Source organism: Cnephaeus nilssonii (genome assembly GCF_951640355.1).
Source record: "Cnephaeus nilssonii genome assembly, chromosome: 7".
NCBI lineage: Eukaryota > Metazoa > Chordata > Mammalia > Chiroptera > Vespertilionidae > Cnephaeus > Cnephaeus nilssonii.
Window position 1 is genome coordinate 18,242,260 of NC_137078.1, and position 288,358 is coordinate 18,530,617.

The window sequence follows — 288,358 nt, forward strand, 5'->3', positions numbered from 1 at the left end:
CTGGTAATGTTTGCATGTGTTTCCTGAAAGCCTCACTGAAATATGTCCAGCAGCTAACAAAGGGGAAAGGGTTAGTCGTCATCAATGATATGGGGAAAGGTGCTAAATGACTCTGGCAAATGGCACAGTAAGTGGAAGGTGTGGGGTGCAGTGTGGGGCAATAACACAGAACATGAATGAATCCACAGGACACTGCTCCTCCCTTGGAGTAATAGGGAATCCGGAAACAATCGTTTCTCTGCCTCAACCTTATTAACTGCTGCAGAAGACCTCTGCCCTTAGAGCTCAGTTATTCTTCAGTTCTAACCCCGCAATTTATAACTTGAGTTTTCAGGAGTAATCTGTCGGATAATGTAGAAGAATGGAATACCCATGTAGAAAAATGGAATTCCCATGCCTACCCATAAAATGTTTGTCTTACAGTTAGAGAAGACTTACCCCAAGACCCTGGATAGAGAGAAATCATAGTTTCTTCTTGATAGTATAGGCCCCTGGGTGCCATGGAGGAAATATAGATACAGCACTCACAATACCTCACACATCATTCCTTATATAAGGAAGCAGCCACTTCAGCTCAATAGATCTATTAGTTTCTCCAAATTCAATATCTGTAACTATGCCCTCACTTAAGGCCAACTTGCTTATAAATTAGTAGTATCATTAATTTAGAGGACTAGCTAAGAGAATGTAAATGACAATCTATCATTACTTTTAGAGGAAATGTTACTCAAACTCCAAATGTTATGGTTACTGTAGACATTTCATATCTAGAGAATAAATAACACATTAAATGCTTATAGTATAGTCATTTGACCTACTTACCAGTAATAGGACCAGCTATTACATAGGCGAATGTCTTAAGTTTTTTGATCATTTTAATGAAGTCAACTTAGTCAATAACCTAACCACATTTTCCATCTAACATATAGAATATGAATAGAAAGGTATGCAAATGAATTCCTATTTCTTATGAGCTAAATATTTGAAAAGAAACAAAAGCATTTTCTCAATATTTTTTGAAATGCTCATGCTGTTAAAATTGAAGCCTATAACTTTAATGCTTCATCCTGTAGGTTTGTTTCTGAGCTATTACCATAATTTGCTATCATGTTTTGGGGGAACTTGTCAAGTTCAAATTTTTTTCTTTTTCCCATATCTGCAAAATATGCACACATTTGAATTATGACTTTCCTACAGGAACTAACAGCTGTATGTGCAAATCATGCATATAAATCAATTACCAAGGCCTATGTACTATAAATGCACCCATTAATTAAGCAATGTCAGATGCTATGAACCATGAAGTTCATTACATCTTTAGCATTCAAAACCAAGGTTTATTTGAAGAAGAAATACTAAGTTTACCTAATAGTTAATGAAATTAAGCCGGGTTGTTGCCAACATTCTTATTTTATGCCTAATTCAGTGTTTAAATGTTTATGAATAAAACACTAACTGCTGAAAGCAGATATGTTGAAATGTAATTACTGGTAAGTTATAACGCACTTGAGGACTCATTATACCAGACTTGGGATTTTTAAGATCACCAGAGTAACACACTCTCCCAAAACACAGTTTTTATGGGCTAAAATCTGGAAAGACATAAATGCTGTTGAATTTGTCCTGGCTGAGTGGAAATTTTGATGATCGTGGTGGTATGATTTATGAGTATAACATTTTCCAGTCATTACGTGGTTGCATTTTAGCATTGTGACGTGATTTGCATATATGAATATCCTTGCAAATTAGCTTCTGATGACTGCTGCATCTGCCTGGATAAAGAAGCTCTTATCTTAAAATCAATGCAGCTGCTAACTACAAAAAAAGAAAGAAAAAAAAAGGAAACCTGCTTGGAACAGAAATGTTCAGTCCTGTTTCCCTTTGAAATCTATAGTCAGTGATTTGACACACATGGGTTCAATTTCAGGGATAAATACATGCTTGCAATGACTAGGTTTACACATCTGTAGACATTTTAACATCCCTTAAATTGTCTGCCTCACAAAGACTTCCTGGATGGTTCAGAGGAGCCTGACACCTTTTCCCACACCCCTTCGTCTGGACTTGGAAATCCCATGGCTCTTTTTCTGTCTGCCCCCAATATATTTCCTCTTCTGGGTCTCTGACATATAAACTATACTTACTTATGACCTAAAGTATACTAACTTGTGTTAACATATACATGTGTGTGTTTTCTATATTCCTACACATATAATACATATATTTCTATGTTAGCTAACTCCAACTCTACGAACTCTGTTTACCTCTATGAGTTAAATCTGTCATTAAATGTACTTCAAAGTGTAGAAATAAATGTGTTAAAGATTTCATCACTTTTTAACTTCATCCCTTTTAGGGTTTCTGTAAATGGGATCACACTTATTTTAGGATTATCTGTTTTATTTTATTAATTTTTAATTAAATTTATTGGTATGACATTGGTTAATAAAATTATATAGGTTTTAGGTATACAGTCTGTTCTCTGTATCCATGAGTCTCCATTTTGCTCATTACTTCATTTTGTTCATTAGATTCCATATATAAAGTGAAATAATATGGTACTTGTCTTTTTTTCTGACTGCCTTTTTTCACTTAACATAATACTCTCCATGTTCATCCATGCTGTCACAAAAGGTAAGATTTCTTTCATTTTTATAGCCAAGTAGTATTCTATTGTGTAAGAATCACTCTTATTTTTAATATGAGAATTTTTAAAACTACTTTAAAAAATGTTGGAGCATGTTTGATTCTTTTTTACTCCAGAGAGAAATAATCACTTCCATTGCAATTCCTATTTCCTCTGTTACCAGATCTTCCCCTTAGGAGAATTAAAATAAGTCACAGTTTCTGTATTTTTTGAATTAATAAAGAAATCAGTTTATAATAAAGGTAGTAAAATGCATTCTCTCCTAACAGACTTAGAATTCTTAAAGTTGAGTTGAATTGTATCAGTCCATCTTTAGACCAGTTATCTAATTAGAAAGCAGATCTCAGGTCATCCTGTTTGCATGATTAATCCTGATCCAACAGTACCATCAGTTCTATTATTTTCTCCCATTTAGTGTCAGCCCAATCATCATAGAGTCCCTTCACCGAAATGCTGAACCTTTGACAAGTCTGGAATGTAATCCAAGTGAGCAGATAGGCAAAACAGGGGAATGAAACCAGAAAAGTAGAAAACAAACAAACAAACAAAAACAAAAAACTACTACAGCAATGCATCACAGGTTGACCACTAAGGACTGGTGATTTATACTCCAGTACCTAGTAAAAAGACTTTTAATGTGTCTCACAACTGCCTGCATGGGAAATAAAAAAGGGAGCATTTATCTCTTATGTCCCATCTGCTGTTCAAGGGTGTCACTTGGATTTTAACTCTCTACATCTCTAGGTTTCACTTGCAGGAATACCTAGCTGGTTCCTGTGGAGGTCCTTCACCATGGCACAAAAAAGACCCGAGGAAGGGTGTGAGAGATATGTGGCAATGGCTGACCGCGAGGCCCTATTCCACTGCCCCTGCACAGAGTTGGTTGAAGCCTGTATAGAACTGGTCAGCTCTCCAGTGATTGCAGTAAGAGCTAAGGTTGAGGGGATATTGAAATGGTACATGAAAGCTATCAGATATAGTGCACCTTTTGCTCACTGAGATCAACTCATAACCTTCATAAAGTTTAATCAATCATAGACTCCCTATGAAACGGAGGCCTACTATAATCTCTTCAAAGTCTCAATACAGACAAAGTTGGTGGGAATAACTATAGTTCTTGCTGCTGCAGCTGGTCCTGACACCATAATATTCACCATCTCCCTCCACCACTGTTCCTGCTAATTTTCTCTCACCATTGGTCAGCATTTCAATTGGCCTAGGTTTCTTCTTAGTGGGATGACCCAGATATTAAATAATTAGGATCTATATGCTAATAATTTCATTCCATCTGTAAAATTCAGACCCTCTTACCCAGTAAATCATAAGGTTGTGGAAATGGAAAACACGCATTTCATAAAAGAGTCACTGGAAATGATGGTGAGAGGACCTTTCATCTTGGTTCCCATTGGCTTATTTTTTTTTAAGGATTCCAAAATTATTCAGAAAAACTTGTTAATTCTACAATCTGAAATTATAGTTGCCCTTATATGTTTCAAATGATACATAGGGTTACTTCATAACCCTATGTTTCATGTTCTACCTGTACCTCACCACAATGCATATATATGAAAATCTTAATATCGGATTGACTGATATTCCAGGAGTTACCAGCACACGTTTACCATGAGCAAAGGGACTGATATTCACATCTGGCTGATGAATCACTCAACTCCAAAATCACACCCAAAGTTTTGTTTTCTAGACCAATTCAGATTCCCATTCTTTTACCCTGGGTGTCTCCAGAAGATGAGTCTGAAAATGATAGAGCAGGTAGTTTGGGGGACAGTGGGATTCCAGGAATCAGGAATTTAGGGCATGAAGAATAAAATGGGAAATTACTAAAAAACAAGACAAGAATGCATGATCAAGCTGGCCATCATTAATGGCAATTATACTTCATCCACTAGTATCTTCTAAAGGGGCTTACCGAGTGTGACACAGAACAGTCTACTTAGGTTCAAACACACATAGGAAGCATTTAACCACAGGAGCCTATTCCCCTCTTAGTCAAGGGTGGCTTAAAGGATGTTAACTTCCCCATACTGCTGGGTTAATCATTGATTACTATATGCAGTTTCCTGTGGGCATCCTCAGCAATGACATTTAAGAAATCTCAAGGCAGGAAACCAAATTTTGTATCATGGACCTGAGGCAAAGCTAGACTTGCATGAAGCTTCACAACTCTTGCACAAAACTGGTTATCACAGCAGTGGCTAGAGTAAGAGGTAGTGTCAAGAGGATTCTTAATTCATGCACAAAAGATGTCAAAATCATCGCTACTCTCCATCACACTTCCACCTTTAGGTACACGGATGTTCATGACCATGTCTATCTTCTTAAAATATGTTGTTACTAATGCCTTCCTCTAGGCCAAACTGTTTATTTTTTAATAGATATATTCTTCCATTAAATAAATTATATTTATTGGCCCAGGTTCTTCAAGATTTGTTAGTATCTTTCAAATAGTACTTAAAGATTAGTGTCAAGATTTAAATGTTCCTTTAAAAGTGATATTATTGAAATGATATAATCTTTACATGAATTAACTCAGTTTTGTTGGTGTTGTGTTCCTTTTATAGAAGAACTAAAGGCCTGGTGCACGAATTCATGCACAGATGGGGTCTACCAGCACCTTCCCCCGCCCCCCAGATCAGGGCCAATTGGGCTGGGCCAGCTGGGGGGAGGGGACGCGGGATGTTGGCAGGCTGGCCCTGCCCCTTATTGGGGTCAGGGCTGGCGGGGGGAGGGGCTATTGGCTGCCCCGCCCCCAATTAGGATGATGAACTCCTTTAGCTTTTTCTTGTCTGTGAAGCTCTTTATCTGGCCTTCAATTCTAAATGAGCTTTGCTGGGTAGAGAAGAGCATGGCAAAAAATATTCAAAATGATGAAGAGCAAGGACCTGCAGCCAGAGTGGCCTTCTTTTTGAAAGGACACGGCTGCTCCAGGGGCCGAGAGTTCAGTCTCCATGAAACCTGGGTCAGAATTTGCATTGGGATAGTGGAATTGCTGAGGCCTATTTAAGAGTCACCAAGGCTGCGAGAGTGATCTCAGAACAGTTAAAAACACATTCCTGAAGGGATTCTATGGGCTCTCTCTCTTCAAAAAGCCCATGTGAGTCTGTGCTACACCAACAGCGTTGCTTTAAGACTGAAGCCTCCACCTGCAAGCCCACCTGCCTCCAGGAGCTGGCGGGAGGTTGAAAGTGGCCGCTTAGAGGAGGCTGGTGCCAAGCGACCTGGTAGGTGTCAGTGGTTCGGCCATCTGAGCCCGGGGAGCAGGCAGACAGGCTCTGACATCACCACCTCGCGGAGGATTTATGGCATCACCAGTGGCTTCAGAGCCTGTTGCTATTTTGTTTTATTTTTGTCTCCTTTTTCCTTTAAACCTCTCCAGGTTGCGTGCGTTTGAGAGAGGAGCAGCCTTTGCAGCCTCCTCGGCAGAGAGCACCCCTTCAATCTGGGTTCACACGCAGCCGGACAGAATCCTGTTTACAAACACGCGTGGGTCTTGCATGATTTGTGCTATTACCGATAAAGAGGGTTTTAGATTCTGGCACATGTTTCCTGCTTATCCACAAGGGCAGGAGGCCAAGCGCAGCCACAGGCACAGCCAGAGTTCTTCACTCACTCACAGGCCTCCATCCAAGGGCAGCAATGCAGGCGCTTCACACAGGGAGGGTCGGGCAGCAAACCCAGAACACAGCCATTGTGGTCCTGCTTTTCCCAGAGCTTCTGGCTCAGTCCCTATCTTCCCGCTCGGGGTCTGTAGCATCTTCCTCTTGAGTCAGATTCAGGCGCCTGAGGGACATGATGTTTATCACACGCTGTTTCTCCGTGTGGGTGGTCAGCACAGGGGTTCCTGAATCAGGCTTCCTTCAGCATTGTGATGGGGGGCTGGGGGGGGGGGGGGAGCATGAAGGTGTGAATACAACCTGTGCAGACTCCTCGCTGAGTGCCTTCTCTATACCTTCTGTATACCTGGTGGGCATCTCCCCTCAGAAAGGGTGCCGACAGCTCAGTCCCGTGCTCCCAGTGTCCACTACCAGCAGGTGTGTGTGTGTGGGGGGGGGGGGGGGGGGGAGGCGATTGGGGCGGGGCCAGCCAGGGGGAGGTGTGAGGGGGGTGATCAGCCAGGATCAGGCTGGTTGGCTGCCGCAGTGCATGTCATAGCCACCAGTCATTCTGGTCATTCTGGTCATTCTGCCATAATAGTTGCTGGGCTTTTTATATAGATAGATAATCTCAAATTTAGAAAAGTAACATATCAAGTAAGTGGGTCCTAAATTCCACATTCAAGTGTTATTAGTCCAGTTTGTTATGTGAGAAAGTGTGGAGTTTGATCATAATTCTAATCCAGTCTATTAGTGAGAGAGCATTGATTATAAAATTTGAATAAAAGCCAACTTTTCCAAAGTATTTTATTTCCTGTAAGCAAAAATATCCAGGAAATATAAGACTGTTACTATTTCAGGAACATAACCTTTTATATGAAGACTAGAGGCCCAGTGCATGAAATTCATGCACTCGGGGAGGGGGGAGTTCCCTCAGCCCGGCCTGCGCCCTCTCACAGTCTGGGATCCCTCAGGGCGTGTCTGACTGATAGCTTAGGCCATCAGTCAGACATCCTTAGCATTGCCACAGAGGTGGGAAAGGCTCCTGCCACACTGCTGTGCTCGCCAGCCATGAGCCCGGCCTCTGGCTGAGCGGTGCTCCCCCTGTGGTAGCGCACTGACCACCAGGGGGCAGCTCCTGCATTTGAGCATCTGCCCCCTGGTGGTCAGTGTGTGTCATAGCAACCGGTTGTTCCACCATTTGGTCAATTTGCATATTAGCCTCTTATGCCTGTAGGATGGGGCTGAAACTGGCTCTCCAACATCGCCCGAGGGGTCCCAGATTGCAAGAGGATGCAGGCCAGGCTGAGGGTCCCCACTGGTGCACGACTGTGGCTGAGGAGGGATGCAGGAGGTTGGCCAGCCAGGGAGGGACTGTGGGAGGGCTCCAGGGCATGTCCGGCCCATCTCTCTCAGTCCAATTGGCCAGCCCCCAGCAGCAAGCTAACCTAGCAGTTGGAGCATTTTCCCCCTGGTGGTCAGTGCACATCATAGCGAACTGTTGAGCGGCCTTAGCATATCACTAGCACATTACGCTTTGATTGGTTGAACAGATGACTGGATACTTAGCATATTAGGCTTTTATTATATAGGATACTCAAACACATGTAAATCTTCTATGCATAATGGCAATTGGATAAGTGTCCATTACAATCTATAAAGGAACAACTTACTATAAATTCTTCCATATTGAAGATACATGTCAGACATGAAAATAAAAACTGTATGAAATCAGCTACATTACATGCAAAACATTATTAAATCTGCAACTAAAGCTTAGAGGATTCAGAAACTTAAGATTGTTTAAAATATTCACACCAATCATCCTCTCTTCAACTATTTGCATGTATTGAAGTTTAAAATAATTTCATTTTCTTAACTAGAAACAACTTCTAAATTCTTTAAACTAAACTGCTTTAATAATATTAACATGTATAGAGCCTTTTAACAATCAAATTTTAGGTTTATATCACCAACTAGTTGTGGTTATAGAATTAATATTTCCAGGTATTTACTAAATATTGGAGAAAGTATCACTGAATACCTGCAGTTTTATATTATAATAATTAGAATTATTTCTTGTTCATTTTAAAAGAATAATTGAAAATAAATTTAGAAGCAATGGTCAACATTTCTCAATATCCTAAGTGTTATTTAGAAGCTGAGCTTAATGATTCCTTGGTAAATATTATTCTTGGTCTTATGCCAATCAGTCTGTCATATTGTTTTGTTTGAACTACTATCCTACTTTCCCTCTTATATCTATATTTTTCTATAAGAACTATATTTTTAGAGATCTTGACTTTTCTAATAACTTAAAATGTTTATACACATGCTATTATTTTACTAGGATAATATCCAGAATTCTTTTACTGCTCTTCTTCTATAATACATGCAAATATTTTTCTTTTTAAAATGATGAAGAAAGCCTATATTTATTGTTTGGAAGTATATTATCTTATAATACCAATATGTACTCATAATTTGGTCATCTTCTTAAAAGCTTAACATTATCCAATTTCAAAATGTCTTACCTGCAAAAGACATATATGCACCCCTATGTTCATTGCATCATTACATACTTACAATAGCCAAGGTCTGGAAACAGCCCAAGTAGATGAGTAAATAAAAAAGCCGTGGTACATGTACACAATAGAATACTACTCAGAGGTAAAAATAAATAAATAAATAAATAAATAAATATGGGAATCTTACAATTTGCAACATCATGGATGGACCTGGAGATTATTATTCTAAGTGAAATAAGATCTCACGTATATGTGGAATCTAAAGATTGAAATAAACTGGCAAACAAAATAGAAATAGAGACATGGACGCATGGAACAGAATGACAGCTGTCAGAGGTGAGGGGTTTTTGGGGCTGAATGAAAGAAGGTGAAAGGATTAAGCAAAAATATATATATCAGTGTGGTGATAGCCAGAGGGAAAGGGGGGGTTGGGGATAGTGGAAGTGGGCAAAGGGGGAGGGGAAAAGGGGATGAAAAGAGACTTTGCTTGGGGCTATGAACACATGATGCAATGTACAGGTGATGCTTTGTTGAGCTGTACCCTTGAAACCTGTATAGTCTCATGAACCAATTTCACCCCCCAAAATTTGATATAATTAAAAATATAATAATAAGTATGTATGTTTTACCTGCAGTGCACATCACTGTGCAGGTAAATGTCTGGCCCCTATCAGATAACACTGTGAAATGTGAGGCATGGAGAATCAACACAAGATATTTCTCTGGCTGCTATTTTCGCCAAAAGTAATAAATAGTATTTTTCTCTCACCCAGGCATTTTGTAGTTTTCTGTCAGTAATCTATATATAAAATAATAGTGGCAAACTAATCTGTTAGATTGTACATAGGATAAAATGTCATACACTTCAGAGTTTCTGGTTTAAAAGGGCTCATCAATAGACTTGACATAACTGAAGAAAGAATCAATGAATTGGAAGATAAGTCCATAAAAAGTACCATATTAAAACACAATGATAAAAAAAGAGTTAAAGAATTTAAAATAAAGACTGAAACATCCAAGGTCTATGAGAGGGTATTGCAAGCTCTAACACGTCTATAATTAGAATCCTTAAAAAGGAAGAAGGGAGAGAGAACAGAGCAGAAAAAATATTTGAGGAAATAATGCTAAAGAATTTCTAAAAATAACCAAAGACAAAAAACTATGGAAACCAAGATGCGCAGAGAACTCCAAGCAGGCTTAGTATCAAAGATTGACATACTAGAAAGCATTGTATACATTGACAGAGCTTTTAAATGGTAGGCCACTCTACAAAATTATTTGCTTGAGCCATTTAACAAGGGAAATTCCACAGCTTATTATTTTTTTTTCTTTCTCTTTTTTACAGATTTTATATCTAGAGTATGCCCAGCTGGTAGTGTTCTCAGAGCCAGCCAGATATTAGAAGCAGTCCCAAAGACTTCAGCTTTCAAAATTAAGTCTCTTTTATTTACCTGTCTGATAAATGATACTGCCCACACTTGTTTATCTGGTGTTCTCAAATTCAAAGTCTCTGCTTCAGATTCATCCATCTCAGAGGACAAACGCTTGTTACCATTTTGTTAATTATATAGAGTGAGGTTAGACATCTGGAGTTCTGTTTCATATAAAAGCTTTCAGCCTCCACTATCAAAGGTATATTCATTTTATAATAATTCCAGAATTTGCAACATTATTCAGTCTGATTCTGGGCTTCTCTTTCTGGTGGGTTAAATTTTATCTTTCTATTCATTGCTCAGTAAGTTGCCATTCAACCATTTCATCTATATTTTACCAAATTTTGTTTTTATTATTTACTCTCTTATTTATTTATTTTTGTTTAGACCTTTAAATAAATATTTGCTTTTATTTTGTGGAATTATTATAGATAGCTGTGGTAAATACTTAGGTTTAACTCCTTCATATTTATGCAGAGCCTTCCATCACTACCCACTCTTCATTACATTGCTATATGTAATCTCACATTTGGCTCCAATTATTATTAAATGATTGTTTGTATCACACATCTTCAAAGCCAGCAATTATTCTGACCGGTGCATTGTTTATTTTGGTTGTATATATTTTACTGTGTCCACTAGTTATCATAATTATTTTTATAAATAGTAACTTTCTCATTTAGTGTTCTATATTTTGTTAAACTTTCACTTTTGTAAGCAATTATTTTGAGACAGGATGTACCCTTGCATGTAAAAGATTGCCTTTCTGTCACATTTACATATTGATGACATTTCTTTAAGTATAAAAATCTCTATGTCTAATGCTTTCTCACAGAATAATAAAGACAGATTTCAATATCACTTAATGTTAAAGAGGAGAAGCCTAAGCCAACTTGAATTTCTTCTATTTTTTTGCATCCTGATTTTTCTTCTTAATCACATGTTTTGTCCCTTTAAATTTAAGACGTTTTCCAGGATATGGCTAGGTCTTCATCTCTATTATGTTGAATATTGTACAAGCCCCGAAAATATGGAAATGTGAGATGTGGTCAGCCCAGAGATTTTTTCCCCTGAATTATTATTATTATTAGCATTATTTAAATGTTTTTCTCTTTTATTCTCCCTCTTAGCTGTTTCCAGTGAGATCCCTGTGTTGGAATAGCAATTAGTGGCTTGGGCTCTTCTATGAGGTGGAGAAGAAACTCAAAAATGACTGACCCTGGACACAATTTTACCCTCAACACTTGAGGCTTTTTTTTTTTTTTTGTAGAAAGTTCTTTCCTTCCTGCCTCACCCCCATTATATTTTTGTCAGCATGTGTTACTACTTGAGCAAGTGTCAATGTTGATACAGACCTTTTCCCATGTAAATTTAAGTTCATCTTGATGCCCGTTTCTAAAGAAAACCTAAAACAAATTATTTACCTGACAAATATTTAGTGAATCTCAAGTGGGTTCAAATAGTTCACAGATAAAGGAAAAGAGATATTTATCACAATTTTAAACCATTTGAGATAATTATATTTCAGGAAGCAGTTCTGTTCATCCTGGTAAACACAGAAAACTAAAAATTTAAAATTTGTAAGGTTCTCAATTCAGGGATGCATTTCGGTTGAACCCAAATAGCTTAGTCCATTGCAGGTTTCTATCCACAGTGCCAAAAGTCAGTGAAAAGGCAAAGAAAATCTCAGAGGGGCTTAACTAGCTTCCAAAAAAGTTACCTATAAGGAGATCCAGAGACTTTTAGTGATTAATAATCAGATTATTAAAATGACCCAGAACATGTAAGCGATTTAAGCCATTAGCAGACATAAACTTCTAATGCCGTAGTTATCCTAGAAACTTCTTCTAAAATAGTGAATAAATGATTGCAGTATTGCAATTGTTAGATTATGTTTCCAGTTCAGAAACAATTATATTGAAAAGTTTCTTGAAATCAACATTTGGCAAAAAATGTAATCCATTAATCATAGCAGGCTACAAATTGTATTAATGGCAAAACATTGAGATGTTTAACCAGGTGACTTACATGAGGAGGAATTAAGTTTCTGACTGCTAGTAGAATGCCATGATCTGTCACAGTTGACTTAGTGCTTGTGATGCTATAAATCTGAAAGAAACAGACTTAACATTACCTGGAACCTGCTTCTGAAATCTTCCTTACCTAAGCCATACTATAGAACATAATGATGTAAATCCTCCACAATTAACATCATTAGCATTGTTTTTTTGTTAATCCTCAACTAAGGATATGTTTTTATTGATTTAAGAGATAGGGGAGCCCAGCTGGCGTGGTTCAGTGGTTGAGCGTCAACCTATGAACCCAGGAGGCCAGGGTTCCATTCCAGTCAGAGCATATGCCTGGGTTGTGGGCTCAATCCCCAGTGTGAGGTGTGCAGGAGGTAGCTGATCAATGATTCTCTCTCATCATTGATGTTTCTATCTCTCTCTTCCTCTCCTTTCCTATCTGAAATCAATATAAATATATATCCTATATAATAAGAGCGTAATATGCAAATCGACTGAACGGCGGAACAACCAGTGGGCTGGGGGTGGGGCTGGTGAGCAGGCAGTGCCAGGCCAGCCAAGGCACATGCCAGCGGGCAGAGGGAGGGAATGGCGATGGGGGGGGGTGGGGAACGGCACTTTCCCCTGATTGGCCAGTCTGGTCCCCTCCCACAGAGGGAAACCAGACTGCAGCTTAGGCTCGCTTCCCATGCCTAAGCCATCAGGAGGACATCCCCTGAGGACTCCTGGCCTGTGAGAGGGTGCAGGCTGGGCTGAGGGATCCCCTCCAGTGCACAAATTTCAATGCTCTAGGCCTCTAGTGTGTGTGTGTGTGTGTGTGTGTGTGTGTGTGTGTGTGTGTGTGTGTGTTTGGCTAATATGCAAAGTGTCCCCTCAGGAGTTTGACCAGGAGACCAGGAGTTCTATCGCTTGCTATGATGTTGTACTGACCACCAGGGGGCGACGTGGAACGAAGGAAGACCCAGGCCAGCAGCTGGAAGACCCTGATAGTCCCTGATCGCCAGCCAGGCATAGGAACCCTACCCATGCAATAAATTCTTGCACTGGGCCTCTAGTATATATATAAAAGAGAGATCGGGAAAGAAAAAGGGAGAGAGAAAGAGAGAGAAACATCGATGTGAAAGAGGAACATTAACCTTTTGCACTCGGATGTTGAGTGTGACTCGACACGGTTAGCATCGGTAGTAGGAATCGAGAAAAAAGCAAGCAAGTGCAAAGGGTTAATTGGGTGCTCCCTGTATGTGCCCCATCTGGAGATGGAACCCTCAAACTGTCTGTGCCCTGACGGGGAATTCAACCCTCTATGTGCCCTGACTGGGAATTCAACCTGCTACCATTCAGTGCACAGGATGACACTTCAACCAACTGAACCACACCAGTTAGGGTGATTATTAACATTTTCAGAAGGCAATCTCAGGAGCTCTTTATAAATTTGTAATACATTTTAAATTGCAACATGATAAGGTGATTGGCTCTTTTTTTTTTTTTGCCATACAAAGCTTAATGAATAATGAAGGTTTTTGTTTGTTTTGCATTTTAACAGTAGTTAACCATTCATGTAATGCTTCCCATATTTACCCTAAATGATTAATATCTGCTTAAGATACGAGTTCTATTTTCTAGTCAATCGATTCTGTCAGTGTTTCAAAGAAGATTTCAGAGGTTTAGTATATCAAAGGAAAATACTTCAAGTGTTAAAGTAAAACATATTTGTAATGAAAACATATATTGTAAATAATAACTTAAATTCAAAATTAAGTTTGTTTCTCATTTACATAAAATTTATATATTTCCTCTGGATGAATGCCGTTTTCAGTCCAACCAGGGGCCTTTTAACCAATGATTAGACTCTCATATTTAGTGAACTGAACTTCCTCTTTTAGAATAGGTATTGGATGGGGGTGGGGGGGGGTGCTTAGCTATCAGCAGATGGCATAATCAAAGAAGCAGTAAATGTCCTAGCATCAGCACATCTTGTGTCATCTTAATTGCCTGTTTCTAGGTCTGCCATAATGAAGTATCACAGACTGGGCAGTTTAAACAGCAGGAAGGTATTTCCCCACTATTCAGGAGGCCCAAATCAAGGTGTGGACATCATTGGCTTCTTCTGAAGGCTACGATAGAGAATCTGCTCCATCCCTCTCTCCTAACTCTGGTGGTTTCTGGCAATACTGGGCACTCCTCATCTTGTGGAAGCATCTTCACATACTATTCTCCTTGTTTATGTGTCTCCATATGTCTCCTTTTCATACAGGCATCAGTCCTATTGGAGTAGGGGTCCATCCTACTACAGTACAAACCCATCGTAACTAATTACATCTTCAGTGACCCTATTTCCAAACAAGGTCACATTCTAAGGTACTAGAAGTTAGGACTTCAACATATAAATTTAGGGGACACAGTTCAACATAGAGCACTACCAAACTCTCAATCCCTGTGAACTTAGGCAGATTACTTCATTCTAAGTCTCAGTTTCCTTATTGGAAAATATAGTAAAAGTAATACCATTAGATTTAACTATGCTATACACACATAAGACATCTAAATACATTTCTGTTATTATTAATAGTAGTTGTCTAGTATATCTTGTCTATAATTTGATTTCCATGTAGTCACATGTTTCATTTAACCTTAACTTTTTGTCTATGCAAGAAAATCTATGAAAACTTTTTAAAAAAAGGAAATACTACTATCCAAGTATATTTTTAAAAAAGCATTTGTTAATGTGCAGTTGCAAAAGCATTCTAGATATCCTGATGCATCTTTATATAGTACCTTGGTTATTTAGTAGTATTCTACAAAAAAAACCCCAAAACATTCTAGATATCCTGATACATCCTATATAATAAAAAGCTAATATACAAATTGACCGAATGGTGGAACGACCAGTAGCTATGATGCACACTGACCACCAGAGGGCAGATGCTCAATGCAGGAGCTGCCCCCTGGTGGTCAGTGTGCTCCCACTGGGGAAGCACTGTTTGGCCAGAAGCTCTGAGCAGGGCTCACAGCTGACGAGTGCAGCTGCAGTGGCAGGAGCCTCTCCTGCTTCCGTGGCAGTCAGACATCCCCCAAGGGCTCCCAGACAGAGAGAGGTGCAGGCCGGGCTGAGGAACACCCCCGAGTGCACAACTTTCGTGTACTGGGCCTCTAGTTTTTATATAGTTATCTTCATTATTTAGTAGTAAAATATCATGTATGATATACATTCAGAATTCACAACTGCTTAAAAGTAACAGAGTAACAAGACTGATACTTATAATTTTCCCATTGCATATTTAATATGAGGAAATGTACATAGTAAATATTAAAGTTCAAAAAATGAGGTCAAATACAATTTTGGGTTTACCCTGTCAAACAGATATATACTTTCTATATTTTAAAACATGTTAAATATTTTGCAACATTTCCTGAAAATTTCATACCAATAAGAATTAAGTTACTTAACAGAAGTAGTTATACTACTGTATTATGAGAAGCCTCATTAGTTTTTCTTCGATAATTAGCTATAACTACACCAAAAATTATTTAGCTATAATAAAACAAAGGGTCTCAGGAAAGTTAGTACTCATGAATACTTATTGTGAGTAAATTGAATTGAAAAAGCCTTGATTAAGCAATACACACCCAATTTCACATAAAAATGCTGATTTCTCCCTAAAGAACAATATAGTCTCCATTAAAATGGGAACATTTCATATGAATATAAAATTAATTTTAAAATGTATTTCTATTATGCCCCTGACTAGAATAAAAAGCATATACTATCTCACACATATTCAAATTCAGGTGAATTAATATTGCTGTCATACATCAATAATCAAATTGTCAAATCTTAGTTAAAAAAGTTTACTAAATACAATAGGACCAATTTAAAGACTTCTCTTCCCTTATCACAGTCTTAGAATTTTTTCATATTATAATTGGATATATACAGGGGTGGCCAAAAGTAGGTTTATAGCCCTGGCCAGTGTGGCTCAGTTGGTTGGAGCATCTTCCCATACACCAAAAGGTTTCAGTTTCAATTCCTGATCAGTGCACGTACCTAGGTTGCAGATTCGATCCCCTGGTCAGGGCGCTTACAGGAGGCAACTGATCACATCAATGTTTTTTTTTTCTCTCTCTCCTCCATGCTCTCTCTCTAAAAATCAATAAAAGCATCTCCTCTGGTGAGGATTAAAAAAAAAAAAAAGGTTTACAATTGTGAATACACAAAGCACAGAGTTAATAAAGCTATTGTAATAATAATATCCTGCATTTTTCATATGAACCTCTTTTCCCATACAAACAACAGTAAACCTACTTTTGCCCTGCCCTGAATTGTTAAGATTCATAATATTTTTAAAGGAAACTTGGCTAAAAAGAATGAAATGGAAAGCAAAGAGGGCAAAAGAAAAAGAAATGTGAAATAGCATGAGAGTAACTGGAGCACATGCTTCCCAGTATTCATACCGATAGGCTGGAGAAAGGCCTTCTCAATGTGCGCTCTAAGCACACTTTGGCATATGTATTTCAACACTAGCATCTTTTTTAGTATGAGCCTTGAGGGAAGTTTGTGGATAAATTTCAGAACTAATTTTTATTACACTTTCACAGGATATACTGCATGGTGATGAGACACATGTAAGCAAATAGTGAAAAGGAATTGTGTGATATAAGTATATGGTGCATCTTTCTTCCCTAGATCCCTAATCCAAGTACTCCATCCAGTAATAGTGGTTATGGATATGGACTGGTCCTTTGCCCCACCATTAATAATACTCTAGCTCCTCTGCTACCTATAGGTAATGAATTCCTCTCTATGCACAAGGTAATCTGAAGATCAAGCTTAACTCTCCAAGATCAAGCCATATTCAACTTAAAGTCAGCTTACTTAAACCTGTGATTAACCAGTTATACCGTCAATTTGAATCTAATCAAAACCAATCTAATCTTGGTCATGCTGTGAGTTCAGGAAAGAGAGCAAAAAGACAAAGGAAAGACACGCAACATTATTTGATTGATCTTGATATTTTCTTGTCTGATGTCAAATTTACCAGACAATTACATTAGGCTGTTTTCTGTTTTGTTATATTCATGGGATCAGCCTCCAAGAAAACATTTCCATCTAGGCCTCACACATCAGTTAACGACCAATATAATTTAACTGCTATAATTTATAAATGCTATTCAACAAACATATGTTTTATTTTTCATATGTCATTACTTTTCAAATAGATTATGACTATTTATCTTGTCATACATATATTTTTAGTTCCATACCACAGTTCTTGTGTACAGAAAATTGTGACTTTAAGTGGTTCACCAAAAAATGGTCATACTTATAAATATTAGTTGTTGATTTTCTATTAAGTATTGCAGGGGAATCCAACCAGGTTTAGGCCAGGATTATTAAGTGAAGTTGAACCTGTTCAATATTTCTAATTATTCTAAACTAGAAGTAGATTTGAAGTAATTCTTCTATTTTAAAATATTTTTCTTCAAAAGAACCAAGATTAACATAATTGGAAACGGTGACATGCTAAGTCCCCAAGATGGGCAGCAAAGTGACTGGTTGTCATTTTGCCCGGCCTTTGTTCCTAAAATAGATATGTGTGTTTTTCCATCATGAAAATTATGGCTTTCTTGTTAAAGCTTTATGCATACAACCGGAATTAAAGAAATGTGGCCTGAGATGTTGGAATAAAATAATTTCTGTTTATTTGCCATAAACCAGCATTCCTTGCTTCACTTAAAGGAGATCTGTTGAAAAAGAAAATAGACTCAAATGATTTTCAGATGTGAATGGATTTCTATGTAGTCACCTGGTCTAGGAAACAATCATACTTTCTTTATAATCTATTTAATGTTACAAAGTCCCCATGTTAATCATGCTTCAATGGTCATAGCCTTCCAGACCATTCTTCAGGATTTTCCTTGCTCAGATCAATGGAATCAATACTATTAACTTCTTGCAATGTTGTAGGTGCTAAATGAATCCTTTCTTGGAGGAGAAATGTTATCAATGTGCTATGAAAGGAAATGTGAGCTTAATGGAATCCCAGAGTGGGAAAGGAACTCAAGGATCATTTACTCTACTCCACTGAAATGTGTTGTGGAATCCCCCCTCCATAATATTTGACAAGTCCTCATGAGGCTTGGACAAGAAAACTTTTAATGACATCACTTATGTTCATGTGTAAGGAATAGAAGTATTATTTCGCTCTCATGCTCTATGGCATTTTCCATGTCTTAGTCAGTGGAATCCACCATAGTCAGTGGAACTCAGCCCTGACAGCTTGGAAAGAGGCCTAGATAGAGCTAAAAAATTGGGGAACTTTTCTCCCTATAAGACTCTAAGTACAACCAGTTTCCTAAAAGTGTAGAATTTCTTAATTAAGAAATATCAATTTATATAGATTCTGTCTTATCTACTTGGTATAATTTGAGCAGGTCAGAGAAGGCTACCATGGCCTCAGAATCATCATTCTATTCAAATTGCAAAGCTCAACATTCCATCATAAAGAACCTTTCATTTTGTTAAACTGTAGCCTTTAATTTTTCTGTAAAAAAATAATTATGGAAAGGTTTAGTTTATAAAGTTGATTATATATATATATATATATATATATATATATATATATATATATATATACACTAGAGGCCTGGTGCATGAAAATTCATGACCTGGAGGGGGGTCCCTCAGCCCAGCCTGCCCCCTCTCACAGTCCTGGAGCCCTCATTGGCGGGAGGTGACCCGGCGATCAGGGGAAGGCAACACCCATCACACCTCAGCTGCTGCCACTGCTGGCAGCGCAAGCCTCTGCCGGCCCTGGTTACCTGGTTACCTGAGCCTCGGGCGGCCCTGGGTGGCTGGGCAGCCACCATCCAAGGCTTGCCTGTATGTCTCTCTTACAGAAATGACTGACCAATATATAAACAATCAGAACAACAACAATAATAAACTAAAGAAAGGGGAGAAGATGAACTTGGAGAGAGAAGGTACCTATCTAAAACATAGTGAATAGCAAATGGCAACTTCAGAACTTCAGGGCAAGCCTGGTCTACATCCACTCTGAGCTACCAGATGGCCTTTTACAAGTCCTTCCCTTGTACTCTGGTTATTATAAACTAATAGGCCAAATCAGATTGTCAGTAGCTGTTGCTTAATTTTTCTTACCACTCTGTGGAGCCATATAACATAATCCATAATAACTTTAGACAGTGGCAGGTGGAATATGTAATTCCTACTAATCACAGAGTCCCAGACATTGCTATTACCTGGACCCAGTCTCTACAGTCTGTCAGATAGCAAGCTTTTATTAAGTCCCTGCCATGTGCCAGGAACCAGGTAGAGATCAGGTCAGGTTCCTGAAAGACAGCGAAGGACCCTGCCCTCATAAAGCTTAAACCCTAGAGATAAAGAGGGATATTCAGTAAGGCACAGAAAGCCTATCCCAAGGACCACATTCTGTCTCTCCCCCGACAAGAATGAGGAGGAGTGTTACCTGGAAGAGGTACTCGAGAGCCACAAGAGTACTCCAGGTACAGGGAACACCATGCCATGGCCTGAGGCAGGAAAGGCAAAGATGCTTACAGGGAAGAAGAGAAACCAGGAGGACTAGAACAGAGTGACTGGGTGTTCCAAGGGCTGACGCTAGACACACACATCATGCAAAGTTTTGTATAGCAGGGATTTGAGATGTGAGCTTCAGTGTGAAATAATAGCCATTAAATGACTGTAAACTATCTGGTGACTGTATTAGAATTATTGTCTTTTACTTTAAGTATACTTCTGGATACAATTTTCAAATTGAATTGAATAATGTAAGATAGGAGGTGGAGGCAGGTACAAAAGATTGGATTAGTTGCCAAAAAGGATATTAGTGACCTAATCAAAGAGTGATATTAAGAATAAAATGAACACATTTGTACATTATGATACAGAGAAGGATAAATGATATGAGGATGAAGCCAAGGATTATGAATATTGGGTGTAAGGTGAAGCCATATAATTACTAGGGAAGAGAAGGAGCTGCTTTGACTAGGAGGTGGGGAAAACTATGAATAATCATATGGACACTGGTTCAAGAGGAATTGTGTGGACATTTGAATCTGAGAGGTCTTTGGTGCAGAAGTGAGATCTGAGCCCCAAATTAACATTTGGGAAAAGGTACATGGATGGTATTTGAAGCCTCTGGAAAGCCACTAGAAAGCTCCCTCAGGGAGTAAATACAGGACAGTAAAAGAGGAGTCCATTGAATCAAGCCTTGTGAATGTCAACAGCAGAGATTATAGAGGAAAAAAGCAAAAACAGAAGAACAACCACGAATACCTGACATTAAGGTAATTTAGAACCTAACTCTTCCATATGTGGTAAGTGGTTATCTATTTAGAATATTATGGAGAGATTAAATTGAAGACTAAAAGGATGTCTATTGATTTAGTGACATGGAGGTCATTGGTGAACTTGGCAAGCTATGTGTAATTAATTGGCAGATATATAAAAACTTCAAATCCCAAAGGAATGATCATTTTGTCCTCAAACTCTTTTGACAGATAGAAAAGAAATAGGTTTAGAGCATTTAAGTAAGTCTCCCAAAGTCACACAGCCATCTCATAGCAGAACATGAGCTAGGTCCTCTCCCACCATTCTTCCCAGTACATTTTGGTCACTGATATATTTTTAATCCTGCAGTATCAACTGAAAGTTTTAATTAAAATAAACCTACGATTATTCAAAACAGTAATAATGGAGTTCAATTATTTAGAACAACATAACTTTTTTTCCTAAATATTAATAGGATTTATTAAATGAAGATATTTCAGTTTCAAGAACTCAAGAAGTTTTCTACGTCAAAGGGCCCACCAAAGATGACCAGAAGTGTCCAGGCTGGATAGAGTATGAGGCGTGTGAAAGACATCTTTTATGTTGACATTTAAGAAAAGCTACCAAATGGCTCAGTTAAAAATTACAAACAAACATCCTGTAAAACGTCATGTCAAAACAAAAAGCTCCACACACCATCTCACAGTGGTTTATCAGAAAGTATTTGGAAATGGTTACATGCCATTGCTTTTTTTCATTTTGGTAAGATGAAAACAACAACACAATTTTTTGTGTGTGTTAACAATGTACTCTCTCAGACTAAGACCTTGTATTCCAACTTGAAGCCTAGGGCAACATTTTTATAGCTGAATTATAAATCTCTGAAAATAGAGATTTATAATGGAAATTCTACAAACCCATACCTAATAGATCTCTACTACCTGGAGACTCTCTAATGAAAGGCAAGCTCTAAGACTTTCTCCCAGAAAACTTTGCTAATAAGATTAAATGATGAAAGGGTGTCCAGACAAAATATTTAAGACATAACCTTTTTTTTTTTTTAACCAGCCCATTACAGTGGGTCCTATACACTGAAAAACATAAACAAAGGAATCTGTTACAGCTGGATAGAAGAATTTAAGATATAATTTTTTTTGAGGAAATGATGGGTTATTAAGGTATGGACTATAATATCATCGTCAATCTATAAAACTTTTACAACCTAGTCTTATTTGCACAGAGATTACATCCCCAAAGCTCAGTGCCAAAGACACATGTTAATAAGCTCACAACTTTTAATTAAGCAATATGTAATAGTAGATTCCCATTAAGCTGTGATTTGTGGGCTAGTTCATTACAGTGGGCCCCAACCGCCAGACACATATTCAATACGAATCAAGCAGTCTGCATATTATTCAGCTTAATGTGAGCTTACCAGTAATGTTTTATTGCCAGTTCAGGAGAGTGGTTCATAGAAAGTATTTTTCCCCAAAAGACTAGGACAGAGATCAAAGCCTAATGACCCCATGGTGCTTGTTTAATGAAATGACTCATCTGCATTGTTTATTTGCATAACACAATAATTACTCATAGAGTTAATTATCATACATATGATTATCTGACCTGAGGGGTTAGAGTTTTTATTGTCATAAACCCGTAGAGGGCAGCCCTGGTAGTTGGTTTGGGTAGTTGGGAACAAGATTAAATTCCCTTTCATTTCAGTTCGTTTGGGAAAGAAAGTGTTATGAAATTAATGGTCTAAGGAGAATTGGTTAAGTGCAAAGAAAATGAGGCTAAATCTTTCCTCCATAAGGTAAATTCTCCAGGAAGTAAAGTGTTAATTCTAAAAACTAAAGACAAGGAAAAATAATGGGAGAATATGATCTCATAATTGAGAACATTTTTGGTGTAGAGAGGGGGACCAGATAGAGGAAAAAACTGTATTTGACTGCATACACAATAAAAACTCTCTACATAAAATATAATCACCAATACCTTTAAAAAATGAATAGGGTATAATATCTAAAGTAGAAATATTTGAATTAATCATTTAATCAATAACCCAACTACTCATTTAATAAATATTTATTCAACACTAGTGTGCCATTTTATCTCCTACATTTATACATTAATATACATAAATTATTATTTATTTATTTAATACACGCATAGATATATATTTGATATGTGTATTAATACAGACAAAAATGCTTTACCAAATATCCAATACTTTTTAAAATACTTTTATTAATTTTTTTAAAGAGAGAGTAAGGGCCCTAACCAGTTTGGCTCAGTGGATAGAGTGTCGGGCTGCGGACTCAAGGGTTGCAGGTTCGATTCCAGCCAAGGGCATGTACCTCGAGCACATACCCAGTGGGGAATGTGCAAGAGGCAGCTGATCGATGTTTCTAACTCTCTACCCCTCTCCCTTCCTCTCTGTAAAAAAATCAATAAAATATATTAAAAAATAATAATAATGAAAAAATAAAGAGAGAGTAAGGGAGAAGGAAAGGGAGAGAGAGAGAGAAACATCAATCCATTTCCACCTTCATGGCCTCCACTAAGGATGGAGCCCACAACCCAGGCATGTGCCCTGACCAAGAATCAAACTGTGACCTCCTGTTGCATGGGTATACACTCAACCACTGAGCCACACCAGCCAGGCTCATTTTTTTCCTATTGATTATGCAGTCCTAATCTTAGAAATTCTCATTACAGACCTCTGAGTGTATGGGATGATGCCCAACCAACTGACCCACACCAACCAGGGCCCAAACATCAAATTCTTAGACTTGTTTTGTGCTTATTTTAGGTTTTTTATTCAATTAAATGTATTTGTCTACTTATATCTATTTCAGTAAAGTATTTTGAAATTAATGCTTCTGTCTGTTTGTTTTGCTTCAGTTGCTGTTTATTGAGATACAGGTAGGCTCTGTAGCAACAGGCCTAGAGGTGGCTGCAGTAGTGGGGAAAATGAATGTGAGGGTGTTTGTCTGCAACAGCTGAGTGGAGTGCAGGCACAGAAGTGCACAGTGCAGGACAGATGGGAGTGTGGGAAGCTGAGGGGATTGGAGAAGCAAGTGGAGGGCAGAGCCAGAATCTCGGCGAACTGGAACCACTGGCCTCTCTAGCTGGCTCTCTCCTGACCCCAGGCCAGGCTTGGGAGTTCATTGAGGGTTCATTTCTACAGGAACTGAAGGGAGTGCACAAAGGAGAAGCAGGAGCTTTGCCCTCTATGCTAAGCTCTGGAGCCTCCAGTCCTACACCCCTGCCTCTCTTGCTTAGGTGGGGCCATCAGATGGGCAGCCTGGCTCTGGGTTACCTAACCTGAGCAGGACTTTAAAAAGGCCATGCTTTACAGAGGCATTAATCTTCTTCACTGGTGTCCCAGCCCACCAGTGCCACACTGTAGCCCCAAGTGCACTCTACCCTCATTGCTGGCCTAAGGGATGGGTTGCGAGCGGGGGGATGAGACAGGGTTGAATGAGGGGCTCTGAGGCCCATCACTGCACAGGCACTACGGAATCGTGTTGGGGAAGCCAGAGCCAGATGCCGCTGGGTCAGCACGATGACCACATCTCCCTTCTTGAAGAAGCCTCGGTCCTTGCCAACATTCATGGCCAAGTTCACCCGGAGGTCCACGGGGCCAAGTTCTCAGCCCAGGCCTCCTGCACTGGGTCCTTATACACACAGGGAAGATGCCACGGTACAGGTGAGCCTGGAGAGCTGTCTGATGATTATGGGTCACAGAAATGAGGGGGGCACTGGTGAATACCTGGTCACCTGGTGAGCAGACCTGCCAGGCTTGGTGAGGACAATTATGGCCCCATTTGGGGTACTTGAAGAAGGCCCACACAGCGCCCAAGGCAGCGGCTTCTGTGGGGAATGGGCGCCAGGCGGCAGAGTTCCTCAAATAATTGCAGGTGCTGCATGCGCACAGCCTCCGGGGTTAGTCCCCCATGTCCGTCTCTTCAGACAGCATGATGCAGTCGGCTCCATCCAGGACCACATTGGCCACATCACTGCCCTCATCCCCAGTGGGACCCGCTGTTCTCCAGCACCTGCGCGACACAGATGACAAGCTCCCCAGCTTGGATGCACCACCCGATCATCATCTTTTGAGCAACTAAAGACCTTCTCTGTAGGAATCGCAATGCCTAGACCACCACTGAGCTACCATGATCCCATCACTGACTTCCAGAATCTCATCAAACCTCCGAATCCCCTCGTGGTTCTTGATGTTGCTGATTACCTTGATGTTCTTTCCTTTTCTTCCAGAACCTTTCTGACTTTGTGGACATCGGATGCCCGTGGATGAAAGACCAACACCCTATCTGCATCCTGCGCCACCCCCAAATTCAGATCTTGGATGTTCTTTTCTGACAGGCAGGCATGTCCACAGCAGCCCCAGGAGGTTCACACCCTTCTTGATGCCCCAAGAGCCACCATTCTCCACCCCTGTCACCAAGAAGTCAGCACCTTTTTCCTTCACCTGCAGGGTCATAAGTCCACCATCCACGAAGAACAGATCTTGCTGCCCACTTCCACCACCTTGCAAATGTCCTTGGAGTCCACCCACACGGTGTTTCCTCACACTTTCATGAATGCCTTATCTAGCATGATCCTGAGAGTGGCCCCGTTTTTCAGCTCCTCTTCCGGGGTCCTGCTGCCCTTGATGAGCCCAGTTCAGATCTCGGGTCCTTTAGGGTCCAGGGTCACAGCAACAGGCCAGTAGAGAACGGGATCAAGAGTAAAGCTTTCTGAGGCCATGCATGTTCTTGATGGTCTCTGCCTGGTACTTGTGAGTTACAGGAAAAAAGTTCAGATGAGCCACATTTATTGCAGACTTAATCATCTCCTTCAACATCTCCACTGATCGGGAAGCCGGGCCAGAAGATGCCAGGGTTCCGAGCTGTGATGGACGGTGAGTCAATGTCAGGGCCTCACCTGTGCTCCAGAAACGCGTCAGCCCTGGCCACAGGCAGCTGCTGGGTCTGAATGAAGGCAATCAGCACGTCACTGTGGGGCTTCCAAGTGGCTCCTCCCTGGTGGTCCAGTCAGGCTGCTGCAGAGAGAGAGGTTTGGAGGCTCCCAGGGCAGTGGTGTTGCTCCTGTGCCAAAATAAATGCTGTTTTAAAATCCATTTTAGCCGAAACCAGTTTGGCTCAGTGGATAGAGCATCGGCCTGCGGACTCAAGGGTCCCAGGTTCGATTCCGGTCAAGGGCATGTACCTTGGTTGCGGGCACATCCCCAGTAGGGGGTGTGCAAGAGGCGGCTGATCGATGTTTCTCTCTCATCGATGTTTCTGGCTCTCTGTCCCTCTCTCTTCCTCTCTGTAAAAAATCAATAAAATATATATATTTTTTAAAAATCCATTTTAAATTATGTTTGCCCAGGTTTCTTTCGCTATTTTTTTCTCCCTTGTGTATTAACGATATACTGGAATACGTTGGAGACATTTGTTTGTTGGGTGGAAAAAGATATATTCAGGCTTTTAGCCCATTTTTCAAATGAATTATTTGTGTTTTTGCTATTAAATTTTATGAGTTTTTAATACATAGTTGGGATATTAATCCCTTATCGGATATATGGCTTGCAAATGTTTTCTCCCATTTTATAGGTTGTCTTTTATTTAGTTGATGCCTTTCTTTGCTGTGCAGATGGTTTTAGGTTTGATGTTGATCACTGATTGTTTTGTTTGTGCTTTCGGTGTCATTTCTAAAATATCACTGCCAAGGTCAATTTGAAGGAGCTTCTTCTCTGTGTTTTCTGCTGGTACTTTTATGATATTTGGTCTTGTGTTTAAGGCTTTGGTCTATTTCAAGTTAATTTGTATGAACAATGTAAAATAGGGATCTGATTTCATTTTCTGCTCTTGTTTCTCCAACACCATTTGTTGAAGACTCTCCTTTTCCAGTTAGGTGCTCTTGGCTCTCTTATCAAATACTAGAGGCCTGGTACATGAATTTGTGCACAGGGTGTTGGCCAGCCATCCCTGCTCCCAATCAGGGTGGGGCCAGCCAGGGGGAGGGGCTGCAGATGGTTGGTGGGGCTGATCAGGGCCCCGATCTGGCTGGTTGGCTGCCACAGTGTTTCACAGTGACCGGTCATTCTGGTTGTTCTTATCATTCCGGCCATTCCCGTGTTCTGGTTACTTGGCTTTTATATATAGATTATTTAACTGTGTATGTGGGAGTTTAATTCTGGACTCTCTAATCTTTCCCATTGGTCTGGTCTATGTGTCTATTTTTATGCCAGTAATATACAGAGTATATACCTATTTTTACCAGCATATTTTATATTTTTGGGTTTACTGTTATTAATTACTGTTTTTTTGTTTCAGCTTGAAGATCTCTGTTGAGTATTTCTTGTAAGGCAGGTCTAGTGGCGATGAACTCTCTTGGCTTTTATTTGGGAAAGTGTTTATCTCCTCTAAATTTATGAAGAACAACTTTGCCAGGTAAAATATTCTTGACTGACCTTTTTTTTCCATTCAGCACTTTGAATATACTTTTCCACTCTCTTCTAATCTGCAAGGTTTTTGCTGAGAAATCTGCTAGTTACCTCATGGTAGTTCCCTTATATGTGTGGAATTTTCTTGTCTTGATGCTTTTGAAATTCTCTTTGATTTTAGACATTTTTTATATAATGCATTTTAGAGAAGATGTCTTTGGGTTGAATGGGACTAAGAGCTTTATGAATTTGGATATTCAAATATTTTTCCAGATTTGGAAAGTTCTCAGCCATTAACTCTTTAAATAAGCTTTCTGTCCCTTTCTCCTTCTCTTCTTCTTTCTTGGACTACAATATGCATAGATATTTTCACTTGATGGTAAATAAAAATTCACATGAGCTTTCTTTATTCTTTTTTATTATTTTTTTCTTTGTTCTCTTCAGACTGGATACTTTCAAATGACCCGTCTTTCACATCTCAAATTCTTTTTTCTGCTTGATAAAGTCTGTAGTTGGCACTCTCTGTTTTTCTTTTTCTTTTATTTTAGTCATTGTATTCTTCAACATAAAGATTTTCTATTTAGTTCCTTTAATAATTTCTATATCTCTGTCAATCTTGCTATTTTGTTCATATATCATTTTTCTGATTCTATTAAAGTGTCTTTCTGTTTTCTAACAGGTCAATGAGCTTCCCCAAAACAACTATTTTGATCTTTTATCAGACAAATTGTAGATCTCTATTTCTTTGGGGTCCATTGTTAAAAAAATTATTTTGTTTTTGGTGATATTATGATTCCTTGATTTTTTATGTTCCTCAGTCTTGAGTTGCTATCTTTGCATTTGAAGAAGCAGTCATCTACTGCATCCAATGTTTATGCATTAACTTCAGTAGAAAAACACCTTCTGTCAATCCTGCCAAGAATTACCAGGCTTTCTAAACTTTCTATGAATATGCCTGCTCCACATTTCTTCTTCCCTCTTATTGGTGAACGTTCTTAAGAATGTATGATTCTACTTGATCCTGCAAAGTCAGGCCAGGTTCTGACAGCCTGCTGTTTGCTTTCCGTAGGATGGAGTTAAATGCTCAAGTTTGTGTTCTTCCTCCCAATCATACAGTCAGGCTGGCTTTGTGCATATGCTCACTAGCTGTCTGCAAATATTTGCTCTGTCTACTCTTTGGAGAACAAATGGGGTTCTGACCATGAAGTGGTGGTAGTGGGGGTGGGTGAGACAAAAGGAGTATTGGGCATGCCCATGGGCCAGTTGGAGAAGTCCACAGGTGAGGTATCCCCAGCGGTTCATGGGCAGAATTCTTCATATAGACTACAAAGCAATTAGGATCTGTGTGCTTTTAATTACCTTTAAGCCCTGCTGCTGTTCTCCCCACCCTTCTTTGCCTTTTAGTTGTGCAGCACACCTCAGTATTTTGGCTGGGGCAAGAAGGAAGTAAGGCTCATTGGCACAGTTGTGCACAGCTAGAGAAGCTGGGCACTCACTTGCAAACTCCTTTTCCTGTGGAGAAAATCACTGGCCAAGAGAGTTTCTCCTGGCACTTAGCTGTGCTTCAGGTAAAGTGAAATGTTCCTCTTACCCTCCTAAATGTGTCTAATCTTGGATTTTATTTTTAATCCAACAGTGTGTGGACTTCAGGACTTTCACAAGGTATTCTTCCCTATATTTGATTATAAAATGTTGTGTTATTTGGGGTAAATATGGTAGAAAAGTCTTATCCCACATTTTTGTTGATGTTACTTTTCTAAATCCTCCCAACACAACTTATTGAATCAGCCTTTCCTTACCAAAATATTTGAATGGATAATAAATTCTATCAATAATTTTTTTTTTATTTTTTCTTACTAATATCATGCACTGTACTAATATATTTTAACATGGGGAGTCATTGCTCAATGATTTAGCAAACCCTATTTAGGAACAGGATATTTTTCTTAATTTAGTTCTCTGCAAAACTTGCTAATATTTTCTTCAGGTCTGTAATTATTGTGTATGTGTTTCTGTGTGTGTGTGTGTGTGTGTGTGTGTGTGTGTGTGTGTATGGATAGATATATACACATTATAATTATTGGTTATCAATCAGTCTTATCCTCTCTAATAAAATGGTAATATGCAAATTAACCATCACTCCGCTACATAAGCCACGCCCACCACCCAAGCCACGCCCACCAGCCAATCAGGGCGAGTATGCAAATTAACCCCAATCCAAGATGGCTACAGCCACAGAGAGCAAGGTTTCCCAGGTAACAGAGGAAGCCAAGCTTTCCATAGCCGTTGCAGGCCTAAGCCTCCACTCAAGCTACAAAGTTTCAGTTATAGAAGGTAAACAAATTCAAACAAATGGCGGCAGAATGGAGCTTGAGAGAGCAGGCCAGGGTTGCCGGCAGTAACAGGGGAAGCAAAGCTTTCCGCACACACTGGCCGGGCCCACCCGCTTAAGGCTACAAAGTTTCAATTGTAGAAGGTGAATTAACTGCCAAAGAAAATGGCTGCCGCCCCAGAGGTAGCAGCAGGCTTGGCTCCGCTCCAGGCTACAAAGTTTCAATTGTAGAAGGAAAATAAATCCCAGATACCAGGGCCTCTGCTTGGGTTGCCAGGGGGCGTGGCCGGCCTGCAAACCACCAAAGGCCCCTCGCTCAGGCCACCCCATGCCCCAAGGGAACCCCACCCTGATCCGGGACACCCTTCAGGGCAAACCAGCTGCCCCCCACCCCTGTACCAGGCCTCTATCTTATATAATAAAAGAGTAATATGCAGATTGATCATCACTGTAACACACAATTCAGCTTCCCCCATGTGGTCAAAGACCCTGCCCCCATGTGGACACAAGATGGCCACTACAAGATGGCCAGCAGGACAGGGCAGTTGGGAGGGACCAAGCCTTCAAGGGAGGGCAGTTGGAGGTGATCAACCCTGCAGGAGAGGGCAGTTAGGGGTGACCAGGCAGGCAGAAGAGAGAAACTGGGGGCAAACAGGCTGGCGGAGCAGTTAAGCATCAACCAGGCTGGCAGCGGAGTGGTTAGGGGGTGATCGGGCTGGCAGGCAGAAGCGGTTAGGGACAATCAGGAAGGCAGGCAGGCAAGCAGTTGGGAGCCAGCAGTCCTGGATTGTGAGAGGGATGTCCGACTGCCCGTTTAGGCCCGATCCTGGTGGGATCGGGCCTAAACGGGCAGTCGGACATCCCTCCAGGAGTCCCAGATTGGAGAGGGTACAGGCTGGGCTGAGGGACAACCCCCCGCTGTGCACAAATTTTGTGCACTGGGTTTCTAGTATATACATATATAGCTTCAGAGACTTAAAATCTTTAGCAACTCATATTTCTTCAGTTATCTAGAATCCTATATAATAAAAGGCTAATATGCAAATAGACCGAATGGTGGAACCACTGAACAACCGGTTGCTATGACGTGCACTGACCGCTGGGGGTGCACGCGGAACATGGTGGGCATTGGCAGCAAGTGGTGGAGCGTGGAACATGGTGAGTGTCTGCTGCAGCAGTATGGTGGAAGAGGTGAACGGGGGCGCCAGACCAAGGTGGGGTGCCAGTGGCTGTCATCAGGCAAGCCTTTGGTGGTTATTGAAAATTCTTTGCTCCTGTGCACAGCGGTCCTGCCTGGTGCTCACACCTGCTGCCAGTGCCCAATGCCGGCCCCAATTGCCCCTCAGGGCTTCTCCACCTCCCCCTGCTCCTGAGGGGTGATCGGGGCAGCAGCTGCAGCTTGCACCCCCTGTTAAAACTGGCCCCAATTGCTCAATGCCGTCAGTGTGTGGGAGCTGCAGTGGTGGGATCAGGACTGCCAGCAGACAGGGGAACTGGGGCCGCATCAGGAGGGACCGGGGCGGCGGGGGGGCACCAAAGAGGATGGGCTGAGACCCACCCCTGTGCCCACTGCAGCCTCGCAGCCAATAGTTCCTTTCAAGATGCACAAATTTGTGCACTGGGCCCCTAGTAATTTAATAACATAGGATTCATCAGTTTCTTAATAATTTTACTTAAATCAACCACAAATCCATCTCCTCTAACTGATTTTCTGAAAGATATTTTGCAAAATACTTTAAAAATGTTTTTCAAGTTTATTAATTTAGGAATTAAATCTCTCTAAAATAAATTTGATACTTTAATTATTTATCCCATTAAAATATTTGTATTATCTCCACAGAGCTATGTACATTAAACTCATAAATTTTAACTTCTTTTTTATTCCTGTGGTTATGTTACACTTATCTGATTCCTAATGTTGTGTGTCTGCAACTTTTACTTTTCTTTTTCAATCTCACCAGAAGAGAAAACTAATATTGAACTTTATCATTTTTAAAAAGTATTAATATTAACTTCTGTTTCTATTTTCTGAATGACTTTCAGCTTTGGCAGGTTTATACTTTCTGTCATATTTTTTCTAGCTTCTAGATTTTATTTCTTTTAATAATAAAAGTATTTTTATCTGAAAGAACTTTGGCCATATCTCATAAGTTCTAATATATAGTATTCTAATTGACTCATTACCATTAATTAGTTAATAACTTGTGATTATGCTGTTTACTTCCACTTTGACCCAGAAGTAATTTTAAAATTTCCTCGATATGTATCCTTTTGATATAAACTTTCATAAGTTTTATTGTTCTCATGCATTATTGTCTGTATATATATTATACAACTTCTATTGTGTATGATTTTGTGATTTCTTTTGGTTTAGAATCCTAATATATGATATATCCTATTTTTTTCACTTTGCTTTTTACGTTTTTATATTTTAACTTTTTATTTTATTGTTGACGCTATTACAGGTGTCCCATTTCCCTACCTTTGCCCACCTCCACCCAGCACCCGTCCCTCCCTTCTCTCTGGCCATCACCACACTGTTATGTGTCTATAGGTTAGACATATATGTTCTTTGATGAATCCCTTCACCTTTTATCCAGTCCCTTCCTTCCCCTCCCCTCTGACAGCTGTCATTCTGTTCCACATATCATGACTCTGTTTCTATTTTGTTCAACACTTTAGTTTCTTCATTCGATTCCACATGTAAGTAAGATCATATGGTATTTGCCTTTCTCTAACTAGCTTATTTCACTTAGCATAATAATCTCCAGGTCTAAAAGGTAAGATTTCCTTCTTTGTTATGGCCGCATATCATTCAATTGTGTAAATGTATCATATATTTTTTTATCTACTCATCGACTGATGGGCACTTGGACTGTTTCCAGATCTTAGCTAGTAAATAATGCTGCTATGAACATAGGGGTGCATATATTCTTTATGATTGGCATTTTGGGATTCTTAGGAAATATTCCCAGAAGTTAGATCACTGGGTCAAATTGCAGTTCCATTTTTAATTTTTTGAGGAAACTCCATACTGTTTTACATAGTGGTTGCAGAGTCGGCATTCCCACCAGCAGTGTAATAGAGTTCCCTTTTCTCTACATCCTCACGAACACATGTTGTTTGTTGCTTTATTGATGGTAGCCATTCTGGCAGGTGGGCAGTGATATCTCATTGTGGTTTTAATTTGTATCTCTCGCTGATTTGTGACGTTGAGCTTTCTTTCATATGTCTATTGGCCATATGTATATCCTCTTTGGAGAACTGTCTATTCACGTCTTTTGCCCATTTTTTCATTGGATTATTTGTCTTACTGGTTGGTGAGTTGTATAAGTTCTTTATATATTTTGAAAATTAACCCCTTACCAGATGTATCACTGGTGAATATGTTCTGAAAGGTTCAAGTCAGTGGCGCACAGGCGGGCTATATGGCCATCTCAGATAGCGGCTTAAAATTTTGAATTTATTTAAAGAAAAGGGGTTGGGAGTTGGGGATATTCAAAGGGAAGGAATACATAGCACTTAGCATAATAATCTCCAGGTCCAAAAAGTCAGCTTATGCTGAGCTAAAGGGTATTGGATCTGGGCTGCTTTAGCTCACTGGGAAGTCAGAGAAAAGGGGGCCTTGGAGACAGGTTCAGGAGGTTAACTCAGGACGAGCTACCGCTGCCCATTGCTCCCCTGGTTGCACGTCTCCAGGGGTCTCTGAGAGGTTGGGAGATACATGCCTGTGTGGGAATGGCACAGGTGTGCTCCTAGGAGGGAGAGCACGCGCTGGGTGCTTTGTCCTGAGCATATTTATATTTTTCTTGCAGGTGGAAATCTTAGGGGAAGTCTCAGGGGAGGGTCTTAATTGAATATTAATTAGCTTTCCAGATTTGCTCTTTCAGGGTTTGGTTCTCCACTGATTGGTCAGTGCCAGGTGAGAGGGTCATTAGTCAATGTTGCTGGTACTGAGGCAGCCAAGATGCCACTTGTTTGTTTTTGCTGCCTTTCTAGGCCAAGAGCTAAAATACAACTGAGGCCTAGATATCTTTATGGAGGAAAAGGTCAGGGGGGTCTAAACTTCCTGATCAGTATATGCTAGAGGAGTACAGGTTACCCTGGGGGCGAGGTTCTTGTTTTGCCCCTTTCTAGGCATCCAGGGCTTTCTGCCCTGGTGATTTTCTGTACCTGGCCAATCATCCTTGATCTGGGCAGAGGGGGGGCGTCTAATATATTCTCCCATACAGTGGGTTCCCTTTGCATTTTGTTGATGGTTTCCTTTGTTGTGCAGAAGCTTTTTTAGTTTGATATACTAGTAGTCCCATTTGTTTTTTTCTCTTGTCCTAGGAGATATAGCTGCAAAAATATTGCTATGAGATATGTCTGAGATTGTACTGCCTATGTCCTTGTCTAGGATGTTTATGATTTTGCAACTTACATTTAAGTCTGTTATCCATTTTGAATTTATTCTTGTATATGGTATATTGTAGTAGTCTAGATTAAATTTTTTTCATGTACATGTCTTTACACCATTGTATGCTTTTGCCTTCTTTGTCAAATATTAATTGACCATAAAGGCATGGGTTGAATTCTGGACTCTCTATTCTGTTCCATTGATCTATATGACTGTTCTTGTGCTAGTACCAGGCTGTTTTTATTACAATGACCTTGTAGTATAGTTTAATATCAGTTATTGTGATATGATATATTCTTATATGTATATCATGAGCAAAGAAAAATGTATTATGTTGACATTGACAAAATTATTCTGATTTATAATATTATTCATGATATATATATTAGTCAATACCTGAAATTTTTTCATAATTACATCTAATGCATTTTTAAAATACAGATTTCCAGGAAACACCCATGCCCTCCTAATTCACAGTATCTAAGAATTTGTTTCAGGATTATTTATTAAAATCTGCTTCCTGATTCAATGAAGTTGGGGTTTTATGGTTTGTTTGTTTTTAATTTTGTTTTTGTTTGTTTCTTCCTTCTACTTTACCTGTACAGATATTTTTCTAGGGAGAATATTTGGTGAGCAAATGCTTTCAAAAGCCTCTTCATGGGTTGCTGCTCCAGCTGCTGTGCCAGTGGGAAAGCCTAATGCTGTGATAAATAAAAAAGGTTAAATTGACCTGCATAAGAAATAACATAAGATTCAGGGGCTGTGAAACTACAAAAAAATTCATCAGATTTAGAGAAGTCTCTAATGTGAGGTTGTGAGATTCAGTTTTTAAAAAGAGGAGTCAGTATTAGCTTCAATGAGAAGGTGCCATTTGAGCAATGACAAGAGGCAAAAGAGTTAACCATGTAGACTGCTGAGGAAATTTAACAGTGTGGATATCAGCTTAAACAGAAAGCCTGGAATGATAATTTAGGCTGAAAGAACAGGTATGTTTGGGAAATATGAAAAATTCAGGATGATAGAGCATAGCAAATAAAGGCAAGAGTGTGTGTAAATGAGACCAGAAGAGGTAATGACTGGGGGATTAAGTGTGACTTGAGGTCACCTTTATGCTGACCTAATGGAGAGTTATGCACTCCCACCTGTGACCATGTAACTTACGTTGACCATAAAAGTGGAAGGGACATGTTTAATGTCCTTCTGGAAGCTTTAAAAGCCCATCATTCTGCCTTCTATTTCTTTTCCTCTTATTGCTATGAACTTGATCAATCTGGACACAGAGTGAGAATGATGACAATGCTATGCAGTCCCCCTGGGTACCTATGATGTGTATACACTGAGTGGCCAGATTATTATGACCACCTGACGTTTGTAGGCAAATTAGCCATACACTGCATTGTATGGGATATGGAAGCCAAAGGCCTGTTTGAACACCTTTGCTGTCTGCAGTTACCAAGATAAAACGTCTCTAATTCGCACAGGAACACAAGGATTGGACAGTCGAGCATTGGAAAAAAGTCATGTGGTCCAATGAATCACGTTTCCAGTGGCATCATGCAGATGGCAGAGTGAGAATTTTGCAGAAACAGCATGAAAGCATGCACCCCACATGCATGAGTACAACCCTTCAAGCTGGTGGGGGCAGTGTTATGGTTTGGGGCATGTTTTCCTGGCATGATTTGGGCCCTTTAATTTGTGTGGAACAACATCTGAATAGCACAACATACCTAAGTATCGTTGATCAAGTTCATCCTATCATGTTGATGGCATATCTCAATGGAGATGGCTTCTTCCAAGACAATGCACCATGCCACGGTGCTTGTATTGTGCAGGAGTGGTTTCAAGAACATGAGGGAGACTTTACCTTGCTTAGATGGCCCCCACAATCACCAGATCTCCATCCAATTGAGCATTTGTGGGACGAAGTTAAAAAAGCCACCAGGCAGCTGGTTCCACAACCATCAAATCTCACAGAACTGGACAGTGCTATTCATCAGGCATGGTGTCAGATTCCTCGCATCACCTTTCAACATCTCGTGGAGTCAATGCCAAGAAGAATCGCCGCAGTATTGAAGGCAAAAGGTGGCCCAACGAAGTGCTGATGGGGTGGTCCTAACAATCTGGCCACTCAATGTATAATAGCAGGTGCAAGAAATAACCTTTTTTTTTAAACTAGCAATTGTTGCCAGCAATCACTTGAAAAATATCTAATGAGCATGTGTTAGATACTACTGGCTACATTTGACAAGTACTACAAAGAGATGAGCTTAAAAAGAATTTGCTGGTTAGCAAACAGAAATGAAAGGGGAGTGAAAAAATGTGGAGATTTGTAAGACTGGAATAGGCAACTGCTTTTCCCCACCTACCAGTATAAAATAAACTCGAGAGGGTCTTAAAGCAAAGAAAGCCCTTTGGCAAGGATCAAATCAATGGTAAGCCCTTCACTCCCATCGTCCTACCTCTGGGTGGATTATGATAGTACTCAGTTAATTTAGCAGAAAATGGTTCAGGAAAATCATGTAGCTTTCCCACAGTGCTTAATAAGTTCAGGGCACCTGCAATTAGTCACTGTCTAAAACTTTTGAAGTTCCATCGGAACATGGAACTGACTGGAATCAAATAAACTAAAAACTCAAAAGTTTTTGAGACAGTTGTGCTATCAAAAAGAGCCAGTAACCTAAATAAAAGTAACCGTGATTGTTTAAGACTTCAAATAACCTGAGGCCCCAAGGATCAGGAAGCAGTTTGACAAAGCTGCTCAGACTCCAGAGGACATATCCTCTGAAGCTCACTTCAGATGTAGCTACAGAGGATAATCTCAGAGGAAGGAGCTCCCAGAAGGTGGAGCCAAGAGTCATAGAGAAGAGTAAACTGGGGGAACTTACTCCATGAAGCAGAATTGAAGACTAATCACTAATTAGTCCTTAAAACCAAAGAAAAAAGACATTCCCAACTATCTGTGGGGTTTCAGTATGGCTCAGGGATTGCCATGTCTCTTTTTGAACCAGAGTATATACTGTGGCCTCATCTCTGTACAACCATCATATACCTGGTACAGAACTTAATAACTTTACTTTTGTGGTTATATATATTTCTCAACTGAGTAGAGCTATATTCACACCTAATATAGAGACTACCTGGTATCACCTCTTCCTATTGTGCATCATCACTCATCTTAATGTATTATTATGAATATTTTCAGATATACTCAAAATTAGAAAAAGTAGTACTAATAAACTCTCACACACCTATTATCTAGGTCCAATATTTTCTTAATATTGTGCTTTATTCGCATTCTCCCCTTTTGCCAGCAAATCTTTCTTAGTAGTATGCAATTTAATCATAGTTTGTCTTTGATTCATTTATGAGCTACATTGATTAATGGAGCCTGATGTTGGCATGAGAATCAAAAATAAATCAATAGAACAGCAACACATTCTAGGAAAACTACATAACCTATAAGTGCTTATCCTATCTAATAAAGAGGGAATATGCTAATTGACCATCGAGCCCTCACAAAGATGGTGGCGCCCACAGGCAATAAGGAGGTAATATGCTAATTGACTGCCGCACCCTCAAAGATGGCAGCGCCCACAGCTACAAGATAGCGGTGCCCAGTCCCCTCAGCCCTGCTGGGGCAGCAGGCACACTGTGCGCCTGCCTCCAGAGTCCCCCAGACCCCTCAGTCCCCCAGCCACCCAGGGCCGGCCCAAGGCACAGGCAAGCCTTGGATGTCGGCTGCTCAGCTGACGCCCAAGGTGCAGGCAAGCCTCAGATGGTGGTTGCACAGCCGCCCATGGCCGGCCCGAGGCGCAGGCAAGCTTAGAATGGCAGCTGCCCAGCTGCCCAGGGCTGGCCGAGGCTCAGGTAACCAGGGCCAGCCGAGGCTTGTGCTGCTGGCAGTGGCAACAGCAGAGGTGTGATGGGGCGTTGCCTTCCCCTGATTATTGGGTTGCCTCCCGCCCTTGAGGGCTCCAGGACTGTGAGAGGGGGCAGGCGGAGCTGAGGGACACCCCTCCAGTGCATGAATTTTCATGCATCAGGCCTCTAGTTATATAATAAAAGTGACATTTAAAAATATAAGAGAAATTCTATAGTATTAAATATAAATGTTAAGAAAACATAGAAATAACTTTACAGATTAAATTACATAAAAATTTAAAGTTCTATTGCAAAATATATATTAAAGCAAACTAAACAACTTGCAAGCTTGGTATTTTTAGTGACAAGAAATATTACATATTTTCTCTGAACTTAATATATAAAGAGCTATGAAAGATAAATAAGAACATGTGAGTTTCAATAGTAAAACCATACATTTTCATTAATCATGCAAAACAAATAATATTTATAATGAAATAATTTTACATTTTTAGTGAGAAGTTATTTTTACTTTTAATATTTATTATTAGCAGTAGTCTGTAGAAAGAGGTTATTTCAAATACCATATATGGATGAAATGGAAATTTGTATAATATTACTGAAATAAAATTAGTATCTTATATAATAAAAGCCCAGTGACCTAAATGGCGGAATGACCAGAATGACCAGAGGCCAGAACTACCATGGCCCCTCACCCCAGCCGGCTGCCCCCAGCAAGAAGTTAGGGGTGATCAGTCAGGCAGAGGCGGTTAGGGATGATCAGGTAGGCAGGTGAGTGGTTAAGGGTGATCAGGGAGGCAGCGGCAGTTAGGGAAGATCAGGCAGTCATGCAGAGGGGTTAGGGGTGATCAGGCAGGCAGGCAGAGTAGTTAGCAGTGATCAGGCAGGCAGGCGAGCAATCAGGGGCCAGTGGTCCCAGATTGTGAGAGGGATGTCCAACTGCCGGTTTAGGCGCAATCCCCAGGATTGGGCCTAAACCGGCAGTCGGACATCCCCCAAGGAGTCCCAGATTTTGAGAGGGTGCAGGCCAGGCTGAGGGACACCTCCCGTGCACGAATTTTGTGCACCAGGCATCCTATCTAATAATAGACAAATATGTAAATTGACCATACCTCCGACACACCCACAAGCCACGCCCACAAGCCACGCCCGCCATCCAATCATAGTGAGTATGCAAATTAACCCGAACCAAGATGGCTACAGCCACAGAGAGCAAGGTTTCCTAGGTAACAGAGCAAGCCAAGCTTTCTGCCAGCTGTTGCAGGCCTAAGCCTCCACTCAAGCTACAAAGTTTCCATTATAGAAGGTAAACAAATTCAAACAAATGGCGGCAGAATGGAGCTTGAGAGAGCAGTCCAGGGTTGCTACCAGCAACAGAGGAAGCAAAGCTTTCCACATACCCTGGCCGGGCCCACCTGCTTAAGGCAACAAAGTTTCAATTATAACCCCAACACAAATGGCTGCCAGCCTCGGAGGGAGCCCCAGGCTTGGCTCTGCTCCAGGCTACAAAGTTTCAATTGTAGAAGGAAAATAAATTCCAGATACCAGGGCCTCTGCTTGTGTTGCCAGGGGGCGTGGCCCGCCTGCAAACCACCACAGACCCCTCGCTCGGGCTGCCCCACGCCCCAAGGGAACCCCACCCTGATCCGGGACACCCTTCAGGGCAAACCAGCTGGCCCCCACCCCTGTACCAGGCCTCTATCCTATCTAATAAAAGAGTACTATGCAGATTGATCATCACTGCAACACACAATATAGCTGCCCCCATGTGGTCAAAGATCCTGCCCCCATGTGGACACAAGATGGCCACCACAAAATGGCCAGCAGGGGAGGGCAGTTGGGAGGCACCCGGCCTGCAAGGGAGGGCAGTTGTGAGGGACCAGGCCTGCAAGGGAGGGCAGTTGGAGGTGATCAACCCTGCAGGAGAGGGCAGTTAGGGGTAACCAGGCTGGCAGAAGAGGGAAGTTGGGGGCAAACAGGCTGGCAGCAGAGTGGTTAGGGGGTGATCAGGCTGGCAGGCAGAAGTGGTTAGGGGCAATCAGGAAGGCAGGCAGGCAAGCAGTTGGGAGCCAGCAGTCCTGGATTGTGAGGAGTCCCAGATTGGAGAGGGTACAGGCTGGGCTGAGGGACAACCCCCTCCGTGCACGAATTTTGTGCACCTGGCCTTTAGTCTAGTATATTATAATTAAAAATGACCTATCCATTGATTTACTAATCTTACTTGCAGAAATTTATTTTTCTTTTCTTTCATCCATCTATCATTTCTTCTTTCCTTCTTTCACAAATTAATTTGTTTAGCCAACCTCAGTAGCTAGCACAGTCCCTTCATCATCTGTTATCCTCACAACAACCCCCTGAGGTGTTCATTTATAAGACCCATATGAGAGGTTGATTGGAACTACTTTTGGTACCTCATGAAGGGGAATGTTAAGAAACCATGCTACATAGTCACATCAAGCATAGAATTAGTTGGATCACTAAGCAGGGCAACCAAGGCCATTTAAAGGAAAATTGAACTGAAAGTATATAGTCAGCTTCAGAAGGAACCTTTATTGAATTAGGTGATCATAATCTGCCTTTTTGAGCTCAGCTGATATTCTTGAAGCTCCCTTCCAAGCAGATCTCACATCCCATGTAGCCACCTTATAACCAGGTGAACCCCATTGTGATATAGACTTTCTTAGGACTAAGTGGACAGAATGCCTCAGATAATCAGATATACAGATATTCTTCCCAATCATGCAATTCTGAAACCACCTATATGCACTAAGTCACTGGATTAGCACAAACTATTTTACATCTCTCAATGAGTTTGAGTAATGTGACTAAGGTCACATAGTAAGTTATAGAGCAGGATATCAACCTCTTAACCACTGTACTGCACTATTTCTTTCATTTATTCATTCATTCATCCATTCATTTGTCATATAATTACTGAGTTCCTATTATGACCTAGATGTTAGAGAGATTGTTATTAAAGAATACATGCCATTTTAGAAACCCTGCTCTTCCCAGGGTTTCAGCAGAGTAAGTAAATAAAAAAAGAGAGGGGCCTCTAAATTCCAGTCTATCCTAGTGCTGCAAATGTCCTCATTGTTTGATATCAGGCAGATCCTTCATTCAACAGATCTCTGTGTTCATACCACAAGATCAATATCTTACTGTATAAAACAAATATTTGGTGTAATTTAAAGCATTTCAGACATTGATAGAATAAGTGAAAATTTAATACAGTTGCCCCACCTTATCCATAGGGCAAATATTTCAATACCCCTAGATGCTTGAAACCATGGATAGTACTGAACTCTATATATAATGTTTTTCCTATTCATACATAGCTATGATAAAGTTTAATTTATAAATTAGGTGGGAATGTAGACTGGTGCAGCCACTATGGAAAACAGTTTGGAGTTTCCTCAAAAAATTAAAAATGGAACTGCCATTTGACCCAGAGATCCAGCTTCTGGAAATATATCCTAAGAATACCAAAGCACCAGTTTGAAAGAATATATGCACCCCTATGTTTATAGCAATGTTATTTACAATAGCCATAACTAGAAACAGTCCAAGTGCCCAGCAGTAGCTGAGTGGATATAAAAACTGTTGTACATTTATATAATTGCATAATATGTGGCTGTAAAAAAAAACGGCATCTTACCTTTTGTGACAGCATGAATTGACCTGGAGATTATTATGCTAAGTGAAATAACCTAGTCAGATAAAGACAAGCATCATATGATTTCACTTATATGTGGATCTAATGAACAAAATAAACTGACTAATAAAATAGAAACAGAGGCATGGATACATGGATACATGGAACAGACTGATAGAGGTCAGAGGGGAGGGGTACTGGATGAAAGAGGATGAATGGATTAAGCAAAAAGTTATATATATATATCATAGAGAGGCAGATAGCAGTGTGGTAAAGGCCAGAGGGAGGCAGGGCAGGGTTGGGTGGAGGTAAGAAAAGATAGGGAAAATGGAAAAATGAGGAATACACACACACACACACACACACACACACACACACACACACACACACACACACTAGAGGCCTGATGCATGAAATTTGTGCAAGGGTAGGCCTTTCTTCCCCCGGCTGCTGGCACCAGCTTCCTTCTGGCATCTGGGACCGGGCTTCCCTTGCACCCCGGCTTCATCTGGAAGGACGTCCGGTCTCATTAGCATATTACTAGTATTCTCAAATAATAATTGTGATGAGTTTTTCCAGCTAACAGTTCATGAACAACTTGGGAAGTGCTTGCTGTGCATTGCTTTGGCATGTACATTAACTGAAGACTTTCTCTTTTTACTCTTTTTTATATGTAAAATGTGCATGTGTGTGTGTGTGTGTGCATGTGCACATGTGTGAATACTTAGTGATTAGAATAAACCAATTTGAAGACATCTTGAATAAGCACTTTTAAAATGGAAATGCCATAATGCCATCAAGGATTTTTCCTCTGCTTATCCAACCATTATCAGTTGATTTATTTAATGAAACTGAGGACCAAGAAAGACTGAATATACAGCTTTCAATAGAACGCTCTCATGCTGTGGTTGTTGAAGTGATAAGTAATTTGCTTTTAATGCTAGTGCATACCACTTAGCATCATACTTAACTCAAGGATGAAAATCACTCATTTTTCATCCACTTGCTCAACTGACACTGAGTATGATCTATGTATTGTCACTGAGTTTAATACAAAGAACATTTAACAGATCTCACTTTTAAATTTATGACAAACATTTAAAATTTTAATTCCTTTTTATTTATATTTTTATTCCTTAGCAAAATTTAACTTCAAATGGATAATATATTTAGGCAATAAGAACACAGTACATACTAATAAGAACGATCTACTAAAAAGATTCTTTTAAGATATAGTTTTCAATTATAACCATTTTGTATTGTGTATTATTTCTGTATAATAAAATAAAGATATGAATGTCACAAGTAAATTGCTAGCTGTTATGTAAAGCAAAGCTTGTTTTACTAGTTATATTTTTTTAAAACAATTAATAGCACTATAAATTATACTCAATATATGGAGAAAAACTGATGACTGAATTCACAGATATATATAAACTCCAAGAAACCTGTCTTGAATTTTGAAATAACACTTTATATAAATATGTGTATATTGCTAAGGGGATATACTGGTAACTCTATGTTAGAGCTCTGTTTTGTAGACCATCTATTTATAAAAGCTTCCCCATCTCTCCTTACCCATGGAATTATTATTTCGAGTTCATGAAGGGCCACAGAAAGTGAGAGAAAATGATCATAATAAAAGTTTCTCTTTTTCCTTTGCTTAATCCAGTGGTTCTCAATCTTCTTAATGCCACGACCCTTTAATATAGTTCCTCATGTTGTCATGACCCCCAACCATAAAATTATTTTCGTTGCTACTTCATAACTGTAATTTTGCTACTGTTATGAATCGTAATGTAAATATCTGTGTTTTCCGATGGTCTTATGCTCTACAGCAGCGGTTCTCAACCTGTGGGTCGACTCACAGGTTGAGAACCGCTAGCAGGGTCGTAAAATTACAGTTATGAAGTAGCAATGAAAATAATTTTATGGTTGGGGGTCATGACAACATGAGAAACTATATTAAAGGTCGTGGCATTAAAAAGATTGAGAACCAATGGATCTCTTTACCTTTTGTACCCAGCCCACCAACCCCACTTCCCTTTGACAGCTGTCAGTCTGTTCTCTGTATCTGTGAGTATGTTTCTATTTTGTTCATTAGTTTATTTTGTTCATGAGATTCCACATATAAGTTGGGTCATACAGTTATTTTTCTTTGTCTGACTGGTTTATTTCACTTAGCATTATACTCTTCAGGTCCATCCATGCCACTGTGAAAGGTAAGATTTCCTTTTTCTTGGCTGAGTAGTATTTCATTGTGTAAATGTACCACAACTTTTTTTATCCACTCATCTACTGATGGGCACTTGGACTGCTTCCAAATCTCAGACAACAGCATAGCGATTACCAGAGGGAAAGAGGGTGGGGGGAGGTAGAAAAGGGTAAATGGGGGATAAATGGTGATGGAAGGTGACTTGGGCTGATGAACACACAATATAATATGCAGATAATATATTATAGAATTATATACCTGGAACCTACATAATTTTATTAACCAATGTCACCCAGTAATAAACAATATAAAAATATAGATGCAAAACCAATTATCTGTAAATGTAATCAAATTTTTAAAATACTGGGTTATTAAAAAAAAGAATACAAAGTTCCTTTTTTCTTTATTTATTTTTCTATTAAGAAACTAATCAAGGAACTGTTGGACATTGAAATTGGGTCTCAGAAGAACTGTTGGTCCAGAAAGAAACTCACTACACACTGATTCATTTGCCTGTCACCATAAACATTATTGCTTGTCTCATTTTCGGTTCTTATAAGTGTATTTCTAATAGCACATGATCTCACTCATCTAGGGGAAATAATGAACAACATAGACTGATGAACAAGAACAGACCCAGAGACAAGGAGGCATGGATCAGACTGTCGGGCCTCAGTGGGAGGGTAGGGAAGGGTGGGGGTAAAGGGGGAAATCAACCAAAGGACTTGCGTGCAGGCATATGAGCCTGACCAGCGGTAAAGGACAACAGGGGGGTGGGGGCATGTGTGGGGAGGGGTGTGGGATGGGAATGGGGGGACGAGGACAAATATGTGATACCTTAATCAATAAAGAAATTTAAAAAAAATAAAAATAAATAAAATAAATAAAAATAAAGATAAATAAATAAATAAATAAATAAGAAACTAATCATACATGTGCATCCAAAAATCTAAATTAAGTAAGTTATTTTAATACCAATGCAAATGGAGTGTTTACTTCAAACGTAAGACAATGCCAAGATCTTATTTCAACATTGGAGTGAATTATATCACTGAGCCCATGAACATTTGAGTGTTCCTTTTCAACAAGAAAAGTTAATTTTTGGAAAGCATGTTAGTAAATCTCTACACACCACATATATATCTGATATTTTGAAAGTGTGATACTAACGCATATGTTGAATCTATTATTTGATACTTAATGCTCAGTAAGGTTGATTCAATAGCAAGGAAAATAAATATAAGACAACAAGAGCAACAAAAAATTCTATAGACTTGCATTTTAAAATTCTGAACAACTCATGCTGTGCAACAATGTAGTAGGAGATTCCTTGGATTAGGAAATATATTGTAGTCATGGGCATCTTTCAGGGGCCAGAAAATATTGCTTTTCTTAATTATACCCATCCTTCGACTGGAGCCACTAATTCCTAAGGGAAAAACACACAAAAAAGAAAAGTATCAATTGATTGCTGATCTCTATATTGTTCATTCAATTCACTGTCTTATAGCACATTAAATAAAAAGTTAAATAAATGTGGCCATAAGTTTATTGTTTAATTCAACAAAAAAGTATTAAGCATTTACTAGTTCAAAGTATAGTGTTAAAGGATGAAAGAGGGGAGCAGTAAAGAAAATAGACAAAAATTCCTGCCCTCAGGGATCTTAAATTTCAGGGAAGTACAAAAAAACCCCAAAAGATCCATGCACAGGTAACACATGGTCTAATGGGGAAGGTAAACCATGGACTAAAATACACATCTATTGAGTGAAAGTGGAGGTAAGTACCTAGGAATCAGTTATGAGTAATAATGGTTGCAAAACCAGAAGTGTGAACAGAAAGAAGTCAGTGACACTCAAATGTAGACCTGAAGGAAGAGTCTATTTGCATGAGGTGTTGTAGTCACAATAATTAAAACTCCTAAAACATGTCCAGAATATTTATGAGTTTCTGTAAAGTTGAGATTTGTTGACAGGGATATTAATGTATGTTGATCTGCTTTCAGTAATAGCCATAGAGGATGAAAAATACAGACATGTATACATATACTAAATTATGCCAATAGAGGGAACACCTAGTGTAATTCTTAACGTGTCTTATGTTAGACTGAAGATATCATAATACCTAGACAATGATTAAATCTGGGGATTGAAAAATCACCAGGATCAAATGTATCCCTATGTTTCCTAATTATAGGTATAAATTTGACCCCTCTAATAAGCATTGCTTTCTGTTTGATGGAAGTGGCTGCACTGAAGAAAATCAGGTCCCTAGATATCCACTGTTTGTTTTTCTCTGTAATGAGGACAAAACATTCTTAATGATTCAGGATTTATTATGACCCATCAACACTCTGAGTTTCGTTGTCCATTTGTGGTCATAAATCCCACTCTAAATCTTCAACTGGAAGGGAGTAAAGAGAAAAATGGATAATATAAGAACTGAAAAGGCAGATGAGCTACTTTGACCCTTTAGAAAAAGTTGAGGTGGATGCAAGGAGTCTAAGTCTGAGCCAGTCAGTTTGGGGTTAGGTGTTGTTTTCTTAGAATGTAAAATATGTACTTTGCTTAACAACTCATTTAAATAACTTCATTTCCTTATTATATAACTTTTTCATATTTTTTCTTGAAGTTTCTTCTAAAGAAGAAAAAGTGAAAATTTCCAGGTAAATGGAGAAGGGATTTATTTAGATTTGGTTATATGATCTTTTGGCCATTCTCCTTATTCCTCCTGAATAAAAGAGTACCACTGGGATGGGAATTGGGGGGGGTGGGGGTTGAGGACAAATATGTGATACCTTAATCAATAAAGTAATGTAAAAAAATAAATAAAAAATAAATATTTAAAAAAGTGAAAAATGGCATCCTATCTCTCTTCAAATTCCACAGTAGCCAAGCAACTCTTTATAAGTTAACAAAAATTAGAAGGATTTTATGTTGTCTGAAAACATATTTAGGATAATAATGATTTATAGCTATTGTTTCTAATACATACAGAAATCAGTGAGCAGAAAATACCTTTTAATTTTAATGGATTCGTCTCATGTCTTTTGTTTAAACATCAAAGGAGTCTTCCAGTGTCCTGTCCATTTCACTATATGCTCCTGAATAGCTGTGACCACTTCATTGGGGATAAACTTTAATCCACTGATATCACCAAACATCTGAAAAATAGCATATTATCTTACCATGCTTCAGAGAAATATTTAAGTAGAATGTATTTTTTGCCTATTTTTTGATTGAAAAAAATTACATATTGAAAACCCCCTAAAATGTCATATTGTTAAGCTAATTCTATAGTTTAACAGAAGCTTACAATTTGGGTTTTGTGGTTTGGCTTCATTTCCTTTCTTTGCTTTGCTTTGCTTTCCTTTTCTTCTTTTCTTTTCTTTTCTTCTTTCTTTCTTTCTTTCTTTCTTTCTTTCTTTCTTTCTTTCTTTCTTTCTTTCTTTCTTTCTTTCCTTTTGGGAGTTTAAGGCTTCCTATTTTATTTATTTATTTTACTTTTTTATATTTTTTTCTTTATTGATTAAGCCATTACCTATGTGTCCTTATCCCCCCATCTCCCCCCCCCACTCGTGCCCTCAACCCCCTAGTGCCTATGTTCATTGGTTAGGCTTATATGCATGCATACAAGTCCTTTGGTTGATCTATCCCCCTTCCCCTACCCTCCCTACCTTCCCTCTGAGGTTTGATGGTCTGATCGATGCTTCTCTGCCTCTGTTCATCAGTTTATGTTGTCCATTATATTCCACAAATGAGTGAGATCATGTGATATTTATCTTTCTCTGACTGACTTATTTCGCTTAGCATAATGCTCTCCAGGTCCATCCATGCTGTTGCAAATGGTAGGAGTTCCTTCCTTTTTATAGCAGCGTAGTATTCCATTGTGTAGATGTACCAAAGTTTTTTAATCCATTCATCTGCTAATGGGCACTTAGGCTGTTTCCAAATCTTACCTATTGTAAATTGTGCTGGTATGAACATAGGGGTGCATGTATCCTTTCTGATTGGTGTTTCTAATTTCTTGGGATATATTCCTAGAAGTGGAATCACTGGGTCAAATGGGAATTCTATTTTTAATTTTTTGAGGAAACTCCATACTGTTCTCCACAGTGGCTGCACCAGTCTGTATTCTCACCAGCAGTGCATGAGGGTTCCTTTTTCTCCACATCCTCACCAGCACTTGTCATTTGTTGATTTGTTGATGATAGCCATTCTGACAGGTGTGAGATGGTACATGTCGTTTTGATTTGCATCTCTTGGATGATTAGTGAGTTTGAGCATGTTTTTGTATGTCTCTTGGCCTTCTGTAGGTCCTCTTTCAAAAAATATGTATTGAGGTCCATTGCCCATTTTTTTTTATTGAATTGTTTATCTTCCTTTTGTTAAGTTGTATGAGTTCCCTGTAAATGTTGGAGATTAAACCTTTATCGGAGATAACATTGGTAAATATGTTCTCCCATGCAGTGGGCTTTCTTGTTTTTTTTTTTGTTTTTTTTTTTTTTATGGTTTCTTTTGCTTTTCAGAAGCTTTTTATTTTGATGTAGTCCCATTTGTTTATTTTCGCTTTAGTTTTCATTGCCCTAGGAGCTGTATCGGTGAAGATATTGCTTCGGCATATGTCTGAGATTTTGCTACCTGTGGATTCCTCTAAGATTTTTATGGTTTCCCATCTTATATTTAAGTCCTTTATCCATTTTGAGTTTATTTTTTAGTATGGTGTAAGTTGGTGGTCTAGTTTTATTTTTTTTTACTTAAAAAAACTTATTTAAATCATTTTTTACTTTTTAATTACAGTTGACATACAATATTATATTAGTTTAGGTGTATGACCCAGTGATCAGACATTATATAGCTTACTAAATAATCATCATACCCATCTGAAACCATACATAGTTATTAGAATATTATTGACTATATTCCGTGTGCTATACTTTACCTCCCCATGATTATTCTATAACAACCAATTTGTACTTATTAATCCCTTTACCTTATTTACCCATCCCCCAAATCACCTCCCATCTGGCAACTGTCTAAATGTCCTCTGTATCTTTGAGTCTGTTTCTGTTCTGCTTATTTATTTTGTTTTTTATTAAAATGTTGATAGATATATGTTTATCACCATTTTATTGTTCATATTTTTATCTTCTTTTTTCTTCTTAAAGAAGACCCTTCAACATTTCATGTAATCCTGGTTTGGTGGTGATGAACTCATTTAGTTTTGTGTGTGTGTGTGTGTGTGAAGCTTTTTATTTATCATTTGATTCTAAATAATAGTTTTCCTTGGTAGAGTAATCTTGGTTGCAGGTCCTTGGTTTTAATCACTTTGAATATTTCTTGCCAGTCCCTTCTGACCTGCCAAGTTTCTGTTGAGAAATCAGGTAGCACTCTTATGGGAGCTCCTTTGTAGGTAACTGCTTTTCTCTTACTACTTTTAAGATCGTCTCGTTGTCTTTAACTTTCTCATTTTAATTATGATGTATCAAAGTGTGGGCCTCTTTGAGTTCATCTTGTTTGGGATTCTCTACACTTCCTGGACTTCTTTGTTCATTGCCTTTACCATGTTAGGAAAGTTTTTTATTATTATTTTTTCAAATAAGTTTTCAATTTCTTGTGCTCTTTTTCTTCTCCTTTTGGCACCCCATGATGCAAATATTGATACACTGGAAGTTGTCCCAAAGGCTCTTTACATCATCCTCATCTTTTGGGATTCTTTTTTTTCTTTTTGCTCTTCTGATTGGGTGTTTTTTGCTACTTTATATACCAAATCACTGTTTTGATTCTCAGCTTTATCTACTCTATTGTTGAATCTTTGTAAACTATTCTTCATTTTAGTTACCATAGTCTTTATTTCTGACTGATTCTTTTTTAGAGTTTCCATGTCCTTTTTAATGCTGTTGAGATTCTCACTAAGTTCATTGAGCATCCTTACAACCAGTGTTTTGAAGTCGGCATTTAGTAGATTGGTGTCTCCATTTTGTTAAGGTTTCTTTTCTGGAGTTTTGTCTTATTCTTTCATTTGGAACATGTTTCTTTGTCTCATCATGTTGGCTGCCTCTCTGTGTTTGTTTTTATGTGTTATGTAGAGTTGCTATATCTCCCAGGCTTCGTAGAGTGGCTTTATGTAGTAGGTGTTCTTCTAGGGTTCAGTGGCACAGCCTCCCTACTCACCCAAACTGGGTACTCCAGGTGGGCACCCCTGTGTAGGCTGCATACACTCTGCTGATCAGTAGTTAAACCTTGATTGATATTGACACATCCATGAGAGGGATTTACTCCCAGGCCAATCAGCTGCAAGGACTGGCTATGACTACCATGTCTGCTTCTGGTACCTTTCAAGCTGCTGCCCCAACAAAAGGGAGTGAGTTTGAGTTAGTCTGTGCATGGGCCCTTTAAAAGGAACTGCCTGTGACTCCAGCAGTCTCTGTGTCCCTCAGACACAATCCCTGCTTGTTTGTATAGCCAGAAGTTATGAGGACTTCTCTTCCTGCCACTGGAACCCAGGGCTGGGTCCCTGATGTGGGGCTTGGACCCCTCATTCCTCAGGGGGGATCTCTGCAGCTGAGAAATGTCTCCCAATTTTTATCTGCCACACATGGGTATTGGGCCAGTTCATTTCACATCCCCGCACCTCCTACTAGACTCAATGTGGCTCCTTCTTTAAATCCCTAGTTGTAGGACTTCCATTCACTAGGTTTCAGGTGGTTTAGAATGATGATTGTTCTGTAGTTTAGTGTATTTTTTTAATTTTGTAAAATTAATTTTAGAGAAAGGCTGAGAGAGAGAGAGAGAAAAACAAAACAAAACAAAAAATCAATGTGAGAAACATCTATCGGCTGCCTCCCATACACACCCTGATGATATCAAATCCGCAACCTGGATATGTGCCCTGACAGGGAATCAAACCCTCCAACTGTTGGTGTACTGGACGACGCTCCAACTAACTGAGACACACCAGCCAGGATTACTTATAATTTTGATGTGGTTGTGGGAGGAGGTGAGTACCGCATTTACCTATGCTGCCATCTTGATCAGAACCTGGTTTCATTTCTGATTTTCATAATAATTTTAACACACACCAAAATATAAGTAAAATTTTGTATAATATTTACTAATATATAGAACACAGGGTTATTAGCAGTTAAGACACATTTATAAATTAATCACCCTAATCTATAAATCAAAAATATTCCAAACTCAAGTACAACACTGGGAGTTTCTTTTTTGCCTTTAATAACTTTTGTGTGCTGAAATGGATAGGGGGAAAAATACAGTTGAGGGAAAACACAGGACAAAATTCCTTTTAGTAGGAACTCATTGTCCCTAGAGAAGCTTTCTGTATATACAAGACTAATTATCTTTGAGCACGACTAGCAATCATGCCAACATCCTGTTTCCCTTGTCACACACAGTTTGGGTTTATTTCTGGGATGTTTATAATAATCATCAATTTCACTGACTTCATATGTCTCTTCTACATCTTGAAGGTATCTAACATTCCCAAGCAGGCTGTTGAAGAATTGTTTTCCGCAGAACTCTTGGCCTCTTGAACAGGAGACTATTCTGATGAGAAAGGCAGGGCGGCATGTCTACGTCTACATTGGCAAACTGAATGCATTTCTCTGGATAGCATAGAGAATATCTGCTTATCAGACAAGCTCTTCTTTTGGTTACAGAAGCCATTTTATCTTTCTAGAGCTACTTTTCCAACTCCCAATGGAGCTATAAATCATATATCCAGCCAATCAGAAAGCCTCTCTCTAGGGGTAGGCAAATGGGTAGCAAGTACAGATTGGGATACTAGGAAAAGAAAATGTTCTTCCAAATGCTAGGAATAATAAAAGCCTGGATCTCTGCTACCTAATGGAAAAAAAAAAAACATATGCAAGAAGCCAACATAAATGAAAACAGAAGAGGGAGGGAAAGAAGGAGAGAGGGGAGGGAGGGAAGGAGGGAAACAGAGATATTTGAATCAATTCCTTTTAACTGAATTCAGCCATTTCATTGAAATATCTATTGTAATGTAAATTAATAGATACATTTTGTGATTACATAGAAATAGGTTATATGTCTGATACATACAACTAAATAACACTGAGAAAAATAGGTATCTTTGGACACCTTAATTTTTCCTGTCTTGTTGAATCTATCTTGCCTGGCCTTCTTAGAGTCCTCTTCCCCCACTGGAACCTAAAATTTTGTGGTCTTTATCTATCATTTGCTTCCCTGTCATTCTTCATAACCATCTCTTATATTTATTCTTTATTATATACTAGAAGCCAGGTGCACGAAATTCGTGCACGGCGGGGGGGTTGTCCCTCAGCCCAGCCTGTACCCTCTCCAATCTGGGACTCCTGGAGGGATGTCCGACTGCCCTTTCGGGCAGTCGGACATCCCTCTCACAATCCAGGACTGCTGGCTCCCAACTGCTTGCCTGCCTGCCTTCCTGATTGCCCCTAACCGCTTCTGCCTGCCAGCCTGATCACCCCCTAACCACTCTGCTGCCAGCCTGGTTGATGCTTAACTGCTCCCCTGCCAGCCTGTTTGCCCCCAACTTCCCTCCTCAGCCAACCTGGTCACCCCTAACTGCCCTCTCCTGCAGGGTTGATCACCTCCAACTGCCCTCCCTTGCAAGCCTGGTCCCTCACAACTGCCCTCGCTTGCAGGCCGGGTGCCTCCCAACTGCCCTCTCCTGCTGGCCATCTTGCAGTGGCCATCTTGTGTCCACATGGGGGCAGGATCTTTGACCACATGGGGCAGCTATATTGTGTGTTGCAGTGATGATCAATCTGTATATTACTCTTTTATTAGATAGGATAGAGGCCTGGTGCACGGGTGGGGGCCAGCTGGTTTGCCCTGAAGGGTGTCACAGATAAGGGTGGGGGTTCCCTTGGGGTGTGGGGCGGCCTGAGTGAGGGGCCTGTGGTGGTTTGCAGGCTGGCCACACCCCCTGGCAACCCAAGGGGAGGCCCTGGTATCTGGAATTTATTTTCCTTCTACAATTGAAACTTTGTAGCCTGGGGCGGAGCCAAGCCTGCTGCTCCCTCAGGGGTGGCAGCCATTTATGTGGCAGTTAATTCACCTTCTACAATTGAAACTTTGTAGCCTTAAGCAGGTGAGCCCAGCCAGGGTGTGCGGAAAGCTTTGCTTCCCCTGTTGCCGCCGACAACCCTAGCTTGCTCTCTCAAGCTCCATTCTGCCGCCATTTGTTTGAATTTGTTTACCTTCTATAATTGAAACTTTGTAGCTTGAGTGGAGGCTTAGGCCTGCAACGGCTATGGAAAGCTTGGCTTCCTCTGTTACCTAGGAAACCTTGCTCTCTGTGGCTGTAGCCATCTTGGATTGGGGTTAATTTGCATACTTGCCCTGATTGGCTGGTGGGTGTGGCTTGGCTGGTGGGCGTGGCTTATGTAGCGGAGTGATGGTTAATTTGCATATTACCATTTTATTAGAGAGGATCTTTTTTGAACTTACCTGCATATGATCTTTTAAATTTTGTTAGGAAATAGTCTGTGCCATAATAGCATTTATTTAATTGCCTTCTTTTATTTCCTATCAAGACTATCTAAAATGTAAGTCAGAGTCACAATTCTCGAACTTTGCCCATGCCTCTTGAGATACCTTCCCTTTTAGATCATCATGTCGTGAGCTATGCCAATTGTTCTCAGAACTTCTGAAATAAACATTCTTAATATCAAATTGGGTAGCACTCAGCCTTCGACAGAATTAGGAATTTCAAAAAACAAGGTCTCTGTCTCCTAGGTGTCCTGTCATTTCGTCTTCCTTTGTTGTTGAGAATTAGATTCAGAGTAACAACTTCGATCACCATTTTATCTTCTAGGAAATGAATTACTGGGATATCTCTATACGCTGTAGTATGTCTTCATTAATGAGTTCATCAAAGAGTCCACAGTGTGTGGGTAGATAAGGGATGTGGGAGCAGAACTGGTAATATTCGCTGGGCTTGTTACCTGGAAGCATTTCTCTACCCTGCTGCACAACAGCAGTGCCATGAACCAACAGTAAGTAGCTTCTGAGTCACATTGAATCTCTAATTTTCACATGCAATTTTAACTATGTCCCTTGTCCTCATCACAGCTGCCACTGTAAAGTATCAAAAATGTACTCCTATAAAATGACCTGCATGCATGTATGAATACACATCAAATTAACAAAAATATTTTGCTCTGGTATGTTTGGGGAGGAGGAAATACACTATCACTATCCTTAGTTATAATTGCTAAAGAAACTTATTTGTTGTCACTTCTGAGTTAATTGTTGTACAAGACAGTTCACTTTTAATTACTATAATGTGATCATAAAGTGATCTTAGAATACTTTTAATTGTTATCAATGTATGTAGAGTCATTCATTCCAAATAATTTCTGCTAGAAAATAAGCAAATAATATTATAATTATAATTTTATTTTATGGGTTGCTTTGATTATTGGGAAGAATATTGCTAAAAATAAATGTTAAAACAACTAAAATTCCATGACATACTTGTACATAAAAATGTGTCACATCAATGTACACCAAAAAAGGCCTAATAATGTATCATTTTTCAAGGACAAAAAATGACAATGAACTATGATATCCAGGTGGTCTCATATTTCAAACATAGCTCTATCCTATTAAGTTAAAGTGAGCACAATCTGTGTGGCTGTAGGCAAAGAAATGATCAAATGTTGGGCAACCTTTCCATTCACTGCAACTGTGGCTATATATTTGTTCACATTTTTGGAGGGCAATTTGGAGATTATCCTCCTTACCATATTTATAATATATATTTATATATATACATATATCATGTAAGTAGATAGCAAATATACACAGACATATCTATCCTTTTTAATTTTCACATCCTTTGACCTAGTAATTTTACTGTCAGAATCTAGCTTTTAGAAATAAAATGGAACATCAATGAAAATGGCTGAGTAAGAAACGAAATTCTACCCTTTCATAAAATCAACACAAAAATGGGCAGAAACTCTCACAACCTCTCTGGAGGAACACTAATTCTGGCAAACTATGTGGCCGAGGCTGAAGCCACTGAGGACTTGACTAGCCGCTCAGGCCTCCGTCCCCGGGAGTTAGATATTATGATTGTGAAGGAATGGAGTGCACGTCTGGACACATCTCTGTGCCTTTTACAGGCAGTGGGAAGGCAGAAGACCCTGCAGAGGCAGACAAGGCTCCTTCAGACCACGTGGAGTTGGTATTCAACAGGGAGGCCCACTGCCATGGCGACAGCAGCAGGCTGAGTTCCCTCTATCCTGTGCTTGAAGCAGGCCTGGCTCTCTTTAGAGTCAAGAAGTCTCTGGATTTCTTATCAATTGTGTGGCTAAAACAGGCCTGATGTAAGCGATAGCAAATTCTTTGCTAATAAGGGCAGATATCTCCACAAGTGTCTAACTGGAAAAATGAAGCTGACTTTATTTACAATCTAGCTGGTGAAATGGGTCATACCCAGCTGCCAGAAATACAGATCGATAAAACTCCAGTGAGAGGACATTATAAACATGGCGAGGACAACTAAGAGGAGGAATAATAAAATAGATACAATATTCCAGATAAATTTGTTTTACTTTGCCAACTGTTAAGGACGGGTGTATGCATAACACTAATTCACTGCCGCAGCACAGCAATATTTGGAGGCCTAGTTAAACCCATCATGGCTCTGGAATGAAATGTACTTCTCTCCCCATGAAAATCAGATTCCTGCACCCAAAATACAGCAATCTGAACTGGGGGTAAAGAGTATGTTAAAATTAGATCACAACTATAAATTTCAAAAATAGAACTAGAAAGAAATGACGCTCTGTGTAAGTAATAGTTGAATCAACATTATTTTAGAGAAAGAATGTTTTGCATTTTGAAAAAGTATAGAACAAATGTTAATTTTTCCTCAATCAGTTAAGTAATGACCGACATTAGTGATTTAGTGATGATGGCTGCTGGTAGTGGTGGCCGTGTTGATCATCACAGCTGCAAAGATTACAAGTCACAGAACACAGTCCTGTCATTTCTTGCAAAAGTATACTTACTTGGTTGTGAAATATTCATAGTTCTTAAGATTAAATATCTGAATATTGTTTCTGAAGGAGCAGCTGTCACCTTAAATCTAAAGTCTAGTTTGTTTACTGACTGTATTTTATATCTTTTAGAAAATGACACAAAATGGCAATAAAATCATAGTAAGTATTCTGCAGGGGAATATAAATGCCCTTTGGTTACAGTGTACATATCTTTATACATAATTCCAGTTTATTTTCTTTGGAATTATGTTAAATATGTAAAAAGCTTTTTCTCATAAAAGGTAAAATGCTAGATGTTTCCTTGTTGCAATTTAGCATTAGTGTCAAGATTGCTTCAGAAAATAAGCTCCTGCTACTATTTCAGTCTTTTAAGTGTCATTCAGCATTCTATATATGATTTTGTATAAAATAAACTTACATGATTTTATGTCAGTGTTTAAGAAAATGTGATATTAAAATAATTTATTGGGTACAAGTATGTAAGACTGACTGACATTAAGCAACTGGGTTTTACACTGTTTTATCATATAATCATTAAATAATTTTGGGAGGTAATTATGGAAGAATTTTTTCCATAAGCTAAAAAAGAGAAGTTAATACTCTTGTATCTATGGATTTTTACAGAGAAGAAATCAATACATTGGTAGGTAGTTTTTAGATTAATATTGACACAATTATAAAAGGGATCCAAATATTTTCATGATATTTTTATATGTAATTATAAGGAAAAAATTATATTAAGGATTTTGTCTCATTTTTCTTTTTCATGAGTGAATTCTCTGACTTTTTAAGAAATCAGTCTTAGGCAGTCTTGTCAAATGGAGTCCAGATAAAAATCACTGATCAGCACTATCACGGCACATTTTGAAAGTGCTTAGCTCAAGCACAGACTTTTGGATGCATGGGTTTAAAATATATTTATAATGCAAAACCTCAAAAACTTTCCAACTTTGTGGTAACAAAATTCATAAATAAAGAGAACCACAAAAATATTTTTCCACATTTAGAAGGTCACCCTTCAAGACATAGTTTCCAAAATCCAATCCTATCAAAGGTAAAAATATACAGAATCAAAAGGTAGACATATTTTTATTCAAGGTAAAACATTTAACCTTTATTAACTGTGCAAAAGAGATTGAATTTTTTACCTCTATAATGTTTTACCTCTAGAAATCTTAGACATTTAAATCTAAGTTTTAATTAATATTTTAGTTAATAAATAGGCTTTTTTAAAAAAAACTGCCTTTTTTATACTCAATACACCTTCTAAAACATTTGCTATGGTTTGGAATCTTAATAATTTTTTCTCCAACATAGCATATGTATATGTGTTGTTTCTGGTAAATATATGAATACAATACTAGAACAAATATTTTCTGTGACTTTCATAAGTTTCAATTATTCAGAGTGTCAAAAGATGCTGAGGATTATTAAGTATTTTCAAAAATATGTATTTAATCATCCTTTTTCTTATACACACAAATTAAAAAATCTGAGATCTGTGAAAAAGGAGGATTACTAATAAATGATTGTCTCAAATTATGAGTACAAATGCATTTTAGAGACATTTAATATTTTAAAAGATTGGATAAGAGCAATTATATTAGAAAAGATCTATAGAATTTCAAACATGTTTCTAAAAATCACACCTCAAAATATAATAGACTCAAAACAGTTCTTCATGATTTTCTAAGGAAGTCAAAGATAGTTATACTAAAATTATTTACCAACAGTTCATATTTGACCTTATGACTGAAATAGTTTTAAAAAAATAAATTACTACATTTCTTGAAAACCTATGGAATCTTTTGTATTTATTTTAAAATTATAATGTACTAACAATAACAAAAAAACCTGTGGTATTTTTCCTTTAAGTTAACATTAATATATATATAAATGATGAGTCAAGCCTGAGCAGAGAATTACATGACTTACTTCTTTTGAAAGACAAAACATTTCATGGCAAGTTACATTGACCATTTATTATGGACAAATAAAGTAACTTATTTTAAAACATACACTTGAAAATAATGATTTTTCAAGTAGTTTTTAAAAGGAGATAAATTCATATATATATATTTAAATTATTAGTAAGTGCATCTATTTAAATATTTTCATGATATGAGAATGTCTTATAAGTGACATTATATTCTAATGCTATTCTGATAATTCAATTCATCTTTGCTTTGCATTCTGTTTTTTTAAGGTACTGCTTATAACAACAGGATGTACATTTCAGATATAACAAAATGATGACCCTCTACAGTTCACTAAAATAGCCTGTCAATCTTAGTGAAAGGAAAATTGGATAGAACCTTATGTTTAAAAATCAATAAAAGTGTCAACTGCTAAGTTTGAATTTGAAAACCAGAAATAAAGACATTACCGTACTTGATATTTTAGCAATATTTTATGCAGAGCCGTAACTATTGCTATTACTACCTCATTTTAATATATATTTTCAATATTGTCATGTAAGCAAAGTGCCAGAAGACTTACTGCATCTTTTCTGCAGGTGCAGGAATTGTAAAGTGTTCTACATTTGGGGAATGAAAACATGACTTTCTTTCATTTGCATAAATGAATTAAGTTTACTCTTTTCTTTGGGTCAGCCTAAATCTATGTGCTATGAGAAACACAGGATGTCTTTGCCTCTTCCCATATGTAATGACTTTCATTCAAAAAATTGAAAGAATAAATTTCCCCCTGAAAATGTAAGCTATCATGAACAATTTATATATATTTAATAAATATTTTCTATAGATTTCAATTTTTCTGAATTTAACTATTGATTTCTCTTTCACGTTATTCTCTCGTGCTCTCTCTTCTCTCTCTCTCTTTTTCTCTCTCTCGCTCGCGCACACACACACACACACACACACACACCTTAAACTGGTCATTGTAGCAGATGGATATAAAAATTTCCAAATACACTAGAATATCTTTTTGGAAAGATATTAAAATAGATGATTTAACAATGAAAACTGGCAGCTATTTGTATGAAGTTTTTCCCTGCAAACCATGACTTCCCTGTCCCCATTTATTCAAAGCTTCGTACAGATTTGCAATATACAGTCAGCAGCATCTGCTGTCTTCTCATTGAGGGTAACGAGGCGAGGTCCAGTCTCTCCACACCTGCTCTTTGCACTGTGTGGTCACTCAAGTCCATGAGCAGAAGAGACATCCAGAGCTGAGTAAAACCCCGCTATGATAACATTGCGTTTCCCTTTTTCAGTTTTGCCTTTCTTCTCCTGCTGCTTTCTATCAGCAGAGCACTTAACAACCTCTAATTGGTTAAGCTGTTATTTAGGCAAATTTTCATCTTCTCATTTTGCAGACAAGGAATCAGGCTTCCTGCTGTGTATCTCCTGGCCCTGGGTAAGGAGCTCTGCAGATGGGAGATTCAAAGTAGGTGAGCCCGTCCTCCTGAGGCTGAGAGCTGCCTGGAGCCGCGCAGCAGGGCCTCGCAAGCCTCCGAGATCGCTGAGTTCCTGACTCCCACTTCTCCGCTCAGACCACCAGGCGACACTGCCTCTAATGACAAAAACCCTTTTCCCATTCCACCCAACTAATGCTCCAAGGACTTTCTTAATTGCGACGGATACCCTGGGATTGAGAAGCTTATTTGTGACTTGATGAATCTGCACTAGTCTTGCCTAGGTTTCTAGGTTTTGTGGCACTAAAAACTTTAGAGTAACTTTGTACTTTCAAAAAAAAAAGAAGAAAAAAGAAAACCCTCAAGACATCCTACCTACTGAATAGAAACAAAGCATTGTTCTGCGGAGAAACTATGTAATGGCTGATCTCAGAGACCTACAAATAGAATTAGGAAGATGTGCTCAGGACTGACTGACCAATGTCCATTTCTGACAAACGTGGGGGTTTTATCTTTTACTGTAAGCAAGGGCCATGCCATCTTGGGTCACAAACCTGGATGGGAGAAAATGGCGAACAGAAACCCAGAGGAAAGATTGTTTGTAATACAACTTCTATTTCAGACTCACGAAATGTGACATTTTTAGTGCAAAAATTATTCTATTCCAAAAGCATGCCTTTCCACAAAAATCAAAACTTGAAGATAATTTGTTGAAACTCAAACGGCTAGAGTTTTATTGAGCAAACAAGAAAAGGTTAATATATGACCTATATTTCGTAGTAAAGTAAGGAGAGGCTTAGAAATCACTCTCGTCACAAGTTAAGTGCAAAAGGAACTTAATAACCTGCTACCCTATTTAATGAAAGCCCACCATAAAACCTTTGAGACGAGAGTTCAATTTATAAGAGTGAAGCAAAATTGTATTCATTTATTTTAGTCGTTTTTGCCATGTGTATTTTGTAAATAAATTGGGCCCAGACACAGCTGCCTGTTTCTTTCCATATCAGCATATGTAATCACAACGTGGCATGGCCCTTACAGGTAAGTGCACGTGTGGCTAAGTCATTTCCTAGGTGTGGGTCCCCTGGATTCACACGACGTGGGCATTCATGACAAGGATATCATGGTGACTAATTACCCATCACAGAGTACACTTTGTCATCCAGAATTTCAATGCAGTTAATAGATTTCCTTGAGCATCATCAATGTGCCCAGCACAGAAATAGGGAATTCAAGGATAGAAGTTAACTTTAATCCAAGTAGTTGACTAGTTATAAACCATCTTTAACAGTCTAATAGATGATTGTTTATTTTTAATCCAGAAAGTAGGATCTACCTAGGTGTTGCTATTTGAAAGTTCTTTACAATGCGTACATCTTTGAGAAAGATAATACATGAATTTCATTTCTCACTGAGCTTGTAAAAGACCAGTCTCAAATCACTTCCAATTTCAGGGTTTATAGCTTAAAAACCAATAATGGGCCTGGCAGTACCAGTTAGGGGTTAGAAGAGATATAAAGAAAAGTAGGAAGATCATTGATTAGCCAGACAGGTGGCTGAGAGAAAAACCCAATCCTCAATATGCTCTGGTATTATTTCATGATGCCTGCCCTCTAAGAGACACAATTCAATGCTGGGAACAAGTTAAGAAAGGATAGACAGGAAACTCTAAGACATGCGCTAAGTGTTAGAGAAGGTGCAATGGGGATAGCTTGGTTCAAAAATGAATTTCGTAGAGCAGAAAGCAGGCCACATAAACGTGAGAAAGGACTGGGGCAGTGTAGATGGCAGACGCAGCGGTGAGCAGGACCCAGTGCATTAGCTGGGACCTGAAAGAGGGGGAGGCTGGGTAAGTATTTGCTAGAATACCAGTTAGGCAGAGGCTCAGAAGTCCCAGGTGCGCTTCCACCGTTACTGAAAACAGGCAGTGTAAGTCAGATGGGTCAATACTGCCTACTGCCCCGCCACTCAATCCTCGCAGACCCGAGCTTACTTTATTTTCAGCATAGTGTTACTATTAGTATTAGAAAAAAAAATGTTTACAAGTTAAAAGAATTTTGCATGATCCATATTACTTTATAATCTTTATTGTACTGTTTTTAGGAAAGCTAAAATAACTTTGCAGATATTATCTCATTAATTTGCCCCAAATCCCTACAAGGCAGGTAGTATAAATATTCATAACCCAGTTTTACGCATAAGGATGGAGGCAGAGTAGTGGGAAATGACTAAGCCAAGGTTCTGAAGCAAATGCAGTAGTGAGTGATTTAAAAAGCCCTGTTGATTGTTCTGCTCATGAGAGCAGGGCACCCCCCCCACCTGGGCTTCCAGCTCAGGCCCCACTGCAGAAGGGCTGACCCCCCTGGCATCCTGGCTTCTTGACTTATTTCAGCACATAGGGGCACACATATTTAAGCACATGCCTGTGCAAATTTAAAAAAAAAAAAAGTGATGGCAGTTTTGCTCCACAAGGAAGTTTCTAAAGCAAATGCTGCTGAAGTCTGAAAAGGATTATATACAAAAGTACCAACAGCAGCCGTGACCCAAGCCCCCAAGGAATGACATCAGATGCAGTCACAATCTGCCTGCCCGCCGCTTCACTACAGTATATGCAATTCCCTCTGATAGCCTGCCTCAGCACAGGAGAGAGGAGTTGAACTGATGGGAAGATTGATTGTAAGCCCATCTGTGCTTTACTGAATAGAGTGTCTGTGAATTCCTGAAGTACCCAAACACTGTTGCACAACGGTGCAGTAGAAAGAAGCACCTTATTTGCAAGACTGAGTAAGAAACAATTAGAAACTTCTTTCAAGGTTATATTCAAAAGGGATTTTTATGAAGACACACTTTTATCAATTTTATACAAAAACAACAATGACAAAAGTCCATAGGGGAAATGTGGTAGGAGCAGAAATATTTTTATGCTGCAAGTTCTTACCAACTAATATTGTGCCACTTTGCATGTCAGCAAGACCAGGGAACCGAAATTCAATATGTATTTGAATTTTCCTTCTCCTCTACCCTCAATTTCAACCAAATATTGTGGAATAACAATCTTTCAGACTCCATGACTCAACAACACTGATACTAATGGGACCATGTCTATGATTTTGACGTGCCTTGCAGTTTGGATTCTGAGAACATGGTGTAATGTGAGAGATGTTTTCCCCCAGTCAGTAAATTTACCTAAAAACTCTAACTTTTTAGGAAGAAACATAACTTCAAGATCTTTGCCAAGTGCTAATTTAAAAGGCTTTTAAATATTTAGAGATGGGGCTTTTTATTTTTTTTTAAGATTTTTGTTATAGAAAGAAAGAGAAAGAAATGCCACTATCTCATTTATTTTGTGTGAGATCACTTAAGCAAAGGGCTGTGCACTTGGCCGAGGCATTGAAGTGTCCATGACCTCAGAGAACCCTTTTCACAAACCTGCTGATGTTTGCAAGTGTTACCCGAGTCAAAGTTTTCACAGGCAGAATTCTGAATTATTTCACTTGTCTCCTGCCTCTCTCTCATACAACGATGTGCACAATCATTGTTGTTCCTTATGCCGCTCCTTTGTTTCTGTAGGAAACACAGAAACACATCTTCAGGGCCACTATGGTACTAGCAACATTCATTACAATATGTTTTCCAAGTAATTTGAAACCTTGAAATAAAGTATAAACACACACAAACACAAACGTACATTTGTGCACTACAACATACTCAGCATTTACGTTAAACATTTTCATCTATACATACCTCAATAATAGCACCACCGGGGAGTCTTAGAAAATGGCGATAGAGTTCTTGGAAGCCACTGGGATAAACGGTGTATATAGACACATGAGAAATAATGTCTCCTGGACCAAGTGCAGATGCCGAAATTGTACTTAGGTGTAGGAGGTCACAGCTGGAGATGCCGGACTGGACACCAGGCTTTTCCAGACATAATCATGCACTGCCACCTAGTGAGACACCCCCCGGCCCCCCGGACCCAGAAAAGATGAGAAAAAAAAATTAATTAACTTCTGGCAAGAGCATAAGCAATTTTAAATGATTTTACAATAAATCTGAAACTCTGCCATCTGCAGTGCCTGCACTCCATTCCATGCATATTTTTATGACATATATCTAAATAGTGAAGATAGAGAAATCCCCGGTGTGTGCTCCATAAAGTTAATTCTACATAGATGAATCTGTAATTGGTTCCCATATTAACCCAAAGTAGGAAGATCAAGCAGGCTGTGACAATGACAATGTTGATTTAAAAAAAAATGCTTCTGAATGGTTTTATGAATGGATGTTTGTGCATTCCCATCCAAAATAAATTTTTCCTTTTTTTTTCCTTACTGACATTGTGCTAGGTGCTAAGTCTCTTTATTTTACCGTGTATCCTCAAAAGCGTGTACACGGTAAATAAAGATACATTACACTAAAGTTCCCGGGGAAGGAATTGTGCATATGTTATGTATATATCTATTTTTCCTTCGTAGCAACCTGGCAACCACAACTTTTGTTATACTTTACTGGACTTTATTTTCTAGTAGGATTTCTCAAATAACAATGCCATTATCTAATACAATGTACCCTGTGGGGCCTTCATTAATGTAAGCTGAATTATGAATGAATTGAAAAGACACTGTCGTATTGATGGTTTAAAATATTGGTGATGAAAATTAGGCTATCCTGCTCTAAAATTTGTTTGAGACTGATAAACATTCTGGTCTCTAAATATCTTCGTTATCTCTTACTATAATTGCTGAGCTATATTGGTTCTTTCTATTTCCAATTTCTGTAGTTAAAGATACCAGCAGGCTCAGAAATAGAAAGAGGAAAGTATTCAGTGGATTTCTTTCCTCACGAGCTCTTTCTGAGGCAGAAAGCCCTTGTCTGTTGTTGCACAAAGCCTGTATCAAACATGTTCTCCAAAGTTAACTCCTCCTAAAATGATTTACAAATAGTTTTAAACCTCAGAAATGTGGAAAGATTTAATAATATGAAAGTAAGTTCTGGCCAATTACTGTTTAATTCAAGTCTATAATTGACAAATTCCCAAGACTCTAGCTAGCAATTTTTTTCTTTGAAAATAAAAAGGCAAGATTAAAATCGGGATGAACAGGTAAAGAAGTAGTAAATATCCTGAAATGGCTTGAATTAGAGAAAAGATCAAGGTTTGATACAATAAGAAACCGAAGTTACCTGAGGACCATTCTATGTTAGGGTTTCGAGAAAATATAAACATGCTTCGGGAACTAACTATCTAGCAGGAATTCACAGTCTCTACCAGCATACAATCAACTTAAAACAGTGTGATAGTGGTGAATGCATAGAGGAAACTTACTGAGGAGGTAAGGTTTGATCTGGGTCTCAAAACCTTACTGAGATTTCTTTCTTTCCTTTTCTGTTTCTAAATGACTTATTTATTTTAGCTATTTTATTTATTTATTTATTTATTTATTTCCATTCAATTTTATTTTGTATTGATTTCAGATGTACAGCTTAATGGTTAGAAAGTCATATACTTTACATAGTAGTCCTCTTTTTATTTCCAGTATCCCAACTGGCACCTTAAATAGTTATCTCAATATTATTGACTATATTCCCTTTCCTTTAGTTACATCCCCTGACTATTTTGTAGCTACCAATTTGTGCTTCTTAATTCCTTCACCTCTTTCACCCAGTCCCCAAATTCTTTCCCATTTGGCAACCACCAGTTCATTCTCTATAAGTCTGTTTCAATTTTGTTTGTTCATTTATTTTGCTTTTTAGGTTCCATGTATAAGTGAAATCATATGGCACTTGTCTTTCTCTGACTAACTTATTTCACTGAGCATAATACCCTCTAGGTCCATCCATACTGTCACATATGGTAAGATGTCACTCTTTTTTATGGCCTAGTGCAGTGGTTGGCAAACTGCGGCTCGCGAGCCACATGCGGCTCGCGAGCCGCAGTTTGCCGCTCTGTTGACTAATGAGTTTGCCGACCACTGTCATAAACTACCCTTTACCTCTTTGCACACAATATGCCACAATTGCCTAATCCTCACAGCTTCCAACTACACGGTAACATTTAGTCTAGCAGTGGTCGGCAAACTCATTAGTCAACAGAGCGGCAAACCGCGGCTCGCGAGCTGCATGTGGCTCGCGAGCCGCAGTTTGCCGACTACTGGCCTAGTGATATTTCATTGTATACAGTATATGTACCACCGCTTAGCAGGATTTGAATAGGTAAGAAAAGTGTCAAGTGCTTCTGGCAAAGGAGCAGTGCTCATCCAGCACTGAGACATGAAAGTGCCCAGCAGCTCAAGGGCCACTGAAGGGTCAGGGGATGGGAGTGTAGGAGAGATGTGAGGACCAGCATGTGAGGCTGAAAACACCGTCTGGTACTGGGAAGATGCTGCATGCTGTGCTAAGGTATTCTGAATGTAATTCATAAAGGGGAGAAGCTGCTGGAAGATGTTGAGCAGAGAGAGGCTAGGTTTGATTTGTACTCCTGAGTAATGCAGAGAAGACCGTGTGAAGAGTAGACCAGAAGTTTGAGAGATTAGAGATCATCTCACCAAAGGTAGATGGAGAAAGCCTGCATTTGGGCAGTGGGGGTTGAATTGGAGATGGAGTCGATAATTGTTTTTTCCTAAGGTAGAATCATTAGAGTTTGGTTGCTAGCTAGGTATGAGCTATAAGTGAAAGAGACACCTGAAGGGTGACAACAGCATGAGATACCTCTGGCTAGTGAGGCCACAAAAATGGGACCATCGCAAGTAGGCAGGGCAGGTGTGAGGAGGGACAGTAATCAATTCAGCATTGAATAAATCTGAAGGAGAGACTCACTGAACTATGTCAAAACTGTGGTAGCAACTTTGGGGACATTAATCAATTTATATAATTATTTCTCTATCTACATGATAGTCTAGTGAGGATGTTAAATGACACCACACATTCCCAGGTGAAATGAGGAGGTAGATGATGACAAGAGGCTTTTCAGGCCCTCAAGAAGTCTGTGCACTGAGGCAGGATCAGAACTGAGGCCTGCTAGCTCCCCAGCCTGCATACACAGCTCCAGGCCAGGTATTACATTTGTCTCTTCTCTCCTTTGCAGTCAGCTCATTCACTGATGCCTCCCAGCCTCTGGATGTAAAAGGACAAACTTCAGGCAAAATGGAGAAAGAGGGATGAGGAGAGAACAAGCATGCTGTGTCCTGGAGAACCGCGAAGGACTGGGAGGCACGAGTTAGGCGGGAGCCTCGACAGGCAGGTGCCTCTCAGCCTTGGAAATGCAATATACAACCAACCCAGTGGCACCCTTGGACGCCACTCACATGTTGAAAGGACTATGAAGATGTATTTATTTGTCTGCAAAGCTGCAACTCTTGTTTTGGAAGCTGATTTCTTTTAAAAGGTAAGTGTCCTTGAAATTTTGGCAGTAAACTGTGCAAAGTAGATTTTAAAAAATAATTATTATTCACTTTGATATGTACTTCCTGCTTCCTCTCCTTTTTAACCATCTCCAATCCTGGGAAATAAAGGAGTGAATTGCCTCCAGCCCAGAGACAAATTTGACTGATTTCAGGAAAGAAGGGGTGGTTGGTCCAGAAAGGACATTTACACTATTTAGGGCAGTGTACACACACACACACACACACACACACACACACATTAATATTCTTTATTTAATGTTACAATTCCGTCAGGTTGGTATTATTATTCCCATTTTATAGATAAGGAAACTAAGGTTCATAGATGCTAAGTAACTTGCCCAAAGACACAGTCATATGATGATATTTACTAACTCATAATCCTTACTCCTCCAGCTTAGATTGCCCTACTCTAGGCTCTCTCCCCACTTCACTTAACCTCCCCCGTCGGGATTTTGAAATAAGCAATCAGAGTAGTCCTCTTTACCCCATCCTGCTGTGTGTGTGTGTGTGTGTGTGTGTGTGTGTGTGTGTGTTTGTGTGTGTGTGTGTGTATGTGTGTGTTTTGTATCCAGGCTGCCCTGAGGAAGTGTCCACATTCTCTGCATGTTCATAGTCTAGTTTTAACAACAGTAGGCCTCTTCTGAGATAACTTTGCAGCCCAGCTCTGTCCGTGGGAAGGCTCCTTCATTACAGGGTTATGAATTAGCAAGCCCACTTGGCTGCAGATCTAGAGTCCCATCTAACAAACAGCTTGATCAGGAATGAGGCTGACACTTCTATTTCTTTTGGTCAGGTTACTGTGTTTCCTTAATTTTCTCAGTTAGGGAAAAGAGGTATATGACATAGTGGTCCCCTGAGGTCCCGACAGGAGCCAGGCAGCTCTGATACTCGAACCCAGGTTGATCCAACTGTAATGCCTATGGGGTTTCAATTACATCACATTGCAAAATGTTTGATCATACAGTACACTGTTATCACTGTGCGGTAGCATGAATGCAGGATGGGAATGGGTCTGAACATGATTCTGAATGCTGAACTTGCCCGTGAGGTAAGTGGTCATGTGGAAGAATCGGAGGGAAGATTCTTTTATCCTGGGTCTGAGCAGGAACTTTGCGAACATTCTTCTTAACTCAAAAGGGGTGCAGTGTAGTTTGTCACAGAATACAGAAATAGAGGCAGCTTCAGAATTACCACAGCTTTTACTAATATCCCATGGAAGGTTCTCAAAGTTCTTTGAATTAAAGATTAATTAGAAAAATACTGGAATATGTTCCTTTCCCCTTTTGGGGATCGATCATAAAGTTCTAATACTAAAGCAATTGTGGTCATTTCCAGCATTTCTAGCTGGCAGCTATTGAGAAAGTTGTGATAATCAAACACCTGTCAACAATGAGGCTTGTGGGTCAAATTAAGTCCTATTATTTTGCTGTATGAATATACTACACCTCCTTTTGGAAAAGAAGGTAGAACCCAACAGAAGTGAGGGAGAATGACCCATAAAACCTCACAGAAATAGTTAAGAATATGAACCAGATGCTCACACAGAAAAGAATATTTTCAGTTACCTCCTAATATATTGAACATTCTCCCATTGGCCATGAACACACTCTACCCTACGGGTAATTGCTTTATATTCTGACTTACAACCAAAGACAGCCTGAAGCAATTGGGGATGCTTTGCATTGAAACCTTCTTAAAATCCTCCCTAGAGTTAAGAAAGTAGGACAAGGTAAAAAAAAAGAACATGGATATTTTATAACAGGAACTAAGCGGGAAGAGATGCAGATCAGAGTATGGACGTGAACGAAATGAATGGTGAAGAAATCACGATTAGATTTTTCTTAGGTCTTTAGGATTATTTCTGAATAATCTATATTCTTTTGGCTTTTAACTCTATTTCTTTAAACCTAGCTGTTGAGTAACAAGGTGCTCAGCAAAATGACCTGTGATATTTGATCACCAATGTAACACATGTAATACTTTCCATTTAATTTTACTTCAGGTCATAAAGGCAATTGAAATAGAGGAACGGGAAGATTTGTTAAGGCATATACCAGACAATTAGACAGTCTCAAATAGAGTAAGTGAAGGATAAAAAGAAGGAAGCAGGATGTGATTTGTATATAAACTGCATTTTCTATAGATGCTTTTGTTTCTAGTGAGTAATGGTTAAACTATTTGGCAGCCTAAATAATATCCATGGAAAATTTTAGTTCACTCAGTATTTCTGCAGTGATGGGCCAGAAGACAGCTACTGTGCCGTATAATATCTGAAGTTAGCTCCATAAGTTAACTCTCCTGTCATCTGAAATCTCTTTCATTAGATCAATCAAATATGTCCCTTCATTTCCAGGAGAGCCCAGAGTGAGTTAATAAATCTATGGAGACAAGGGAGTCGAGAAACTACACATATAGGACACATCTGAGGGGCTTACACTGGCTTTGATCTGGAGGCACAAAAGCTTAGAAGAACCCACAGAATGCCAGACCACATATAGTTATTCTTAAATGAAATTCATCGTTCAACAGAAAAACAAGTTAAGGGCAGTAATTCAATGGTAGATGAAACAGGCCAGAACAGGTTCAAATGCTGCATAGTTCACAACAGAGCTTAATTAAAACAGGACTATGAGGCTGTTAATTGCATTATAATAGTTCAGCATGAAATTAGGTCTGATGTGAATGTCCTTTCAGTGCATTTGTTTATGTTATTATAATTACACAGTGGTACATAGATTTACTGCATAGATACAATTTTAACAGCTCATGGATGGATTTCTTTTCTTTTCTCTCTCGAATTTGCACTCTATTTACGAGTTGGAAAGTTGGCAAGAGGGAACCAGGGTCAGGAAATTAGGTCATACTGGATGATCCAGCTGTTCTCCTGTGTATTTGAAGCTTAAAACTCCAAATAAGTTGTGCCTTGATGATTGTGATTTTATTCACCACTTTTTTAGGAGAGAACATGTCATTAAAAAAACTGGGTCTCAGTTAAATGGGCATCTTACCCATAAATGCTATATCTTGTTAGAGAAAGCAATATGTACCTTCAGAATTAATGAGTGCAAATGTGTGACTAAGATTGTGCAGTTCCACAATATCTTATACTTCAGTGTACATAAAATGTCAAAATTTCAGAGATTGTATCTAGTAAAAATACCATGGTAATTTCTGTTCACAGGATGGAAGGACATAGAAAGTGTTAGTTTTTCAGATGGTAAAAACGGATGCTCTTCCTTGATCCACTTTACAGACAAAGACATACCTGGTTCACATAAGAATCTAACCTATGACCTTGACTTCAACACTGAAACCTTGGATAACATCAGAAGTTTGAGAAGCATATACATGTTTGGTGATGTTTTTACTTTTCATGCAGATTATCTATATCAGCAAATTTACATATTCTTCATTTTTTGTGTTGCTTTGAAATAAAAGAGCAAAAAATTAATGGAAGATTACTTAAAAATAAATTAGGTCAGCAAAATGATTATGCCTTGATGGTCCTTTCTTTAACATAACCATTGGAGTATAGAACAAGCACTTGAATAAATTTGAACCAATCTAGAGAAAGGTAATAAATTATGTTACATTGCCAGAAAGCCTTACTTCTAAACAAAATTATATGTGTTTAACTTAGATAGAAATTATGCAATTGGGAAAAGCTAATGTATATGTATATGTGTTTGTATACACGTTGTATAGTAAGTTTTGATATTGTGAACATCTTTAATTTTGGTAATCTCAACATCTTACATCTTGTATCTATTAGCAGAAAGATGTGCTTTTTATACACTACTGCAAAATTCTTAAGAAACACACTAGGAGACCAAAAAAACTTCAACTTTTGATTATGAAAATTTCAATTCTCTTGGAGATAGAAATAAATACAGATTATTTCATGAGAGTAGAAAATCACAGAGCTCAGCAGTATACCCACAGTTTTGTGTATAAAAGTATTCAAATATTAATAATAGTATTAATGCAACTATATGTGAAAAAGCTATAGACTTGTTTCTAGAATGAGTATGAGCACAGAGCAAAATCCCTCAGCTACTCATGCCCTCTCACTGTGCATATGAAAAACAGGTTACCAGTATGAAGAGTTGATGACCAGGGTGAACACACCCCACCACAGACCTGAAATTAGGAACTGAGAGGAGAATCAAAGGATGACAGAAAGGACAAAGGCAAGGAAAAAGGCAAGACTTCTTGGCACTGGCCATCCACTTCTCTTTGAGATAATCCTACAGATTATAAATATGTTGTTTAAATAGTCATGATGTCATAGCCAGCAGTACTTTCCACTCCCATACTTCACTCTATTAATATAGAATGAACACTTTTAAATTTTAAAGTCTGGTTATATAAAATAAAATGTATACAACATGTCCAGCGAATTGCACAATATACCCAGATCTTTAAATTTAAAAAGAGACTCTTTTGCCCAGCAGGTATGGCTCAGTGGTTGAGCTGTCACCAATGAACCAGGTGGTCATGGTTCGATTCCCCTTTAGGGCACATGTCCGGGTTGTGGGCTGCAACCCCAGTAGGGGGCATGCAGAAAGTAGCCAATCAATGATTCTCCTTCATCATTGATGTTTCTATCTCTCTCTCTCCCTCTCCCTTTCTCTCTGAAATCAATAAAAATATATTTTTAAAATAAAAAATAAATACAATATATTAAAAAGAGACTCTTTTCCTTCTTCTGAATTTCATAAAGAAGGAAACCATAAAGTTTGGAAGTTATTTATCAGTTTGCTCCAATGTTTTAGTTCCTAGTTTGACAGAACCAAAGAAAAATAATTCAGTTGACTTAGTTAAGACAACCAGTTTTAGTCCAATTGCCAGCAATGTGGCATATAGACCTGGCTAAAGTTTTCTCAAATCCATTAAAGCTACTAAGCCACTAAATCATTGGTAATGTGGACTTCAGATGTCTATTAACATGAAGATTACTTGCCTTTTCTTTTTACAATCATTATTCATCCAGCACCTCTACATCTGCTTAGATGTGAAAGGCATTGAAGCAGAAGGTACTTCCTCTCTGTCAGGGAATTATTCATCTGAAAGGATGGTCACCACCAGGCTGGAGACAAAAACTGGGTCCTTAGCCCATCTTCTGGTCTGATTTTCTCTAATGATAGAAAAATACCACCGTGTGAAGCAAACAGAAAATGGGGGGGAAGGGTTGTCTTCATGTGTATGTAAGTGTGTGTGTTTTACCTTATTTTTAGGATAAAAAACAACAACGGTATTTAGTTGTCCAAATATTTTTGTGTAACTAACATGAACAAAAATATATAAATTATAATTTATTTAAACATTCAAAACTAAGTAATATAAATTGGCCGGAAATCGAGGAGGGAGAATTGGAAGCAATAATTGTGAACTTACTAAACACCAAGCTTCTACAGGAGGTTGTGCAGTGGCTATTGCATGAATCCTCCCCAGCCATCCACCGGCTCACTCCCTTCCTTCAAGGTGCTACTCAAATGTCACTTTATCAATGGGGTCTTTACTGAACCCCAATATGAAATACTACCTCCACCCTCAACCCCCCTATCTGCCTTATTTTCATCATACTGTAAGTGTTACTACCAAGCACACTATAATTTCTTGTTGATGTCTGTCTTTAAGCTTCACAAGGAGAGGGAATAGAGAGACTGGCTCATTAGAGGCACTGAATATACTTTGTTAAAAAAAATAATAAATGAAGTATGTGATTTAAATGGATTGAATATTTAAGGCAATCTTTTGTTGTTGTTGTTTTGTTTTGTTGTTTTTTTGTCATGCCTATCCTTGAAGCTGCTGAAATTGGTTCATTTATGCCAACTGCAAAATTGATAAGCAGGACAATTGCTCTTTTATGTCAGTTTTCTAATAGTAGTACTAAGGTCATTCCTTCAGAAGTATCAGTGAGGTGAATTCTCTACCAACTTTCTGTAATGCGAGTTTTAACCCCCTATTTCTTAATTTAGTGAGTTTGTTCAGCTGCTGTCTTACCACATCACCCACCTATTCCACCCACAAACCAAAGATGGCCTATGTCATAACTCTCCTAAAATAATACACCTTTGCACACATATCAAACTTTTACTCCAGAGCTACCATGCATTATGTGATGATTAATTGCCTCATTAAACAGCCCTACAAGTAAGAAAGTATTATTTTGATTTTATGGATAGTAACTCTGAAACAAAGGGAATAAAAACCACATTCCTACCTTTATAGGAATACTGAAGAGACAGAAAAGATGAACTAAGTCTATCTTCATGCAAATCAGATTGTATTTAATTTAAATGTTCCCCTGACAGGAACAGGAAGTGTTTTCTCATTATTTTTCATAACTATAAAAGAAATCAATATGTGTAATTTGTGCTTTAAAAATAAATCCTTTTTTATTATTCAAAACCATTTTTTAATCACTCATTCAAACTAGATGTCTTGATATATACAGGGGAAAAATATATATATGTAAATATATATATGTTACTTGCTTCCATGAAACTTATACAAATGCAAATAACTATAATTTAAAATAGTAAGTTTTAAATGCCCTATGAGAGATTTAAAAAATTTAAGGCATTTGAGGAGGGATAAATTATATTTGTAAATAATGAAAATACGTGACTCATGTTGGAAATCACTGTTCAGGGCTGGGACTTAGAAGAAGGGAGAGAAAAAATACCACACAGGTGAAGATACATAATTTTAATTAAAAATAAAAAGAATGGGGCAATTTGGCATTCACTTTAGTGACTTTTTGAGATTCAGAGGATATTGTCGGTTTCCAATTTCATTGTCATACTTGAACATTAGATCTCATGCTTTATTTGAATGTAGTTCTCTCTTTGAGCATGGAATTTCCAGAGAAGAATATAAAGGGAGTAAATTAATATACAGGAAATTGATCACAGCAGTAACTATTTTGGGAAATATTAATTAAGAATAGAATTATAAATAAACATATTTGGGACTTTTTATGTAAAAACCTTTGTTTAAAGCACAGTTCATTCATTCAACCATCTACTCAAACCTATGTACTAAAATCCTTCTTTGTACCAAAGGAATATGGAGACACAGAATTGAACCACAGAAACAAAGTCCTTGCTCTACTTAAGCTGGCATTAATGTCTGAATAAAGTGAAGTTATGAGTCATGTATCTAACAGGAAGAATCCTATCTAATAAAAGAGTAATATGCAAATTAACCATCACTCTGCTATACCCACAAGCCACACCCACCAGCCAATCAGGACCGTGTATGCAAATTAACCCAACCAAGATGGCTGCAGCCACAGACAGAGCAGGAGGCTTGGGTTTCCCCAGTAATGGAGGAAGCCAAGCTTTCTATACACCCTGGCCGGCCTAGGCCTCCACTCAAGGCTACAAAGTTTCAATTATAGAAGATAAATAAATCCCAGATACCAGGGCCTCCACTTGGGTAGCCAGGGGGGGCGTGGCTAGCCTGTAAACCACCACAGGACCCTCACCTCAGGACACCCTTCAGGGCAAACCAGCCAGCCCCCACCAGAGCACCAGGCCTCTATCCTATCTAATAAAAGAGTAATATGCAAATTGACCATCACTTCAACACACAAGATGGCTGCCCCCATGTGGTCAAAGATGGCTGCCCCATGTGGACACAAGATGGCCACCACAAGATGGCCAGCAGGGGAGGGCAGTTGGGAGGGAACAGGCCTGCAAGGGAGGGCAGTTGTGGGCAATCAGGCCAGCAGGGGAGGGGAGTTGGGAGGGACCAGGCCTGTAAGAAAGGGCAGTTGGGGGCGATCAAGCCTGCAGGGGAGGGCAGTTAGGGGTGATCAGGCCGGCAGAGGAGGGAAGTTAGGGGCAACCAGGCCTGCAGGGGAGGGCGGTTAGGGGCAAACAGCTGGCAGTGGAACAGTCAGGCATCAATCAGGCTGGCAGGGGAGTAGTTAGGGGGCCATCAGGCTGGCAGGCAGAAGGGGTTAGGGGCAATCAGGAAGGCAGGCAGGCGAGCAGTTAGGAGCCAGCAGTCCTGGATTGTGAGAGGGATGTCCGACTGTCTGTTTAGGCCCGATCCTACTGCCTAAACTGGCAGTTGGACATCCCTCTAGGTGTCCCAGATTGGAGAGGGTGCAGGCTGGGCTGAGGTTCACACCTGTGCCCCCGTGCATGAATTTTGTGCACTGGGCCTCTAGTCCTATATAATAAAGATGTAATATGCAAATGGTCGTTACATCGTGAAACGTAATGACCGTCCATGTAACGACCAGATTGCATAATGACCGGATTGCAGATCAGCAGGAGGGTGGGGCAGCGAGCTACAAGTGGGTGACAGAGAGCTACAGGAGGGTGTAGGGCAGCAAACTATGAGGGAGGGTGCAGGGGAAGCTACTGGAGGGCGGGGCAGTGGGCAGAGAGCTATTAGACGGCAGCAGCAAGCTATTGGTGAGCGACTGGTTCACGGATTTGTGCGCAGGGCTACTAGTAGCATAATAAGAAGAGGAAACAGCAAGAATTTCGAGGGAGTACATTTGCCTTATGTTAAAAAAAAAAAAGCAAAGAGGCCAAAAAACTGAAGCCAAATGAACAAGGCAATAAATATGAGGTAAGACAAGAGCAAAGAGACTGGTGGGGAGAGGGGAGAAGAGAGGAACCTGAGCATATAGGTAGGTGTAGTTCATTGAGTAGTATAGCTTCTCTTATGAACGAACTAGGAAATAATTGGACATTTTTTAACAAAGTAACATATATGACATTATTAAAAGAATATCTCTGGCCCTGACTGGTTTGGCTCAGTGGATAGAGCATTGGCCTGCAGACTGAGGGGTCCTGGGTTCAATTCTGGTGAAGGGCATGTACCTTGGTTGCGGGAATATCCCCAGTGGCAGGTGTGCAGGAGGCAGCTGATCGATGTTTCTCTCTCATCGATGTTTCTAATCTCTATCCCTCTCACTTCCTCTCTGTAAAAAATCAATAAAATATATTTTACAAAAAAGAATATCTCTGGCTGATATTGAGGGATAAACTGGGGATGAAGACAACTTTATGAATTCAATTGTGTCTCCCTAAAAGGTATAAAGTCTAAACTCTCAGTACCTATGAATATAACCTTATTTGGGAGTAGAGTTTTTGAGTTAATTAGTTAAGATGAGGTCGATAGGGTGGACCCTGATCCAATATTTCTGTGTCTGTATTAGAAGGGAAAATTTGCCACTGAGACACAGATATACGCACAAGGAAATTCCCTGTAAACATAAAGGCAGAAATTGGGGTGATGCATCTATAAGCCAAGGAATATCAATGATTGTCAACAAACCACCCGAAATATGAGCATATTCTTCCTCATTACCATCATTAGGAATCAACCTTGTCAACATCTTGACCTTGACTTTTGAGGTGCAAGGATTATAAGACAGCCAGTTTCTAATGTGTAAGCCACACTGTTTGTGGCACTTTGTGATGGTTAGGATCCCATAAAACTAACACAGTCAATGACCCACTTTATAATTATAATTGAATTCACTCCTCATTACAAACTTGGGTGGTTATCATTATCACAAGTAAGAAGGGTCAAGTAGATTATCTAAGATGAGAGTTACTTACTAAACTATAGAGCCAAAATATGGCCATAAGGCCATCTGACCCCAGAATCCAGGCTACTGAACTCCGTTGCCACTGCCTTTCTAAAAGGCACAGTTTAAAATTGTAAAGTAAGCAGCAAATATTGCCAAAGTACCCATTTCAATAGAACGAGGAAATTATATTCACTTTAAAACATAAATATACATTACCCAGCTTTATCTGTGCTTTTTATGATTAAGGCTGTGCTGTGGAGAACAAGTGTTTGGAGAGGATTTGGTTGTAAAGAAATATCTCATATATTTGTTTTTCCCTTAGGAAGAATACTGCCCTGGGGAAAAAAAGAACAACTATATTATACCTGCCTCAGTCACTAATAAACTCTGGGCTTCAGTTTCTTCATCCATAAAATGAGGAACTTGGATTAAAAAAATTTCTAAGACATTTTCTAGGTCATGTATTTTGTCCTCTATTTTGTTTGTCTTATGTTTTTAAACTTTCTTTAAAGGTAAATAATATATTCAACAATAATATCACACTGATTAAGATATAGAGCATTTCAAGCTACCCAAAATTTTTCTTGTACCTCATACCAGTCACAACCTACCACCAATTCCTGCCACTTCTGCAGGAATTTTCTTGTGGAAAATACAGGCATTATAGAAGAGTAAGATAAAACCTGGTTTAGTATTTACAACCTGAGGAAGAAGAGTAATTGGGGAATCAGTTGATCCCCTGGAAATACTTTAAGCTAAAAGGCTGTGCATGATGTGCATGAGGCAAGTCATTGTCTCAGTCACAGCTCTAGGAATGGCTGCGCAGGGTTCTTCAAATAGACAGCTGCACTTGATATTTTGAATTTTTATTTTTTCAGGTGATTTTAATTTGAAGCCCACCTTGTGACACATACAGTTTAAGGAGTACAATGACTGATAGATAAATAAGTCAATGAGTGTCTATACACAGAAAACAATAGGAAACACTGGATTCAGGATTATAAAATAACCTTATACCTAAGTTTACTTTGGGTAACTGTAATTGTGCTGTCATAGAAATTTATAAAGACTTTGTGTCCATATGTGTTTTCTGCGCATGTATACATTTTTTGGGTAGTAGATATTAGAGTGTAGATGAGGATGACAAAGAGGAATAGTTAAAGGAGAAAGATATGAAATAAATTGATAAGAATTTACTATTAGAGGCATTATTTAAAGTAATTATCATTACAATTATTAACCAAGGGATAACGATAAGAAGAAAAAGGAAAAGGTAAAGTGATTCTGAAGAATATCAAGCCAATTACTTATATATAAGGTAAGAATTCTGAATATAATCATATGATATGTCTTCAGACATGACATATATAATGGAAAAAATACCCCAAGAGGAAAATAAAAATGGCATTAGAATATGATCATTGAAAACAAGTACCTGTGGGTTGAAAATCATAAATGTGTTTTTCAATAAGGGAAGGATACAAGGCAGGCTAAAAAGGGCAAAGTTCAAAATTTTGGAACTACTCATTATCAAAAAAGATTTCTCAAGAGCTGGAAAAGAGAAAGACAGATGCAGAAAGCACAAAAGTTAGAGAAAAAAATGAGCATTTAGAGAGAGAGATGAGGTGGAAGAGCTCAGGAAAGGCTGTCAAAAAAACACATTGTGAAACACATGATGGATCAGTTCTATTATTTAACTCTCCCAAAGATGTAACAATGCAGAGATATGCTAACCTCCGTAGTCAGCATTAATTTACAGTGGGAGAAATAATTAGAATCTCACTTTTTCTGAAGAATAGAGTGAAAATGTAAACAATGCTTCCCTCCAGGCAAGTGCTTTATCAAGTTGACAGGTGCATTTGAATTTCCATGGGTGGGGGATATAATAGGTTATTTATGTGTCATTTTAATAGAAAGACCCAACCATCAAGATGGACAGCAGACTTTATCAGTACTGCTGTTTGCAACTAATCCACCAATTTAGTACCCCATGAAAATACCTGCAACAAAACCTGTCCATTTTTCTTTTACACTCCATTATGGAAAAATCAATATAGGCGCTATTCATCGCAAATCTGCTTGGCGGGTGCCTGAGCCACAGAATCGGAAAAAACCTGACAGTTCAGCACTGTGTGTGGCAGAGCCTATTGCTTATAGTTTTATTCCACCACTTCCTGCCATCCACAATGATCAGAGAGGCCTGAATATTCTAGGATCTAATACATGTTGGGCACACACCCTGAATCTGATTACTTTAAGGTGAACTTCATCTGGAGTTAGTTTTAGAGCAAACATAGGAACTAGTTGACTTTCAAATTTGACAGATTTAACTGCTCTGTTTTTAATATTCAAGCAGTGAATAATAATTGTTAAATTTAAAATAATAATTCAGTCAAGCAACCCATGATACAATAACAATATCTCACTATTCAACCAGTGTTATCAGAGACAATGGTCTATCTATTTTCCAGGAAAATTGTTTTTGTGTGTCCTTCAAAAGAGCTCCATCAGGTTTATATTCAAAATCATATGTTCAGTAGGAAGAATTCTACTACATCCCACAGTTTATTACTGTCAGCTACCTATATACAGGAGACTAATTATCAAAGTGTTAAAGCTTCAACACATCTTCCATGGAAACATTTTTTTTTTCATGGAAACATTTTAAAGGCACACTGTTTATTTGGCTCCTCTTTGTTTCCCTCCAAACCATCAACATTACATATTTGCCCAATAATTTATAGATCAATGAATGTTTAATGAAGCAAGGATTTATACACTTATTTTTTGCTATTGGATATGTTAGCAAAAGCTGAACATTATAGAAAAATGCAAAAAAATACATAAATGTTTCTTATACAGCAATATTTTAATTTACCTAAATTTAGGGCAATTGAGTATATTTCATGGAGTTCTGTACTAAATCCTTTAGACTGGCTCACAGGTCTAAAGGATTTTACAAGACTTTCTTTCAACCACAAGTACCCTTTATACATTATTTTCTTCTCCAACTAGCCATAGGAATTCTGTTGTCAGAAACCCATAACCCTTACCAATAAGAGGTTCAAGGACTGCTCATGATGCTTGCTAATTAAGTGATAATTATTAATTCCTTTTTGAAATCATAATTTTGTGTCCTTCTGACCTAAAAGTTGGAATTTCACAAATTCTCAACTCATAATATTTCTATATTAGCAACTTCCCTTGTTTTAATGAGTTTCTAAAAACCAAGTTACTATATTTTATCAGTGCCTTTCTTTTAATCCTAAAATAACTATGTATCTGAAGACATTATCAGAAATAATCTGATGCTATTTCCTAGTATTTGTTGTCTCAATGAAATAATATTTATTGAACATTTTATTATATTCCAAACACATGTTCAAAGCATATTGTGTGAATAAGGACAGAGTCCACAAAAGGAAAACAATTTCAAAATGTATGTTTTATTTTCATGATGTTTTATTTGGAGGCAAAATAAGCAACCTCACATTTTTTTTAAAAAAAGACCTGTCCCATAGACTGGGTTGCCTGTGTGATGTGGAAGAAAGTGATGTGGAGTATGATACTGAGTCTCCTTGGTCACATTTCATACAGGCGAAGCAGCGGTGCCAACAGGTCAGAAAAATTTATCAGTGCACTTATTTTATTGGCCTCAATTCTAGGGACTATTTGCTTCCAACAGTTCCTCAGGTGATAATAAAACTGATTCATTTGGAGGCAAATAAATTCTCTGATATAAACAAATTCTTTAAGAAGTGACATTACCTCTGAAACTCTTTGATATGTAGATATGCCTCACATCATATGGGCACACATATTTCCTCAGGGTTACATATACACTGCAAAACCATACCAAACAATTGAGCAATTAATTGTAACTGCTATTCTTTGTTCAATGATTGTTTTATGTGTTTAATTTTTGTTTTATACTACTGGCTAGTAAGCACATTTAGTACATACTTTATATGTCTTTACATCCTCCAAGGTATTTATTGTAGTGTTGGTTAGAACAATGGCCCACTAAATGCAAGACTCACTGTCAAGGATATTTGACCCTAGCAGTATATAGTTCTGTGATGTCTTATTAGTAGTATTTTAGTTTCATTGTCCTCTTGTAATGACCTGCAGAATTCCTTCATTAATAAGCCAAAACTGCACATTCAAAACACAGCTTCCAGTCATATCAACTAGGTGATCAACGTAACCCTGAAGAATTCACCGGTAACTGAAAAGACATCAGGAAAGAGCAAGTGAGGACATACAGGAGCAAGTAGAAGCTTTATCAACTCTCAACAAATCATATCTGATTTGCATTCATTTTGCAGTCATGATTACTAATAGCACTGCTCAAACATTGCTGTGTTATGAGATACCTCACTCTGGATTTTCTAAATAATTTCAATCCCTGCCTTTTCTGTCATGTGACTGATCAATACTGTCTGGGCACAGGTGATATGATAATTTGTTGTAGCTACTGTTTTATTATGATGACTATTGGAAAGGATGTGTTCCTAAAACAAAATGAATCATTTTCATTGAACCATTTCGACACAATATAGAGGAAAGAACATTAATTGCACCAGGATCAGAATGAGCAAAGTTTGAATGCCTTTTCAGTGCTTTACATTAAGCTGCCTGAGCTTCGATTTCTCCATTAGGAAAGTGAGAATTATATTCTACTTTTCATGGTTTTACAAAGATGAAATATGGTAAAGCAAGTAAAATTATGTTGATTTTTTAAATTATTGTTATTATTTTAAAACAATTTATTATTTTTGTTAGCAAATAGATAATTATACTTAACTAATTTAGCAAGTTAACATGTTATTACTAAGCCACAGGCTTTTGAAAACATAAACATTTAATGATGACACTTCAGTTGGAATTTTTTTGCAGAGTAATTTAGAATAAGTTTTAAAAAAGTGATATTTATGATCTAATTTTTTTCTCCATAGGCCTCCACCAAAACAGTGTCCAGGTATTGACATTGATGTGGAATCTCTTTTTAGTGGATTTTGGATCTCCTGCCCCCAAAGCAGGAAAATCAAACATGGAAATAAAATACACATTAATGCATATTTCTCCTAAATATATATCTCATGACTGAATGTTTCTTATGAGTTAAGTTTCATATTTTTAGTTGCATGTAGAACTCTGGTTTCCCTTTGTTGGAGGCTGTGTGTTGGGCTTGCATTTGTACACCAAGGGTCACAATGCACTTCTACAATGCAAAGGCCCATCTAGTCTCATAAGGCTCCTCCTTCAGTGGCATGGAAGAATGGTAGAAACTTTTCAGTAAAACTTTGCATTAATATCTTATTTCACCAATTGTGTGATAGGTTCCCAAAGGAGGTAAAAGCATCATATCTTCTAGGTTTCAGGACTTTGGCGAATAGGTGAAATAATAAATGATGAGGCCATCTTTGATGATTCCTTTAAACTTAGCCCCTTCCCTCTTTATTATTTTTTAAATATATTTTTATTGATTTCAGAGAGGAATGGAGAGAGAGAGATAGAAACATCAATGACTAGAGAGAATCATTGATTGGCTGCTTCTTGCACACCCTACACTGGGGATGGAGCCCATAACCCAAGCATGTGCCCTGACTGGGAATCGAACCATGACCTCCTGGTTTATAGGTCAACATTCAACCATTGGGTCATTCCAGCTGGGCTGCCCTTTTTCGCTTTAAAAGTTATTTGATTTGTGACTGCACACCCACACATTTAAATGGAAACAATGAGAAGAAATGCTGCATTTAAGGACTACATATTATTATTGTGTTTTTCTTAATACACATAAATTCATATTAAAAGTAAGAGTACACTTTTGTCTTGGAGAAATCATTTAATTAAACCAGCCTATATAATAAAAGGGTAATATGCAAATCGACTGAATGGCAGAATGACCAGTTGCTATGATGCGCACTGACCACCAGGGGGAAGACACTCAACGCATGAGCTGCCCCATGGTGGTCAGTGCGCTCCTACAGTGGGAGAGCTGCTCAGCCACAAGCTAGACTGATGGCTGGCAAGTGCAGCAGCAGTGGCGGGAGCCTCTCCCACCTCAGCTGCAGAGCTAAGGATGTCAGACTGCGGCTTAGGCCCACTTGCTGCAAGCCGTCAGTCAGACATCCTCCGAGGGCTCCTGGACTGCGAGAGGGCACAGGCTGGGCTGAGGAACCCCCTCCCCCAGTGCATGAATGTCATGCACCGGGCCTCTAGCTACTTAATGAAAGAGAAAATTATGATTCCATTTGGAATATAGGCCTCTGAAAACATGTGGGGCAACTGCTGAGCCTAACAATATAAACTATTGTCTTCATTGTGTAGAGTTGCATTTCCCAGACAACTTCCTTTGGAAATAATCATATTTTATTTTTGTGAGTTTCATGGCAGTGAGATACTACACTGTATGTAGAGTAGAGGAGATATACACAAAACGTTAAAATATATTAAAAATAAAACTAATAATTTATTTCTATTAACCAGGACCATAAGGGGATTAGGGAGGGGAAACAGAGTATGATTTGTCTTCATGTTACGTAGGGATAGATAAAAGTCTCTGTATTAGCTTACACTGATCTTTAAAACTATTAGAAAAAAACACATAGGCTCAAGAAATTGACTAGAATAGTCTTGGTTGTAGTTCCTTGCTTTTTATCACTTTAAATATTTCATGCCAGTCCTTTATGGCCTACAAATTTTCAGTTGAGAAATCAGCTGACAGTCTTATGGGAGCTTCCTTTTAGGTAACTGTCTTTCTCTTGCTGCTTTTAAAATTCTCTATTTGCCTTTAATTTGTATGCAAAAGATTTTGTATGTGTCTTGGTGTGGGCCTCTTTTGGTTCATCTTGTCTGGAACTCTCTGTACTTCTTGGACTTTCATGTCTATTTCCTTCATCAGGTTAGGGAAGTTTTCTGTCATTATTTCTTCAAATACATTTTCAATTCCATGGTCTCCCTCATCTCCTTCTGGCACCCCTATGATGTGACTGTTGGTATGTTTTAAGTTGTACCAGAGGCACCTTAAACTATCCTCTTTTTAAGTTCTTTTTTTTCTTTTTTGCCATTCTGATTGGGCATTTACTGCTATTTTACTTCCATATCACTGATTTTATACTCTGCTTCATCTAATCTACTGCTGATTCTTTCTAATGTATTCCTCATTTCAGTTATTGTATTCTTTATTTCTCGCTAGTTCTTTTTTATGTTCTTTATCTCCTTTTTTACGTTTCCTGCCTCTTTGTTAAAGTTCTCATTGAGTTGACCTATTCTTCCCCTAAGTTAACTGAGCATCCTTATAATCAATGTTTTGAACTCTGCATCTGGTAGATTGCTTGTCTCCATTTAACTTAGATCTTTTTCTGGAGTTTAGTTCTGTTCTTTCATTTGGGACATGTTTCTGTGTATCCTCATTTTGAGTGCCTCCCTATGTTTGTTTCTATGTATTAGGTAGAGCTGCTAGGAGTCCTGTTGGACCCAGTAGCGCAGCCTTCCTGATCAATTGAGCCATGTGCTCCAGTTGTTTGCCTTTTGTCAGTTGTGTGTGCCCTCTTATTACAGTTGAGCCTTGGTTGCTGTTGGTACATCAATGGCAGAGATTGACCCTCAGGCTAATTGGCTGTGAGAACTGGCTCTGACTATAATGGAGGAGTTATTGTGCAGAGGCTGACCCTACAGAGTCAGATTCACTTTAGCTTAGCTCTGGTGCTTAGGGAGTTTGTCCTTTGGATGTGTCACTTGTGGAGGTAGTAGCATGGTGCTCTGGTGTGGGCTGATGCTAGCCGCCAGTTGTGTTGGTTCTGGAGCCTCTTTGGAGGGACTCTGGTGCAGGCCAAGGTCAGCTGCTGCCTTTGCTCTGCCTGGGGTCACCAAGCATCAGCTACAAAGTGATCTGCAGATGGTTGTTGCTTGCAGGTGCCTGGGAGAGGCTAAGCTTCAAACCAAGGCTGGCTGCCAGTGGGGCCACTTAGCCAGAAGTACTGAGATGCTCGGGCCAAATGTTGCTTATTCAGGGTTTGTGAACCTTTGAGAGATTTTAGGAATGTCTGCAGCATAAGCCAAGACAGGTCATTTGTATGCAAAAGCCACTGGAAATGGTTTGGATGGGCCAGCAAGTTGGGAGGGGAAAGGGTCTCAGGGAAGTACCATGGTGGACTAAACAGTGTCATTCAAGCTGATTGAGACTCAGATATGATGCCGCCCTGTGCTTGCAGTGAGAGGGCCCAGCAAAGTAACAAAGGCTTCTCAGCACTTCTGTCTATGGGAAGGCTGCCATTCTAGCTCTCACCCTGAAGCCAGACAATAGTTCTTCCTCATGTTTCCTTCATGCTCTACGAGTTGTTGCTCCTGAACCAGAATTCAGAGCAAGTGAGTCCATCAACAAGTAAGTCTATATGTAGGCACTTTAAGAGAAACACCTGGACTCCAGCAGTTCTCTGTCTCACTTAGCAGTAATATGCTGGTTTTCAAGGCCAGAAGTTTTGGGGATTTTGGTTCTGGCCCTGGAATACTGGTCTTGGTAGCCTAGTGTGGGGCTGGAACCCCTCGCTCCTCAGGGGTGACCTTCGCCGCCTGAGGTATTACTCTTGATTTTTTATCTACCACACATGAGTGTGGGACCAAACCTTTTGAATCTCCACACCTCCTACCAGTCTCAGGTGGCTTCTTCTGTATATTCTCAGTTACAGAATTTCTGTTCAGCTAGACTTCATTTGGTTCTGAAAGATGGTTGTTTTGTAGTTTAGGTATAATTTTGTTGTGGTCCTGGAAGAAGGTGAGCACAGCATTTACCTACTCTGCTATCTTGACTGGAAGTCCCAGGCACTCGATACAAATAAAAAAAACAAGTAAGTAATACTTGTTATCATTAGGGCTATAGAAATTATCCTGAAATTATATATAATTTTAATTCTATAAAAGATTAATTGAAAATAAAGAATATAATCATTGGAGTTGCCTTACTATTCCAGAAAACTAAAGAGAATAAATAGGAAAAAAAAGTTTCTTTTAAATTAATCAGAGAATTCAGAAAAGAAATCAAACACAAGATAAATATCCTACTAAATCAGTAATTTTTCCTATAAAAGATTTAATGTAAAAATGTATATTTAAAGTATATTTAAGGCAACTAGGAAATACCTTAAAATGTATCCAACCTGTGTAGTAAAAAACACTGTAATATTTCCTTCATAGATCTAAAAGTGAAAACATGTACTTAATTAATTTATATGCTTGGAATATAAATTGCAAGTTATAAATATTTTTAGATGAATAATGCTCCGGATAAGGTTATTGATACAATATATTCACAAACTAATTTATACATGTAGTCCTCACTTTGCACAGTACTGTTAATTGTATATTGGATAGAATCCTTACTTTGCACAGTCTTGTGGTATGACTTTCAGTTAACTATGCACAGTGAGAACTCTCTGTAAATTTAAAGCAATTTCAGTTACATTCCTGATAACATTCTTTCTAACCTTGATAACGACTTTAAATTTCATCTAAAAGAATGTGAGATCGTATGGGATGCGTTTGAAATGGCAGAACAATGAGAATAAGAGTATGTGATTCAATATGAGAATTAATGAGAAACAATTAAAATCCTATGTTCTACAGGAAGTGATAATGAAAGTAGTAGAATATTTAGTCCCCAAATAGGGCCTAGTGTATACAAGTCTTTAATACTTAAGAGGGACTTGACTGATAGAGAAGTAATAGATTCTTTACTGGATTCTCATGATGCTACCCACACACCAAAATAAATTCTCAGATACATCAAAGGTTTAAATGTTTAAATAAAAACATGTTTAAAAATAGCAATGATATTAGCCAATTTAACTAATTTTGGAAGTGGGAAAAACTTAGAAGCCATTACAGCCATAAAAAAACTCAGAAAGAAAAACTCAAGTCACTAAGAATTGAAGCTTATTTTTAAAAAATCATAGTCATTAGTAAAAGGTTAGTAACAAACTGGAAAGGTGTTTAGAACCAAAAAATGTTGGCCAAAACAAAAACAATATAGCTGTAAGCTATAATGATCTCTGACAAACTAAAAAAACAAACAAACAAACAAAAAACTCCAATAGAGAAATAGCAAATTTCATAAGCAAAAAATTCACAGAAAAATTAAAATAAGCATTAAATATGTGAAATACTTCTGAGTCATTAGCAATCAGAGAAATACAAATTAATTTTGAAATTTTATTTCAGATAGGCAAAGATGTTTTTCTACTTTTTTTTTTGTTTTATGGGTGACAAATATCACCTTTATTAGTGGTAGAGTCCAGGTTGAAGATGTGGTTTTAGGTAAGTAACTCAACAGATTTTATAACATTGCATCTGAGAAAGATTTTTCATCTTTAAAAAGGATAATACTCAGTGCTAGTGATGATGGGTTAGAACGTACACTGCTCTACACTGTACACTGATGATTTCTGGAGAATATTTTTATAACAGGCCTTTTAAAATTTTGTACCTTTTAAATTGCTAATTTGACCTCTAGAAAATGAATATAAGAAAATCATCTCATAAGTCGAATAAGATTTATGTACCAAGATGTTAATTATTATTCATAATAGTGTACAATTAGAGAAAAGTACTTAAATGCTAAATAATAAGAAATAAATTATATCATTGTTGATACTTCCATGCAATGTAATATTCTATATAAGTATTAACAGTATGTTTTTACAGAACCTTTAAGAACACTGAAAAATGCTATAAGTATATTGAAACACACATGTATAGTATGACTTAAATTTTGGTGAGATTTGGATAATCTATTTTCTCCTTTGTACCTTTTGTTCGCTCTCCAAATTTTTCTAGATCAAGCATGTATTGCACTGACCAGAAGAAATTTAATAAGCATATTCAAAAACAAATATTTCTCAAGAAACAAAGATGCTCACTTTGAGGCCCTTGAGCTTATTTGTGTAATTTAAGAAAGAAATCATGTAAAGATGTTAACCATTTATCATGCATTGCAAATGAAATACCAGGTTTTTTTGTTATTACTTTACTGTGGTGTTTTTACTTTTTGGTTGTACTGAAGTTTTGTGTTAAATATAATCATGTTCTGTTTTAAAAAAAAAGAAAGAAATCCTGTTTCTTTAAATTCCAGTTCTGTGTCGGGCCGCCACTGGGAGGTAGTGCTGAATGTCCTCCATTAAGCAGTTTCCTAAGGAGAAACCACCTGATCAAGCACTCATTGCACCATTTCTTCAGATTTTTAATTTCAAAACATTTCACTTGGCAGAGGCAGACCGGGGAGCCCTGTCAGTGACTGCTGGTATTTGGCAATGACAGTGGAAGCACAGGAAGGAACCAAGCTCCAGAGCAAGCCAGCACACTTTAATCAGCTTCTAGTCATGGAAGAGCCAAGATTTACACAGGCCTCACACCCTATGTATAAGCAAAGTGACACACTCCAGTGTAGCTGCGAGCTTTCATAGTGATGTTATCACTCAGAGAACAGACACATAAATGCAGAGGGGTTGGAAGAAAAGTACATAATGTTTTCACACACTAAGCTTAATTTCAATATTGTTTCATGCTCCTGGGGCTGCCTCATGAATGGCTATAAAACTCCATCGTTTTGAAAATTAGTGGATCGCAAAGAAAATTGCACCTTTGATGACTCTGGTGTAATGGGTTGGCATGCTGAGGGCCTCGCCTCACACCAGGGCATGCTGAATTGGCCCTAGCTTCAGGAGAAAGATGTGCAGAAAATGATAAAAGATGAAAACTTTTTGCATTTAGCACAAAATAAATTAAAAAAGAAAGAAAAGCACAATGCCAAGAATATTCTGAGGAGTCATGTCCATAACTTAAAAGTGGCTCTAGGGTATTTCTAACTTATATGACCAGTATGTACTATATGGGGTTTGGTGACACATGCAGCTTTTGAACTTGACAGCATTACACAGATAATGTTCCCATAATCTCCCCCATTTCTGAACAATTTCTTCTTGTATTATATATTGTATCTACAGCTGTGCTATGTTCAGTGGCCATAAAACCATCCATTTGTGTAATCTCAGGGCAAAAAGCACCACAAAGAGAAGCAATGGGACTGGGAAAATGATCCATCTTCATTTATGCATTTAAAATTTTCCTCACTGTGATAGCCTGGTGAGGTGGATATCTTCTTGTGAAAACCACAGAGAGCCAGCTGCCTCTTCCTAGTCCAACAAACATCAGTAGAGACAATAACATTAAGGATTCATAATCCCACATAGAAGTACAAAACATTACCCTAACTAAATTTTCTCCTTTTGCGTGCTCAAGACTTATTAATACACAGGATAAAAAGCTATGGGAGCTCGAGCTTCCACAGTGTGTGTGATGGATCTCATATTCCAGCTGTTCAGTTTGGAAGCTTTTGTCCCAGATTCATCAAGTTCTAGTGGAAATAAACAGAATGTGGATATCTGATTCTCACAGTTTGCCTGAGCATGCTTTCTTCATTTCTCCTCTTTTCTATGCCAAAATATTACCTAAATCACAAATGCTCTCAATGTCCTCAATTCTCCAGAATTTTATCGCCATTGAGTCTGTGTTTTCCCACCAGACTGATAAATACCTCAAATATTTTCAGTCCTTCCCTGGGGAAGATACACTGATTTTAGCTACACAGTGATGCAGACTCCTTCACAAGACCTCTACACGGTGCCTTTAGGTCCGTGGTCTTCTCCCTGTCAGCTCTCAACCCTGACATAGTCTTTCTTCCTGGACTTCAAATACCGTGTACATGCTGATGACTCTCAGATTTATGCTGCTTTTCCAGACTTCTTCCCCTAGCAACCACAGACTTCGTAATCCACAATTGGACATCTGCACATGTAGATCTATTAGGCATCTGAAATTTAACCTGGCTGGAATAGAACTATTGATTCCCACCCACCCAGCCCCTTTGAAAAGGAAGTCCCTCAGGTCTTCGCCATCCCCTAACACCTGGGTGTCATCTTCCATTTCTTGTTCTTCACATTCTAAACCCAGCCACTCCAACAAAGCTATTTCACAGAGACCTTTCTGAATGACTCATTCATTTATTATTTTTAAAAATTTCCCTTCTACTAATTTGCTTTTCTCCAAAGAGTCAGAAGAGATAGTTCAGAGAATTGTGGGAATAAAATATGCTTCAGGTAATGTGATGGTGTGAGGACAAAGGGCAAGTGGTCCTCCTCAGTCTCCTTTCAGGCCCTGTGGCTGTAGAGACAACCTTCCCTACTGCCTGGTCACTGCCTGTCCTGCTGAAGTCAGCAGCTGGTGTAACTTTCTGCTCTCTGGTTGGTGGTGGAGGCCCAGTGGTGGCTCCTGGATGATTTAGCCAAACCTCAGGTCTTACTGATGCTACTGTGACCCCCACCAAGTTTCTATCATTATCTCTATCCAACCACTGGTCTTGCTGTTTTACCCTGCAGCTGATGGTATGGAATGGCCACAGTGGACCTCCATGGAGGCCCAATGGTACAATTATTGTCTCTCAACTTGGCTGCCCTTCCAGCTTCTCCCATCAGCACCATGCTCCCAGAAATAGACAATCTCCCTCCTATATACCGTGTACCATTCTTAGTACATGGTATATAGGAGGGAGGGAGGTTCCCCTCTGAGTTTCTATCAGCTGCTTTAAACCACTTCCTCTCTGAACCAAAGACTAGATAGAACGAACACAAGATAGAGAACTACATGTCAAAGAACCTGCCTCTGTTGGTTCTAATGCTATACCTCTCACTCCTATCTACCAGTTCCTAAGGAATAGAAGGAACAAGCTTCAGGCTTTTATCCTCTTTAAATAATGTATTCATACACCCCAATTCTGATCTCAAAACTGAACTTTATATGAATTGGGTTAAGGAGAGAGAAACCAGCTCATTTATTGGGGAGACTAAATTAGGAAATATTTCAGAAATCTTGCATTGTTGCCATTGCATGGCAATAAATAGTTACAAGGTGTTTACGCATATTATTTAGAATGTGAATTTTAATCTTATCAACTAAATTAGAACATTGCATTTAAAATTTTAGGTAGACACTTTGAACTCCTGGGAATATGAGTTGTTATAGTATTACACGTACACTTTAGAATAACTTTGCTGGGTGATGTGGCAAATAAACATCAACAGTATGATATGATTTATGATATGACATTATAATACTAATATAATCACTTGAGGTTTTTTGTTATTGTTTGCATACTTGAAGTGAGACTGACCTTGAACAAATAAAACAGATATTCAATCAGATGTATCAGAAGCCCCTGGGCACAGTGTTTGAAAGGGACACAAGTGGAGAATGCAGAAGGCTTCTTCCAGCCATTGTGAGCCAATAGGATGGATTTTTAAAAAATAAATGAAGCTATTCAAAGCTTATCCTTCGAAGCAATGACTGACCTGCATGCACCAATATCAATTATCTCCTAACTGAAAGAACTTTTTGCTAAGGGCTGTGCCAGGGAATTGTGCTTGGTTTGCACATGTGGTTATTACCTTAATTCCAATGTTATTTTTTCTCTGTATACAATCAATGTAAAGCCACATCACAACAATGTAGCAATAATGCAATGTTTGTAAAGCATAATTCTCACTGCTTGTTTTCTCATCAGCATAACAAATCAAATAAAAATCACAATCTTTAAAATGTTTTTCTTTATCATTTTACTTTTAATCTATCCATGTTATTACATTTAAAGTAGGTTCCTTGTAGACATAGTTGGATATATTGTGGGATATTTTTTTTTCCCAATTTGATAATTACTGGATTTTAGTTGTTGTGTTTAGACCATTTAAATTTAGTTTCTCTATTGATTTGTTTGGGTCCAGGTACACCATTTTATTATTATTCTCAATGTCATCTCTTTTTATCATCTCTTCTTTTCTGACTTCTTTTGGATTATTTAAGTATTTCCTGTATTCCATTTTAATTTACATTTTGGATTTTTTACTAATATTTTAGTATTTACTCTAAGGATTATAAATGTACATTCCTAACTTTTCATAGTCTGATACAGTTAATATTTCATCATTTGAAGTGAAACATAGAAGCCTTATACACATATAGATCTCTTTATTCTTCATCTTTTATATTATTGTTACTACTAGGGGCCCGGTGCATGAAATTCGTGCACTGGGGGGGGGGGAGTCCCTCAGCCCAGCCTGCCCCCTCTCACAGACTGGGGGCCCTCAGGAGATGTCTTACTGATGGGCCATGGGGAGCGGGCCTAAGCCACAGTCTGGCCTCCCTCTGCGGGAGGCGACCGGGCTGATCAGGGGAAGGCACCAGCCCCATCACCTCGCTGCTGCAGCCACTGCCAGCCACCACAGCCACCAAGGTGTTTTCATCAACACGGACTCCAGTCCCTTCACCATGAAAAAATGACAACTTTCTTTAGGCATTTTCAAGATGTGTCTTTCATAGGATATGACATTTCTTTCTGTCTTTATTTCTTTTTTATCATCAACTGAGGATATGTTTTCATTGATTTTAGAGAGTGTGGAAGAGAGATGGAAAGAAACATCAATGTGAGAGGGACACTTTGATTGGTTGCCTCCTGCATGAGCCCTGACCTGGGCCCCGGCCAAAGAGGAGCCTGCAACCTAGGTACATAACCTTGATCAGAATCAAACCCAGACCCTGCGGTCAGCAGGCCGAGGCATTATCCACTGAGTCAAACAGGCTAGGGCAGGATATGACATTTTTAGCCCTCCAGCAGCAGACCTTCATTTTTTCCTCCATGAGTGTGGTGGAAAAACCCTAGATCACCTTTTTGGATACTTATTACCCAAGTTACCAAGAACATTACCAGTGGCATACAGGGAGCTTAGCCAATGAGTGGTCAGAAAAGGTGTTTCCTCTGCAGCTCACGTGCGGAGGCAGGACTGCTGGCAAGGTGAGACTGGCACACCCCCCATCTCCAGGCCTGCTCAAGCCTCTGCCACAGCTTGGGCAGGGACCCCAAGCTCCACTCAGGCCCTGCTCAAGCCTCTATCGCCCCGCCCCCGGCCGCTCGGTACCAAGACCTGTAGACCAGGAGTGGCCAGGGCCGTTCTGGGACCCCAGCTGCTCAGGGCCTACGTGCAGGCCTACAGGCTCTGAGTGGCCTGGGTCCTGAGAATGTTCCCAGGACCCAGGCCGCTGGGTGCCTGTGTATGCAAATTAACCCACCATCTTTGTCAGGCTAATTTGCATACTCACTCCTGATTGGCTGGTGGGCATTGCGGTCAATTTGCATCTTTCTCTTTTATTAGTGTAGATCAGTGATGGCAAACCTATGAAACGCGTGTCAGCACTGACACGCGTAGCCATTTCTGATGACACACGGCCGCATGCCGAGGATGAAACATTTGCTGCTCCTGAGGATGAAACATTTGCGACTAGAGTCTTGGAGTTAGTTTTTTCCTCAAAGTGACACACTACCCGAGTTATGCTCAGTTTTTTGGCGAAGTTTGACACACCAAGCTCAAAAGGTTGCCCATCACTGGTGTAGACACTTATTACATCTGCATGCATTGAAGACAATGTCATGTTTTTTAAAAAAATTAAAGTCTTTCATACTTTATGGAATTTTAAAGCAGAACATATAGTCTATTAAATTTGCCAAGCTACATTGCATATTGTTGTCCTACACCATTATTCCTGAATTTTCTAGTTTTCTTCTGATATCCTTTCACTTCAGACTGAACAAATTCCTTTTGCATTTCTTCTATATCTAATCTGCTGGAGGAACTCTTAGTTTTTCCACGCAACAGGATGCTTTATTTAACCCTCATTCCTGAAGGATATTTTAATTAGATACCGAATTCGGGCTTGGCAGTTATTTTCTTTCAATACTTTAAAGGTATTCTTTGACTGTATTCTGGCCTACATTGTTTCTAATAAGTAATCCCTTATATGTGATGTTATTTTGCTCTGTCTGCTTTCATGATTTGTTCTTCTATCTTTGATTTTTAGCAATTTAATTATGTTTCATGAAACCTTTTTCTACCTTTTTCATGAAACCTTCAATCTTTCCATTTATTACAAAGAGTTCATGAAGGATGATCAAAATAGCTGATTCAAAGTCTAACATCTGGGTCATCACAGGGTAAGAATCTGTTGATTATATTTTCCCTTGAGAATTGGTCACATTTTTCTGGTTCTTTGTAGATTGCATAATTTTGCATTGTATCCTGTACTTTTAGAAATATCACTGAAGAATATCATTTATTTATTTATTTTTTGCTTTTATTTTGTTGTATCAAGCAATCAACCCAGTCAGGGTCAGAAAGCAAGTTCTGTCTCCCCTTTGGGAGGTGGTCCTGATGGCAATTTAAATTTCCAAGACCTTCTGAATACTGTTTTGATATGCTGCCTGCATGTGACATTCAGATTGGTCTAAGACAGTGGTCGGCAAACTCATTAGTTAACAGAGCCAAATATCAACAGTACAACGATTGAAATTTCTTTTGAGAGCCAAATTTTTTAAAATTAAACTTCTTCTAATGCCACTTCTTCAAAATAGACTTGCCCAGGCCATGGTATTTTGTGGAAGAGCCACACTCAAGGGGCCCAAGAGCAGCATGTGGCTCGCGAGCCGCAGTTTGCCGACCACGGGTCTAAGATTTGGACTTATATGGTAGTTAATTTCTAAAAGCCATTGCTATAGTTTTTTTTAAATCTGTTCAACACACATAGTACATCTTGGTGATGGGCTCAGAATTATGTCAGTTCATACACAAGATCCCATACACATCACACACTCTTCATACAGCAAGGATCCCTTTATTCTGTTTATCTATCCAAAGTCACAGGTGTGTCTTTCCCCCCCCGCCCCGCCCCCTCAGGGTTTTAAGGCTCCCTTCTGGATGTTTCATGTAAATAAAATGATACAATACATGGCATATTAGATTTTTATTGCTGTGTAACAAATTCTACAAACTTAGGAGCTTAAAACAATACCCATTTTGATCATACAGCTTCTGTAGGTCAGAAGTCCAGGCTAAATTGGGCCTCTTGGTCAGTGTGATACCAGCTATGAACAAGATATCATCCAGGCTGTGCTCTTATGAGGGGCCTGATGAAAGAATAATCTATTTCCATGCCCATTTATTTGTTTTTTGGCAGATTTAGTTGCATGTGGTTGTAAAACTGAAGTCTGTTTTCTAGCTAGCTGTCAGTTTAAGTTTTCGGTTCCTTAAGGTTCTTGACACATGGCCTCCTCCATAGGTAGTTTACATCAAGTTTCTTCAAGGCCAATAAAAGGATCTCTATTACATTGAATCTTTCCTTCATGAAAGGCCTGGACTCACATTAAAAAGCTCACCCATATGGCCCCAGCCAGATAACTCAGTTGGTTGACCATTGTCCCATACACCAAAAAGGTTGCAGTTTCAATTCAGTCAGGGCACATACCTAGGTTGAGGGTTCGATCCCTAGTCAAGGCTTGTACAGGAGGCAACCAATGGGTGTATCTCTCTCACATTGATGTTTCTCTCTCTCTCTCTCTCTCTCTCTCTCTCTCTCTCTCTCTCTCTCTCTCTTTCCCTCTCTCTAAAAATCAATAAACATACCCTTGGGTGAGTATTAAAAAAATAAAATAAAATAAAGCTCACCCATATGGTGACAGAAGGATACTTGACTTTGCAATATATAGATGATACATTATAGATTTGCATACTTTATATCTTTATAATCTTATTAATCAATGTCACCTTAATAAATTTAATAAAACAAAAATTATCATCTGGGAATAAATACATTTTTTAAAAGCAGCATTTGAACTGGTAATTACTAGACATGGGCTCTATCCATGGCCACCTGTACAAAGATGTCAAAAAGACACAGCTTGCAAATAAAACATTTAAAACTACTAAGATAAATATGGTTTCATCAAACTAACAACAAGAACAATAACAATTTAAAAATTGAGAAACCCCATAAAGTAAATTTAAAAATAAATACATAAATAAAAAAATTAAATGGTCACCCAATTAGGTCAGGCCCACCTAGAAGATTCTCCCTTTTGATTAATTCAGAACCACATGATTTGGAACCTAGTTATATCTGCAGAATCCCTTTTCCTTTACTGTCACCAGCTGATGGAAATTTAATGATCTGTAATTTTTGGCTTTTGTGAATAGCAGAGCTATAAGGATTAATGTGCAAGCATGTTTTTTTTTTTTTAGATAGACACCTATAATAAAACTTCTGGGTTGTATGATAAATTTAAAGAGAAGCATATCTTAGCATGTCCTGATTTCATATCCCAACTCCATTCTTAATAGCCATGTAATCTTGAGCAAATTATCTAATTTCTCTGTGCTTCAGAATCCTCATCTGAAATGGTACTTACCTAACAGTCTGACTCTGAGCATGGAATAATCCATGTGAAGCACGTGGGCATAGTTTGACACAGAATAAATACTCATCATTAGCTACCACTAATACGTATCTGACAACCTAGTAGGCATTCAATATATATCACTGATTGACTGACAGGTTAAAGATGGTTTTGCTGGATGATCTGTCCTGTAACTAAAGCTTCTGATATCTATCCTCAGTCTAACAATGGTTCAGATCTCTTCTTCCATTTCTTAATCAGATGGCCTGTGCTTTGGGTTAATTTTATGATTGATCCTTTGAGAGGTTTTGCCAAATATCTAACACCTGCAGATCCCCTAATAAACATCACATATTTTTAACTTTCCAAATAAAAATGCAAATAATGAGAATATACAGGCTTCACATTTCTGTAGTGACTTTTATGAAAGGAAGTTTATACATTTATAATCCTATTCCCACATGTGACTTTTAATAATCTGATCTATAACATCAAATAAACCCTGAGGTTTTGGGTATTTGATTTTCTTAACTACTGGCTGGTGGTCTGTCTGGGACAAACTTTATGTGTGAGGAAAAAATAAAATTTTATTTGCTGCTTGCAGACTAAATAATTCTTTTAAAGAAGAAAGTTTATTGATGTTATAAGCAACATGATGCCTCTCGGGGCACGAGGGATGACCTGACTAAAGCACCTCCCTGCCTCCCCTCCTCTCTTTCCTCACGTTCTTTTAATTAAGAAGCCTGATGATTACAGGTTCATTAGCAGGCACATTTTCTTTCTTTATTTTCACATTTTCTATTCTTGGAAAAATAAGGTTATTTTCAGAAGTCTAACAGGCTCAAGATATCATGTTAAATAATAGTGCCTCCTCTTTTATGTGGCATCCTTCAGGAAGCATATTAAAACTTTTTCATTCTTTTCAAATTGTCCCCTTACTATGACTTAACAATATGGTAACCTCCCTCTGCTTCTGGTAATATCACTACACACTTTCTATTGTAGAAATATTGTAATTACTTGAATGGGATTGCTATATCACTGAGTTTGTTATGGGATAATTCTGTTCCCAGAAAAAGAAGACTTGAATTTCTCCCTGAATTCAGCTTATTCATCCTGTCAGTCAACATAGGTTTGTAAATCCGCTGTGGAAAAACTGTTTCTCTCAGACCAGAAAACAAACTCAATAAAGATCCTCGTTAGCCACCTCCAAGGACCCTAGGAGATTGTTTTCAATCTCATTTTGGCTATAAAGTTTTCTCTGTTTAGCAGCAAACTGGGAGTTAAAAAGCAAGGAAGTAGGAAGTTCCTAAAAATTTATGTGTTCGTCAGGGTAAAGGTGTGGTGGCTGGGACTCTGGGGTGAGGTTTAATAGATCAGGGTCTTCCCACTGAGCAAATTAACTATGGTATGAGGGTTATAAAATGCTTTGAAAGCTCAGAACCTTTTACATTTTCATCTTGTTCTCCTGTTGTTCTAAGTAGTTAACTGATTATTTTTGTAAGTTAAGGGCTAGAGCTATGTTGAAATATATAAGAAAGGAAAGCGTGTCCTCACTTCTGTTAGTTTGAACATGGGAGGAAGGCAACTCTGCATTTCAGCCACTGGGAGCAGTAGTAATTCTTGCAAGAATCCAAGAGGAAGATAACAGCAAGGAGGACACGCCTGCTGTCACGTGATTCAACCACTGTCCACATCTGGACAGAATCATTTCAGTGGTAAGACCTGAAGATTTTTATGTGTAATTTCTAAGAAGTAAACAATTTCTCTCATACTACCTCCAATCTAATGTGGCCCCTGATACTCCAGCTTCTACAGAACTGGCTCATTATCACATCAACAATCGCCTTAAATTGTTTTCTACTTAAAAATGTTTATAGTTTCTATCTGTTTTCACAGAACAATATATTCTTTGAAATTATTTGCTATTTTCTCATGAAGATTATAGTATACTGTAGGATGTGATATATTTTTAGAAGGTAGATTATAACCTAGATATTGTAAAGTTATTTTTAATGTTTAGTAATTTAAATTTAATAGGTTCAATTGTATCATAGTCAACAAACTAGTAAAATCCATCCCCAATTCTTTTATGTGATATACCTTAATGTTAAATCATGTATTATTATCAAATTCAAACAACTGTAGAGGAAAGAGCTCTGAAGAGCAAACCTGTTTCATTCTGGGCTTTGGTGCTGACTAGAAACTTTTCCACATGTTAGTGCCTTTCTGAAGTCTTCATTTCATTATTAAATAAAATGAAAAATAAAATCCTTCTATTAAATTAGAGTATGTCATTGAAATTATGAATGTGAAAGTGCTTTATTAAATTATTTACAGTGTGGAGTAGAAGCAGTAGTAGCAGCAGCGTTGAATCAATAATTACATCAGGAACTAACAAAGCATTTTTATAAGTTTAGCTAGAGATGTTCTTTAATAGAAGGATATAAAAGTATTACAAGTTAAATACTAAATTTTATAAAAGAAAGTAATAATACAAGCTAGATGTATTTTATAATATAAACTGAAATAGTCATAGTCACATTCAATTATGTCAAATGGCTTAAAGAATATATCCAAATAAGGGTCCCCAATTACAAATTTTAAATTACAAAAATCAAGTAATTTTCTCTCTTCCTTTAAGAGAGCATTGCCATTCATAAAAGAAAATACATCAATGATTTAACTAGTAATAAATAAGCAAGAAAGCTAATGATAAAAGTGAAAACAAGGTAAAACAAACAAGCAAAAACCCTCTAAACTACAACTGAAAATGTCCTTGCTCCTCCCATAAGTCAATTCTACTTCGCACACTAGATCAGGAGTCCAAGCTGCCGCTCAAAATTCAGTACTATGCAGCTCCTAAAAAGAGTCAGCTATGCTTGCAGTGGAACTTCCCTTCTTAAACTAACCCAATCTTGAAAGCAGTGCTAATGTATTTCAGATCTGGCTGTTTCACATGCAAAAGTACAAGTGTTCTTTCCAAGCCCATGGCTTCCAAACATCGCTGCAATTGAAAACCTCAGTGTTCCTTTACTTAACCTACACATTGCTTCAAACACTGTTGTTTATAAAGCAATAATGAAAATAACAAGTCTATAAACCTGTGCTAAACAGCAGGGGTTTGGGGCTCCCAGGTCTTCAGTCCTGTAGTTTATGCAGTGATTTATATCTAGTGGAACTAAGGAAACAGTATAAAGAAGGGAACACTCAAAGAGGCCATGTGTCTCAGTGTGTGTGTGTGTGTGTGTGTGTGCGTGTGTGTGTGTGTGAGAGAGAGAGAGAGAGAGAGAGAGAGAGAGAGAGAGAGAGAGAAAGAGAGAGGAAGAGAGAGAGAAAGAGGAAGAGAGAGGAAGAGAAATATGTGTAAATGTGTTGTCATGGAAAGGAAATAGTGGGGGGGATAAGATGATTTAGGAGAAAGAAGCTCAGAGACCTTTGACCAGGAAAAAAAACTTGGCTGTGGCCAAAATATCATGTGGTATCTGTAAATATGTGAAAAATTCTAGAGCTATGTGGCATGACAGAATGCACTTATAGAGTGGCAACTGCAGATTTTCTATATGCATAGGAGGAGGTTGATGTTATTTCCTGCTTGGAAGTGAGTGAGGGTGTGTATTTTGAAACTGTAAGCAGTTTTGAGTGAGGTTATAGGAGGATTGTCTAAGGGTGAGAGGCCAATGAAGATTATTAGGAAAAGAGTGACATTTCCATTTATACCTGAATCTTCATTTATATCTAAAGGCAAAGGGACAGAAGACAGATGTACTATGTGATTTCACGCATTTCAATGGGTATTTTTTCCCTGGGCCTTGAAGCCAACACACAACTTTTTATGCTGCACTTTTTTGTCATTGACACAAGGATACAAGAGTGTGTTAAAAGTAGAGAACAAGCCTGGCCAGTGTGGCTCAGTGGTTGAGTGGCAATCTATGAAACCAGAGGTCACAGTTCGAGTCCCAGTCAGGGCACATGTCTGAAGTTGCAAGCTCAATCCCCAGTAGGGGGCCTGTGGAAAGCAGCCTGATCAATGGTTCTCTCTCATCTATGTTTCCATCTCTATTCCTCTTCCTCTCTCTCTAAAATCAATAAAAACATATCTTAAAAAAAAATAGAGGACAAGATAGCATCCAAAGTTATGCAATCCACATTTTCTTTCATCACCATATATAATCTTGTTAATCCTTGTCATCCCAATAAATTTTTAATTTAAAAAATAACTAAAGATACACTATTTAGATCCCAAGTCCATTCTGTGAGAGTTCTTAACTTCCAGTTAAGACAGTGACTCTGAATGACAACATAAAATCAAATAACTGCTTTGATTGATTTTCTTCTTTTGAACAGAATTGGCCATTCTTTTAATATTGAACTTAAATCTTTGAATTTATTTTTTTGTGCATAAAATAACATTTTTACCTTTTATAGGGACTTCTTGTTTCAGGAAGACAACTTTACAAAACATTTACTTAAGTATGTTAAGACACATAAATTATGAATATGACTTTGAAATTTTCCTCCATCAAGGTTGCAGGATTCAGGTAAAATATGCTATTCTAGTCCTCTGAGTGGTCTTCTATAATCTGGAAACACTCCTTACCCACAGAGTCTCATCATAGGCATCTGGGTAGTTTTTACTGAGTCTTACCACAGAGTCAGGCCCTTCTCCAGATAAAGGTTTTAGGAGCAATATTTCAATTTCAAGTTGATGTAGAATAAAAAACTGAAAACCCATTCTCTAATGCTTGACTATTGATGTTTGGGCAGATAAGCCGAGATTCCTGTGTTGAAAATCTAGCAGAGAACATTGTTCCAGTCATCATTTTCAGATTTCAAAGCAAGGACAGCCTGGTTGGCACAGCTCAGTAGTTGAGCATCGACCTATGAACCAGGAGGTCACAGTTCGATTCTCAGTCAGGGCACATGCCTGGGTTGCAGGCTCAATCCCCAGTAGGGGGCGTACAGGAGGCAGCCAATCAATGATTCCCTCTCCTCATTGATGTCTCTCTCTCTCTCTCTCTCTCTCTCTCTCTCTCTCTCTCTCTCTCTCTCTCTCTCTTCCTCTCTGAAATCACTACAAATATATATTTTTTTAAAAGGCAAGGGTAAAATGTCATATAACCTATTTACAAATTATTTACTAGAAATCATAAAATTAAAGGCAACACGTTCTTATTCAGGAGGTTTTCATCCCTTTCCTGAAACATTCTCACAGATACAAAAATCATGCCTGAAACAATGCCCTAGAATTTAGTCCTGGCTGGGACATTTATTATGACGGGCAAGTCATTTCTCTGAGGCTCACGGATTTTCCTCACCTGTGAAATTTCCTGACCTGATAATCTCAAGGATTTTCTAAGGAGCAAATAATTATGTTGACAACACGCTGAAGACGTTAATGTGTGATATTAACATAAGGTACTGTTATTCCCTTCAATGCTTTAAGTTAAAATATAAAAATTAATTGCATTTACATGAATATTAAAATAACTGTGTAGATAATAGAAGTAAAATCTTTTAGGTGGAAAATTTTAAAAGGACATACCCTTCTCTAAAGTGGCTCCATTTTCTTAGGATTGCCTTTCAGCACCGCATTGTGAAGCAATGTTCCCATCTGTATATTTGTATGACACTCCTACAATATAAGGCAATTCTTCACCCCAAATCAAAGCAGATGTAAACATTCCCTTCCACTCCAATGACATAACAGCATAACTTTCTATACTTTGCCACTCATTGGGAAGCAATTATAAATTAATTGAGGCTGGGGAAGCTTTTATAAAAAAAGAACATAAATGAATTACATAAATAAATACTTGGTGAGTGTTTCTGTGTTTTTTTTTAACATGTGAAAATCATATTTCTATGCCTCTGATATATCTATTAATGAAAAACCAATTTGTATATTTACACTATACAGACTATTATTTGTTAAGTCAATAAATTCATAATTATTAGGCTTATGAAAGAATCTAAACACAGATGCTTCTTTCACCATTATCTTCACATTCAGAAAGGTAAGGATTGGCCGTCTTGAAGTTGGAATGACAATTAATAAAAAGTGCTTCAATTCAATTGTTTAGCTAATTGCCATCATATTTCCTCATTATATCCCACTTTAAAATTTGTACTGGTGCTAATTTTCCCAAATACTGAAAATGGGAAATACCAGTGGCTGACAGAATCATTTCAAAGAATGCATAGACATTTCCAACATCATCACTGTAAAATGCTTCACTTAGTCCTTGAGAGTGAGGATTATATAATACTAGAAGCCCGGTGCACGAAATTCGTGCACGGCGGGGGGTTGTCCCTCAGCCCAGCCTGTACCCTCTCCAATCTGGGACCCCTGGAGGGCAGTCGGACATCCCTCTCACAATCCAGGACTGCTGGCTCCCAACTGCTTGCCTGCCTGCCTTCCTGATTGCCCCTAACCGCTTCTGCCTGCCAGCCTGATCACCCCCTAACCACTCCGCTGCCAGCCTGGTTGATGCTTAACTGCTCCCCTGCCAGCCTGTTTGCCCCCAACTTCCCTCCTCTGCCAGCCTGGTCACCCCTAACTGCCCTCTCCTGCAGGGTTGATCACCTCCAACTGCCCTCCCTTGCAAGCCTGGTCCCTCACAACTGCCCTCCCTTGCAGGCCGGGTGCCTCCCAACTGCCCTCTCCTGCTGGCCATCTTGTAGTGGCCATCTTGTGTCCACATGGGGGCAGGATCTTTGACCACATGGGGGCAGCTATATTGTGTGTTGCAGTGATGAACAATCTGTATATTACTCTTTTATTAGATAGGATAGAGGCCTGGTACAGGGGTGGGGGCCAGCTGGTTTGCTCTGAAGGGTGTCAAAGATAAGGGTGAGGGTTCCCTTGGGGTGTGGGGCAGCCTGAGCGAGGGGCCTGTGGTGGTTTGCAGGCCGGCCACGCCCCCTGGCAACCCAAGGGGAGGCCCTGGTATCTGGAATTTATTTTCCTTCTACAATTGAAACTTTGTAGCCTGGGGCGGAGCCAAGCCTGGGGCTCCGGGAGCCATTTCTGTGGCAGTTAATTCACCTTCTACAATTGAAACTTTGTAGCCTTAAGCAGGTGAGCCCAGCCAGGGTGTGCGGAAAGCTTTGCTTCCCCTTTTGCCGCCAGCAACCCTGGCCTGCTCTCTCAAGCTCCATTCTGCCGCCATTTGTTTGAATTTGTTTACCTTCTATAATTGAAACTTTGTAGCTTGAGTGGAGGCTTAGGCCTGCAACGGCTATGGAAAGCTTGGCTTCCTCTGTTACCTGGGAAACCTTGCTCTCTGTGGCTGTAGCCATCTTGGATTGGGGTTAACTTGCATACTCGTCCTGATTGGCTGGTGGGCGTGGCTTGGCTGGTGGGTGTGGCTTATGTAGCGGAGTGATGGTTAATTTGCATATTACCATTTTATTAGAGAGGATAGCTTTGATTTCTAACCAAAAACAAGAAAGTTGTTATGCAGAGATTTTCTCAAAGAATGAAGAAGAGAAGAAAGAAAGGAAGGGAGGAAGAAAGCAAAGAAACAAGGAAGGGAGAGAGGGAGGAGGAAATGAAGAAAGGAAGAATTACTCCTGCCTAAGCTAGTAAGTGGCTTAGTCCATCTATAACATTGCTACTTAGTGTTACAAATTAAACCTTTCTCTAACATTGATTCATGTAGATAGGGGGGATTTGCTTCTCAGTGAATCCACATCAAATACACATTATCCTGGTGGTGGAATCCTTACACCAAAATAAAGTAAAACAGACTCAAGAAATACATGGTGTCGATGTTATGCTTCGGAGGACTGAATGTCACATTTTATTTGTAGAGGTTACATTTGATATTAATTATTCTTGGTGAATAGTAGGCAAATGCATTAAACTATAAAGTAAATCAAGTTTTAAGTTACATGAGATGGCATATGCAGCATGTCCTGCCAAGAATAATGGAAATATTTGGCACTGCAAAGAGGACAGAAACCCTGTGAGTTCTCTCCTGTTTACATCAGCCCCTTGGTGATGAAACATTCCTTTGATGAATTTTCAACAGTTTGGCTGATGGACTCAAATGATCTTGGAGAATTCGAGACAAATGGGAGGCAAAAAGAGCTGCAGCATTTGCTTAGCACTGTTGTCAAATCATCTTCAGGACAATCAAGTACATTAGTTTGTGACATTAAAGTTCTTTGTGAGCTATGACAAATTTCAGTACAGGATATACTCTTCCACCATGACTGACTCTGGACTCCAATATTTAAGTATTTGCAGAAAATACTCCCTTCCAGGTATGGTAATTAAAAGAATGATGTTAATTGGGTTAATCTCCACCATTGTTTACACATAATTATTAAATCTGCTCCAGCATTGAAATTGTTCTATACTCTAGTTAGGAAGAGAAAAAAGTACTAATATAAATTTTGGTGTTTTAATAAAAACCGTAGTAGGTTTTAGCTTTTTTACCTTGAAGTTATGATAAAATGAGAGTTTCAGAAAAGCACGATTATCATAACATAACCAATTCCCTTTTGATCCTGATGATCTTAGTGCTACTTCCTCTTATATGGCCCAATGCCATGCAACAAGGGAACATCATAAGAGCTATCATGAAGCTCAAGAGGAAAAATCTTCATACTATTAATAACTTTCTTATTATTGAACCTTGGGTTGAAAGTCCTCTAGGCTATGTTGCTCTAAAATCCCCCAAACAACAACAACAATAAACCTTGGGTGGAGGGGAAAGACTGATTGGATTCTTCAAGCTTAAAAAAAGAATATAGATTATGTATACACTAGAGGCCCAGTGCATGATTAAATCATGCATGTGTAGGGTCCCCTACACGCTTTCGCTTTCGATCGCGGGGGAGCTGGGTGCCTGTCCGCTGGTGCACCAGGCCTTTCAGAAGCCTCCGGCGTGGGGGATGCTTCTGAAAGGCCTGGTGCCGGAGCGGACAGGCACCCAGCTCCCCTGCTTTTGATGGTCCCCGGTGGGACGTGACCTCGCTGCCTCAGGGGCCCCTTCTGTGCCACAGCACAGCCATGGTGCAGACACTGAGCTCGCGCCGCCTCTGGCGACGCAAGCTCAGCATCCCGCCGGCCCAATCGGCCAGCCCGGCCACCCCGAGTCCCGCCCCCCCGCGCCTCTTGGCCAATCGTGGGCATAGCGAAGGTACGGTCAATTTGCATATTTGTCTATTATTAGGTAGGATAATGTTATTCATGAATTCAGAGTATGCAAATATCCTATGTAGTAGGCTGATTCCTAGAAAGCAGTGAGGGAGAAGCAAGCAGTGTATATTTTTGTCTCTATGGAATCTACATGAAGCCTCATGGGAACTTGCAGGGGAGGGGATTGTTTTTGCTTACTAAGCCCCAGCCAAACAAGAGAAGAGCCAGAGAGGACTTTCTCATGAGGAAGTGGGCTTCTACGAAGACATGTTTAGTTCAAGCATACATTATTTGAATATTTAATGTATGAGAGTTCTTAGTCTAGCACTGAGAGGAAAACATATTTTGAAGAAGCAGGGGAAATAGAAAAATTTAAGAAACTTTTGATTACTAAGGCACTAGATAAAATTAACTAAGAAAACTAAAATATGATCAGAATATAGTCAGTATAAAGTTCTTAATTGCTCTGAATACCTGGAGATGGAGAAGTTGGTTTCTGTTGGATTATGAGGCAGATCCTGCAAAGCTTTACAAACTAGCTGGTATCCAGCCTGCCCCTCGCATGGGGAGGATTTGACTGAGACAAGATTGTGGGGAAGGGAACTCCGTTAAGGAAATCTGACTGCAAAGGCAGAGTCTAGAAGCCTGCCGTTTATATTTGCAGAAAAGCAAACGTTGGGTATCTGCTTTGGAAAGTTTTTTGTGTGCTGAACTCTTTAGAATCCCCAGGTCTGTCCTGTACCCTTAGGTACCTGGAACATTGTTACTTAAATTGGGAACCAAATATGTGTTCTCAGCAATCTCAAGTTCTATGAGTTTTATTTTTAGATTAAAGTTTCTAGTTCCATGATAATATTTGAAGTGATAAAAATGTTCTAATTAAATTATCATGGTGATTGCTATGAACTTGATAAAAGACCACTGAATTAAGCACTTTAAATGGATGAACATTATGGTATATAAATTATATCTTAATAAAGCTGTAAAAGTTTATTTTACTCATTTTAAACAGGCAAATATATTTTTAAATAATGAACTAAGACCTTCATTACTTAACTCAATGTTTCTCTTAGTAGGGTTGGCTGACTGCTATGAGGGTCTTGGCAATATTTTAAGGGATGACCAAGGATTCCTTTAAAAGGGGTTTTAGATTATTCCTAGGATATACAGACCAACAAAAAAAGGAAAATTTAAATGTGAAAACTCCAGATTTTAAAAGTAGAATATTGATATTAAAAGAATTGGCAATAGAGACAAGTTCCTTTGGCAATACATGCTCTAAGGAAATGGAACCATCAGTATCTCTATCCCTGAGTAAATTGTGACTATTCCATGTAGACTGCCCAGAGTTTGAAGTCAATTACTTTCAGTCAAGGGTATTTAATTTTCTCTATTTAGATTATATTGCCCTTTTGTTTTAGATTTTACAATATCTGAAGCATCCTATATAATAAAAGGCTAATATGCAAATTGACCCATAGCGGAATGGCCAGTCGCTATGTCACGCACTAACTACCAGGGGGCAGAGGCTCAACACAGGAGCTGCCGCCTGGTGGTCAGTGCGCTCCCACAGGGGGACCGCTGTTCAGCCAGAAGCCAGGCTCACAGATGGCAAGCGCAGCAGCGGTGGCGAGAGCCTCTCCCGCCTCTGCAACAACTGTATGATGTCTGACTGCCAGCTTAGGCCCACTCTCCATGGGGAAAGCGGGCCTAAGCCGTCAGTCAGATACTCCTCGAGGGCTCCCGGACTGCTAGAGGGTGCAGGCTGGGCTGAGGGACCCCCTCCCCCGAGTGCCTCTCGTTATATAATAAACAAAAAACAACTGAAGGTTTAGTTAAAGCACTGCATTCTTTTTTTTTTAAAAAAATAAGCAACTTACTGACATAGCTCATTCCATCCTAATGATGGAAACAGGCTTATTGCTCATGACTTTTACGTTTTATATGTTGACTGAGACAATTAGAAGAGACCCATGAAAAGAATATCAGCTAAATGTGAAAAACCAAAGATTTGAAGGCAATCTAGAAGGATGAAATGTTTAGATGGGAAGGATTTATTTATTTAATGAATCATGGAATATTTACAAACCACCCTGCCTCCCAGAAACACACTTTTCATATCAAGAAATTAAAAATAAGCAAGTATCTAAAGCAAGGGGACAAGTGAGCCCTGGACCGAGTTGGTGACAGGCTGCAGGGTGCCATTGAGAGCTTGTCTAACAGCTTGCCTGAGAAGCCAAGGGCCCAGCCTGGAAACCAGGAACGGAATGTAGATGGCGTGTGTGTCACTTGGAGTGCAGCATGGTGACTCTGTTCCTGCCAAATGTACAGCAGGCACAGTCACAGCAGCTTAGCTGGGTTTTAGGGCCTAATTGAGGCATAAACCACAACTGTTGCTATTGGCGGTGACAGTGGAAACCAAATGGCATTTCTAATTGGAAAGGAGTAATTGGGGACAAAGAAACAACCAACTAAATCTCTCATCTGGAGAAACAAGGTGTGACCAGGTTCTACCACCAAGTTAAGCAAGGTATGTTTCATCAACTCTTGAAAGAAAGTAATCAGAATATGCGAGACGCACTATGAACATGTTAGCCAATATGTTTTTTAAAAAATGGATGCTCTCTGATTTTCTTGCCTCCATGAGGCCAGTATGTTACACACAGATTGTCATGGCTCATTTGTGAGCATAACATGGATTGCTAGTTTTATCTGTCTCATCTTCTTTCTATAGAATAGATGTTCCTCAGTGGTATGAGATAGTGGCTAGTAAAGGATTTTAAATTGTGTCTGATAGTTTTCTCTTTCACAGATAATTTTTATAGATCTTCTTTGCTAATTATGAAAAAATTCATCATGAAAATTAGTATAAAATTTAGAAAAGCACAAAGAATATAAGATAAATGTCCTGTACTCCTACATTATATATATATATATATATATATATATATATATATATATATATATATATATGAAACCGTTACGACAATTTTATGTATATCTTTGTAATTTTTTACTTCATTTTATAGTCCTCCTTGAGCCAGATATTTTTGCACCAGCTCATATTTAAGTACTGGAAACTATGGTTTTAGAATGGACACAAAGTGAGATACTAATATGTATCTATGTCTTGTCTATTTATCTAAATTTGATGTTTCCTATTACCTATATCAGTTATGTTCCAGCCACACTAAACTCTTTTCTGTTCTCCAAAATACCATGATAGTTCATCCTCTGCTTGGAGTGCCCTTTTTTTAGGTGCCCAATTGCCCTTTACCTGCTCCTTTTTTGTCCTTTACTACTCTTCTTCTCAAATACCTATCTTAATTAGCTTTTCCTTTGGAAGATTTTCAATGGCTCCTTTAAACAGGTTAATACTATCTTTGTTTAAGCTACCACCACACCACCCACACATAGCTCCTCTCCACTCTCTTACTGTATTGCTACTTATATTCTCACCTGTTATCTTCCTTACTAGACTATAATGGAACAGATACTGTTTCATATTACTTTCACTTGTACCTAAGACGTGGGCCTACTACTAGTACATAAAACATGATCAATAAAAAAGTGGTAGATAAATATAAATGGTTGAATGAATGAAGGTCACTTATCTCTCTGAGGCCCATTATTTTTATCACTAAAATGAGAACAATATCAACCATGTATAATTGTTATTTTTTAAAAATTCTCTTTGACTAATTTCCTAAAAATGTGAGTGTTATGAGTCAAACAAATAATTTTTCTGAACAGGTAGCATTAAAATGGTGACATTTTTGCAATATTAAGTTATTCAAGCTTTGTGACTATTAAAAGCCCAAAAACCCCTATAGAAATTAGGTATAGAAAAAATGAACACAGGGTAATAAGAGAGATAGCATTTCAATAGTTTTATTTTAGTCTCATTAAAGCTATACAGTTAACAGGTAAAATTGGAGAACTTGTGTTTATAAAATAATAGTAAGATATGAAAAAGTGTTTGACTTTCATTCTTCCTGGTAAAGAACAATGTACTCCCAAAGGTGAAAAAAAGCAGACTTTTTAATGCTTTACAAGAAATTCCATTTCCTACCACATAAATATTAAAATTATTAGTAGCTCCTGCATTATGACTAAGAATAAATAATAAGATGGCAATTAAATAACTATCATTAATGACCTGTTCATTAATATATTAGCAGTTGGCTGTTTTATCATGAAGAGAAATTAGAGTAAGATATTAGAAAAATTCAGTATATAATGAAACAGAAAACTGTATTGCGGTGCATTTAATTACAAATATATCTGATTTTTAGGGAACTCTAAAAAAGAAATTTGCATACTGAGTACAGAAGTAGTTCAAAGCTAATAGGTGCTTTGTTATAAGCAAAACTTTCTCATGTCTCTTTGAGTTTAAGTTTGTTTACTCTTAGAAAAACTTGATTTCCTGTGTCTGAGGAAAATAAGCTTATAAAAAAAGATGAAAAGGCTGCTATATAGCACTCCAGTAAAGGGATGCTAACAAATTAAGTGTTAATGAATCAAAAACATATGGATTACACTTCACTTCAAATAGAAATAATTTTAGAATCAAGGGGGAAAGTACTTAACAAAATGTAAATGTCTGTGTCAATCTTAAAATGCAAACATTTGAGGTATCTTCAGAAAACTTCTAGTTATTCCTCTCTTTAGCCATTATCTATCCTTTCATTTTATAGACAAGATAAATTTCTCCATGACCAAATGACCTTTGGAAATTTTAAGGATGTATTGAGTAAGTTTTAAGCAAATATCCTAGAAGTTCAGAGATTAAAAAAAAATAAAAATGAGAGAGATCAAGGAAGAAATGTGTATCATTAACCCAATCCACCAAACCAACACAGAGCATTAGCCTCTGTTCGTTGCTTATCATAATTCAAGTCAACCCAGCAAAAGAGAAATGTCAGTTGTCATATACCCTGTTTAATCACCCTCATAACTAATAGCTAAGATTTATATTTCCAAATTAGTTGGGTTAATATTAATCTTCATTGTCCAAGAATTGGAATTTATATAATATTAGTAGTTCTAAATACAGTCCATATTTATATAAAAACTTTTAAAAGATAACTGTCTTCATGCTTCTGTAGAATTGGGAATTTATTCAGTGCAGGAAAAAAAAATAACACTAGATATAGAGTTCAGAATACATATTTGACTACTGAACAGAAACTTGCTTATTTAAGACTAGAGGCCCAGTGCACAATGTGTGCACCAGTGGGGTCCCTCGGCCTGGCCTGCGGGATGGGGCCGAAATCAGCTCTCTGACATCCCCTGAGGTGGGCGGGATTGCGAGTGGGTGCAGGCCAGGCCATGGGACCCCATTGGTGCATGATTGGGGCCTGGGGGGACGTGGGAGGTTGGCCAATTGGTGAGGGACCGCGGGAGAGCTCCAGGGCGTGTCCAGTATGTCTTGCTCATTCCCAATCAGTAGGACCCCAGCAGCAAGCTTACCTACCAGTCAGAGCGTCTGCCCCCTGGTGGTCAGTGAACATAATAGCGAGCAGTTGAGCGGCCTTAGCATATCATTAGCATATTATGCTTTGATTGGTTGAATGACCAGCCGTACACTTAGCATATTAGGCTTTTATTATATAGGATAATTTATGCATACTTTTGGCTATATTCACCTGGGTCCCTAAAGTATGTTCTTTACTGAAAAAAATTAAGGTTCTTCTTCAATGCAACAAAGTTATGTTTTTAACATCCCATGTACTGTCTTCCCATCAAAGAGCAGTTCATTTATCTCCTACATTGCTGCTTATGTCTCTTTCACTCAAAATTCTGTTTTGGAGTGCATGATGTTTATTTCTTATTGGTGGATACTTAATTCAGTGCCCAGCATTTAGTGTAAAAAGCCTTTGAGTCAATTTGAAAGTGGGACCTCCACAGGTAAAGCCTGTGAACATGATTTTCCTGGAATTGCAGTCAGGGACCAGAAGTATTACATGTAGATGGTTTGAGGGACCACCTTTTGTCCTCTTGCTATAATGAATTAAAATGCTCCTTAGCTCTAATTGAGTTATGTCCCTGCTTCCCATCTCCTGTAATCAAAGCAGCCAGTTCATGCTTTGAATCAACAAGATTCAAATGTTCTTTGTTTTAAAGTAACCATTCTTGTCATCTACTATTTTTGATTCAGTTTGACTCCTGATTTTCATTTCTACCATCTCCCACACTCCATTCCTAATTTCAGATTTGACTAGATCCAATTCAGCTTGTTATTTATCTTCACCTACCTTCAAGTCTCCATAAAGCTCACAAAATGCTCAAAACCATGGGCCTGTCCTGCTGCTGCAAGCCCGGATAATGATTACTTGATGACACATAAAACACAATCTATAAGTGATTGTGGGATTGAATTGAATGGAGTAGTTAGGAAATGGTATGGAAAACTTAGAACTTCCATGAATAAACACTCTCAATGATGGAAAATTGAACTATGTATTAGACAGAGGACATTAAATTATTTACTTCCCAATAGGCAAACGTATTAATTGGAGCTTTAAAATAAGCAATTTATAGAGTTCAGTTCAAAGGCAATCCAAATTCTTAACTAAACGAGTTACTTCTTTTCATTAAAATTTCCATTTCTATTTCCTATGATAAAATATAATCCCCACTAATTGTTCACATTGGCAATTTCAAATCTACCTCTCCAGGCTGATCTCTCCCCTTCTTCCACCCTCTGTCCTTTGTTCTGACCAAACAAATTGCTTTCAGTTTTCAAACTTGTCTTGTTATTTCCTGTCACTGTAACTCTATTAGCTTTCTTCTTATGCATGGAGAAGTCTATCATGTGTCTCCACCCCAATCATCAACATTCTTCCATTTTACCTGTTTGCTACCACCTTGCCACTCATGACCCCCATCAAAGCTTTTCCTTCTCCCTGACTGTATTCCCCAAGTAGAAATGAGTAATACTTACAGGAAACACTGCAGTCATACCATGACACACTCTCCACAGTTTGCTGTCAGTAAAAAGGCTTAGTTTTACCTCTTTATATAACTCAGTGCTAAATGTAGGTTCAGCTTCTTTAATTGTCTCATTTTATTAAAAATTATAAATTGCAGCCCTAGCCGGTTTGGCTCAATGGATAGAACATCGGCCTGTGGACTGAAGGGTCCCAGGTTTGATTCTGGTCAAGGGCACTTGCCTGGGTTGTGGGCTTGATCCCCAGTAGGGGGCATGCAGGAGGCCCCGATCGATGATTATCTCTCATCGTTGATATTTCTATCTCTCTCTCCCTTCCTCTTTGAAATCAATAAAAAATATATTCAAAAACAAAACAAAAAAATTATAAATTGCATATAACCTTCATAACAGAATTTCGTGAAGAAAGAATGAAAGAATTCAAATTGTGATCACTATCCAAGTGCGCAAAAGTAAGATAAATAGCAACTCCTATGCAAAGCTGAGGGAACAGGGTATGTTTCTGTGCATAAATGTTTCTCTGCACACATTCATGATAAAAGGTGGGCAGCTCCTTCTCAGAGTACCTTACATATTTCCATTGTACAGGCATCTATTAATAAAAATGATTCTAACATACAATAACAAAAATAATCTTCATTAATTGCATATGGCGGTTCTCAGATAATATAGATGCTGGAGAAATAGACATTTTAGTTTTTATGTTTTCCAATTATACTGCTTGAATGGATCGCTAAACTTATACTCCAATGTCCCATGAAGCACAACTTTCTGTAAACCTCCATCTCTGCCTAACATCCTGCTATTTTTATGAGCTCCAATAGCCCATTTTAAAGTGGTAGTTCTTTAAGAAAATAATTACAATGTAAATTAGTCTTCAACAAATAGTAAGGCACATTTTGGAATTAAATTCCCAAGTATTGAAGCTTTGTTTCCTGATATGTTAAAAACTATTATATAAGTTTAACCATACCCATTCAATCTATGTACCTAGAAATATCATTTCTTCTGTTGCTAATGAAAGTCCTACGGCACAAATTTATTAAAAGTATACATTTGCATGGGATAATAATTGGGTCGATAATATTAAATTCATAGGCTCATTATTTAATTGCAAGGGCAGATTATGAATACAGCTTCTAAAATGTATTTTAATGAAAAACACTACATCCTGACCTAATCATATCAACCTTATGCTATCTAATTAAAGATGCAGAAAATCATTAGAGTTGCAAAATATTAGTTCCAGCTCCATCAGGCTGTGAGCTGCCCCTTCATGAATATATATATTTTTTACTCCGTGATAAATAGTTAATGAGGTAAAAATGACAAAATTTGCATGTAGGCAAATTAGTTTAATAGAATGGTGTCTTTTCTGACTACTGAAAGTGACCTTTTCCTTCTAAAAAAATAACTAAAATACTTTGAAGTTATCATCTGGCTGTCTTTTCACAAATGACAAATTATATGTATAAACAATATAAAAATTACAAAATGCAATAATCTTAAATTCTCATCATACTGTAAATGTGTTCTGTGCTTTTGCATTTATCAAGTTAATAAAAGGAAATTAAGCATATTATAAAGTGTCCATTTATGTAGCAATTTTTAATCCAAAGCATAAAAATGAGAAGCACATGCTTAATAGTTGGCACTATGGCAAAGATCTAGTTCAAAATTTTAAAGTGCAAGAATTCTAGACGACTTACTTGAAATACTTTTATATTAAAATGGCTAATCCACTCTCAATTTAGCATTTTAGATTACAGATAATTGTTCTCAATTAAACTGGCATTATAACTTGAAATTAGTACATCAATTATTCAACAGGGCTACCTTGCTTCCCTATTGAAATAAACTAAACAAGCAAAATTTATGTACATCAGAAACCGATATAATATTATACATCGACTATAATTTAAAATAAATTTCAAAAATATTCCATCTGGCTGTTCCTGAGTTATATTAAAATGATTATTGATAGTTGAATTAATATCTAGATAAAAACAAGCAAATATAAAACAGTTTATGAAGAATGACATGTAAAAATTAAATCAGGAAGTATTCATGGTATAAATGCGAAGTCATGAAGAGACATAACAAACAAATAAAACATGTATGTCTATTGAGCTCAGTTTAAGGATGTTTCTCCATGCTTACCTAACTAACCCCAACAACAAGAAACAGTAGGTGCTCCAGAGATTTTCAAATGAGTTCCATAAACATCTCTGAAGTCTCATTACTGATTGACTCTGAGTCTACACATTCTAGAGACAGCAGCGATTTATCTAGCTACATTAACTTATCTGGATATATTAATTTCTGTTTATGGCCCAACAAAATCTAAGCCAAAATATTTTACTTAAGATACAAATGCCTTTGAATAAATTTTCTGTTTTAATTACATTTAATCAAATTGTCTTTTCTTTGATTTCAAGGTTTGAGGCCTCTTCCGAAGTTGTACTCTCTTTTTTTTCTTTTTCTTTGTCGATTAAGGTATTATATATGAGTCCTTATCCTCCCATTGCACCTCCACCCCCCCACTCAACCCTCACCCCCCTGGTGTCTGTGTCCATTGGTTAGGCTTATTTGCATGCATACAAGTCCTTTGGTTGATCTCTACCCGTACCGCAACCCTCCCCTACCTCCCCTCTGAGATTTGACAGTCTGATCAATGCTTCTCTGTCTCTGGATCTGTTTTTGTTCCTCAGTTTATGTTGTTCATTATAAATTCTACTCTTGTCCTTCATGGGAAAGCTAAGCTATTTGAAAAAGAATGGAATAAACATTAAATTTAAAGAATTAAGAAATTTTACAATCCCCTTTACTTTTCCTTCTAGTACCTAAGAATTTTTTTTTTTCTCCTCTTCCTCCGGGTCCCCATTTCTTTCTCCCTTCCCCTCCTCCGTCTCCCTCTATCATCTTCCTCCACTAGCTAAAATAATAAATACTAAAGTAATTTTCTATTTTTCTCTGTATTCTCTTGTTAGGTACTATTGTTCAATTCAAATTATTTTGGTACTCAATTTTGGATTGCTTCCAAATTGCTAAACTTCCATATTGTGAAACTTAATAATAAAATAAAAGGTACTCTACCTACCCCAGGCACTTTGTAATTATCCTAGACAGATAATTATCTTAATTTTAAAGATAATTTTGACAATTTTGTCCTTTTAAAGATTATGCTGCTAGTCAAGAATTTTTGAAGAAGAAGAAACCAAAATAAATATATGGTAAAGTGAAATTTGTTTTACTTCATCAGGGACTGTGATCTTGCAAATGGCTGCTATAATGATATATTAACCATTAAATTAACAGAATTCAATACTTATTGAGTATATTAATAGTAAACCCATGTTGAATTTTTTAAAGCTACTATTTAGGTTTTTATCAAGTAGAGAACAAGATGAGATAGATTATATGTTCATTATGTAGGCAAACTATATTCAATTATTCAATCATTCATGCATGCAGTCTTTTATGTATTGAACAAATAGACAGTAAAGATGTGCTACATTCTGCAGACCCCATTAGAGATTGAAGACACGTGGACAGAGAAGCCAATCTTTTATTCTATAAGAAGATCTGAGTCTAGCCCTAGCTGGTTTGGCTCAGTGAATAGAGCCTCGGCCTGCAGATGACAAGGTCCCAGATTCAATTCTGGTCAAGGGCACATGCCTGGGTTGCGGGCTTGATCCCCAGTAGGGGGCGTGCATGAGGCAGCCAATCAATGATTCTCTCTCATCATTGATGTTTCTATCTCTCTTTTCCTCTCCCTTCCTCTCAGAAACCAACAAAAATATATTTTTTTAAAAAAAAAAGAAGAGCTGAGTCTGAAAAGAAAGAGGGATATGCTAACAAATGAGTTTCTTTTGTTCACGTGAAAAGCAAATCTACTTCAAACCAAATCTACTCACCTTCTTTCTCTCACCATTAATTCCTCTCCATTGCTCAGACTTTTTCACTATATAACTTAGCACCTGATTGGAAATCTCTAAATCATATGGCATGAAAAACTTGTTTTCTTCACTGTGGATGTGCTGAAATGCATCTAATATTCAAGAATCATTGTGAAATCTAAGGACAAAATTCATGTTATCTGTTTTTTTCTTTCCAAATATTGTTTACATTTGTCTCAAAAGTGAGCAAAGGAGGGATAAATGGGGATGGAAAGAGACTTGACTCTGGGTGAAAAATGCACAATGCATTGTGCAGCTGATGTGGTTTTTTTTGTTTTTTTTTTGAGTTGTACACTTGAAATCTGTATGGTTTTATTAACCTATGTCACCCCAATAAATTTAATTAAAAAAGAAGTATAAACCACTCAAAATTCCATCAACAGAGATAACTATTAACATTTTGTTTAACATCCTTCCAGACATCTTTCTTTGCCTATCCTAATATATAAAAACCCTGGGTCCATCACCACTGGAGGCTCGACCAACCGGAAGTCAGCCCTACAGTCAGCGCTGGGTTGCCATGGCGACCCAGCACTGACTGCTGAGGGAGCTGCAAATTAGGCCCAGAGAGAGGCCTGAAGAGAGAAGCAGGGTCTGATCCATAGCCTTTCAGGCAGCTGTTAATCAGCACTTGCCTCTCTCTTTCTCTTCAGGCCTGGCCAGCAGCCCCGCCTCCATTTCTCTCCAGGCCTCCACCTGGGCTGCTGATCAGGCCTGCCTTTCTGATCAGGCCCCATTGATAGGCTCAGAGACGCTGACTGGCATAGAAACCGACCAATCAGAACCAAATCTGGGTGAAGTGTGAGGAGCCAATGGCTGCCTAGGAGGTGGAGCTTTTGACGCTGACTGGCATAGAAACCAACCAATCAGAACCAAATTGGCCGGCAGAGGAGGGCAGTTGGGGGTGAGATCAGGCCTGCAGGGGAGGGCAATTAGGGGTGATCAGGCAGGCAGAGGCAGTTAGGTGTAATCAGGCTGGCAGGGGCGGGCAGTTGTGGGGGGACCAGGCCTGCAGGGTCGGGCAGTTGGGGGCCATCAGGCCAGCAGGGGAAGGCAGTTGGGAGGGACCACGCTTGCAGGGGAGGGCAGTTGGGGGTGACCAGGCCAGCAGGGGAGGGCAGTTGGGAGGGACCAAGCATGTAGGGGAGGGCAGTTGGGGGTGACCAGGCCAGCAGGGGAGGGCAGTTGGGGGAGAGATCAGGCTGGCAGCGGATGGCAGTTAGGTGGGAGTGGTTAGGGGGTGATCAGGCTGGTAGGCAGAAGTGGTTAGGGTCAATCAGGCAGGCAGGCATGCGAGCAGTTAGGAGCCAGCAGTCCCGGATTGTGAGAGGGATGTCCGACTGCCAGTTTAGGCCTGATCCCGGCAGTCAGACATCCCCCGAGGGTCCCAGATTGGAGAGGGTGCAGGCTGGGCTGAGGGACAACCCCTCCCCCCAAGTGCACAAATTTCATGCATTGGGCCTCTAGTATAGATATAATTTCATATCAGTAGGTATTTTCATGTTCTGAGTCATACCCTGTTTCTTTTTCCAATAATATTTTCTAACTTCATGTCAATAAATAAAAATTGACTTGATTTTTTAATTATGATTTTTATCCATTTCTATTTATTTAGTTCATTATTTCCATTTCTTTTCCAGAAATTACTTGACTTATATTTCTGAAATAATAATTCCCTCCACTAAATAGAATTCAACAACAATCTAGGTTTTTGCAATTATCTCCAATAAACCTATTATTTCTGATTTTTTATGTCTAAGTAATTGATTATAGAAATATGAGAAATATTTAGCCATTAATTTCTATTATGACCATCCAAATTAGTTCAAATGTGAGATAGTTGTCAAAAGAAGTTTAAATTTTGATTTATTCTTTCTCAATGACTTGGTATTAGTGCCCTATAATAGAAACTCCACTGGACCAGCTCAGTCAGCAGAAAGGTTTTGCTTGGTTGGAAGTTTTCAAATGTGAATTATAAGTAGATCAATTAAGCAACTAACCTGATGAACTACTTATTTAATCTTTTCCCACTTTCCAAAACAACTCCAATTATTAATTTAGTAAAGTACTGTTTTTCTTGTAATGCTAGTAAAATGACAACAAAGTATCATACTGAAAACATTAATAACATTAATTAGGTCATACTTATAAAACATTTGCATTAAATATCCTTAATTTCAGAGAAGAAAAACTGTATTCTATCCCTTGTTGGTCAGTATATTTGTTTTAAGATGATGTTGCTTTTCACTCTGAGTAAAATTGAAATGCTTGAGAAATATTATAGTCATCCTCCTGACCTAGAGTATACTTACCTTACCAAATATATCTGGAACTAGTTTAAGAAGCACAGAATTGTGTCATTAAATAGTCTAGATCAAGAATTCTAATACATCACCAATTTAAGAAGTACATTTTTACAAAATTCCCAATATATGAATTGAACAGTGGTTAGTGTGTAGGCCCATGGGTTCAAAGGATTTTGGGTTTGATTCCTGGTCAAGGGCATGTACCTTGGTGGCAGTCTTAATCCCTGACCCAGGAGGCAACCAGCCCATGTGTTTCTCTCTCTCTCTCTCTCTCTCTCTCTCTCCCATCTTCCTTCCCTTTTACTCTCTCTCTAAATAAATAAATAAATAAAAGATAGTTAAACATCACATGGAAGTGCCTTTCCACACAAAGTACAAAATTGTTAAGTATTTTATTTCAATGATCAGAATAAATATATTTTGCTTTAAATAAACTAGATAATCAAACCTAAAATGTATTGATTTCCCATTATAATGGCAGTCAATTTCACATCCATTGCACTATCTAACTTTAATTAATTGTCTTTTACATATTAATACACTAAAATAAAAAAGTTAGTCTCATTTATATGTTACAGGCAGAATTTAAACTCAGAGCTAACTTCAAAGTTTATTTCATCCATCATTTTAACTTTCAGTGAAAATAACTGATATAATGCATGTCTTCCTTTTATGACCGCTATCTTGATTCTTTCCAAAAGAGTAAAATATAATTTTTTGAGTCTAACTGCCAAGTGAGAGCTATTTGTCTTTTCTTTTCCAACCTTTTTTCATTCATCACAGACTGGAAATTCAAGTAAACCTGCCACCAGCATCACTGATGGCCCAAGATAGGCCATCTGGCTTGGTGTCAACTTGAAATGCAACTACTACTCTTACTGTGCTTTGAGATTCTAGCTCAGCCATTTGAATGATTTGTTAGTTGCATTGTTAAACAAGAACTAGTTTTTACCATTCTCTTAAGCTTGTTTAATGTAACATTCATCTTTTTCTTTTACTGGTAATAAGATTTAATGTAGTTAAATTACTGTCAATTTGCTGCCATAAACATTTTCTATATGAAGACTTTAAGTGCAGTATTATCAACAATGCAATTAACTTTGAATTAATTAGGAATCAGAGTCCTGTTTCTTCTAGCTTCTGTTTCTTTTGCCAAGAAAATGTCTGTCTCATCCTTATATTTTCTTTATTCTGTATGAAAATATAATTATGTAACATTCAAACTAGGATCCACAGGATGGTAAACAAATGTTTTAACAGAGAACAAAATAGCATACTGGAATATGGAAAGTTGTACAAAGATTAATTGCATTTTAGTTTTGTTAAAAAGTTTTGTTTTTTTTTGCATTTTTAGTGGCATTTTCATGATGGGTTGTTAATGACTCAACTTACCAATCTTCATTAGTTTTTAGAACATTTTTCAGCTCAAATGAGCCAGCTTACATAAACAAGGAGAAAGTAGCCTATAATTGTATATGTCAAATTTAAAAAAAAATATGTAAATGTGGATAATTTTGTAATTCATTATGATAATATTAGTCAAACAATATAATATTTATCCAAAAATGAATTATTTTATCCTTTTGAATATTTTTGCAGTTCACATTGATCAAAGTTGGTGCTTACCTATTGAACTTTCACTTTTCTGGTTCTCTTAGAAAGTGAGTCCAACTAAATATTAGAAAAATTTATGTAAAGATAAACATTTTTTAAAAAGTTTCAATTTCATAAATAAATTGGGCATTGGTAGACATTGATAAGAGAGAAATAAACTATTATCTCTGTATAGGCAACATTAGAGTAATTCAATAAATATTAAGTTTAAACTTTTCATCATCATATTTAATTATGAAAGTGTTATTTTCATATGGTTCACTAATAACACACACAAGAGTTTTCATGCATTTTATGCCATCTTGGGGGGTGTTTAAGTATAAGATTGAATCATATAAAATTGAAAATATAAGATCGTTTTGGAAGAAAGAAGAGAAAAGCAAATAAAAAATTAATAATTAGTGAATCTAGGAGAAAAATTATAAGTTCATTGTCCTTTATTTGCAATTTTATAGATTTGAGTTGTTTTTAACATAAAGCTTAAATTTTATGTTATTCTATTGAAATATACATCATTATATGGTGATGGTTGCAAATTTGTATTTCTTTTAAGAGTATATATATTCAATATGTCTGAAATTTTTAAATTATTTTTTCAAAGTGTAATTAAAAGAGAAACTACATTCTACCTGTCTGTAAAGCCTTAGGCATTATTGTTTGTAGAAATAGGTCACATATCATGTCACAGGTTCTGATGATGGCCAATAAAACAAAGTAATTTACAAAGTCCTCTGCCCTGTGTCCTACATTTGCAGCAATTCATTGCTTGGTGAGTGGCAGAAGCTATTATGTTTGGTTCACATCTGAATGTGGGTCATTTACAGAAACCTAGCATGTGACATTTCTTTTAAAGCTAAAAGGACAAGTGTGAACATTTCACTAATATGGTATTTTAAGTGTCATGAAAAGAATGGAATCTATAACTTTAAATTGTTTTAAATATAAAAATAAAGAAGAATCAAATATGATTGCTTGTTTCTAATTCTAAAAGTTACACATAGTTTTAGCAGTATGGCTATTGTAGTAAATGCACTTATGGTATAAGTTGGAAAATTATTATCTAATAACATTAGTAATAACATTAGAAAGCTGCTGGTATAGCTTTGAACAGACAGCATGTAAGTAGTCAAACTTCTTTTTAGCTTGACCAGCAAATGCTTGCCAAAATTCATTCTTATTTTTTTAATGTTAAAATCCACATATTCTTTATCAGAATTGTGAAGACTCTAGATCAGTGATGGCGAACTTATGACACGCGTGTCAGCACTGACACGCGTAGCCATTTCTGATGACACGCGGCCGCATGCCGAGGATGAAACATTTGCTGCTCCTGAGGATGAAACATTTGCGACTAGAGTCTTGGAGTTAGTTTTTTCCTCAAAGTGACACACTACCCGAGTTATGCTCAGGTTTTTGGCGAAGTTTGACACACCAAGCTCCAAAGGTTGCCCATCACTGCTCTAGATGAAGTGAATGACATTAAGACTGACTTTCTAGAAACCCATGAGAACTCACCAGTCTGTTAAAAATAGAAATTCAAATAGTTTTGGTTTGAAATTGTACCAAATAGAGGGAAAGGGAAATACAAAGAAAGAATAAAGAGAAGCAAAAAAAATAAATATGGAAAAATAATTTAAGAAACAAAAAAGAAATACAGAAAATAAAAATGTGCACACTATGGGAAGTAGTAAAACACTCCACCCCCATTTCCAGAAACAGTCTTACTATATATTCCTAGTTATGAAGTATCTACCCTTCAATATATGTATAGGCTCATGTTTGTAAGGAGCAAATCCTTTGAATTCATTCCTTATTCATTTATTCATTCAGTCCACAAACATTCCCATATGCCTACCAAATGCCAAGTACTTGCTAAGTGCTTCCAGAGGGGAGAGGGTGCGTGAGGACTCCAGGAAGGTAGTGGAGAGGAGCTGCATGGGAAGATAACAGAGAGATGAGGAGAACCGGGAGTGTTAGGGTAGTGCATCTGGAGAAGGCAGAGCTCAGGTCAAGAGAACTATTATTATAAGAACAATAGGAAGCAATGAAATGGATTTAAGGCAAGAGTGATATAATGATTTTTACTTAAAAATCAATCATGTTATAGTGAGGAGAATAGATTAAAGGGGGTAAGAAGAAATATACGGAGACTAGTTGGAATATTAATGCTACAGTAAGTAACAGAAGAGATTAGGGCATATTAGAGAGAGAAAGGAGCCTGTGTATAGAATGACATAAACAAGACCTAAGGAGCTGCCAGAACCTGGAGAAGATGGATATGGAGGATGAGAGAGAGGACAGATTCGAGGATACTCTCTGGGGTTATTTTCCTTTCATCCCTCCCTTCTTCTCTCCATTCTTCCCTTCCTTCTTTCTACCTTTCCTTCCATCTTTTGTTCCTTCTTTCCATTCTTCTTTTTTTCCCCCCAGAATGAGTGATCTTGGCATTTTTACTAAAATAGTGTACCCTAGATGAAAAGGTAATTTAGAGAAAACAATTAGTTTCTTTTCAGAATGTTGTGTTTTTTTTAAAAAAAAATCTTCACCAGAGGATATGCTCTTATTATTAGTAGTATTGATTTAGAGTGAGAGGAAGTGGGGAGAGAGAGAGAGAGAGAGAGAGAGAGAGAGAGACAAAGAGAGAGAATCTGTTGCCTCCCATATGCACCCCTACTGGGATTAGAACCTGCAACCCAGGTATGTGCCCCGACTGGGAATCAAGCTGCAGCTTTTTGGTCTATGGAATAGTTATCCAACCAACTCAACCACCTGACCAGGGCTTCACAATGTTGATTTTAAATCCCCTTGACATGTATATTTGGAGTTATCAAAGTTAATTAAAGGTTCTAATTTGTTTAGCTAAATGCATGTCTACCTTTAAATAATTAAATTAAATGTTGTTTTAAATTTTAAAACTAAACTTAGCTGCCTAAATTATAAATTTATTAGAAATATACACTTAAAGTCAATTAATTAATTTTCAAGGAGAAGATAAAAGTTTTATGCTTGATTCTACGATTCATATTTTAAAGATAAGGAAACAGTCTCAGAGGTAAAACTATTGCCAAAGGTCACACAGTTAGTGACAGAGCAAAATTCAAGCCAGGCCTAACTGCCTTTAATCCAGGTATGGAACCAACACATCATACTCATTCATGTGGAGAAAATTAGACCCAGATGTAAATTTCAAGTAATCTTTTCTTAATTAAATATTTATTGCTGCAAGTATTACCTATGTCCCCTTTGTTCTCTCATTGACCTCTTCTAGCCAGCTCCGGTCCCCGCCCCAGGCCTTCATCACCCTATCGTCTGTGTCCAGGGGTTATGCATATATGCATACAAGTTCTTTGGTTGATCTCTTCACACCCACCCACTTACCCTTGTCTTCTCTTGTTTAAAAAATGTTAAAAATATGATATACAAGTAATACCTAAGTTTTTAGAGTTGCAAAGACTGCATGAGAATATCAGCTGAGCCACTGGCCTACTGTGTGATCTCAGGCAAATTACTTAGTCACCAAGGCTTGGTTTCTTCACCTATGAAAGGCGATGGCAGTAATGTCCTGAATCACAGATTTATTATAAGGATTAAATAATGTATATACTGTATGTTTGTCACATAGTAAGTGCCCAGGAAATGGTAGAAATTATAGAAATTACTATTCAGTAACTGAAAGAAAAATATTAAAAACGCTGTTTGTAATCTTTAATGCCAATTTACATGGCATATGATGGAAGATTTTTTGAACTTATACTTGGAGATTCTAAGATGGTAGTGAAAGCCAGTAATATATTTATTAGGATTAGGAGCCTGTTCTTCCTAATCCACAAGTTTTACATTCCCATGTGGGTACTGATGCAGGTTACGAAGGTGGATTGGTTTTATTCGAGAAACCTAAACTATAAAGAATAAGGTGAACTAGATCTATGGCAGTCTTTCTCAAGTCATGCTCATTGGTGGGGTCTTAACCTCTGGGAAAGCATGGGGCTAATAAGAGGTACTGATCTCATGGTCAGTGTCAGCGGCAAAGAAGGTGCTGTTTAAGCACTAGACCCAGACTGTAGGCCGAGGGAACTTCTGTCTGTTGTGCACGATGACAGCTACTGTGCAAATGTGACCAAGATCCTTAGGAGACCCTCTGTGGTTTTGAGCATCCAAGCATGCCTCACATTAGCTCACACACCTGATCATTAAAGAGAAAAGACTACTTGTGGAGGAAGGTAGAATATGGAGGTTGGGATAGTGGAATGGAGATTTGGAAATACCAAGTCAGAGCAGAGAATTGTTAAAAAGGGAGTTAGAGAGCATTCTGTATCTATGACGTGGGTCCTTTGGATTTTTTACATAGACTGCCTACATGTTTTGCATTTCCCCTGCTATATACATCACTGTGACCCTTTTAAACTTCTCCTTCCACATTACACTGCAATTTTTAAAAGTTGGCTGTTACTAAAGGATTCAAGCTAAAAGCCTATTCTGTCCACTTTGATAAGTCAAATTAACACACATGAGAGCTGTGTGTATAGCTTTTCACACTTCTTCATTAGAGTCCAGTTGAGTGTTGAAAATGAACTGTAATCCATATTTTATTTGAAAGACAAGGTGCTTCTTCAGCATTAAGAAAATGTACTTATTTTGTTTTTAATTCACCAAAGATTTGTTGTGTGTCTATTGTGTGTTAGGCACTTTTCTGGGGACGAGAATGGAGTACTCAAGGGTCAACAACCTTAACCTTCATTCCCAGTGCAGTTTCATGCTTTTTTGCCTCTGTATTTTTTTATTCTGACTTGACTACTTATATAACATTTAAAATACATGTAAGATTCACTGGCTTGTTGCAGCAAAACAAAATAGCTGTTCTTTTTGTTTGAGTATCTGTTTGTTCAATGACTTTAGTGATAAGTATGATGGAAGTCCTCCAGGCAGAGCTTTGTAGATGTTGCATAATGCTGGGAGTGAAGTGGGGATTGTCACCAGCTCATGCACAGTACCTGCTGTCAGGTGCAAGTACTTACGCGGAAGTGGAAAGGGCAATGTCTCACCCCCGCAGCCTAACACAAGCTCAAGCCAGGGATTTGAACTGTTCCAATTGGCCTGCACATGGTTGCTTCATCCAGGTGCATACCCTTCTGACACGTGTTTGCCATTGATCCAAACTCACTTGCCCATTTTCCCTCAAGTTTGAGTTAAAAATAGAAATTCCAAAAGATTATTTTTTTGTTTCTTTTATCCTAGAGGTATTGGAAGCAGGCTAATTTTCCAAAGGCCAACTCATCAAATGACCGATTAACGATTTATACTTAAGTGACCAGCTTTTATTTTATGTTTTTAAGAGAACATCATGGCAAGGAATGCCATGTTTGTCTCTGACCCAGCTTCTTGCAGCTACAGATGAGGATCACTGAGGTAGAAATAGATCCCTCTATTTGCTGAAGAAAAGATAAAAGGGGACTCAGCATATAGGCAGCTGCCCACACCAGAGAGCTTAGGTCTGAGGAACAGTCAGGGGATCCTAGTGGGCTTGTGGCAAATGGACAATCAGTGAATTTATCTCTACCCACAGCAATAAGCTATTTTGGTTACAATTATTCAGTTTACTGGAGCTCCCACAATGTAACACCCAAATCTTTTAAATAGGTGTATTCCTTTACACACATGCCATAATGTGCACAGCTCACCGCTGCCTATCAGGGCACAGAGCGCCCACAGCGAGGTGACAGTTTCAGGGAAGAAGAAAATTGTTTAGCTCTATATTAATTAGATAACTTTTAGAAAATTTCCTCTACTTGATAAATAATATTTTGCCTTTAGTAAGGAACATAGTAAAGGAGATTGATTCAGAAAATGGAAAATCTGTGATTATCTGATACATATTCCCTAGACAATGAATATGCTCATAACATTCTCATCAAAACCTGCCTTTAAATTATTTTAATCTAAATTAATTTTTCTAAGTAATAAATGACAGCAGCTAAAACTTATAAGGCTATTTGAAACTATTAAGTCAATGATTAAGAAGGCATCAGCACCCCCACAACTAATTAACTCGAGTACCAACCAGTCTTTCAGACTTGTGTACAGCTTCCAGGAACGGAAAAGCTTAAACAAATCAGACATGTGAATAGTGAGTGTTCATTCTCTGCATATTATAGAAAAATATGTGAGAGCCTGTAGATCTTTCGGACTATTCAGATAAAGGATTAAAAATTAAAGGATCCATGGGTAGAGGGGGGCAGAGGGGTAAAATGGAGAATATCTAATACTGTCACAATTAAAAAATATTTTATATACCAAAAAAAGTTAAAGGGTCCATATAATATCAACAAAGCCTTTACTCAGAAGGGTTTTGGGGAATGTTGCAAGTCCAAATATGAAGCAAACACCACGAGAGATGCAGATGGTTCTCACAGTTTTCCTTAATGCCAATGCCTATAGAGGCCATCTATAAAAGTGTGGTAAAAGGGTATTTTTTTAAAAAAGAAGCTCTAGAAAAGAGAAGCTCTGTCCATGACACCGGAAACATAGCTGATGAATTTAAATTACTTAAAATAAAACCCCGTAAGACAAAATGGCAAAATAGCTAATATCTAAAGGTAATACCAACTTAAAGCCAGTAAAATAAAAGATAAAAAGATTTCTGCCCTGCCCTGTGTGGCTCAGTTAGTTGGAGCATCACCTCGTGCACCAAAACGTCTTGGTTTGATTCCAGGTCAGGGCACATACCTAGGTTTCAGGTTCAGTCCCCAGTGGGGCTCACGAGGGAGACAACAGATTGATGTTTCTCACATTGATGTTTCTCTCTCTCTCTCTCTCTCTCTCTCTCTTCTCTCTAAAAAAAAATCAACAAAGATATCCTCGGATGAGGATTATAAAAAAGATAACTATGTAGGGAACAGTATCCTAAGCTGGCAAGGGCTTGCCTCTGCCTTGGGCACCTCATTGCTTTTGGCCTGCCCCCTCATCTCTGCCCTCCCGGTGGTCAGTATATTGAGAAACTCCTCTCAGTTCCTGTGACCCAATTGTCTCAAAAGCCATGGATGAGTGTCTGATCTCTGCTCTGGCAGTGGGATCTGCAGCCTTTCCCTGTCCAGTCTGGTGCCTGCCCTACCTTGTACCAGACATTGGACGCCTGCTCCCCTGCCTCCTTTGCTGTTTCTCCCCTTTGCTTCGGGTCACTCAGCCCTGACTGTATCCAGCACCACAGAAACCTTGTGGGTGTGGGGAGAGGTTGTTCTGCTCTAGAGTTTATTCCCAGGCCAGGGGCTGCCATCTTCTTCCTGATCCCTCCCCACAGACACCCCAGAAAGAGGAAGCCCCTTTGAGGTGAGGACTTCATCTCAACATAGGCTGAGGATGGGGAGAAAGGAGACTTGTTTTTTTTCATTTTCTGTTTTGTTTTCTTGGGTGTTTTTGTTCTGTTTTTGTTTTTGTTTGCTAACATATTAGGAGTTGATGTTGCAAAGAGTAGTTTATATCTTCCCTTTCTGAAAATATTTGAATTTAGGATTGATGTATCTGTGCCAGGGATGGCAAGAGTGGCAGGGGCCTTCGGGGCTTGCCACTTCACACCCACCATCCTCTCCTGGGGATCCAAGAGCTGAGACACAAAGCAACAGCCTGCCCAGATCCTTCTCTTCATCCTGTAGCCTTCCAGGATTGGCCCATGCCGACACAACCTTTGGGCATCGAACACCACCGAAGGGCTGTGTGGATCAGCCCTGATCGGGGCAGGTTTCTCTTTCACCCTCTCCTGAGCCTGGGTGCAGATGCACTACCTTGTGAGAGAGGCTGCCGGGCCCTGCCCCAGCCTGGACCCTGGGGCTCAGATCAAGGTGCTGAGCTGCATGTCAAAGTGGTTGTGTTTTGTTCAATTGTAGCTTTCCTACCCCTTTTCCTGATGATTGATTTAGAAAAGAATATAAGCTGCTCAGAAGGCCCTAGAATTGGGGAGGGTGGGAAAGGAAGATGACTAGCTAGAGAGGTTTGGGATTTTTTGCCAAAAGCCTGAGAAGAGTGGTCTGGATCATCTGGAACCCTCCTGAGTGGGACCCCATAGCATCTCCTGTGTGGAGGGTCCCTGGACTTGCCGCAACCCCACCCTCTCCTTCAACCATGTTGATGACAGCGTCAGAGAAGATAGGAACTTACAGCCCATTTCTCACTGAAGAGAAAAACATGTCATCTGGCTTTGCAGAGAAGGTTCCACCTCATGCTCATAGTACATTATCTTTACCATGTGCAAGGATATCACATTTAAAAAGGACAAGCAATGTAAAATGCTTGAATGAACTTGTATCATATCAGTAATATTATTGAGAGGACCTGCTTTCCAGACTGAAGTGATTCATTCATTATTCTAGTCTGCTTTAGTCCTTTGTAATTTGTGGTAATTATGCTTTTCTTTTTAGTACAAAAATGTATAAAAATAAAAACTTGAAAAGGCAGAAAAAGATAAAAGGATTTCTCATTTTTTCATTTAGATCTTGACACTATTCACATTAAATGAAGTCTATATGTCTTATATAAGGAGTTCAATGAAAAAACTTGAAACTTCATAAAAATAGAAGTAAATAGTTATAAAATTTCTGAATGATGAAATATCTTTTAATTAAAGAGATATTTAAACATCATAAAAATGATCAAACTACTTTACTGTATATAAATTATAAATATCTATTTTAATAAAAATACATTTAAAATGTAATTATCAAATGGAAAAATATCTTTAAAATATGACAGGTTAATATATATGTATACTAGAGGCCCAGTGCACGAATTCATGCACCTTGAAAAGACCTGTGGACCTGGAGGCTGCAGTGGGAACAGGGGCAGTCTCGGCCCATCCTCTGCACTCTGGCCCAGCCCCTCCCACCACAGCCCATGGTCCCCTGTCTGCTGGCAGCCCTGCTCCCACAGCCACAGCTCCCACGTGCTAATGGCGCAGAGCGATTGGGGCTGGCGCCAGCAGCAGGTGCAAGTGGAGCCGGCACCATCAGTGGGTGCGAGTGGCGGCTGCTCCCCTGATAGCCCCTGAGGAGCAGGGGGAGGTGGAGAAGCCCTCAGGGGCGATTGGGGCTGGCAGCTGCCGCTCACACCTGCTGATAGCGCCTAGCGATTGGGGCCGGTGCTGGCGGCAGCAGGTGTAAGCAGTGGCTCCGGCACCAGCAGTGGGTGAGAGCGCCAGGTGGGACTGTGGCACACAGGCACAAAGAATTTTCAGTAACCACCAGAGGCTCCCCCTGATGACAGGAGCCAGCGCCCCACCTTGGTCTGGTGCCTCCGCTCACCTGCTACACCATCACACTGTGGCTGATGCCCACCAAGTTCCATGCACACCCCCTGGTGGTCAGTACACATCACAGCAACCAGTTGTTCAGTTGTTCAGTTGTTCAGTTGTTCGGTTGTTCTACCATTCAATGTACTTGCATATTAGGGTTTTATATATAGAGATAAATCACATAACTCAGTAGGAAAAACATCTGAATACGCTATAGGAAGAAAGGCAAAAGAACACATAAAAGGCAATTCACAAGGAGGAAATACAAATGAATGACAAGCATATTAAGAATATTTAGCCCTAGCTGGTTTTGCTCATTGGATAGAGCATAGGTCCTTAGTCTGATTTCAATCAAAGGCACATACCTCACTTGCAGACTCGATCCGGGCCCTGGTCAGGGCAAGTGCGGGAGGCAACCAATCGATGTGTCTCTCTCAAATGGATGTTTCTCTCTGTGTCTCTCCCCCTCCCTTCCACTCTCTCTAAAAATCAACAGAAAAATATCCTTGGGTGAGGATTAACCACCACCACCACCACCAACAACAACAACAACAACAACAAACACCCAAGTATGTTTAATTACCAGAAACCAAGAAATACAGTTGGAGAAGGATGAGATTCCTTACATTAGATCATTTAACAAATGAGGTGAGCGTAGTTTGGAAAATACCCTCATGCATTGCTGTGCAAGTGCAAATCCATATAACTTTTCTAGAAAACAATTTTTTAGTAGTTACCCAGTGTCTTAGAAATATCATACTCTCTAAATCAGTATTTCTGTGTGTCTAGGACACTATTCAAATAATAATTCAAAATGTGAACAAGCCCCTGAGTCTTAAGATGTTCATCAGAATTATTTATAAGATGCACAAAAATAAAACAATCTATTTTCCAAGAATAAAGAAATATTTAAATATTTTATGCTACTTATATAGTATAAAATATTATGTAGGCATTAAATGTTCATGAAGTAAGTAAAGAATATGAAAATATTTATCACAGAATATTAAGTTTAAAATCAACAGATAAAGTTATACTTACAGTATAATTTCAACTTTGTAAAAATAAATATACATGAGAAAAAGAATAAAATACAATTTGAAAAGATTAATAGTGTTTTGTCTAGATAGTGAGATTATTGGTGGTTGTTACTTTAGTTTTTGATTCTTTTTGATATTTTTAATTTTTTCTAAACATATATTTTTCCAATAAGAAAAATCATTAAAAAGATTAATGCTTTCTTAAAAGCCATATAACCCAGTTCAAATAATTACACCCAGCTCAAAAACCTCCTTGAATGGAGGCAAGGAACTGGCATGCCAGTCAACTTTCCTGATACAACTATGGGGGTGAGAATTTTTCTAGTAGAAACCCTTCAGCAAGAAATTTCTCGGTTCCTGGAGAAATGAGATCCAATCAGCCAAACTCAGTAATGGCCAAGCTGAAGCTTGCTCAGCCAGACCCCATAATGTGGAGCTTCCAGTGCCCAGAGCGAGACAAAATTTCTATTAGCAGCCTGAACAACAGACTTCATCTCCTCTGGACTCCTACAGTGCTAGCACATGTTTTGGCAGCACTGGTCCACGAGCCCAGAAAGAGTTAGGATGGTTGCTTAAACATTTGGATTAAGAATGCTAACCTAAATCAGTCCACATGCACAAATCCACACTGGCATTTATCACTAAGTTCTTAGGATTTCCATGTCTCTTCGCCTATTTTTATGACAGAGCAAAACTCCCCTTCATTGGCCAGATGCATCCAATGAGGACAGTGCGTGTTTCATGGAAGAACTGAGCTGCCTAGATCTCTACTATTGCAGAAAAAGATATTTTGCAAACTTCAGGAGAGATATATCAGTGGACATATAGGAGTGATTTTATTTATTCATATGGAAAATACAGATATTTTCTCTGTGGATGATCATTGTAATCCTATCATTATCCAAAATATTAAGTGCATCTGCTTCTAAAATTCAACAAAACCTGCTTCAGGTTACTGAGCATGCCTAGATCTGAATAAGATAGGTTAAGCAGGGAAGATAATTTAGGTGCTAGGTTGGGATAGTGAACAAAACTTATTTATTCACCCTGGATTTTTTCAGGTTCATTCTCTATGATGTCCAGAAACTCTCTCTTTGCTTTTTCTTTAATCAGTTCTCCATCCATTATAAACCTCACTTCTCCTGCCCAAATTTTCCCATTAGGTAATGTTTCTGTTTTATTTTTAAGACATAACTATTTATATTAGGTAGCAAAAGATTAGAATCTAGTATTTTGATGTTTTTTTTTTTCCCACTCCTCACCTGAGCATATTTTTCCATTGATTCTTTTTAGAGAGAGTTGAAGGGAGAGGGAGAGACAGAGAGAAACATTGATCTGAGAGAGACACATCAATTGGTTGCCTCCTGCACGCACCCTGACCAGGGCTAGGGAACCTGCAACCAAGGTACATGCCCTTGACCAGAATCGAACCTGGGACCCTACGGTCCACAAGCCAATGCTCTATCCACTGAGCAAAACTGGCTAGGGAAGAATCTAATTTTTAATGCACACATTCTGAGCTTACTTTTTCATACTTCAGAAGTTATCTTAATAATAAAAATGTAGACATTGGACAAAGGAACTCATACTTGTAAGCATTCACCATATTTTAAGTGAAAAGAGATGTATTGATGTGGAAAGAAATACCTGATAATTTTTTAATCCTACAAAATTCTAAACTACATGGTATACTATTTTATTTTCTTAACTTCTCTAGTACATCCTAGTCATCCTATATAATAAAAGGGTAGTATGCAAATCGACCAAACTGCAGAATGACCTCAATACAGGAGCTGCCCCCTGGTGGTCAGTGCACTCCCACAGTGGGAGCGCCGCTTAGCCACAAGCCACACTGATGGCTGGTGAGTGCAGCGGCCTGCCTCCGCAGCAGGGCTAAGGATGTCCGACTGGGCCTAAGCCGTCAGTTGGACATCCCTCAAGGGCTCCCGGACTGCGAAAGGGGACTGTGAAAGGGCGCAGATCGGGCTGAGGGACCCCCCCCCCTCCCCCGTCCCCAGTGCACAAATGTTGTGCACTGGGCCTCTAGTTTAAAATAATGATTCATGGAGAGTCTCTTCTAAGATCTACTAGTAAACATATGTTTTGCCGTAATACACAAGAAAATGTCTGAAAAATCTAGCAAATTAACATCCTTGCCCTATGGTCATATAACAAGTTAGTAGTCAAATGCAAACTGAATGATCATGGAATACTGCCTTCCCTCTCCTAGGAAAGTAAGTGCTCAGAAAAATGACATGCAGTGCTCAAGACATGTCAAAATATAAAACCAGCCTATGCCAAAGCAACATACATCCCCAGAAGAATTAGACAATTTTACTACAGTTGTGTAAAGGCCTCTTCCATCTACTGAAGAAAGAATTGAGGAATGACTTCACCTCCCATTACATAGAAAATAATAATGGCTATCATAAGAGAACTCCCTCAGCACCCTGTCAGGAACCTCCATGTATTTGTATTCACCCTCACCCCTTTCCCTATCACATCAAGAAACAAGATATTTCCCCTAAATCCAAGGTTTTTGTCCACATGTGGTCTATCTTATGTATTCAGAGACCTTGCACAATCAATTATCCTCCCTGTTTAGTCAGTTTCAATATTCTTCTTTCTTTTAGAATTTTCATATATGCACATATATGAAATGGATTAAAGTCTTAAATATAAGACCTCACACTTTAAAATTTCTATAAGAAATGATAAGAGGAAAGCTTCATGACATTGGTGTTGGCAATTATGTTATGGATATAAAAATGGTTTTTAAACGTACAGAAAAGAAAACCAAAATTAGACAAGGGGGACTATATCAAACCAAAAAGTTTCTGCATAGCAAAGGAAATCATCAACAGAGTGGGAAAAATTCCTAGAATTTTCTTAATACTGCCTTCCACTTGTTGCTTTTCCTGCCTTTCTTCTGAAGATTCATTGCTTGCTAAGTTAACAATCTGGCCAGCCAAACTCTATGATATTTGGGATCAAGCTGAAGGATTATTCTTCTATTGGTGATGCTGTCAGGGGTGGGAAGAGTGGGAAGAAAGTGGATTTGAAAAAGGAGAAAATGAAAGCTTCACAAAAAATTTTCCAGAATGTCATTGGATTTCAAGGGATTACTCTTTATTTTTTGTTCATCTCTGGTTTGAAGAAACATGTATAGAGCAAACAAATTTATAGCAAAATTAGCTTCTCTATTATCAAAAAAACATATCTCCAAAAGTCAAAACATTTCTTGGCTGGTCTTCATGACAATTGTTACATAAAACCAAGAAGATTTCTACCTTAGCCATGTAGACATGGTTCTAACTTCTCCACTTTAACCATGTTCTCATACATAGCCTAACCATATAACAAGATAACTGAACACTCAAAAGAACAAAAATACTGAAGCACCTTACCTGAGACAGTATAAATATAAAATCAAGGAAGCAATGATGAACAGGAGAATGTAAATCAGCACCGTGAGCATTATACCAAGAATCCCTGGTTGCTTGGTTCTTACAAACGCCCAGTACAGCTTTGCTGCATCAGCCACAGGAGTCTCCCCATTATGCGTAAGCCGCTGACAAAAGAAAATATAAATGTAAAAAATAAGGATGGAAACACTAATCATCAAGTTAGGTTAATTTAAATTCACAAAACTCACATGATACCGTGATTTATTTTTAAATAAAAATTTCAAGGTATTTGAAGATTACCAGATCTTCATCTGCTACAAAGGAAAAGAAAAAGACTGGGTTTGCAAGTTTGGTTCACCAAGTTTTTCTCAGTTTTCCTATAAGCCTTTAAATATGTAAATTCTGTATGCAATTCCTGAAGTAAAGGCAGTTTTATTTATGTACCATGGAGTTCTTAATTTAATGAACACAAGATATAAAGAAATTAAATATGGCGATGAAAAGATTTCTTTCTGCAACAGATTTCAGAGGAGTTTAACTTCTGCTATGCATAAAATATATGGCTTATTTTAGAAACTTATAAAAAATGTTAGCAGGCTATTTACTACGGGCTTGAAAATCAAAGTTTATGTTAGGTCAATCTAACAATAAGTCCTTATTTTAGGCAAGAAAAAAACACATTCTATGTTGGGTTTGAAATAAATTCAAGGTCATGAAGTCTTTAAAAACAAATATAATAGGCTATGAAACTAAAGCATTGTCATATGACATCTTTGAGTTTTATAAAACATGATATTATTTAATTATGATATCAAGTGGAAGTAATTTTCAACATATATGTAAAGAATTATACTTTTTCTCTAATGAACAAGAGAAGAAAGAATTTCTTTACTTTTTAAACTGACAATTATATAAATCTAGGTTAAAAGGGCATGCTCAAAACTAGCTAATACAAATCACATACAAATAGGTTTAAAAAGAAACCTAGAGAGGTTAATTTGTATTTTCCCTACACCAAAATATCTGTTAGTGATTGGGCAGTGACCATTATTTAGGTGTTCCTACTCTCAACTACTGCTTTTTTAATCTCCTCACCAAAACCTTCTTTTTATATCTGTACTTATTAAGTGGTCTACCTCATAAAAATGTAAGTCTGTTGCTAGGATTTTAGGCAGCAAGTCTGCAAAGGTTGTCATGGATTTCTCCTTATCTTACCAGATCTTATTCCAGATCTTACCTTTCTGCTCTTGTTTAAAGGTAAAGAAATAGGCATGGGATTCATCAGTGAAACAAACAACAAAACGATATATGTTTGATGCTAATAACAAAATCTAATCAATAGATGCTAATCATTCATTTGACCCACATGTAGTATATTAAATAGCCACTATGTATCATTAAACTCAAGATAAAAGAGTGAATAAAATTAGACAAACGCTTTACCTTTTTGGAGCTTACATTTAAGTGTGTGTGTGTGTGTGTGTGTGGGCGCGCACGTGCACAGTGGGTAGGGGGGAGGAGATAAGCATATAAATAAGATTAAGTAATATACAGGGTATATTAGAGGATAATATTGTGAAGAAAAATATAAAGCATAAAAAAGTATAGGAGAGATGGGGATATTATTAAATATTGCTATCATAAAATACGTCTTTGAAAAGGTATCATTTGAACAAAGACCTAAAAGTTAGAAGGGAATAAGTCAGGTGCCCCACAAATGACATTCATTACACACTGCCCATACTACCTCTTTTGTGTGTATATTTTATGCCCCAGCTAGATTGCAAATCCCTGCCTGAACTATTAGGTCAATGGCTGTTACATATTGCATCATCTACAAAGCATTAGTTATTATATATATATATATATATATATATATATATATATATATATATATATATATATAAAGCCTAAGCGACTATTGCAACCAAACGGACAACCTAACAGACAGCATGGGGCAACCAGGCCAGCAGGGGGTTAGTGAGGGGTGACCAAACGACTGAGCAGCAGGCTGCATGGGGTGACCAGGCCAGCGGGGGCGGGGGGGGGGGCAGTGAAGGGAGACCAGGCCGGCAGAGGAGGGCAGTGAGAGATGACCAGGCCAGTGGGGGGGGCAGTAAGGGGTGACCAGGCCGGCAGGGGGGGGAGATAGGAGTGACCAAGCTGGCAGGGGGGGCAGTTGGGGGTTACCAGGCCAGCAGGCCAGCAGGGTTGGCAGTAACAGGCAACCAGGCTGGTGGGGTGGCAGTTGGGGGTGACTAGGCCAGCAGGGGGCACAGTTTGGTGACCAGGCCAGCAGGGGGGCAGTTAGGGGCGATTAGGCAGGCAGGCAGATGAACAGTTAGGAGCCAGTGGTCCCAGATTGTGAGAGGGATGTCCCACTGCCGGTTTAGGCCCGATCCTCAGAATCGGGCCTAAACCGGCAGTCGGACATCTCCTGAGGGGTCCTGGATTAGAGAGGGTGCAGGCTGGGCTGAGGGGACACCCCTCCATGCACAAATTTCGTGCACCGGGCCTCTAGTTTCATTATAATCCTATCCTTTTCCTTTAATTTCATATGTATGGTGCCTTGGTTTTTTTGCAGTTTATACTCAGTTGCTCTCATTTGATTCTTCCAGCAATACAGTGAAATGAGTAAGGTAGGTGTTAATATTTGCAGGCACTATTACTTTTGTGATACATATGAGGAAAGATTGGTGAAGTTAACTGACTTATCCAACACTACAGAGCTAACTGACTTATCCAACACTGCAGAGCTAACAAATGACAGAGCTGGACCCAGAACCGGTTCCCCTGACTAAATCTGTGCTCTTTCTGTTACTGCACAACTACTGCTAATAGATTCTCAAGATTTATTTGCTGAAAGAAAATGCTTGCATTTTACTTCTGTTTGATCTTTGTTCTTGCATGTTATTCATATCTATATTGAAGGCAGGAGCAATGCCATATTTATTCTGTATCTTTTAAAATACTGTGCAGGGAGCATATAGTCAATACATACATGCTGCTCAATTAAAACATTCAATAGAAAATGCCCCCTCTACTTTTTATCTACATTATGGAATAAGCACAGAAGGAAATTATGAACTCAATGAAACAGTGAGCGTAGTATCATCAGTGGGGGTCAGGGAATGCATTGCCAACTTCTGAGCCAGCAAACTGAGAGACTGATGAGAAGTGTTATTAGAAACTTCAACAGCCACTCAATGCTTCAACCTCAAATAATTCCACTTGCCACATCATTTAGATTGCCATAATAAAAATTAATTTAGAGCAAAAACTATCACTATAACTAGGTCGTAGTTCTTTTTGGCTGGCTGACCTGGATCAAACATAGGTGATCCTCAGCTTGTTAAAATACGTAGCCCCTCCCAAAGGCTGGGCCCCTCTTCAGAGTGTTTGACTCAGTAGATTTGGTTCAGGACCTTAGATTTTCCATTTCTATTATGTTCCACGGGAAACTGCTGCTATTGGTCCAGAAACCTCACTTTGTGAACCACTTCTTTGGAGCAGTACTTCTTAAAATTCAATGTGCTGTTGAATTATTGGAAAGCATGTTAAAATGCACATCTTGAATTGGTGGAGTGTCCAAGTGTGGGATCCAGTGCTGCTGTTCTGTGGATTATATGCAGCTGTAGACATTTTTAAAGGTAGCAAAAGTAGATGTTGATACATGATGGATCGATGCATGATAGATTCTAACTGGAGAGTCAATAATTGTTCAGTTTGGAAACGAGCCTTCAGCTTTTCTTTCTGAGCAGAGAAGGATGTGGGTTATACTCAACTATTAGCATCCATCAATTACAGACTTCTGAACTGGCCATGCTAGAAGCTACTTTCCTGTGTATTGCATCAGAGGCCCCAGAATAAATTAGGGCTGCTCATTTTCTTCAGTTGCCTTTGATAGAGTGCACCATTCAGCTACTAATCTCTCAGGGTGACCTGATTGGAATAAGGGAGCAATTCCTTATGAGATCTCAGAAGATCATAAGGGCCCACTGCTCAGCCTCTCCAAGTGGTGTTACATGTAGTGTAGCGATAGAATGAGACCAGCACTTCGCTTGCTCAAAATGCACAGCAAGCCACTGTGAGGAACTGCGAGATGCCATGGGATCTGAGCCTGCCAGAACACAGACAGCATTCATCTCTACATCTGCTGCTCAACTTACCTTGATGGCACATCTCCTCATTAACCTAGAGTCTGAGAGAAGTAGGAATGAGAACAAAATCCAATTGGCTCCAGCTTAATTCATTCAATATTGGTACTCCTAGATCTTTCCAGGGTAATCTACAGGAACAGAAGACACAGCCACTCTGGACTGAGAGGGCTCCCTCTTCTGTCTTGTCATCAAGCTGTTCAATGGTACTGGGGCTTCAGTGTATGCTCACAGGCTAGAACCTGAAAACAAGTCAGCCTTCCAAGTACTAATGTGTTTTCTTGAGATGGGGCTATGCCTCTAATTCCCAGCAGTGGAACTAGAAATTAGATGCACTGATAGTCCCGATGTTCACTGCTATTAATTCACTTTAGCAATGTTAAATGATCTACATGGTTGCAGAGCCAACCATCTCATTTCCCTCCAGTTCCTAAGCATTTCCAGGAGAGGTCATTCCAGTCAGAATAAGCAGTCAGAATTCTCCCACAAAGCTTAAGAAAACCAGTGTCAGGCTCAGTGCATCAAGGACTTCAACCTCTTTAAGAGGAGCCCAGAAACCCTGAGCAAGTGAAAGCCCAGCTTAGCCAACAGCAAAGGGAAGGGAGAGGCCTTCTCAGTAAATCATCTAGCACCTTGTCAGAGTATGGTCTGGTGTATGGAACTAGCATCTTTAGCATCACTTAAGAGTCTGTTAAAATACAGAGTCTCAGGCCCCACCTGCTGAATCAGAATTTGCATTTTGACATCCCCACGTGACTAAAGCACATTAACATTAGAGGTGCACTTCTCTAGAGTATTGCAACCTCAGAGATGGAAATAAAAACAGCAACAGGCTTTGCTCATCCTAGCTGCTAACCACAGGAACCCAGGACAATATCTTCATGAATGCAGTTTGGTCTTTAGTTCTAAAAGTGTATTATTAATGGTAGAATCCATTTGAAATAAAGTGAACAAGTCCATCAAAATACCCATGATCTGCTTGGCTTGGCATACAAATATAGTATATATATATATATATATATATATATATATATATATATATATAGTCAGTTGTAAAACTATTTTTTTCTTCTTCTTAAATGGAGAAATAAACCAGTTATGAAATATTATTGCATAAATTCAGGTAATTTTATAATTGAATATTTGATCATGTTGACTTATGTATAGTATCCATCTGCTCTCTTCCTTGGAACTATATTTCATAGCCATATCTACAGTATAAAAATTTAGTTAAAATTCGAATTTCCTTTCTCTTTGCCTATTGAAATTGCTTGAAAATTTGATGACTCCAAAGTAAAGTGTTTTTTTGGCTTGAATTATTTCTGTATTTGTTAATATTTTTAATGCTTGGTTTGATAATCTAATATAAAGCTTTTGCCAAGTTCAAAGCATGTAGATAAAGTAAGTAAATGTCAGGCGGTGTGTGGTGGTTAATAGGCAGGACAGTAAAGCTTCCCCATTGGACTTGCCTTGCTGGAGCTTTGGCCCTTCCAAGCTATATTGGTACTCCTAGATCCTTCCAACATACTTGCCAGATCTTTCTTATAACGTCAGTAGTTCTGAAAACTGTGGTCCCTGGACCAATAGCAATATCAGTGTCCTCTGGGAACTTGTTAGAAATGCAAATTCTTGGTCTCTTCTCCAGACATACCCAAACCAAAAAAAGCCTATGTCTTGAAAATTCAAAGCAACAAGAGATTTACATATGACAATAAATTTATATTAATATTTACATCAACTTTGCCTCAAATTATGATCCCAGCATTCATTAGTAAGTTAAATATTTTGTAGTAATCAAATAATTGTCATCAAGAGTAACATGCATTTTAATTTACTAAACAGTGTATTGATTCAAACTTTAAAGTGGGGATTTTAGTATAGAAAAATTCCAGCCTTGGAATTGACAAATCTGGGTTCTAGTCCTAGTTGTGGTATATGCTGGCTATGTTGCCAGGGACAAATCACGCAATTCTTTGTGTCTAAGTTCTTCAGTTGTAAAGTCAGAATATTTATCCCACCAGCTTACAGTGGTATTGTAAATATGTAATCAAATAAATTGTGCCAAGGTGCTTGAAACATACAAAGTGTTCTTCAAATGTTAGAATCATTATTATCATTGTTTATACATCCCATGTATGTACATCATACATAACAATTAAATCTTTATACTATATATTATAGGGTGAAAAGACTGTTTTTGTCATTTCATAAGTGTCCAAAAGTCTAAATAAATGCCCATAGAGTAATTTTTAAGAAATGTTATTACTTAGAAAAGTTTAAAAAGCTTTTGTTCTTCTTCTTCTTCAATATATTTATTACAGAAGAGAAAGTATTAGATCCCAAAGCAAATAAATAACCTAAACAATTAAAGGAACTACTGTATGGTTGCTTTTTTCTAAAGTTTTACTATAAAAATCCATATTATTAAAACATAGTTACCAACAAAATGTTATAAAATAAAACTTCTTTGAAAATGTACCAACTAGCTTGGATTTAATCTCCAACATTATTTCCTGCTTATTTAGCAAGTTTTAATTTAAGATAGTTAAAATTACACTTAAATTGATTATATTAGACATCCATAATTTTTATTATAAGGAAAAACTTAAAAACTTAATTTTAAGATAAATATTGAATTAGGCATGCTTATTGAAACTTCCCATGTCAACTGATTCAGGTGCTAAAGCTAAATTCTATGTCAAGGACTCATATTCCAATTATTTTACTTGACTTACCCCCAGGACAGTATCCACTATAAAACTGCCAAAGGGTCTAGAACTGTCCATAGTTCCAAAATAATTATTAACTTTGACAAGACATCAGGGCAATAGGCAAATAGCAGCCGACAGCCGCATCTGATCAGAACCAAAGGAAGTATCATTGCTTTCAGCATTAAAGGCCCCACCACAACTACAAACAGCTCTTATCTGATGTGAAGTGATGAAGGTGGGTAGCAAAGCCCAACTGTAAGAGGGGAAAACTCGAACCTGTGGGAAAACATAGCAAATAGTTGTGCAAAGAGGAATTATACAAAATGCCAGGTGTAAAAAACAAAAGAATTATGTGCTTTGTTTCATTTTTTAATATAGGAAACTTGAAACTTACTAGTACTCCAAAATAAAGTGGTAGGAGTCTTCATTTTTTTCTGAACCCCAAGTACCACCTTAACAGCTCACTTTTAAGGAAAAGACAAATTCTACCTTGTCCATTTTTCTTGTGCCATATGCAAACATTGACAGAATATCAATTTTAGCCACTGAGTAGATCATTCTATAGACTAAGAACTTTCTTGTAGTTCATATATACTCACCAGTCGGTTATTTTAAATGCAAAATATACCAGCAGATTACTAATGAGTCCACTGCTAAAAAAAATTAGAATACATTGGCAAATATGTTCTCCCATGCAAATTCTTACCTTTTGCAACAACATAGATGGAACTGGAAAGCATTATGCTAAGTGAAATAAGCCAGTCAGAGAAAGATAAATATCACATGATCTCACTCATTTGTGGAATATAATGAACAACATCAACTGATGAACAAAAACAGATCCAGAGACAGAGAAGCATCTTTCAAACCATCAAACCTCAGAGGGAAGGTAGGGGAGGGTGGGGGTAAGGGGGAGAGATCAATCAAAGGACTTCTATGCATGCATATAAGCCTATCCAATGGACACAGACAACAGGGGGGTGAGGGCATGAGTGGGGGGATTGGGGGGGTAATGGGGGGATTAGGTCACATATGTAATGCCTTCATCAATAAAGAAATTTAAAAAAAAGAAAAAATTAGAATACAAATAAATCTAATAATTCTTCAGAATTTTAGCTTAGCTGATTAATTTTGCTTGTGATTTCTCTAGATAGACTCATAATACAATAATAACAATAGCATTAACAAGAAAAATGTCAAATGTATTAGTTGTTCTAAAGGGGGCAACTTGGCAAAACCTAAGGACATAAGGTTTAAATCCATGCTGTGCCCAGTAATTCAAAAAGCCTAGACCAGGCTTTGGCACCTTCCCTCCATGCAAAGTGGGACTTCACTGTACTCTAAATTTCTTCTCCCCTGCATAGCAACCTTTATAAAGCTGTTTTGTAGTTAATCCTGCTTGTGGATTCTATTTATCAACTGCCTACTAAAAAGAGTTCTTCATTTTATCCATTCCTAATCTTTGCTATAAGAAGTTTTATGCTTTGCTCTAATGCTGATGCAAATATCAAATAATGTGTGTACATTTATAAGCAGATAACCTAAAACAGAGTAAGAGCAGAAGAAATGCCCATTGTTGTTATAGTTGTCATCATATCTCAGCACTACAATGTGGGGGATTCCAAAATGGCAGCAGAGCAAGTGGAAGCTACACTGACAGTCCCAGGACCAAACTGGAAATACAACTAAAATACAGAAAAAAAAAAAAAACCCTAAAAAAATCTATTGAAGACTAGCTGGAGAGAATACTGATAACCAAGGATGGAAAATTGAGAGCACATAGAGACTGATAGGAAATGCAGAGGTGCAAAAAGACTGACTGAGATCCCACAGGCAGCAGCTGAAGTTCTGGAGGGATATCTAAGCTGGGGGGGGGGGTGGGGTTCCCACTAAGCACTCGGGATCTAAACCACAAACTGGGCTCCCCAGCCCAGAGAACCAGAACTGAGAAAGATGCCCACATTATATCTGGCTGTGAAAAGAAGCAGGCACTCTCTTAAAGGGCCAACACAAAAAATTTTGTGTGCAGCAACTCACCTTGGGCTCTGGCAGAGGGAAGGCAGGGTAGACTGGAGCTATGAGAGTGGAAACAGGGTTTGGGGGTCTGGAATTAGAGCTCAGAGGGCAGCCACCCCAATTTCCTGTGCTGAGACATTTCCTCAAACTGCAGATGACATCCTCCTCCTGAGAACCTTTGCTATGCAGGAAGTTTTTACTTGGGGGAAGGCAGTTGCCCCACCCTATTGAAAGGCTTCTCACCCCACCCTGTGGTCGATAACCTGAAGCTAATAAAAACTAAGTGTCAATGGGACTGCAGGAAGAGACAGGTATCTAGAGGTTTCGAATCTTTGCCTGATCTAATCCAGAGACCAGGGCTATGAAAAGCAGATCTTGGGGCACATCTTGGTCCTTTCCAAAGGCACCCAGCCCCAGCAGAGGGAGCCACAAGCTGTGGATTTCTGATAGCTCCATCCAGGGTACTCAGGGCCAGTCACAAACAGCATCTGACAATGTCCTGCACTAGAGATTTGGAGTTGAGGCAGATCTACCTAATACACAGACACAAAGCCAAACAGACAGCCAAAATGGGGAGACAAAAAAAAAAAACAAAAAAAAAAAAACCACACACACACACAAAAAAAAACACAAATGAAATAACTAAAGAATTCTCCAAAAGAAGAGCTAAATTAAATGGAGATAAGAAATTTATCAGACATAGGGTTCAGAATAATGATGGCAAAGATCCTCAACAACATGAATAAAGATATAGTAACTATGAGAAATAGCATAGCTGTAATAAAGAACACAGTGGAAGGAATACACAGCAGATTGGGGAAACTGAGGATCAGATCAGTGAATTAGAAGACAGGGTACAAAAAAATCACTCAACCAGGAACCAAAAAGAAAGGAAAAAAAAGTTAAAAAACAGCTTAAGGGAGCTGTGGGACAACATTGAACTTAACAATATTCACATAATAGGAGTGCCAGATGGGGAAGAAAGTGAGTAAGGGATGTTTGAAGAAATAATGGCAGACAACTTCCCTAACCTGGTGAATGAAAAATCACACAAGTCCAGGGGGCACAGAGAGTCCCAAGCAAGAAGAACCCAAACAGGACCACCCCACCCTGACACATCATAATTAAAATGCTAAAAATTACAGACAAAGAGAGACTCTTAACGGCAGCAAGAGAAAAGCAATTTGTTAACTACCAAGAAGCTCCTATAATGATGTCAGCTGATTTCTTATCAGCAACTCTACAGGCTAGAAGGGAATGGCATGAAGTATTTGAGGTAATAAAAAGCAAGGATCTGAAATCAAGATTACTATATTCAGCAAGGCTAACATTCAAAATAGATGGTGAAATAAAGAGCTATTCAGAAAAAAAAAAGGCTAAAGGAGTTTATCACCACCAAACCATCACTACAATAAATAAAAAAAGAAACTGCTGTAATGAGAAGAGGAGAGAGAGAGAGAAAGAGAGAGAGAGAGAGAGAGAGAGAGAGAGAGAGAGAGAGAGAGATAGGCAAGAAGAATTAATAAGTACTATCAATAATAACCTTAATTGTAAATGTATTAAAACTATAATCAAAAGACATAGGTTAGCTGAATGAATACAAAAACATGACTCAATTATATGCTGTCTACTAGAGACACACTTCAGAACAAAACAAAAAAAATTCCATGCAAATGGGGGGAAAAAAGCTGCAGTAGCAATTCCCATATCTGAAAAATAGATTACAAAATGAAGGCCATTACAAGGGGCAATACAGGTCACTACATAATGCTAAAGGGTTCAGTCCAGAGGATAGATCCCTGGTAAACATATAAGCACCCAATATAGGATCATGTAATATATTTAAAAACTTCTAGAGGACTTTAAGGGAGAGATCTATAGCAATACAGTTATAATAGAGGACTTTAACACAATGCTAACTTCACTGGATTGATCTTCCAGACCAAAAAATAAATTAAAAAAAATTAAAAGAAAACAGAGACTATAAATGGTACACTGGATCAGATAAATTAAATTGACATCTTTTTAACATTTCACCCCAAAGTGACAGAATATACATTCTTCTCAAGTGCATATAGGAAATTATCAAAGATAGACCACTTGTTAAGATACAAAACAAGTCTCTATAAGTTTAAGAAGATTGAAATCATATCAAGCATCTTCTCAGATCAGGGTGGAATGAAATAAAAACCAACTACAGTAAAAATGCTCAAAAACATTCAGACACATGTAGCCTAAATAGCATATTATTAAACAGTGAATGAGTTACCATGATATCAAGAAGGAAATTAAAAACGACCTGGAAACAAATAAAAATGACCAAACAACAACCCAAAATCTATGGGACACAGCAAAATCAGTCTGGAAAGGGAAGTTCATAGCACTACAGGCCTACCTCAAAAAAAAAAAAAAAAAAAAAAAACACCAAGAAAAATTAATAATAAACTATTTAACTCCACAACTTAAACAATTAGAAAGAGCCCTAACCGGTTTGGCTCAATGAATAGAGCGTCGACCTGTGAACTGAAAGGTCCCAGGTTCGATTCCAGTCAAGGGCATGTATCTTGGTTGTGGGCACATCCCCAGTAGGAGGTGTGAAGGAGGCAGCTGATCACTGTTTCTCTCTCATCGATGTTTCTAACTCTCTATCCCTCTCCTTTCCTCTCTAAAAAAATCAATAAAATATATTTTTAAAAAATAAAAATAATTTAAAAAAAGAATTAGAAAAAGAACAGCAAGAAAAGCCCACAGTCAGTAGAAGGAAGGGAATAATAAAATTTAGAGCAGAAATAAATGACATAGACATTTAAAAAGCAACAAAAAAATCAATGAAACCAAGAGTTGGTTCTTTGTAAAGATAAACAAGTTTGGTGCACCATTAGCCAGACTTATTAAGAAACAAAGAGAGAAAATACAAATAAATAAAATCAGAAACAAAGGAGGTGAAGTAACTACTGACACCACAGAAATACAAAGGATTGTAAGAAAAAAATTGAACAAATCTATGCCAGCAAGCTGGACAATGTGGATAAAATGGAAAAATTCCTAGAAACATACAATCTTCCAAAACTCAATCAGGAAGAATAGAAAAACCTGAATAGACCAATAACAACTGATGAGATAGAATCAGTAATCAAAAAACCCACAGCAGGCAAAAACCCTGGTCCATATGGTTTCACAAGGGAGTTTTACCAAATATTAAAAGAAGAACTAACACATATCCTCCTCAAATTATCCAAAATAAATCAAACCTCTTTCTATGAATCCAGCATTATCCTAATCCAAAATAAAACTAAATAAAGACACTACAGAGAAAGAGAATTACAGGCCAATATTTATGATGAACATAGATGCTAAAATCTTCAAAAAATATTAACAAATGGGTTCCAGCAATATATTAAAAAAACCACACACCATGACCAAGTTTGATTTATTATAAGGATGCAATGCTGGTACAATATTTGCAAATCAATAAACGGGATACATCAAATAAACAAACTGAAAGACAAAAATCATATGATCATATCAATAATCACAGAAAAAGCATTCAACAAAATCCAACACCCATTTTTGATCAAAAAAACTCTCAGCAAAGTGGGAATAGAGGGATCATATCTCAACATAATAAAGGCCATATATGACAAAGCTGCAATAAACATCATATTCAATGAGCAAAAACTAAAACCATTTTCCCTAAGAACAGGAACAAGACAGGGATCTCTGCTTTCACCACTCTTATTTAACACTAGAGGCCCGGTACATGAAATTCAGGCACAGGTAGGGTCCCTAGGCCTGGCCAGCGATCAGGGCCGATCGAAGCCTTCTGGCTGCTGCCTGGGGCCTTCCTTAGTTCTGTGCTGGCCCCTGGTGGTCAGAGCACATCATAGAGAGTGATCAAATTCCCGGTCTCCTGGTCGAACTCCCATGAGGACAATTTCCATATTAGTCATATATATATATGCTGGATGCCAGGTGCATGAAATTCGTGCATAGAATGGGGAGATCCCTCGGCCCGGCCTGCACCCTCTTGCAATCCGGGATCCCTCAGGAGATGTCCACCTGCCTGTCTGATCTCCTCTAACCTCTCTGCCTGATCATCCTTAACCACTCGCCTGCCTGCCTCATCGCTCCTAACCACTCACCTGCCTGCCTCATCACCCCTAACCTCTTGTCTGCCTGCCTCATCGCCCCTAACCACCTCTGCCTCAGCCCCCACTGTCATGGCTTCGTCTAGAATGACGTCCAGAAGGTCGTTTGGCTGTCCGGTCTAATTAATATATTACGCTTTTATTATTATAGATAGTACTAGAAGTCCTAGCCACAGTGATCAGAAAAGAAGAAGAAATAAAAGGCATCCAAATTGGAAAGGAGGAACTAAAATTCTCATTATTCGCAGATGACATGATAATGTACTAGTACATAGAAAACTCTAAAGAATTCCACCAAAAAACTACTGGATTTAATATGAATTTTGCAATGTAGCGGGCTACAAAATTAACACCCAGAAATTGCTGGCACTATTATACACCAATAATGAATGCTTAGAAAGAGAAACTAAAAAAAAAATCCATTTACTATTGCAAAAAAAAAATTAAGACACTTGGTAATAAACTTAACCAGGAAGGTAAGAGACTTGTACTCAGAAAACTATAGGACATTGGAAAAAAGAGATAGGGGAAGATATAAATAAGGGGAAGAAAATACCATGTTCATAGATTGGTAGAACAAACATAATTAAAATGTCCATACTACCCAAAACAATCTACAGATTCAATGCAATCCCTACTAAAATACCAATGGTAGCCCTGACTGGTTTTGCTCAGTGGTTAGAGCGTCAGCCTGCGGACTGAAGGGTCCTGGGTTCGATTCCAGTCAAGGGCATGTACCTTGGTTGCGGTCACATCCCCAGTAGAGGGTGTGCAGGAGGCAGCTGATCGATGTTTCTCTCTCATTGATGTTTCTAACTCTCTATTCCTCTCCCTTCCTCTTTGTAAAAAATCAATAAAATATATTTTTTAAATAATAAAATAAAATAAAATACCAATGGTATATTTCACAGACCTAGAATAAATACTCCAAAAAATTATGAAATTAAAAAAAGACCCCAAATATCTGCAGCAATCTTGAGAAAGGAAACAAAGTTAGAGGGGTCATAATACCAGATATCAAGTTATACTACAAAGCCACTGTAATCAAAACAGACTGGTACTGGCACAAGAACAGGCATATAGATCAATGTATGAAACAGAAAGCACAGAAATCGACCCAAGCCATTACTCTCAATTAATATTTGACAAAAGAGGCAAGAATGGAGTCAAGGCAATCTCTTCAATGGAGTCAAGGCAGTCTCTTCAATAAATTATTTTGGGACACCTGAAAAGATACATGCAAAAAGATGAAACTTGACCACCAACTTACACCATACACAAGAAAAAATTCAAAATGGATAAAGGACTTAAATGTAAGTCATGAAACTATAAAATTCCTAGAAGAAACTACAGACAGTGAAATCTCAGACATCTCTCATAGCAATATGTTTACAGATACATCTCCTAGGGCAAAGGAAACTAATTAAAAAATAAACAAATGGGACTACATCATAATAAAAAGCTTCTGCACAGAAATAAAAAAAACCATCAACAAAATAACAACAGAGCCCACTGTATGAGAGAACATATTTGGCAATGATACATTTGATAAGGGTTAATCTCAAAATATATAAGGAACTCATACAACTTAACAAAAGGAAGACAAACAATCCAATAAAAAATGGGCAAAAGACCTAAATAGACATTTCTCCAAAGCATAATACAAGTGGCCAAGAGACATATAAAAAATGCTCAAAGACACTGATCATCAGAGAGATGAAAATTAAAACAACAATGAGTTATCACCTCACACCTATTAGAATGGTTACCATCAATAAATCAACAAATGACAAGTGCTGGCAAGGATGTGGAGAAAAAGGAACCCTAGTACATTACTGGTGGGAATGCCAACTGGTGTAGTCATTATGGAAAACAGTATGGAGTTTCCTCAAAAAATTAAATATGGAACTGCCATTTGACCCAGTGATCCCACTTCTAGGAATATATCCTAAGAGCCCCAAAACACCAATCAGAAAGAATGTACGCACCCCTATGTTCATAACAGCGCAATTTACAATAGTTAAGATCTGGAAACAGCCCAAGTGCCCATCAGTAGATGAGTGCACACAAATGCTGTGGTATTTTTACACCATGGAATACTATGCATCAGTAAAAAAAGGATCTCTTTTGTCTTTTCAAATACTTTTGAGACAGTATTCAGCGACCTGGAGAGTATTATGGTAAGTGAAATATGCCAGTCAGAAAAAGACAAGTATCACGTGATCTCACTCATATGTGGAATCTAGTGAACAAAACAAACTGATGAACAAAATAGATCCAAATACATAGAAGCATGGAACAGACTGTGGAATGTCAGAGGAAAGGCATGGGACAGTGTGAAGAAATCAACCAAAAAACTTGTATGCATAACCCATGAAGACTGACAATAGGGTGCTGAAGGCCTGGGGCGGGGGGTGGAGACAGATTAGAATAGGTCAATGGGGGGCAAAAAGGGGACATATGTAATACTTTCAACAATAAAGATTAAAAAAAAAAAAAAACAAGAACTACAATGTGACATGGAGCTAATGTGTGATTCAAGCTGGTGGATTTAGACAATAGCCAGCAAAATACTCTATAATACCTCTGTTGCTTAAGAAATTGGCTATATTAAGCTGTCAAAAATATTTTTTTGGTTTTATTTTATTAACAACCATTAAAGATAGAGTTTCCTTTTCTATTGAAGAAGTGAAATAATAAATAGCAAAAAACAACTAGCTCAAGCATATAACTTTTGTTATTTCTGCTTTGGAAACCCTCACACAAAAGAGAGAGGGAAAAGGAAAGAGAAAAAAAGAAGAGAAAAAGAGAAGGAATATAATATCTATGTAAAAGTCCTCCCTTGAAAATACAGTTATTTAGTATATTAGAGGCCCGGTGCACAAAATTCATGCAAGGGAGAGGGAGGGTCCCCTCAGCCCAGCCTGCTCCATCTCCAATCTGGGACCACTTGGGGGATATCTGACTACTGGTTTAGGCCCAATCCCAGGGATCTTGCCTAAACCAGCAGTCGGACATCCCTCTCCACAATCCCGCACTGCTGGCTTCTAACTGCTCACCTGCCTGCCTGCCTAATTGCCCCAAACTGGCCCCCCATGCCAGCCTGATCACCCCTAACTGCCTCTGCCTAATGACCTGAAGCCTCTCATTGCCCCCCGGCTGGCCTGGTTGCCCCTAACTACCCCCATTGCTGGCCTGATCACCCCTAACTGCCTATGCCTGCCCGCCTAATTGCCCCCAACTGCCCCCCCCCTCCCCCCCCGCTGGCCTGGTTGCCCCACACAGCCTGCTGCTCAGTTGTGTGTGGTCATCCCTCACTAACCCCCCTGCCGGCCTGGTCGCCCCATGCAGTCTGCTGGTCAGTTGTTGGGTCGTCCCTCACTAACCCCCCTGCCGGCCTGGTTGCCCTATGCAACCTGCTGCTCAGTCATGTGGTCGTCCCTCACTAACCCCCCTGCCGGCCTGTTCGGTCGTCCGTTCGGTTGTTTCAGTTGTGACGGTCACTTAGGCTTTTACATATATAGATACATATTTGCATATTTTCTAATACTTAGAATTTGTAATTTTTTAAAAATGATCAAAAACTGTATGTGTGTAGATGGATGGATATTTTTCATGGAGTCCCAGAGTTGTTTCTAATCTTCTCAATTGAAACTATGCCCACATCTTTATTTTTATATATACCATCTACATTTGAGAAAATAAATTTTACTAGTATTGATATCTGTTTGCCTACCTATAATTTCTATGGAATCATGTTTATGGAGAGATAACCTTTAAAGTGTCTTTTTCCCAGAGGATAATGGCTCAGAAAGCTGCCTGGGCTTGAGTTTGTAATTGCCTGAATTCAATCATTTTGCAGAAGAAGCAATCTTTGCTTCTCTGAGTATAGGTGATAAGTCATACTTACATTACTTCTAAAATACCTTTAGCCTAAGTCACTCTGATAAAATCAAAATAGAATAAAATATTGTTGTTAAACTCTGTTTTGGATTTTGCTCAGGTATTATAACATATTTGAATCTGCTAAAGTTTAAACATATATTGATGTACCATTTATATATTTGTATATATAGGCCCATCAGATGTGTATGTAACTGTAATAGACATTTCTGCTCTTAGATAAAAACATTTTTGTCTTTTCAAATCAAACCTGCATTTTAGGTCTTATGGTAAATGGAGGGGAGAGGAGTTTTGTGCTTTCATCGGGCCTATCAAGATGAAAATGCATTCCTTTCACTTTCAGGAAAAAGCACTCACCTTGTAACAGGAGTTGAAATGGCCTGGAGGAAAAGCCACTGGCCAAGGTAATGCAAGTAGAGCCTCAAGGACCAGAGACAAGCTGCCAGCAGGAATATACCAGAAGCCCTGGCTGCGCCACTGAGCTGATTGAAGTTCTGAGGACACTGACGCCAGGGCAAAATGGAGATGCTTGAAGAACTCTCCAGATCCAGTACTGCCAGCAACTGCAGGAGAGCTACAAACAAAGAAATGATAGATGAATTCTGGCCAGGAAGCACAACCAAAAGTAAAATGTGTTGAGAATAAGAATAAAGACACAGTGAAAGTAAAATGGAATGGAATTCTTTCTGAAAGAGTTAGGACTCAGATTATTTATATTTATTTTTGCTACAATGGATGACTAAAGGGGGACATAAAGAACTGTGGATGGAGAAATACAAAACAAAATCACAATGAGGTATCTCCTAACACCAAATAGGATGGCTACTATACATTTTTTTAAAAAGCCAGAAAATAACAAGTGTTGATGAGGATGTGGAAAAATTGGAACTCTTGTGTACTATGGGTGGTAACTTAAAATGGTGCAATTCCTCAAAAATATTTTTTAAAAATATTACCATACTAGTGGCCTGCTGCACAAAATTCGTGCACAAAGGGGGGGGGGGATTCCCTCAGCCCAGTCTGCACCCTCTCCAATTGGGGACCCATATGGGATCGGGCCTAAACCGGCAGTTGGACATCCCTCTCGCAATCAAGGACCACTGGCTCCTAACCGCTCACCTGCTTGCCGGCCTGATCACCCCTAACTGCCTCTAACTGCCTGCCTGATCACCCCTAACCTCTCTGCCTGCCTGCCTGCCTGATTGCCCCTAACTGCCTCTGCCTGCCTGACTGATTGCCCCTAACTGCCCTTCCCTACTGACCTGATCTCACCACCAACTGCCCTCCCCTACCAGCCAATTTGGTTCTGATTGGTCAGTTTCTATGCCAGTCAGCGTCAAAAGCTCTGCTTCCTAGGCAGCCATTGGCTTCTCACAGTTCACCCAGATTTGGTTCTGATTGATTGGTTTCTATGCCAGTCAGCATCTCTGGGCCTATCTCTGGGCCTGATCAAAGAGGCGGGGCTGATCAGCAGCTGCAGCAGAGGCCTGGAGAGAAACAGAGGCATGGCTGCTGGCAAAGCCCAGAAAGAAAGAAAGAGGCAATGGCTGGTCAACAGCTGCCACGGAGGCTGTGGATCAGACCCTGCCTCTCTCTTCAGGCTTCTCTCCAGGCCTGATCCACAGCCCCCTCGGCAGTCAGTGCAGGACTGACTGCAGGACTGACTTTCGGTGTTCGGTGGAGCCTTCGGTCAGTAGTTATGGACCCTGAGTTTTCATATATTAGGATGATCCAGCAATACCCCTCCTGAGTATATATCCAAAATAATTCAAAACAGAATCTTAAACAGTTAAGTGTATACTCATGTTTGTAGCAGCATTATTCACAATAGACAAAAAATGGAAACAAACAACAAATACTGTACAACTCCACTTACTTAAGGGACCTAGAGTATTTAAAGTAATTGATACAGAAAGCAGATTGGTGGTTGCCAGAGGATAAGAAAAGGAGAAATAGAGAGGGTTTTTTTAATGGTATAGTTTCAGATTTGCAAGATAAATAAAGTTGTGGAGATTGGTTAACACTACTTAACTATGCACTTAAAATGGTTAAGATGATAAATTTTGTGTATTTTCAACAATTAAAATTTTAAAAGCAATATGAAGATGAATTATTATAAACAAAATAGTAATTTTTTAAATCTTCAAAATCTATAATATATTCCTGCTTATCTTACCTATCCACAATGATTCCTCTAAAATATGGTATTTATTTGTTTGCATATAAGTTGGTAAAAATTAACTACTATTTTAAAAATTAAAATGAATTATTAATATACCAAAAACTATATAAATTTAAAACTTTTTAAAAAATCTTTTTCTTAACACAGTACTGATATTTTCTGTTGAAACTATACAAGATATTCTGATTTTACTCTGTTTGCCTCTATGTTTGGTATTGAGAGCAAGAGATGTTTATAAAGTTTCTAACATTAGGTTTTTTGCAGGAGAGAGAATGAAAAGGCTCTCTGAACACAGCTGTAGAGTCAGAACTAAGTCCCACTCAGTCCCACAAATTTGTTCAGAGAACATACAGCAGAGTTACCATCAGTTAGTGGCTAACAGTACAAACTCTGGAATCTGACTGCATGGGTATAATTCCTCTATATACCTTAGTTTCCTCATATGAAAAAAGAACATGGTAATAGCATCCATATCCCAGGCTCAATATAATGACTAAGTTAACAGATGTGAAACCTTTTGAATAGTGCTCACCTTCTGCTATTATTACAATGTAATAAATATGCAATCTGCTGTTTATCTCTCTTTCTCCTCTTCTAATATTTACCAAAACTACTTTGAAAAAGGCTGGCCTTCCATTGAGCTCAAGAAGTGTAGGAGACCAGTCTAAAAGCCGATGTGGTTCCTTTTATTTTTAAATAAATATAAAAATGGATAGGCATATATTTGTTATTAATTAAAACAGTAAATATATTGGTATATACCATTATCAGTTTAATAAAATGTTTTGTTGAGGTAGTAATCAAGATTTATAATAACTAGCCTCCAAGTTCCTGGATTAGCTCTTCTAAATCTGTTCTTGAAAGATATTCTGGAATAATTTGGTAAATTTCTCAACCAAAAGTAGTCCTGATGATAAACATATTTCCAATGAAGAAGCTAGTACCTTGGTAAGTAGTTCAGTGACTTTGTGACTAACCATAACAGGTGAAGACAGCATGAGAACATAACAGAAATGGAATTTATAGGCAGACAGATTTACCTATAAAAGCTCATCTCTCTGAAGACTATCAAATATGATAAAAATTGAACTATGAAAAAGAGAAGATAGAAACAAGAGTCTAAGAGGGAGAAAAGAAAAAAACTAACAACAGAAAGTTAAAAATAAATCACTATTCCCAATAGAATTTCAATCCCAAAGAATTTCAATCTGGGACTTTAGCCTTCGGGTTTGCACAGGATTAAGGAGGCACCAAACTCAACATCGGCAGTTCCTTTTTGTTGTTCTTGTGTATATTTTGCCATGAAGGTATAGAGCATCATCTAACTGAAAACTATGTGCAGTCTTTGTACTGAGCATGCTTTTCAATTATACAAATGAGGAACAGTTACACAGGAAATAGGCCCCCAAGAGGCTTTGGTTTACCAAAGGCAATATAGTCAGGGGACTGACTCTCTTACAGAAGGATTCCAGAGTACCTTACTACATTTACCATCATGTGAAATGAAACCCAGAACTTTCTATACTGCTAAAGCAAAATATTCTGTGCACGATCTTCTCTCCAGTTAATTATTCTGTCACTGTTTTGCCTCTTCAAAGAGAAGAGAAAATCAAATACAGATTTAGCATTGTGTTGTTTGCAAAAAACTGGAAAATCTCAAATGATGCAAAACAGAAAAGACAGTAGCTTTTTTGACCTTTGGAAATTTCCTGTTCTTTTCATATCCATTGACTTAATGACTAACAATTTAAATGTTTATGCATGAAACCCACTATAAAGTCATGCTTTTACCATTAGTTTCACTGGTAAAATGTTTCCCACCCACATTCAGATACACATATTTGTTTATGGGACATTTGATTTAGGACAAATAATACTAAAACTTCATTGTGTACCATTTACAATTTATCATAATTTACAATTTATAATAATTCAAAATATTCAGTTATCTTGCACCTAATCAACTAAATTTGAAGTTTATTTTTATTTGTTTGTTTAACAATGGTAACTACTGACTCTGGATTCAAAGAATTAGGAAAAACCTGAAATTAATCATTTTAAGTTTTGAAAAATATATACTGCAAAGTTAGAAACTAATAAAAGAATCAGTTATTATAGATGATGCTAAATAAAGGGTATATTGAAAGTCATTAATTGAACAAATCTAGTCAAATATAGCCTTATAAATAAGTCCCATATGAAAAGAAAATATGACAGTGACAGTCCTTTTCTCTTAATCATTTTGAATTTGCATATGAAATTTAAATGTGAACTGATATAGAATTTCATCCACAACTAGCTCTCCATATATTTTTCCAAACATATATTTCATTCAAAAGAAAATTCTGCATCTGAGTTTCAAAACTGTCTTGAAAGAAAGCACCATTTTTATTGTTGTAAACATGCAAGGCGTATTATAAAATGCAGTGCCATTGTGTAATACCTTCACCCACATTTCTGCTGTTCTTTCTTTCCTCTGTAATCTTTCTTGGTTATGTACAAAGAGTATGGCCATCAAACGGATAATAAATGGCCTCTGCCACTGGGGTGTGTAATACGTATAGAGGGAATTGATTTGTTGGTTATGAAGGAAGCCATAGAGCACACAGATCACTGCAAAATCACATTGAGGCCAGCAGCTACTCCTCAGTTCATGCAGGCAGCTCCTCTATTGCTCAGGGGTGAGCTGCCAGAGGGTGAGAAGAATGGTGAGGTCATCCAGTATTCAGCTGTTAAATGAAACCTATTTCTCTGAACTTCAGCCACATTTCATATGACACACATATATCCTCCTTCCATGCTCAATCCTTATGGAGACCTGAAATCAAACAAGATTTCTGCGATCCATCAGTGCAATAATAATAATTTTAAAAGACCAAAGTTGCTTTGAAAAACAGTCTGAAATGCATTCTTAAACTCTCTTCTACAATGAACAGAAGTCCTTGAAATGTTTATACAAATAAAACCCCATCATTAACAGTGCATAATCATCCTTTTTAAAAGTCACTATAAATCAATGGAACTAAAATTGCCATATTCCCTTCTTCTGGCATAACTAGTCTTATTCTATATATTGCTTTTTTAAAATTATGTTTTATTTTCATCACAACCACCTGTAATAATGCTTTATTTGGTACTTCTCATTTATTTAATCCTATGCTCCATTCATCACCAAGTTTTGAATATAAATATCTTCAGTGGTTCTGAGACTTCTTCTAGTCCTCAGCATTCATAAGATTCAGCATTTCAGATAGCCATTATAATGAAGGTATCAAAGAAACATGCCTAGGTTATACCATGTTAATGTTGGAGAAGACGTCATTATATTCCCTACCATTTTTTCAGAACCTTTAAAGCCCACCAAATGAAGTGATTTGCCTAAGTTTACACAATGGGTAACAGAGATTTTCTAACTATTGTATCCTGATTCTCCATTGGAACTCTTCATCAGTCACCTACCGAATCACTTTAGTAAGTAACTCCAAGACCAAGAAACTCTAGGCAGTTTGAAAGTGAGACTCTTTATTTGAAGCATGAAAGAAGAAAATGTTTCCTACTTTGTAAAAACTTTTAATTGGATACAGCTCACACACTCAACAAATTATCATTAAATGAATATAGTATATCATGTAGTAGGCAGGTAGCATGATGATGCAGTAGGCAGAATAATGCCACACACACCCCTTAATATGTTTATACCTAATCCCTGTAATCTGTGATTATGTTAAATTACATGGCAAAGGGGAATTAAGGTAGTGCACCCTGTGCTCATTCCCTAAGGCTGCCATAACCACAAACTGAGTGATTTCAAACAACAGAATTTTATAGTTCTGGAGGCTAGAAGTCTTAAATCAAGGTGTTGGCAGGCCAGGCTCTCTCAGACGGTTCTGGAGTGGGAGGTGATGGGGAAAGTGAAGGAAAAAATCCTTCCTTGCCTCTTACAGCTTCCAGTAGTTGGAGGCATTCCTAGGGGCAGCATAAATCCAAGCTCTGCCTCCATCTTCACATGGCCTTCTTCCCCTTGTATGTCCAAGTCTTCACACATAAGACACTAGCTCTATTCTAGCGTGACTTCATCTTAACCTACATCTGCAATGACACTCTTTCCAAATAAGAAAACATCCTGGGGAACTAGAGGTTAGAAATTCAACATGATACTTTGAGGATATACAATATAACTCACAACAGCAGCTCTTCTGAGGAATGAGAGGTGTGGAGGGACAGAGATAAATAGGTGGATTTGAGAGATAGTTGACTAACATTAACAGAACTTGGAGACTGTTTGAATATGGGGTCTGAAAGAGAAGAATAAAAAATGGTTCCAAAGTTTCTGGCTTGGGAAATTCATCCAAAGGTGACTGAATGGAGAACATATCAGGAAAAAAAAGAAAAAGAAAAACAATAACAACAAAAACACACACACACACAAAAAAAAACAAACACATTTTATGGCAAAGAGGAAAAACTGAGGAAAACAATAAGTTCCTATTGACCTGCATATGAAAAATGCTTATGATATATCCAAGGGAATTTGCCCAATAGTCAATTGTACTTATGAAAGTGAAGTTCAACAGGTATAAGAACTGGAAATATTAGTTTGAATTCACTAACATGGCAATAAAAAACCATCAGAGTGTTTGAGACCCAGCATTAACATACAGTATGTGGAAATGACATGAAACCTAAAAATTATAAACGTTGGTCACTAGGTTTAATATAAATTTCATTTTTGAATGACATTGGCTACAATGACATTGAGCAATATAAACACAAGCACTCATTGAAGATATTACGTTCCCTTATCCTGGCTTATAACTGTGAACCCACTTAATCTGGATAAAACCCTCCTCCTTCTGTAGTTCCCTGAAAAAATAGTTTATGGATAAGAGTTTTTAAGGTAAGTGAGAAGTTTTGGCATAGACAATAATGACTGATATCAGAATAGCAGCTATTATGTGCTGAACACACTAAGTAATATAATACATGTATATCTAATGCACAGAGCCACTCTGGATGACATATGTTACTATACACATCTATAATAATAAAAGCATAATATGCAAATTGACTGAATAGCCAAACAGCAGAACAACCTTCCAGATGACCTTCTGGACGAAGCCAGGGCTGCGAGGCCTGAAGCAGCCGCCAGGGCTGCTGCCTTGGCCCGAGGCAGCCGGAGCTGTGAAGGCCTACTCTTGCACGAATTTTTTTCATAGGGCCTCTGGTTTTACATATGAAACAATGAAGACTAAGAAAGTTTAAATTACTTGCTTTAGATCATACAGCTATTAAGAGTTAGAGCCAACATAAGAATCTAGATTTGAACCTAATTTTAGTCTGATTGATACCTGTGTATTTCCACAATCCATGCTCTAAGTATATTGGGGTTGTTGGATTGGCAGGAAGGAGTTTGTCATTCACATATGCCAGGAAGTTAAACTGGAACTCAGTTAAAATTCAAACTGACATCCACGTAAGTGACTCAGTGAGGCTGTTTGCTCCATGAAGGCAGGAACTGTCTATCTTCTTACTGCTCTATGCCCAGGTCATAGCACTGCTCCTTGTGCACAGTGGTGCTTAAAACAAGTATTTGTTAAATAAATAATATTTCTAAATGGTTTAGGTAAAAACTGTAATCTGCTTCAGTCAGGTCGTCTATTCCTTTAACTTACCCATTTCAATATTCAGACAGCCCATGCCAACTTATTCGTTTGGTGTCTAAGAAATTAGAAAACCACCATTAAGATTTTCTAAATGGCAACTGAGAAATTCCTCATAAGCACACAGCAATATATAATTAAATAATTTGGCTGGTAGAAACTCTTTGGGAAAATTCATTGAGACACCATGTTTAAAGAAAATGAGCTGAAATATATCAAGACAAGGAAACACTTATTTGGAAAGAAAGACCATTAATAAAAAATGAACCATTATAATACCATAATCATGTGATGATGATGATATTAATATGTAGAGAGTAAAAATAACATCAGTTTTATTTTTTACCAAAGTTATTAAAAATGCTCAAATCTGCTTTGTCATAGTTTCAAGTATTTGAGAGAAATATTTTTATAAAAGTATTTGTACATACACATTTACCAAAATGTTTTAGATAAAACTGTTGTTTATTCTTTCAACTTTTAGAAAACTTTATGGAAAAGATAACTTCACAAGTTTATCTTGATGTTAACACTTTTAAACTAATTTTTTTCCTTAAAATTGTGTCTCTGTGGCCAATGTGGGTATTATACTTTTAATATAACACATTGCACTTTTAACAGGTTTAATTCAATTTACAACAAATGCCTCTAATTAAGTTAAAAGATCTTTGAAAATTGCTAAATCTTAGGGGTAATATTACCACTACTGACATTGAAATAATTGATCATTCCCACTGAGGCACAAAAGTGTGAATGTTCTAATGAGAAAACAGAGATTGAAGTATGTTGAAGGAGTCCAAAGAGACTCCCAAACTCTTTAGGCTGTTATTTCCAATGACAGTCTCTGAATGGGAGTGGGAGGACTTGGAGGGGGGCAGGGACAGACAAAATGTTTCAACCCGCAGTAGAAAAAGAAAATGAAATCAAACTTTGAAAACAAAGTCACCACTTTCAGACAAGGCAGCCAAAATCTGCTAGCCCTTTCTGAAAATAATCTATTTTATTCAATATGTAGGTGTTTGTGTTTTAGAATGTCAATTTTTTTTTGCCATTTACGAATAACATCGGTAATAAATACTGAATGTGATATTAGGATGCATCTATTTTTTTAAGAAAGGTTATGTTAGAGTCAAGAATGAGTAAACATGGGGCTGGATGGTGCTTCGAGATAATTAAGATGTATGAGAGCTAAGGACACCTAGTGTCTCTGCCTGAACAATGACACCAGCTCGGGAAGCAGAAATGTAGGAGTTTTTTCACAGTTATCATTGACTCTTTCCTTCTGGCTATAGGAAGTCGCTTACCTTTGCAGCTAATTTGTTAGTAAGAAGGAGAACATTTACCTTTTTGGTATTTGCCTGGCCTAATTAGTTAAAGTGTTTACAAAGCACTTCTTAAGCGAAAATGGCAAATTACTTTATGCATAATGGGAATGTATTAATAATTGGAACAATCATGTAAAAGCAATTCGCTTTGAAAACAATTGCATTGGTGAGCTGCATGTAAACGCATAACCAGAGTGGTGTATGTGAAAAAAGCTTCACTCTTAGGCGTCAGAATGTCACGGGGTGAGGAGAGGCAGGACACACACAGGCCGAGAGCAGAGAGGCCAGTTGGAGTCCTTGCTCTTCTATTTCCTGGTTTTGTGATATTTTGTAAATTGTCTAATCTCTGGGCCTCAGAAGAAATAAAAAATTGAAATGGCTACCTCTTTAAGTTATTATGAGGATTAAATGAGAGAACGTCAGATGCCTAGAAAGGTGCTTGCCACTTTTAAAGGAAGACTGCTTTATGATACAAAGCTGGGAAGTCACTAAAGACAAAGAAAGTCATTCCAAATCACAAAATTGGCTTCTGGTTTTGATTCAATTCCACTATTGCAAACCAATGTTTAAGTTAAAAACATATACTAATGGAAGAAATCACATTGTGATTCTTCTAATGGCATCTATAAGTGGATCAGAGCAGGTGTACTTTGGGGTTATCTGCTTCTTTCATAAAACCAAAGTTTAGATAGTGTGTATTAGGTAAACAGGATTATAGTAAGATGTACAGAAATGGAAATGCAACCCAAGTTATTGAGAACACCAGATGTGTTAAAAAATAGAACACAGAGAAAATATATACTTGCAGTGTATAAGAGTTGAATCAAGAAGTTGATATACTATTATCTATTAAAAGAACCATAATACTCTCAGATATTTTAGTGGGATCAATTTTAATTTTGCCCTTTTTAGTAAAATGTGGACACATGGCAAATACATTGTGAGTTTCACATCATCTCATCCCAACACAAGGAAGAGATTAACCAAAGAATTTATATGCATAGCCCATGGACACAGACAATAGTGTGGTGAAGGCCTGGGTTGGGGTGGGAACTGGGTGGAGGGGACAATGGGGGGGAAATGGGGACATCTGTAATACTCTCAACTATAAAGATCAAAAAATTAAGATGAGGACAAGTTAGGAAAAAAATAATGACAAAATGTTGACATGAAAGCTAAGGGTGTTATCACTGTCATTTTGTCTGGTGTCTGGAACAATAAGTAGGTGTTACTAGTGTTCAATAAGATTTGGTTCAACTGAATTGAATCAAATCAAATTGAATTGAAAAATGCACATAGCATAAAGAATAAGTTTTTTTATCAGTATTATATGACACTATAACCTGGTTGCATATATATATATATATATATATATATATATATATATATACACACACACATATATATATATATATATATATATATATATATATATGAAAATATATAGTATCATTTTTAAAGTATAAGTTTTTAAATTATGGACTTTGTTTAAATTTCATCTTTATAACAACATGCTTGTGTGAACCTGAGTAAAGTACTTAATCTCTCCAAAAATAAGATAATACCTATAAGATATCTATGCTTAAAAGATAATACCCATTTCAGCCTTGCTGATATGGTTCAGTGGTTGAGAATCAACCCATGAACCAAGAGGTCACTGGTTCAATTCCCTGTCAGGGCACATGCCTGGTTTGATCCCCAAAAGGGGGCAGCCAATTTATTTTTCTATTTCTATGCCTCTCCCTTCCTCTATCTTTAAAAATAAATAAAATTATACTTTTTTTAAAAAGATAATACTTATTCCAAACATTCAGAGAGAAATAAAAAAGATAATGTAATAATAGTCTGATAATAAGTGTCCAATTAAGATAAACTAATATAATTATTTATTTTATCATTAATAATAATAGTAGTTTTTCTGACTAAGTAATCTGAATTTCAGTCTCTTCTCCCTCGTTGCTTACAGAAAAGTGTTCTTGCTGTTACAAATAAAGTTTAAATCCTTCTAATTATGTCAAGAGAAGTTTTAGTGATTATTAATCCATAACATTTTAAAACTTCAAAATAAAGAGCAAAAAATGGAGGGACATATATTCTCATAACTTAGTACAACAAAATATATAATATATTAACTCTTTTTCTTTCCAATTTAATCCTGAGTTGTTTTATTTAGCCACCTATTATAAAAAGTAATTTGTGTTGATAGCTCTGAGGAAATCTAGAAATTAAAGAGCTAATTAAATTCTTTCTGAGTAGTTTTTGAATCTCTGTATCAATACATGTATGTGTGTGCACATATTCAAACATCTACAAATGGCCAAATACTACTGGATGTTTCTGGAAATTGACCTTCCATGATGTCTAATTTAGCTAAGTACTTCCTCAGGGGGAAAAGAAATCTAACCTTTGAGCCAAATTTCCAAAGGAATCATAGATCATGCACCAGGTAAAACTGAACTTGAATGTCAGATAGAAGAGAGATATAAAGAGAAACTGGCCTATTTGTTATGAACTTACTATTTATAAAGAATCTTCAGAAAATATTTACTACATTAATTTAAAAATTATAAATATCCTATAAGACATTTAAATAATGGCTCATTTCTATAAATATCTTGACATATTCAGTTATACTGAAATGACATTCTTATAAATGATTTGCCTGCATATTGTTAAAAGGGAGTTTTCAAACAATATTATGAAAGTATTACAGGAAAGCTACAACTGTTATTATAATTCCAGGATATCATCTTGAAACAAACAAACAAACAATATGATCACAACATGCAAAAGACTTTGCTGATCTCAAGGTTATAATTGAAACTCTGTATCACCCTTCTCTACCATAACTCACAAATTCCCCTCACCCTCACAGCACCTCTGCTATTCTAGATGGCTTTTCTGGTGGAGTGGTCTGAATGAAGACTACTGAAGGGTCTGAACTCCCAGATAGCATGCTCCTCTCCGGCAGTAGACAATTAAAGCTGGGCAAGAGAAGACCAGGAAGTGCCCCACATGGATCACCTGAAACTCAAACCTATTTTTCCCTGGCCCCAGTTTGTAGCAGCAGCTCCTCTTCCCACCTTGCCAGTTGTGGTGACTCCTTTCCCTGCCTGCTGGTCTCCATGTACAAGGAGTCTGATTTTCCTAGTGAAAACATTCCTCTTCTGGAAACTAGGGTCTCTAGGATTATAAAGTCTAGAATTGTTAAGTCAGGAAACCCAAATCTTCTAAGTGGGCCACTAGGAGTCATTGTAAGTGAGGTCATTTTCACTTCAGCTCTTGGTTCCCAATTATTCTATGTACTGGTACACCCCACATGATGGTCATTGATTTAGGATATATCCTCCATCATGAAGCAATGGAGCCCTAACCTTACAGGATAACGTTTTCAAGCTGGCATCTCAGCTATACTTCTAAGAGAATATTTCACCAGTCTATCAGATTAGAAACATCTGGATAGTGGCAATGTGTTAGAATTAATGGAGCATGTGCTCATAACTACATCTTCTTTGCAGTACAGTGAACCCCTTGTTCTTTGCAGTACAGTGAACCCCTTGCACCACATTCTAGGTTAATAAACACCTTATAGCCCAGCCAGCATTGCTCAGTGGTTGAGCATCAACCTATGAACCAGAAAGTCACAGTTTGATTCCTGGTCAGGGCACATGCCCAGATAGCAGGCTGGGGGCTTGCAAGAGGCAGCCAATCAATGATTCTCTCTCATCATTGATGTTTCTCTCTCCCTATTCCTTCCTCTCTGAAATCAGTATATCCTATATAATAAAATTGTATGCAAATTGTCCCCTCTAACGGAAGTTCTTCTAGGAGTTTGACCAGGGGGTGGGGCTGGGAGTACCCAGCCAGCAGCTGCTAGGGACCCTACCAGTGCATGAATTTTGTGCACTGGGATATATATATATATATATATATATATATATATATATATATATCCTATCTAATAAAAGAGTAATTGCAAATTGACTGTACCTCTGCTATACCCACAAGCCACACCCACAGACCACATCCACCAGCCAATCAGGAGTGAATATGCAAATAAACCCAACCAAGATGGCTGCAGCCACAAAGAGCAGGAGGGAGGCTTGGGTTTCCCCGACAATGGAGGAAGCTAAGCTTTCTGCCTGCCCTTGCCGGCCTAGGACTCCACTCAAGGCTATAAAGTTTCAATGATAGAAGATAAATAAATCCAAACAGAAATGGAGGCAGCCACGGAGCTCGAAAGAGCAGGAGGCTAGGGTTGCCCCCGGTGATGGAGGAAGCCAAGCTTCTAAAGCCCTGACCTGCCTTGGCCTCTGCTCCAGGCTACAAAGTTTCAATTATAGAAGATACATAAATCCCAACAGAAATGGCTGCCGCCACGGAGTAAGCAGGAGGCTTGTCTCCACTCCAGGCTACAAAGTTTCAATTGTAGAAGATAAATAAATCCCAGATACCAGGGCCTCTGCTTGGGTCGCCGGGGGGCATGGCCGGCCTGCAAACCACCACAGGCCCCTTGCCCAGGCTGCCCCACACCCCAAGGGAATCCCCACCCGGGACACCCTTCAGGGAAAACCAGCTGGCCCCCACCCATTCACCAGGCCTCTATCCTATCTAATAAAAGAGTAATATGCAGATTGACCATCACTACAACACATAAGATGGCTGTCCCCATGTGGTCAAAGATCCTGCCCCCATGAGGACACAAGATGGCCACCACAAGATGGCCAACAGGGGAGGGCAGTTGGGAGGGAACAGGCCTGCAAGGGAGGGCAGTTGGGGGTGATCAAGCCTGCAGGGGAGGGCAGTTAGGGGTGACCAGGAAGGCAGAGGAGGGAAGTTGGGGGTGACCAGGCCTGCAGGGAAGGCAATTGGGGGGGACCCAGGCCTGCAGTGGAGAGCAGGTGGGGAGGATTAGGCCTGCAGAGGAGGGAAGTTGGAGGTGACCGGGCCTACAGGGAAGGGCAGTTGGGGGGGACCCAGGCCTGCAGGGGAGGGCAGTTAGGGGCAAACAGGCTGGCAGGGGAGCAATTAGGCATCAATCAGGCTGGCAGGGGAGTGGTTAGGGGGTGATCAGGCTGGCAGGCAGAAGCGGTTAGGGGCAATCAGGAAGGCAGGCAGGCAAGCAGTTGGGAGCCAATAGTCCTGGATTGTGAGAGGGATGCCGACTGTCTGTTTAGGCCCAATCCTACCGGGATCAGTCCTAAACGGGCAGTCGGACATCCCCCAAGGGGTTCCAGATTGGAGAGGGTGCAGGCTGGGCTGAGGGACACACACCCCCGTGCACAAATTTCATGCACCGGGACTCGTGTGTGTGTGTGTGTGTGTGTGTGTGTGTGTGTGTGTGTGTGTCAGTGACCCAGTGTACAGATTCATGCACATTGAAAGGAAATTAATTAGAAGGTGGCTGGCGGGGCAGGACTAGGCAAGATGGTCTGGACACACCCTGGAGCCATCCTCCCGTGGTTCCTCTCTGGCCGGCCGCACCTGGGGTGGCACCATGGCTCGAAGGGTGTCTGTGGAGTGATCAGGGTTCCTCCGGCAGGTGGGGTCCCTCGGCCTGGCCTGCAGGGATTGGGCCGAAACTGGCTCTCTGACATCCCCTGAGGGGTCCCGGATTGCAAGAGGGCGGTTCTCAGGTTCTCACCCAAGAACCGCTGCTGCCAAGTCACCGCAGCTCGGCAGTTCCTGCATTAAGCATCTGCCCCCTGGTGGTCATTGTGCGTCATAGCTACCAGTTGGATGGTCAGGCAGTAGGACAGTCGCTTAGCCTTTTATATATATAGATATATATTATATAAATCCTCATATAGTGAAACTGACCATACTCTATTGTCAATGAAAGCAATTATATATATATACTAGAGACCCGGTGCACAAAATTCGTGCATGGCGGGGGGTCCCTCAGACCAGCCTGAACTTTCTCCAATCCAGGACTCTCGGGGGATGTCTGACTGCTGACAGTTGGACATCCCTCTCGCAATCCAGGACCGCTGGCTCCTAACTGCTCACCTACCTGCCTGCCTGATTGCCCCTAACCACCTCTGCCTGCCTGCCTGATAGCCCCTAACTGCCTCTGCCTGCCGGCCTGATCACCCCTAACTGCCCGACCCTGCTGGCCTGGTCGCCCCTAACTGTCTCTGCCTTGGCCCCCGCCACCATGATTTTTTCCAGAAGGACATCCAGATGGATGTCCGGAAGACATCTGGTCTAATTAGCATATTACCCTTTTATCAGTATAGATTATACAACATAAGCTTTAAGGTAGAATTGCATTAGTAGAAATGAAGAGACATTTCATTAAAAAATGTATATTGGTTTGATTCAAATCCACTTGTTTATGACAAAAATCAAGTCTTTAAGAATAGGATTGCTTGCCCTAGCTGGTTTGGCTCAGTGGCTAGAGCTTCGGCCTGAGGACTGAAGGGTCCCAGGTTTGATTCTGGTCAAGGGCACATGCCTGGGTTGTGGGCTCAATCCCCAGTAGGGAGCGTGCAGGAGGCAGCTGATCAATGATTCTCTCTCATCATTGACGTTTCTATCTCTCTCCCTCTCCCTTCCTCTCTGAAATCAACAAAAATCTATTTTTAAAAAATAAAATAAGATTGCTATTAAAGCCAAGTAAGGTGTATCATTCATTGTCCCTGATGAAGTCTGAGCAGCTCAGCTGCTAAGTGACTTTGCTGGGTTCTTATCAAATAAAATCCATGGAGAAGCAACTATGCCCACCATGCATTTAGGCTATAAAGACCGAAAGTTGGGGAGGACAGAGTGCTTCTGGGGTAGGAGACAGTGAGGGTCAATGGCTGGGAGGCAGGGAAGATGCAGGAATGCCCAGGGCCTGGAAGTACTGGAGGGTCTGGGATATGCAAATCTGCTGGGGGCGGGGTCAGGCCCTATGCTATGAGAGGTCAGGTCTGGAGGGAGGGCAAGGTGCGGTTCCCTGGGATCCCCTTCCTGGGAGGCTTCTCCTCCTCCCCTTAACCCTCTAATCTGTCCATTTGGATGAAGGGGGTGGGAAGCAGGTACGCAATGCCTGGGCAGGATGCCCCTCAGTCCCGGATCCCTCCCAGAGAAAGGGAGGGGTGTTTGTATTGGTTTATTTGATTCTTCTTACATGTTGAAGGGGTGGCAGCGGAGTCGTCTGCCAGATATGGTTTCCTTTTGCTTGCTTGCCGAGCTGCCCCGCGTGATGCCTTTTGCCTTCCTTCCCCGCTGCCCCGAGCTAATGTGCATGAGATCCCCGGGGACGAAACTGGGGCCCCTGTTGTATTGCATGGAGATTGCACTCCACAGGAACCTGCCTGATCCAGGGAGAGTTGGGGTCATTCACTGCAGGAAAGGCTTGATTTAAACAAAGTTGCTGCTTTGATAGGCACTGGCTGAGCCATTTGCAGAGGGTTTATCATCCCTTCTGACTGTTTCCTTAGAAATCACAAACTCAAGGTAGCAGTGGAATGCTGTGTCCCCTTATCTGAAACCCTGATACTCTAGGCCAGTGACTTAGATGCCTCAGGCAAGTGTGGGATGTCCCTTTCTTACTGGTATGATGGCACATAGCCGTGTTTTAGGTAGGCTAGGATTTGGGCTCCTACATGGGGCAGGCGCAGGGGGCGGGGATGCAGCCTGCTGATCCGGTAGTTATGTGACAGCATAGTGGACAATTTGCATATCCTTCTATTATTAGTATAGATAATTTTACAAGTAAAAATTTGGAAAATGTGTTGATTCCAATACTGCCTCTTCCAAGGAGAAAAGAGTCCTATATAGTCGATTTGCCACCAGTGGCTGGTTGGTTTCCTTGGGGAATGGTGCTGTGTCAAGGGCAAGATTTGTTTCTATTGATGGCAGGTTGGACATTTGGCAGCAATTATTTAAGTCATGGTGAATGAAAGCTCAATTAGTTAGACCAGTGGTCGGCAAACTCATTAGTCAACAGAGCCGCAGTTTGCCGACCACTGAGTTAGACCAATGTATAACTTCCAAGTCTTCCACATGTCTGTTTGGTTCATGATCCCATTGTGCCAGCACTAAGGAGGTCAATAATAGAGACTGGGTGATGTAAAAATTCTGAGTTTGGTCTACTTGTTTGTTTAGTGCCTCTTTCAGGATGGATGCTACTTATGGGTATTATCATGCAATACAAAAATCTTCACACATTGTATCTACTCAAAGGTAAATCCCCAAAACTCTTCATTCATATTTTCTCATGTTTTCCCTTTTAGGACCCTGTACAATCAGATAGGACATTTGCCTCTACTTTGAGTGTATATACTTGGGTCATGTCACTTTCAAGGAAAAGGTGATAACTAGTTGCACCAGGATGAACTCTACCCACTGGAGAGTTTTCCCTGCTTACTATCTAGCAGGGGCACTCCTGAGTGAGTTGTAATAAAGTAGCAATCCATTTGCTGCTTTTACCTATCATCGCTGAACTATGCTTGGTCTTTTTTCTCTTCCATTAGCTGGTAATCAAGGAACCCCTCCCCTATGCTCAGGGAGGGATTCCAGTGCATCCATGGTACCATGGCAATATAAGTCATCTGTTTATGTAGCTTACTTTAAAAATTAACATCATAATCAAAAACTGTGCTATGAAAAGAACAAATTAGGATAGATAAGCATATAGAATGTGAGTATTGGGTGAATATGGAAGATCACTTGTGTGGAGGTGGCATTTGATGAGACCTGAATAAGATGGAATCAGCGATGGTTCCATGTCAGATTATGACAATGGGGATAAGCATTCTAGACAGAATGATTGAGTCCCTGGATCAAATCATCCCTGAGGCTAGTAGGTCAGTTCTATTCTTTATCTTCCACCACTATCCACTGCTACTTTTCTTTTTTATTTGAGCAAATTTATATTAACATGTTGTCATTTTGACCAAAGAAGCTTAATATAAATCTTAATATGAATTCAGCATTTGCCATGTTTGAGGACTGAGGGGATCTTTTTTCTGTAATTCAACTAAAACAGCCAATTAAAATAATTGCCAGGTTTGCATGGGCCATGAAGCAGTGATTAGTTGGCTACCCATAAGTACTTTCCAATCTCTCTCCTGCCCACCTGCAACTATAGAAGCAAGAAAAACCTACATGGACTCTTCTCCAGCTCCCTTTTGCAACTGAGTGGCTGGCTATCCCACTCAGTTCTCAACAATGAGAAGCAAGGGGAAGGATGACCAAACAATTATGAGTATGCTAATAATCTCCCTAGTAGAAGATAAAGGAGGAGGCAGCTCACTCCTAACTGGACCTTCTTCCTGCCTTTGAATGTGACTTTGGTATTTGGTGCTCTTGAAATTGTGAGGGGTAAAGAGAGAGAATCACAGAGAAGCTGAGCCAGAATCCTTCCAGAGCTAAGCTGCTGAATCAAGATCATCAACTGCCTTCTTACCTACTCCTTGTTATGTGAAAAGCCACTGGTATTTGGCTTTTCCTCTTTAAATTATTTATAAGTTTAAATTATCCTTTACTGATAATTTAGTACATTTAATTTGTAAAAGCTTGCAAAACCTAGAATAGCAATTGATATTAGATAAAAATATATTAAATAAACAAAATTAAAATGAATTAAGAAGTACCAGAAGAATGTAGAACACGTCATTATGTTTGCCTTGATGATGTCATCCAAGTCATTAAATGCCAGGAAATCAAAACAACCTAAGTTTTTGCTAGTTTTGTTTTAAATATTCAGTACCATTTTTGCAGTTGAATAACAGAGATGAAAGAAAATAATTAAATTATATATTGATTTAGGTGTTGGCATTGTGGTTGCTGCTACAGATCTGTATATTTTTGTAGGTGACAGGATAATTATTAAATGCCTACACTGAACATATCATGAGCAGCAAATGTCATTAGAGAGGTTACCATGAGATTTCCCACACAACATTTCCCAGCCAAGCGTGTGTGTGTGTGTGTGTGTGTGTGTGTGTGTGTGTGTTCCGAAACAATTCACAGCTCTAGAATTGTATCTCCCTGGATACAATCACAGACATGTACACACAATAAGCTTAGAAAAGAAACAGCATAAAATATGTTATTATGTGGAATGTAACATTTCCTGTAGTGCTATTCCTTACCATTATGACATTAATTATTAGGTCCAACTTGGTAAAAAAAAAAAAAAAAACACAAAAAACACTCAATAGGTAAGCTTGGACTATAGTGTATTAAATGACGTGATAAAAGTGAATGAAATACTTAACTGCTCTCTAAATTAGCTCTGAATGGAAACATGAAATAGTAAATTAGAAAATCATAAATGCCCTGAATTTAGGGGATTTTCAAAATGAGGGGCCCATGCAATAACACCAATGAAAAGCAAATCATAATAGAAGACCAAGTGGGTAAAAGCCATGCTGGGAACTTGAACCCAAGTCAATGAAAGGGCAAGACCCCATTTCTCCCACGGTGAAGATCTACACAGAAGAATAGTACCTGAGATATCTGAACTCATTTTCTAGTATCTTTGAGTATGTTTGGGAATTTATCCCCATTTATATAGAAGCTCATCAGATTGTTTTAAAAACAACACGTTATCCAACATCCTGAAGTCATGCGCAAAGCTTATGAAAATAAAAACCCTCTTGTTTTCCTTCAATATTGTTACTGCAGTGTTTTTGTTTATTTTCAGAAAGCAGCAGAGGGAGAATAAGGGCAGATTGCCAAATTTGAGACTCGGGATGTCCTTGAAGACAGCTTAAATCAAAATAAACACCAAAACAAACATATCTACAATTAAAATATAGTAACACTGAATTATAATTAGTTGTCTCAGGAAATAATGATATTTTCAGTTAACTAAATGGGTGACAATTACTTGGATTATTGTCATTCTTAAAATGTCAGTGTTAAATGATTGCTTTAAGCACATAATAATAAATTCTGCATTCTTAAGTGGCAAATACAACGAAGCCAAATATAGAGAATGTTTTTACTGGAAGCAAAATTAAACATTAACAGAAACCTGCAACATGCATTTTAAAAACACAGGGAAGAAAAGAGGAATAATTGTAGATGAAAAAAACATGGTTCTGACATTTTACCTTTTTGCTTAGAATTCCGGTCAGGTCAAAACTCATGGAGAAAACCTGTTTGAGGGCACACCCATCCGTTTAGGAGCAAATGCATAAAGATAAATGACTACAGAGAATTCTACAGAACCTTAAAGACCACTACCTGGAAATCTGGGTTAATTATAGCATTTGTGAAAATAGCATTGGTTAATTTCACACCTGCTGTTAAATCCTACATGATTTCCTGGGATATGTTGTGATTACATTATAGTCCTGCAAACCATATTTTCCCCATGTCAGAGTTAATTGTACAGGATTAACAAATAACAAGTATCATTTGCTTATATTACTACTGTCAGTAATGTCTACCTTTGTCTCCAACATAGGTTCTTACTTCCTTTTGAATCCCCAAGTCCCTTGAGCAAGCATAAAGCCCTCAGTGATTCAGCTGTGACAGTTTTTCCATCCTGCAAACCATGCCACCTGGAAACTAATACCAGTAAGCAGGAAGTTATATCTAACCTCAAAACTGTGCTCAGGGACAGTTCTTGCTCCTGCCAAAAAAGTCTGTTTGGATATTTTGGAGATTCTTTTATTCATCACCTATGGTTCAACCAACACTATTTTAGACACTGAGAACAACAAAGCAGAAATGCTGTGGACTCTATCCCTGTTCTTTTTTTCCCTGGGGAAAGCAGACATGCCACATACCAATTGTTGATGGCCTAATTGGCAAGTTTTGTATGTTTGGAGAGGATAAAAGGCAATGTAGCCGGGAATGCTTAGGAACCATCTGCTGAGAAAATGGATATTGAGGTAGACTCTGAAGGAATAGTTTGAGAATTATAAAAATATAAAAGCAGAATTGGAGAAGAGGATAGTAGCAGGTGACCAGAGAAACTCTAGCTGTCTCACATCTGTGACTATTAAATAAATATTTAACAGAATTCAATGTTCCTTATTGTTAATATCCTCAATTATATACTTCTTAAAAAGAAAATAAGAAGAAAAAGCTAACTATTCTCTCTGCTTTAAAAATTATAATGCTGCCCTAACCGGTTTGGCTCAGTGGATAGAGCGTCGGCCTGCAGACTGAAGGGTCCCAGGTTCGATTCCGGTCAAGGGTATGTACCTTGGTTGTGGGCACATCCCCAGTAGGGGGTGTGCAGGAGGCAGCTGATCGATGTTTCTCTCTCATCGATGTTTCCAACTCTCTATCCCTCTCCCTTCCTTTCTGTAAAAAATCAATAAAATATGTATTTTTAAAAAATTATAATGCTTTACATTGTTCCAAATTATTATGGATTTTTCTCTCAGAATTTATACACCCAGGGGAGCTCATTGTTAAGAGCTTCTAAACTCACAATCATGAAGGAAAATGTATCCCCCCTATAAAGTTAAGACTTTCTTTGAGAAGTTTGATTTAATAAACAAATGAATAAGTCAGACAGTCAGTTACACTAAATGCTAAACCCAGAGGGCAGTGTCTACATGAAATCATGGCTCAAGACATAAATGAAAACAAGGTGCAGAATCGCTTCATATCACAATGCTTATCAGTAGGCCAATCTGAAATAGGGACTCACAAATTGTGGTTAAATGTAAATATGTGATGCACCACCACTGGATATGGCCACATTTATCCGTGCAGGATTTTTAAACAGTATAAAAATGAAAACGAAGATCAGTGTTTCCTTTTCAGAAGCTTTTCCATGTTTTCTGCTTCCATAATAGGAATATCTTGTGTGTTAGCTTCAGTAAGGAATAGATTTCAATACTAATATTCATTATCAAGACTTTAGGATGCAATTCCTTTTAAATCCTGTGGTATGGTGAAAAAAGTAAGGCCTACCGAATTGTCTGGGGAATCAGAATACTCTGGGATAATAGTTCAACTTTGTTCAATGCTTAATATTTAAAATATATATCATAAAACCAGTTTTCTGGTTGGTACTGTACACTAGGGAAAGATCTGTGAAAATTATGCTTTTAAAACCAGGGAGTTTTAAATAACAGATTTTAAAAATATTTTGAGGATCTGTAAGTATCTTAAGAAGTCAAATGCTTATTTGTTTTCCTATTAATTGCATAACTTAGAAGAAGGCTTAGGCATTTACTGGAAGGCTGCAAGAGCATCACTTAAATAAATATCAAAGCTATGCTGTTCCCATGGGAAGTTGAAGCCTGTGGTCTATTTGAATTAACTATTTTCAGAAATTTCAGTCAAGAAGTCAGAGTACTACTCTTCTGTCTTATCCCATGTACTGAAAAACAGAAAGCCAAAGGCCACCAGGCACTAATGCTGGCATGGCCAATTCTAGGACTTTACACTGCCAACAAGCATCCTCCAAACATTGGCATTTACATCCAGAACTAAGAGTCCATACTGCAGTGACACGGTATCTATATACAAGACAGATGAATAAATCAATAATAAATGAAGTACTAAAAATGTCTAATTTCCAATACAGTGCTTCCAGCAATAACTGAAATTAAAAAATTTTTTAAACACAGCTATAAACACACTAAGAACATACAATCTTGGTGTGAGTGCACTGAAGCAAAGGTTAACAATAAATTAAAGACGGCATGACTATGTATTATTAGCTGGTATGTCATGGATGCTTCATACATTCTGGCTCATAACCTCCTGATAAGGAGCACATATGTCAACTCCTGTATATGTTTGGAAGGATCATGGTTTTACAGCACAGAAATTTTCTTCCATTTGTTTAGTAAGACCAAAATTGGAAATGTCAAAATTCAATTTTAATTAAAAACACTTCTGACAGTGTTCAGGTTGTCTGCCAAACTCTACACCATGAACAGGCATCGGTAAGCAGCAATTCATTTCAGAACCAGGGCACATATGTCTGCTTGTGTACATGCTTCTGTGTCCAGGGAAGTATTAAGTATACAATCGGCATTCCACAAATATTGCTAGGGCATGGAATAGAGTGCATTTGCTTTTCTAGGAATATTTATGCTTTCCTGTGCTGGGTTGTCAACTTGAATAAACTGGGAGTAATGTTTTCTAGAATCTCCTTCCCTATATAATTTTAGGTTAAAATTACCCAAAGCAGAGTCAACTTATCCATTTAAAAAAATCAGAACTAGCTACATAACATTCAAGGACCAGTGCATAATGCAAAATGAAAATGTGGGACCCCGTATTTATTCATTAGGGCCATAACAATGTACCACAGGCTGGCGACTTAAACAATAGGAATTTGTTTTCTCATAATTCTGGTTACTGGAATTTCAAGATCAAGGTGCCAGCACCATTGGCTTCCTTTCTGCTGTATCCTCACAGTCTTTCCTTTGTATCTGTGCATCCCTGATGTCTCTTTGTGTGTCCAAGTTCCTCTTCTTATAAAGACACAAGTCCTATTGGATTAGGGCCCAACCTAACAACCACTTTTAACTTAATCACCTTTTAAAAGATGTTATCTCCAAATACAGTTACAATCTCAGATAGTAGGTGTCAGGGCTTCAACATAAATGTTGGAGAATATAATTCAGCCCATAATAGGTCCCTTGTTCAAATAGCAGGGGGGAGAACCATTAACAGTACTAAAATATAAAACATTTCCTTCCTCTCTCAATCTGTTGTCATTTTTACTTTGCTATTTAGTGTTGCACTTCACCAGATGTAGAAAACCCTCTGGTTTAGTGAAAACTCACCCAGGCCCCCAGGGATTCTACACCGTGATTCACCTTTCACACACGTGCCCATAACTACGGTTCTCACTCTGCCAACTGCTGGACACATGTACCAAAGCTCAGCTAGAATCAGGAAAGTCAGTCCACTTGGATATGCCACCAGTTCAGCCCTTGCAGTGGAGGGCAGCAGTGATCATTGGGCAGGGTGGGGATAAGGGGGCCAAGCAGGCCCCAGGGCAATACCCATTACTTTTTGAAAGTTTTTTTATGGCCAGTTATAGTGATGGTGAAATACAAAGGCACTCAGCAGGATATAGTTTGTCCTCATTCTTCTCTGCAATGAGGGTAGCTCTTCTGACCCTGTTGACCAACAGCTGTTTCCCACTCGTGACTGTATATTTGACCCAAGAGGCCACATTTCTATAGGTGCTTCCGAAAGTTCCCCTTGCTATTCCACTTCAGTGGTTGGCTGTACTTGGCCCCTCAGGTTCTCTTATATGCCCTGACTTGTCACTGAGCCCACATTTCAGGGTGATTAGAGAGTGAATTTTCCTATGGTACTCCTCCAGCTGTCTGTTTCAGATCATCACTTCCCCAGCTCTTACACATTTGTGCACAGTGTAATTCCTATCATAAATTACATATCCCATGGCATTCTCAATGTCTCTGCTTTCTTGACAGAACCCTATATGGATGCAAAAATCCTTCCCAAACCTGTGCACATATCCCTTTGCAGTTTGATTTTCTTGCTCCTCTCAACACAGACATTTCATTTCCCTATTCTTGAATCACAGGTAGCCGGAGGCTTACTTTAGCCAACAGACTAGCAGAAGTGACATTGTACAGCTCTGAGTATAGGACTCCAGAGTTCTTGCATATTCTGCTCTTGCCCTCTTGGAACACTGATACCACCATGTTAAGAAGTATAAATTAGTCTCCCTGAGGATAATATAGCACATGGGGATAGAGAGACAAGTACCAACTGACAGACACATGAGTGAAGCTATCATAGACTATCCATTCCCAGTTGACCTGCAAGATGAATGCAACCATATGAGTTAACCCAGGCAAGACTAACAGAAGAAATGTCCAATAAACCTATCACAAATTGTTACCACAACAGAATTGTGAGCAAATATAATGGTATATATAAAAATTTATATATAAAATTTGTATAAAAATTGAGCAATACATAACTGATTTAAAAACTTGGTACCAAAAAAATATACTACCATAGCAAAAATCTAAAACCTGAAGCATTGGCATTGCCATTGGTAGGAGATGGGATTATGGGTGAAGGCTGGAAAAGTAGCAAGGAAACTGTAAAGGGGAAAGCAGTGAGAAAATTGATACCACATGGACATTGAACAATTTGCAAAATCATCACTTTTAGTAACTATGGTAAAAAATATGCATAAAAACTTGCAGATCTGGAGGAGAACCTTAGACAGAGTGGTTAACTTATCAGTTGGTGCTTCTAGCTTTGTATAACAAAACACTTCCATTTTAGGTGGCAGACACAGCACCAGGTGTTTGACCCATGGGGTCAGACTTCAAACCTGGGTTTAGCAACCTTGATACTTGGGTTCTGGCTAGGAAAAAAAATCAGAACCAAGATCCAAACTGTAAGAGAACATTTATTTGGTAAAATCACAGAGGTAGAAGAAGTAATTCCTAGAAGAAATGGGCCTATGAAACAAGTTATAGAGGTGAAGGAAGGGCCTTGGAGCTTAGGAGTGAGGAAGCTAATGGAACATGCCTGGAATGGAGAGGGGGAAGGAGAAGGGAAAGGGAAAGGCCATGGCTGGTTTTATTGCTTATCTGGGACTGGAGCTGAAATATACTGAGGCAAAGACGTTATCTCTACAGGGGTGGGGGGGGGAAAGGTCAGGGGGTCCAAACCACAAGACCAGCAATATATTAGTGAAGGAAAAGTCATGCTGGGGCAAGGTCCCACCCTACAATTGATTGTCCCTTGCTAGGTACCTGGGGCTTTCCACCCTAGGTATCTTCTGTAACAAGCCCATTGTTCTTGCTCTGCTCATGTCTGTCTAACTGCCTACAACACTTCCAGGGAGATAGGAACCCCCAAAATGACTATGCAGTTTGGAAATATGGAGGGTCAAGACTTGTTAGGTTGATAAATAAAACTATTTCTCACCTTTTGTCTCTACAACCAGCCAAAGATTCTCTTGGTTAAAAAAAAAGAATCTTAAGGAAATTGTTCCTCAGCATTATGATGAGCCATCCAAAGTAGAACATGACTACATAAAAAAGAAAGGTGGGTGTGACTTACTTATATAAGAGTCCAACAGTGTGGACATACTCAATCTGGCACAAAACATTTTAAGAGACTTTTATAAGCATAGTAAAAACATTGAAGAAAAACACTTCAAAGTAAAAGTGGCTTCTGGGCCCCTAACTTTCTGTGGACAGGAAGCAAGGTGAGAAGGCTATTTTATTGCAAACATGGGCAATTTCTTATTAAACAAAAAAGGCATTCAGACAGCCCAGAGCTTAGAGGGGGAAGAACTAAGAGCAGAAGAGAACAATGGTGTAGGAAACTACTTACAAGAAAATAAGTTAACTCTAATCAAGAAACATTCCCTGCCCCTGAAATACAGGATCTGACAACAATATGAGCCCAGCTGGAAGATGGCAGCATAGGTAAATGCTGGTACACACTGCCTCCCACAACCATATCAAAATTACAACTAAAATACAGAATAACCATCATTCAGAACAGCCTGAAATTTGCTGAACAGAAGTCTTACAACTAGAGAAGTAAAGAAGAAACCACATTGAGACTGGTAGGAGTTGAAGCATGGTCTGACAACCATGTGTGGCATGTTTTTAATCAAGAGGGATATCTCAGCTGTGAAGGCCTTCTGTGAGAATCAAGATGTCCCAGACCCATACCAGACCCCAGTCCAGGGTTCCAGAGCTGGGAAGAGAAATCCCTGTAATGTCAGGCTGTGAAAATCAGAGGAGATTGTGGATGAGTGACACAGAGACTGGCAGCACACGAACTTACACTGAGCTCCAGTGCTGGGGCAGTGGGTTAGTGGGGATCCAGGTATATACGGGAAAGAACTGGATTGTCTGGTATCAGAGCAAGAACTTAGGGACAGCTGTCTCCCAGACAGGGGTGCTCACATGGTCATGGTCGTTGTTTATTTTTCTGACACTCCCTGTCCCTCCCCTCTCCTATCTCAGAGCTGACTGGCAGCCATATCTGAGTTTCCATCAGCCTGGCTCACACTATTTGCTCCACCTTTGTGATTCCCTGAGACCCTGCCCCATCCAATTTGCAGCTCTACCCAAGCTGTTTGCAGTAGCTTTTCCATATGAATGGCTTATCCTGGTTCAGGCTTCCAACTTTCCTAAAATCTCTCAAACAAGAAGTGGCTGGTGACAGCCTGCCCCATACATATCAATAATAGGCCCAAGATCCAGCACTAGCAGAGCCTGCCTTGCTTCACAGTTTGGCCTAACCTGGGTACTTCCAAGCCCAACACAAGTAGAAGCCATCTACAGATCGTTTTGTAGCTCCTGCCAGATGGCTCCAGGCAGTGACTGACTTTGCACCCAGAGTGAGTGAACCTGGTGGGAAGCTTCAGACTATAGAATATTACAACTCTACACATTCACAAGCGACACACTCAAGGGGTAGACTCATTAAGCACTAAAGTCCCACTGAAGCAAGTCCTGCTTCATACAGGTGTCTCCTGCACAGCAGCTCTTCCACTATACTTGGAGCTGGTCCTCACAGCCAATTGGCCTGGAGGTCAATTCCCATAGTGATGCCAACAGCAGTCAAGTCTCAACTACAAGAAGATTGTGCACACAGGGGTGCACCTAGAGTGCCCAGCTCAGGTGACTGGAGAGGCTGAATCACTGGGCCCTACAGAACACCTACTATACAAGGCCACTCTACCAATTCCAGGAGACATACCATAGAAACTCTATCTAATACATAGAAACAAACACAGGGAAGCAGCTAAAATGCAGAGACAAAGAAACATGTCACAAATGAAAGAACAGATGAAATCTGCAGAAAAAACAAACGAAACAAAAACAAAACAAAAAAACACTAAACTAAATGAAATGGAAGCAAACAAATTTACATAGTTCAAAACAATGGCTATAAAGATGTCCAAGAATCTTAAGGAGAGCTTCAAGGGACTTAGTGAGAATTTCAAAAACATGAGAAAGGACCAGACAGAAATTAAGCATATACTAACTGAAATAAATAATAATTTACAGGGATTCAACAGTAGAATAGAGCATTCTGAGAATCAAACCAATGACTTGGAATATAAGGAATCAAAAAGACATCCAATCAGAAGAACAAAAAGAAAAGAGAATCCAAAAATATCCAGGTAGTATAAGGAGCCTCTGGGACAACTTCAAGCGTACCAACCTTAGCATTATCGAGGTGCCAGAAGAAGAAAAAAGAGAGTAAAATTTTGAAAACCTATATGAAGAAACAATGACTGAAAACTCCCTCTACCTGGTGAAAGAAAATACTTATAAATCTAGGAAGCACAAAGGGTCCCAAACAAGAGAAACCCATAGAGGTCCACAACAAGACACATCATAATTAAAATGCCAAAGGTTAAAGACAAAGAGAGAATCTTAAAAGCAGCAATAGAAAAGCAATTAATTAACTATAAGGGGGAACCTATTTTACTGTCAGCTGATTTCTCAACAAAAATGTTGCAAGCTAGAAGGGACTGGCAAGAAATATACAAAGTGGTGAATAGCAAGGACCTGCACCCAAGATTACTCTACTCAGCAAAGCTATTATTTAGAATTGAAGGTCAGATAAAGAACTTCACAGACATTAAAAAAGCTAAAGAAGCTCATCACCAAATCAGTATTACATGAAATGTTGAATGGTATTCTCTAAGAAGAAGAAGATGATGAAAAAGATAAAACGTAAGAACTATAAAATGGCAATAAATACATATCTATCAACAATTGAAACTAAAAATCAAAATAAATGAACAAGGAATCTAATGAACAAAATAAACAGATGAATAAAATAGAAACAGAGGCATGGAAACATGGAACAGACTGATAAATCTCTGAGGGAAAAGGGATGGGGAGCAGGAAGAGATTAACCAAAAAATTGATATGCATATATGCATTACCTATGGACACAGACAACATGGTGGTGAAGGCCTGGGTGGGGAAGGAACTGGGTGGAGGGGGGCAATGGGGTGAAAATGGGGAAACATCTGTAATACTCTCAACAATAAATATTTTTAAAAAACACAAAAAGCATGAGCCCAGCTGGATTTCAAAATTGCTGTGGAACAATTATTGATATGAGGCACTTTTCCTCCCATTTTGAAGAGAATGTCTATAATGGTTACCCTTCCAGGTATGTGTGTGTGTGTGTGTGTGTGTGTGTGTGTGTGTGTGTGTGTGTGTGTGTGTGAGTTTGAGGCAAGATGCAGATAACCAGACCTTTTTTTTCACTGGTCTCTAAATCAAGAGGAGCTATGCTTGAGTAGCTGCATCCAAGAAACTTAATTCAGATCTGGTTCTGATTTAGTAGGTTATGAGATCCTGGTTGATTTGATTCTGATGCCATAACAGAATAAGGTGAGTGAAGATGAGTGTATTTTAGGGAAAAGATGATTGTACTTGTATATAGAAAGGATGTGAATAATTATGGCTAAAGAGTGGACAGGGCTAGGTTCTTTCCATAAAATAACTGATCCATCTACCAACCTTTTTTATTTACATACTAGAGGCCCGATGCATGAAAATCCGTGCAAGAGTAGGCCTTCCTTCCCCAGCTGCTGGCACCGGCTTCGCTCTGGCACCTGCTTCATCTAGAAGGACGTCCAGTCTAATTAGCATATTACCCTTTTATTATTACAGATTTATAATTCTAGCATCAGTGTGCTAGTGGTAAGGATAAAATAGTAAAACAGAAACAAACAACAAAACAGATATAGTCCATTCCATCATGGAGTTTCCAGTGTAGTGAGGGTAGAGAAATATTAACAAATTTAATTACAAATAAAGGTAAATTGCACCAATCGTAGACATTAAAAATGAGAGAAATACAGTATTATTACAATAAAAATAGGGATTTAATGAGACACTCATTTGAAAAATGAATAGAAGGCAGCAAGATCAAAAGGAGAGGGAAGAGTTTTTAAGCAGAGTAACCACCTGGTAATGTCCCTTGCAGAGAGGGCCCAGAGGAATATGAGTCTAATTGTGATGTTTTTGAAAGCAATTCAAACACTATCCAGAATTAAAGTTATTCTCAAGTACTGTCAGTTGACAGTCTCAATTCTAAAGCTTAAAAATAAAATAATAATGTTTAAAACCTTTGTTTTGAGGTAAAGCAAATAACCGATGTTCATTAGTCTAGTTCCTGGAATATTATATTTAGAAAGAATTGAATTCTTCCATGTTAAAGTAAACAAAATAGGGAGCCCTGAACAGAAGTATGATGTACCCCTGAATATACATTGAGCTTAGTCATTTGCCAGAATATTATTTACCACCCTAATATTTACTAAGATAAAGGGGATATACGGCAGAACAATTGGAACAACCAGTCACTATGACATGCACTGCAGCAGCCAACCAGCCCATGGGGTTCCCGATCTCCCCCCCCCCCCAACCATCTGCAGCCCCTTCCCCCAGCCGGCCCTGCCCCTGATCATTCTTTCTATCAGGGGCAGGGCTGGCCCACCTCCCACGGGCCACCCCCCCCACCAGCCCAGCCCTGATGGCCCCCATGGGGCTGGCTGGCCAGACCCCACCTGTGTACGCATTCGTGCACCGGGCCTCTAGTACTAGTATAAGCTGTCAAGATATATCTCTTATAGCCCTGGCTCAGTGGATAGAGTGTCAGCCTGTGGACTGAAGGGTCCTGGGTTTGATTCCAGCCAAGTGCACATGCCCAGGTTGAGGGCTCCATCCCCAGTAGGGGGCTTGCAGGAGGCAGTCTATCAATGATTCTCTCTCATCATTGATGTTTCTATCTCTCCCTCTCCCTTCCTGTCTGAAATCAATAAAGAAATATATACAAAAAAGACATATCTCTTATAATTATTATTCAAAGACATAAATTTTATAAGTAAATATTAAATTGTTTTTATATCAAACAACTACAATGTTTGTTTTAATGTTCTGGTTTGTATTTTTTTTTAATTGACTTATATGTAGAGACTAGAGGCCTGGTGTGCAAAATCATGCACAGGTGGGGTTCGGCCAGACCAGGGCCGATTGGGGTGGGGCTGGCTGGGGGCAGGGTCTGTGGGCAGTTGGCCTTCCAGGGGGTTGTTGGAGGTCAGCTGGCCCTGCCCCTGATGTGGAGGAGCCAAATGTGGGCGGGACTGGCTGGGGGGGCACAGGAGGTTGAGGGGGGCTGATCCAGGCCCCAGTCAGCCTGGTTGGCTGCCATAGTGTACGTCATAGCGACCAGTCACTCTGGTCATTCCCATTGTTCCTGTCATTCCATCGTTCCGTAAGCTTGGTTTTTATATATATAGATTGACAATCCATATAAAGACCATTACTCATTGCTTTTGAAATTCAAATGTAATGTTTACAGGAAGTTATTCATTAGTGAGACTGAATGGAAATATGTCATGAAAATTAGTTTTCTGTCCATTAAGAAAAAAAGAGAACTTTTTCTAATTATAAAGATGAATATACACAGTTATGGGGTATATCTGAGATAATCAATATCCCCCAGAAGGCAAAGATTTATACCAAAGTGCAGAACTAAAATTCAATAACAGAAAATTCAGATTCTACACCTGGACAAAATATGACAATCATAATCCACTGTTATTGTTGCCATATTATTTATCATATGAGAGGCCTGGTGCACAAAATTCGTGCATGGGGGAGGGGTGTCCCTCAGCCCAGCCTGCACCCTCTCCAATCTGGAACCCCTTGAGGGATGTCCGACTGCCCGTTTAGGCCCGATTCCCATGGGGATCGGGCTTAAATGGGCAGTTGGACATCCCTCTCACAATCCAGGATTGCTGGCTCCCAACTGCTTGCCTGCCTGCCTTCCTGATTGCCCCTAACCGCTTCTGCCTGCCAGCCTGATCACCCCCTAACCACTCCCCTGCCAGCCTGTTTGCCCCTAACTGCCCTCCCCTGCAGGCCTGGTCACCCCTAACTGCCCTCCCCTGCAGGCCTGGGTCCCCCTTAACTGCCCTCCGCTGCAAGCTTGATCGCCCCCAACTGCCATCCCTTGCAGGCCTGGTCCCTCCCAATTGTCATCCCCTGCAGGCCATCTTGTGGTGGCCATCTTATGTCCACATGGGGGCAGGATCTTTGACCACATGGGGCAGCCACCTTTTGTGTTTGAGTAATGGTCAATTTGCATATTACTCTTTTACTAGATAGGATAGAGGCCTGGTGCACAGGTGGGGGCCAGCTGGTTTGCCCTGAAGGGCGTCTCGGATCAGGGTGGGGGTTCCCTTGGGGTGTAGGGCGGCCTGGGCGAGGGGCCTGTGGTGGTTTGCAGGCCAACCATGCCCCCCAGTGACCCAAGAGGAGGCCCTGGTATCTGGGATTTATTTATCTTCTACAATTGAAACTTTGTAGCCTGGAGTGAAGCAAAGCCTCCTGCTTGCTCTGTGGCAGAAGCCATTTCTGTTGGGATTTATTTATCTTCTATAATGGAAACTTTGTAGCCTGGAGTGGAGGCCTCGGCTGGCCAGGGTGTGTGGAAAGCTTGGCTTCCTCCATCGCCGGGGAAACCCAAGTCTCCCTACTGCTCACTTAGTGGCTGTAGCCATCTTGGTTGGGGGTTATTTTTCATACTCACTCCTGATTGGCTGGTGGGTGTGGCTGTTGGGTATAGCAGAGTGATGGTTAATTTGTATATTACTCTTTTATTAGATAGGATTGGATTCAAGTGATCATGCTTAGAAACCAAGATATTATACAATTTTTGGAATGTAAAAGGAAAAAATGCCTAAATGTGTTGATATTAGCAAAAACATTCATAAAAATTAAAGTTATACACTTAACTTTGACAAGTGAAAGTTCCAAATTAACCTAAATATTTTTTTTTATAATTGACAAAATTAATTGTCTTATCATGTGGCACTTTTGTCATTATATTATTGATTACTGAGATTTTGGAAACTCAGTTGTGAATGTGATAGATAATATCTCTGAGGAATACATTCTGCCCATTGATATAAGGATTATCCCTGGGTTTCTTTTTTTCATTTTTTAATCCTCACTCAAGGATATTTTTTCCATTGATTTTTTTTTAGAGAGAGTGAAAGGGAGAGGGATAGACAGAGAGAAACACCGATGTGAGAGAGACACATGGATTGGTTGCCTCCGGTATGCCCCTGACCATGACTGGGAGCCTGCAACTGAGGTATGTGTCCTTGACCTAGGACCCTTCAGTCTGCAGGCTGATGCTCTATCCACTGAACCAAACCAGCTAAGGCGATCCCTGGGTTTTTTATAAATAAATCAATTTACTCAACAGGATATTTATAATGTTAGTGTTATAGAATAACAAGAAGCTAGAAAAATTGCGGGACAAGTAGAATAGGGAAACTGAGACAGGTAGTTAAACAGCAGTTTACAGCCACCTAGTAAATCCTATCTTCCCTAAACCAAGGACACTTAAGAGTAAGTGGTTTGCACTTCTCTTCCCCACCCAAAGAGTAAATAGCTTAAATCACCCTACTTAGGAAGACAGATAACAGAAGTCCAATTAAGTGCCATTTACCAACTACACTCAAGTACAGACAAATTAAGAGATTAAATCTCATTTTTTTTACATCAGCATAAAGCAGATGAATATTCTATTGATCCATTGAACTTCCCTAAATGCCCAGCCTTTAAATTCCCTGAAAACAAAGGTCCCAGTTCTCCCCACAGGGAGCACACCCGTCCCATTCCCTTCCGTCTCTTTTTCTCCCCACATGCAACCAGGGGAGCAATGGGCAGCAGCAGCCTGTCCTGGGCTAATCCTCTGAACCTGTTTCCAAGGCCCCCCTTTCTCCCTCTTCTCTGACTTCTCAGGGAGTCAAAGCAGCCTAGCGTGGCTCTTCTTTTGCTTCCTCTATGCCCTTCCTTGTTTCATTGCTCTAAGTATGTTTTTGCTGCTGTCAATAAATTCTTGCTTGCTTTTCTACACTTTGTCTCCTGATTGAAATCTTTCCTTCAAGAAGACAAGAACTGAGGTCTCCTCATCTCCTCAGTAACATTAGTAGCCTTAGTGAAAAAAAAAAAATGAAAGGTTTCCTACGTTAATTGTAGAGCTTATGAAGAGAAATTAGTGTCACATAATGCGGGCCAGTTTTTCAAAGTAATTAAGAACCTTTCATGTGAAAGGGAGAAGAAAAAAGTGCTGAGGAAGCACTTATCTAATCAAATTACAATAGTCTTCTACAATCAAGTGTTAAGCATACCATGAATAATAGGCCTAAATAGTAAATGGAAGCCTTATGGAGACAAAAAGTGTCCTGTATGAATAAGGCACATAACTAATGTTCTCTGAGCAATAATTTATTATCCTATATAATAAAAGCCTAATATGCAAGTTGACCGAATGGCAGAATGACTGGTTGCTATGACACGCACTGACCACCAGGGGGAAGATGCTCAACGCAGGAGCTGCCCCCAGCCCACAGGCCCCAGGTCCAGGAGCCTTCCTATCACCCCGCCTGTCACCCCACAGATCGGCCCTGATCACTGACCAGGACTAGGTACCCTACCCGTGCATGAATTTCATGGATTGGGCCTCTAGTTTTCTAAATAAAAACTAAACACATTCTTCTATGATTGTTTAGAAAATTTGATGACCTATGTTAAAATAATTAACCTAACTCTTAAGTGTTATACAAATACCATATATCATTAATAAAAGAACCAACACCATCACTCCCATTATCACCTTTATTAATAGTACTATTGCACAGTGTGTACACAGAATCAACTGCACTTAATCTTACTTGGGAAATTATTTTAAAACTAGAGGTCTGGTGCATGAAAATTAATGCACTGGAGTGGGGGGATCCCTTAGCCCAACCTGCCCCTCTCACAGTCCGGGAGCCCTCAGGGGTGGGAGGCGACCCAGCGATCAGGGGAAGGTGACTTCCCCATCACACCTCTGCTACTGCCACTACAGGCAGTGCAAGCCTCAGCCAGCCTGGATACCTGAGTCTCAGGCGGCCCTGGGTGGCTGGGCAGTCGCCATATGAGGCTTGCCTGCACCTCAGGCCTGGCAAGCTGGGCAGCTGACATCCAAGGCTTGCTTGTGCCTTGGGCCAGCCCTGAGTGGCTGGGGGGCTGAGGGGATTGAAGGACTTGGGAGGCAGGCGCATGGAGCGGCCGGACCTACCTGGGGGCAGGCCTAGCTGTGCCACGTGCCTGCTACCCAGCGGGGCTGAGGGGACTGGGCACCACCATCTTGTGGCTGTGGGCGCTGCCATCTTTGAGGGCATGGCAGTCAATTAGCATATTCCCTCCTTATTGGCTGTGGGCACCACCATCTTTGAGAAGGTGTGACAGTCAATTAGCATATTCCCTCTTTATTAGATAGGATTGCCTGTTGTCAAGATCTGATTTTTACCAGTGTTTCTATAGATACCTAACCACTAGCTATCAAGTCATATTACCGTGTAATTCCTTTATTTTAGAATTTATTTTACTTTTATGATTTAACAATGCACCAGAAATATTATTATGCAGCATGAGGAAAGAGGCACAATAGTCTGTAATCCAGTCATTCAAAAAAAAAAAAAAAGAATGAATGCTCTGACCAGAATTATGACTTCCTGATATTGTCATGCCATGCCAACTTTGTAAATATTGTGAAAAAAAGAAAAAGTCATTTTGAGAAACACTGATACTCAAAATGCTTTCTCCTAGCCTTGGATGGAAACCCACTAGCTCACCAGTTTGAGTTTAAAAGGGCAAAAGCCTTTCTCCCTTGGACTCACTGTGGTACCACCAGATGCGGAGTGGAAGATGTGACAGTACTTCACATGTGATGGTGGAAGTAAGACACACAACTCCTTTCATAGCATCACTCATGGCCATCCTCAACCCACTTACTAATTCCTTCTAGATTTTCAAGTAATAACCTTAAACTCGTTTATTGGAATATGAAATAGTCTTTCTAGGAATGGAGATAATTTAAAGAACAGTGATTTATTTCATAAAACTTTAGGATATTGGCTTAAATTATTTTTTGAAAACTGTGGCAAATTTTTAAACTCACAAAAGCATCTAAATTTCTTTTCAGGAATGAGGAGGGTATAAAGAACAAGAATCCATTTTGAAAGCTTTATACATTTTGCTTTCAATTCTTTACATCCACTTACAATTGGCATCTCTCCCCTTTTAAAAAATAGCATACTGGACATGTGAGGTCAAAGCGTCTTCCTTTATTGAAAGAAAACTTCAAAGTTAAGAGTAATTTGGGGATTAACTGGTAAACAATGCATAACAAATTACATTAGTAGGTAGTTAAAAGCCCTATAAAATGCTTTATCCTGTATCTTTAAGTAAAAGGATTGATCAAGAATTTCTAACACATTAAAATGCTGATTCACAAATGAATTTTTTCTAAAGAACCAAATAAAATTCTCTGCACCCCCATGTAAAATTGATACTGACATTGTGCCTCAGAAAACAGAGAAAATGGAGGCACAAAAGGTTTAAACTTATTCTAGGACATCATTAATTGGTAAAGCCAAGATTTAAAACCAAGTAATAAATAACATACCTTATGCTCTTAACCACTGAGCTAAGCTATATTTATAGATTAAAATGTCTCCAAGGCCTGGCTGGTGTGGCTGAGTGGTTGAGCATTGACCTATGAACCAGGAGATCACAGTTCGATTCCTGGCCAGGGGTTCAATTCCCAGTTAGTATACATGCCCTGGTTTGGGGCTCAATCCCCAGTAGGGGGCATACTGGAGGCAGCTGATCAATGATTCTGTCTCATCATTGGTGTTTCTATCTCTCTCTCTCTCTCTCTCTCTCCCTCTCCCTTCCTCTCCAAAATCAATTATATATATATATATATATATATATATATATATATATATACACATACATTTTTTTTAATGTAACCAAGGAACATCCCACAAAAGTACAGAAAAATAAAACCATCTCAAACCAATGGCAATTGTGAGTTAAACATTTGATTTTGCATAATTACAGTTGGTCTACATGAAGCATAATATGTTTTGTGCACTTGTGGTTGCAAATGTTTAGTTAGCAAAGTATCCTTTTCAACTCTGAGGTTTGATGATGCTTTTAGTTCTTACAGGGACATAGTGCATGTTGATTTGATAAAGGCACTTATTCTATTAAATCTGTATCCAAATACTTGGAGGAAAGCATTCAAAACATACTTTTTCAAAAGAAACTAGATAAAGGATAAAATGATATAGTTTGCTCTATGCTTTCTAAACCTAGCTCTCTAAACATAGTAACTGAGCATTATTAAATCCCTATGGCCTGGCTTATCACCCCTCCCACTCCCAACTTTAAACCAATCCTGGCACCAGGAAGGAATTTATAATAAAAAGTCCAATGAAAGATGCCTCTGCTTTGGCATAAAAATCTGTTGCTGTGGGCTCCATCTGTCCTCAGTGCCTACAACTCTAGCAACTGTTTCTACAGGCAAAACTGGCTGGTTCCTCAGTGACTCAGGATCCTCTCTTAAAGCTCCCTCCCCAGGTGATGAAGTTCCTTTCCTATTGCTCCAGTTTCTTTATGACTAAGTCACTGATGCTTGGGTAGCTGCATCATTGTGTAAAGAGCTCATGACCTAGAAGTAAAAGGCCTGTATCTAACTCCTATATATGATAGTTACTATATGAGCAAACTTTGGTGAGTTACTCAACTCTCCTAACTCTTAGTTACTACATCTGCAAAATAACAGTACCCATAATAAACTCCTGGCCCTGAGTAAATGGTTGATGTCTTGCTGGTAGAGGCTGCTCCTGTATCCACAGTACCTACTCCATAGTCAATGTTCATAAATGTGATCTGTATCCTTACATTGAAGAATGAATAAATAATTTTCCTCTTGATTCTTTGGTTCTTCCTAAATAAAAACTCCAGACTTACCTAGTCTGCCATGTCCCCTTGGCTCCTAAGTCCTGGTCATACTCTGACATCTAAGACTATATGAGTATTGGTGCAGATTTGTGGATCTGAGTCCATCTCATAAAGTACCAGTAATATGGGATACTGAAGGCTTGATCTGATATGTTCTCTTTTTGGTTTTTGTCCCCCAACTAATAATACAATCAAAGCTAAAAATATCATCATAAAAATTAAATTCTGTTCTCATGGATAGCTCTGCCCGCCCCCCCATTAGACAGTCAGCCACCACTAAAAATTCTAAGGCAGTGCTCCAGACAGATGCTAATGGTTGTGCTGAATTGCATGAACATACAGGCTTAGAGATGGGTTGATAGTTTCTTACCAGAGCCACATCATTATGAGCTGGCAGGAAGTTAGGTCAGATATGGCCAACACCTGGAAAAATCACAGAGGCATCCAGATACTGCCGTCCATGGCAGAAACTCAAAGACTGGAACTGAATTTTCTCCATACCAAAACAATGAACAGTTGGATAAGGAGATAGTTGCTCTCATTAAGCTTGTGAATATATCATTGGGAAGCTTGTCGTTCAGGATGTGGCAACAATGTAAATTCAAGATACAGATGAAAATTCATGTCTCCAGAGCTGTCCTATCCGCACAATTACTTTAATGTGTCCCAGATTTGAACTCATCATTGATGTTCCCATTAGTTCCTGGACTGATTCCACTAGTGCCACCGAAGTGCCACTCTCCAAGTCAAATGGCAGTATCAAATCTCCACCAGCAAGCCCTGGAGTGTGTCCAGCCTTTAGAGGCTGAGGCCAAACTAATCAAATGGCAGCACTTCAGGGAAAGGGCTTGTCAGAAGAATGGATGAAAAGCTAATTCTACAGCTTTTGTGATAATATACAGAGGATAAAAGAACAGAGAGTGATAGAACAAAAATACCACAACTTAAAAAATACTTACTGAGCAATTGCATGTGCCAATCATTGTTCTCAGTGATTCACATGTGACGTTGTGCATAAAACATGACAGTGTACAGCCTCTGCCTTCAAGGAAATTACAATATAGAAGGAGCCTCCTTTAGAAAGTATAGAGGAAATATCACTTATGAACTTTGAGATTAAGGAACATTAATGAGAATCACAGCTCTGACTATTTCTTGCTTATGTCACAAGACAAATTATTTAAATGCCCAAGTGTCAGTTTCCTCATCTATGTAGTAAATAATAGACATGCTCTTTTTTAAAAGTGTATATTTTTATTATTTCAGAGAGGAAGGGAGAGGGAGAGAGACAGAGAGAGAGAAACATCAATATTGAGAAAGAATCATTAATCAGCTGCCTCCTGCATGCCCCCCACTGGGGACTGAGCCCGCAACCTGGGCATGTGCACTAACCAGGAATTGAACCTTGACTTCCTGGTTCATAGGTGAATGTTCAACCATTGAATCATGCCGGCCTGGCCAAGACATACTCTTAAGTAGATAGAAAAGGGAAAATTGGTTTGATCTGAGAATTAAAAATAAAACTGGGTTAAGTGAGCTCCAAATGGATTGATATGTTAATGTAATTAGTAAATTATAATGCTAGAAGAAGAAAATGTAAGATAATATATTTTGATCTATAATGCAGAAGAATTTTTAAGTGTAACTCAAAAAAAGCATAAACCATAATGTAAAAAAATAATGGAGTGGAATAATACTATAATTAAAGATTTTAATTTAGAGGAGAAACCAAGATGGCGGCATAGGTTAAACACCTAACCTACAGCCGGGCACAACAATTTCAAAAACACAACTAAAAGTCAAAACGGACATCATCCAGAACCACAGGAAAGCTGGCTGACTGAAATGCCCACAATTAGAAGGAAAGAGAAAACCACAAGGAAAATCAGAGAAGCCGTAAAAGCTTGAGGTATGGAGACACAGGCGGAGACACGAGCCCGTGCGGGGAAGACGGAGCCGGAGAGGAAGGGGCGGCTGACGGCCTGGCTGGCGTTCTCTGGCGGGAAGGAGATAATAGCGCCAGATTGTGCTGAACCCCAGCTCCGACTGCACTGAACCCCAGTTCTGGGCGAAACCCTGGGAAGCCGGGCTCATGCTGGGGGAGTCTGGGCTGTGGGGCGGAGACACAGAGGAGTTGCGCCGGAGCCGCGCACGGGAATGTGCGCAGAGGAGGGTCTGTTGCCTGTGCCACTGGATTGCCCTAGCGGGAAGGAGACAAAAGCTCCGGACTGTGCTGAACCCCCAGTTCCAACTGCACTGAACCCCAGTTCCGGGAAAGACCCGGGGAAGCCAGGCTCATACTGGGGAAAGCTGGGCTGTGGGGCAGAGGTGCAGAGAGGCGGCAAAGAGCAGAGCACCGGAGGCGCGCACGGGATTGTGCGCGGAGGATGGGCTGTTGACGGTGCCGCTGAGTCGCCCTGGAGGGAAGGAGACAAAAGCACCAGACTGCGGTGAGCCCCAATTCTGACTACACGGAAACCCAGTTCCGGGCGAGAATCTGGGAATCCAGATTCATTGGGGGAGAGACTAGACTGTTTGGCAGCGCGCGAAACTCCAGGGCGCTTTTCTCTCAGAGGTGTTTGCTGGGAGTACAGAGGTTCACAGGAACCTCATAGGGCGGGACTGACGGGAAGCCAAGGCGGTAGGCTCCGCCCTGTAACTCCGCCCCATCCAAGCTGAACACAGAGGCTTTTACAATTTTGCAAGTCTAGTTGAATGGGGCTGTCTCCCGGCATAGACACAGCTGATCCTCACAGCCAATTGGACTGGAGGTCACATCCTCCCAGTGTACCAACAGCAATCAAGGCTTAACAACACCAAGACTTTGCACTCAGCCCACAAAGGGGGGTATCAAGAGCGACCACCTAGGGAGATTGGGGAAGCTGAGCGATAGGGAGGCAGCCAAAAGGGGAAGACACCGAAACAGGTCACGAATATAAGGGATGCTGTAATTCCTGCTGAGGGGCCACAGGCAGTAGCTGACCTACACTCCATTGGAGACCCAGAAACGAGGGCATCTAGTGGTCGGTGTGAGATGACACCAGATTTCAACCACTCGCATAAGGGACACATTCAAGAGGCAGACGCAGTGAGCGCCAAAGCCTTGCTGCACCAAGACCCGGCACATAAACGTGTCTCCCGCACAGCAACTCTTCCTTTATAGACACAGAGGGTCCGCACGGCCAATTGGCCTGGAGGACAATTCCTCCCAGTGACACCAACAACAATCAAGACTTAACTATACAAACAAGGACCAAGATGGAGGCATAGGGCAGAAGCCTGATTGCTACCTACCACAACAATTTTGAGACTACGACGGGAGAGCAGAGCAGACACCATCCAGAACCACCGGAATGCTGACTGAGCAGATGCTCTACAACTAGAATAAAAGAGAGGGGTACGCGGGATGAAGCTGATGCCGGTGACCCAAAGACCACACTTTAAAAACTACGGCTCAGGCGACACAATGGCGGCCTGGATCGTGCTCGGCGCAGTTCCCCCAGCGGTCTCCGGCTGAGGGGAAGGCTTCACTCGCTTCCGAGCACGGACAGACGAGCCCCTGGGAGACATGGGGTGGGAGACTACGCGCTTGCTGACCTCCGAGTCCTTCAAGAATCTCAACGCCCCGGAAGTGGCCAGGTGCGCACGCTCGGCGACCGGCCACTGCTGCAGACCCAAGGGCCGACGCAGCCACCCCAGACCAGCCTGCCGCCGCGCACCGGGCACACCGGAGCTTCGCTGAGCCCGCCGCCCAACGAGTTCTGCGGTGGCTGCCCTGGAACTCTGAGAAAATGGCCGAAGGAATTGCTGAGAGGGAATTGACCAACAGGAATTGGGATCAAGAAGACGAAACCCCGCTGGGTCCCGGATCCGGGTGAAGCCGCGTGCCCCTGGGTCCGGGTGAGGCTGGGAACTGGGTCAGGGTGAGGCTGGGCCCCGGGTCCGGGTGAGGCTGGGAACTGGGTCAGGGTGAGGCTGGGCCCCGGGTCCGGGTGAGGCCACGTGCCCCTGGGTCCGGGCGAGGCCATGTGCCCCTGGGTCCGGGTGAGGCTGAATCCTGGGTCTGGGCGAGGCCGTGTGCCCCTGGATCCGGGTGAGGCTGGGTCCCGGGTCCGGGTGAGGCCGTGGGCCCCTGGATCCGGGTGAGCCTGGGTCCCGGGTCTGGGTGAGACCATGGGCCCCTGGATCCGGGTGAGGCCACGCGACCCTGGGTCTGGGAGAGGCCACGTGCCCCTGGGTCCGGGTGAGGCCACGTGCCCCTGGGTCCGGGGGAAGCTAGATCCCGGTTCCGGGCGAGGCCGTGTCCCCCTGGATCCGGGTGAGCCTGGCCCCAGGTCCGGGCGAGGCCGTGGGCCCCTGGATCCGGGTGAGCCTGGCCCCGGGTCCGGGCGAGGCCGTGGGCCCTTGGATACGGGTAAGCCTGGGTCCCGGGTCCGGGTGAGGCTGTGGGCCCCTGGATCCGGGTGAGTCTGGCCCTGGGTCCGGGTGAGGCCGTGGGCCCCTGGAGCCGGGTGAGCCTGGCCCCGGGTCCGGGTGAGGCCGTGGGCCCCCGGATCCGGGTGAGCCTGGGTCCCGGGTCCGGGTGAGGCCGTGGGCCCCCGGATCCGGGTGAGCCTGGGTCCCGGGTCCGGGTGAGGCCGTGGGCCCCTGGATCCGGGTGAACCTGGGTCCCGGGTCCGGGTGAGGCCGTGGGCCCCTGGATCCGGGTGAGGCCACGCGACCCTGGGTCTGGGAGAGGCCATGCGCCCCTGGGTCCGGGTGAGGCCACGTGCCCCTGGGTCCGGGGGAAGCTGGAGCCCGGGTCTGGGCGAGGCCGTGTGCCCCTGGATCCGGGTGAGGCTGGATCTCGGGCCCGGGAGAGGCCACGCGCCCCTGGGTCCGGGTGAGGCCATGCGCCCCTGGGTCCGGGTGAAGCTGAATCCTGGGTCTGGGCGAGGCCGTGTGCCCCTGGATCCGGGTGAGGCTGGGTCCCGGGTCCGGGTGAGGCCATGGGCCCCTGGATCCGGGTGAAGCCGTGCCCCTTGGTCCGGCCGAGACCAAACCAGAGGGAGTCGGACCTGCATTACCACCATTTGTCCACCATCCAGAGCTGAGGGGTCAGTGCCGACATGTACTCATAAGGAACTGGTGGACATTGATATTGGGTCTCAAAAGAACTGTTGGTCCAGAAAGAAACTCACTACAGACTGATTCATATGCCTGTCAGCATAACTATTATTGCTCGTCGCACATTCAGTTCTTATAAGTATATCTCTAGTGACACATGATTTCGCTCATCTAGGGGAAATGATGAACAACATAGACTGATGAACAAGAACAGTACCAGAAACAAGGAGGCATCGATCGGACTATCGGGCCTCAGAGGGAGGATAGGGGAGGGTGGGGGGAGGGGGGAGAGATCAACCAAAGGTCTCGTGTGCATGCATATGAGCCTAACCAATGCTTAAGTTCAACAGAGGGTTGGGGCATCCATGGGGAGGGGTGTGGGATGGGAATGGGGGGATGAGGACAAATATGTGACACCTTAATCAATAAAGAAATTTAAAAAAAAGATTTTAATTTAATAGGGGCCAACAGAGAAAATTTAACAGACATATGACTAGTTGAGAAAAGGTATAGGAAACATCTATACCATTAAGGTACAAATATCTAGATTCTACTAGAAATTTCCACAAATTAGCAAGAAAAGTGCAGAAAACTCAATAGAAAATGGACAAAGTATATGAACAAGATTCACAGGAAGAGAAACCCAAATGACAATAAGTATATTAAAAATATACCCAAGCTCCTTTGTAATTAGAGAAAAGTTAAAACAACAAAATACCAATTAAAATTGATCATATTGGCAAAAATTAGAAAATTGGGTAATACCATGTGTAGGAGGATATGAGGAACAACAGGATTCTCATGTGCCTTTGGTGGATATAAGACTTGTAGATATAAGCACAGTTGTATACTATGACTTGGCAATCCTACTTGTAGGTATATTTTCTCAAAAACAGTCTCACATTGGACCAGAAATGGACATATTTACTTCAATTTGTTGCTGATAGTGGTATTGGAAGTAGTCTACCAACAAACAAACAAACAAACAAAAAACATAAATGCACACCATGAAATAGTGCACAGCTATTAGAGTCTGTTAGAATATTACATGCATTATATTAGTTATTGGAATATTATACACATTGACATAGAGCAATCTTAAAGACATAAGGCTAAGTAAAAAGCATGAGAAATAAAATATCTGTTGCCCAATACCTTTAAAGTAAAGCCATACAAAACAAAAGAAAAAAGGCAAAGGTTCACACTCCCTGGTTTCAAATTATACTACAAAGCAACAATAATCAAAACAACAGAACAGAATTGAGAGCCCAGAAATTAACCCATGTGTATATGGGCAAATATTTCAATAAAGGAGCCAAAAACATACGATGAAGGGAGAGAAAAAGCCTCTTCAATAAATGGTGCTGGAAATATTGGAAAACCAGATGCAAAAGAATGAAACTAGACTGCTATGTGTCCCCATATACAAAAATCAACTTAAAATTGATCAAAGACCTAAATATAAGACCTGAAATAAAAAATTTCATAGAAGAAAACATAGGTACTTAAAACTTATGGACCATGGTCTTAGAGAAGATTTTATGAATTTATCCCAAAGGCAAGAAAAGTAAAAGCAAAAATTAATAAATGGGACTATTTAGTAAACCAAAAAGCTTCTTCACAGTAAAAGAAATCATCAACAAAGCAAAAAGGCAACCAACTGAATGGTAGAAGATATTTGCAAATGAGACCTCTGATAAGTGGTTAATATCCAAAATATATTTTAAAACAACAAAAAAGCAAACAACCATATTTTAAAATAAAATGGGTAAAGAACATGGACACTTCTCCCAAGAAAACATACAAATGACCAACAGATAATGAAAAGATGGTCAAATTCATAAGCTATTAGGAAAATGCAAATCAAAACTTCAATAAGATACTACTTCACACCTGTTAGAATGGTTATTATCAACAAGGTAAGTAATAACAAATGTTGGAGGGTTCTGGAGAAAAGAAACCCCTCATACACTACTGGTGGGGATGTAAACTGGTACAGCCACTATGGAAAACAGTAAGGAGGTTTTTCAAAAAATCAGCATAAGAGTTACCATAATACCCTCTTCTGGGTATCTATCCCCCCAAAATTAAAACACTTATTTCTGAAGATCTATGTACCCCTATGTTCATTGCGGCATTATTTACAGTAGTCAAGACATGGAAAAAAACCAAATTGTCCTTTAATAGGTGATAGATAAAGAAGATGTGGTACATATATACAATGAAATACTACTCAGCCACTATGGAAGATGAAAAATACTGCCATTTGTGACAACATGGATAGGTCTTGAGAATATCATGCTAAGCAAAATGCCAGATGGAAAAAGTCACAAACCAAATTATTTCACTCATATGTGGGATATAAAACTGAAAGCAACAAGTGAGACAAACAAACAAATAAAACAACATTGACAACAGTATGGTGGTTACCAGAGGGAAGTAGAGTGAAGGAGTAGTAAAGGTAAAAAGGGGGCCAAATATATGGTGACAGAAAGACATGTGGCTTTTAGTGGTAAACACACAATGCAATGTACAGATAATGTACATTAGAATTGTACACTTGAAACCTATGCAATTTTATTAACCAATGTCACCTCAATAGATTTAATTAAAAAAATAAAAAGTACATGTTTGAAAATGACAAACAAAATTCAAGAACAAACACCAAATACATAATAATGGTTAAATAACCATTTTAGTCATCTTTGTATCTCCAGACTTGTGTACATTCATTGGTGCCCAACAATTATTTTCTGAGCAAATCAACGATTCAATACAGAAAACAAAGGATAGGGAAAATTTAAATTCCAAACCTTAGAGTGAAATAACAATAGAGACCATTTGCAAATGATTTGTTTCTCAGATTAGGAAGCAGATTCAGTTGAAGGAAAAGATTGGAGAGTTCAGGTTAGTATCTTTTGACTTTGAAAGAGTAATAAGGAGCTAGCATGCAATCTTGGTCTAGAATTCAGGAGATATTTAGATTTGGGTCTCAACTCAAAAGATGCTAGTTTTAGAGATAAAAGGGGAAAAAAGATAAAGTAGCAAGTGGATGAGCAATGGGATGAAGTAATGCAGACATATTATTAAAATTGTACAAGATGGCGGAAGATGGTGTGTGTTTGAAAGGAAGAATAAACTGGTCAGCAGAGATGAAAAGATTATTTACTAGTCTCTGTGGAGAGTGGGGTGAGGTGGAGTGAGGTGGGATAGTTTGAGAGGGAAACATTAGTAACAGAGGTATTTGGTGAGTAAGAGAAGCTAAATTAAATCTCAGTTTTGGGGGAAATCTGAAAATAAGCTAAGCCATTTATTATTTGCCTTAACTGTTGAGGAGCAAATTTAAAATTGATAAATTAGGGGAGAGGAAGAATGGAGGAAGAGGAGGAGGGAGCGCATGCAAGCAGAAACGTCAGAAATCAAACTAAAAATAAGAATAAAAATCTCTATTTCCAAATCCATAAACTGAATTACCTAGAGGAGCCTTCTGAGGCCTGATAAATCCCCAAACAACTTTAATTTAAAATATCCTGAGTACCGCTATTCTTAAGTTATTCCCTTGATTCCGATCTGCTATCAGCGAGAATCAGAAAGGTACCCAAGATAAGAATAAAAATTTAAGATTTACTATTATTAAGCCCAATTCTCCTGTTCTACATCTACAGGGCACAACAAATGTTTCTCCTAATGGATTCAAAAAGAAGAATAAGAAATAAAAAGAAACGCTTTCACCTGTGCTCTTGTAGGAGAGCCCACATTCCCGACAGCCTCAGTACAGGCCTTGGCCTTTTCTTTAAAATTTTATAAACTATCATCAAATAATGGCAAAATATAAGAAACATGCTTATCAGTTCCTGTCTACATAAGAAAAAATTGCCAATAACTGTTTTAAAACTAATGCTAGACTACTAAATAGTCTTTGAAGACCAACTCTTGCCCCATATGTCAGCCCATATAGGGAAACTTCTGTATAGGGAAGCAAGAAAGGTGTCCTACCTGATAATCTTCCATAGTATGAGGTAAACAAAAGCTGGAATCTGGGTTTTGATAAAGCTAAACAGTGGGCATTCATGGGTGGCGGCCCTCTAATGGGTTACATTTCTTAAGCACGAAGATCTGTTCTGAAATTGAAAAGATGCTTCTGGGAACTACAATTGTCACGCCCAGCACTGCAAGTTATTAGCATCCTGAGGACAGGGAATTGTTGAGGATGATATTATACTTAGAAAAATGTTTATTTTCCTTAATATAAACATAGACTAGAATGTTCTAAGAATATGAGTTGTTTTTGAGGTGAATGTGTATGTGTGCATGTACTGTTTTGTGTGCGTTGGATACAACAGTTATTCACTGACTCTCAGGCAAAACAGGGGACAAAGCTGTACCTCAAGCTTACAGAGGCTAAAGAGAGAAATGCACTTGGAAGGGTGAAGTGCACACTGGACTCTTATCTCATTCCATTGCTATCCTCTCCAGGAAACTTCCTCCTAAGGTAGTTTGGAGGCTGATAGATTGCCTGGGGGGAGAGAGAAGACTGACCATAGGGCAAAACCCCATGTGAAGAGAGTGGGGGTTTTATAAAGGAGAGTATAAGTGGACACTATGAAGATTGATAATAAAGAAAAGAAGACAAGATTAGGAAGACAAGTTAGGAATATCCATGTGGGAATTTCCTGTAGATTGCTTAATTTAAAGGTTATATTTTCCCCCTTGAAATTTGAGAGCAGTTATATTTAGCATTAAGTTTTTAATTGATTCTCCTATATTGTATTCTGTTCAGTTACTTCAACCTTTTAGAGAATCAATTATATGAGCAAGCCTCTATGATTGTATTATGGGAAATTTATGAAAGAGAATGGGTGCGTGGCCTGAATCAGATCACTCATTCAAAGAGGCCAGCACAGAAATACATCAACCCAGGAATATAGTTATCCAAAGGGCTGGGTGGTGAAGGGCCCAGTTGAACCAATGAGATCAAAGCGGAGTTGGGAAACTCCAACAAGAGCATGGTTGCCTTGGAAAAAGTATTGCCATAGATGACAATTCAGAAGCAGAAGAAAGAACTATAGTTTTTTTCCCAACCATACGCAGGGAGATAGATTTTGGACATACTATATTTGGGTGAAAAATGAAGATGTTAATAATCAAATAATATAACAATGTTAATATCACATACATTCATTGTTTCTCTCTTACTGCAACATACACTTGGATATTCTTGAATAATATATTCAGAGGTTTTGGAAATTTTCCCAATTTAAAATTGTTTCCACAGAAAATTATATCACTTTCATATTTGTAATGCAGAAAGCACATTAACAACTTCATCCTGATGTTTTGAGAATTAAATAAGATCTTGTGTTAGGTATAGACATGGCAGTTTGATTAGGCTCACTCATCACTAGCTAAGGGACTCACTTTCATACTCTAGACCCATCACAAGTGATTTCAAAACAGTTTCTCAAGAAAATTATAAATTCTAATGGATGCAGGCCTTTAGAGTTGATCATTGTATTAGTTAATGTAGACTAGGTTATGCTATGGTAACTTATGTAATGTCCTGATAAGCTAAGTTGTGCTATAGTAGCCCATATCTTAATGACTTAACACAGCAAACGTTTATTTTTTATTCATATACAGTTAGCTACAGGACAGGTGCGCCCAGGATGGCTCTCTTTAAGCTGAGAACTCTGCAATACAAGTTGCTTTGATCTGTCTATCAGACCATCTCTGCACAAGGCCTCCTCCCTGACCGCCACCAGGGGAAAGGAGAGAGCAAGGCTCACACTAGCAATTCAATGCTTTGCACAGGAAGAACACGCATTCCTTCTGGTCCTCACCACTTAGCCAGAAAAAGTCAAATAAACTGGCCCAATGCAAAGAGACTAGAGAAGGCAATCTTCTGTGTGTCTGGGAGGAGAGACTTAGATATGGGGAAGCAGAGTAATGTTTACCACATCCGTAATAGACATTACTCAGTCCACACATGAAAATACTATACTCCATTCCTTGGGCTCCTATAGGTGGGAACTACATCCCTGAGTTCACCCAAAGCTTCTCTGTAGAGTCCCAATTAGTGAAGTTGCTCATCACTGTAAGGGGTGATTGGATAAGAAGGTGAGGGATATTGAAATTGAGATACGATCATCTAAAACTAATTGATTTACATATATTTAACAAATCTTCAAATTGTGAGATTGACATTTGAAAAGGCAGATGATGGAAGGAAGGAAAGGAGAAAGGAAGGAAGAAATAAGTAGAGCAATAAGTTGATTACTTTTTATATGGGATTTTAATGAATCTAACTGTCACTAATAATTTTAAAAACACGGACATGGATTTTAACTCAATATTAGAAAAAAACTTTTAAACTGTCAAAATGTTCATAATAAATTGGGTGGCCATGAAATATAATAAGTGACCCATCCCTGAAAGTATTAGCATAGATTGTTATGACAACTCAACAGAAAATTGTCAATAAGCATCAAATTTTAGGTAGGGCATACTGTTAGTATATTCTTGTAAAACGCTATAAAATGTCATATGAAGAAAATATTTAAAAACAAAAACATCTTAAATATTAAGTAGCCACATTATTATTATCTATTCCATATAATGTAATAATTCTGTAGTTAAACTGCTAAAAATAAACTTAAGGTAAACATACAATTGTCTCTTTAAAAGGCAGATTAGACTATAATTGATATCAATTGTTTTCCTTTCTAACAATTTTCTAGTTACTCTGTATCTCAACAAGACACATTTGGTTAATAGATCACTGATGTATATTTAAAAAATATTTTATATACCATCAGCATATTTCAGACCCTTAAGTTTTTGTTTGTATTTGGAGAAATAACAGTGTAACTTTTATATGCTGAAAACACCAATTGAATTAATGATTCTGAAATCATATAAGCTATTGCCATATTACAATTTGAGTAAGACAAAATTCTAAGCAGTTTAGGTAACATAAAATACTGAATAATCATGAAAATTAGTGGATTGTGAAATGAATGACCACCTACCGTCACCGATGAAGCTGGCCCAAGACTCTCCAGTTTATTAAAGAAGGCATAAAGTATATGAGAGTGAAAGAATTTACAATGCCTGAGGCTCAAAATACACCCACTCAATTGTCTTCTTTATGTTGTTTGCAAACTATTACAACAGAACATTATCTATTTTACTGGTCATTTGAGTTTTTACATTAAATAAATCCCAACATTTCTTCATGCCCAGCTTTGCCCTTTCATTGTTTAAGTCATCCAGCTATAATTTAGACTAACTCATACTCTGGAGCTCCTGAATATTTAAATCTTACCACTGATGTCCTTAGGTTTCCAGACAGTTGGCTAAATTAATTCTACTCACCTCATTCTCCACCTCCCCAACTGAATCGGAGTGGTATCCATGGAGAAGAATCTCCTGCACCATACTGTGCCCGTTTTCCAAGTTGTACTAAACTAAAAAGCAACTAGTTACACATTATGCTTTGGTGGATTCCAGACAATATGAAAGTACTCTGAAACTATGTGTCCAGAATCTAGGGCATCATGTAAACGGGATAAATATTGAATGAGAGAAAAAACACCAGCTCCTCAATGCATCATGACTACATTAGTAGAGGTTCCTTCTCTCAGTAAGATTGCTTGCAGCTATGAACAACAAAATGGTCATCCAAGAGTATTGAACAATATGTGCATTTAATTACCTCATATAAAAGGTACCATGGGATAGGTAGAAAGAGGCCTTATGCAATGACTCAACATAACGGGGGGCTGGATGAGTTTCTCTCCTATTTTCTTCCTCTGATGCTACAAAACATCTTCGGAAGCTGCCGGCATCAATGAATGAGAGGAAACGAATGAGAGAGTGGTGAAAGGGGATTTCCTTCTTGCTTGTATCCCTTTTAAGAGGAAGGAAGCCCAAGCTGGCATCTTCTTATATTTCATCAGCCAGACCTGGTTCATAACCACCCATAGTGCATGAGAGACTGGGAAAACACCTACCATTTTCAATCATTGGAGGTGGCATCACGAGAAAAGAAGAATAGCAGATGTGGTGACACCAACAGTGTCTGCACAACATATAATCCTGATTCTATGGTAAGGGTTAAAGCCTTAAATTAACCTAAGAAATGACAATGGTAAGTAAAGTATGCATTGTCATTTTACTTTTGCAGACATAGATGAGGAAAATGGTAATGTGATGTTTTTTATTAAACTACGTGGTCCAGGAAATGAGACCATTTATCAGAGTTTTTATAGCTTCTTATATCTAAATTTAAAAATTAGACATGAAACTTAAACCCCAGAGGAAACGCTATTTAGAAAAATATAACCAAATTAACCTGTATAAGAAATAATGGGTACATGGTCACATACCAAGGTATAAAAACACTAGAATATAACTGAAAAATCTTCTGAGAGACAGGAGGGAGCATATAGAGCAGAGGGGGCTATGGGAGATCAATCATAGACAAGGCTCATTTCAGCCTCAGGCCTAGAAAAGAAGCAGTTGTAAATTTCAACAGAAAGGCAAACTAGATTGGACTCGATAGGCAGTGATTCATTTTATTGCTGGTAGAGAGACAATTACCCAATACCACCACAAAGAGCAGCAGCCCATCTGATCATCTTCCTATAAGCATAGACAGATGAGGATCCCATGAGCCAGCCCCCATTATTCCTGCCCCTTGGTTTTCATTCTCTGTATGACCCTCCTGGAGTATGAGTGGGACCCATGACTTGCTTCTAGTCAACAGAAAATGGCAAAGGTGCAGGGATCAAGTTAATCAAGTGAAAGATTATCCAGGGAGGTCCTGACTTAATCAGGTAAAAGCCATAGGGGTTCTCCCTGAAGTGAGAAGCTCCCCTGTGGGCTTCGTAAAGTAGTGGCCATGATGGTACAGAAGCTCTACTGCATAGGACTACCGGAGGCCTCTAGGAACTGTGGGCAGCCTCTAGGAACTGTGGGCAACCTCCAGGCAATAGCAGGCAAAGAGCCTGGCTGTCCATCATACAGCCACAAGGAAATGAATTGTGACAACAACCTGAATGAGCATGAAGGGAATTCCTCCCCTATCAGGCCTCCAGATGAAAACACAGCCCAGCCAATGCCTTGAGTACAACTTTTTAAGATCCTGGACAGAGAACCAGCTAATCTATGCCCAGATTCCTGACCTATAGAAACTATGAGATTTTTTTAAAGTGTTATTTTATGCTACTAAGTTTGTATAATTTGTTATGCAGCAATGGAAAACTAACACATTATGTTTACTCTTCTTTTTTTCTACTACTAACATCTTATTTTCTTATTGCAAGTCTTTTAGTTACTGGCAATGTTTCCTGCCCCCTCAAAAACAAAACAAACAAAAAAACCCACAAACAGGAAGTTATTTTAATCATTAAAATAAAGTTGGAAAGCATATAGATGTGGAGGATAATAGAGAGAAATAAGCCTCAGTTATAATATTAACTAGCATCTATTGAGCATTTACTATATGCTATAAGCACTTCACTGTTACTTTTTTTTACATACATATTTGAACTCATGAAAATAAGTTCGGTACTACTAGCTCCATTTTACAAATAAGTATTTTTACAGGAACCCAGGTAAAAAGAGTTTGAGAAATTTGTCTAAGTTTACCCAACTTGTAAACCAGAAAGTTAATTTGTTTGAGTTTAGTTATTATGGCTCAGAGCCTGTATTCTTTGATTTATTCCTTCTCAATAGGAATGGATGGTCATGCTTTAGCCACACATAATAAGGTAAAGATGCCAGTCAATAAATATGTACTTGTATGTGAATCATTGATAAGTAACTTTCAGGAATCTTCCCCCATAGGGATTCTGCTCTGATGGGCCATTCTCAGGTTAACTTAATTAGCTTTCCCCCTCCATGGCATCATACCTTTACCCCACATCCATCCAGCTCTCTTAGACATGCAAGAGGAACAAACTTTAAAATGTTAAATTTTAAGAACTAAATGCAAAATGCACAAACTAAAGTCTCCAGGTCCATCTGAGGCTAATCAGGAAGGTAGGTATCATGTTACAATGGAAAGAGAACTGGATAGGGATACAGATGAACTAGTTGAGTGCTGGTAAATAAGCCATCTATTCACTCTGGATTTCTGCTTTATAATCTGTAAAATTAGGTTAGTAATATCCTATCTATAAAACAGTAATATGCAAATCATCACTCCGCTACACTCACAAGCCACGCCCACCGGCCACGCCCACCAGCCAATCAGAAAGGGAATATGCAAATACACCTAACCAAGATGGCTGCAGCCTTGGAGAGCAGTTGTTGGAACTGGGATATTGGAGCTGAAGATCAGAGGGGAATATCAGAGCCAGAAGGGGTCCCCCACAGGTGATCAGAGCCAGCTGGGGTCCCCTGCAGGCGATCGGAGCCAGTGTCCAGGGCCCGAGCCTCAGCCAGAGGCTTGCGGCATTGGCTGGGGGTGGAGCTGGGCCACTGGAACCAGCTGGGGTCCCCTGCGGTGATTGGAGCCAGCTGGGGGTCCCTGACCAGGGCCCAAGCCTCAAACAGAAGCTTGAGGCCTTGGCCTTGGATGGAGCGGGGGATAGAGCCATCTGGGGGTCCCTGCCCAGGGGCCGAGCCTCAAACAGAGGCTTGCGGCATTGGATGGGGGCGGAGCGGGGAGATCAGAGCCAGCTGGGGGTCCTGCCCAGAGCCCAAGCCTTGGCCAGAGGCTTGCAGCCTTGGCCGTTGGGGCGGAGCCTGGTGATCGGAGCCTGGCGATCGGAGCCAGCTGGGGGTCCCTGCCCAGAGCCCAAGCCTCTGCCAGAGGCTTTAGGCCTTGGCTGGGGGTGGAGCCCATGAGCGGAGCCAGCTGGGGGTCCCTGCCCAGGGCCCAAGCCTCAGCCAGAGGCTTTAGGCCTTGGCTTGGGGTGGAGCCCTCCAGCGGAGCCAGCTGGGGTCCCTTGCAGGTGATCCGAGCCAGCTGGGGGTCCCTGCCCAGAGCCCAAGCCTCTGCCAGAGGCTTGCGGCCTTGGCCGCTGGGGCGGAGCCTGGCAATCAGAGCAAGCTGGGGTCCCCTGTGGGCGATCGGAGCCAGCTGGGGGTCCCTGCCCAGAGCCCAAGCCTAGAGGCTTGCAGCCTTGGCCGTGGGTGGAGCCAGGCGATAGAGCCAGCTGTGGGTGTCTGTGGGCAATTGGAACCAGCTGGGGGTCCCTGCCCAGGGCCTGAGCCTCAAACAGAGGCTTGCGGCCTTGGCTGGGGGTAGAGCAGGGCGATCAGAGCCAGCTGGGGGTCCCTGCCCAGGGCTGGAGGCTTTAGGCCTTGGCAGGGGTGGAGCCGGAGATCACAGGAGATAGGTGTGAACTACAGAGGAAATACCTTTTCTGACCCTCATTGGCTAAGCTCCCTGTATGCCACTGGTAATATTCTTAGTAACTTGGGTATAAGAATCCAAAAAAGTGATCTAGGGCTTTTCCACCACACTCCTGGAGAAAAAAATGAAGGTCCGCTGCTGGAGGGCTAAGAAATGTCATAACCTGCCCTACACGGTTTGGCTCAGTGGATAATGTCTAGGTTTGCCAACCACAGAGTCCAGGTTAGATTCTGATCAAGGGCATGTACCTAAGTTGCAGGCTCCTCCCTGGCTGGGGCCCAGGTCAGGGCTCAGGAAGGAGGCAAGCAATCTAAGTATTCCTCTCACTTTGATGTTTCTCTCTGTCTTTCCCTTTCTCTTTCACATTCTCTAAAAGTCAATGGAAACATATACTCAGGTGAGGATAAAAAAGAAAGAAATGTCATCCTATCTAATAAAAGAGTACTATGCAGATTGATCATCACTGCAACACACAATATAGCTGCCCCCATGTGGTCAAAGATCCTGCCCCCATGTGGACACAAGATGGCAACCACAAGATGGCCAGCAGGAGAGGGCAGTTGGGAGGCACCGGGCCTGCAAGGGAGGGCAGTTGGAGGTGATCAACCCTGCAGGAGAGGGCAGTTAGGGGTAACCAGGCCGGCAGAGGAGGGAAGTTGGGGGCAAACAGGCTGGCAGCAGAGTGGTTAGGGGGTGATCAGGCTGGCAGGCAGAAGTGGTTAGGGGCAATCAGGAAGGCAGGCAGGCAAGCAGTTGGGAGCCAGCAGTCCTGGATTGTGAGATCGGGACCTAAAAGCAGTCCCTGGGATCGGGCCTAAACGGGCAGTCGGACATCCCTTGAGGGGTCACAGATTGCAGAGGGTACAGGCTGGGCTGAGGGACAACCCCCCTCCGTGCACGAATTTCGTGCACCGGGCCTCTAGTCATATTATAAAGCTTTGGTGAGCACCAAATGAAAAAAGAAAGGTATAGGGTCTATTGTCATGGGAGTGGGCACAGACATTATTTTCTCTGCAAAATAATTCTGAAGGAATAAAGTTGGAGACCTTGGGAAAGCTGTTTAACATAAGAACTTTATATTTAAAATTCACTGAGAAATAAACAATACTATTGTCCAGCTCAGATGAGTAATGTTTTATTCTGGGAACAGTACAGACACAATACTGAAATATTAGATATTTGGGGTTGGTTCCTTGGGACAACTCTGCCATTTGTTTTACAGTGAGGTCTCAGGATATGTTTAAATGATGAAAAGTAAATATATATTTTTGGTGATTGGAACTACCCTTCTGTTTTCTGAGATTGTATGTGTTGATCTATTTAACCCTTAGAAAGGGGTATGAAATAAAGGGATCCTGGGTGTATGAGGAGAGTCTTTCCTAAAAGGCAACATTTATTTTCAAGTGTTTAGATTGCTGAGACAAGGATTTCTCTCCAACGTACAATTTATCATCCTCCTTACTCACTGTAAAATCAATCTGTTCTGTTTGTATGACATAAACAACAAGTCATTTCTCAGGAATGAGGCAGACCATATGTGAAGGTGTTTTGGAAAAGCACAATAGGGAATACGCCAATCAAAGTAGCATCTGCATTTTATTTCAGCGTCAAATCACATGTGTGTTATAAAAAGAAAAGTGTATCATTTTATTAAAGAACAACTTTCCTGTTGTGATGTTTATGGTTAACTCATACCTTCCCTAAGCAACAAATTCAGGTCAGCCTCATAAATCACTGGCTGAGAACACACAAAGATCTCACTCTGTGTGGCCAGCAACATGTGTGTTTTGCAAACATCTTGGCATCTGCCCACTCCCCACCTCCATGGCAGCAGAAAACACATTAATCCATTATTTGCATTTTCTCAAAAATCAGCACTTTCCCATCATGTATTGATAAATACCAAAACAGCTTACAATTGAGAGGCACAAACAGGAAACCATAAAACACTAGCTGAGTTCTAGGGAGCATTTATTTTTTATAATTGGGACTGGATTGAGATGGAAAGGAGGTGTGTTCTATGGTTATTTCCATTACTTATTAGTTGTATGACCTAAGGCAAGTCACTTAACTTCTGTGGGTCTCGGTTTTATACGTGTGTAAACCGACAGGGCTGAACTAAATAATCCCCAAGATGCCTTCCTGCTCCAAAAGTGTGTGATTCTCTGGTCGCTTACCCACCCAGTTGTATTTGAATGGTAATGGAAACATTTTAAGTTTGTCTTGTTACTGAACCTTCTCCCCAGTTGGGAGTTAGGTACCTCTGAAAAGTATGTTAACTTCTTTAAACCACTGGAGTGATATCTACAGTACGAAGCATTCATTAGCACTACTTCCAGTGGAATTTCACACATAATCTGACTTACTTCTTTAGAGAAGCCACTGTGCAAACATTAAGGTACTGCATTAGGAATCAGGGAACCCAATCGATCCACAGGCAAGGAGATCCTATAGTTCTGTTTACCCAAGCAAATGAGTGGTTATTTATGTAAATAACTGAATGGACATTGTAAAATTTCTCACTGAATTCCTTCCCCTCATAGGAATATAAATTTTAAAAAATGTCCCTGTGGACAGTATCTTTTTTACTTAAAATACATGTTCTCGTGTAGGCATATAATTTTATCCATATAGACTCATCATTAATGCGAATTTGAGTAGTCTCTCTGATGCAGCTTTTATTGGTTTTCCTTTGAATAGAACAGAAGACGTGTCACCTGCAAAGCATCATGAGATTTCTACATCTATTTGTTTTAAACAGGCAATAAATGAAAAATATCAACAAGAGGAGATAGGGGGAGTAGGGGTGGTAAAAAGAAAGTGTGGACAGGGCCACAAGGAGTATCAAACTAAATCATTCCAGCTTAAGACTGCGGAGAGAAGAAAGAATTTCTATTGCCAAGTAACAAAGTATACAATCTTGGGAAAGGGCTTGGGCAGCTAGTTTAGTTCAGTTCATGTGCCCAGCCCTGAACCAATCATAGTGGCCATAGAGACTTATTATACATCACAGCCCAACCCCTTGGGATATGTGTCGTGGGTAGGGTGCTCTGTTATCAGAAAAGGGGATGAGTGGGAAAATTCTTAGGGGAGAAACATGCTCACTAGGTAGAAACAACAGCCCCGGTAGAAAAACTAGTCCAAGACATCTAAAGTTAAGTTGTATGCCATTGGTCTTCTCCCCAGATCTGTCTTCTGAAAATGTCAACATTCTTATTTTACCCCTCATTTTTTTAATGTATTAATTTAATTAATATTTATTAAGTGCTTGCAATTTATTCATCATTGTAGATAGGCCAGAAAGGACACGACTGACTTAATCTCTGTTCCTGTAAAATTTAGTTAAACTTACAGTCTGATGGGGGAGAGGGGGGTACTGAACACATAATCTTCATATGACGAGTTGCACACAAAAAAAGATATGTGGGTATCATGAGAGCTTATGACAGACGGAAATAAAGAATCTACTATAAAAGTATCGAGGCATACACTTTTGATAGCTTGTGTTATCTAAAATTTTAGCAAAAGATAGTCATCCTATCTGGCCATTATATATATATCTCTAAAAAAAATTAAACATCCTTTGGCCCAGAAAAGATGGCCATGATTCCAACTCCACCAGGAACAACCAAGAGGACCCTTGCCCATGCTCACCGGACACTGCTGGCAGCAGGCCCACCCACATAAAATGTTCTGGAATAGTGTTCTCATTTACACACTCAGAGGCAACTTAGTTGGGTACCTTTCTTTTTTATTGAATTTATTGGGGTGACATAGGTTAATTAAAGTATATAGATTTCAGGTGCACAATTCTATAACACATCATCTGTGTATTGTATTGTATGTTCACCACCCCAAGTCAATTCTCCTTCCATCACCACTTAACCCTCCTTTACCCTCTTCTACCTCCCCCCTTTCCCTTGGTAATCATCATACAGTTGTCTGTGTCATTTGTGTTTTTTTGCATAATCCCTTCACCTTTGTGAAATGTAATAAACAAAATAAAATAACAAACAAAATAAAAACAGACTCATAGATACATAGAATAGACTCATAGTTGTCAGGGGAAGGGGTTAGGGAGAGTGGGTAAAAAAGGTGAAGGGATTAAGTTGGGTATCTTTCTTTTTTTAATTTTTTTTTATTAAGGTATTATATGTGTACATATCTTACCATTGTCCCCCCCAACCCATTCCCATACATGCCCTCACCCCCCCGAGTTTTGCATCCATTGGTTATGCTTATATACATGCATACAAGTCCTTCGGTTGATCTCTTATCTCCCCCACCTCTCCCTAAGTTTCCCCCTGTAATTTGACAGTCTATTTGATGCTTTACTGTCTCTGTATCTATCTTTTTGTTCATCAGTTTATAATGTTCTTTATTATCCATAAATGAGTGAGATCATGTGGTATTTTTCTTTCATTGACTGGCTTATTTCACTTAGCATAATGTTCTCCAATTCCATCCAGGTTGCTGCAAATGATGAGAATTCCTTCTTTTTTATGGCAGCATAGTATTCCATTGTGTAGATGTACCACAGTTTTCTGATCCAGTCATCTGCTGACGGGCACCTAGGCTGTTTCCAAATCTTAGCTATTGTAAATTGTGCTGCTATGAACATAGGGGTGCATATATCCTTTCTGATTGGTGTTTCTAGTTTCTTCGGATATATTCCCAGGAGTGGGATTACTGGGTCAAATGGGAGTTTCATTTTCAGTTTTTTGAGGAAACTCCATACTGTTCTCCACAGTGGCTGCACCAGTCTGCATTCCCACCAGCAGTGCACGAGGGTTCCTTTTTCTCCGCATCCTCACCAACACTTGTCGTTTGTTGATTTGTTGATGATAGCCATTCTGACAGGTGTGAGATGGTACCGCATTGTCGTTTTGATTTGCATCTCTCGGATAATTAGTGACTTTGAGCATGTTTTCATGTGTCTCTTGGCCTTCCTCTGTCTTCTTTTGAAAAGATTCTATTTAGGTCCGTTGCCCATTTTTTTATTGGATCATTTATCTTCCTTTTATTAAGTTGCATAAGCTGCCTGTAGATGTTGGAGATTAAACCTTTATCAGTGATAGCATTTGCAAATATGTTCTCCCATAGAGTGGGCTTTCTTGTTGTTTTGTTGATGGTTTCTTTTGCTGTAAAAAAAAGCTTTTTATTTTGATGTAGTCCCATTTGTTAATTTTCTCTTTAGCTTCCATTGCCCTAGAGGCAGTGTTAGTGAAGAAGTTCTTTTGGCATATGTCTGAGATTTTGTTGCCTGTGGATTCCTCTAGGATTTTTATGGTTTCCCGTCTTATGTTTAAGTCCTGTATCCATTTTGAGTTTATTTTTGTATATGGTGTAAGTTGGTGGTCTAGTTTCATTTTTTTGCATGTATCTGTCCAATTTCCCCAACACCACTTATTGAAGAGACTGTCTTGACTCCATTGTATGTTCATGCCTCCTTTGTCAAATATTAATTGAGCATAGTGGTTTGGGTCAATATCTGGATTCTCTATCCTGTTCCATTGATCTATATGTCTGTTCTTGTGCCAGTACCATGCTGTTTTGAGAACAGTGGCTTTGTAATACAGCTTGAGGTCTGGTATTGAGATCCCTCCTACTTTATTCTTCTTTCTCAGGATTGCTGTGGCTATTCGGGGTCTTTTTTTATTCTAGATGAATTTTTGGAGAGTTCTTTCAAGGTCTGTGAAATATGCTGTTGGTATTTTGATGGGGAGTGCATTGAATCTGTAGATTGCTTTGGGTAGTATGGACATTTTAATGATGTTGATTCTACCAATTCATGAACATGGTATGTTCTTCCATCTGTTTACGTCTTCCTCTATCTCTTTTTTCAATGTCCTGTAGTTTTCCATGTATAGGTCCTTTACCTCCTTAGTGAAGTTTATTCCTAGGTATCTTAGTTTTTTTGGTGTGATGGTAAATGGGATTGCTTTTTTAGTCTCTCTTTCTGTAAGTTCACTATTGGTATATAGAAATGCCATAGATTTCTTGGCGTTAATTTTGTATCCTGCTACATTGCCGAATTCATTTATTAAGTCTATTAGTTTTTTGATGGAGTCTTTTGGGTTTTTTATGTACAATATCATGTCATCTGCAAATAAGGACAGCCTTACTTCTTCTTTTCCAATTTGGATGCCTCTTATTTCTTCTTCTTGTCTAATTGCAATAGCTAATACTTCCAGTACTATGTCAAACAGGAGTGGTGAGAGTGGGCATCCCTGTCTTGTTCCTGTTCTTAGAGGAAATGGTTTTAGTTTTGCCCATTGAGTATGATGTTAGCTGTGGGTTTATCATATATAGCTTTTATTATGTTGAGGTATGATCCTTCTATTCCCACCTTGTTGAGAGTTTTTATCAAGAAAGGGTGTTGGATTTTGTCAAATGCTTTTTCTGCTTCTATTGATATGACTATGTGATTTTTATCTCTCAATTTGTTTATGTGATGTATCACGTTTATTGATTTGCAGATATTGTACCATCCTTGCATCCCTGAGATAAATCCTACTTGGTCATGGTGTATGATCTTTATGATGTACTGCTGGAGCCGATTTGCTAGAATTTTGTTGAGGATTTTGGCATCTATGTTCATGAGGGATATTGGTCTGTAATTCTCTTTCATTGTGTTGTCTTTATCTGGTTTTGGTATTAGGTTGATGCTGGCTTCATAGAAGGAGCTTGGAAGTGTTCCTTCCTCTTGAATTTTTTGGAATAGTCTGAGGAGGATAGGTTTTAGTTCTTCCTTGAATGTTTGGTAAAATTCTCCTGTGAAGCCATCTGGCCCCGGGCTTTTGTTTGCCGGAAGCTTTTTGATGACTGCTTCAATTTCTTCCATAGTTACTGGCCTGTTGAGCTGTTTAGATTCTTCCTGATTGAGTTTTGGAAGGTTATATTTTTCTAGGAATATGTTCATTTCCTCCAGGTTGTCCAGTTTGTGGGAATAGAGTTATTTGTAGTATTTTGTAACAATCCTTTGTATTTCGGTGGGGTCTGTTGTTATTTCACCTCTTTCATTTTTTATTTTGTTTATTTGGTTCCTCTCTCTTTGCTTCTTGGTGAGCCTGGCTAGAGGTTCATCAATCTTGTTTATCCTTTCAAAGAACCAGCTCTTGGTTTTGTTGATCTTTTGTATTGTTTCTTTAGTCTTTATGTTGTTTATCTCCACTCTGATCTTTATTATTTCCTTCCTTCTGCTTACACTGGGCTTTTCTTGTTGCTCTCTCTCTAACTCTTTGAGTTGTAGGGTTAGGTAATTTATTACCATTGTTTCTTGTTTTTTGCAGTAGGCTTGTAGAGCTATGAACTTCCCTCTCAGGACTGCTTTCGCTGTTTCCCATAGATTTAGGATTGTTGTGTTTTCATTGTCATTTGTTGCCATGATGTTTTTTATTTCTTCCTTGATGTCTCTGGTAACCCAGTCATTGTTTAATAGCATGCTGTTTAGTCTCCATGTGTTTGATTTCTTTGGATTGTTTTTATTGTAGTTGATTTCCAGTTTTATGCCACTGTGATCTGAGAAGATACTTGATATGATTTCTGTCTTCTTGAATTTGGAGAGACTTTGCCTATGTCTTAACATATGGTCTAAAACAGCTTCAAAGAATTTAAGCAAATTGTTCAAGGTTATAGAGCAATGGCAAAATGAATTCATACTTAGGTCTATCTACAAAGCTGACAGTCTTCCATTTCTTTTAGCTTATTTGAGAAATATTTGTTGAATACTATGCTATAAGCTATGCATACAGAAGTGAATCAAGCAAAATTCACTAGGTAATGTTTCAAAACATGCCCCCCCCCCCAATATATTTCTTTCCAACATGCTTATTTGCAATGTCACCTTTCTACTCTGGCATCAAGAGGTAGAGTCTATTCTTCCTCTGTCTTACCCTGTGACATGTTTTGACTAACAGAATACGGTATAAGTCATTGTGTAACTTTGAAGGCTTGGCTTTAAGATATCTGCAGTTTCCACCTTCTGTGTTTACAAAAATGCCACTTGGAATCCAGGCTCCATGCTGTGAGAAAGCCTAAGCATCAGTGGAGAGAGACCCAGGTGGAAAAGTGACGATCTCAACTGATAGCAAACCCAAGGCCCCAGATAGATGGTCCCAATTAAAGACCCCAGCTAACTGAGCCACCTTAGCTGAAGCCTCCAACATGGTGGAGCATGAATTTTCCACCATGTACCCTGCCTGAATTCCCAATCCACAGAATTGTGAGCAAATAAGATGGCTATTTCAAGCCACCAAGCCTCCAGTGATTGATCATGCAGAAAACCAAAACACATAAGGAACCTGACCTGGTGAAAGAGACAAGCATATGAATATCTTAAAAATAATGTGAGTGTCAGGAGAAAACAGAGAAGCATCTAAGTCTGTGTAGGGCAAGTGTGAGCAAACTTCTTGGCAAAGAGCTAGATGGTAGACATTCTAGGCTTTGTGGAACATATTGTCATTGCCTTAACTATTCCATTCTGCCATTGTGGGGAAAGAGAGCCAAAGACAATATACAACCAAGTGAGTGTGTCTGAGTTCCAATTAAACTCTTTTTTACTAAACAGATAGAGGACAGAATTTGTCCTTAGAGCTGTACTTGCAATCCCTAGTCTTGACTTTGAGAATGGGGAAAAGTTTACTAAGAGTAATACCTCAGAGTTGCATCTTAAAGGATCTATCAGAAACTGAATCTCTGAGATCCTTGTAAACTCTTAATCTTTTAAATCTATGTATAAAATAATAATGATATTGTGAAATTGTATACACTAGGTCATCCCAACCAAAGTAGGCCAACAGAGACCTGAGTCATCAGAGAAAACCTAGAGAAGCAACAGGGACAAATGGAGGAGCTAGGAGCCTAAGAGCTTAAATTGAGCTGCTTCTCCAGTCCAGGCAAACCTCAAACAGGGGTCAGGAACTTAACACATGACCGAACAGAAGCTCCATCTCTCTCATCTGCACCCCATAGTCAGTAGCTTGCATCTGCTCTTGCTGTTATTTTACTGAATGAAATTTAATGTGTTTGTGCTTGTCATACTCCCCCTAGAAACTATCACAAACCAAGATTTCTTAAGAACAGGGAAATTGTCTTTTCCTACTTGAAAATTCCATTAGTTGTATATGTTTTCATTTTTAGAAGAGACATGCATATTTCTTGTCCTCTAGGCTCTTGGGCTCGCCTTCCTGCCTGATATTCCTTAAGCATAGGCCTACATCTCTTGATCCTAGGAACAACTCACTGTTTAGCCTGGAGACCACACTTCAGCTGCTAGAGGAAAGCTTTGGTTAAAGTATTTAGACTTTTAAATTTAAGTGAAAACCAGTAGGACTTATAAAAAATGTGACTGGATAAACAAAACTTGAGCTGATACCAGGTCCTCTCAATAGTGGTTCCAGGATGGAAGAGTAAGAGAAAACTCCTTAGGAAGCAAGACTACCTTATTTCTTTATAAGGTAGATAAATGCCCAATGGAAAAACCATTCAGGGCATGAATCTTGAGGTGGGCAGTACTTTGGGACAGAAGATTTTGACTAGCTACTCCATATTCTCCTTTCCTCCACACATCCCTCACTGTTGTTCCTTCCCCAACCGCTGAGGATTCCCACCATTGCAAAATCCTGTAATCTTTACTTCTGAAAAACTCCATTGCTCAGTCTTTTACATATATTTTCATATTTGTTATATGCATGCTTTCATAAACAGATTTACCTGTATACACACCTCTAAGTAAAGAGAGCAATAACTAGGAACTGCTTAGATACTCAAGTGAAATAATGTTTACAGCATGTGTCAACCCCAGCCATGCTTTTCAATTCCTTCTCCAGATACTGTCCACACAAAACTGTCACCATTTCTCTGCTGTAATCTTCTCCGCAAGATTTGGCTCAAACTTTTTCTGAGAACTTTTCACTATTCTTAAACAATTCATTGACCATTTTCTCTATGTGTATATGTGGCAATTTGTGCAATTAAAAAGTAAGGTTATCACATCACATTATTGTTTTTAAACATCCATATACTTCATTGGACTATGAACTTTCCCAAGTCACAAATTGTATAGCCTACAATAAGCATGCAATCAATATTTGTTCAATAAAGGAATACTGAAAGAATAGAATGAGTAAAGATTCATTGAATTCAAAAAAATTAAATTAAAAATAGAAAGATACAGTTACTCACCAAACTGAAAATCTATGTTTTTCCAGTTCCTCTAAGTAATATATATCCTGTGAATTCAATTTCTCCAGTTCTCCAAGCAGTTGATTTTTCTTTCACAGAGTGTCAGTCTGGCTTTCTCCCTTATCAGTGAATTTAAATAAATGGGGAAAATGAAATATTTTAGGAGATTGAAAGTTTATTTATAGTCAGTGACACCTTCTGCAGAATGACTTATAGAATCATTGACCATACAGAAACATAATTAGCCATAGTTTTTTGCATTGAAATTATTGTTTTACCATCCAGATTCTCTCACTGAATTCTCACATCTATGATGGTAGACTGTGTCACGTACATGCTTGTGTTATCTCACATGAAACAACTTCTATAAATGTTGTTAGAACTAAAGAAAAATGGGGCCATCATATTTGTATTAAGTCTAAAATATTGGTTGAAAATAAAGGAATTTCAGCTTGAACTAGTTTTCAGTAAAAAGGAATTTGAAGGAAGGTTTGAACTACCAACCTATGGAGAAGGCAGGAAGGCAGCTGGATTTCAGGAACATAGGAGCCAGAGATTGAAGGCCACCAGGACTCACTGGCAACCTCTGCTTTCTATTTTAACAGGCCACTTCATTCTAGCATTGCCACCCAAGTTCCTGAATTCCATAGCCTGTGATTCTCAAAAACATAAATTTAAGCTCAAGACTATACAATGTCTGTGGAGCTAATTTATTGGACGTTGAGAGAATTGTGTGGCCCATGCTGATGGGTCCAGAAAACACATTGACCCATTGGAGAAACAGCCCTGCAGTTCAACAAGAGATTCTTAGGAGTCCTGCTATGGCAGGAACAGAGAAAGGGAGCAGCTAACCTAACTGAGCTTTTCTTCCCCTTCCACCAAAACAGTTCAACTTTCAACTGTTTATATGTTGAGAGCTCCTATAAGATTTTATTACAAAATGCTACTGCAAAATCATTTGAAAACCACTAGCCTGAAGAAGAAGAAGATTAGGCGAGACCTGCATTTATAAGATCATTGTGTTAAAACTCTTCTTTACATACTTCTCAAATGTTTTTAATTATCATTAGCAAGAGGAGAGTTGCCTGGAATTCCTTGATATCAGTTCACAAATGATTTTTCACAATAATGTAGCTGAAATATTTTGAAACTGCAAAATGTTGCTTTGGATTCACAGGCAGGTTATAGTAGTCAGGAAAACCTTAGAGTGAAACGCAGGGGAAGTAATCTGTCATCAAATATCTAGAGCCCGCAACCAGGGCATGTGCCCTTGACTGGAATTGAACCCAGGACATTCAGTCCACAGGCCAATGCTCTATCCACTGAGTCAAACTGGCTAGGGCTAGTGTAAGTATTTTTTAAATGGCTTAAGTCACTTTATTTTTCTCATATAAAATTATGTGGTGGCCACAGCTGGAGCCCGGGTCCTCTACACAAAAACTCTGGTGTGGGTCTTTATTTATTTATTTGGTGTGGATCTTTATAATATGGGCAGTGAGTTCCTGATAAGGAGACTTAGTGAACATGGTCTCTTTCCAGAGGTCGGGGGTGAGATAGCTGTAGGTCTTGGAGATGGCTTCAAAGGTGGCCTTGGCGAAGTTGCCCAGGGAGACAGTGCAACCTTTGGCTGAGGTGTAGCAGTTGTGGATACCGGCCAGCAGCAGCAGCTTTTCAGGCACAGGGGCTGAGTCAATGCCAGTGGCCTTGGGGGTAGGGATGAGGCCACCAGCACAGAACCACAGTGGCCAGTCACCTTGCAAGGGATGGTGTGAGACTTACTGATCTTGTTTCCCTGGTCGCCTCCCTGCACAGGGACAACAGAGAGCTTGGCCAGGATGATGACCAAGCACAGACAGCAGTAACATCCAGACCGACATGGCCATTGTAGTCCCCAGTGGCTTGAAATGGGTCCTCTGGCCAGTATGGGTCTGCTTCTTCATGGGCATAATCTTCAAAACCTCATCCTTGAGTGATGCCCCCAGGAAAAAGTCAATGATCTGATTCCTTGATGATCAGGGAGGAGACAGATCTCCTCCAAGCACTTGACTTTCATGTACTTGATCAAGCGGCCCAGCTTGGTGATGGGGATCCAATTCTTGTCCCCAGCCTTGCCTCTGAGAGCTCTGTGGCCTTGGCCCTGGCCCTCACCCTGGCTGCAACCTTGCTCCAGATGCCAGCTGCCCAATCCTTCGTGGAAGCCACTGCGGCCTCCCATCCCAGGGCCCTGGGGCCTCTGGGCCCTTCCACAGTACCGTACCACTCCCATTTGGTATTTTCTTAGAAAAGAAGCCAGTGGTAGTGTTTTTATATATTTGATTCCTGAATAAATTAAAGATTGGCAAAATTCTTTTAAAATCTGAGAGCTTTAAATTGTCCTAACTAAATATACTTGATTTGCATAGCTTCATGAGTTGTTCAGACACTTTATTCAATACTAGAGGCCTGATGAACGGAATTCGTGCAAGAGTATGCCTTCCTTCCCTCCGGCTACCGGCAGGCACCCGGGACCCAGGCTTCCCTCGCAGCCCCGGCTTTTTCTGGAAGGTCGTCCAGAAGGACGTCCAATCTAATTAGCATATTATGCTTTTATTATTATCAATCACTGGATAGAAAATTGAAATTGCCACCAAAATTGCACCATATATTTGTTTTACCCAAAGTTCCTAATTTGTTAAAGTATAGCTGCTTCATGATAGAGTGTATGAAATTACTTTCTATTTGTTTCATCTGTGTGTATGTGTCTTTATTATTCATCTAAATTCATGGTGGAAATGGGATGCGGTATATTTGTCTATCTTTCACAGCATCTAAAATGGTAATAAGCATATAATAGTTACTCAATAATAGCTATTAGAGGTATTTCATTAAGTACTTATACCAAAACAGCAACAATGAATTCCATCTCCAGTTGCCTAGTCACAAATAAAAACACCTGTGGATTCTAAAAATAGCAAAAATTTTATGAGTCTTTGGATTTTCTTTAAAGAATATGTTAATATGTTAAAAATTCCTTCAAACAGATGTTTTTGAAGACATAAAATCATAAATACTAGTTCATCTCCAAAGAAATGAACCTAAAGAGGAACAAAAACACAAAGAAATGAGTTTTAAATCCAAAAAGGAGGCAAATATGTTCAGGAAAATTCTCATGTGAGTCCGGCATGTGGGAGCTTCTTCATATGAAGGAGGTAAAACTATCTGCCAACCACAAACTCCTGTTCCGAATCTATACCTGAAAATAACACTTTAACTAGGACACTGTCAACATTTAAAAGATAGAAAATAGGTCCATTACAATTCTAAGTCCTCTTTATACCCTAAAGCCAAATAAAATCATCATTTAAAAAAAACACACCGATTATTTCAATAATAATGTTTTAGAAAAATGAATGTCTATATTTAAAAGAGAAATTGGTGATTCAAATTTGTTCCTGAATGTCACATTTTATATACTATGTCTATGGCTACTCAGAGTCTGACCCACTGAAGAAATCAACAGGAAATATTCAAATGTAAACTGATAAAATTCAGACTATGATTTTCAAGTTCATGAACTAAAAACTTGCTTTATGAGGCTTGCCAAAACCAAAACCAATTAATTAGCACTCTTTTAAACACAACATAAAATGAGAGGCAATAAGTGTTTTTAAATTCTTTGAAAACTAAAGAGTATAGTGTTGCAGTGAAAAGGGCCAATAAGTCATGGTTGGAAGCCATGCAAGTCCATTCAGGATTTTTGCAACTTATATTATTTAAAGTCCACGAATTTAAGTTTTTTAATCTGAAAATGAAGATAATATTTTTTTCTATACAGATCATAGGATTTTTATGAAGACAAACTGAAACAATAGCTTCAAAATATTCCTGGGAGTGGGGAGTATAGCACTTAATGCTTTAGAATATTAAGGATATAAGTAGCATCTGGCAAAATACATTGTATGTAGCATGGGTAATCAATGGAACATTTAACATCCTTTTTTGCACATTCATTACAGCATTTCTATGAATCTGCTAAGTAGTAAACATTGTAAGAAGACAAATTATATTTAATCTCAGAGCCGTGCATCTCATGACATGATAAGCCCATTTAATTGTGTTGTATGGTAGGAAGCAAAGCCCAGGGTCCCTATCCTGTTCAGAGTTTTTGCCCCTTGACCATAATTCTTCCCATGGGCCAATCAGTTAATGGAGAAGAGTGACAATGATGGAACCGGTGAGAGGGTAAGTCTTTGTGTGGAGAAAGCAGGCTTGCAGTTCACAGGCCAATGACAGTGCAGTGGAAAAGCTATATGGTGCTAGCATAATTAAGCTCCACTTAGCAGCGGCATTTTCCCCAAACTCTTACAGGGTCTTTATGCAGGGCTCTGCGGAGCACTGTTCATCTGCCCATCTGGACAGATGAAGAGCAAGGGGATTCTTTCATCAAAAGAGAGAGCCTTAGAAAGAGGAAATAGTGACTAAAGGGCTGAATCCTGAGGATTACTTGTGCTTTTGAACTGCCCTGGGAAGATCAGAAGTCAGCAGCATGAAGCTTTAATGCCTGCCCCAGTAATGTGCACTATTTAAAAAAAAAAAAAAAAACACTGGAGGAAGGTTTGGGGTGAGGGTACTCTGTTAAGAAGCTTGTGTTAATAAGATCACAGAATTGCACGTCATAGATAACAACAAACACCAGGTGCATCTGAAGTATCAAAGCAAATAAATATGACATCATGTTCAATTCCATCAGTGCTGTTATTATCATCCAAAAAAAATAAAAAAACATAACTCCAAATTAAATCCAGCCTAAATCCTGAGACCATCTAACAAGAATACTATTTCTTCTTTATTTAATTCATGTCTGATGTGTTTACCAAAGAATTTTTCAGGACAGGCTTTGCATTAGCAGTATCCAGAGGTATCATACCCTGTCTGTATAGCTCAGATTTACCTGAAGAGATTCCTCAAGTAACACCCCGGCTTCTGTTACTGCCCTCTAGGAAAACAACCAGCATTTCTGGACACTTAGGACCACAAATTCCAATTGTTTTCTGGTCATCCATTACTTGAAAAACTGATGCTTCATGTGTAAAGTGCATTAACTCTATTTTTTTCACAGCCATACTATGAATTTTCTAGGTTAGAATTTTTAATATCAATTGAAGATCCAAATTAATTCCTAATACCATGAAAAGATGAAAAAAGGGAAAACTCTTAATTGAAATAAGGAGTCTCAAACTTAGATTTAGTAAGCATTATAACCCCCCTAGTCCATAGCACTCAGTCGCTTGTAACTTGAGTGTGTTTTTGCCTCTGTCTTCCCACAACAATAAACTTACTGAGATATTCCCAACATGCACAAGTTGATTCCTAAAAAAATTCAGACTTAAAATACCTTCTCAAAGTGCCTTACTCCCAGGGAAAGCTTGTTTTTCCAAGCAACTGACTCACATTTAAAATATATATATTATTCAAGATAAAATTAGAAAAGGGAACTCCTTAATTAAACATGTACACTCAAAAAATAGAGAAAATATTTTTAGGTTTTGTAGTCTCCCTCATCTTACCCACTGTAGCCTTCCTTGTAATCCCAAAATTTAAGGCCAAAAATTGGTATGAAAATTTTACCAAAAAAAAAAAAAGAATTAAAGGCTAATATTAGATCCATAATATCTTAGAGTGTCAAGGAGATATCCTTTCTTTAGTTTCTCAAAGAGTATACATAAACCTAGTACATAATATATATAAAGGATGTGAACTTTTCTCCTTCCCATCAAATGGTCCTTTGTTTTCATATGCTAGCACTTAATGGTTATAAGACCCAAGAAGTAGAAAGCATATACCTGGATGAAAGAATAAAGAAAAACACAACTTTTTCAAAGTATTATTTCATGATGGATACACATATGAGTTCTAGAAACAGAAAGACTGGCTCAACTCCCATCTATATATTTATTAACAAGGTTATTTTGGCTAATTTAATCCATCTCCCATTCCTTATTTCTGTCCGCTGTAAAATAAGGAAAATGACAATAATAGTAGTATCTATCCCATTTCGTTGTGAGAATAAGATGAGTCATTTGATAGAGAAGACTGAGAGCATAACCTGGCACCTAGTAATTTTCTAGCACTCAATAAATATTATCTTCCATTATTACAAATTTCACCAAACTTTTGATTTCTAAGTTTTCTTCTTTAATACAGACTACAGTATAGCAACAACCACAATTGTAAATGCATCTGGACATTAAAAACTCAGAATTCAATCAGATGGTTGTTCACTATTTAAAGATGAAAACAAAATTTGTTTTAAAGATAACAGCATAATGCTTGTCTCTATGTTTATTTAGTCAGAATAATGGAGAATTAAGATAATGATTCAGATCATTTGTCTTAGAAAGGGTAAGGTTGGAGGGCAATCTTTTCACTTTACTTTTCCATCCACGCTAAATTTTCTGAATATTTAGAACTAAAAGTCACATGGTCTATGTGAATATAGATTTTGGAAATGGTTAGGTATCTAAAAACTGGATACAGAAATACCAGTAAAATTAATTTAACCAGCATTTGGAAGCCCAAGCTATGTAATTTATATAAATTTATCAAGATATTTTCTGGACAGACTTCCTGGCAGCCTTGATCATGCCAAATAAAACACAGTACAATCAGCACATTTCCTAATCACCCCGCCCAAGCTGGAAAAAGGAATGTAGACTGATTAATTTTACTAACATCTTCAACAGCTTAAAGAAGTCTGATTCGGATGTAATAAAAATTTATTAGCACTACTGATTTCATAAGCGTCAGCTGCTTTAGCATGCCCTGCACTTCAAAACCTCCTTTGAAGACCAAATTACATTCTACCTGGTAATATATTTTAAGAAATCATAGTTAATAATCAGGGACTGCTGTTGTCATGATCTTTTCAAAGCCAACTTCTGCAGCCTTTATCTTACCTTATTGTGTAATTCCTGGTCCTTTTCTAAGACCTCGAGACTGCAGTCCAAAGGGCAAGAACCAATTTTATTAAAAATGCTTCCTGGGGTTAAAAACAAAAAGTGCAAAAATACATTACAGATTTTCACTTCAGAGGATATGTAAGCTTACATTGCTGGAATGTAAGTGCTTACATAAGGCCTGACAAGTGGGGGTAAAAGAAATGATACTAAGAAGGAGGCTCATAGATGTTTTATGCTCCTGGTTTTAATTCAATGTATAAACTTCAAGTAGAAGTCTACTATGGGTCTCTCCCCAGGGATGCAATTGATAAGCAGCAGCTGTGTCTGATCTGCTTTCCTACCCTCATCCCAGTAAGGTTCTCTATCATTACCTTTATTTCTGGGATCAAATTTTCAAAGAAACTCCTCTGCACCTCCAACCAATGGTTCAATATAAAAACTTGCGAGTAAGGAGTTCTGTTCTCTGCCTGTACCCAGTGCGTCCCACCTGAGATCCCTTTTTTTTTTTTTCATATTTTGCATGACTTATTTTCTATTATAGTTTCCCAACCTCAGCACTATTTACATTTTGGATTGATTAGGTTGAATAATTCTTTGTTGTGAGGGCAGTCCTGGGTTTTGTTCTGTTAGTATGTTTAGCAGCATCCCTGGCCTCTACCCACTAGATGCTATAGCACCTTCCACCTAGATCCAAACTCCTTGCAGACAATGTGTCCTGTTCACCTTTGTTTCTCCTATAATCTTGAACACAGAGATTAACAAGTGTTTCTTAAATTATAAACAAATGAAGAGAGCTATCAAAAAAGCAGGTTTTAAGCTTTATGCCTCTTAAGTCATTGACTTGACGACCCCTCACTTAATGAACCCATATGCCAAGGTCTGCCCCCAGGGTCTTTTAACAAATAGCCTGGCCCAGAAGCTGAGCTTGGAGTGCCTCCCTAGAGCCACAGCTTTGACAAAAAGGTTGACCCAACATCTTTTTCTTTTTAATATATGTAAAGAGTTTATTTATTTATTTTAAATTTATCTTTATTGTTGAAAGTATTACAGATGTCTCCCCTTTTACGCCCCCATTGACCCCCTCCATACCATACCAACCAACCCCCAAGCCTTCACCTTACTATCATCTATGTCCATGGGTTATGCATATATGCATATACATTCTTTGGTTAATTTCTTCCTGCTCCCTCTACCCCGTTCACTCTGAGATTTATTAATCGGTTCCATGCTTCTATGCCTCTGGATCTATTTTGTTCAGCAATTTATTTTATTCATAAGATTTCACATATGAGTGAGATGCTATGATACTATCGTCTTTCTCTGACTGGCTTATTTCATTAAGTTTAATACGCTCCAGATCCCTCTGTGCTATCTCAAAGGGAAAGAGATCCTTCTTTTTTACAGCTGCAGAGTATTCCATTGTGTAAATATACCACATCTTTTATTATCCACTCATTTACTGATGGGCACTTGGGCTGTTTCTAGATCTTAGCTGTTGTAAACAGTGCTGCTCTGAACATAGTGATGCATATATTATTTCTGGTTGGTGTTTTTGGACTTCTTAGGATGCATTCCTAGAAGTGGGATCACTGTGTCAAATGGCAATTCCATTTTTAATTGTTTGAGGAACTCCATTACTGGCTGCACCAGTCTGCATTCCCACTAGCAGTGTACCAGGGTTCCCTTTTCTCCAAATCCTCACCAGCACTTGTCATTTGTTGATTTATTGATCGTAGTCATTCTAGCAGGTGTAAAGTGATATCTCATTGTCGTTTTAATTTGTATCTCTTTGTTTATTAGTGACTTCGAGTATTTTTTCATATGTCTCTTGGCCATCTTTATGTCCACTTTGAAGAAGTGACTATTTAGGTCCTTTGCCCATTTTTTAATTGTATTGTTTGTCTTCCTTTTGTTAAATTGAATGAGTGATTTATATATTTTGGAAATTAACCCCTTATCAGATGTATCATTGGCAAATATATTCTCCCATAGAATTTGTTCTCTTTTTCATTTTATTGATGGTTTGTTTTGCTATGTAGAAGCTTTTTAGTTTGATGTAGTCCCATTTGTTTATCTTCATTTTTGTTTCCCTTTCCCTAGGGATGTATCAGCAATATATTGCTAAGAGAAGTGTCTGAGATTTTGTTACCTATGGTTTTTTTTCTAGGATTTTTATGGTTTCACTACTTACATTTAAGTTTTTTTTATCCATTTTGAGTTTATTCTTGTGTATGGTGTATGTTGGTGATCTAGATTCATTATTTTTTGCATGTACCTGTGCAATTTTCTCAACACCATATATTGAAAAGACTGTATTTATGCCATTGTATGTTCTTGCTTCTTTGGTCAAATATTACTTGAGCGTAATGTCTTGGGTCAATTTCTGGGATTTCTTGTACAATACCAGGCTGATTTGATGACAATGGTCTTGTAGTATGATTTGACACTTTGTCTTTCTTCTTTAAGTTGTGTGAGTTCCCTCAAATACTTTGTTCTTCTTTCTCAAGATTGCTGCAGCAATTCAGGGTCTTTTTTTGGTTTCACACAAATTTTTGGAGTATTTGCTCTAGATTTGTGAAATATGCCATTGGTATTTAAATAAGGTTTGCATTGAATCTATAGATTGCTTTGGCTTCTCAGGTGAGTTTTACCAAACATTCAAAGAAGAACTAATACCTATTGTCCTCAAACTATTCCTAAAAATTCAAGAGGAAGAAAGACTCTTGAGCTTTTTATGAGGCCAGTATTATCGCAATTCCAAAACAAGATAAAGACACTACAATGAAAGAAAATTACAGGCCAATATCCCTGATGAAAATAGATGCCAAAATCCTCAACAAAATATTAGCAAATCAGATCCAGCAATATATTAAAAATTTTATTCACCATGACCTAGTGGGATTTATTCCAGGGATGTAAGGCTGGTACAATATTCACAAATCAATAAATGTGATGCATCACATAAACAAAATGAAAGATAAAAAACATATAATCATATCAATAGATGCAGAAAAAGCATTCAACAAAATTCAGCACCCATTTTTTTTATAAAAATCTCTCAGCAAAGTGGGAACGAGGGACCATACCTTAATATAATAAAGGTCATATATGACAGACCTATAGCCAACATCATACTCAATGAGCAAAAACTAAGTGTTTCCCTAAGGACAGGATCAATACAGGGATGTCTGACTTCACCACTTGCATTCAACATAGTACTGGAAGTCTTAGCCACAAAGTTGAGACAAAAAGTAAAAAGAAAAGGCATCCATATTGGAAAGGATGAAGTAATACTGTCATTATATACAGTTAACATCATATTGTACATAGAAAGCCCTAAAGACTCCATAAAAAAACTACTAGATTTAATAAAATAATTTGGCAGTGTAGCAGGATACAAAAATTAATATCCAGAAATCAGTGGCGTTTTTATACACCAATAATAAACTCTCAGAAAGAAAAAATAAGACAAAATAAAAACAATTCTAGTACCATTGCAACAACAACAAAAATAATATGCCTGTAATTAAACTTAATCAAGGAGGTAAAAGACCTGTATTCAGAAAACTACATGACATTGAAAAAAGAAATAGAGGAAGATACAAACAAATGGAAGAATATACCATGTTCATGGATTAGAAGATTTGACAGCATCAAAATGTCCATACTACCCAACATCTCTTTTTTTTTTTTTTTAGTATACATGTGTCATATATTGCCTGTCCTCTTCTCTCCCTCTAGGGTTTGAATGATGCCAGCCCTTGCCCTTTGGAATTGCCTGTGTGCACATTTTTTCATGAGATTACCAGAGTGTAAAATTATTAGGACATGGTCTCAATGTCTGCAAGCTTTTTCTCCCTAAAGGTGACCCAGTCAACCTCTTCTCCCCAGCCAAGGTCTGTATGGATCATGCATTTTGGACATCAAAGGTTTCCTTGTATCTTCTGACCCTGACACAGTGCACTGTACCAAACTAAAGTCAGAAACCAAACAATATCCTTCTTTAGGGAAAGTCAGACGGGTCAGATACTACTTCTTTGAGAAGCCTGACACTTCAGTCTTTGAGATTGGGATCATGTAAACTATTGCAAAAGGTTCCTTGCTTTGAGTCTAAAACAGAATGCATTGATGGTGTAATTGATATGGCCAAAATTAAGATAAGAAAGAAAGTAGAAGAAAACAGAAAAAAAATACAAGCAATATATAAAAGGATCTATTTTCCCAAACCCTTTGCACCAATGAATCAGCTTTCAACAATCCTATATTATAAAAAAGGTAATATGCAAATTGACCGTCACACCATCACAGGCTGGCGACGCCCACAGTGGGGGCAGGGCCAACTGCTCCGTGCACATGCTGCCAGAGTCCTGTCAGCCTCGCCAGGGGGGCAGTAGGTGCTTGTGGAGCAGCTGGAGTCCCCTCAGCCCTGCCAGGGGCCTCGGGTGCTCCTGCACCCCCCACTGACTGAGACTCAGGCAAGCAGGGCTGGTCGAAGCACAGGCAAGCCTTGGATGGCAGCTGCCCAGCTACCCAGGGCCAGCCCAAGGCGCAGGCAAGCCACAGATGGCAGCTTCCCAGCAGCCCAGAGCCAGCCTGAGGCTCAGGTAACTAGGGCCAGCCAAGGCTTGTGCTGCTGGCAGTGGCAGCAGCAGAGGTGTGATGGGGGTGTCACCTTCCCCTGATCGCTGGGTTGCCTCCCACCCCTGAGGGCTCCCGAACTATAAGAGGGGGCAGGCTGGCTGAGAGACCCCCCTCCAGTGCATGAATTTTCATGCACCGGGCCTCTAATTAATTTATAATATCATTAGATTATGGTCAGAGATGGTTGCTTCTGTTATTATATTTTGTGCATATCCCCTCACATACATAAAATAAAACAGTTTTAGGTTTATAGTCAGATGTTCTGTTATTGGTGCACATAGGGTGGTCATATATCTTTTCATAAATTATAAATTTACACTAAAATAATGTATTTCTTTTACTGCTTAGACCCTTTTAAACCTTAAATGCCAACTTACCTGATGTTGACATTATCTCTAAAAAACAGCTTTATTTTTTTTAAATTTTCTGGTTTTGTTTAGTTCATCAGTAGGTGTTCAACTTCTCTTTTTCACTTTCACATATATTTACTGTAAGTACTATATAGCTGTAATTTCCTTTTAAACTCAGTGTGACAGTGTCTTTTACTGAGGGAATTATCACATTTTATAAAAGTATGTTTTATTTTATTGTTTATTTATTTTATTTTTCTACTTCCTTTTCTTTTCTTAGTGTGATGACTAGCTTGGGGTAATATTCATTTCTCCTTTCATTTCCTTTCTTAATGTTGTATTATACTGTGTCTCTCCATTCAGCAGTTATGATCACTTTCTTTCTCTCAGCACTCACAGTCATATATATATATGAAACAAATTTAGAAGTGTACTGTTAAGTGTGTAGTTCTAACATAAGAGTGCTAAGACACCACCAAAGTGAGGGGTCCCTGATAAAAAGAAGAATATGGAAAGGAAATGTCTAAACAAAGCAGAAAAGCATTCCATGAATGAGTCATTTTTAAAAACCAAACAACTCCTACAATTATGACAGCACCAGAGAAATAAACCCTTCTCTGCCTTCTCTCCCTGCCCTGCCCCTGATCAAATTCTGAAGGGATCAATAACCATGATTCTCAAGATGGAGGAGAATGGATAGCAGCATAGCACTCAGAAATAAATAACAATGCAACCAAGTGCTGTTCTCCTTCTAATTTTTTTAGGGCCAGCCTGAAAGAAAGAAAAAAGACATTGAAAACATTTTTTTAAAAATGTTTAGCCCTGATTAGACATATGAACCAATCATTTAAGACTGGAGACAGGGGTGCTAATGAGATCATCAGAGGACTGATGGTTCTCCACAAACTCCCTTTATAGATCTCACCTCTTCACTTACACTGTGCATGATATGTGCATGCTAAAAGGTAAGAGCAAGAATCACTTCATTTTTTGCTTAGATAGAAACATTATATAGCATCATGATGTCATTGGCTACTTTGCTACCACACACTCTGCATTTCCTTTGGCTAAATCCAGAATATCTTAATGTTTATTTTTAAAATTAATGTGTTGAGTTCTAACTTACACTGAATAAAATGTACACATTTTAATTCAATGAGTTTCAACAAATATATGCACCTGTGTAACTCCTACTACAAGTAAAAACCTTAAACACTTTGTATACCACCCCTCAAATTTCCCATGCCCTTTGGAGTTAATTACCCTATCCCTAAAACACACACACACACACACACACATGCACACACACTCCTGGCAACCACTCAAACACTTATCTGATTTCTATCATTACAGATTAGAATTGTTATAAAATTTAATACATATGGAATAATATAGTATTTGCTCTGTTTTTGCTGGCTTCTTCCACTCAGGATAATATTTTCAGTCTTATCACTTGTTATTGCTAAGTAATATTCCTTTTGAGAAATGCCCTGAAATTCATTTATCAATTCATCTATTAATGGATGTTTCAGTGTGTCAAAGTTTTGACGGTTGTGAGGATCGTCAACTATGAACATTTATGTCCAAGTGTTTTGTGGACATATGTTTTTATTTCTCATGAAAAACACATAGGAATGGAATTAATTACTGGGACATATGATATAAGTGTTTAATTTTTAAAACTATAAGATTTACAAAGTAGTTGTACTATTTTTTTTATTCCTACAAGTAATGTCTGAAAATTTCTGCCAAATTATCATCACTACTTGATGTTGTTAAGCTTTTTAATTTTAGTATATTAGTGGATGTGAAGTAGTAACGCAGTATAGTTTTATTTTTGTTTGTTTTTTTATATTTTTTATTGATTTCAGAGAGGAAGGGAGAGAAAGAGAGAGAGATATCAATTATGAGAAAGAATCATTGATTGGCTGCCTCCTGCATGCCCCCTGTTGAGGATCCAGCCCTCAACCTGATCATGTGCCCTTGACTGGATTTGATCCCAGGACCCTTCAGTCCACAGGCCAATGTTCTATCCACTGAGTCAAACCGGCAATAACACATTATTGTTTAAATTTGCACTTTCTGATGACTGAAGATTGTTAGTCATTATTCATGAATTATTTGGATATTCAATATCTTCTTTTGTGAAACTTCTGTCCAAATCATAACTTTTTAGAAGTGAAGGACACATATGTAATGCCTTAATCAATAAAGAAAAACATTTTTTTTTAAATCCAATAAAGGCCTAAGGAGGCAGGCAATAGAGGCTGCCCTGGACACTAGAGCCAGAGACCCCTTAGCCCTCTCTTGCACAGTGAAAAATAATAATAATAATGAAAGTGAGTTGTTCTTGTTATTAATGAATTGTAAGAATTGTATAATCTGGATACAAACTTTGTCAGATACAGGTACTCCAAATGGTTTCCCTCAGTTTGTAACTTGCCTTTTATTTTTCCTAATGGCAACACGAAGAGAAAAGGATTAATTTTGTTAAATCCAATGTATCACTTGTTGTTTTTTAAAGTAAATAATTTTTGTATCCTGTCTAAGAAAACTTTGCCAAGATTATGAAGATTTCTCCTATGTTTTCTTCTAGAAGTTTTGTTGTTCTGCCTAAGACTCCAATATATAAAATGATGAGATTAGACATCCTTGCCTTGATATATATATTTGGTATTTATATATTAATATATATTGTTAATCTTCCTCTATTAAATCAGAGAAACATATCCTATAATATTTAAATCTTTTGAAATATATTAAGAACTAATTTCTAACCTACTGTATGATCTGTCTTGCAAGCATTCTATGTTCCCTTGAAAAGAATATGTATATTGTTGTGTTTAGATGAAGTGCTTTGTAAGTATCAATTAGATCAAGTTAGTTGATAGTATCATTCAGATATTTATGTATTTTTTATTTACTTTTTGTCTCTTTGTTTTATCATTTAATGAAAAAGGATGTTAAAATTTCAAACAATGGTTAAGGATTTGTCTAATTTTCCCCTTTATTGCCAGTTTGTGTTTCATAATTTTTGAGGTATAATTGACCTATCACGTTATATTTGTTTCAGGTGAACAACATAATAATTATTTAATATCTGTATACTAGTATACATTATACAGTCTAGTGAACATCCATAACTACACATAGTTATATATTTTTTCTTATGATAAGAACTTTTAAGACCTACTTTCTTGGAAAGTTTCAAATATGCAAGAGAGTATTATTAACTACAGTCACCAAAGGGCTCATGGGGAAGTCCCTATACTGACTTTGGGTTCTCCTCTCCCTATCTCCCTGCTCTCTCTACGTTGCAGATCCCAGCCGTTTCAGCTGCCCCGGAATGCCAAACTCTGTCTCCTTAGTTCAGTGGAACCTTCTCCGCTTGGATTCCATTCCAATTCACTGCTCTACAGTTAGAATACTGTGCCCAGGTAAAGAGCCAGGATTTGTCTCCAAAGTTTCAATTCTTGTGCTTCCTGATGGCCAATGCCCCCATCAATTGCTTCATGCATTCTGCCCAGTTTAATGGTGGATTGGAGGAGAAGAGCTAGTCTAGCTCCAGCTATTCTGCCATAGCTAAAATTGGAAGTTGCAATATTGTTTAATTTTTTAATTAAAAAGTGGAAATGGATACATGCATTTGTCATGGGCTAACTAGCACCCATGTCTATGTGTTAATAGTAGAAATATGGATTATTTTGAAAGTCCATTTTATTTCATGTGAACTATTACTCAATTTAATTATCAGATCCTTGTATATTGAGAAAAAGATCAAATAATTATAAATAACAGTAACCTCCTGATGCCTTTGAAATGTGTCAGCTGGGATAACCTAGAAAAATAAATGAAACAGTCATATTTTTAATAATGCATGAGGTGCACAAGGAAAACACTTGTCAAAACTGTGTAACATTACAGTACCCTACCTATATATAAATGCATATGTTTATAAAAGTGTGTTTTCCCTGAGTTGTGCTAATCTTTTTTACTTGGCATATTTTTAATGGTTTTTCCAAATGACCTTTGTAAAATTAATCGAGGATCTGACACTGTCCTTTGGAGAAATATAAAGAAAGAATGCTGCTTATAATAACTTTTGCACGAAAAAATATTCAGGAAATGACAAAACAGAGAAAACATTCATACTGAAAAAAAATTAAAAGCTTAAAAGTGGAACTGACTTTTTGTCAGCAATATTTTTTGTGGGCCATTGAAATTTCATTTTCCCTTTGTTTTCTATACCATTGTCATTACTTGAAATAAGATTTTTCAAAACAAGTAAAATATAGCACTATTTTTCCAGAGCTCTAACAGTGAAAATCATCTCAAATTAAAGATTAATAAAATGTACAGAAAATATGTATACAAATACAAAGATCCTTTAAAAATGCCTGCAATTAGACAAGATGGAAATCTAAAAGGAAATTAAATTTAGTTGAAATCCATTTCCTATTCTATTCTTTGAGAAAATTACTACTGAAGTGAGGAATTCCCCCCACCCTGTAATTTAAATGTTAAGCTGCCAGATGTGTGTCTCATGCTTGAAGAGTCTAAGCTTTGCATTATTTAGCATATTAAGAATCACAGAATTTTAAAAAGGGCTCCTTTATTGCCTCGAGGTTCTAATTAAGTAAACCTTAGCCTGGTACATTTAAAACTTGCAATACAAGAGATTTTGCTCCTTTTTTCCCCCTGCAGTCAAGTCACATCTATATAATAAATATGGAAAATCTTTAAGATGATATAATTTTTCTTTTCCTTGAAGAATTAAAGCTATCTATTATGTTAAGAAGTTTTTAATAGAGGCCAGCAATCTAGAAGACAACGAAGGATTCAAAATACTTTTTAATCAATGTAAGTTGCTTTCCTTATTTATACCAAAGAATATGTGTTTCATAAAGGCAGCTCTATGCTATCAATCTTCCCCTCTCTTCCCTACTTTCTCTGCCTCTGCTGTGGTCTCAACTGTTCTCCTCTTGTTAGACATAGGCAATTCTAAGAAGCAATGTGATCACAGGTTTGGATTGATATTACTTTTGTGTGTTTCTCCATGTGTGTCTGTGTTAGATATCTGATCACACAGCACTAATTAGTTGCCCTTTCAGCAGTTTGTGGAGAGTTTTAGTAGCTAAAACAAAAACCATAATCAGATGGAAGTTCTGTAGGCACACAACATTCATAAATCATACCCTTAAATACAGTTATTTTTGCCATTTTAGAAAATGTCAAAGGTGTCAACTCTGTCCAAATGTACCGCTTAACAGTGACTATTTTAGTAAATTGACTTGAAATGTATTTAGCTAACTGACAGTTAGAAGCACATAATCTAGTTCACAGTACAAATGAACAGTTTAAAGGCCAAAATAAGCACCAAAGTATGAATTCTCAATGACATGTTGCAATGACCATGACTGAAACCACAGACCAAAATCTTAGCTTTGGTTATCTAGATCAGAAATAGATACTCAAAAATTTTTAAATGTGATATTTCACACCTAGTTTCTAGTTTAAAAAGCAAAAATGTTTTAATCACTTTCCATACAATGATAGAATTATCTACTTGAACAAACTAGAGTTGATAACATTCTTTGTGAGCAGCATGGTTTAAACTTATAAACAGTAACGTCTTGGATGCTGCAAACAGATAAGATAAATGCTACCTGGGAAAAATAAATCAACAACTTGATATTCAAAAATTTAGCTGTGACAAAGGGCAAGTACTGTATCATAAAATTGGAGCATAGTTTTGGCTAATATCCCCTCCAAAGTTTTTAAGGAAAGGTAAAGTGCATAAATTGGTTTCTCAGAAGTGTTAAGAAGTTTAATGGTTTCATATTGGAGGATGTTTAATTTGCATATGTTACTTATTTAATTCAAGATATTTTTAATAACTTTATTGTCAGCAGAGAACTGCAAATGTTTTTGCCATCATATTAATCCAGTAGCAATCTCTGAATATTTTGCTTTGTAGGATAAAAACAGATTCATACAAGCATGTCTCGCCTAATAAAATATTGTAATGTAAGAGCAAAATATACTTGGTAATTCTTTCCAAAAATAATTTTAAACATCACCCATTTCTGTCACCCTTAAGAAGATTTTAGCCTTTTATGAAAGTAAGTTTCTTTTTCCTTATTCTTAACAAATATTAAACTCTCCATTCTAAGCACAATGAAAGAATTCAGAAATTTTAATATGCTGCTCATGAGCATTCTTGGTTATCATCATTTTAAGAGTTTCACTGAACTTAGAACATCCAAAGCTATTTAGAATAGTAAATTCTTTTACCTAGTAGTAAGTCCTATTGCTAAGAGAAAATTACAGGTAAGGAAAAAGAGAGTCGTTGCCCAATACCGCAATTAAGCAGGATATATCCAAGTGTGTCTAACATTATGGTAATTAACTCCATAACACAGGAGTGATTTAGTAAGCAGCTACTACATCCTGTATGAAACTTTACATACATAAATTATCTCTACTCTACAAATAGGGCCTGTTATTTTCATCTGTAGGTGAAGAAACAGAGACTAAGAGATTAAAAAACTTGACGAAAGACACTAAATGATAAGAGTCAAGATCTGATTTTTAAAAAGAAATCTTTATTGTTGAAAGTATTACCTATGTCCCCCATTCCCCCCATTGACCACCTCCAGCCCGCCCCTACCCATTCCCCCCATCACAGGCCTTCACTACCCTATTGTCTGTGCACATGTGTTATACATATATGCGTACAAGTTCTTTGGTTGACTACCTCCCACCTACCCACCCTCCCCTGCCTTCCCTCTGAGATTCCACACTCAGTTCCATGTTTCCATGTCTCTGGATCCACTCCATTCAAGAGTTTATTTTGTTCATTAGATTCCACATATGAGTGAGATCATGTGATACTTGTCTTTCTCTGACTGACTTATTTCACTTAGCAAGATACTCTCCAGATCCCTCCATGCTGTCTCAAAGGGTAAGAGATTCTTCTTTTCTACTGCTGCATAGTATTCCATGGTATAAATGTACCACAGCTTTTTTATCTACTGATGGGCACTTGGGCTGTTTCCAGATCTTAGCTATTGTAAATTGTGCTGCTATGAACATAGGGATGCATACATTCTTTCTGATTGGTGCTTCAGGTTTCTTAAGATATATTCCTAGAAGTGGGATCATTGGGTAAAATGACAGCTCCATATTTAATTTTTTGAAGAAACTTCATACTGTTTTTCATAATGGCTGCAACATTCTGCATTTCCACTAACAGGGTTCCCTTTTCTCCACATCCTCGCCAGCACTTGTCATTTATTGTTTGTTGATGGTAGCCATTCTGATAGGTATGAGGCAATACCTCATTGTCATTTTAATTTGCATCTCTTTGATGATCAATGACTTTGAGCATTTGTTCATATGTCTTTTGATCTTTTGTATGTCCACATTGGAGAAATGTCTATTTGGGTCCTTTGCCCATTTTTTAATTGGATTATTTGTCTTCCTTTTGTTAAGTTGTATGAATTTCTTATACATTTTGGATCCAATGTATCATTGCCAAATATATCCCCCCATACAGTGGGCTCCTTTTTAATATTGTTGATGGTTTCTTTTGCTGTACAGAAGCTTTTTAGTTTGATGCAGCCCCATTTGTTTATTTTCTCCTTAGTGTCCTTTGCCCTCGGAGATGTATCTGTAAACATATTGCTATGAGAGATGCCTGAGACTTTGCTGCCTATGATTTGTTCTAGGATTTTTAAGGTTTCACGGCTTACATTTAAGTTTTATATCCATTTTGAGTTTATTCTTGTGTATGGTGTAAGTTGGTGGTATAGTTTCATTTTTTTTTTGCATGTATCTGTCCAATTTTCCTAACACCATTTATTGAAGAGACTGTCTTGACTCCATTGTATGCTCTTGCCTCCTTTGTCAAATATTAATTGAGCGTAATGGCTTGGGTCAATTTCTGGGGTCTCTGTTCTGTTCCATTGGTCTGTATTCCTGTTCTTGTGCCAGTACCAGGCTGTTTTGATTACAGTGGCTTTGTAGTATAACTTGATATATCGTATTGTGATTCCCTCCAATTTTCTTTCTCAAGATTGCTGCAGCTCTTCAGGGTCTTTTTTGGTTCCATATCAATTTTTGGAGTATTTGTTCAAGATCTGTGAAATATGCTGTTGATATTTTAATAGTGATTGCATTGAATCTGTAGATTGCTTGGGTATTATGGACATTTTAATAATGTTAATTTTACCAATCCAGGAACACGGTATATTGTTTATATCTTTCTCTACCTCTTTTTTCAACATCCTGTAGTTTTCTGAGTACAGGTCTTTTACCTCTTTGGTTAAGTTTATTCCTAAGTATCTTAATATTTTTGTTGCAATGGTAAATGGGATTGTTTGTTTAGTTTCTCTTTCTGAAAATTCATTATTGGTGTATGAAAGAGCCATAGATTTTTGGGTGTTGATTTTGTATCCTGCTACATTGCCAGATTGATTTATTAAATCTAGTAGTTTTTTTTTGGTGGAGTCTTTAGGGTTTTCTCTGTATATTATCATGTCATCTGCAAATAATGAAAATTTTATTTCTCCTTTCCATTTTGGATACTTTTTATTTCTTTTTCTTGTCTGATCGCTGTGGCTAGGATTCCAGTACTAAGTTGAATAAGAGTGGTAAAAGCAGACATCCCTGTCTTGTTCCTGTTCTTAGGAGAAATGGTTTTAGTATTTGCCCATTCAGTATGATGTTGGCTGTAGGTTTGTCATATATTGCCTTTGCCATATGGAGATATGCTCCCTCTATTCCCACTTTGCTGAGAGTTTTTATCAAAAATGGGTGTTTGATTTTGTCTAATGCTTTCTCTGCAACTATTGATATGATCATGTGATTTTTGTCTTTCAATTTGTTTTTGTGATGTGTCAGGCTTATTGATTTGCGAATATTGTACCAGCCTTGCATCCTGGAATAAATCCCACTTGGTCATGGTGTATGATCTTTTTAATGTATTGCTGGATCTAATTTGCTAATATTTTGCTGAGGATTTTAGCATCTATGTTCATGCTAAAATGTTTGAATGTTTGGTAAAACTCCCCTGTGAAGCTGTCCAGACCCAGACTTTTGTTTGCTGGGGATTTTTTATTATTGCTTCTATTTCATTAGTTGTTATTGGCCTATTCAGGTTTTCTGATTCTTCCTAATTCAATTTTGGGAGATTGTATTTTTGTAGGAATTTTTCCATTTCATCCACATTGTCCAGCTTGTTGGGATATAGTTGTTCTTAGTATTTTCTTATAATCGTTTATATTTCTGTGGTGTCAGTGCTTATTTCTCCACTTTTTTCCTGATTTAATTTATTTGGGTCCTCTCTCTGTGTCTTGATGAGTCTGGCTAATGGTTCACCCATCTTGTTTAGCTTTTCAAAGAACCAGTTCTCAGTTAAATTTATTTTTGTATTGTTTTTTAGTCTCTTTCTCATTTATTTCTGCTTTATTATTTATTTCATTTCTTCTACTTATTCTGGGCTTTTCTTGTTATTATCTTTCTAATTCTTTAGGTTGTATGGTTAAATTGCTTTTGCTGTGTCCCAGAGATTTTGAGTTGTTGTGTGTTCATCTTTATTTGTTTACAGGAAGTTTTTTATTTCTTTTTTATCTTATTGGTAATCCATTCATTGTTTAATAACATGCTATTTACCCTCCGTGTGTTTAACTGCTTTGGAGTGTTTTTACTGGTTGATTTCTAATTTTATTCCACTGTGATATGAGAAGATGCTTGATATGATTTCAATCTTCTTGAACTTGTAGAGACATGTTTCGTGTCCTAACATGTGGTCTATCTTTGCAAATGACCCATGTGCACTTGAGAAGAATGTATATTCTGCAGCTTTGGGGTGAAATGTTCTAAAAATGTCAATTAAATTAATCTCATCCAGTGTATCATTTAGAGTCACTATTTCCTTGTACACCTGTCTGATTTCTGTATGCAAGTTCCCACTAAATTTGCACTTTCTGATTTCTCCCTATTAATTATTTTGTTGCATATTTCCAGTAGCAGACATGCATTGGGGCTAGTTGTCACAAAAAAGAAACAAAAACAGAACTGTGCTCAACACCCTAACTTCTAACTATTAGTTATTTGTGCTAGGGAGACAAAGAATAATAAAATCCAGAAGAAAATAATAGTAATTAGCTAATATTGTTGAGTTCAAACTATATACTAGGCTTTATAAGGTTTAAAGTCCAAAATTAGCTACTAATTTTAAACTCTTCTCTCCTCAAAACTGTTTTGAAGAACTTCAATGATTAATAAATGTTACCAATTCAAATTTTACCTCCTTCTTTAAGACATTGTGTTAAGTGAATTTATCCAGTCACTACAGGACTAATACTGTATGATTCCACTTCAATGAGGGACCTAGAATAGTCAAATTCATAGAGACAGAAAGTAGGATGGTGGTTGCTAAGAGCTGGGAGAGGGGGGAAATGATGAATTATTGTTTAATGGGTATAGTTTCAGTTTGGGATAATGAAAAAGTTTTGTAGATGGATTGAGGTAATGGTTGCACAATAAGAATGTATTAAATACCACTGAATGTCCACTTAAAAGTAGTTAAAATGGTAAGTTTCATGTTATCTATATTTTGGCACAATTAAAATATTTTTTTAATTTCCATATTCCTCTAATCCTAAGTGAAATGCTAACAAACTTTTAAAGTGCTTGAGGGCCCTACAAATAGGAGGGGAGACTTTTAGTTGTGACTACACGCATAGACTCATTTCTTCCCTCTCCTTCCCTCTGTGTATAACTCTATACTTTGGAAGTGGTGTGGAAGCAACCAAAGGGGGATTCTGGGAGGTATAAAGAGGAACCCCAGCATTGAAGTGACAATAAAGGGCAGGGTATCTTATAAGCACCCTCACCCCTCCCAATAAAAGAAAGCAACCCAGACCCAGCATCTCTGATCCCATCCTAACAGTAGATAACGGTACAGGTAGGCTCATTCATCTACTCCCCCAAAAGGAAGTTCCAACAACACCAGGCGAGTCCAGCATCACTGGAGAGGAAGACAGACCAGGAGCCCAACTGAAATAATTATTCAGGGGCTGTTCTCTTCTCCCCTGCTGGAGTACACAGTTCTCCCCGACCAGGACACCACAGGTAGCTGAGTGGAACCAACAGGGAGATCCCACCACAGCTAGCACCGGGTCTAGGAAGTTTCCTAACACCTTGGGGCTGGAGACTCCCTTCCTCACTCAGAAACACCAAGCGTCCAAGCATGGGAAACTCCTCTGTCCTCTCAGGCATCACCAGCAGGGTCCAGTGGGAGCCCCAGATGCTCAAGCTGCCTTGTGCAAACCAAAATGGCACATTTTTCAAGTACTGAAAGAAGAAAAAAAAATGTCAACTACAAATTCTACATCCAGTGACTACCCTTTAGGAATGAAGGAAAAATATAGTCTCAGATAAAGGAAAACTAAAGAATTATCACTGGAAGGCCTATCCTTAAAGAATTACTCTAGAAAATAAAATTCCCAACAGAAAGAAAATGATAAAAGAAGGGATATTGGAGCATTTGGAAGGAAAAAAGAAAAACGAAAAGAACATCAGATGTGAGTATATACGAAACACTCTCCTTTCCTCTATGGGCTTTATAAATCACATTTGATGATTGGAACAAAAACCATAGTACCATGTGTTATTCAAGAAAATATTTAAAAGTGGGGAAGGTAAAGGGACTGAAATGGAATTAAGGTATTAATTCACACTTGACTCAATGTGGTAAAATGTTGAGACCAGTAAAACTGTAATAAGTCACCTATGTATGGTGCTATGCCTAGAGAAACTACTATGAAAACTACACAAAAAGATATGTTCAAAAACTACAAACACACCAAGATGGAATCCTGAAAACTATTCAAGTAATGTACAGGAAGCCAAAAGGAAGAGGGGGAAGAGAAACAGAGGACATAATGAAAAAACAAATATTAAAATGATTGACTTAAGCCTTACTGTATCAATAACTACCTTAAACAAAAATGGTCTAATTATACCAATTAATAGGCAAATATTGGCATAGCAAATTTTATTTTTTTCAAGTCTATTAGCCTTTATTATTTTTTTATGTTAAAACCTTAATTCTTTTTTTTAATTTAATAAATCTTTATTGTTCAGATTATTACAATTGTTTCTCCTTTTTCCCCTCATATCTCCCCTCCACTTGATTCCCACCCCCCCCCCCCGGCCTTACCTCCCCGCCGCTGTCCTTATCCATAGGTGTAGATTTTTGTCCAGTCTCTTCTTATACCCCCCACACAGACACCCCTTTCCCCCTGAGAATTATCAATCCATTCCCATTCTATGCCCCTGATTCTATTATGTTCACCAGTTTATTCTGTTCCTCAGATTTTTTAAAAAATATATTTTATTGATTTTTCACAGAGAGGAAGGGAGAGGGATAGAGAGCTAGAAACATCGATGAGAGACATCGACCAGCTGCCTCCTGCACACCCCCCACCGGGGGATGTGCCCGCAACCAATGTACATGCCCTTGACCGGAATCGAACCTGGGACCTTCCAGTCCTCAGACCGACGCTCTATCCACTGAGCCAAACCGGTTTCGGCATGTTCCTCAGATTTTTAATTCACTTGACTTTTAGATTCACTTGTTGATAGATATGTATTTGTTATTAATAATTTTTATCTTTACTTTTTTCTTCTTTTTCCTCTTTTTAAAGAATACCTTTCAGCATTTCATATAATACTGGTTTGGTGGTGATGAATTCCTTTAGCTTTTTCTTATCTGTGAAGCTCTTTATCTGACCTTCAATTCTGAATGATAGCTTTGCTGGGTAGAGTACCCTTGGTTGTAGGTTCTTGCTATTCATCACTTTGAATATTTCTTGCCACTCCCATCTGGCCTGCATAGTTTCTGTTGAGAAATCAGCTGATAATCATATGGGTGCTCCCTTGTAGGTAACTAACTGTTTTTCTCTTGCTGCTTTTAAGATTCTCTCTTTGTCTTTTGCCCTTGGGATTTTAATTACGATGTGTCTTGGTGTGGTCCTCTTTGGATTCCTTTTTTTGGGGGTTCTGTGCTCTTCCTGGACTTGTAAGTCTATTTCTTTCACCAGGTGAGGGAAGTTTTCGGTCATTATTTCTTCAAATAGGTTTTCAGCGTCTTGCTCTCTCTCTTCTTCTGGCACCCCCATAATTCTGATGTTGGTACGCTTGAAGTTGTCCCAGAGGCTTCTTACACTATCTTCAACTTTCGGAATTCTCTTCTCTTCTTGCTTCTCTGGAGGAGTGTCCTTTGCCTCTTTGTATTCCAAATCTTTGACTTGATTCTTGCATTCCTCTAGTCTGCTGTTGGGTCTTTGTATAATTTTTTTTTTCAGTCAGTGTATGTTTAATTTCTAGTTGGTCCTTTTTCATATCCTTGAGGGTCTCATTAAATTTATCGGCCTTTTCTATTAAATTCTTTAAAAACCTTATAACCGTGGTTTTGAACTCTATGTCCATTCGTTTGTTCTCCTCCATTTCTTTCGTTTGTGATCTGTTTCCTTGCCTCCTCATTTTCGCTGCTTCCCTGAGTTGGTAGGGTAGCTTTGTGTACTAGGTGTCCTATTGGTTCAATGGGTCAGCCTCCCAGTTACCTGAGGTGGACACTCTTGGTGCACCCCTTTGTGGACTGTGCTCAGCCTTGTTGTGGTTAAGTCTTGATTGTTGTTGGTATCACTGGGAGGAATTGACCTCCAGGCCAATTGGCTGTGAGGACCCGCTGTGTCTATAACGGAAAAATTGCTGTGCTGGAGACATGTTTATGGGGCAGGACTTGTTCCAGTAGGGCTTTGGTGCTCACTGAGTCTGCCTCTTGAATGTGTACCTTATGAGAGTCAAAGGTAAACAACTAAACTGCTGCCTCGCACAACAATTTCAAAACTACAACTAAAAGACAAAATGTCTACCACCCAGAACCATGGGAAAGCTGGCTGAGTGGAAGTTTTATAACTAAGAAGGAAAGAGAAAGTAGCACAAACACTGAAAAGCTGAGGTACAGAGGTGCGTGAATCGGGCTGGTGGCGGGCAACTGGGCGCGTGGCTTTTTTTCAACCTGAAGGGAGACAAGCTCCCGATCACTCTGAAATCCAGTTTCAAGGGACACGCGGGGGACCCAGACACCTACGGGGAGAAGCTTGACTCTCGGCCATCGGGTCAGAAAGTGAGACTAACTTTTTTGCAGAGGTGCGCCCAGCAATCATTGTTTGCTGTGCTGGAACGCAGGACGCAGGGACTTGGAAACGCGGAAAGGCAGAGACGGTGACAGCAGCCATTGCCGTTTGCCACACCCTAGCCTAGTGACACCCTGAGACCCTGCCCTGCCCTGAGACCCCACCCCGCACATTCTACAAACCCACGCAGGCTCCACATAGCGGCTTTTGCATATAAATGGCCTGTTCTGTGGAAGCTTAACCAAATAAATTGCAGCTCCAGTCAGACTGCTCCAAAACCGCCAAAGCCCAAGCAAAGAGGAAAAAACTGTAGTTCTTGCTTTAGCTCCTGCTGGGTGGCCTCAGACAGTAGCTGACTGGCAAAACAACTTTTAAAAATGACCTAAATATAAGCTATTTACAAAAAAATGTACTGAAAATTCAATAACATAGATTAAAAGTTTTAAAAACATACCATGTAGACATTAATTTTTAAAGGTAGGATTGGCTATAATATTATTAGGTTAAATAGAAATCATAGCAAAGAAATTACTATAGAGACAGGAACATTACATAATGATTAAAAAATTAATATTCTAGTAAAACATACCAATCTTAAATACATATGCATCAAACATCTGAAGTAAAAACTCATAGAACTGAAAGAAAACATTTTAAAAATCCCAACTGTAGTTAAGAACTTTAACACTCCCCTCACATCAAATAATAGTACTACTAGAAACAAAATCAGCAAGGATATGAAAGATCTAAATAGCACAACTAAGAAACAAAACCAAATTTAAATACACATACAAGTAAAACACTTCACCAAACAATAGCTCAGCATACTTTTGTTTTTCAAGTGATCATAGATCATTCATAAATATCATATCCTGAGCCATAAAAAATCGCATCAAATTGAAAAAAATTTCAAATTATACAGAGTATGCTCTATGATCAAACTAGAAATCAATAATAGGAAAACGAGAGGAAATCTTTAAACTCTTAGAAATTAAACAACACACTTCTCAATGATCTGTAGGCCAAAGAAGAAGTCTCAAAGAAAATATAGAATATAACTGAATAAAATGAAAATACAACATAACATTTCAGAGATGCAGCTAAAGAAATGCTGAGAGGGAAATTTATAGCACTAAATGCTTCTATCAGAAAAAAAAAAAAGAAATCAGTAATCTAATACTTCATGTTAAGAACCTAGAAAAAGAGAAAAATAAACCTAAAACAAGTAGGTGGGAAAAAAATGGTGAATAAAACCAGAAGTCAATGAAATTGAAACAGGAAATCAATACAGGGGAAAAAAAGCTGATTTCTAAAAATAAATAAATAAATAATCAATAAAACTGATAAAACTCTAGCAAGACTGAAAAAGAAAAAGAGAGAAGCAGCAACTCATTAATATCAGGAATGAAACAGAATATCATTATAGAAACTACAGCCATTAGAAAGGAAACCAAAGGAATGCCTGGAATAACTTTAGGCTGCCATATTCAACAATTTAAAAGAAACAGACCAACTTCTCAAATACTATAAATAACCAACACTCAGTCAAGATGAAATAGATCATCTAAATAGTCCTATAGCCATTTTAGGACTATTATTAATTTTTAAATCCCAGGCTCAGGGAACTTCCTTAAAAAATTCTACCAAAATTTACCAGAGAACTAACACAAATTTTATGTAATCTTTTCTGGAAAATAGAGGAAACATTTCCTACTCATTTTACAAGGCCATTATAACTCTGACAAGAAAACCAGACAATTTATGATGAGCAAAACTACAGATTATTATCTCTCAGAAGCTTAAATGCAAAAATACTCAATATAATATTAGTAAATTGGTTCCAACAATATATGAAAAGTATTATACAGCCTTAATGTGCAGCTACAGTAATAAAGACTATGTGATATTGGCAGAGAGACAGATGTATAAATCAATGAAAGGGAATCAAGAAGCCAGAAACAGGTCCAGAAAATTGTGTGTAACTGCTGATTTTTAAGAAAGTTGCAAAAGCAAGTCAGTGGAGGGAAGGTAGCTCTTCAACAAATGGTGTTAGAGAAATTGAACATCTAGAGGTCCAAAAAAAATCAAATAAAGTGAAATAAAAATTTACCTAAACCTCACTCCTTATATAAAATGTAACTCAAAATGGATCAGTTTTTGAAAAAAAAAATTAACAGGTGAAAATATTTGCTGTATAGAGCTAGGCATAAAGTTCTTAGACTCACACCAAAAAGAGATCCAATAAAGAAAAAAAATTGATAAATTTGGCTTCATTAAAATTAAAAATCTTTGCTCTGTGAAAAAACCCTGTTAAGAAGATAGAAAAGCAAGTTGCAGACTGAGAGAAATTATTTGCAAACCATATATCCAACAACTACTTGTTTTATCTAACATGACGTGTTCTATAGAATTTTTTTTAAATCAAAAGGATGATCTCCTATTCTCTCCAACAACTAGTTCACCACACTTGGTTAAAAGTATATTTCATAGCAATTATTCACACACATGATGCCTGATATCAGCAAGTCTGAAAAAATGAAAAATAGGTTGCATTACATAAGTCTAGATGAAGGTATAAGAAGATACAATTAATTATGCTTCAAAAAGAAAATGCTTACACCTTTTAAATATTTGGCCTGCGGAAGATTTATGTGTGATTAATATCATTTTAAAGTTGGAGAAGGCAGCTTTAAAAACAGTATACTGGCCTAACTAAACAAAAACTAATGATTGAATCTGTTTGGAGAAAGAGGGTGAATATAATGAAAGAAGAAATTTAGTGTTTTGGGGCTCTTTATTGTTTTTCACTAAATTATTTTTCCACAACCTATTTATCTAAACTACATTATAGGAGCCATCAATGTCTTTAAACAGGCACTGTGTCCTCTATATTATTATTTCTATGCAAGTCAGAAATAATACAGGATTTTTTCTCTAAAACTTCAAACCTGCAAAATTCTAATTGCTCAAGATTCTGGTAAAATAGTTAAGTTCCAGTGTTCATTGAATTTGTAAATTCAATGTATAATTTAAAAAAAATAGCAAATTAGCTTAACCAAAAAATAGCAGTGGTTTTACAAATAAAAGTGGGTCAAACTTGTTGACTAGTAATACAAAATATTCAAAAACAATGAGTCATGTGTTGGTGCTACAAAGCCCCAACACCCTAAATCCCTCTTTGACAAGGTGTGAGCTTTCAAGAACAGACTGATTTCTCTAAGAAAAAAAATAGAATTCCAAAAGAGACTAATTTTCTCCTATCTCATGCCAAAGGAAATAGTTAACTGTTTGATTCAAAATCCTTTTTTCCTAATTTATATTTCCTTTTTCATTTGTACCATCTATTTAGATTGAATGAATAATTCCAGATAAAAATGCTGTCATTTTCTGCCAATTTTTATTTCAATTATTTCCACATTGAACACAGTCAATCACACACTTATACCATGTTAGAAACCGGAAGAGAGATAACAAATCAGTCATACTATTAAAGTTTTGAAAGCCAGCTGCATGTTTAGAAAGAGTAAATGAACCCATTTATTTTTTATTCCCACTTATAATTTTATCAGTTGACAAGGACCATAGTTAACTAAAGGAAATGCAACCTGCTAAAGACTTGTCAAACTCATAGAATCAAAGAGTAGAATGGTGGTGGCCAAGGGCTGGGGGAAAGGACATTAGTTGCTAATAGAAAGGCCTAAAGTCTCACTTCTGCAAGATGAATGTGTTCTGGAGATCTGCTGGACAACAACAGCCACGTGATTTAACAATACTGTGGTGTGCAGTTAAAATTTTGTTAAAAGGGTAGATCTCATTTTAAGTGTTATTACCACAGTAAAATAAAATTTAAAAATTTAAAGAGTCCTAGTGAACACCAATGCTATACACTGGAACAATTGAAGAACTAGGCTGCTGCTTTGTCACGTCTAAGGAGTAAATTCTTCCCAGTCAAGCATGGTTTCCTTCATCATAAAACTCACATGTTACTACATATGGGATAGAAGAACATTATAGCTCTATAATGTTCTAGTTTCTTGTTTCCAACTTATCCAGACTGTGCATTTAACTATGGGTACTTCTAGGAATGTTCTGGTTGAACAGTGGGGCCAAAGATAAGTCCATCTTATCACGGGTCCTCAGTAACCCTTCCTAAACCCCGGCTCCGGAAGCTGTCTGGAAACAATGGCATTTTCCTAACCTGCTGGGTCACTTGTAGGGTCTCATATCCAGGCAATATCCACTTCTGCGTTATCATTGTGTGAGGACATTTGTCAAATATTGAGGCACTGGGAATCCACAGATTAAATAAAATTGTCTGAGAACAAAACAAATTATTTCCATGGATATTACATTTGTTTGAACAATTGCTGAATATACATGGCAGGCTTGTGTTTCTTAACATGTTCACCATAATAGATTTAGGAATACACACCTATCCACAGCCATATCTACAAAACAAGGTGGGGGTGGGAGTAAGTTTTTACTACCCCTGCATTAAAGCCCACTTTCAGAAAAGTATGCATCCTGAAAAAGGTTTTCAAGTATTTGAAAAAGAAAAGGAAGTACTTTCAAAACTGACTTTATGAGTGGTTCCTAAAATATTGATAATGGAGGATTTTTTGAATGGTCTATGTTGATTCACTAGAAAGAAAGGTAAACCAGTTTGAGTGATAATACACCCAATTGTCTTTTTATGTTCCTTACTGCACTGTTTAATAGCACAGATGCAGGGGAAAATTGACTGTGATGAATATATGAGAGCAAATAAAATGTTAAGGGTGTAAAATGTCCTGAAAACATGAGCTGTAATCTGATGTGTGGATCTAATCCACACACACTCTGTAATTAGAAACACACTGGAAGAAAGCAGTATACACACATTTGGACCTTTCCCTCAAACCTTTGTTTTGATCATTCACATGTGACACATTCATTTTTATTGCCATTTCCACTTTTAAAAAAAGATTTTTGAAAGGTAGCTTTAAAAAAAATCTCATAATGTTTTAAACTCTTCCAAATAATTTTTCAGTCTTCTTTTAAGAACGAAAACAACACAGCAAAAGATTCTAACCTGCTGGAAACGTTTTCAGCCCATCTCGTCTCTCTGTCCCCCAGATCCTTTTGACACACCCTCCTCCCTCCTTTCTTAGTGTTAAACTGCTTCTCCACTTCCTTTACATCAGTGGGAACACTTCCCTTATGGGTGTCAGGATCTCTCGGAGGGGTCAGGGGCTGCCCTGCAGAGGAAATGACAAGCTGTGAAACGTAAAAGAACAATTCCTTCCACATGTTCCTCTGCTCCTGGAGTGGTGAGGGGTTGTCAGCTAGCATCACTCTGGAACCAAACGGGACTCTGCATCACAGTCCTGTCAAAACTAATTTACAATTAAAGACCTGCATGACTGTTTAAAGCTTGTCCAATTCCAGCAGTTATCTGAAAAGACTTTGAGATTCAAGTGGATCAAAACAGATGATCTACTTGAATCGTGGAGTTGTAATTAACCGTAATAGATGGTGAAGAAGTTCACAAAACAAGACAACGCTTAAAACAAATCATAATTTTTTAAGCAAATCAGTTAATGGCACAATCCTTACTACACCTCCAATTAACGTCTGTGTGGACATTTCCCAGTTGAGGCCTAATTTGGTGAGTTAATGTTGCAGCTATTGGAAGTCTTATTCAGTTTGTAAATGAAGTTACAAGGTGATAACTTCATTGATCTAAAAGGGAGGGAGGAAAGTAAAGAAGAAGGAAAGAAGGAAGGAAGGGAGGGAGGGAGGGAGGGAGAGAGGAACAATTGATGCTTTTTTAAAAATATTTTTAAAACTTTAAAATATTTTTATACTTTTTCATGACATATTAAATAAAGGCATTTAAAAATTGCAGATATTTAGCTTTTGTGCAGATAGATAACTTTGAAACACACCATGGTTCCCTCAGGCTGAATTTTGCATTCAGATAACTGACAGATCCATTTATGCTGTTTGAAAATTTTAAAAATCTAAGAAAACAAATGCTATCTCTAAAAATTTCCCCAACTTTTCACCTAATGGTGACTCTGAAGTGGCCATTCCAAATTCTTAAAATCTTAGATATATTTTATAGAAATACTCATTCCTTACAAGTTGTCTGAAAGTAATTAGACATACACATAATAGGAAATCATTTCGGACCATCTCTCCACAAATTCAACTCCAACTGTCAAAAGCAAAGTCATGTCTTATATTTTCAAATATCAAATTCATAATTCCTCCATAGAAGCAGGGTAACAACTGACTCACAAATTATTCACTACAAGTATGCCTCAGTGTGGTGAAGGTAATTATTAGTATCTGAAAAGTGCTTTCCTTATCTCCTATATGAGGAAATGGGGGCCTAAGGTCTTTTGGAAATACATATGATGGCTTGTCTAAAACTAGCCACATCTACTCACACAGATCTCTTAATGAATGCACATCAATGAAACTCTAACCAGCCTGTCCATTGCTTCCTGTTCTAAGTTTTATGGGCCTTCAACTCTTCTCTGTCTGAGTTTCTACTGCTCCCACTGCTAGTAATTAAGTTTGTCTTCTGTTCTTTCCAGAACTTAACGTGGCCACAGCCTTCTCACCAGGCCACCCAATAAGTCCCTGAGATAGAACCACATATGTATGGCCAACTGATTTTTGGCAAAGGTACAAAGCAACTCAGTGGTGAAAGAATAGCACTTTCAACAAGTGGTGCAAAAACAAAAAACAAAACTTCATCCTTAACCTCAACTTTATTCAAAGGCTAAGTCCAAATGGATCATCAATCTAAATATAAAGTATAAAACTATAGAACTTTCAGAAAAAAAGAAGAGAAAACCCAGAGATACATTGTAGGGTTAGGCAAAAAGTTCACATACATGATATCAAAAGTAGATCTAAAAATGATAAGTTGGACTTAATCAAAATGCAAAACTTTTGCTCTGTGGAAGACAGTGTTAAAAAATAGAAAAGCAAACTCCCGTTAGGGAAAAAGTTTTGTAAACTACATATTCAACAAAGGATTTGTATCCAGAACATATAAACTCTCAAAACTCAACAGTAAAACAAACAAGCAATCTATGAAAATTAATAAACAAACTTCATTTAAAATGGAGTCAGGCCCAGCTGGTGTGGCTCAGGGGTTGATTGTCACCCTATGAACCAGGAGGTCATGATTTGCTTCCAGGTTAGGGCACATGCCCTGGTTGGGGGCTCGATCCCAGTGTGGGGTGTGCAGGAGGCAGCCGATCAATGATTATCTCTCAACATTGATGTTCCTATCTCTCTCCCTTTCCCTTCCTCTCTGAAATCAATAAAAATATATATTTTTTAAAAAGAGTGTATCGCCGAAACCGGTTTGGCTCAGTGGATAGAGCGTCGGTCTGCGGACTGAAAGGTCCCAGGTTCGATTCCGGTCAAGGGCATGTACATTGGTTGTGGGCACATCCCCGGTAGGGGGTGTGCAGGAGGCAGCTGGTTGATGTTTCTCTCTCATCGATGTTTCTAGCTCTCTGTCCCTCTCCCTTCCTCTCTGTAAAAAATCAATAAAATATATTTAAAAAGAGTGTATCATCTACAGCAAGACTGCAATTTACACATAATTAGTCCAGCTCTTGCCTTGCTAATAATCTTTAGAAACCAAAATGAGAGAGGACTCCAGAATTTCTGCTTTGCAACAGGGAGCAGTTTCAGGTAACACAATATCATCAAATTAATTTGAAAATTAATGAATCACTTTAACATTTATTATCTTATTTAATTATCCCCATAAACCTGAAAGTAAAAAATTCAGCTATCACTATTCATAATTCTCATACATGACAAAAATTTCTCACAGAGGTTTCACAAATATTAAGTAGTAAACTGGTGATTCACACTGGTTTTCTGAATTCAAGTCCATATTGCTACCCTAGTAAAATGGTCAAATGAAAACTATTCCTTTCTATTTATTGGCTTTGATAATCTACAACTGCCTAAGGACTACATTAATTCACTCATTTATTCAACAAATCGTTATTGAGCAATCCTATGTGCCAGGCACAATAGTAAAATAAGCAGCTCTGGTCCCTACCCTCATGAATCATGTGGTCTAGTTGGGGAAACATACAAATGGGAAATACTAGTACACAATTGCTATGAAGGAAACGAACATTGGGGTAAGTCACTGGAGGCACTGATAGGGATTTTCTGAAAAGGAAGTTGCAAGCTAGATTATAAAGGATGAAAAGTGCATGTCAGTAAAAGACCCTTCCACATAGAGGACACAGCATGAAAGAATACCAGAAAGTAGAAACCCTGTTGCTGTATTTTAAGGAACTGAAGAAAACCAGAGCCATCAACAGCTGCACTTCAGTGTTTCTCAACTTTGGCTGCACATTAGAATCACAGGAGGTTTTGGGTTTTTTTGCTTTATTTCTTTGTTTTGATTTTAGAATAATAATGTCCAAGTCCTGTCCCCAGAGAAATTGATATATTTGTTCTGGGGCAGAGCCCAAACATGAGTATTTGTTCTAAGCTTCACAGAAGATTCAAGAAGCACCATTTTATTAACTTTGTTGAATGATAGACACAGCAAATTTATATTTAAGTATGAATAGATTTCGTTCGGAATTTATTAACATTGATTTTGAGTGAAACTTAACATTTTTTTAATCAGTTAGGTTGGATAGTCTGTTTTTATACTAAAAAACCACATAATATTAATTTATTTCCATGTATGGTACATGATATAATAACCAATACTGACTCTTTGTTTCCTATTATGTATGATACTATATACATTCTAAGAAATGGCAAGGAATCTCTAGTGAAAAAGAGATCATGGCATCATCAAATATCTATACTCCAAACAAAGTAAACTTTCAAAAGTGGATGAATGTCCTAATGGCAAAGGAATATGGCTTGCATAGAGTACCAATACAGGATCACTAGCTGAAGCAGAAAATCATCATGTACCAAAGTTAGGGTATGTTATTTCAGAGGTCCTTTGAATTGGGCTTCCTGGATACATGGTACCCTTCTTCATGGGAGTCTCCAAGTGTATATATTTGACCTGTATATCACTGAGACACCTGCAAACAGTAAAACCCGGTCCCAATTTTTCTTAATAACGTTAGATGAAAAGAGAGTGCCCAAACTGTCTCATGCTCTAAGTAAGTGCTTTGCTACAGTTGGGTGGCTCAGCCTTTCCAGAGGTCTCAGAGCCTGATTTCTGCATCCTCATTTTGTCCTTAAGCCAAAGCCTATAGAAACTGTGAAAGCAATAGCTTATCTTGAGAGGGACCAGAGGAAAACTATCTAATAATATTAAGACATTTAAAATTAGAATTCCAAAGTACACCATTGTTCTTCAGTGATTTACGATTTTTCCTGAGTTTCACAAAGTTGGGTGTGTTTTTTTTAAGTTTGCTATTGTTGCTTAATTTTTAAAACATTTTTCTTACATAGAAAACATTGGAGGGGAATTTTTTAACCTACTTTGCATTATTTTCTCTTTTATTCTTACCTCAGAGGAAGAATCATTCTTTCTCCTTCCCAATACTCACCTGTCTCCTCTTGTTTATGGTGGAATCTCATCCCAACAATTTCCCTCTTTTTCTTTTGTTCTCAATCTTTCCTCCTCCAGATCTTTCCCCTTTGTTTATGAAGTGAGAGGTAAGTGTCCATCCTAAAATCTACAGCAAACTTCCCTCAACTCATGACTCCGTTAAGCTTGCTCTTGAAAATCTCTCCTTTATCTCATACTCAAGAGCTCTTCCTATATGCACTGCCTTTGTTTCCTCTTTCTTCCTCCCTCCTGTGGCCATTACAGTTTGGTTTTGTTACTGGAGAATTAAACTCCCCAGTCACTCATGGGAGGTTCTTGGGACACCACCGAAATAAGCCTTTTCAGAAGCCCCCACAGGAGGATGGGATATACGTAGAAGGTTTTATTTGCATGGAGTTACATTTCTCAGGTTGCATTGTCCCATTTCCTCCAAGCCAGTCCTGAAAGGGGGCCAGGTGGGGAGTTCAGCAGAGCCAGAAACAAGACCAGTGTCCAGAGTTTCCATTCCATGTTACAGCCAGGTGTGGTTCAGCATTCAGGCCAGATTAAAGTCTATTAGTCCATGTGTGGAGTCCATCATGGCCGTGCGCCAGGTGGGCGCAGGGGACTGTGCCCTGCACTAGGAGTCACAGGAGCCAGGCACCCTGGGGCCAAGACCAAGAGAGCTTTCTTTGTTTTGAAGTTACATATTTATTTAGATTTTGTGAGCTTGCAGTGGCCATGCCCATCCTGGCCAATTACCTATTTCCAGGTGAGTGTGATGGGCAAGCATTTTTCCACAACACTCAGACTTTGCTGGGCATGCATCTGAACTGCCTTTATCTAGTCCCTTCCCCCATCAATCAGTGGGGAACAGAGTTGGAGAATGTTAAATGCAGCTTTTTTTTGCAAAGCTGTATCAATAGCATGCCTATATTATCTGGTCTCCCCTTTCATTCCTTTCCTGTTAAATAATAACCAGGTTTTGTGCCCTTGTTTCTTAATATTCTCTCAAAGAGTATCAACATTCACTTTATTGTCAAAGCAAGCTATGCTTTCATCTCTATCCTAGTCAATATTTCCAGAGCCTTGCTAAGGCAAAATGAGGTTCATACACCAGCAGCACATGTACCTGCACCGTGTGGAAACGTCAGGATTGGAAGCCCATCTCAGACCTGCTGAATCCACATTTTCATTTCACCTAGATAGTTGGGTGATTTGTATGCATGTAAAGTTTGAGTAGCGCTACTACAGAATATTTTGCTGATGTAACCACCCTCTCTCTACTTGAGACTTAAAATTCCATGACCTCTATGATGTCATACCTCCAGATTTTTGTCCTACTTGTTTGGATTGCTCATTTGCAATTTACTTTGTTCTTTCTCTCATCTATTCCTTAAATAAAGATTTCCTACACTTTTCTCACTCTTCCTTGGTCAACCAAACCGTTCCTATTGCTTTAGTCTCCCCTTTTATCAAGATAAAATCCATATGGTTCTTCTGAGCTTTAAGTTCATTTTCTTAACTCCAAGCTAGTAATTGTCTTTTTAATTCCACCAACACTTTAAACTCAATTTGACCCAAACCATTGGTCAACATTTATTTGCAACCAGCTCTAAGTAACTCATCTCTGATTAGGGTAGAACTATTTTTCTTACTGAGATAGAAATACTCTTGACTATAATTTCATGGGGTTTTTTTTATTATGACATAACTATTCACCTACCAAATCCTGTTGATTCAACTTTAACATATCTCTTAAATCTTCTTAATTGTATTATCTTATATTATTCTACCTCAGGCTCACCCATCTCTTCTTTGGGCTAATGCAATGTACTGGACTTCTTGCCTTAAAGTTATCCTTGCCCAAATCCTTCCCTTCATGTATGCTGGAATCCAATGGTTCCTAACAGTTACTCAAAGATACTTGGTGCCATTCTGACTTCCTAACTTTTCTCATGACTTTTTTGTACTTCCCAAAATTTCCATTGTGCTTGCCTTTTGAACTACATAGTATCTTTGTCCAAAGCACAAACTATTCTTGTCCTTGTCTTTTGGGTAAAAACACCCAGGTTTTTAGTCAAAAGAATTTCCATCTATGTTTGCCTTTCCCTAGGACATGATTGTGAAATTAACATACAGTTCCCCAGATCTTACCAATATAGGATTTAAATTGGGGTTACATTAAAAAGAATTTCAGGCAAATTTCAACTGCCTTCAAAAGCTCACTCTTTTATTTCTGGGCATCTGCCAACCTCTCTCACATGAGCTCATAATACTCATTTATACTGTCCACGATGGCCTCCGTAACTGTAATTGTATATATAGTATGCCTTATTGTCTCATAGGATAGTATAGACCAGTGGTCAGCAAACTCATTAGTCAACAGAGCCAAATATCAACAGTACAACGATTGAAATTTCTTTTGAGACCCAAATTTTTTAAACTTAAACTTCTTCTAATGCCACTTCTTCAAAATAGACTCACCCAGGCCGTGGTATTTTGTGGAAGAGGCACACTCAAGGGGCCAAAGAGCCACATGTGGCTTGCGAGTTGCGGTTTGCAGACCACTGGTATAGACTCTAACAGATAGTATACTTCCTGTCTTATAGAAATTCAATGAAAAGGTGTTTGTTTTTTAGCAGGTTGGAGAGTGTTTTCATGCAGTTCTGTGTGCAGATTCCCACAATGAGATGGTGAAATAGAAAACAAATCTGATAGATAGACAACATGCATTTCCCACAACTTCCCCTCTCACCTAACAACTAAATCTTTGCTACTTAGCAATTATACTGCTTCACTCCTTTGATCTCTCCCACAAAGCTTTCAGGTCCTGCATGTGAATAAAGTACTGGTAGGCCCTCCCATCATCTAGTCAACATGTGTGTACATGTACAGATCTCAGTGGTGGAGTGAGCATGGGATTAAGTAAACCCCTGGGGGCCAGGGGGTTTCATGTTATTTTGGTTAATAATCTCACATCATTTAGAAACATGCTTTGCTGATAGTGGTAGTACAATAAAACTCTCCTGAATTAAATTCTACATCACAAAACACATAGATCTTGCCAGAGACCATTGTTAATGCAATGTAGGCACATAAAAAACAAAATTATCAAGCATAACAAATAACTCCCTAGTTTGTTTCCTAAAAAGTAAAACAGCCTAAAAAAAGGTAATAACCCAAAAGTTGTATCATAGTTCTTTTCTTCCAGCCTTTCATAATTATTTTTGGCCTAAGGCATCCATCTATTTGCAAAGCTGATCAGCACTTAAAACATCAACTATTGGATTAAATTCAGAATCTTCTTGAGGTGTGTGCTTGTGTGTGCTGTGTGTGAGAGAGCACATGCATGCACATGTGTATTTAGAAGTGAACATTAAAGTCACTTTTTTTCCATGATTTGGGGGCTGTAGTAGATTCAGCAGATTATATCTGGAGCCTATCAATGTGGGACAGCTTGTGGAAGATCATAAACATATTTTTCAGAGGGAAATGTTGCAGCCATGAACACACACCACGTGGTCACCCCTTCCCTAAGGTCTGCTCCTTTCATTGTAAATAGCCAGAAAGCCATCAAGCCAGAGTTTAATAAACTTTTAATTTGAAATGAATTACCACATGTTGTGTTTGTTTACCCATTATTAAATCTCTTAGCAACATATCAGTGGCAGAAAAAGCATACTGTATCACAGTCCTAATATATTAGAAAACAAACCCATGGGGGATATTAACTGCTAATAATATGTTTAGGAATCCTCCAAGAAAAATAAATAAATATAATCAATGTAGAAGACATATATTCAAAGATATTTTTATGTTTTATTTCTGTGTAAAGTTATTCCGAATTGGAGCAAAACATCCCTGTGCAGTCTTTCTATGTGAGGCTTCAATCAATCCCTAAGCTCAGAGCAGAGCAAATTAAAATCAGCCCTTTCCAAAGCATTTTCCTAAAGCATAAAACATTCTTCCTCTCACAGTATGTAGTGTCCTCTTACTGAACATGTCAGTATTCATGTTTGTTGGCGTGTTACCCATCCTCCTTTTAGGGCAGTGGTTCTCAACCTTTCTAATGCCGTGACCCTTTAATACAGTTCCTCATGTTGTGGTGACCCCCAACCATAAAATTATTTTTGTTGCTACTTCATAACTGTAATTTTGCTACTGTTATGAATCGTAATGTAAATATCTGTGTTTTCCGATGGTCTTAGGTAACCACAGGTTGAGAACCACTATCAGGGTCGCCTAAGACCATCGGAAAACACAGATATTTACATTACGATTCATTAACAGTAGCAAAATTACAGTTATGAAGTAGCAACAAAAATAATTTTATGGTTGGGGGTCACCACAACATGAGGAACTGTATTAAAGGGTCATGGCATTAAAAAGGTTGAGAACCACTGTTTTAGGGGAACTGGGATCTGCATTCTAGAAGCCAAGTTCAGAGCACAGTGCAATAGGTATAGAAGGTATAGCCACAGTGCCTTGAGGAAAAACCAGAAAGCAAGAATGATCTGGTAAAAAATGGTCTAAAAGTAATTGACATAGGACTGAAAGTGCTAGCCATAGCAATTAAATAAAAAGAAGAAATAAAAGGTATTCAAATTGGAAAAGAAGACATAAAACTGTCATTATTCACAGATGACATGAACTATATATAGAAAACTCTAAAAGAGTCCATCAAAAAATTATTAGATAACAAATGAATTCAGCAATGTAGCAGTATACAAAATTAACACCCAGAAGTCTATAGCTTTTCTATACACCAATAATGAACTTATATAAAGAGAGATAAAAAACAATCTCACTTACCATTGCACCAAAAAAAAAATAAATAAATAAGATACCTAGGAATAAACTTAGCTAAGGAGGTAAAAGACCTGTACACAGAAAACTACAGGACACAGAAAAAAAGAGGTAGAAGAAGACATAAACAGTTGGAAGAACATACTGTGTTCATGGATTGGTAGAATCAACATCATTAAAATGTCAATACTACCCAAGGCAATCTATAGATTCAATACACTCCCCATTAGAATACCAATGGCATATTTCACAGACCTAGAACGAACTCTCCAAAATTCATCTGGAATGAAAAAAGACCCCAAATAGCCACAGCAATCCTGAGAAAGAAGAACAAAGAAGGAAGGATCTCAATACCAGATATCAAGCTGTATTACAAAGCCACGGTTCTCAAAAATGCCTGGTACTGGCACAAGAACAGACATATTGACCAATGGAATAGAATAGACAACCCAGAAATTGACCCAAACCACTATGCTCAATTAATATTTGACAAAGGAGGCAAGAACATACAATGGAGTCAAGACAGTCTCTTCAACAAATGGTGTTGGGAAAATTGGACAGATACATGCAAAAAAGTGAAACTAGACCACCAACTTACACCATACACAAAAATAAACTCAAAATGGATAAAATACTTAAATGTAAGACAGGAAACCATAAAAATCTTAGAGGAATCCACAGGTAGCAAAATTTCAGACATATGCCAAAACAATATCTTCACCGATACAGCCCCAAGGGCAATGGAAACTAAAGAGAAAATAAACAAATGGGACTACATCAAAATAAAAAGCTTCTGCACAGCAAAAGTAACCATCAACAAAACAACAAGAAAGCCCACTGAATGGGAGAACATATTTGCCAATGTTATCACCGATAAGGGTTTAATCTCCAACATTTACAGGGAACTCATACAGCTTAACAAAAGGAAGATAAACAACCCAATCAAAAAATGTGCAATGGACCTAAATAGATACTTTTTGAAAGAGGAAATACAGAAGACCAAGAGACATATGAAAACATGCTCAAAGTCACTAATCATCCAAGAGATGCAAATCAAAACGACAATGAGGTACCATCTCACACCTGTCAGAATGGCAATCATCAACAAATCAACATGACAAGTGCTGGCGAGGATGCAGAGAAAAAGGAGCCCTCATGCACTGCTGGTGAGAATGCAGACTGGTGCAGCCACTGTGGAGAACAGTATGGAGTTTCCTCAAAAAACTAAAAATGTAACTCCCATTTGACCCAGTGATCCCACTTCTAGAAATATATCCCATGAAACTAGAAACACCAATCAGAAAGGGTATATGCACCCCTATGTTCATAGCAGCACAATTTATCACAGCTAGGATCTGGAAACAGTCTAAATGCCCATCAGCAGATGAGTTGATTAGAAAACTGTGGTACATCTACACAATGAAATACTACACTGCAGTAAAAAAGAAGGAATTCTTACCATTTGCAACGCTATAGATGGAACTGGAGAGCATTATGCTAAGTGAAATAAGTCAGTTGGAGAAAGATAATATCACATGATCTCACTCGTTTGTGAAATATAATGAACAATATAAACTGATGAACAAAAACAGATCCATAGACAGAGAAGCATCCATCAGACTGTCAAACTTCAGAGGGAAGGCAGGGGAGGGCAGTTAGGGGTGACCAGGCTGGCAAGAGAGGGAAGTTATGGGTGACTGGGCCAGCAGGGGAGGGCAGTTGGGGGTGACCAGGCTGGCAAGGGAAGGAAGTTAAGGGTGACCGGGCTAGCAGGGGAGCAGTTAGGCATCGATCAGGCTGGCAGGGGAGTGGTTAGTGGGTGATCAGGCTGGCAGGCAGAAGCAGTTAGGGGCAATCAGGAAGGTAGGCAGGCGAGCGGTTGGGAGCCTGCAGTCCTGGATTGTGCGAAGGATGTCCCAGATTGGAGAAGGTATAGGCTGGACTGAGGGACACACATCCCGGTGCACGAATTTCATGCACTGGCCCTCTAGTATTTATATAAATGTTTAATACATAGAAAAAAAATATGTATTATTTATAATTGCATACATATGTAGGATGTGTATTAAAATATCATGAAAATAATAAGTCAGAAAGCTGAGAATAGATTCAAGCTTCAGTTCACATAGGGCTTTAATTACATGTAAATTGTTACTTTTTAAAAGAAAAGATATGAAACGAAATATGGCAAAATAGCAAGAATGGACAAAACTGGGTACTAGGTACTAATGTATGTTATGCTATTTTCTGTGCAGTATGTTTAAAATATTTGATAATTTCAAAAAATAAAAAAATAAGCTGCTTACATTGCCTGGCACATTAAAAATATGCAATGCGTGTGATTTTTATTACTGGTAATGCTTTTAGTGTTAGTATTATGCTGTTAATACTATACTTATTATTATTATTACAACTACTATCAATCAATCCCCTACAATTATTACTAATAAAAAATAATTCTTTTGCAAAAAATAATTGAAACTTGTGTACACTGAATATTTCTAAGAACATTATTTGCTTATTTAGCCCTTGATTAAACCAACCTTTGAAAACAGAGGCTTATAAATAAAATATTATTCGAGAACCTTTTTCTAAGAATATTTTCTCTTTCTTAGCCATTTGTTGGTTACCACTCCTCTGAGCATGCCCCCAAAAAATTAAAATGGCAAAAAATGTCAAATTGTCCCCCAGAAAAATAAAAATATATATATTAGAGCAATAAGGCGATAGAGAAAAATTTGTTTCCATGATGTAGTTTTATATTTAATTATGTGATTAATAGGTAATGCAATATGAAAACTAATTTTATATAATAAAAGGCTAATATGCAAATAGACCGAATGATGGGATGACCAGTCACTATGATGCGTACTGACCACCAGGGGACAGACGCTCAATGCAGAAGCACTAAGGATGTCCTCTCCTGCCTCCGTGGGGAGCGGGTCTAAGCCATCAGTCAGACATCCCCCGAGGGCTCCTGGACTGCGAGAGGGCGAAGGCCAGGCTGAGGGACACCCCCCCCCCCCACCAAATGCACAAATTCCATGCACTGGACCTCTAGTATTGTTATAGATGATTACCTTTTCCTTAAACAGAATGGTATGGAATGAAATGCATTAATGATTAAAACATATTACCTAGTTTTATGTACTATAATACAACTTGAAATATTGGTCATAGAGTGCTGAAAAATAGTCAACTAACCCTGAGAAGAGTGTAATGAGGATTTAGCTTCATGACCCATTGATGCAGAGATGTTTTTTTCTTTTTCTTCCCTTGAAAGTCCAGTTATATTTTCCATACCTGATTCCTCTTTCTCTGCTTCAGCCATTAAACAAACTAGAAATTCAGTGGGAAGCTGAGCATGTCTCACATGGGCTTTTTGATCATCCAAACAGAGAGGAAGTTTAATTACCTATTAAGAGGTAAATCTGTTATCCAAACTGTTGAAATTATTACACATGCAGGTAATTTCCTCTGGAACAATGATACAACTTGCAAACTTGAAAAGGTCAATCATGAACTCAATTTACCAAAGTTTTTTATTTGCTTTTGTTTGCTTGCTTTAAGAGAATAAACTTTTTATCCTGGCCAGATGGCTCAGTTGGTTGCAGCATCCTCCTGTACACCAAAAGGCTGTGAAATGAATTCCCAGTCAGGGCACATACTTAGGTTGTGGGTTCAATTGGTGCATATAAGAAGCAACCAATTGATATTGCTCTCTCACATCAATGTTTCTCTCCTCCTTCCTCCCTCTCAAAAATTCAGTTAAAAAAACGAACATATCCTCAGGTGAGGATTAAAAGAATAAATAAATAAACTTTTTTGTATTAACAGATTTACATAATTGTCTCAGATATTGCCATTGTTTTATATGTTTATTAGTTTTTTCTTTGTTTTATTTTATACTTTAATTTCTTCTTCCAAATAAGTGTCTAATATTTACATTGAGATGGAATTAGCAAATATTCATTCACTATTAATTATCCCTCCAAAACATTTAGAAATTAAGTTCTAAAATAACAAGATTAAAGAATCTAGTGGCAAATATATGGGTTTTTACTGCAAATTTTTCAACTTTTCTCTATGTTGAAAGTTTGAATAATAAAATACTTTGAGTAAATAATGACACAGGCAATAAAATATTCAGAAAAGTGATAGAAAAGGTTTTATGGGGAAAAGTAAAAGGCTATCTTGCTCGCATACATTTCTTTCTTACATTTTTTCTGCACATGCTGTAGGGGCTGAATCAAACAGTTCTCCAGTCTCCTCCTGCATGCTCAGGGTTATTAGCCCGAATTTTACCCCTGATAACACCATGGTAGAACATGTGAGGTCCTGGCTAAGCACATGTCATGGTTCTGCCAACCCCTCTCTGAATGGAAGTCTCCTTCTCATAACAGACACAGGAGAGAAATGATCAGGATTTATTTGACTGTATTTGTTTCCTTTAATCTAAGGCTGCATTGCAAGTACTCTTTTTCTGTTCTAAATCTATTTTTACTCTCCCCCATTCTAAACTACTCTTTTTCTGAGTAACTCCAAAAGGAGTACTCATATTTACATTTATTTGTTCAGAAATGTTTGCATTTAGGAAAACTCACATCAGAAAAATCCACATCCAGAATTGCACCACATAAGAACATTTAAGTCAATACTGGACAACATATATAATGATATACTATATAATGAAGAGGTAATATGCAAATTGACCATCACACCCTCACAAGATGGCTGCCTATGACCAGGCCAGCAGGGGGGTTAGTGAGGAACGACCAAACAACTGAACAATCAGGGTGCGTGGGGCAACCAGGCCGGCAGGGGGTTAGTAATGGACGACCAAACAACTGAACAAGCAGGCTGCGTGGGGCAACCAGGCTGGCAGGGGGGCAATTGGGGGTGACCAGGCCAGCAGGGGGGGCAGTTGGGGGTGACCAGGCTGGCAGGAGGGGTACAGTTGGGGGCAACAAGGCTGGCAGAGGGGGGCAATTGGGGTGACCAAGCCAGCATGGGGGGCAGTTAGGGGTGACCAGGCAGGCAAGCAGGTGAGCAATTAGGATCCAGTAGTCCAGGATTGTGAGAGGGATGTTCAACTGCCCTAGGGATTGGGCCTAAACCAGCAGTCAGACATCCCCTGAGGGGTCCCAGGTTGGAGAAAGTGCAGGCTGGGCTTAGGGGACCCCCCCTGTGCACGAATTTTGTGCACCGGGCCTCTAGTGTAGATTATAATGGAGCTGAAAAATTCCTATCACCTAGGGATGTCATAGCTGTTGAAAGGTTGTAGTGCAACACATTACTCACATGTTTGTGGTGATGCTGGTATAAACAAACCTACTGCACTGCCAGTTGTATAAAAGTATAGCACATACAGCCAAAACCAGTTTGGCTCAGTGGATAGAGCGTCGGTCTGCGGACTGAAAGGTCCCAGGTTCGATTCCAGTCAAGGGCATGTACGTTGGTTGTGGGCACATCCCTGGTAGGGGGTGTGCAGGAGGCAGCTGGTCAATGTTTCTCTCTCATCGATGTTTCTAGCTCTCTATCCCTCTCCCTTCCTCTCTGTAAAAAATCAATAAAATATATATATTTTTTTAAAAAAAAGTATAGCACATACAGTTAAACACAGTTCATAATACATGATAATGATAATAAATGACTATATTACTGGTTTATATATTTACTATAGTACAGTTTTTGTCATTATTTTAGAGTATATTATTTCTATTTATTAAAAAACTAGAGGCCTAGCCGAAACCGGTTTGGCTCAGTGGATAGAGCGTCGGCCTGCGGACTCAAGGGTCCCAGGTTCGATTCTGGTCAAGGGCATGTACCTTGGTTGTGGGCACATCCCCAATAGGGGGTGTGCAAGAGGCAGCTGATCGATGTTTCTCTCTCATCGATGTTTCTAACTCTCTATCCCTCTCCCTTCTCTCTGTAAAAAATCAATAAAATATATTTTAAAAAAAAAACAACAACTAGAGGCCTAGTGCACGAAATTCATGCACTGGAGGTGGGGGTCCCTCAGCCTGGCCTGCGCTCATTCACAGTCCGGGACCCCTCGGGGGATGCTGCCTGCCGGCTTAGGCCTGCTCCCCACTGAGACATCTCTCTCGCAGTCTAGGACCCCTTGCTCCTTACCACCCACCTGCTTGCTGCTCCTCAGTGCTGCCACGGAGGCGGGAGAGGCTCCCACCACCACCACTGTGTTCACCAGCTTCTGGCTGAGCAGCGCTCTCCTTGCGGGAGCGCACTAACCACCAGGGGCAGCTCCTGAATTTAGCGTCTGCCCCCTGGTGGTCAGTGTGCATCAGAGCAACCAGTCATTCTGCCGTAACAGTCACTTAGGCTTTTATTATACTAGTATAGATTGCTATAATACAGTATTCTGTGGTATGCCAGTAGCAGCATCATACATCTTGTGTTTACCATGTTGGTTGATTACATCATTTTATCTTGTGCTTCATTTAACCTTATACTATTCTGTATAATAATTTCTCTACAGGTTTGTAGTCTAAGAGCAATAGGCTATACCATAAACCTCGGTGTATAGTATGCTATATCATCTAGGTTTGTAGAATTACACTCTATGATGTTTGAAGGATGAAATTGTCTGACAACAAATTTTTTCACAATGTATCCCCATTGTTAAATGGCACATGACTGTATTTCAGAATTGTCAATAGGAGGAAAATAGGGTTTCAAGATGAGAATTTTTTTGTTTTCAACTTAATGAAACAGAAACATCTACATTTCTACATATTCTGTCTTATAATCAGAAAATAATGTCTTGCATAATAGTACTATTTTCATTAATAAGACTCACTCACTATCCCCTTTAAGTTCACAGAGGGAGAACATTCCTGTTATTTTCTATCATATAAGAATTCTGGGGGACAATTATGTCCATCTATAATGGTTAATGGCTAGTGGGGTCTGATTATGAAAATAAATCATAATATTACTTTTCCACAAAGTTTTATTTTAAGTAGAGCATCAAAGATAAAAGGAGGAAAATTTTAGAAATGTGTTCAAAATCAGGTAAATTTTAGTGAAATCAAGTTATTCTAATGTTTATCAAACAATTACTTTTCTTGACTTTGTAAATTTTAAACATCACTTCTTGATTTTATCTTAAACATAAGATACATATCTCTTTATGATCAATACCTTTACTATATAAATTATGTTTTACAAAACAAAGTTACTGATCATTTTCCATGCCATAATTTATAGAACACAGAATTTTAGGTATCAATTAATGAAAAAGTTAGAAAAAATTTATAGATGCCTTTCACATTAGCTAATAATCTATACCACAATTTATTTCCTTTTATGGTTATATTTTCATTTTTATCTCTTGGTACAGTATTTAAGTCACTGATTTGTTCAATATTTTCTGTAACTTTTCTATAGTTTTCTCCAAATTTGGGTGATTTTTCAATACTCCTTTGAATTCATATGAGTTGGTTTCTTAATAGCATGCCTAGACTACCCCAAAAAGATATTTAAGCTAATCATTATAATGAAATTAGCTAAAAGAAAAAATTGCTAGTGAATTCAACTTAAAATAAGTAGAAAACAAGAAAGCTATCACATAAGGATATCAAACTGCTAAGTTTTAGACTAAGATCATGTGTTTCCTGGAAATGTCCATGTTTAACAGTTCCATCAGTTAGAGTTGAGAGGAGAAGGGGGTGGAGACTGAAAAATAAAATATTTAGATAAGGAAGAAAATATCATAATCAGGAAGAACATATTTGGACATATTGGACAAAAATAGACTAAAATTTTGTTGGAATGTTTTATACTTAAGTATGCTATTATTTTCTCTTTTGGATCCTCCATGGTGTTTGCATTGAATAAATTTATGTAATGGCATTTCTGCTAAAAGACTTGGTTAGAAAATAGAATTCCAAATACATATGAATAAATGGTGTGTGCCCAAGTTTTTCTTTTTTTGCTTGTTGTTCGTTGTTTGTTTTTTGAGGTAAACAAGAGAGCTTGCTTTGAAAGGATATGTATGGCAAAGGGAGCTTTGTGATATCCACACACATGTTATAGAAATGTCTGAACATTTTGTGTGAACACATGTGTGTCTCATCAAATAAATGGCAAGTAACTTGAAGGCAGAAACCAGATCTTTTTTCTTTTGTATTTTGATAACAAGAAATGCCCAACACATAACTGAAGCTCAATAAGCACTTTCAATAGGGAAACATACCTTAACTCTGTCCTCATGTTGATGAGACTGATCTGCTCCAGCAACAGGAGACTCTAAACTGAAAATCAGGGCCTTGAATGGCTATCCTAGCCCATTCTTTTTTTTTTTAAATATATTTTTATTGATTTCATAGAGGAAAGGAGAAGGAATGAGAAATAGAAACATCAATGATGAGAGAGAATCATTGATTGGCTATCTCTTGCACTCCCCACACTGGGGATTCAGCCCACAACCCAGGCATGTGCCCTTAACTGGAATTGAACCTGAGACCCTTCAGTCCACAGGCCAACACTCTTTCCATTAAGCCAAACTGGCTAGGGCACCTAGCCCATTTTTAACATAGAAGTCTGGGTTAAATTATCTTTAAGATTCCCGCTAACTCTAGAATTGCATTCCTTATTTGTAGACATAAATTTAATCTGCATTATCATAAATCAGCATTAAAATATAATTGCTTTTAAAGGCTTATGATTATTTGTTGAAATTTTCAATAGCATGAAAGGAAGCTAAAGGCTTGAGAGAAGCAGCTTTAGAAAAATCTTAAATTATTTTTCTACTTACAAAATCATACTACAAACCTGAAAATAGAGATTGCACAGTCAGTCCAAATCAAGACAAATCAAATCTTCAGTTTTCCTGAAGCTGTTGAGTTCCTGGTCATAATGTCATCGGAGAAGGGGACACTTGAATTTTCCCTCCACTATATCCAAGTTGTTATCACACAAAGGGAAGGCTGACCAGCCCACGACACAATCCAGACAGACATACTTCCCACAAAGGAGAAAGAGTTCAATAAGAATGTCATGCCAGGTTTCACATCTTTCTTAGGAGGAAGAACCTAGGAAAGATATTAAGACAAGAAGAGATAGGGAGGCTTGGATTTAGAAACACAGCATATTCAGTGACATCATAGACAATTTAAAAATCAAGTAAAAGAATAGTTTGTACTTCTATTTTTTGCCCTTAAAAACTCTCCATTGAATGCATTTATGTATATAACCTATCCAGCCCAAGATATTGAGCAACCATAGCACAATGAAAATGAAACCCATATAACAAAATTTTGACCTTGCCAGTTCAACGTCTGTACTTTATGATCTTCAGAAATCAAACTTGTAATATGTTAGCTAACATGGTATATTATACTTTCCAGTCCTTTTTGCTTGAACTGGTACCTCTATTATATAATTGTTTCTATATTTTGTCATAGTCATTGTTTTACTTGCCTGCCATTCATCTTTGTATCATTTATGTACCCAGCATAAGTGCTTGACACAGAAAAAATGCTTTTTTTAAAAAAAATCGTTGCATATCACACTGCAGAGAAAATAATCCTAGGCATAATGATAGCTTGAATTACTATTACAAGGTCTACCTCTTCAAGGAAAAAATAGTGTCCCATTTAATTTTGTGACTATTCTGTTTATTTCAGTTGACACTATAATGCACATCATTGTATAAGCAATTTGTCAGTGCTAAATAAATATTGTGAGGCATAAAGATGGATGAAATGATCAAATTGACCAAGTCATTGCCCAGGTTCCCAGATGTAGAGATGGGGCTTACCCTTGGGGCCTTATAAAAAAATTCTTTAGAAATGTGCAAGACATAAATAGTCTTTTTAAAAAATAGGGCATAGTATAGGATGTTTTTAAAATTCTATGTAAATAATTATGAATGGGCAAAGATAAGGACTTACCTAAAACTATTTTATAACAATATATTTAGGCAAAAGTATATAAGCATATTTTATATGATTTATGTAAATATTCCAAGACTTAGTTTATGTTTAAAATGAAACAGAAGCATCTGTTGAAAAATGCCATAACCCTGTGGCAGCTGCTATTAAACCATTAACAGGATCAGGTTTCATTTAAACCAGATTTACCATTTTCTACAACAGCCCATGGGAAAGCTAAAAACATTAGGCACAAATTACTTGACAAGAGAGATTCTTAATCAAGCCATACTTTTCATTTGGCTAGTTGGCTGTGAGTAACCTCTGTGATAAGAAAATAAAAGCTAAATGAGGAAGAGAAGAAAAACTGGAACCAAAAACCTATTTTGAACCATCGTTTAAAAATAAAGCTGAACTGATGTTATTTCAATATTTTTATCCCTACTTTTAGGAGTGAAAACTAAGGTTCCTTTTATTCTAACCTAATCTTAGTGGATGTGTTCACTAAACAAAATAGATGAAATAAGAATTGGACTGGTACGTATCCAACTCTATAATTAATTGTCTTATGTTTTTGGGCGTCACTTTTCTTTTTGTTTCCACTCAAGTTTCCTCATCACAGAGTTGATGAATTGTAAACTTGTACAATAAATATAAATATAAAAATGTTCATAAACTATGAAATGCACATAACTATTATTTATTTTAAGTTTTTATCCGAACTACTTCTAAGATAACTTAGATTGGAGTTTATTTTAATAAAGAAGAAAACAACCTATTAAGGTTTAAGCTCATCTATAAACATGTAAAACACCAGTATCATTGTGTGCATGACAAGCATAACCTAGTACACCACACTGCTTTGTGTTACCTGTAATGATGTAAAAAAAAAAGTCAGTGCTCATGCACAAAAGAAACTTCACTTCAACCTGTTTTACAAGATAGAGGGGTCACAGACAAATACCCTGACAGCTCCCAAATAAATTATATAAACAAGACTAAACCTAGGCATTGATATTGACTGAAAAGGAGGAGAACAGCCATATGTTATCAAATAAAGGACTTTACTTTATCTGACAACAGTTGTCTTAACTTATTTATTCTTTTAGTACCTTTCCCTAGCTGCATATCATAGGAGATATCTTTTTGCCCTGTAATGGGTGGCTTGGGACTCGTTCTTTTCTTCTCTGGCAAGAAAGGATCACTAAGTATCAACGTACCTTTCAGGACCCTTTCCACACACCTGAATATTTCTATAGCTATTGTATGATGTGACATTTTCATGAATATTTTTAGTAAACTTGTAATTGAATACTATATACTAAGGAAATAAGTGTATTGGGTCTCCAGATAACTATCAATACCATCTCATCATGAGGGTCCTGGTAGCTGGAGGTCATAACGTCCTCATAGTATATTTACTTTTTTAGTACCATGAAGAGTGTTTTTCTGAAGGAAGAGACACTGCAGAGCTGCATTTCACCACATAACATAAGGGTGATGCATTTTATCTTCCATATCATAGAAGGAGTATGTGAAAGGAGAGTGGAGAACAAGCAGAATCCAAGAAGCAAAGAAAAATTTTGATGGCTGAATTTGGCATGGAGGATTGAAAAAGAAAGCAAAATATTTTCCACTTAGACACCAAATACTTTTAAACTGATGCAATTTTATTTTTACAAAATAAAAAAGCATATTGAATGAAGTATTCTTCAATATTCTGATCTTTCTAAAATTTTTATAATGATTATTGTTTTTAGAATCAGGAAAAAAATTTGATAAAGTGATTTCAAAAACAGAGGGCCTTCAACATTCTACTCTGAGTATAATAGACATGATCATGAGTTCACCATAACACAGAAAAAATACCAGTTAAATTTAAAAATTATGTATATTTATTAACTGATTGGGGAGTTGATGGATATTTAGGGGAAACTAAATATCAGAGTGGGATAAGCTCTAGGACAGCTCTAGGCAGCTTTGAATCCAAGGTAACAAGTGAAGGAACAGAATTGTTATTGGGTCAGAGATTTTGCCAGAAAAAAATGGCTGAACTTCTAACAAACCTGGGCTAATGTGAAATACTGAATACATATGAGCCCTAAACACAGGTAAAATCTTTACTATTTACCAATTTTCAACCTCAGGACTTTTATCTGGTTCTCAGCAGCATGTGAGCAATTAGGTCAGAGCTGGAAGTCAAAGGGAGATTTCCAGTGGGACAGAAATCTTGAGGCAGGACTGGAGAGCAGAATAGCATCTGTTACATGGTACTTGGATACCAAGCCTAGCTAAAAAGAGAAATATTTTACACCTCAAAATGTTTAAAACCAGTGGTAAGGGGGTCCTAGTATATGGTGATAAGAGAAGATTTGACTTTGGGTAGTGGACACGATACAATACTCAGATCTTGTAACATAGAAACCCACACCTGAAACCTATATGATCATGTTGATCAATGTGACCCCAATAAATTTAATTAAAGAAACTAAATAAAACTACAACCTAACCCCAATTTAGCTTAATTCTAATTAGAGATATCAGCCTCTCACCCTAGCTGTCTGACAGAGGCAGTTTTTTTGGAAGGAGGAAAGAATAAATATTTTCTACTTCAGTCTTTACAGCTCATTTATACACAATGTATGGCATACAATACACAACTATGAGACATCCATAAAAGCAGGAAACAATGATGCATAAACAAAATGAAATAGTCAGTGGAAACTGAGCCATAGATGACTGAGATATAGAATTAACAAATACACTAGACAATCATTACAATTAGGATAAAGAAAAAATGGAAAACATGGAAATAATCAATGAAATGGAGGAAATTTTCAGGAGAGAAAGCTTCAAAATGTTTTAGAACAGAAAAAATGAAAAATGTATTCAATGGTTTTAACAGTAGAAATGGACATAGTAGAAAAACAATAGGTCAAAAGAAATATCCCAAATGAAGTACAAAGGCAATAAGCATTAACAAAGAAAACACAGATTAGAGCATGCAAGACCTGTGGGTCAATAAATTCTAAAAGAAGAAAAAGATATGATGCAGAAAAAGAGTATTTGAAGAGACAATTGCTGAGAATTTTTTAAATTCGATGAAAAATATCAATCCACAAAACCAAAAAGTTTAGAATAGAATCCTAAGAAGAAAAAATAAAAAGGAAACAATACTTAGGCATATCATTGTCAAACCAATCAAAATGAAAGATAAAATCTTAAAAATAAAGGGCCAGCTATGATATCTAACAGAAAATTTCATTATTGGTTGTCAAACAATCATACTTTGTCAAGTACCCATATTGTCTTATCTGGAAATTCTGAATTTAATAAAAATATTTGATGTCTTATGGAAAATTCTACTTTCATTTTTTGCCTAGTTTCTTTGCTAAAAACTCTGGTCATAGAGTTACTTTTATCTCTGACCCTGAACAAAAAGTTCCCAGAAAATTTGATTCAGTATAAGTCTACCTTTTTGTTCCTTAGTAGGCTGTTTCTTACCTAATTGACATCATATCACCACTTTATATTTACCATATAAATTGTAATTCCTTGGAATCACATTAAAAGCCATAATGCAGCCTCATCACAATATAATCTTTTAGTTTTATTTCTTATTAAACATATATTTGAATACATGTTAATATTCACTACACATATAAATACATTTTGCTATTGTGGTGAAAAATTTCTCTGCCCTGACCGGTTTGGCTCAGTGGATAGAGCATCGGCCTGCGGACTGAAAGGTCCCAGGTTCGATTCCAGTCAAGGGCATGTACTTTGGTTGCGGGCACATCCCCAGTAGGAGGTGTGTAGGAGGCAGCTGATCGATGTTTCTCTCTCATCAATGTTTCTAACTCTCTCTCCCTCTCCCTTCCTTTCTGTAAAAAAATCAATAAAATATATATTAAAAAAAAAAAGAAAATTTCTCAAATGCCTACCCACCACACACACACACACACACACACACACACACACACACACCACACATAGTACACAGTCAATATTATTTTCTCATGACAGCCTCCTCATCAGAAAATCCCTCTTCCTTCCCAAAGTTTTGCTCATTATAACTAAAGATTCTTGGTGTCTTCACCTTGGACAATATATTTAAGGTGATCATTTCTTTTTTTTAAAATTCTTTATTGTTTAAAGTATTACATATGAATCCTTTTTTCCCCATTGACCTCTCCCTGCTTGTTCCCACCCACCCCACAGCACATGCCCTCACCCTGCTACTGACTGTGTCCCTGGGTTATGCTTATATGCATGCATACAAGTCCTTTTATTGATCTCTCCTTCCTCCCCCCACTCCCTTCCCCATTCCCCCTGAGGTTGGATGGTCTGTTCGAATATCATATGATTTCACTCATATGTGGAATATAATGAACAACATAAATTAATGAAGTAAAATAGATTCATAGTCATAAAAGGAGATCATTTCTAATCTACAGGTTATCAAGCAGAAGTATAGGAAGAGATATTGGTGGGGCCAAGACATAGATTGAGGACTTACAAGTTTTCCTAACAGTTACTAAGATACTCTAAGAATTTTAAAGCACTTAATACTTAAAGTAAATAATAGAAATAATAAAAAAAAAGTTGTAAATATACAGTGACCTCAGAAAAGAGCATTTTAAAAATTTTGTTGAAAAATACAGATTATCTACTAAAAATGCTGGTGCATATACAACACAAATTTTGAGAATCAGTGTTATACTCAGTCCCTTGGTCACATATTTTTTCTATAATCTACAAGACAGTTGTTCATTCTTTACCTGAAACCTGCACCATGGGAATGTTTACCAATTCACAAGGTAAATCCATCCATTTGTGAACAGTTCTGTAAGAAAGCTCCACTCCCTCCTCAGCAGCCAGTGTCATTACTGCTGTTTACACCTTTTCACCATCTAAGTATTTACACCTTTTCACCATCTAAGCATGTGATAGGGTTGCATTTTCAAGCCCCTTTGTGGTTGGACGGTCCATTTGACTAGCTCTGGCCAATGATCTGCAAGTAGACATAACATGTGCCACTTCTGGGTCACAGCATTTGTTGTTCTTAGTTCTACATCCTCCAGACTTGTCTTATCTTCTCCTTTGCCATGGTGATAAGTACACTCCAGATGGTGATCTTCCAACCAGTCTTTGACTTAAAATGAGAATGGTAAAACAGAGCGTCTAACTGTCTTGAAGCAGACATGTAGTTTTAGTGAAAAACTTCTATTATATTAATCCACTGAGATGTTTGGATTCTTTGTTATTGTAGAGTAACTGAGCCAATTCACTGGCTTTGCACTAGATTTATTCAAGTACAGTCTTAACTGTACTATGGACATGATTATTGTACCAAGATAACTTCCATGCCTTAGATCTAAGTTGCAAGTTATAAACCCAAGAATCTAGTAGGTTTTGGTCAGGGTAATGATAAAGCCAATAGTAGAGAAACATGCATATACTCATATATCTGCACTTAGGTAGATAAGCAGAATACCCAATAATGTTTCACGGTAAACTTACAACGGTGATGTTTGGACATTTATTTGATTGCAATTCTTCTAAATACATCTTAAATGGTTCTCCTGACCTTAAAGATAAATTATTGTAATCCTAGTTATTCAATTATGCCTGTTCAATTGCTTTTCTAATTTAGAAGTGAAGCTATTTATCCTAGTGGTTAAAAACATGGGCTTTGGCATCAGACAAACATAATATCAAATTCCAATTTACCACTTAAGTAAGTAACCTACCATCTCTTAATTGTGGTTTCACTATTTATAAAACACTGGTGGTGGTACTGGGGGATAAGGGGTGAAGAAAGGCAGTGGTGATGGAGGGAAGGTGGCAAGTAGGGAGAATGAGAAATGAACTAAATGGTTCCTTCGAGGTCTAACATTTAATAGGGAATAAGGGTAGTCAAGGAGGTAAATAAATACACATAATTTGCATTAGAAATAGTAAAATAATCCTTTTTAATAAACTATGGGCAAATGAGTAGAAATTTATGCCATAGCACAAGGCGATCTAGGTATCCAGTGAGAGTTTTATAGTACCATTATTCTCCTTTCCATTCCCTCAGTCAAGATAAATAAATAGGCAAATTAACTCTCAGCCCCAGTCTTTCCACTGTGAGATAAAAGAAAGTAATTATTCTTGGAAACTTATCTTGGCCTAGGGATCAAGAACAGAAGTGGGAACAGCTATAACTATCCTAGCTTCTGAATAGAAAAAGAGAAAATATTACTTCAAACACCACTGGAACCAGTTCTCTCATGTGCAAATATAATAGTTCCCGTTTCCTGTTTTAGATTTTTTTTTAGTTCCTTAATCCTAAAAGTTAGTATAATATCAACAGTTAACATTTACTGAAAGCTTACTAAATGCAAGCCACTTTTTAAATTTCTTTATCCTTATCAACTCAATCACCAAAATAATCCTATGAAGTAGATTCTACTATTAATTCCATTTTACAAATGATATAACTGAGAAAAGGGGACCTGTTGCAATGTCACACAGAACATCGATGTAGAAGATAGAACAAAATTGATTTTTTATTTGCCTCAGAGACATTCATGTTACCCTTCCGGAATGCGGGAGATGCAACACCAGACAATTTACCTAGGACTCATGCTGAAAAGACTAAAGGCCATTCTTCTCTACCCTTTTGACTGCTCTTCATGATTCCCATAAACTAAGGAGCTAGGGCTCTTCTTCCACATGTTTTCCTGTATTGGGCCTATTCTCTCTTAAATTGCTCACTTTGAGTTCAGGCATCAGATAAGAAAAAGCAATCAAACCCCATTATTCAGGATCATTTAAGAATGAGTCTTTCTGAAGGGTTAGGTTCACCAGGTAACTTACAAATTAGTAATTCTAAATAAAATGTTTCCTAAAATGAGGGTACAATCCTATGATCTTTCAAACTAAAAGTCTCCATAATTTTATGATTCCTCAAGAACTAGCTTAATCATTTGAGAGATATCAGCAATTGTACAATAATGTCCTCAAGTCCCTAGACAAACTGTCTCCAAAATTTAGTTTGTATAAGAATAACATAAGGGTGCTTATTGAAATGCACATTTGAGGCCTCATTCTCATCCTTGAATCAGTAAGTCTGGGTGAGATTTAGGAATCTGAATTTGCACAACAATGGGTAACAGTAATTCAGGAGGTTGTTCAGACCACACTTTAGGCTGTGAGTAAACAAGGCCAGGGAGTCAGTTCTAGTCAAAATGGTGGCATAGGTAAGCACAGTATTTGCATCTTCCCACAACCACATCAAAATTAAAACTAAACTATTGAACCACTATTATTCAGAACCACCTGAAATCTGGCTGAATGAAAGTCCTACAACTAGGGAATTAAAGAAGCCACATGGAGACTGGTAGGAGGGGCAGACATGAGGAATGGGCTGGTCCCACACCCACATGTGGTAGATAAAAATCAAGAAGGATATCTTGGCAGGGTAGTTTCCAGTCCTACATCAGGCCCCCAGACTAGGGTTCCAGTGCCAGGAAGAAAAATCCCCATAACTTCTGGCTGTAAAAACAAGTAGGGATTGTAGCTCACTGAGACAGAAGGCTGCTGGAATCCCAGGCAGTTCCTATTAAAGGGCCCTATGCGCAGACTTACTGGGACTCACTCACTCTGTCCTCCAGAAATGAGGTACCAGCTCAAAAGGCACCAGGGACATATGGGAAGGAACTGAATTGTCTGGCATCAGGGCAAGAGCTAGAGGGGCAGCTTTCTCCTAGACAGAAAGGTTGGCAGGGGCCATTGTTCCCTTTCTGAGTCGTTCCCTCACAGAGCAGACAGGCAGGTGCCATATCTGAGTTTCCATCAACCTGACTATCCCCATTCACCCCACCCTGGTGATTCCCTGACAATCCACCCAACTTGTAGGCCCACTCAAGCTGCTTCCAGTGATTTTTTCATATGAATGATCTGTCTTGGCTCATGCTTCAGACTTTCCTAAAATCTCTCAAACAAGCAGTATCTGGATGCAGCACACCCTTTACCTTTTGATAAGTGACCCCAGGCCAAGCACTAGGGGCAGCCAGACTTGGCTCACAGCTTGACCTCCCCAGGGTACCTCCAAGCCCAGCATAAGTAGCAGCCATCTGCAGATCACGTTGTAGCCCATGCCAGGTGGCCCCAGCAGAACACAGGCAATGGTTAACCTTGGCTTGCAGCTCCTGGGAGGCCCCAGAGCCAGCACATCTAGTGAAAAAGCTTCAGACCACATCAAAGCACCACCAACCAGCTCCATAAGTGACATATTCAAGGGGTGGACTCAGAGAGCATCAGAACCCTGCTGAAGTAAATCCTGTTCCATGGGATGGGTCCCTGCACAGCTGATCCTCTACAGTGGTCACAGCCAATTCTTTCAGCTGACAGACCTGGGGCATAAATCCCTCTCATGATGTGCCAACTGAAATCAAGTTTCAACTATAACAGGATGGAGTAGACAGTCCACACAGGTGGATGCACCTCAAGTGTGCAGCTTGTGTGAACAAGGAAGCAGTGCCACTGAACCCTACAAAATACCTATTACATTAGGCCACTCTACCAAGCCTGGAGACACAGCAGCTCTACCTAATAATAAACACAGTGAGCCTGCCAAAATGAGAAAACAAAGAAACATGTTCCAAATGAAAGATCAGAACAAAACTCCAGAAAAGGAACTAAATAGTATGAAGACAAGCAATCTATGAGATGCAGAGTTCAAAACACTGTTTAGAAGGATGCTAAATGAATTTAGAGGTAGAGTAGATGAACTTAGAGAGAACTTCAACATCATAAAAAATGACATGGAAGCCATAAAAAAGAATCAGTCACAAATGAAGAATACACTAACTGAAATGAAGAATAATTTATAGAGAATCCATAGTAGAGTAGATGAAGCCAAAAATAAAACAGCAATTTGGAATATAAGGAAGCAAAAAAACAGTCAGAACATCAAAAAGAAAAAAGAATAAAAAAATATGAGATAGTGTAGGACCTCTGGGACAACTTCAAGTGTACCAATATTTGCATCATGGAGGTGCCAGAAGGAGGAGAGAGAGAGCAAGAAATTGAAAATCTATTTTAAGAAATAATGACAGAAAATTTTCCTAACTTGGTGAAAGAAATAGGCATACAAGTCCAGGAAGTGCAGAGAGCACCATAAAAGATAAACCTAAGAGGCCCACATTAAGACATATCATAATTAAAATGCAAAAGGTTAGAAACAAAGAGATAATCTTAAAAGCAGTAAGAGAAAATCAGTTAGTTACCTACAAGGAAGTTCCCATAAGACTGTCAACTGATTTCTCAACAGAAACTTTGCAGGCCCAAAGGAATTGGCAAGAAATATTCAAAGAGATGAAAATCAAGGACCTACAACCAAGATTACTATACCCAGGAAAGCCATCATTTAGAATCAAAGGACATATAAAGAGCTTTCTAGACAAGAAAAGCTAAATGAGTTCATTACCACCAAACCAGTATTACATGAAATGTTAAAGGGTCTTTTTTAAGAAGAAGAAAAAAAAAATCAAAATATGAACAATAAAATGGCAATAAGTACATATATATCTACAATTGAATCTAAAAAGTAAATAAATAAGTAAATAAACAAGAATAGAAACAGACACATAGATACAGAGAGCATTTTGACTGTTGTCAGATAGAAGGGGATTTGGGGGAACAAAGGGAAAGATTAAGAAGTAAAGTTGGTAGTTACTGAATAGTCATGAGGCTGTAAAGTACAGCATAAGGAATATAATCAATAATATTCTAATAACTATGTGTGGTGTCAGATGGATATGAGATTTATCAGGATGATCATTTAGTAAGTTAAATAATGTCCGATCACTGGGATGTACATCTGAAACTAATATATTTTATGTCAACTGTAATTGAAAAAAATTTTAAAGAAAAAGAAAAGAAGAAGTGATGGGGCAATTTTCAAAAAAAATAAGAAGTATGTATTGAATTCAAAAACAAAACAAAAAAAAATATACGTCCAATATTGATTGATACAAATACAAGATAGGTTTGTGTGTCTTTGATCATATATCCAATTTATGTCCATAGATTAGAGCAACATTTATATCTAAAATCAAACTGATTGATAACTGAATAATTACTGATTAAAAATTTGCCTTTTCACCATTTCCCATCAAATATAACTGAAATCAAGGGAAAATATATGCCATGTCAACACATTATATCACAATTCTATTACCCGACCTCAACCTCAATATGTCATAACTCATCTCTTCACATGCTACTCAAATGTTCAACTAAGAATATTTCACTCTAGGGATATGGCAAAATCTAATTAAATATTTTAATTTAGAAAATTCAGTTCTGGGATTTCGCACCCAACATCTGCTTTTTTTTTCTTTGACTGAGAAAACAAAAAGTTGAATTTTCTTTTCAGTTACTCCTTGTTAGGCGAAAGATAGATCTTTCTCTTCATTGTCCCTGAGAGTTGAGCACTTTGGGGAAAAATTGGGCACAGCCCATTACTTTTACAAACCCTAGTGACTGAGCCTCAATGCACAAAAAGATGGCATTTCTGAACATCTGTAGCATGATTAGATCAAAGACCAACAAATTAACCACAAATGGTTTTACAAGGAACAGGCAAATATATCATTGGGAAAGGAGAAAAGTTTTGGCAATAATTGCTAATCAACATTTCCCTTTGAGAAAACCACATTTTACCAAAGATATCTAGCAAAAAAATTAATACCTGTGCAGTATCAATCAGTTATTCATTCAAAAACATTTATTAAATGCACATTTTGTATTTAAGTACCACTTTTGGCACTGCTAATAAAAATAATTGAATAAGACAAGCTTCTTATTCTTGTTGAGCTATATAGTCTGGTGGGGGAGAGGATAAGCAAGGAATAATAAGACGATATCAATAGTGATAAATGCTCTAATTATTACTGATATTGAAATAATGATGATAAAATAGTGAGGTGCTATGCTAGAAAATGACCAGAGGAGGGGCTATTCTGTTTAGAAAATCTTGTCTAATAAGGACACTTTACCTAAGACTGGCCAAGTCAAGGTTTAAAGAGGAAATCTACTAGGAAGGAAGCAACAACTAATTCAGTGGCCCTGCTGCAAGAATGAGAACAGAAAATGGGGTTAGAATCAAATACACAAGCAGAAAACTAATGCAAAATAAAATGAGTGAGAGGTATCACATAAGGTTTGAAGGCCTAGGTGGGCATTTGGATTTTATTCTAAATGCAAAGAAGAGACACATTGAGACAAAATAAACAGCGGCTTGGTGTGATCTGATTTGCAGTTTATAAACTGTCTTTTATTAGTCTTTAAGTTTAATGATTTTTTGCTTGAACATAAATCTCTTTCCAGTCACCACCATAATTTGAGAACCCCATAAATTCAAAGTCATTGCCTACTGCTTGGTACATGTATGAGGCAGATGGATAGAAAAAGACAGCTCCATGATTTGCAATTAACAAACCATGTAATCTTGGAGAAATTCTTTACCCGACTCAGCCTTTGGTGACTTTACTCAGTGTTCATATGAGAATTAATGCCTTAAAAGTAATTGTTAAGCATTTTGTATAGATGTTGAAATGTTAAAATAAATTTCCTCTGAATGTGAGTTCAAATATAGAAGCAAGCTACTTCTCTTTAGAGAATTCAACATGATTTTGAATTGCATGCAAAGTGAACAAGAAGTACTATTTTGTAACTAGGGCATTCTTAACACTGAATACATCAGCTATGAACAAACATAGGGAACAGACACAAAGGCAAAGATGGATTTATGGCACTTTAACAGCATTTTTTAATAAAATAAAAAAGGTGAGTCTGCATAAAAAGTCAAAAACTTTTTAAAGTTAAAACTGAATTCAGCAATATATTTTAAAAAATCATACACCATAATCAAGTAGGATTTATTCTGGGAATGCAAGGTTGGCACAATAACCACAAGTCACAAATGTAATACTCCACATAAACAAAATGATCGTATCAATAGATGCAGAAAAAGTATTTGATAAAATCCAGCACCCATTTATAATAAAGACTACAGTATTAGTAAAATGGAAAACAAAAAACATACCTCAACATAATAAAGGCTATATATGACAAACCCACTCAACATCATACTCAATGGACAAAAAATAAAAGTGTTTTCCTTAAGATCAGGAACAAGACAAGGATGTCCACTTTTAACTCTTTTTAAAAAATATATATTTTTATTAATTTCAGAGAGGAAGGGAGAGGAAGAGAGAGATGGAAACATCAATGATGAGAGGGAATCATTGATTGGCTGCCTCCTGCATGCCCCCTGCTGGGGACCAAACCCGCAACCCAGGCATGTGCCCTTGACCAGAATCGAACCTGAGACCCTTGAGTCCGCAGGCTGACGCTCTATACACTGAGCTAAACTGGATAGGGCTCCACTTTTAACTCTTACTCAGTGTAGTACTGGAAGTCCTAGCCATAGCAATTAGTCAAGAAGAAGGAATAAAAGGCATTCAAATTGGAAAGGAAGAAGTAAACTATCATTATTTACAGATGATTTTACACTATACATAGAGAATTCTAAAGAGTCAACAAAAAACAACTAGAACATGATAAATTCAAAAAAGTAGCAGGATACAAAATAAATATCCAAAAGTCAGTTTTATTTTTATTTTTAATGTTGTTATTTATCTTTATTGTTGAAAGTATAGGGTCAATGAGGCAAAGGGAGGGCATCAGTTGCATTTTTATATACCAACTAGAGGCCTGATGTATGAAATTCTTGCAAGAGTAGAAGAGTAGGCCCTCAAAGCCCTGGCTGCTCTTGCAGCCCCAGCTGCCTTGTGTCCCCGGCAGCCTCACAGACCCATGGCCTCCCGCCCACTGCTCATTCCAGAAGGTCATTTTGGAAGGTCGTTCCAGAAGGTCATTCTGCCATCCAGTCTAATTAACATATTAGCTCTTTATTATATAGGATAATGAACTACAGAAAGGGAAACTAAGAAAACAATTCCATTTACAACTGTATCAAAAATAATAAAATACTGAAGAATAAATTTAACCAAGGATGTAAATGACCTGTACTATGAAAATTATAAGACACTGAAGAAGGAAATTTAAAAAGATACAAATAAGTGGAAGCACATACCATGTTCATGGACAAGAAGAATTACCATCATTAAAATGTTTATACTATTCAAAGCAACCTACATATGCAACCCAATACCAATGGCATATTTCACAGAACTATGCTAAATATTCAAAAAATTTATATGGAACCACAAAAGACCCCAAATAGCAACAGCAATCTTGGAAAAGAGGAACAAAGCTGGAGGAATCATTCTACCTGATATAAAACTATACTACAAAGCCATAGTAATCAAAACAGCATGATATTGCCTGACCAGTGTAGCTCAGTCGTTGAGCATTGAGCTGTGAATCAGGACGTCATTGTTTGATTCCTGATCAGGGCACATGTCTGGGTTGTAGGCTCGATCCCCACTAGGGGGCATGCAGGCAGCAGCTGATCAATGATTCTCATCATTGTTGTTTCTACCTCTCTCCCTCTTCTTTCCTCTCTGAAGTCAATAAAAATATATTTAAATTGCATAGTTTAAAAAAAAGCATAAAAACAGTCATATAGATAAATTAGAGGCCGGGTGCACAAAATTCGTGCACGGGGGTGTATGTCCCTCAGCCCAGCCTGCACCCTCTCCAATCTGGGACCCCTCGAGGGATGTCTGGCTGCCTGTTTAGTCCCGATCCCGGTAGGATTGGGCCTAAACAGGCAGCCAGACATCCCTCTCACAATCCAGGACTGCTGGATCCCAACTGCTTGCCTGCCTGCCTTCCTGATTGCCCCTAACCGCTTCTTCCTGCCAGCCTGATCACCCCCTAATCACTCCCATGCCAGCCTGATTACCCCTAACTGCCCTCCCCTGCAGGCCTGGTCACCCCTAACTGTCCTCCCCTGCAGGCCTGGTCCTCCCCAACTGCTCTCCCCAGCAGGCCTGGGTCCCCCCCAACTGCCCTTCCCTGCAGGCCTGGTCGCCCCCAACTTCCCTCCGCTGCCCGCCTAACTGCCTTCCCCTGCAGGCTTGATCGTCCCCAACTGCCCTCCCCTGCAGGCTTGATCACCCCCAACTGCCCTCCCTTGCAGGCCTGGTCCCTCCCAACTGCCCTCCCCTGCTGGCCTGATCGCCCACAACTGCCCTCCCCTGCAGGCCTGATCCCTCCCAACTGCCCTACCATGCTGGCCATCTTGTGGCGGCTATCTTGTTTCCACATGGGGGCAGCCAACTTTGACCAGATGGGGGCAGCCATCTTGTGTGTTGGAGTGATGGTCAATTTGCATATTACTCTTTTATTAGATAAGATGGAACAGAATAGAGAGCCCAGAAATAGACCCACACCTTTATAGTCAATTAATATTTGACACAGGAGGCAAAAACATGCAGAGTAAAGATACTCTATTCAATATGTGGTGTTGGGAAAATTGGACAGATACATGCAAATAAAACTGACCAGCACCTTATACCATACACAAGAATAAACTCAAAACGGATAAAAGACTTGAATATTAGACTTGACACCATAAAAATCCTAGAAGAAAAACAAAGACAGCAAAATCTCAGACATTTTTCATAGCAGTTGTTTTTTGGTTTGTTTTGCTTTTGTTTGTTTGTCTTTCTCTAGCTCCTCAGGCAAGGGAAACAAAAGGGAAAATAAATAAATAAGACAACATCAAGCTAAAACATTTTTGCACAGAAAAGGAAATCATCAAAAAAATGAAAAGACAACCCACTAAATGAGAGAACATATTCAACAATGTATATCTGACAAGGGGTTAATATCCAAAATTTATAAAGAACTTACACAACTCAACAACAAAAATAAAAACAATCCAATTAAAATATTGGCCAAGGACCTGAATAGACACATCTCAATATTTGACACAGGAGGCATATAGATGGCCAATAGACATATTAAAAGATGTTGAAAGTCACTAATCATCAGAAAAATGCAAATTAAAAACCACAATGAGATATTACCTCACACCTGTCAGAATGGCTAACATCAATATATCAACAAACAGGTGTTGGTGAGGGTGTGGAGAAAAGGGAACCCTTATGCACTGTTGGTGGGAATGCAGATTCGTACAACCACTTTGAAAAGCAGTATGGAGTTATCTTAAAAAATTAAAAATGGAACTGCCTTATTATCCAACGATTCTACTTCTGGGATTATATCTGAAAAAAAATGAAACCCTAATTTGAAAGAACATATGCACCCCTATGTGCATTGCAACACTATTTACAATAGCCAAGATTTGAAAGCAGCCTAAGTACCATCAGTAGATGAGTGGATAACAAAGCTGTCTTTCTCTCTGTGTGTAAAATCAATCATATTAAAAAATATTAAAATTTTGAAAAAGAGAAATTTGGCTTTAGAAGAAAAAACAAGTCTGGTAAAAGCACAAAAGAAAATAGAAATTTGTGAGTAATTTACAAATACAGAACATGGATATATCTGTTCTTGCTGCTTCCTTTAAAGTAGGCTATGAAACTTGATGTTGAAGTGTGGAGTTCACATTTAGATTAGAATCTCAGCTTGGAACACCTGGGCAAGTCCTTATCTCTAAATCCTCGGTTTCTTTCATCTGTGAAATGCATTTAATGATGGACAGTGTTGTGTGATGTTTGCATTGATAATGTACATTAAGTGCATAGCGATGTAAATGGTACACTGCAGACACTCAATACACGTTACTCTTCCTCTCTGCCAGAGAATGTGACATGCTGATAAAGTGACTTTTTATACTGGTAGCCTTGAAATTCCGCACATCACCCACTAGCAAGAACTAGAGACAAATAGCATCAAATAAATTTAGTGAAAATGAGTTTTCTTAGAGGAGAGAATGAAGAATGGATTAACTATTACTTCTTGAAGGAAAGCAGAGAACATTCTACTTAGAGCCCTGGTCGGCAAACTGCGGCTCACGAGCCACAGGCGGCTTTTTGGCCCCTTGAGTGTGGCTCTTCCACAAAATACCATGGCCTGGGCGAGTCTATTTTGAAGAAGTGGCATTAGGAGAAGTTTAAGTTTAAAAAATTTGGCTCTCAAAAGAAATTTCAATCCTTGTACTGTTGATATTTGGCTCTGTTGACAAATGAGTTTGCCGACCACTGACTTAGAGGATTGTAATAATAAAAATAATTATAGCTACTATTTCCTATGCTAAGTAATTTATATATCACAATATTTAATCCCATTTTACAGATGAGGGAACTGAGGCTAGGTTAAGAGACTTTCCTAGTTTTGAATGCTACAAAATAGCAGAACCAGATCACTACTGAAAGCAGAATGCCCCACAACTACCCATACTATTCAGAAAAAGCCATTTGCAGTCAAGTTTCTCACAAGTCCAGGAACCCCTTGATCTGCAGAAATGACTCTTTCAAGAACTGACATAAAGCCCTTCCTCCAGCTCTAGCCAGTTTGGCTCAGTGGATAGAGCATTGGCCTGTGGACTGAAGGGTGCAGGGTTCGATTCCAGTCAAGGGCACATGCCCAGGTTGTGGGCTAGATCCTTAGTGGGGGGCATGCAGGAGGCAGCCAATCAATGATTCTCTCTCATCATTAATGTTTTTATCTCTCTTACCCCCCTCTACCCTCTCCCTTCCTCTCTGAAATCAATAAAAATATATTTAAAAAAACACACCTTATCTTCTAAAAAAATAAAAAAGCCCTTTCTCCAACTGATATAATGGAAAACTTTCGAAAGTTGCATGACATAATATACTGCAGGGCTATCCATTATTAATGGTAATAATCAATAATCAATAAAAGCAATCATATCCAGGCTCTATTTTTCCTAAGACTACTTCTTCCTATGAGTTATTAAAATCATTTCAATTATTTGATATTAAATGTCACATAGAAAATAACCACTTGCAAAATGTTTGGAACATCATATTTTAAGAATTAATACTTTAGGTCATTTTAATCAGTTTCTGATATATGCAGTTTTCTGAAAGCACTTCAGGGAAGAACACTGTGGCCATGACTAATAATGACAAGAATATGAACTATGTTCTTCATATACATATTGGAATCAGAACATTACTGAAGTACTTTAACATCTTAAGTATTTAGGAAGCTTTAAATAAAAAATAAATTTGCCTACTTCACTGAAATTGAGCATCCCCTTTTCAGGCATAAAACTTCAAACTTATTAATTTCATGGCAATATTTTAAAATGAGTGCTCTTACCAGCTAGATGACTGTATGATAAGTGTCTAAAAATTTCAAGAAAAGGCACTAAATTTTTCACAGTATTTGTGTTTCATTCTCAGCGTAATAAAAATATGCCACCCTTTTAATAATGAATAGATTCTCGGTTTGATTTATATGCATGGATTAAATGTCATATTTGAAAAGTTGCTATTATATTCATATTGGATTTCCCTTCAATAAAACAAAAATGGTGCCCATCTACTATTATAATGATACCTTGCCATGCTGGTGTATAAATATTAACTGGTTGATATGCTTCTCAAAATGCTAGAGATACATGAAGTAGTCTGCTGGCACAGTGAGCTAAGTGAGGCTTTCTCTGGAGCTTCTGAGATGCCTATGGGTGCTCTCCATAGAATGTGGCTCCACCAAGGAACAGGGAGCCAGACCTTATTTTAAAGATGCCAGATTTACATACTGAATTCTGAAAGTTTGAAGTCTATTTTTGTTGCTTCTTTCCCACTGAAAAAAAGGACAATTCATTGTCACTAGTTCTTCACAAGCCCTTGTATTAGTTCTCTAGGACTGTCATCACAAAGTACCAGAGACTGGGTGGCGTAAACAACAGAAAATTATTTTCTCACAGTTCTGGAGGCTGGAAGTCTAAGATCGAGGACTCACCAGGGTTGCTTTTTCTCATTGTGTCTTCACATGGTCTTCCCTCCATTTGTATGTTTTAATCCCCTTTTATAACACCTTCATATTGGATTAGGGTCCACCTTAATGACTGAATTTTAACTTAACTACCTCTTTGAAGACCCTATGTCCAAATACAGCCACATTTTGAGGTGCTAGGATTTAGGACATTAGCATATGAATTTGGGGAGGGACACAATGCAGTCCATAACATCCCTCTATTTATTCACTTCCAGGCATATCTACCTTTTTATATGCACAAAACATAGCTGAAACATAAATAAGAAGCCATTTCACTGAAGACCCAAGTGGATTTTGGGTGATCCAAAGCAGAATTTAGAAATACAGTGATTTTTTTTCTCCCTTTAAGCACACAAGGTTCAATTTGCGGAAGCTACCCAAGCAATTTAAGGAGATGGCCATAACTTTAGTTCTCTGGCTCTCAAAATAGTACTTGGTCATAGAAGTGGCTAAATAAGTTCTCAGTTATCTATTGCTCCGGAACAGACTACTCAAAAATTTAGTAACTTGAAACAGCGTTTTACTATATCTCCCAATTATGTGGATCAGGAAATTAGGCATGACTCAGCAGAATGCTGCACAGCATCAGCTGGAACCAGCTTACTGCTATTAGGCCTCTTTCTAAGATGACTTGGAGTGTTCCAAACAGCTCCAGTCACATTCCCTGCACCTTAGCAAAGACAAATGAAAGCATAAGGTCAGCTCTCTCTCTCTCTCTCTCTCTCTCTCTCTCTCTCTCTCTCTTTCTCTCTCCCCCCCTCCCCCCCCACTCACCCCCTACAGTCACAGGGCCTCACATTCTGGTCTCTCCAGCAAGGTAGCTGGATTTTTTTTACATGGCAACTCACAGCTCTAATAGGGGCAACACTTCCAATAAAACAAGATATGAAGCTGCCAGTCTTTTAAAGCCTGCACTTACACCCAGAAACTGTAACAGCATTATTTCCATTGTATTCTATTGGTCAAGTTTTCACAGACTCCTCCCCCCTCAGATTCAAGGGGAGAAAACATTATACTTCATTCTTTCATGGGAGGAGCAGCAAAGAATATATGGCCATCTTTAATCTACCACAATAGGTTATTGGTAACTTAATGAACAACAATATGCACTATATATCATATAATACAAATGAAATTAATCTATTTTGCCACAATTTAGTGTAAACTTTGACTAACCCAGCAACTTCTATCTGAATTAACACTAAACAAGAACAATTTCTAATAACTCAAGCAAGATAATATAAATTTAAGAACTACTTGCCAAGTTTTCATATTTTTTTATTGTTCTATTGCAAGTATTTTTCTTAAGTCTGAAGTTCTTATTCATTTATTGATTAAACTTACTTCTCATTTGCATAGTGGATCAATAATTTAACCAGCTCAGTTAGATGGCAATGACTAATAAGAGGAAAGTCAGTAGTTTTCTTATATCATCAGAAAGACCAATACAGCTATTTTCACTTAGAAATATATATTTAAAAAAAATCATCTGGGGATATTTTTGCTTGGTATTTAAAATAATCAAGGTCAAAATTAACTTCAAAAAGGTGCATTTCCCAAGGTCCCTACATATGCCTAAGTCTGGAAATCTTCGAGGAAACACCCAGAGGGCTTTCCTCCACTTTTCCACTTGAGAATGAACTTTGTTGAGTTTGCTCATGCCTCAAGGAAGTACATTTATGAACTCACTTTTCTGTTTATAAAATGCATACCTAAAATATTGTTTTCGTAGATCAAAGAGAAGAGACTAAAGCATGAAGTTGTAAAACCATAAAATATCGATATTCATTTTGTTTCTCATTACCAGTGAAGGGTTTCTCATTTATGAATAATATTAAAATAATATCTCTTTCTCTGAATTGATTTGTTTCTGCTCAATCAGATCTATTTCTATTTTAGAAACTAATGATACCAAGATTTGAGTCTTAAGATTGTCTTAATGCTTCCTTCTACTCACTTTTGGCAAACTAAATTTACATGACATTTATTGCACCTCTATAGCTAGAGTTTCACATTTCATTCTCCGTTTTATTCCAGAAGCACCTGTTGAGTGCCTATCCTATCTAATAATAGAGTAATATGCAAGTTAGGCATCACTCCGCAACAAAAATGGCGGCCCCCATACCCACAAGATGGCGGTGCCCAGTCCCCTCAGCCCCGCTGCTGGAGTGTCTGGCCTGTCCCACCAGCAAACAGAGCACTGAGAGCAGGGCATGGTTGCTTCCTTAGTGCTGCGGCAGCGGGAAGCCACCGGGCCCCACACACATGGAGTCGGCAGAGGAGTGGGGCCTGGCGCCTTCCCGTTGGTCTCCGCGGTGATCGGGAAGCCTCCGGCCCCACTGCCCCGCGCACATGGAGCCGGCCTAGGAGCGGGGTCTGGTGCCTTCCCGTTAGTCTCCGCGGCGATCGGGAAGCCGCCGGTCCCCGCCGCCCTGCGCACACGGAACCGGCCGAGGAGCGGGGCCTGGCGCCTTCCCATTGGTCTCCGCGGCGATCAGGAAGCTGCCGGGCCCCGCGCACACGGAGCCGGCCGAGGAGCGGGGCCTGGCGCCTTCCTGTTGGTTTCCACGGCAATCGGGAAGCCGCTGGGCCCCGCCACCCCGCGCACACTGAGCCAGCAGAGGAGCGGGGCCTGGCGCCTTCCCGTTGGTCGCAGAGGCTATCTGGAAGAGTCCAGTGCCACCAGAGCAGGGCATGGTGGCTTCCTGATCTTGGCAGCCGGGAAGCCGCCAGGCCCTGCAAAGCCGGGCATAGTGGCTTCCTTAGTGGGGCAGTGGCAAGGAAGTCCCCAGACATGGCAGACAGAGCCCAGACAGCAGGGCTTGGGGGCTTCCTTAGTGGGCAGTGGCGGTGGAAACACCCCCAGGCCCGGTAGACAGGGCCCGGACAACAGGGCATGGGGGCTTCCTTAGTGTGTCCATGTCTGGGAAGCCCCCAGGCCCGGCAGACAGAGCACACTGCAGGGCATTGGGGCTTCCTTCACATGGCACATGGCGGCAGCAGGCAGAGAGCGACAGCAGGGCATGGGGGCTTCATCTCCATGGCTGCAGGGAAACCTCCAGGCCCTGAAGAGAGCAGAGAACCATGGGGAGTGGGCCTAAGCCATCAGTAGGATATCCTCTGAGAGCTCCTGGATTGTAGAGGGTGCAGGTTGGGCTGAGGGACCCCCGTGCACGAATTTCGTGCACCGGGCCTCTAGTAGATAATAAGTGATTTTTGCTCTGAATAACACATCAATACATATGGTATGGCCTCTGCCCTCAAACACCTGAAATCTTGTTGGAACTAATAAATGAATATAAAACTGACTGGCTTTGGAATTTGAATGATAGGTAAGAGTTAACATGGGGACAAATGCCTGATGGCATGCCAGAACTTGTAGGATATTCCGAGCTTGGGTACAGCTTGAGCTGAGAGGGTTGGGTATGTGGAGGGAGGTTGGCTCTGTCTGATGAGGGTAGAGACTGGGGAAAGAGACTGAGGCTACATTACGAATGTCTTTGAGTCCAGAGAAAGGAGTTTGTTTTACCCGAAGAACAACTGAGAATCATCAAAATGGTTTGAAAAGGGAAATGGTAAAGAGATGTGATGGAAAGTTCCTTTTAGTTGATGATGACTATGGGGACGTTGGTGATGCTTCTGGGATTAGAAGGAAATCCTCTTTGGAGTTAGAAAGTTAGAAAAGAATTATAAGCAGAGGTTTTACTTCCAGACTTTCCCTAATAAGCTATATGATCATGGGTGGCCTGAATTATTTCTCCAAAATTCAGTTACTCATCTGTGATAGGAAAATATGAATGTCCATCTCACACATTTCTTTTGAGGCTCAGTGTCATAATATTGGTAAAAGCAGCAAACTCTACTTTAGTCTGAAAACATTTGCTGGTTTGTCTGGCCAGCATGGCTCAGTGGTTGAGTGTCGAACTATGAACCAAGTGGTCATGGTTCGATTCCTGGTCAGGGCATATGCCTAGGTTGCGGGCTTGCTCCCCAGTGAGGGCATGCAGGAGGCAGCCAATGAATGATTCTCTCTCATCATTGATGTTTCTCTCTCTTTCCCTCTCTGTTCCTCTCTGAAATTAATAAGAATATTAAAAAAATAAAAAATAAAAACACCTACTGGTTTTAGAAAAGAAAAACTTCAAGTAGGAAGATATATATTAATACTTCTCATGATTGCTCATTTTTTCCTTTAAAACAATATAATTATGGGCATGTTACAAACAGAAATAGTAACAATATATTTTAGTTAACCAAAACTAATTTAAGGCATGTATTTGGTTTTGTTTATTGCTTATTTTTTATATCTGGTTTGTTCTTAATTTTAAAATATTTTACTCCTTGAAAAATGTGGGAAACTGCATAGCACTGTAACATTTACTCTGGACCACTGCCCTGCTGGTGGTAACATAATAAGATCAATGAGGAGGATTCTTGTGGTGACTATTTTATGATTGAGATAACAGAGGCAAAAGGAGATTGCATAGCTGCTCTAAGTCACTTTACTAATTAGTTTTTTTTCCAATTTTTTTATTAAGGTATTATATGTGTACATATCTTACCATTGCCCCCCCCACCCCACTCCCATATATGCCCTCACTCCCCAGAGTTTTGCATCCATTGGTTATGCTTATATGCATGCATACAAGTCCTTTGATTGATCTCTTATCTCCTCCACCTCTCCCTAACCTTCCCCCTGTAATTTGACAGTCTGTTTGATGCTTTACTGTCTCTGTATCTATCTTTTTGTTCAAGTTTATAATGTTCTTTATTATCCATAAATGAGTGAGATCATGTGGTATTTTTCTTTCATTGACTGACTTATTTCACTTAACATAACTAATTAGGTTTTGAACCAGAACTTAAATCAAGGTGAAGAGTGCACACTTTTCCACCATTTTACCACCTTTCGGCCTCCAGTATTTATTCTTTATATTCAAGGCTACATAAGGAAACTTCCTATGATAGTACTTATAAAAGATGTTATTAGTAATTAAAAGTTTATTTCCCTTATACAAAGGAAAAAACCTTATTCAGTCACAAATAAGTAAAGAGAAGATTAAAGGAATCCTCAAGATTGCCACAATTTAGTATAAGATAAATCATTTTTTGCCTTTAAATCAGTCTTCAAAAATGTTTTTCATTCACACAGTGACATGTGATCAAAAAAACAAATGTACTTATCAAATAAAATGGAGTTAAGTAACATCAAAATTAAGTGATTTTTTTTTATGACATGGACACTCAATCCAAGATAGTTTTAGTTTCTTTGTGCCATAGGGTAATATGAAAAATAAGATATCTAAGCCTAAACTGAAGGAAACCATAGCCTCAATGGAATTATTAGAGAAATTGTTCCAGAATGTTATATCCTTCCAGAAATAATAACCCTGTAATGTCAGCAAATTTGGAGTCAACATGGGTTACCTGCTGCACACAGAGGGTTGTTATGTCTGCCTAAGGCAGCGATGGGCAACCTTTTGAGCTTGGTGTGCCAAACTTTGCCAAAAAACTGAGCATAACTCAGGTAGTGTGTCACTTTGAGGAAAAAACATTATTTCGCGATAT

The 288,358-nt window shown here is 38.6% G+C and overlaps 2 pseudogenes across 2 annotated transcripts; both read right to left on the minus strand.

Moving 5' to 3' along the window:
* Positions 1-23,920: 23,920 nt before the first annotated feature.
* On the minus strand, positions 23,921-200,340 carry LOC307102752 (pyruvate kinase PKM-like; annotated as a pseudogene). Its single transcript has 2 exons — positions 200,278-200,340; positions 23,921-25,599 (listed from the first exon to the last, which is right to left on the minus strand). The product of its transcript is annotated as a pyruvate kinase PKM-like (transcript).
* A 15,576-nt stretch (positions 200,341-215,916) lies between these two features.
* Positions 215,917-216,719, minus strand: LOC307102753 (small ribosomal subunit protein uS5-like; annotated as a pseudogene). Its single transcript has one exon. The product of its transcript is annotated as a small ribosomal subunit protein uS5-like (transcript).
* Between the last annotated feature and the right edge of the window lie 71,639 nt (positions 216,720-288,358).